The sequence below is a fragment of the Rhinopithecus roxellana genome, chromosome 16, assembly GCF_007565055.1.
Source record: "Rhinopithecus roxellana isolate Shanxi Qingling chromosome 16, ASM756505v1, whole genome shotgun sequence".
Taxonomy (NCBI): domain Eukaryota; kingdom Metazoa; phylum Chordata; class Mammalia; order Primates; family Cercopithecidae; genus Rhinopithecus; species Rhinopithecus roxellana.
Genome location: NC_044564.1, coordinates 11,657,534 through 11,936,202, shown reverse-complemented (window position 1 = coordinate 11,936,202; position 278,669 = coordinate 11,657,534). Strand labels below are relative to the sequence as shown.

General features: G+C 58.1%; 2 protein-coding genes and 1 pseudogene across 7 annotated transcripts; all 3 read left to right on the top strand.

Annotated features, from left to right (window-relative positions):
* Positions 1–97,709: 97,709 nt before the first annotated feature.
* Positions 97,710–215,658, top strand: RXRA (retinoid X receptor alpha). Of its 5 annotated transcripts, none has more exons than XM_030919165.1 (10): positions 97,710–98,018; positions 176,303–176,553; positions 182,783–182,933; positions 183,570–183,749; positions 191,656–191,825; positions 196,175–196,304; positions 204,234–204,366; positions 206,715–206,806; positions 208,860–208,965; positions 211,536–215,656. In XM_030919165.1, the coding sequence occupies exons 1-10, from the start codon at positions 97,991–97,993 to the stop codon at positions 211,681–211,683; spliced, it is 1,389 nt and encodes a 462-aa protein (XP_030775025.1). In that variant the 5' UTR covers positions 97,710–97,990; the 3' UTR covers positions 211,684–215,656. The 5 variants fall into 5 exon arrangements, with proteins under 5 accessions (XP_030775025.1, XP_030775026.1, XP_010371073.1 ...); XM_030919166.1 differs by lacking the exon at positions 97,710–98,018 and adding an exon at positions 144,215–144,326 and having other exon boundaries at positions 211,536–215,658; XM_010372771.2 differs by lacking the exon at positions 97,710–98,018 and adding an exon at positions 151,985–152,853 and having other exon boundaries at positions 211,536–215,658.
* On the top strand, positions 212,353–215,656 carry LOC104669708 (annotated as a pseudogene). Its single transcript, XR_004053905.1, has one exon. The product of XR_004053905.1 is annotated as an uncharacterized LOC104669708 (transcript).
* LOC104669709 lies at positions 214,313–215,658 on the top strand. The gene is made up of 2 exons (XM_030920130.1): positions 214,313–214,393; positions 214,483–215,658. Exons 1-2 carry the CDS (start codon positions 214,313–214,315, stop codon positions 214,990–214,992), a joined length of 591 nt encoding a protein of 196 aa, XP_030775990.1. The 3' UTR covers positions 214,993–215,658.
* Positions 215,659–278,669: the final 63,011 nt, after the last annotated feature.

The following is a 278,669-nucleotide window of genomic DNA, read 5'->3' as shown; positions in this document are numbered from 1 at the left end:
GGTCCCTGAAGTCACAGAGCCTGGCTGTGGCGAGCCCCTGTGTGTGTGAGCTGATTCACAGTGGTCACTGTGCTCTGGCCCTCCAGGGGTTATTCAAGGACCTCTGAACCTCTCTGTGAGATGAGAGCCGGGAAGGCAGTTGGCAGACTAGCTTCGGGCCCCGCCTGGCCACCTGACCACCACGAGGCCTTGGGTGGGTTCCACCCCTTCTGGGCTCCTGGATCTCTCACCCCTGACCCACACTGTGAAATAGTAAGGGCAACCCATACCGACTCTGGCCCTGCTCCCTGCCAGTTTGTGCCCAGGAAGCAGGGCACTGCCTGCCCTCGTGGCTTCCTGCCCCTGCCCCTGCCCACGGCCACGCCGCCTCTCACGTCCTGGCACTCCGCCTCGGGCTGGAGGCAGACTTCGCTTTTCCAGAGTTGCTTAAGTAGAAAGTAACTGGCCCGGGTGTTGGCAGCTTGTTAACCTGCTTCGGCCCAGGCTGTGATACTGGGAGACACGGGGCCCAGACGCCAGAATGGGCAGAGAACCAGTTCTTGGAAGCAGGCAGAGCCCCAGGCCCACCGTTCTCACCCCCACAGGGTGCTGCCAGAAGCCCGCCCTGGCAACTGCCCTGCCTCCCCACCCGCCTCTGCGGCCCCCCACTCTGGTGTGGCCCATTCCTCAGCAGGACGAGCTCGCTGTGTCTCTGGGGCCTCCAGACCCTCCTCTGAGGCAGAGGTGTGTGACTCCGCCCTTTCTCCTGGCACTTCCAGCCTTAATGGTTTCGAAAGATCCCATTTCTCCTGCCCGCCACCATCCATCAGGAGCCTTTCCTATCGCCACCTCCTGTGCGTTTTCTCTTCTAGAAACCCCTGTGGACAACCTGTGGCTGCCGTGACCCAGGCAGATGAGGGTGGCTCCAGAACACCCCAAGTCCCTCTCTTTGCCCCCAGATATGAACCAGGGTCTGGACTGGGCCAAGCTTCCAGTTCTCCAGCTGCAGTCAGGCTGGCCTGACCTGTTTCCCCGTAAGGCCTCTGGGACCTCCACTGTGCCCAGGAATTGGGTCTGACCTGTCTGTTCATAACCAGCCACCCACACACAGGCCTCAGCCCTCCTGCCTCCTCCTGGAGAGTGTGGCCAAGCTCCTGACCGACCCGAGAGCAGGTGCTGCCCTACCCGCCTCCAGGGCCCAATTGTATGGACCTCAGAGTTGATGCTTCAGGCAGAACACCCGCAGGGGGCCAAGGGCAGAGTCTGTTGGGAACAGAGCCTTTGGTGGGCGCACAGGCCGGGGTTCCTTTCCCCGGGCTGCAGCCTCCTAGGGTGGGTGGCCGTGGGATGCAGTACGGCTCGACACGGCTGAGCCCACAGCTTTGAGTCAGTGCCTGGGCAGGCCTGGACAGGTGACGCCTGGGCTTCCCCACTGGAAACGGAACGGAGGTCTACCCAGTGGTTTGCAGGTGACTGTCAGACGCTGGCAGGAGGCCTTGGATGGGAGGCTGAGGTCCGGAGCAAGCACATCGATTCCTTTGGGCTCTGGAGCAAATCCGAAAAGCAGGAGCCCTCAGCCCCGCCACACACTTCTCAAGGAGTGGTGTGGGAGCCCTTCCAGAGCCAGGGCTACTGCGGGCTACTGGAGAGGGGCTTGGTCTGTCCGCTCTGGCCCAGCTGGGGAAGATGCATTAGGAGAAAGTGCTGACTTCCTCAGGCCTGGAGTCACCTCCCTGTCCTCCTCGGCTCTCCCTGGATGACAGGTCAACTCCTGGCACCCTCTCACCTCCGGCTTCCTCTCCTCCTGCCCTTTCCTACATGAATCTGATCATGCCTCTTAGGACGGCGTAGCCTCCCATGCCTCTGCATGACCCCACGTCGTCCCTCTTCCTGCTGTACCCTTGGTCCCGCCGCCCGCCCCTCTGCAGTTTGGCATACGCACCCCTGTCTGCTGGTGCCCCTCCTCCCCTTCCTGCCCAGCACGCCTGCCTTCTCCAAGTGCAACTCTGATGTCACCTCCCTCTGGAAGCCTCCTGGGGTCCCTCCCTGACTCAGGGGCAGGCCCTCCCCCTGCCAGTAGCGGCTGTGGAGTCCCAGAGGTGCTGCGGGACTGTGCTTTGACTCCCCTCCCCGTGAACTGAGAGGCCCCGGAGACCCAAGCCTTAGCCCAAGGTGTCCTGGGCCAGGCCCTCGGTGCCAGTCTCTTGTGGCTGGCACTGCCATGGCCAGGGCGGGCGCCCACCTTCCCAGTGTCTGGGGTCATGCATGGCCCATCTCAGAGGACTTCACTCCCCCCCGCCGCCCCCTGCGAATGTCTATTTATTTCGGTTTCCATGGCAGTGCCCTGGGATCCAGGGCTCCCGCTCCTGGGCTGTAATTTTCCTCTTTGTTGCCTCTCCTCCCGGTTCCCTGCTGCCCTCCACTATGCCCAGGCCTGGGCTGGGGGTCCGGGACTGCCCATGAGCCCCAAAGGATGGGGCGCTGTGGATAATCCACCCATTCGTGCCTGGGGCTTCCCTGCCTCCCTTCTCCTGGCTACACAACACCCTGGAACTGTAGCTCTGTTCTTCCCGCAACCCCCACCCAGTGAAGCGTCACCCCTCCCCGCCGGCCCCTCCTCTATCCTGATCCTGCCTGGTGCTCTAGACTCCCCACCGCCCCAGCCGAGTCTGCGCCTGGCCCTGGACCAGTGGGCCTGGCTTGAAAGCAACGTGGCCGTCTGGGCCTGGGCCGGGGAGCGATGTGATTTCCAGCCGGCCTTGGCGCTGCCCGGCGGGTGCAGGAGGAGGTGTGAGGGTGGGGTGTCCAGAGGGGGTGAGGGGCAGCGCTCTGTGCAGCGCCAACAGAGGCACTTTCACACTTATTTGGTTTCCAAGTCACGGAGTCACTGAGGTGGAGGAAAGCAGTTTGTGGTGAGCTGACAGGAGTCAGAAGCTATTAGGATGGACCTGCTGGGGGGCAGACACGCCTGTCTCAGCAAGGTGGTTGTGCCCACTGGACAGGCAGATCAAGTGAGGCCAAGAAGGGCTGGCAGGGGAAGCTCACAGGAGAGGGGTCCCAGCTGCAGTCCCCCGATTTCGGCTCCAGGCTATGGGCTGCTGGGATGCCTCTAGAATGATTCATGCAGTGGAGGAGCTCGGGTCAAAGGTGCCTGGGTCAACTCAGCTGCCCACTCCCTGCAGGCTCTGCCCAGGAGCTGTGGCATCCCCCGAACATGCTGGGGGCCTGGGGAGCTCTGTGGGGGAGCTAGAAACACACTTACCCAGTAGAGACTGCCGGGGTGTGTCCTCACTCGTTTCTGATTTGTTCGCACGGAACTCCTTCTTCTGCGTGGGTTCTGCTCAGTCCTGATGGGTCTCCCAGGCCTTTTATATGAGAAACAGGAAGCTGTGAATTTTGCTGGAAGAAAACTAAGTGACCAGCCTTCAGCCATCTGCCCTGAACCTCTGGGTTCAAGTGCCTCCGGATTGGATGCAAGGCCTCTCTGTACCCCAGTGGAGGGCAGGTCGGGGTGGGGACTAGGAGCCCAGGCTCTGTGCTGCCACTCTGGGGCCTCAGCTGTAGGAGGGGGTCATTGAATGCACCTGGCGGTGCCTGCTGAATGGCCTCCTTTGACCCCTCCTTGGCCCAAACCCAGACCACCCCCCGGGAGACTTTGGTGCCTGCCGTGCATCTGTCTTCGCTGGCCTGGGCCTGGGTCTCCTGTCCACCTCTCTGGCCGGGTGGCCCAGGCTGTGCCCGGTGAGGGTGGGACCCTGTGGGCCTCCACAGAGAGTGGAGTAGGGAAGGGAAAACAAATTCATCTGCATGTCACAGATGGGGAAACCGAGGCACAGTGACTCAGACAGGGAAACCGAGGCACAGTGACTCACGTACAGGCACAGGGATTGGCTCCACCACAAATACACTCCTGTTTCTGAAGAGTTCTGTTCAGGAAAAGGAGTGGGAGTGCTCCTGGAGGGAGGGAGCTGGGACCACCCTGTGTGTGGAGCTGGAGGGCGTCACCACGGTGGGAGGGAGGCTGTTTCCTCTGTAAGTGCCCTGGAAGGGTTTCTAGGGAGGAGGAGCTGGGACCAGGTCCCTCTTGCCTCCCCAACCCTGCAGGGCAAGGGCAGAGCGCCAGGCACCAGGGGCTGCTCTGCAGGGGGCAGTGGGCATCGTCAAGACCCCCATGCCCCAGAGGCCCAGAGGCCTCCGCCCGCAGCATCAGAGCTAGCGAGTGGCAGGGGCAGTGTCCATTCTGCCATGGGCCTCGAGGGCCGGCGTCCACACAGCAGCTGCCCAGCGCTGGCACTCTGGCCTCTGATGCTGTAAAATAATTGGGTAGCAGCCGAGCCATGCGTGTGTCTGTGTGTTGGGTAATCTTTCAGAGAGCTGGGGTCCCCCGAGTGGGGCTCACAGGGAGAAGACCCCCATTGATTGGACTGGCTGCTGCCTCCCTCCTGAGAGGGTTAAGGGGCCTGTCCAGGGTCCCCTGCTGCCGTGGTGGGGTGGGCGTGGCCTCCATGAGTGGCTGTCTTGGGCCCTTCCTGGTTTGGACCCCTCTGACCCCATCCAGTCCAGGTTCCCCGACTGACAGCAGCCATTGGAACCCTGTCTGGAATTTAGTGGCCCCAGGAGGGGGAAAGGGACTGGAGTGTGACTCGGACCCTGGAGGAATAGCTCTGCTCCATGGTGGGGGTGGCGAGGGCTGACGGTGTGGTCTGATGGGACCACCGCTGCTGAAAGAGCCCCACCCAATCAGGTTGGGCACCCGCCTTCTCCCTGACATCTGCCCCTCTCTGCCATTCTGTCCCAGAGGGCCCCTGTCCTAAACAACTCGGCCACTCCTGGGGTGGGCACGTGGGGGCTGCTCGTCAGGCTCCCCTTGGGCAAGGCTTGTGCTACTGACCACCCTCAGGTCAAACCCAGAGCCCCAGAGACCACGTGTGAAATCAGCTCAAGGACAGGGAGGTCTGCAGTTCTAGACATTCCTGGGGGTGCCTGTCCCTGGCCCCTGGTCCCTCCTGCATCCCAAAGGGACCATTTCCTCACCCCAGTGGTCGCTACGAGCCTGGCACTGAGCCAGACAAACCCGGACAACCAACTAGTGGGGGTCACCTCCCAGCCTCAGTTTCCCCTGTGGGGTAATACTTCGAGCTGCACCCTGGGGCTGAGGTGGGGACCAAGTGAGATGGGGTTTGGAAGGAGATGGAGCACTTCTTCTTAGCCACAATGGTGAGTGTGCCTGATGGGCCTATTTCTCAGGCTGGGACGCAGAGGCCAAGGGGAGGACTCCACTTCCTGGCTCCTGATTCTTGTCTTTTAGCCCAGCACAGGGCAGGTCCAGTTAAATGAAGTCACCATTTAGTAAGTGCCCACTGGAGCCAGCCTTGAGCCAGGGAACGGTGAAACAGACAGGAACAAGCCACAGTCAGTGTTCTGGAGGGAGTTAATTTTCAAAAAGATTGCAGTAGGCATCGTCATCAAAGTGGTAGGGAGTTTGGGGTGACCCAGGCAGGAATCAGGACTGCCCGACCTCCCAGGCCCACGCTGGCAGAAGGCAGTGGGGAGATGGGGACAGGGCAAGAGGAATGGGACAGCTGGCGAGTCCTGGGCCACATCGAAGAATCTGGTCTCTCTCTTTTTTTTTTTTTTTTTGAGATGGAGTGTAGCTCTGTCACACAGGCTGGAGTACAATGGCATGATCTTGGCTCACTGCAACCTCCACCTCCTGGGTTCAAGCGATTCTCCTGCCTCAGCCTCTGGAGTAGCTGGGACCACAGACACGTGCTACCATGCCCTGATAATTTTTGCGTTTTTAGTAGAGATGGGGTTTCACCATGCTGGCCAGGCTGGTCTTGAACTCCTGACCTCATGTGATCCACCCGCCTTGGCCTCCCATAGTGCTGGGATTACAGGCATGAACCACCATGCCCGGCTAAGAATCTGGTCTTTTGGCTGGGTGAGGGAGGATTACTTGAGCCCAGGAATTCCAGACCAACCTGGGCAATACAGTCAGACCCCCATCTCTATAAGAAATAAAAAAAATTAGCTGGTCACAGTGGCTCACACCTGTAATCCCAATGCTTTGGGAGGCCAAGGCAGGAGAATCGCTTGAGCCCAGGAGTTTGAGGCTGCAGTGAGCTGTGATTGTGCCACTACATTCCGGCCTGGGTGATGAAGCGAGATCCTGCTAAAAGAAAAAGAAAAAAAAGAAAAGAAAAAGAATCTAGACTCTCTCCCAGGGTGAAGGGGAGCCTCGGGAGAGTAGCACAGGAGTAGCATTGCTGGGGTATTTGTGGGGACCACCTGCTGTCCCCTCCTGCTGACTGGGCCCCCCCTTTGCCCCTGCCCTGCCTCTTCTTGCCACTCCTGGGTGAGGCTGGCTGCTGCCCTGCAAACAAATGTCCCCTGTGGCCTCAAAGAGCCCCTGGGGCTTGTGAAATAAGAGTAGAGTTTAGGAAGGCCCCCCCCAACACCCTGCCCCCAGCGGGAGCCCTTCCTGGCCTGGAAGAGCAGGGGTGCGGTGGCACTAGAGGGGAGAGCCTGAGCCGGAGCCTCACCTCCTCCCTGCCGGCCTTGCAACTGGGCATGTCCGGCCCCTGCTTCCTCGGACCTGCCCCAGGATCCCAGGGAGGGGGCGTGTTCGGTTCTCCATACTGACCCTGTTCCCGCTGCTGCTCCGTCCCCTGAGGAGCATGTGCTTTGGGTGAGGTCTCCACTCTTCCCAGCTGGCCTGAGCCAGGCCCTGTCCCATCTCAGAGTGCCCGAGGCTCCTCTGTAGAGCAAGTTTGGTGCGATTGGCTGCAGCTCGAGGCTCCAGGTGGGCTTGTCCCTCCAGCAAAGGCTCACACTCCATGCCCAGGTAGGGAAACCAAAGTCCCCGGGGGCCTTCCTGCTTCCGAGGCAGCCGGAGGCAGAGCCGTGGGAAGGGCTCCAGGGTGCCAGGCCTCTAGAGTGGGCAGTCCACTCACCCCTTCCTGGCCGTACAGCCTGGGGAAGTGTCCTCACTCCCTCGCCTCCATTTCTTCCCCGTGAAACGGAGAGAAATCCTCTCTGTGGGGTGACAGGGAGCCAGTGTGTGGAGGTCAGGGCCCTGCCTGGGGCAGGCTGTGACTCCTCCTGGGGCAGCCATGGTTCCCCTGCCTTCCCACCCGGGAGAGACCTCCTCACCCTCAGCATTGATTTCCCTGTCTCCCCCTCGAGACTGGTGGCCCAGACCTTGCCCCCTGCACCCATGGCCTTCCTCCTGGGCCTCCAGGTGTACCAGGCTCAAGCAACTCCCTTCCGGAGTCTGAGGAGCACAGGGGTCCATCCATGCTCCTGAAGGGCTCAGAGCCTTGGGGAAACGTCTCCTAGAAATGCCCAGGGGAGGAGGCGGGGAGAGCTGGCCCCTCTGCTCATCTGTTTGTGGACTTGTCTGTGCTGTGTGCTTTGGATGCTTATGTGGTGGTTAGAAAGGGCGCTGGTAGGGGAGCCAGATGCCTTTCTGGCTGGGAGCCCTTGCGGGGGCCTCAGCTCCCCGGCATGCTCCTTCTGGGTGGGCAGAAGCTGGAGCCAGCAGGGCCTGGTGGGAACCCCTCAAGTCGGGAGTGAGCTGTGCAAATGAGCCCAGGCCCGAGGGAGCAGAAGAGCTTAATTAGACCACAAGCCAAGAGGGAGTTGAGTGGAGGGAAAACTTCCTTCCTAATGAGGCCACAGCTGTGGGTTGATTTCCCACGCTCCGTTCGGTTCAGGGAGGGTTGATGAGGCACCTACTGTGTGCTAGGCTGGAACTGGCTCAGCATTTCCCAGGTGCACTGGCTCAGAAGGGGCTCTGCAACACGGGGTCCAGGCTTCCCGAGGAGACTGGGTGGGAAGGAGGAAGTGGCTTGACCGTGGAGAGACCTGAAGGGCGCACCTCAGCCCTTCAGTCAAGGCCGGCACCAACCGCGGCGTGCCCCACTGATGGCGTGTCCCTGATGTTTGTGGGGAGAGGCTCTGTCACCCCCATGCTCTTCCTCCCAAACCCACCACCCGTCGCGCAGCCTAACCGCGAGGCACGCAGCAGACGGATCTGGCCCGGAGATGCCCGGCAGACACCTGAGCAGCGCTGCTCAAAACTGCCCAGCATCAAAGACAAGGAGATCGGGAGACCAAGGCGATCACCTGAGGTCAGGAGTTCGAGACCAGCTTGGCCAACACAGTGATACTTCATCTCTCCTAAAAATACAAAAGAAAAAAAAAATCACCTGGGCGTGGTGGCATGCGCCTGTAGTCCCAGATATTTAGGGGGTTGAGGCATGAGAGTTGCTTGAACGCAGGAGGCGGAGGTTGCAGTGAGCTGAGATCAGGCTGCTTCACTCCGGCCTGGGCGACAGAGCAAGACTTCGTCTCAGACAAAAAAATAAATAAATAAAAAGAGGCTGGGCGCGGTGGCTCACACCTGTGATCCCAGCACTTTGGGAGGCTGAGGTGGGTGGATGGTGAGGTCGGGAGATTGAGACCATCCTGGCCAACACAATGAAACCCCGTCTCTACCAAAAATTCAAAAAATTAGCTGGGTGTGGTGGCGGGCGCCTGCAGTCCCAGCTACTCGGGAGGCTGAGGCAGGAGAATGGCGTGAACCTGGGAGGAGGAGCTTGCAGTGAGCCGAGTTCACACCACTGCACTCCAGCCTGGGCGACAGAGTGCAGAGTGAGATTCAATCTCAAAAAAAAAAAAAAAAAAAAAAAAAAAAAAAAACCAAAAACCAAAAAACAAAAAACAAAAAAACCCAACAACAACCGAGACAAGGAGAGGCTGGGAAACTGTCACAGCCAGGAAGAGCCCTAAGGAGAGAAGACATCATGTGGTGTCCGGTATGGGGTTCTAGAGAGAAAGGGACAGTAGGTAGTGAAGGAAATCTGGCTAAAGTGGATTTAGGTTCATGATGATGTCCCCACGCGGGTGGATGGCTGTGACTGGCCCCACGCCAATGCGGATGAGGATAAGGGGTGGCAGGTCGAGGGGATGTGAGCGCTTTCTGGGCTGTCTTCTCTGTTTTGCTGAAAATCTCAAACCATTCTGAAAATGTACAGTTTGTCAACCAAAAAGGGGTTCCAGGGCAAGCACGGGGGGAACGCTGCCCTGCCGTGGAGTCACTGGGCAACCCTGAGTGGGAATATTGGTGTTCAAGGCACTTTAGCAATCACCTGGTTATCAGCCAGGGCTCAGGCTCCAGAGCCCACGTCAGGTGGCTTCATTGGGAGCTTAATACGCAGCGGGTCCAAAGAGAGGTGTGTGGCAGGGTGAGATTCGCACGCCTTGGGGGCCCTGTGGAAGAAGGAGCCACCTGCAGGAAGTGATGCGCAGAGGCCGCCCCTGCCAGAGGTGCTACCTGAAGCAGAGATGCGGGCAGACACCTGGGCCTCTTCCTCCCTCGCACCCTCCCAGCCCCGGCCAGAGCTTCTCAGGGACAGAACACAACCAGAACCTGGAAATGAACTTAGCTGGACCAGTGCCCCACGCTACTGAGCAGAGCAGGGAAAGTGCAGAGGGATCTGGGGTTCAGCAGACAGAGCCCCGGCATCCCCAGCCATCAAGGTCATTGCAGAAAAGAGGCAGAATCAAGGCTCAGAGAGAGAAAGGACAAGTCGAGCTCACACAGCCAGGGAGAGGCAGAACCGGGGTTGGAATCTGGGGCTCCCGCCTCCTCTAGCCTAAAGATGCTGCTACTTTCTTGGTCACCGACCACGGTGGGGATATGATGCAAACCACAGGCCCTCTTCCCAGAAAAATACGTGCAGGTAAATCCTTAGTGCACAATCTCAAGAGATTCAAAGACTCCCTGCAGCCCGGTCTAGGACCCCAAGCAAGGGTCTCTTCAGTGGCCCTTGAGTCAGCTCTGCCCAGAGATCAGAGCAATATCAGGAGCCAGGGTCAGGTGAGATTAGAGAACTGGGGTCCTGTGGGCCCCGCCTGCATCCCTTTGGAGGAAGGCAGCCAGGCCAAAGCAATCGGGTTCCTAGTGGGGGCCTGAGGAGGACCTGGCTCTATGCTTTCACACGTCGAGCGCTGACGGCACACGCCAGTCTGATCACGACAGGTCCAGACTGCAGCATCTCAGTGGCTCAGGGCTCCGTGCTGCACCTTCTGCGGCTTCCTCGCCGTGGTGGCTGCCGGCTTCCTTATGTTTCACGCTGCCCATCATGAAAATAAACAGCATGGGAGAAATCTTCCTGCAGGGAGCCAGGAGGACACAGAGGCTCAGGGATTCAGGCATGTCAGGGCTCAAATCTCGAGTGTCACTTCCCAACGGGGCCTCCTAGACTCTCCTCCTGGACTTGCTGTGAGCGGGAGAGGAGAGCCATGCAGTGCCCAGCAGGTGCTGGCCGATGTGTGCACCATGGCGACCATTGCTGCTATTTTTGTTATAATCACAGATATAGGCTGGGCATGGTGGCTCATGCCTATAATCCTAGCACTTTAGGAGGCTGAGGTGGGCGGATCACTTGAGGCCAGGAGTTTGAGACCAACCTGGCCAACATGGTGAAACCCCATCTCTACTAAAAATACAAAAAATTAGTCAGGCATGGTGGCAGCATGTGCCTGTTATCCCAGCTACTCAGGAGGCTGAGGCAGGAGAACCACTGGCACTCGCGAGGTGGAGGTTGCAGTGAGCCAAGATCTCGCCATTGCACTCCAGCCTGGGTGACAGAGCAAGACTCTGTCTCAAAAAAAAAAAAAAAAAAAAAAAAGAAAAAAAGAAAGAGAGAGAAATACAGAAGTTGGATAAGCGTCACCTCCGCACTCCCATCTTGCATGTTGACATCTTACCTTTGGGATGCCTTTACAAATAAAATAATTGGGTAAAAGTGTCTTGTATTTCGACTCTGTAGGGCTGAATATAGTGTACGTGTGTATATATATGCATAGATATGTGTGTGTATATACATATGTATGTGTGTATATATATATGATATGAATATAGTTAATTAAAATACCAATTAATGACTATTTCTTCTGGCTGTTATGGAGTAGCCGGCATAGATCAGTACATAGACAAGCTGGATAAAACACGAATGCTCTCTTTGAAGACACTGGTGAGCAGCTGAGCCAATCAGGACTCAAAGGGCTGAGATCTCAGCAAAAGGGGAACTGCGGAGACAGGAGCCAATGCTGTTGCTCGCTCTTCATTCAGGGAATTTCCCAACTCCTGCTGCAAGACAGGAGGCTGTAAATGCCCGTGAAGAGGCAGGAAAGCCAGCGGAGTTTCCCAGGGCTGACACTGGAGTTTGGATCTGTCAAGGTAGCCAAAAATTGAGTGGCGATCTGAAGATCCTGGGGAGAAAGGAGATGAAAGTAAGTGAGTTTGATACTCAGAGGTTTCCCTTCTAGCCGTTTGGTGGATGAAGGTGTGCGGAGCAAGAAGCTAAGAAGCCCAGAAGAAAGCGACTGAGGTGTCAGAAGTTCTAGAGTACCAGGGAGCCCAGAATTAGAGCTTAGGACTTGCCAAGGAGGAGAAGCTCTAGAAGACACTCCAGGCTCTCAGCCGGGATGCCTGGAAGCTGAATCACTATGAAAGGGAACCAGAGGTATAGCCAAGCCTTCACAAATGTCAAGGAATACCAAGAAACAGGACCCAGAGGAAAAAAATAAGGACAGCAACAGCCCCGCAGACTGTTCAGCTAGTGGTAGCATCACAGGTGGGCTTTCCAATTATTATTCGAGCAAATGGATGATAAAACAGAGAATTTTGCTAGACAACTGGAATCTGTTACAAAATGGAAGTTCTCGAAAAATGCAATGATTAAAATCAAAAACTTAATAGACAGGCTTAGCAGTAGGCTGGGAAATAGAGTTTTAATAAAGTGAAATGATAAGTGAGGAAAAAGCTAGGATGGAACAGAGTGAGCAGAAAAGGATGAGAAACAGACAGAGCACGCCATACACATAGGGTCTGGGGAGCAGCTGCCTCATGCAGGTAACTGGAATTATAGGAGGGAGAGAGAGAGAGCGAGAATAGGGAAAAAGCAATGTCTGAAGATAGAATGGCTGAGGATTTGATCATCATCGATTTGATGAAAGAAAACAAACCCCAGATAGAAGCTCTCCACACGCCAAGCAGGCTAGGTCCAGGGAGAACCCATCTAGGCATATTATGGTAAAACTGCTGTAAACCAAAGACAGAAATCTTAAAAGTAGTTAGAGATAAAGACAAATGGACAAATTACCTTCAAGGGGACAATAAGATTATTTCTCAGCAGAAATAACGGGATCCAGAAGACAAGGGAGCAACGTGTTTACGGTGCTGGAAGAAAAGAGCTGTCAGTCCAGAGTTCTAGACCTGGAGAAGAAGGACATCCTTCAGATACAAAGGGGACTCATCTCAGATCAGAGTTTTGGATGTGTCCGTCTCCACCATGAGCTGGGGAAATCGAGGCAATGGAAACACAACTTGTGCCCCTCCATGCCCCTGGCACATGGCAGGTGCATGCACACAGTGGATGGAGACAGGAAGAGCGAGACTGGGGGTGTCCACCTGGCAGGCTGGCGAGACAAAGCTGAGTGTGGGGCATGGCGCCTGAACTGCCAGCTTCGAATCCCAGCTCTGCCGCTTAGTAACTGTGAGTGATGATTAATCTTATGTGTCAACCTGGCCTGGCGCGGTGGCTCATGCCTGTAATCCTGGCACTTTGGGAAGCTGAGGCGGGCAGATCACCTGAGGTCGGGAGTTCGAGACCAGCCTGACCAATATGGTGAAACCCCATCTCTAATAAAGATACAAAAATTAGCCGGGCGCGGTGGCGCATGCCTGTAGTCCCAGCTACTTGGGAGGCTGAGGCAGGAGAATCGCTTGAACCCGGGAGGCAGAGGTTGCAGTGAGCCAAGATTGTGCTACTGCACTCTGGCCTGGGCAACAGGGTGAGACTCCATATCAAAAAAAAAATAAAAATAAAAATAAAAATAAAAACCAACAATTTATGTGTCAACCTGAATGGGTTACGGGGTGCCCAGCCATTTGGTCGAACGTCATTCTAGATGAGATTAATGTTTGATTGGTGGGCTGCGTGAAGCCGATTTTCCTCCCAGTGTGAGTGGCCCTCGTCCAATTCTGAGTGGGAAAGCGTGGCCCTGCCTGACTGTGGAGCTGGGACGTCGGGTCTTCTCCTGCCCTTGAACTGACCCTGACACCATTGGTGCTCCTGGGTCTCCACTTTGCCTGCTGCAGACGTTGGGACTTGTCAGCCTCCACGGTCACGTGCGCAATTCCTTGTTTTATAGATAGGTAGGAATATACACAGGCAGCGAGGTGAACATATATCTCCTATCTGCCCTGTGTCTGCGGAGAATACTCACAAATACACTGTGTGACCCTGGGCAAATTACTGAACCGTGCTGAGCCTCCAATTCCACATGGACAGATGGGGACAGGAGTAGCGCCCATCTCATCTGTCTCATAGGAGGTAATAAACAATAACACGTAAAGTTTTTAGTTGCTCGATAAATACTAGCGATTGGCCACGTTAAGACCTTTATCCCTAGACGATCACCAAAGCAAAAATGAAAGCAAAATAAACACTTTTCCAGAAAAATAGAAACCAAGACAATCCATTCCCAACGGACGTAAACTGCAAGAGATACTAAAGGGGTTCTCCAGGGAGAAGAGAAGTCATCCCAGATAGAAACGTGGGTACGCAGGAAATGGTGAAGAGCCACGGAACGGGTGAGGATCCAGGTCAAGGTAAATAAGTACCGACTTTTCAAATAAGAATGATTTCTTGGCCAGGAGCAGTGGCTCACACCTGTCATCCCAACGCTTTGAAAGGCAAGGGCAGGTGGGTTGCTTGAGCCCAGGAGTAAAAGACCAGCCTGGGCAACATAGGGAGACCCCGTGTCTACAAAAAATTTTAACATTAGGCCGGGTGCGGTGGCTCATGCCTGTCATCCCAGCACTTTGGGAGGCCGAGGCAGGTGGATCACCTGAGCTCAAGAAGCTCAAGAGATTGAGACCATCCTGGTCAACATGGTGAAAATCCATCTTTACTAAAACTACAAAAATTAGGCCGGGTACGGTGGCTCACACCTGTAATTCCAGCATTTTGGGAGGCCGAGGCAGGTGGATCACCTGAGGTCAAGAGATTGACACCATCCTGGCCAACATTGTGAAAACCCATCTCTATTAAAACTACAAAAATTAGCCAGGCGTGGTGTCATGTGCCTGTAGTCCCAGCTACTTGGGAGGCTGAGGCAGAAGAATCACTTAAACTCAGGAGGTGGAGGTTGCAGTGAGCCGAGATCGCACCACTGCACTCTAGCCTGGGTGACAGAGCGAGACTCTGTCTCAAAAAAAAAAAAAAAAAAAAAAAAAAAAATTAGCCAGGTATGGTGCACACCTGTGGTCTCAGCTACTCAGGAGGCTGACGTGGGAGCATCACTTGAGCCTGGAAGGTCGAGACTGCAGTGAACTGTGATCACACCACTGCACTCCAGCTTGGGCCACACAGTGACAGCCTGTCTCAAAAAACAAAAGATTTCCTGAGGGCACATCTAGAACATAGGTAGAATTAAGATTCATGAGAACAATGCTACAAAGGCAGAAAGTAATAGACATAGATAAAATGTTCTAAGTTTTTAGCATTGTCTGGGAAGTGGTGACAGTGTTATACTAATGTAACCTCTATTAGAAGGTATTAAGTCCGGCATACATGTTATAATCTCTAGGGTAACCACTAAGAGAATGTTGAACTAACCAGCTAATAATGGGGAAAAAAAGGGTAAAAAATACTTGACAAATCCTAAAATGTGCATAGAAGTAGAGAAAGCATTACATGAACAGGTGGAATGATTGGAGAACAACTGTAAATGGCAGATATAAACCCAAAGGTATTAGCGAAGGCAGATGAGTGAAGTATTTCAATTACAAGCCAACACTGTCAGGATGGATTTTAAAGTAAACAATAATATTCTGCGTGCAAGAGACACATCTTAAATATATCAGGTCACAGAAAGGTTGAAAGTAGGCCAGGTGAGGTGGCTTACTCCTGCAATCCCAGCACTTTGGGAGGCTGAGGAGGGTGGATCACCTGAGGTCAGGAGTTCGAGACCAGCCTGGCCAACATGGCCAACATCGTGAAACCCTTTGGTCTACTAAAAATACAAAATTAGCCAAATGTGGTGGTGGCAGTGGCAGGTGCCTGTAATCCCAGCTACTTGGGAGGAGAAGGCAGGAGAATCTCTTGAATCCGGAAGGCGGAGGTTGCAGTGAGCTGAGATTGCGCCATTGCACTCCAGCCTGGGTGATGAGAGAGACTCTGTCTCAAAAACAAAACAAAAAGAAAGTTTGAAATAGAAAGAGTAAAAAGATACAAAGATGCTTTATGAAAACACTGACCAAAATAAAGATGTCTCTATAACACCGGCTAGTATAAACTTGGAGGCAAAAAGTATTACAAAAAATAAAGATAAACTTTTTTTTTTTTTTTAAACAGAATCTTGCTCTGTTGCCCAGGCTGGAGTGCAGTGGCACGATCGTGGTTCACTGCAACCTCCGCCTCCAGGGTTGGAGTGATTCTCCTGCCTCAGCCTCCTGAGTAACTGGGACTACAGGCACGCACCACCACGTCTGGCTAATTTTTGTATTTTTAGTAGAGACAGGGTTTCACCATGTTGGCCAGGCTGGTCTTGAACTCCTGGTGATCTCAAGTGATCCGCCCACCTCAGCCTCCCAAAGTGCTGGGATTACAGGCGTGAGCCACCATGCCCGGCTAAGATGGACATTTCATAATAAAAGAATTACACCACCAGCAAAATGTAACAAACTTTTATGTGCCTATTTATAAAGCTTCAAAATACGTAAAGAAAAATTTGGCTAAAAGGAAAAAAATGGACAAATCCATAATCACGCTTTTTCTTATAACCAATAGATCAAGCAGACCAAAAATCACCAGAAATAGGCCGGGCGCAGTGGCTCAAGCCTGTAATCCCAGCACTTTGGGAGGCCGAGACGGGCGGATCACGAGGTCAGGAGATCGAGACCATCCTGGCTAACACGGTGAAACCCCGTCTCTACTAAAAATACAAAAAAAAAACTAGCCGGGCGAGGTGGCGGGCGCCTGTAGTCCCAGCTACTCAGGAGGCTGAGGCAGGAGAATGGTGTGAACCCGGGAGGCGGAGCTTGCAGTGAGCTGAGATCTGGCCACTGCACTCTAGTCCGGGCCACAGAGCGAGACTCTGCCTCAAAAAAAAAAAAAAAAAAAAAAAAAAAAAAAAAATCACCAGAAATAAAGGAGATCCAAATATGAGGAACAAACTTGAACTAAATTACAAATATAGAACACAGTGTCCAACAACAGAATAGACGTTATTTTCAAGTGCATATGAAACATCAAGCAACACTAACCAAAACCTGGCCCAAAAAAACTAAAATAAGTTTTACATGATTGAAATCATTCAGAATAGGTTTTCTTACTATAAGATATTTAAGCCAAAAACTCATAACCATCACAACAAAAAGAAAACTAGAACATATCCAGAGGTTTGGAAATCAAGTAATAACATTTCAAATGGGTCAAAGAAGAAATGACAATTAAGTTAGAAAATATTGTGAACTATATGATAATTTTAAAAATGCTATATTAAAACTGTTGGGATGTGGCTAAAGCTATGCTCACAGGCAAATTTATAGCCTTAAAATAGCTCTATAAGAAAAAAGGCAGAAAATCAATCATGTAAGGCATTGTAGTGGATGCTATGATGTCCTGCCCAATGTCCACTCTAAGACTGAACTGCCCATGTTCCCAGGTGCTGGCCACGTTGCCAAGCTGAGTACTTCTCCAGGAATTGCCTCTGCTGAAGAGGCTGCCTCCCCCAGGTTTAAGTCGGCTTCCTATAACTGGATGATACAGGAGCACAGAGTTCCTTGCTTTAACTGGAGACTCCAGAATCTAGAATGGGTCTGGCCTTGGGACCAACCACAACGGCGGGTCCCTCAAAGACAAATGAGAAAGTGAACAATCACGTCTGGCAGGTATCTGCGCTCAGTCCCGTGGAGAATATACCTACTTCAGGACATGAAAAGGCATGCCACGGAGGCAGAGAATGCCGTTACCATCTAGACATCTGACAAAACACACATCTAGATGTGTAAAGATCTGCGGACCTGGCCGGGCGCGGTGGCTCAAGTCCCAGCACTTTGGGAGGCCGAGATGGGCGGATCACGAGGTCAGGAGATCGAGACCATCCTGGCTAACACGGTGAAACCCCGTCTCTACTAAAAATACAAAAAAAAAAACTAGCCGGGCGAGGTGGCGGCGCCTGTAGTCCCAGCTATGCGAGAGGCTGAGGCAGGAGGCTTGCTTGAGCCCGGGAGGCGGAGGTTGCCGTGAGCTGAGATTGTGCTATTGTACTCCAGCCTGGGCAACAAGAGCGAAACTCTGTCTCAAAATAATAATAATAATAATAATAAAATAAAAAAGAATTGGATTTCTGAGTGGCCATTAAGCATATGAAAATTTGCTCAACCCCACTAGGTATGAGGGAAATGTAAGTAAAAGCCCTGTGGTACTGCTAGAACAAGTCAAACTGAAAACACGGACACACCCAGCGCTGGTGCAGGTGCCCCCGGAGCAGCTGGATCTCACACCGCTGACGGGTGAGTGGGGCCGCTTCAGTCCCCCGCTGGAAAACTGGTGTTATTTTTAAAGCTGGACAGGCTTAGACCCCAGGGCCCAGCAATCCCACCACCCAGAAGCAGGCGGACACCATTGGAACTAGACACAAAAACAGGAACTACGCACGTGTCCGTTATCAGTAGAACTGATATGTTCATTGTGTGTATTCACCGCTGTATACACAGCTCTGAGGGTCGACTCTGTAGCTACTCGCAGTGACACCGATGACATGATGACATGCGGAGAGGAAGGAGCTCGGAAAGGATATCAGAGAGGATTCCACGTGCACGGATTTTGAAACCAGCAAGTCTAACTATGGCTTTGGAAATCAGGACAGTGGTTTTGTGGGGGCAGCTGATGGCTGGAGGATGGCTTCCGGTTCTGGTCGCGGCGTATTGATCAGCATTTTGTGAAAACTCGTCAGGTTGCCCGGTTTGGGGGTGTGGTGTTCTGCATAGTAGGTGCAGGTTAGCAGTTACCTGTTAGTGGCTGGTGATCTGGGCACTTGGGCACTCTGCCACCCAGCTCCCTCAGGCCCCTGACTGTCCACTGGCCTGCAACTGGTCCCCACCTTTCCTGTCTATGCAGCTGTGGACCTGGCTAGTTTGGGCCCAGTGTGTTTCTGGTTTCTGGCATGGGGTTTCGTGGCCTCGGTGTCTTGGGCCGAATGACCATGATAGTCATAGCTTCTACTACCTGTTCTGGTGACAGCGTCTTCCCCACTGTTATGGACTGAACTGTGTCCCTCCAGATTCATATGTTGAAACCCTAACACTCACGGTGAGTATATGTGGAGATGGGACTTTTAGAGAGTTATAGTTGAGGTTAGATGATGTCATAAGGGTTGGGGGCCCTAATCCAATAGGGCTGGTGTCTTTTAAAGAAGAGGGGCTGGGCACGGTGGCTCATACCTGTGATCCCAGCACTTTGGAGGACAAGGCGGGTGGATCACTTGAGGTCAGGAGTTCGAGACCAGCCTGGCCAACGTGGTGAAACCAAGTCTCTACTAAAAATACAAAAATGAGCCTAGCATGGTGGTGGATGCCTGTAGTCCCAGGTACCTGGGAGGCTGAGGCAAGAGAATTGCTTGAACCTGGGAGGTGGAGGTTGCAGTGAGCCGAGATCACACCACTGCACTCCAGCCTCTCTGTTTCAAAAAAAAATAAAATAAATAAATAAATAAAAGAAGAGGAAGAGACACCAGAGACCCCTCTCTCCACGCACGCACAGCAGAAAGGGTCTGTGGGGACACAGAGAGAGGGCAGCCATCAAGAGGAGCCCCCACCAGAAACCAACCAGGTCGGCAACGTGATCTTGGACTCAGCCTCCAGGACTGCGGGAAATGAGTCTCTGTCGTTGAAGTCACCCGGTCGACAGTGTTTTCTTATGGCAGCCTGAGCAGACTAAGACCCCAGACCTAAGGGCGGCACTGGGGGAGCTGTTTCCTGACCCAGGAAGGCAGGGCCCGCCCCCTCTGCTCCCACTTCGCCCCAGGTGGGCACCACTCCTCGCTGTGGGCACCAACTTGGGTCTCAGAGTCCAGAGGTTCTTGAATCTCAGCTCCTCCACTTTCTGGTCTGACTCCTTGGCCTCCCTGGGCCTCAATGTTCCTGGCTGTCAGAGGGGCCAATAGCACCTACGGCACCTTCTGTTGAGGATCTGGGCAGATGAATTGCCCCAGGGGAGCGCTCAATGAATGGGGAGCCCTTGCTAAGTGGCAGCAGGCTGTGTCTGCCTGATGACCTGAAGGCTATGCCCCAGGTCCAAGCCCTTCCCTGAAGGGCTATGAGTAGGGGCAGGCACTGGAGTCTGGAAGATTGTCCCTTACCACACCCTTACTGTTCAATAACCCTTACTGTTATTGACTTCCATGTGGAGATGAGAGAAGGGTGGTCATGGAGCCCATCCTCAGGGACAGAGCAAAACTGTCCCTAGGCTGGGCGTGGTGGCTCAAACCTATAATCCCAGCACTTTGGGAGGCTGAGGCGGGCAGATCACCTGAGGTCAGGAGTTCGAGACCAGCCTGGCCAACACGGTGAAACCCCATCTCTACTAAAAATACAAAAATTAGCCTGGCGTGGTGGCACATGCCTGTAATCCCAGCTACTCAGGAAGCTGAGGCAGGAGAATCGCTTGAACCCAGGAGGCAGATGTTGCAGTGAGCCGAGATGGTGCCATTGCACTCCAGCCTGGGCGACAGTGAGACTCTGTCTCAGAAACAAAAACAAAAACTGTCCCTAGGCAAGGCACAGGGCAGACCCATCCTCCCTCTCCAAGTTTTTAAAGGAGGCTATTTATGGCATTGTCACTTTTTAATTAGGCTTAGCAATTAAAGAACCAGGAAGGTTCCGTGGGTGGGGGCGGGGGTACAAGAACGAGTACTCCGTCCTGGCAGGGTGTTCGGTCTCCCGACTCCACTGGGCACTGTCTCCAGGCCTTCCCACACCAAGTCCTGCCCGCCCCGGGGCCTCCTGTGAGTCCCCATTGCTGGCGCCTGGCTGCAGGGCTTCTGCTTCTCCTCTGCTCAGGTCCTGACTCCAGGAGCCACCTGAGTGCCCAGCCCCTGGCTCCCGGCCCTGGCGCCCCTGGAGGTTCACTGTGCTTCTCTTCCGTGCAGGCTGCTGGGTAGGTTCTGGATTTTTAGCTTTGATAACCACAAAGCTGCGCACGATGAGACTGCGGCATTTGGAGTTCTTCCCGTGTCTGCAACCCAGGCACGGATAGACAGCGATGACTTTGGGCTGGGTGTCTTCCAACAGCAAATACATAGACTGACGAGAGTCACAGCTCTCGGGAGGTTGGTGCAGATTATATTTGTTCACTGGGTGGAAGAGATTCCTCTAAGTTTAATTATAATTTAAGTGTAAAATATGTGGCTTCTGCCAGAATCTCCCGCCTTGTGCATAATTACCACACTGCTCTCTCCCGGCCACAGTTACGACGCCTCGGTGTGCAGTGAGCGATTAATTTATAGGCTGGTAATAGGCTAAAATAATATTTAAAGTCACTTTACCCAATGTAGCTTTTAAGGAGGGGTTGAGATAATTGCTTTAAGACCCACTTTGATCCCTTGGCGTGGTTTCTGAGCTACTTCAGCCCTGCCCTTCCCACCCCGGACCCGTGCACCTGCTGTCAGCTGCGCAGGGCTCCTAGCAGCCCTCATTTGGCAGTGACGACGCACAGCCCAGTCAAAGTGGGCACCCAAGAGATGGAGGACCAGGGGGTGCTGGCCCCTCATTAACCAGTAAGAGCAGAACTTATCGGCCGCTTGGGAGGCTGTGGACTCCGAGGCTGGTGTGGCAGGAGAAGACATTGTGCCGCCCCCCTGAGTCTTGGGTAAGGGACAGGTGCATTGTGGGTGGGCATGGAGGGTGAGTCCACCTGTCCCAGGAGATGTTTTGTGGCTCAGTTGTGGCCAGAGACAGCAGTGACCAGAAGAGAAATGCACGCACACTTGCACGAAACCCCGGGCAGCCTGGCAACGCTCACAGGCTTCATCTTCCCTTCCAGAGGGTGTGACCCTGAAGCACAGGCAGAGGTCAAGGAATGGGCTTGGGAACCAGGACAAGTGGGCAGGTCGGGGGTGGCCCTGGCAGGAGGAGGTGTCACAGGGACGCCGCTGGGAGGAGGAAAGCAGGGCCTCAGTGACAGCGGCTTCCGGAGAGTCCCATGACTGCTGGGTTGGATCCGGGGAACATCCCTCCAATGCCCAGGCCTGGGGACTGCCCAGGAGAGGTGGCCCACAGCCACAGCTGGCCCCCCTCAGGAAGGATGTGAGCTTTGGGGCCCTGCAGAGTCAAGACTGGATGCCAGCTTTGCTTTTTACTGTCAGGGTGACCTTGGAAACCTCAGGCACCCTGTGCACCGTGCTGGGGGCGACAACGGTGTGGCTCTAACGTGCTGCCCAGGAACCCTGAAGGGCCTTGTGGCAGCAGAGCCCTTGAACGCCTGCATCCCTGCTACCGCATGGGCTCCGGAGGGCGCTTCATGGTTTGCTCCCTGACAAAGGATGTCAGGGCATCCTCTTGCGCCGAGAGGCCGGGTTGGAGTAGGCTGGGGAGTCTGGCTGCTCCCAGGCAGTTAACTGAGGGTGGGGTTGTGTGGGGCCCACCCTAAAGGGGTTCCTGGAATCTGAACCTGCAGTGTGGACGTGTGTTCCTCGGTGGCAGCAACTACAGGGGTCACAGAGTCCAGAGTGACATCTTCTGGAGCATAAGGGCTCCCTGCCCTGCTGGCTACTTCTTGAGGGCTGCGTTTTTATTCTTCGAAAGTCATTATAGGCCGGACATGGTGGCTCACGCCTGTAATCCCAGCACTTTGGGAGGCCGAGGCGGGCGGATCACCTGAGGTCAGGAGTTTGAGACCAGCCTGGCCAACATGGTGAAACCTTGTCTCTACTAAAAATACAAAAATTAGCCAGGCGTGGTGGCGGGCACCTGTAATCCCAGCTACTTGAGAGACTGAAGCACAAAAATGGGCTGAACCTTGGAGGTGGAGGCTGCGGTGAGCCGCGGTTTCACCACTGTACTCCAGCCTGCATGACGGAGTGAGATCCTGTCTCAAAAAAAAAAAAAAAAAAAGTCATTATAAAACGCTTTGCTTCCTGTATTCTTTTGGCCTTTGGTATTCCTAGTGTCTCTGCTTGGTGAATGTTTCAAAGAGTACATGAATGGTTAAAGGGATGAATTAATAAATCCTGGCATTGCCTCATTGGCAAGAAATTCTTGTTGGGGATAAGCCGGAAGCTGAGTGTTTGGCCTCCCTTGACCGTGTCCATGACTCAGTCTCATGGCTGCTACAGCAATGGATGCTGGAGAGAGAGAGAGAGAAAGACAGAGAGGGGGGTAGAGAGAGAAAGAAAGAGAGAAAGAGAGAGAAGAGAGAAAGAGAGGAAGAAAGAGAGAGAGAGAAAGAAAGAGAGAGGGAGACAGGAGAGAGAGAAACAGAAAGACAGAAAGAGAGAGAGAAAGAAAGAGAAAGACAGAGAGAGACACACAGAGAGAAAGAGAGAGAAAGAGAGAAAGAGAACAAGAGAAAGAGAGAGAAAAAGAGAGAGAAAGAGAAACAGAGCAAGAGAGAAAGACAGAGAGAAAGAGAGAGAGGCAAAGAGAGAGAGAGACAAAACAGAAAGACAGAGAGAAAGACAGAGAAAGACATAGAAAAAGAAAGACAGAGAGAGAGAGAGAGAGAAAGAGAAAGAGAGAGAGAAGGAAAGAGAAAGAGAGAGAGAAAGAAAGAAAGAGAAAGACAGAGAAAGAGAGACAGAGAAAGAGAGAGAAAGAAAGAGAAAGAGACAAAAGAGAAAGAGAACAAGAGAAAGAGAGAGAACAAGAGAGAGAAAGAGAGAGACAAACAGAGAGAAAGACAAAGGAAGAGACAAAGAGAGAGAAAGACAGAGAAAGAAAGAGATAGAGAGAGGGAAAGATAGAGAAAAAAAAAAAGAGAAAGATAGAGATAAGAAGGAAATAGAGATACAGTAAGAGATAGATATGAGAATAAGAGAGAGAAGATAAAGAAGGAGAATAAAGCGAGAGTAGAAGAGAAAAGGATTAGAGCAAAGAGAAGAGGATGATTATGAAGGTGAGGGGGATTAGAATTCTTTTTTTTTAGAAAGGGTTATTGGTTTATTGTAGTTGATGAAATGAGTGTTAAGAAAGGTGGCGGAGAAGGAGATTAGGCAGATGGGAAGGGAGGGAGTGGGGAAAGGAGGGAGGGAGGGAGGAGGAGGAGGAGGAGGAAAGGAAGGTGAGGGAAGAATGCCATCTTCCTCCCGCAGGACGCCAGCCTGGTGGAAGAGTGGGTGCTGTGGGCCAGAGGGCAAAGCTTTTGCCTGGAGGTGAGAAGATTCTGTGTGAAGACCAGGGCACTGTCCCCTTCCTCCCCTGCCCTTGGCAGGACATGTGGTCCACCTTTGGGAAAGTCACTTTCTTTCCTGAGCCTCAGTCTCCCCTTCTGTTCAGTGGGGTGGTGAGATCATGTCTCACTTGTCTCTGAATTGTCTGGGTTGCTAAGAGCCCATTGACCACGAACACGTAGTATGTATACACCATGGAATCCTACTCAGCCATACAGAGGAATGAAATGATGTCTTTTGCAGCAGCTTGGATGGAGCTGGAGGCTGTTATTCTCAGTGAAGCAACTCAGGAATGGAAAACCAAACAGCGAATGTTCTCATTTGTAAGTGGGAGAGAAGCTTTGCGGATGCAAAGGCATATGAGTGATACAATAGGGTTTGGGGACTCGGAGGAGGGTTGGAGCCGGGTGAGGGATAAAGGCTACACGTTGGGTACAGTGTCCACTGCTCAGGTGATGGGTGCACCAAAATCTCAGGAATCACCACTGAAGAACTTATTCCTGTAACCAAAACCCACCTGTACCCTGAAAACTATTGAAATAAAAATAAATTTAAAAAGAAAAGAAAAGCAATGACAAGGGGCTTTTAAAGGTATTGCATTTCCACGTGGGTTCTCGTATGCTGAGTTGTAGGCGCCAGACAGCAGTGGTTATGTTCCCACCACCATGCTTGTGAAGGTGAATCTCAGCCGGGGGAAACTCAGAGTGATGAAAATTTAGACTTAGAGAGAAAAAAAGAAAATATCTGGTACCTTCTGCTATATACCTTGCTAAGGGCCAGGAAATGCGTTAAGCATTTTATTTTATTTTTGCTCGACATGGAGTTTTGCTCTTGTGCCCCAGGCTGGAGTGCAGTGGCACGATCTCGGCTCACTGCAACCTCTGCCTCCCAGGTTTGAGCGATGCTCCTGCCTCAGCCTCCCAAGTAGCTGGGGTTACAGGTGCCATGCCCGGCTAATTTTGTATTTTTAGTAGAGATGGGGTTTCACCACGTTGGCCAGGCTGGTCTCGAACTCCTGACCTCAGGTGATTTACCTGCCTTGGCCTCCCAAAGTGCTGGGATTACAGGCATGAACCACCGCACCTGGCCAGCATTTTAGATAGGTTATATCATTTCTTTTCTTGAACATCCTTGCGAGGATGGCACCGTCATCTCACCTCGGAGGACACGGCAGCTCCTGAAGGCACAGGAGTTGCCTGTGACCACAGGTTAATAAGTGAGGGCAGCAGGCTGTCCTTTGCCAGTCTTCCTACATGAACACACCCACTGACTCTCTGAAAAAAAATCTGCGTTATCTGTCTTGGTTGCCCCCTGACACTCTAGGGTCCTGTGGACGGGCACGCAGTAAGGGATCAGAAATGCTGGCAGTCCCTGTTCTTTCAACAAGGCTGTGCAGGCCCAAGTCAGGCTCAGAGCTGGTCCCTGCAGGCAAGGAGCATGAGGCCCAAGCTTTGACATCCTCCCCTGCCAGCCCCCAGTGTGTGGCTGAGGCTGGTTTGTGGCGGAAGCCCAGAGTGGAGCCTTGGAGCCCAGGGGATTACAGAGGGAAGGGGGCCCGGTGCTGGTGGTGGTAGGGGGTGAGGGTTGCTGGTTGTGGGAGGGGAAAACTCAGCAGGGGGTCTATCTGGAGAGGCCTGTCTGGCAGGGTCTTGCAGGACCTCATCAAATGCACCTGATCCTGCAGCGGGGCGTCGGGGAGGCGGAGAAAGAGCAGTGGGGACTTTTAAGGAAAGCATGGCCCAAGTGAACGCCGGTTGGCCCGGGTCTTGAAGTTAGTCCTTTGCTGAGGACAGACAGAGAGATTAGTTCACCTGTCTGCACCCCCAGGGTTCATCCACCCAAGACTCTTACTCCTCTTTGGGGTGAGTTTTGCAGGCCCGGCCTGGTTGAGGGGACCAGCTTCAAGGGGAGGCGTGTGGCATCCATGCATCTTTGGCAAAGAGCCTCATAAAAGGGGCCTGGACTGAAAATCGATTCTCTAAAGCTGAAATCAATAACAATAACTAATATTAATACTGATGGTCCTCTCCCTACTGCACTCTGCAGCAGGGGGATGAATTGTTTTCAAGGATTAGCAAAGGCGCCTCTGCAGTGCGGCTGGGACAGGATCAGTCGGGAGCCTGGTGCTGGGCAGGAAGGTGCACCCAGGGGACCTGTGTAGCCTGATACTTCCTCTGCCTTCAGTTCAACTTTTCCAAGAGCTGGCTTCCTCGTCATTGTCCTCAAATGAGTGGGCTCACCAGCTGCACGGCTTTTTGAGCCCTGTGGGATGAGGGGAGCCCATGACCTCAGGGGCTTGGGATCGGGGTGCGGTGAAGGGGGAGAGGGGTTTGGGGCATTTCTCTGGGGCCTGTGAGCTTCTAGCCTTGGCTTCTGCCTATGAGGCGATGTGAATGATGATGTAGGGAGTCCTGAGGCTGGAGTGGGCAGAGAGGGACGGCAGCACTGCCTGGAAGTGGTCACACGGGTCCTGCCTGGCACCCTGGCTCCCACCTGCTCTTTCTGGGGCTCTCTGCTGGGCGTATCCCGGATTGTGGGGGTCTCTTTGCTGAGAGTGTCTGCGACTTTTGTCAGAGTCTACAGAGAGGGGAGCCCAAGGTGAAAAGGGGGTGCCCAGATTTCAGGCCTTGAGGCCTCCGCTCTCCCCACTGAGAGGAACAATCACTAACTCCCGTTTTCCAGGTGCACAACAGGGAGCTGGGTGGGCCTCCCCAGGACCAGGTGTTTATGGGGCAGAGGAGGATTGAGAGCCGCAGGCCTGTGTGCCCCGATGCCCCCAGCACTGTGCACCGGGGGATGCAGCATTGTTGAAAATGGTGTTGGAGCTTGGGGGATCTGTGAGAATAACGAGTGAATATTCACGAGGCAGGTAGGGACGGTGTTATTTTTCAGGGAAGACTGAAGACTGTGTGTGCGTGTGTGTGTGTCCATGTGCGAGCCCACACACGGGGGCATTTTGAGGACACAATTGGAAATTTTTCCTAGACAATGTTAGGTGGCCGAGTAGCCACTTTCTGTGTATAAGTTAGAAATCTGGAAAACAATATATACTGAAGCATAGAACTGAAACATGAAAACTGAAGAGAAAGTTCAGGAATAGTCTAGTGGGAAGAGGAAAGAGAGTTACCTCAGGAGCCAAAGAGGAGCTACTGCTGTTATTGGTCACTTAATGTGAGTCTGAGCTTCCTGGTGGCCACAGCAAGAAAGGAAAGCACAATGGGTTTTGCAGTTTTTGCCAATCAGAAGATACATTCAAGATCTCCTAGAGGAGGAATTTTCCTGGTGTGGAAGTCCAGAATTGATGATCAGATGTATCCTCATGAAAGAGAAAAATAGTCCATGCCTCAGGGGCTTTTTTCTGAGTCCTCCTTAGAGGCAGGGCCAGGTTTAATAAAGTTCCCTCGAGGTGTGGGGGTAGCTGAGCGGACACTGTGGCTTCCTGGCAATGGGGTCCTATGTGGACTTAGAGCGGAGGGAGCTGCAGCGCACAGGGCGCAGCCCACCTCACTCCTTACTAGGTCCTTGGACCAGCTCGGTGGCCACGAGTACCAGGTGCTGGTTTAACCATTGTCCCTCCTCCCCCAGAACAATGAATGAACGAGGGTCGTCCCTTGGAGGGAGGAGGAATCATGGGGTGAGAGAATGAGGCAGAGCCCACTGGGGTGCTGCTGGGGTGGGGACTAGGAGAGACATGAGAACTGGGTCGAGGGTTCCAGGTAGGCCTGAGGCTGCCCGGGCTCCTGTTGGACAGGTACGTGTGTTGGTGCTTGGTGGCCACACCCAGACCGAGCTGCACGGTGCCCAGACCTGGGCTGCATGTGTCGGGGGCTGCGAGCTCTGATTCCTTCTGGAAATACGGCTCAGGGGCGGCGGGCTGCACTCTGGCCATTTTGTTGGCCAAGCGTCCTTCCCGCTGCCCTGTTGCTGGGGCTCACAATGCCTGTTCCACAGCCATCTGGGCAGATGGCAGCACAGGATGGGCCATGGTCAGCTGCTCCTGGCATGGCCGGGCCGAGGGGAGGCAAGCCCTCCAGGGCACTTCATTGGTCCTTCTACCATAAACCACATCTGTTTCCCTCAGTGAGAACCATTAGTGAGTCTCTGAGCCCCCAGCCCCCTGACTCCATGGTGGCCAGAGGGACTGGCTGAGGTCTTGGTTTTCTCAGAAGTTTCTGGAAGGCCAGTGCCTGGCAGGGAAAAAGTTCAAAGCAAAAACACTAAAGAGTTGAACCAGGTCTCTCCCCGAAGTTGTTTGGATGACAGCCTAGGTTGGGAGCTCTGGGTGAGATGGGGCTGGGGGTGCAGCAGAGAACAGGGCACCCCACCTCCCCTGGCCCCCCGATCCCCAGCCCCCAGCCCCCATGCCTTGGGGCTCCCCGTCCATGTACTAGAGGACCGAGCAGGCAGGAAGCTGGTGTGCAGCCCCGTCCCTGCTTCTCATGGGTGCCCATGTGGCGCCAGCCCTTGTCTCTGGGCCCTGGTGTTACTGCTGTGGGATGGGGGATGGAGGCCATGGTTCCTGGGCACGGGGCAGCCCTGGGGAGGGCCTCTCCTTCAAGACGTGGTGCCCACTCTGGCCCTGGCTACATCTGGCTCAGTGCTCGCCACAGGCCCAGGCCCCTGGCCCTCGTCCCCCACCCCCATCCCTGGCTTCTCCCAGTGGGGGCCGCCCCTTGCCCCTTGCCCCGCTAGCCCTCTGGGCTGTGTTTACCCACTGTCCATCTGCCCTGATGTGGGCAAACAGACTGAGGCCAGGCCCGAGACGGGGGAGATAAGGCCTGGCTGATGGGACCAAAGGTGAAGGGGTCACCTCGCTCCCCTCCTGTCAGTTTATTTACTGTCCTCAAACTGTCACCTGCCCTCCTGGGAACACAATGGCCAAAACCACGAGGGTGTTTCCAAGGGCCCCGAGTCTCGGCTCCAGGAACCCTGTGGGCTGCTGAGCTGCTGAGGAGATGCACAAGGAAAACAGAAGGAGGGAAGGGTTTCCCATTCACTTTGACCTGCGCACTCACGCCAGGCATGGCCCCGGGCACACTGCTTACCTCCCACCGAGGTGGGTTTCAGGACAAATTAGAATCGTCAGGGTCTCCATTTTTCAGATGAAAAAACTGAGACGCAGAAAGGCTGAGCCGCCCGTCCTGGGGCACAGGTGCAGTAAAGTATTAGGGTCAGGATTTTAATTCCCGTCATTCTGATTCTGGAGTTCAAGCTCCTCAGGACAGCACTGTTCTGCCTCCACGTCTAGAAAGGACAGAGTAAGGACAGCAGCCAGCAGGCATGGATGAGGCAGGGCAGCCCTCAGGACCCGTCTTACAGTGGCAGGCCCAGGCAGCGGGCAGCAGCTCTGCCAGGCCCAGCAAAGACCCCACTGTGCACCGTGCCCGTCACACAGACACAGACCAGGGCAGAGCTTCCATTAAACACAGGAAATACAGCTTGAACACCCCCAAGAGCAAAGGCCATCACTTCCTGGCCTTCTGGGTTCGTTCTGGGCTTTGGGACTGAGCCTTGGTTTATCCTCTTCCTGGTATTTTCCATACTTTCTGCTTCACCCTCTTCCCAGGGTCCCAGGTGACAGAGGCAGAAATTGCTGAAACTGCTGTGCCCGGGGTCTGCCCATCTGGGCCCTGGGGTGGCCGCAGAGACAGAGATGATTAACTGCCAGCAGTGGGGACAGACCCGGGTCATGGGGCCCTTCCTTTGAGTGACGCTGATCAGCCACGGTTGATAGGAAAGCCACACCTGGAAGAAGCTTCTGGAGCACAGGGAGGATAAGCAGGGGTCTGTCCTGTGACCCCCAGCGATACCTTGAGGTTAAGAATCCCCAGCCTCGGCTGGGTATGGTGGCTCACGCCTGTAATCCCAGCACTTTGCGAGGGCGAGATGGACGGATCACCTGATGCCCGAAGTTCGAGTCCAGCCTGACCAACAGGGTGAAACCCTGTCTCAACTAAAAATACAAAAAAATTAGCCGGGCGTGCTGGCGGGCACCTGTAATCTCAGCTACTTGGGAGGCTGAGAATTGCTTGAACCCGAGAGGTGGAGGTTGCAGTGAGCTGAGACTGTGCCACTGCACTCCAGCCTGGGAGACAAGAACGAAACTCCGTCTCAAACAAAACAAAACAAAACGAAAAAGGAGGCCCTGGTCTCTGCCATCCGTGCTGGCGAGGGCACCGGGGGCCATTCCCATCACACACAGTCCGACCCCCCTCCCACTCCCTGCTTGCTGGGAGCCCAGAACCAGCCCCTGCTAGGGACAGACCCTGCCTGCCCCAGCACTGCTCATGCTTCATGGTACAACCCCCTGCTCTGGGAGCCTCGATGGAGCTCAGGCCTGGACCCCCTCATCACACTCCACAGAGACACTGCCCTCGACTCTGCCACCATAGAGGAGCCACCGCCAGTGGTCTGCAAGACCAGCGAGTGCCCGGCGCCGCCCCATCCAGGTCCTGCTCAGGGTGTCCCGAGGTCAGGCATCCACCTGCCTGCTCCTGCTGCCTGTTGCTGCCTGACCTTTTTGGGAAGGAGGCAGTCGCCCGACAAGTGACTGTCTGTATATGACCACAGACGAGGCCTGAGCAGGGGTGGGGGCATTTCAGAGATGTGGCAGAGGTTCAGCCAGGCCTGAGCAGGGCTGTGCTTTCACAGTGATCCTGCTTGCCCAGTGGGCTGAGGGTGGCCAAGCAGGGCTTGCTTCTCCAGAACTGAGTCCAGCACAGATCTGAAATAACTCCTGCCTCCTTTCACCTGAATCCAGGTCCCCGTTCTTGGAAAGGGGCTCTGACTCCCCTGCCTGGGGCTGCAAACCCCAGTGAGAGATGAGGGTAGGGGCCACATGAAGTAGAGCTCCTTCCTGCCACTGAGACACGGACCGCTTCTTCCCATCCCTGGCAAAATGCTGCCCAGATTCTGCTCAGTTACCTTCCGTGATGGGAACTTACCACCAGCAAAGGAAGAAAGCATCCCTTAGGGCCAGCAAAGAGCTGCCTCTTGGAGGCTCCTGTCCCTTGGCCATTCCTTTGTGGTTTCGTCCACCGTTTAGAGGGCCCACAGCTAGATGCAGGGAGGGAAGTGAGCAGGCTGAGGCCTTGGGGGTAGAGGTAGTGCAGGGAGCTAGAGGGACATGCAATGGGGCCCCCTTTTCTGGGACATGACCAGGAAGCCTCTCCAGAAGAAGTGACAGATGAGTTGACACCTGAAAGGTGAGGCCGGGTTGGGCATAAGAGTTTCCAGCTTAGGGAAGGCAGGATGTGTGGCAGGGTCATGAGACAGCTGGGTGCATTTGGGCGGCGAGAACAATTCAGTGGGTCTGGATCCCGAGACAAACGGGCTGGAGGATGCAGAGGCTGTGCCCCCCAGGCTTTGAGGGTCCAGGCAGGGCTGATGTCTCCCTGAGTTGGGAAATGGCAGGGTCAGGCGGTGGAGAGGAGGTGGATGCCCCGACAGGGCACGAGGCACCCCAAGGCCCTGGCCTACCCCCACCCTCCTCTCCAGACTCTCCCCAGGCACCCCACCCGCCACGTGTCCCACCCCCACGCTGCGGCCACTGCTTCTAGCATGGCCTGAGCCTATCGGCTCCTGTCTTCCTCGGCCAGGACATGCTGTGCCCCTGCCTGAAGCACTGCTCTTCTGGCTAAAGTTGGTCCTGGGATTTGCATTGCCTCCTCCAGGCAGTCCCCCCAGTCTCTCAGGTCATTTAGGTGTCTTTTCTGTGCGTCTCACCAGCGCCTGGATTGCTTACTCTTCTGACACCCCCCAACATGCGTGCGCGCACACACACACACACACACACACACACACATGCCCCGGGCATTGTCTGCTATGACATGGGCATGGCATGCAATTCTATGGGGCAGTGGTGGAGCTGCCAGGCTGGGGAGGGTGTCTTGGGGTGCTTGGCCCCGTCGAGGGCACACAGCTACCTCTGTGTGGACAGTGGCCCTCCTCTGTCCATTTTAACCGAGCAGAGTCTGGAAGATAATGCAGAGGCCCATGGTGGCACCAGCCCCAGGGGGTGCTCAGGGCGCCATTCCCACACAGGGTCGGAAGGTGAATCTCAGAGACCCTCGTTGGAATTGGGGGTGGGGGTCTGTGTCTGTGTCGGCCCCTCTCCCAGTCCACGAGGGGATGCAGAGCAGTGTGTGGTATCTTTTTCTCTGAGAGTCCCCCTCTGGTCCAGCTGACACCAAAAGAGCTCAGTTGAGTTCTGTGGGCTGCAGTCAAGTTCTCGCACGAGCCGCACCCACCTGCACCCCTGTACCACCCCAGCTGGCCTCCCACCCCCTGGCTCACAGCTCTGAATGAAAGGCCAGCTCCACCCACGGCACCTTCCACAGCCTCTCCTCTCAGCTGCTGGCCGACCTATTCCCAGGGACTTTCAGAAGCTCAGGACCAGGCCACCTGGAGGGGCTGGGAGACGGGAAGATGGGACCCTGGGCCTAGACTGTGAGCTGGGAGGGAAGGAAAGGGCTTATTTTCACTCTTGGCACATTTGAGCCCCTCCCCTACCCCGAGCCACTCAGCAAAGGGGTGAACAAGATCCGCTCTGGGGAGCACTTTCTTTCCAGGGTTGTATCGGGGCCAAGTCAGGAAACCTGATGCGGGCGGGGAGGGCAAGAGAGCAGGAAGAGAGAAGGAGGAGGTCTGTGGTCTGCAAGTGAGGTTCAGGGCTCATGATTTTGCTGTCAATTATTTGGAGTGTTTCTTTCACCTAATCAGCTGCAGTGTTTCCATGAGGAAAGTACTACAGTTTCTTCTTGAAGAAGATGCTGCGGAGACCCTGGTCAGCCTGGCCAGGGCCCAGGAACAACTGAGGGACCAGGTCTTTGCTAGAGTGTTCTCTGAGTTTCACTGGCCGTGATTGCATTCAGCGGCCCCTCTCCCTCCACTTCTGGATGAAAAGAGGGAGGGTTTCTGTGTCAGCTGGGGCCGGCGGCCCTGGGGCTCCCTGCTCCCATCCTGCCCTCCTGTCCTCCATGGTGGCCTCCTTGGACTCAGGAGAAGGGCAGCCTCTGCAGGTCTCTCCCTGCCCTTGAGCTCAGAGTCCTGCAGACGCAGCTGGTAGCTGGAGACTCAGGGAGACGGCCCAAAAGTTCAAAGCCCACTCCCAGCTCCACCACCACCTGGTGAGGCCACACAGCCAGGCTGGGCCTCAGTCTCCTCATCTCTGAAATGGGGATGGTGGAGTGTTCCTGGCAGTTTTCCGAGTGAGCAGAGCTAACCCAGGAGCTGAAGGCAGTGGCAGCAAAGGCTCACCCGCACAGCCCCTGGCTCGTGGGATCTGCAGAATGGCGGCGGGGGTCACAGTGCCCCCTCTTGGCTTTTTGCATTTCTCTGGCCACAGGAGGGGTCAGCTAGAGGTGCTGGAAGTTGATGCCCCTGAATAGCCCTCCAACCAGGGAGATAATGGGCAGGCGTCCCTCCTGGGGATAATTCCACCGTGTGCTCTGCAGTCTCACAGAGGCCTGGGGTATGGAGCCCCCTTGCCTGCAGCAGATACCCACCCCATGAAGGCCCATTCTTGTCTCTGTCCCTCCCCAGCTGCTCCTCACGGTGCTTCTGGGGGTCTCCACCTATACCTGCATCCTTGTCCCGGGGTCTGCTTTCAGGGGAAGCCTGGCTAGGAAAGGTGGTTGCTGGTTCATCACCCTGTGACCCGCAGAGAGTGGAGGAGACAGGACAGTGGTCAGGGCCCAGCCCCGAGAGTGCTGACTCCGGTGGGTGCAGGCAGAGTGGAGTGTCAGCGCTGTGGGCAGACTTCTTAGTGGAGGTACCTTTTGAGAAACTGGGAATGGTGGGTGGAGGAGGGAGTTAGGTGAGGCTCTGAGCTCCCGTGGCCCCCACTGCATTCCCAACCCGAGAAAGCTGGGGAACCAGGATGGTTTTTGACCCCCGTCCCCGGACTGGGCAAGCCGAGACCCCTGTGGCCAGAGGGACCGTGACGGCTTGGCTGACACCTCACAGATTCCAGGTCGGCTTCTGTGAATGGTCTTGTTTGTGCAAGTTAATGTCGTGTCATTAGCAGTTGGAAGCCTCACAGGAGATTAAACATTAAATGGTGTGCGCTTGGAAATGTGGTCTCGTGCCCAGGGCCAAGGGTCAAGGTTGTGGCCCTCGGTCTTCATTTAGAGGTTCTCTAACAGACAGATTTTCTAAGTGGCCATTACTGAAAAGTGATGAACCAGGAGCTCTACCTCCCAGGGTGCCCCCCCAGAGATGAGCCAGTCCCTTGAAGAAACTCCCAAATGTCCCCACTGGGCTGAGAATCCCTGGGGTGAGGGCCGGTTGTGTAGGGCAGGGCCAGGGGCTTTCCAAAGACTTGTCAGTTTCCTAGGGCTGAGTCTGGCAAGTCTCCTTCCCAGGAAGGTGTAGGTCAGTCCCCATCCAGATGCGGGGATCCTGTGGCCTGGGACTGGGGACAGCAGGAGGGGACCTTCCCCATGGGCTAGGAGTCATCCTCAAAGAAGGTGCCAGGTGTCACATGTGGGTCCACAGAAGAGAGGGAAGGCAGTTCACCAGGCCAGAAGGACAGACGGCCAGGGCCCAGAACCCCTGGTGGGTGGGTCACAAAAGGGAGCTCTGACCATTCCTCCTCCTTCCCTCCCTCCCTTCATTTCTTCCTTCTGCAAACACTTCTCAAAAGCATCGGCTCTTGCATTGGGTCTGTGTGGGGATGGCTGATGTGAACAGGACGGGACAGGCCCCTGCCCTTCCAGGGAGCCCCCAGTCTCGAGGAAACAGACAAAGAAGGCTGTTGAGGTGCAGCGTGTTCAGTGCTTCTCAGGGACACACAGGAAGCATTAGCTTCAGGCTGCAGCTTGAGGACAGGTGGGATTTGGATATTTAGACTGGAGGGAAGGATGTTACTTCAGAACATGCAAAAGTAAGGGGATAGGAAGCAGCAGGGAAGGCTGGCAAGGGGCTCAGCAGGAAGCCCCTCATGAGATGGTGCAGGGACAGTGCACTGCACAACCTCGGCACATGGTCCTGTTGGCTAAGTTCCATCCACGAAGGATGCCTGTACCCTATGTTTCACAAGCATCTGTTTATGTGTCTGTGTCTGTCTTAAGGGCAGACACCAGATTGGTGCATCGGGACCCTCTAGGACTAAACAGTAAGACACATGATAGGTGCTGAGTGAATTCTGAATAGGCAAATGGATGAATAGATAGATGGATAGATGAATGGAAGGGTAGATAAATGGATACCTGGGTGGGTGGGTGTTAGGATATTTGGATGGATGGATAGATGGATGAATGGAAGGGTAGATAAATGGATACCCGGGTGGGTGGGTGTTAGGATGGTTGGATGGATGGATGGATAGATAGATGGAAAGGATGAACATGTAGATGGAAGGATGGGTGAGTTGATGAATTAATGGTAGGTAGATATATAAATGGGTGGGTGATAGGATGGATGGATGATGGATAGAAAAGTAGATGGATAGATGGATGGGTAGGTATTTAGATGGGTGGGTTGATGGATGAATGGTAGGGTAGATGGGTGGATAGATGGGTGGATGGATGGTTGGTAGGGTAGGTGTATAAATGGGTGGATGGATGGTAGGGTAGATACATAAATGGATGGATGGATGGATGGATGGATGGATGGATGGATGGATCCCTTTCATCCACCATTTCTGTCTAGATCAGAAGTTGCAGGTTTCCACAGAGAGCTGTAAAAACCTACTGCTTGAGCCACCTCTGTGGGGTGGAAATGGACTGCTTGGTTTTTTAGCTAAAGTTCTCTCAACCCTTAAACGCAGCCCCACTGAGGCCAGGTCTCCAGCTACTGAGGAGGGTGACACTTGTGGGTCCCCCTGGTCCCCTTCATGGTGGAAGTAGAGCCCTCTCCTTGGGGTGCAGTTGCTGAAATCAGGTGGAGGTGGGCTCTCGGGGGTGAGGGTTCTCCTCCCCAGAGTAGTTCAGCAGAAGTGCACTCCTCAGACACACTCCCCACCCACTATAGTCCGACCAGAGGCTTGGTGAATGGGTTTGTAATCCCCAAGCCTTTGGGACCTGGGGGTTCCTTGAGTACCTGCCCATCAGTACTTAGAGAAGCATCCATGCTCTTGTCAGTGGAACCTTCTAGAGAGTCAGGACAGGGCAGCCTTCAGGAAGTGGAGAGCCCATCCCTGAGCTTCCCTCCCAGAAGGAGAAGAGCTTGCAGCCAGAAGGAGGAGCCAGCAGGTGCGTGGACCAGCGTAGCTGGAGGGGCGCAGGACTCTGTCTTCACAGAAGAATCCCTGTCTGGCCCCGGGGGGTTGCACCTCCTCACCGGTTGCCTTCAGAACCCCTGGTTCTGCACTCTCATACATGTGCCAGGCTGTGGACAAACTCGGGCTCACGTCCACATCTGTTGGCTGGACATGGTGTCAGCAGGCGAGGCCTGGGGTCACTGAGGGGGCTGCCAAGTGGCCAGGAAGGTGAGATTTGGGTGCTTTGGAAGAACAGGATGGTGTTCTTGTGATTGTGGCCCCAGCTGTCTTCCTAGGTGTCATAGAACTGACCATGACCTGAAATGGGAGCAGTTTCTGGAATGGGCGGGGAGGTGGTCGGAAGGGCAGGGAGCAAAGGCTCCCGCTGCTCAGGGTCTAAATCCTGTGCTTGTTGCTGTCCAGCTGGCGAGGCCTCCCACCCCCAAGGACTAGGGTCAGGATGGAGGGTGCAGGGCCGGAGCTGCAGCCAGCAGCACGCTGCAGGCATGGTACTTCACCAGGTGAGGGCTAAGGTCGCCCGCTTACCCTGACCTTGGCAACTGATTGTCATGCATGTCTGCATCATGGGACTGCTGCTCTCCAAGCATCACTCTTATCAGGAGCCAGCGCTGGAGCACGTGAGGAGGGGCCTGTCATTGTGAAAGGTACCAGCGTCCCCGCTAAGCAGATCCCGGTGGCTCCCTGCCCCTGCCATGGCCCAGCTCTGAGTCTTGGGCTGGATCATGATTCTGCTTCCTCGCCTGGACACTGGGACAGTGGAGCTTCCTTCTGCAGGTCATGGAAGGATCCAGGAGAGAGTGCTGTGGGCGCCTGTGAATGAGAAGGACCCAGGAGACGGAGGCGGCCCTAAGACTGTTCGTAAATAAATGGAAACCCGATCTCCAAAGCCAACCTCGCTTCTTACAGTGTCTAAACCTCACACACGTCCTGCTGTTTGAGTCTGCAATGAGCTGCTAACACCAAGCCCCTGGTGTTGCTCATCACAAGTGAACCTGAGCAGCTGGTCTCAGGAGCTCAGCTGCAGCCTGAGGGCCCGGGGTCACCTGCATCCTCCTGGTTTGCATTGGTCTGAGAGCTGGCGGGGCAGGAGGGGAAAGCCCAGGGGGATGGGGAAGTGGCTGCAGCCCTCTACCCCTCCTCCGAATCGTGTCTCAGCGCAATCAGACCTGGGCCTGGGAACTCAACTCCAACACGATTTACAATTCAATTGTGAAATGGGATAAAAAATTACACATCCCCCTTCGGGCATCTCCATTTCCTTTGTTAAAACTGGTTCTTCCTAGTAAATTTATCTATCTCTAGATGAGCTTTTATGTTGTGTTGACAGGCAAGGGGCCGGGTTGTGGGAGGGTGGTTTGCTGACTGCTTTCCTTCTTCACTCTGGGAGCGGCTGCAGTGAGGACCCAGGGCTATAGCAGTCACGTTCAATCGCCACGTGGGCTGTGACCTGAATGGTGGAGCTGAACGGCAAGGAGGCGGTGCTGGTGGGAATCCCAGCTTCCCCGTTCACAAGCCGTGTGACCCTAGGTGGGTTACCAACATTTCTCCTTCTGTGTGAATTGGGAATTTATAATGCAGGTACCAGGCCGGGGGCCAGGGGACAGTGCCTGGGACAGACCCTGAGAGCAGGATTCAAGACTGTGTGTGTAAATATGTAGGTCACCACTGTGGGCTACCAGAGCTCTATGCCACCTGGGACCATGTGAACCAGTGCAGAATTGGCATCACTGCGTTACCCAATGAGGGGTGAGAGCTGGGGTGAGTGTCCACCCTTGCCCCGTGAGTGGCAGGCAACCCCTACAGTTCTGGCCTGTCCTGTGCAGGCAGTACTGGCTCATGTCCAGCAAGTGTCCTCAGGCAGGGCCCTGGGGCCTGGTGGTTAGGCCAGCCACAAGGCAATGGTGGGTGGAAAGAGTGTGGGTGGCTTATTGGGCTGCCATCACTGCAAAACAAATTCCCACCAACTTAGGGCTTCCAGCACCTCATGGCTGAGCACGGCCCTGTGGGTCGCAGTCTGGCACATTTTGTCTGGATACTCTGCATAGGGTCTCGCAGGCTGAAATAAAGGTGTGTGCTGGGCTGTGTTCTCACCTGCAGCCTGGACTGGGGAAGAGCTGCATTCAGGCTGCCCCATGGGGCTGGCAGAGTTGTTTCCTTGCATCTGCCTGCCTGAGGTCTATTTGTTTGCTGGCTGTCCGCTGAGGATGCTCCCAGCAACTGCAGCACCCCCAGCTCCTTGTCTACGGTCCACTCCAAAACAGGACATTTTGCTCGCTTAGGCCAGCAGGAGAGGTCTGCCATTGCCTAACACACTCTGACATCCTTTGCCTCTGACCTCCAGATCCAGATTTAAAGGGCTCATCTCCCCTTTGATGATATCAAAATTCTAATTAGAAGCCTAATTGCATCTGCAAAGTCCCTCAAGTGTGGGAGGAACAAGTGAGTGTGATGGGAAGCACCCTTCATGGAGTGTCTTCACGGAGTGCCTTCACCCTTCACCATTCACCCTTCACAGAGTATCTTCACCCTTCACCCTTCACCTTTCATGGAATGCCTTCATTCTTCACCCTTCATGGGGTGCCTTCACCCTTCATCCTTCACCCTTCACAGAGTGCCTTCACCCTTTACCTTTCACCCTTCATGAAGTGTCTTCACCCTTCATGGAGTGTCTTCACCCTTCACTCTTCACAGAGTGTCTTCACCCTTCACCCTTCACAGAGTGTCCTCACCCTTCACCCTTCACGGAGTGTCTTCACCCTTCACCCTTCACGAGTGTCTTCACCCTTCACCCTTCACGAGTGTCTTCACCCTTCACCCTTCACAGAGTGTCTTCACCCTTCATGGAGTGTCTTCACCCTTCACCCTTCACTCTTCACAGAGTGTCTTCACCCTTCACCCTTCACAGAGTGTCCTCACCCTTCACCCTTCACGGAGTGTCTTCACCCTTCACCCTTCACAGAGTGTCTTCACCCTTCACCCTTCACGGAGTGTCTTCACCCTTCACCCTTCACGGAGTGTCTTCACCCTTCACCCTTCACGGAGTGTCTTCACCCTTCACCCTTCACAGAGTGTCTTCACCCTTCACCCTTCACGGAGTGTCTTCACCCTTCACCCTTCACGGAGTGTCTTCACCCTTTACCTTTCACCCTTCATGAAGTGTCTTCACCCTTCACGGAGTGTCTTCACCCTTTACCTTTCACCCTTCATGAAGTGTCTTCACCCTTCATGGAGTGTCTTCACCCTTCACCCTTCACGGAGTGTCTTCACCCTTCACCCTTCACAGAGTGTCTTCACCCTTCACCCTTCACGGAGTGTCTTCACCCTTCACCCTTCACGGAGTGTCTTCACCCTTTACCTTTCACCCTTCATGAAGTGTCTTCACCCTTCACGGAGTGTCTTCACCCTTTACCTTTCACCCTTCATGAAGTGTCTTCACCCTTCATGGAGTGTCTTCACCCTTCACCCTTCACTCTTCACAGAGTGTCTTCACCCTTCACCCTTCACAGAGTGTCCTCACCCTTCACCCTTCACGGAGTGTCTTCACCCTTCACCCTTCACAGAGTGTCCTCACCCTTCACCCTTCACGGAGTGTCTTCACCCTTCACCCTTCACGGAGTGTCTTCACCCTTCACCCTTCACAGAGTGTCCTCACCCTTCACCCTTCACGGAGTGTCTTCACCCTTCACGCTTCACAGAGTGTCTTCACCCTTCACCCTTCACGGAGTGTCTTCACCCTTCACCCTTCACAGAGTGTCCTCACCCTTCACCCTTCACGGAGTGTCTTCACCCTTCACCCTTCACAGAGTGTCTTCACCCTTCACCCTTCACAGAGTGTCCTCACCCTTCACCCTTCACGGAGTGTCTTCACCCTTCACCCTTCACAGAGTGTCTTCACCCTTCACCCTTCACAGAGTGTCCTCACCCTTCACCCTTCACGGAGTGTCTTCACCCTTCACCCTTCACGAGTGTCTTCACCCTTCACCCTTCACGGAGTGTCTTCACCCTTCACCCTTCACGAGTGTCTTCACCCTTCACCCTTCACGAGTGTCTTCACCCTTCACCCTTCACAGAGTGTCTTCACCCTTCACCCTTCACAGAGTGTCTTCACCCTTCACCCTTCACAGAGTGTCTTCACCCTTCACCCTTCACGGAGTGTCTTCACCCTTCACCCTTCACAGAGTGTCCTCACCCTTCACCCTTCACGGAGTGTCTTCACCCTTCACCCTTCACGAGTGTCTTCACCCTTCACCCTTCACAGAGTGTCTTCACCCTTCACCCTTCACAGAGTGTCTTCACCCTTCACCCTTCACGGAGTGTCTTCACCCTTCACCCTTCACAGAGTGTCCTCACCCTTCACCCTTCACGGAGTGTCTTCACCCTTCACCCTTCACGAGTGTCTTCACCCTTCACCCTTCACGGAGTGTCTTCACCCTTCACCCTTCACGAGTGTCTTCACCCTTCACCCTTCACGAGTGTCTTCACCCTTCACCCTTCACAGAGTGTCCTCACCCTTCACCCTTCACGGAGTGTCTTCACCCTTCACCCTTCACGAGTGTCTTCACCCTTCACCCTTCACAGAGTGTCCTCACCCTTCACCCTTCACGGAGTGTCTTCACCCTTCACCCTTCACGGAGTGTCTTCACCCTTCACCCTTCAGGGAGTGTCTTCACCCTTCACCCTTCACGCAGTGTCTTCACCCTTCACGCTTCACGGAGTGTCTTCACCCTTCACCCTTCACAGAGTGCCTTCACCCTTTACCTTTCACCCTTCATGAAGTGTCTTCACCCTTCATGGAGTGTCTTCACCCTTCACCCTTCACTCTTCACAGAGTGTCTTCACCCTTCACCCTTCACAGCGTGTCTTCACCCTTCACCCTTCAGGGAGTGTCTTCACCCTTCACCCTTCACGCAGTGTCTTCACCCTTCACGCTTCACGGAGTGTCTTCACCCTTCACCCTTCACAGAGTGCCTTCACCCTTTACCTTTCACCCTTCATGAAGTGTCTTCACCCTTCATGGAGTGTCTTCACCCTTCACCCTTCACTCTTCACAGAGTGTCTTCACCCTTCACCCTTCACAGCGTGTCTTCACCCTTCACCCTTCATGGAGTGTCTTCACCCTTCACCCTTCTCCCTTCACGGAGTGTCTTCACCCTTCACCCTTCACAGCGTGTCTTCACCCTTCACCCTTCACGGAGTGTCTTCACCCTTCACCCTTCACAGAGTGTCTTCATCCTTCACGCTTCATGGAGTGTCTTCACCCTTCACCCTTCTCCCTTCACGGAGTGTCTTCACCCTTCACCCTTCACAGCGTGTCTTCACCCTTCACCCTTCATGGAGTGTCTTCACCCTTCACCCTTCATGGAGTGTCTTCACCCTTCACCCTTCATGGAATGTCTTCACGGAGTCCTTCCTGTCACACTCACTTGTTCCTCCCACACTTGAGGGAGTCCTACAGGCATCTAGAATCCTGCCCACCACAGTGGGCACCAACCTTGTTTGTTCACATGGTGACCAAACAGCAAAGTCCTGGTCACCAAGATCTCACTGCCCAGTTGTAGAGACAAACAGAAGGTATGCACAAAATGAGATTCTAAGAGGCCTAAGCCTAAGTGGCTGTGAAGGTGAAGAGCAGAGGTCCTGAAAGAGGATGATGCGGCGTGGTCAGGGTCAGCAACTCTGGGAGAGTACCTTTTTTTTTTTTTTTTTGAGATGGAGTCTCTCTCTGTTCCCCAGGCTGGAGTGCAGTGGTGCGATCTCTGCTCACTGCAACCTCTACCTCCAAAGTTCAAGCGATTCTCCTGCCTCAGCCTCCCGAGTAGCTGGAGTTACAGGCACACACCACCATGCCCAGCTAATTTTTGTATTTTTAAGTAGAGATGGGGTTTCACCATGTTGGCCAGGCTGGTCTCCAACTCCTCACCTCAAGTGATCCGCTTTGGCCTCCCAAGGTGCTGGGATTACAGGTGTGAGCCACTGCGCCCAGCCAAGAGTCACATTGAAACTGAGTCCTGGAGGATGGGAAGGTGCTGGAGTAGGGGTGAGGGAAGGGAGCATTCCAAATGGTGAGAGCACCGAACAGCCCGTGCAAAGGCCCCAAAGCAGGGAGAGCCGTGTGCATCTGAGTAACAGAGGGAAAGCCAGTGTGACTGAAAGGGGTGAGCTGGGGGCAGGGGAGGGGATGGGAGCCTCCAGGGAGTGGCAGAAGCAGCCATGCAGTACCCTCAGGGCCAACAGTGATGGGGGGAGGGGATACCCACCAGTTTTATCTTGAAAGAACTGAATTAAGGGCCAGCCACGGTGACTCACGCCTATAATCTCAGCACTTTGGGAGGGCAAGACAGGCAGACCGCTTGAGCCCAGGAGTCCGAGACCAGCCTGGGCAACATGGTGAGACCCTGTCTTTACAAAAAATAATTTAAAAAATCAGCCAGGCTTGGTGGAGCACCCCTGTAGTCCCAGCTACTCAAGAGTGAGAGAAACACCTGAGCCAGGGAAGTTGAGGCTGCTGTGAGCCATGATCGCACCACTGTACTCCAGCCTGGGCAACATGGCAAGACTCAGTCTCAAAAATAAATGGAATGAAATTCTATAAGCACATCAGGTGCCAGCACACAGCCTGGCACTCCATAGGTGCTTGACAAGGACAAAATTCTGAAGTGACCCCCATCCTCTGTGACCCTCTCCCCTAGGTGTGGGTGAACCCTGTAACTTGCTTCCAGCTAGTAGAAAATGGCAGAGGTGAAGGGATTGTACAGATAAATCCCTTACTCTGAAGGATTTAAGTTAATCAGAAGGGAGATGATGCTGGGTGGGCCTGGCCTAATCAGGGGAGCACCTTAGAAGCAAGACCAGAGGCAGAGGTTTGCAGGAGCAGATTCCCTCCCTGATCTCCCTGCTGCTTTGAAGATGGAAGCATCTGCGAATTCTACAGCCCCAGGGAAACGTGAGCCGGGCACCTGGCTCAGCCTTGCTTGGACTCCCAACCCACAGCAATGGTGAGGTCAGAAAAGTGTATTCCAAGCTGCTGAGTGCGTGGCAGAACAGCAACAGAAAACAGATACGAAGTGTAAGCATGCTTGCTCTTCTGACCACTGCCTCTCTGGGGAGTGCACACTGCACCCAAACAGAAGGAGGCGGTTCCTGCTGCTGCCTGGGGTCGCCTCACCCCTGTCATCTATGCATTAATTATTGCAATTAAGTTACGCATGCCGGCAACCCGCTGTTTGTGTTCAAACCCCTGCCTGTGGGCTGGAGATGTATGCTCTGCTGTGTCCACTCCACACTCCCACCGTGGCCGTGTCTCTCAGCGGTGCCGCCTGCAGAGCCAGAGCATACTTCAGCGTCCTCCTCAACACCAGGCTCTGGGCAGCGGCACCTGCTCTTCAGAGCAGCTGGAAGATGGCCCTGGTCTGTACCCCAACCAAGACCAAGCAAAGCACTGCATCTGGCACTGTGAAGCGGCCAGAAATGAGGGGACAAGGTCCTGGGGCCAGCAGGTGACCCCAGGAAGGGCAGGTGCGGTGCTCTGGCCCTACAGGAGGGATGGGGGTCTTGAGAAGTGCAGAACATAAGGGGGGAAGGGGACTTCCAGGAGGGGAACACCTGCACCCGAAGCAAAGGGGCGGAGCTACAAAAAGGGCCCTTCCCAGGTGGGCTGTGAGGTGAGTGGCAGGCACGTTCTCATTTGCTCCTGGTCCTCACAGGTGCAGAATCCTGATGTGGTTTACAAACAGAGCTGAACCCAGCCTGTCTCAGTGATTCGCTCAAGGCCACTCAGCTGCTCAGTTGTAAATTTGGGGTCAAATCTAAGTCCATCTGACCCTTCAATTTGTGCAGAGAACCGGGATACCCCAGCCTCCCAGGGCCCTCCCCCAGGCTGGTACAGATCCTGTGATCAAGCCCAGCTGCTCCTTTCCCGCCGCAGGGCCCAGGTCAGCGCAGTCCCTGCCAGGTGCTCGAAGTCCTCTGTAGGTCCCTGTGTCAAACACTCCCCAGCCCTGGCCACTGCGGCTGTCTCCTGCCTGCCACCGCCCAGACCTTGATTGCCCAGAGCCTAACTGCCTGCTGTCCTGACTGCCAAGACCTCCTCTGGGAATTCTTTGCCTCCCCTCTCCAGCTCTGGCAGGGAGGCTGGCCCTGGGGGGTCCTGTCCAACGAGGGGCCCCTGTGTGCAGGCGTCTGTAGAGTGGCATTCACTCCCACTCTGCATAGGAGGGCTGGAGGGATGCCCTGAGCCTGCTCAGCCCTGAGCCTGCTCAGCCCCGGGCCCTGCCCAAAATGGGTGATGGAACAAAGGTGTCCGGGAGGCTGGGTCATCTCCTGAGCTCCTGGACAGAGCCAGACATGCCTGCGCCACTGCCTGCCAGGGGCCTCCAGCCAGAAAGAAGCAGCGATGGCCCCGCATTCTTCTTGCAGCCCCCACACAGCACCTGGGCGCAGCCCTGGAAACCCTGCCTGGCCTGCAGGTCCCCAGGAAGCCTGAGCTTTGTCTCACTGGGTCCCTGGTCCCCGTCACAGATGGCATGAGCTTGGGGGACACCGCTGGTGTCCATTCTGAAGGCCAGGCTACCTGCACCTATGGGGTCCAGATAGCACTTTGGGGACAGAGGTGGGGGCATTCCCCCAGGACAGGTGTCCCTCAAGGTTCTCACCAGGGACCTCCTGACACGTGTCCCAGGGAGGGCTGTGGAGATTGGCCCCGGGACTGGAGTCTGAAAGGCTCCAGCTCACTGTGTGGACTTGGTCAAGTCCCTGTAGGGCCTTGGTCTCTCCATCTGTGAAATGAGGGCTCCCTAAGCTTTCTCGACTTCCTTGGAGGAAGGTTGTCCTGTGTGAGCCACAAATCCAGACTCAGGACCCAGGTGGACCTGGGTTCAAATCCTACCTCGGCTTTATTCTTGCTGTGTGACTCTGGGCAGGTGGCTGAGCCTCTCTGTGCCTGTTAATTTCTGACTGCGCCTGAGGGGAGGAGGAGTGGTGGGTGTATGGGCCTGGGCGAAGGTGGTTTCCAGGTCAGAGAGCAGCTGTGCTTGTTTCTGACTGCTGCAGCTTCTCATGACAACAGCCTGAGACTCCTTGAAGGAGGGAGAGGGATTCCGGAAGTTGAGGAAGACCAGGCCCCTCTGCAGGGGGCATGGCAGACTGGCTTCTCCATTCCTCAGGGGCTGCCTTGGCACCCTCATTCTAGACATCACTGGCTTCTTTTTGCAGGGTCCTGGGTTGAATGGGGTGGCTGGGGTCTGGACCTGGCTCTGTGCTAGTGAGGAGCAAACTCACTCATCACGAAGGTAAGCCAAGCCTACTCCATGCCAGCACCGAGCAGAAGACGCAGGGAAGGTGGCCTGGTGGCCTCTGAGGAGACACAGCAGTTTGCTGTTTGCATGTTTGGGACTGAACTATGGAGAGCTCCGGGCGCCCAGTGCAGCAATGCACAGAGGAATTAGAGGAGGTCCCAGGAAATGAGGATGGCCAGCGTTCTCCTGCATTTCCACACTGGATCGTCACAGTAACCCCCATTTTATGGAGGGGTCTTCTGAGGAAGAAAGAGGGTACGCAGGGTTTGAGGGGAGGAGAGAACTCCTACCCTGCTCAGCGTCTGCCTTCAGGGAGCTCCCCGTCTGGCAGGGGGAAAACGGCAAGAATACTAGCTCATCAGTGACCTAATGAACCGTGAGGCGAGTCCCATCCCTCCCTCCAGGCAGGGGAGGAGCCCGGGCTTCGAAGTGTGGCCCCACTTCCAGCTTGTGGGACAAGTCGGGGAGGTTCCCTGAAGAGGGCGCCATGCAGTGTCCCCCTCTGTAGAATGGGGACAGCATAGAGTCCCCCACCCCCCGACCACAGGTTACTGCAAGGAGTCAGTGAGGTCAGGCCTGAAAAGCAGGACCCACGGCCGGGCACCCAGGAGGCGTCTAACTATGGCTCAGCTCTCACTCCTGAGGCCGGATGGGGACAGACAGAAGCGGACACCTGAGGCCCTCCCTTCTGGCCCTGCCCTGACCCCAAACCCTGCAGGGCAGCCCCGGTCCACTGCCCAGCATGGTAGGCAAAACTTCAGGGTTTGAATCCCGGCACTGCAGCTTCAGGCTCTCTAGCTCCTCCCTGTGAGGTGGAGGCAGAAAAGATAGGGAGGGGAGGGGCTGCCTCATCAGTGCAGTGACCAGCAGACAGGACTGAGAGAGGGAGGTGCCTTGGGGGTGGAGGGAGAGGAGAAGACCCCCGCGTCCCCAGGGCTAAAGAGAACCCTGCTTGGAGTGAGGGAGCCAGACTGGGGGCGGCGGGGGAACCTCAGGGCATTCCCAGCCTCCCCACATCTCAGGACAGCTTTCCTTATGTCCCTTCATATCTAAGAATAGGCACATCCGCGATGAAATAAATAGTGCAGGGCGAGGTCCTCCCCTCCCCACCCACTCTGCTGCTGAGGGTCCCTGCTCCATCCATCCCCCGGGGGGCCAGGCTTCCAGGGCTCACAATGCCCACTCCCAGTCTCACTGAGGATGGCGCTGGGACCCCGCCGGTATTTTAGAAGGCAGAACGGGTATCTGAAGCGTTTTCCTTCAGAAGAGTCACCCCAGGAGGTGCCCACTGGCTGTGGGAGGAAGTGAGCCTCCCGCCGCTAGTGGTAACCAAGCAGAGGTTAGAGAGGCATCTCTCAGAGGTCTCAGGTCAGATTCAAGGCCACAAGATAACCTTGGAACCCGCGGCCTCGGCGTTGACCTCACGGTCCGAAGGCCCCACTGCCCAGTGCATGCCCGAGGAGGCCCTCCCTCGCCGTCCACCCCTGCTGGCCCCAGACTCAGGCCTCGTCCCCTCCCACCCCCTCTTGGGAAACCTGACCCTCGGGCTACTTGAAAGAAGAGAGGAACTTGGGTTTGATGTTTTGAAGAAGTGGCTTTTTATCAGAAAGCCCTCTGGGAGTCTGGGGCCCACAACCAGTGACATTATCGCTGCTATTTCAAGGCGGGAAGAAAACTTAGGCTGATGGCCATTGAGATTTATGGCTTCCCCTGAGTCTAATTGCCTTGAATCTTTTTAACAGTTGGGCTAAGTGGTGCTAAGAAGGACAACAATGGCTTGGTGGCCGCAAGTACTCCCTCTGTCCCTCCCTCCCTCACCTTTCTCTCTCTTCTCTGTCCCTCCCTCCCTTCCCTCCTTCCCCTTTCTCTCTCTCCTCTTTCCCTTCCTCCCCTTCCCTTTCTCTCTCTCTGAGTCTCTCTCTGCTGGGGCTGAGGAGGCGCAGGCAGCTACTGGCGTCCAGACCTCTGAATGCCTTGGGCTCGGGGTGCTGTGGCTGGGGGCCTGTAGGAGACGGGGTGAGAGGGCGGTGGCAATCCTGGCCAGAACAGGGCAGGGCTCTGACTTCCCAGTGGGCTGCTCTGCAGTGTCTGTGCTCCTTGAGGCTCCCAGGCCCAGGGAATGGTGCCTATGCTGTTAGGCTGCATTCAGCTGGTGCTCAACACATGCACACTCTGGTTGTGCCTTGGCTGACTGAAGATCTGCCCTGTGGGAGCAGAAGTGGGACTTTGGGGCACTGCTCAGGTCAAATAAGGAAGAGCTTTCTAACTGCTGCCTCAGTGGAAGTGAGACACCCATCTCCGGAGGCATGTAAGCAAAGCCAAACGACCTCTGGCATGGAGGCAAGAGGCAGGGCTTCTGCATCAGGGTGAGATGGAGCCAGACTTACTGGGGTTTGTAAGCCTCTGCTGGGCTCTCCTACACAGTTGCCATGCCCCTGTCTGCTCTTCTTGTTCATTCATCAGACAATTCAATGCCAATCACTCTGGTGCTTCCCACCCTTCCCTTGCCCTAGAGGCTTCCTGGGCTGTCTCCCCAGCCCAGCCTCCAACGTGGACAACGTGGATACCTGGTGGCCAGGTCTGGAGCACTTGGGGCTCACTCGTGAGGGAGGTTGCTGGGCAGACCCCAGGGTGGAGTCAGGGGCAGCCTCGTCCCTGGGGCAAGCTGTGTTCAATGCCAGGCCCCTGGAGCCAGAGGCAACTGCGTGCCTGGATGGGGCAGGTGGCACTAGGGGGCCACATGGACTCAAGATGGTGCCAACCTGGTTTCCTTGGTGTTGAGTGGCCAGTGGGTGCAGAGGCAGGCTGAGTACAGGGTCTCCTCCAGGCATGGTGGAGTCTCAGAGGCTCCTGCACAAAGGTCCAGCGGGGGCAGGTGGCGGGGGATCCCCAGAGGACATCCTGACCCCTTGCAGCTCCCAAGGCTCTTAGGAGAGCAGGCTTGGTCCTTCGCTGTGGCAGGGCAGGGCAGGGGACTTGGTTTGCTCCTTTACTGAGCAGTGACGTCTCATGTGTCCTGAGCACAGCTTCACTCACTGCTCCCCAGTGCCTCATGATGAAGGCAGGGCCTTGGGTACGGTGCCCAGGTCCTCCCTGCATCCCACTGTGGGTGAGGAACTTCCCCGCCCAGCCGTGTTGGGCCTGGGTTTGGGCCTAGCCTGGGTTCAGGGATAGCCAGTCAGGTGAGTGGTGAGGCCGACCGGTGCATGCTTCTGCAGCATCTCACTCTTCTATGTCCTGCTGAGCTGTCCCAGCTGAGCATGTTCCACGGAGCCACTGGTCCAGGGAGAATGAGGAAATACAGGGAGCAGACCTAAACCCAACCTGCGGCCTGGGGTGAGTCCAACCGAGCACAGCTGAGCCTGCCAGGGCCACCGCCCACCCACAGGCCTACAAGCAAGGAAACCACCATTTGCTGTCGTAAGCCACTTAGTTTTGGGGTGGTTTTGTTATGCAGCAAAAACTGACTAATACACGTGGGTACTATTATCATCATCCAATGCCACCAATGAAGAAACAGGCTCAGAGAGACCAAGTCACTCCGCCAAGGTCACCCAGTTCTCAAATGGCGGACTGAGAGTCAAGCTCAGGCAGTCCCGCCCCTCAGCTGTCACTCAACCTGCAATTCCCCCTTCCAGGTAGAAGCCTGCCGAGCTCACCAGGCCTTTGGACAAACCTTCAAAATCAGTCTCTGGATTTGAAGGTTTCTGGGCAGACACCAAGACCAGATACATGTATTTGCCAAATGCCTCTCCTATTGCCCCGACCAGGATGGCTTCACTTTGTCCTTCAACACCGTGGTGGCCCCCAGCTGGTGGCCCCCAGCTGGACTGTGGCCTGCCTCCAGTCCAGCCTCCACCAGCACCTAGGGACCTGCTGACAGTGTCAATCTCACCCTACCACACTCTGTGGCTCCCTAGCAATGCAGGATCCAGTCCTGGCACCTGGTATCTTACTGTGGTCCACAAGGCTCTGCGACCTGCAACTTGCACATCAGACCTTGCTCACACACTCTCACACACGTGCCTATACAGCCACACACTCGCACATGCTCATTCACACGCTGCCACATCCTCACCCACTCACATCACACACACACACTCACACACATGCTCATTCACACGCTCCCACCTCCTCACCCCCTACACAGATTCACACGCAGGCCCATTCACACACTCCCTCACCCAGTCTCACACACTCAGATCCACACACTCACACACACTGATGCACACATTCACACTCCTCATATTCCCCCTACACCCTCACACACTCAACTCAGCTCCAGCCAGGCTGAGCTCTTGGCTCCTGGAGCTCCCGGGCTCCCCCCACCTCCTAGCCTTTGTGACCACTCTTCCTCTGCCAGGCGTCCTCCCTGGCCCTGCTCCTTCACCTGAGCTTGGCTGGTCACCTCCTCCTGGAAGCCTTCCCTGGCAGCAGGCCCCACACCCTGCACATCCGTCTTGCGTCTCAGCAGACACCCATGCCTTCCCTTCATGGTGACAGGAGCCCATGCCCAGGACATAGCAGGAGTCCCTCAATATGGGTGAATCACTGGTCACCACAGAGCATTGCTGAGAGGACAGCTTGGGCCCCAGCAGCTCCCAGGAGTGGGGAGTGGTCTCCTTTGGAAGGAATCTGCCAGACCCCGGTGTTCTGGGGCTCATGCAGGCCCAGGGGGCTGCTCCTGTGTGTTTATCCTCAGGGTCTCTGCTCCCCGCCAGCTCCCTGTGCCCCCAACCCATGCATCTGAGCCCTCCTTTCTCCCAAGGTACAGACAACCTAGAAGATTCGTCCCCACTAAGATCCAGACACAAGTGACAAATAAATGGAATCAGAATGTCTTTAGGCCAAGCTGCACTTTGCCACCATCAGCGGTCACAGGGGCAGCCATGGCCCAAGGGTTCCATGACTGGGGGTGGGTTGCAGAAGGACAGTCGCGTGACCCACGTCCTGGGGGACCTCTGGTCGTACGGTGGCCTCAGGACAGTGGACTCTCTGGGGCCCTGCAGGCCCCTCTCCTCCCCACAGAGGCCCCTGGCCCTCCACCTACATCAAGGTACCTGGCCCTGGCAAGGGTAGGGCTGGCAGGATCTTTGGGCAGCAGGAGCGAGGGAGGGGCACGGAGGGTCTGAGGTGTCCCTCCACCGTGGGCCAGGCATGTGGCCACCTACACACAGCATGGGGCCTCACACAGAGCTGGGTGAAGGAAGCCAGACACCAAATAAGAAATTAGCTTGTTTGTTTAAAGCTGGACATAGGCAAAGGCAACCTCAGATATTGGGAGTCAGGAGAAGGGTGTGCGGGTGTGACTGGGATGGGCCCGGGGCGTTTCGGGCCTTGCAGGGGACGGGAGTGCCTGCCCCTTTCCTGGGTGGTGCTTACACAGACCATGGCTTTGTGACAATGTAGTTATTCTCTGTACACTTTCCTGTGTGTTTTCCGCATCTTGATGAAAAAAATAAAAGGTTATACTTCAAAAAGAGGGTGGTGCCCTAGGCAAGCCCTTGGTGACCTGCAAGTCCCAGCTGCCTCCCCGGTGTTTGGGCTCCAAGCTGGAGCCATCCTCTCCACCCTAAGACAGGGGTCCGGGTCTGGCCAGGTCTGTCAAGGCTACCTGCCTCCCCCATCTCCAGGCTGGGTTCAGAAACCTCTGTGGGGGCAGACGTGAGGACGGAGATGGGGACACAGAAGAGACAACGCCCTGTGAGAGTGGCCGGCCAGAGAAGAGACCCCTGGAATGGCGGGACAGGGCCTCCACCGGACGCTCCTGAGACAGTGTCCTGGCAGCTGCAGGAGAAAAGAACTCCCTGAGTCTATCAGTGCCCTGATTACCATGGCTGACATCGGAACAGTCCTGGTGCTGGGCACGAAAGCACACTCAGGTGAGACTGAGTGTCTCCGCCGGGCTCATGTGTGTGGACACGCACAGGCATGCACATTTGTGCTTATGGATGCACATACGCAGTCATGCGTGTGTGTGTGTGTGCACGTGTCTGCTCGTGTGTGCACGTGTCCACGTGTGTGTGTGCCGTGTCCCTGCCCAGTTTACACAATGCACACAATTGCCTCCAAAGAAATGGGATGTTCTTTAGAAAGAGGATGCTTTTTTGCATTTCAATTGACCGCCTCAACAATGTCCGTTTAATTAGTGTGTTTTGAAGGGGAAATGAAGGAAAATTATAACTCATCCGAGAAAATGGCTTGTACGTGCTCAGCTCTTCTTGCGGGTTCCGGTGGAGCCGCCCCCCAGGTCCTGCAGAGCCTGGGCCCAGTGCCGTCCACCCAGAGGAGGAAGGGAAGAGCTGGCATGGCATGGTTCCCAGGGGTGGGGGACAAGGGCAGGTGGACGCTGCGATCTATCTGGTGGCCGAGCAGTGAATGGGCTCAGACACAGAAGCCGCAGGTACCACCCCATCCCTTGTGAGGCCATGGGGCAGAGGCAGTGCGGTCCAGCAGAAAGAGGACAAGGGCTCACTCAAGACCTGAGTTCGAATACCGCTTCTGCCACTGTCATCTGCGAGAACCTGCCAAGATTTGGTTTTCTTGTCTGTAAAAACATTTGTAAAATGGTGCTGATGGCTGTGAACTCCATAAAGGGATGACCAAGAAAGGGCTTTTCTAAGTTGTTGGTCTCAGAAGGATGTGGTAAGAGGCATCTCAAAGGATCCAAGGAAAGTCCCACATTGGAGCTGCGGCTTGGCTGAGGCGGCTCCGTGGCCTGGGCTCCCTGTGTACTCCTGAGTGCCTCCCGATTGCTCAAGACCGCCCTGAGCCAGCAGGTTCTGCCCTCACCCTGCCTAGGGCTCCTGCCTTCAGGCTGCCTCCAGCAGGGTCCTAAGTGCAGGAATCGGAGCGATCCACAAGCACAGTTCCCGGCCCCGGCCCTGGTCACACCCACACTGAGGGCTCCAGTCTCTTCTCCAAACCCCAGGCTCTGGGCTCTCCCCACTGGCCGCGTCGCCACCACCTGAGCTCTGGCCTGGGCTGGGGTGGGGAGACTTACTCTCCTCCCTACACCTGCCCATCCCCTCTGCTCCTCTGAGCTCCCCTCTGCAGAAGCCAGAGGTCTGTGGGCAGCTGTTGCATGACAGGCTCTGGAGATCAGGTCACGTCGAGGGGCGGCTCAATGTGAGGGTAGGGACAGTACGGGGGCTCCAATTCTGGAACAGCTGGAGGTGGGAGGCAGTCTGCATTCCCAGGGTCCCCAGAACCCCTCCACTGACAACCCCACTGTCCAGTGAGGAAGGTTGCCCCTGTCCCAGCCTAATGGACCCCTGTTCTCTGCCTAATAGAACTATGCCTTCCCCATTTGAAGGTGGGGAAACTGAGGCCCAGCAACGTGGAACCACTGGCTGGCAATGGCACCCTTGGTAATGACAGGTCTGGGTTCAGGCCTCAACTGTCTGACTCCAAAGCCCCTTTGCTGTGTCATCAGGTGGACAGCAAGATGTGGGGGCTCCCCGCAGAGCTGGGAACTAGGACACAGACTACCCCAAGCCACTGTTCCCATGTATGCCCTCCCCTCCCGCCTTGCCCTCTGGCCCACTAAGCGTGAGCGGCTGTGTTGCTGTGGCTGACGTGCCCGTGCTGCCATCCTGCCCCTCCCCGCCTCTGCTGCCAACCCTCCCAGCGCCGTGTGCCGACCGGGCCCGTACAGCTGCCTTCCCGGCCGCTGGCTTTCCCGAGCCCCATTGTTGGGCACCTGGGAGGTTTCCAGTTCTTTTCTGTATGAATAGTGTTGTTTTAACCATCTTGGCACAAATGCTTCTTTCCCCTCCCGCTCACGTTCTTTCCCTCTTGCAAGGGTTTGGGCACTTTCCCTGACACGTTCATTCTCTTACGCAGCCAGGAGCTGGCGGGACGCCTCCCAGGAGAAGTTGGCGGCCGACCAGGAGGCCTCGGTCTCCGCCTCTTGCTGTGGGTAAGCCTGTCCTGGGAGTGTGGGGCTCCTGCCTCCTTGGCGAGTGAGTGTGCCCAGCTCTGCGCCCATTGCTTTACATGCACATTGGTTCAGTGAGGCAAGAGCCAGTGTCCCCATTTCACACACGAGGACACTGAGGTTCTGAGAGGTTCAGCCATGACACAGAGGATGTAGGAGCAGCCAGACTTGACCCAGGCCAGTCTAATCAGAGGCCAGGCTCAGTGCCGAGACCTTGTCCTTGGGAGCCCCGTCTATACCCACCTGTCCTGTGTCCACTGCTCTGGGTTCACCTCAGTCTCCTTGCTTCCCTGTCCCAGGAGGCAGGTCCCCCAGGAAACACAGGGGTCCTCCATGCCAGCCTGCACCTCTCCCTACTCCCATCCTAAACTCCTTCCTAGGGCTGGCAATGAGTCCCCTGACTGGGTCATCTGGAGGTGCCTCCTGTGAGCCACCCATCATGCCTGCTCCAGGGCGGTCTGTGTGGATGGGGACCTGAGCTCCGTGGTGGGCTACAGGGCAGCACTGTGAGGAGCCATGTTGGGAAGCCCACGGCTCCCACTCCAGTGCCTCTGCCTCCCACCACCCCCAGCCTTGGCAAGAGCTACTCGGATGGGCAGACAGGTGGATGGGTGGACAGACGGACGGGTGGACCAACGGATGGGTAGTGAGAGGATAGGCTGAGAGGCGGTAGGATGTGCCATAGAAGCCTTGGAAAGTGCCACAGGTGCCCTGAGAGGCTGCGTCTGCCAGGAGGGGAGCGCCCACCTGGACCCCATGCTCTTGGTAGGTTGGAGGCCTTCTTGGTGATGGAATCTCAGCCCTCCACTGGACGTGGCAAGCCCAGGTCTCCCTACTTGCAGCCCAGCCCCTCCTGTACTGTGGCAGACATGACCAATCCCCCAGGGCTCGCCCTCCCACTGAGCCTGGCTCCCGGCCCTTCCTGGCACGCCGAGTCCCTCGGAGTTCCTCATGTGTTCTGGGATGGCAGGAGATGCCAGGGTGAGTTTCGGACATGTGAGACCAGAGGAAGCAGCTCCAGTGCAGCTCTGGACCCAGGCGGCAGAGGCTGAGCTCTGCCACCCCAGATCCGAGTTTCTGCTGAAAACCCAGGGACTGAAACGCAAGCGTGCCGGGTGCCACCAGCCTGGAGAGCACACAAGAGGCCCTGGAGGGGTGGGGCCCAAATTCATTCTCTGGTTGCCCCCCCCACCCTCCCTGTCTCCTTCACTTCACTTTCCACAAACACTGGGAGTCAGTGTTCACCCTAAAAGGTCCAGGGCCACAGGGAGAGGCCCAGCTATGAGAGAGCATTGTTGGGGGGCTCTGGGCACTGCCCAGCCACACGAGGGCATTGTGGGGGGTTCTGGACATCAGCGGGAGTGCTTGGTCCCCATGTGTTTGTGCCGGTGCATCTGGGGTGGGGCCTGGAAACCTGCATTTTTCACAAGCAGGCGCAGGGGCTCTGGGGACCACCCCTACAAAAGCACAGCCCTGGGTGGTCGGCTCCCTGGGGCCCCAGGATAAGGTGCTGCTCTCCCACCATGGAAGGTGCCAACTCCTGGAGGAGCGAGCTGGCCATGGACATGTCCCCTGGAAAGCTCCCCTCGCCTCTGCGTGTCCCCAGGACGCTCCAGCCTGGGGTGGGTGTGTCCCACTACAGAGTCATAGCTTGAACTTCACGGACCTCAGAGTCCTGCAAAGACCCCCCACCAAGTGCTTCTCAAGGTGTGTTCCTGGGGAGGGAACCCGCGCTGCTGCTGGGCCTGGGCTTTATCCATTCCTCCGGGTGAGCCGCACCTTCCCGACACTCTGCCCGCTGTGGGCTCTGTGAGCCTCCCTGGACCTGTGTCTGTGTGTGTCTGTGTGTGTGTCTGTGTGTGTGTTTGTGGTGTGTGTGTGTGTCTGTGTGTGTGTTTGTGGTGTGTGTGTCTGTGTGTGTGTCTGTGTGTGTCTGTGTGTGTCTGTGTATGTCTGTGTGTGTGTGTGTGTGTCTGTGTGTGTCTGTGTGTGTGTTTGTGGTGTGTGTGTCTGTGTGTGTCTGTGTGTGTGTTTGTGGTGTGTGTGTCTGTGTGTGTCTGTGTGTGTGTTTGTGGTGTGTGTCTGTGTGTGTGTCTGTGTGTGTCTGTGTGTGTGTCTGTGTGTGTGTTTGTGGTGTGTGTGTCTGTGTGTGTGTCTGTGTGTGTGTGTGTCTGTTTATGTCTGTGTATGTGTCTGTGTGTGTGTCTGTGTGTGTGTCTGTGTGTGTCTGTGTATGTGTCTGTGTGTGTATCTGTGTGTGTGTCTGTGGTGTGTGTGTCTGTGTGTGTGTCTGTGGTGTGTGTGTATCTGTGTGTGTGTCTGTGTGTGTGTCTGTGTATGTGTCTGTGTGTGTCTGTGTGTGTCTGTGTGTGTGTTTGTGGTGTGTGTGTGTGTGTCTGTGGTGTGTGTGTATCTGTGTGTGTGTCTGTGTGTGTGTCTGTGTATGTGTCTGTGTGTGTCTGTGTGTGTCTGTGTGTGTGTCTGTGGTGTGTGTGTATCTGTGTGTGTGTCTGTGTGTGTGTCTGTGTATGTGTCTGTGTGTGTCTGTGTGTGTCTGTGTGTGTGTCTGTGTGTGTGTTTGTGGTGTGTGTGTGTGTGTCTGTGGTGTGTGTGTATCTGTGTGTGTCTGTGTGCGTGTTTGTGGTGTGTGTGTCTGTGTGTGTGTCTGCGTGTATGGTGAGTGTGTGGAGTGTGTCTGTGTGTGTTTGTGGTGTGTGTGTCTGTGTGGGTGTCTGCATGTATGGTGAGTGTGTGGAGTGTGTCTGTGTGTGTGTCTGTGTGTGTGGTGTGTGCCTGTGTATATGGTGTGTGTGTGGTGTGTCTGTGTGTATGGTATGTATGGTGTGTATGTGTCTGTGTATGTGGTATGCCTGTGTGGTGTGTGTGTCTGTGTGTGTTGCGCGTATTGTGTGTGTGTGGCATATGTGCGTGTGTGTGTGTGAAGTGTCGTGACCCATCTCAGAACCCTCATAAGGTAGAACCCAGGTATGCATATTTTAAAATTCTGAAGTCAGCTGGGCACAGTGGCTCATGCCTGTAATCTCTGCACTTTGAGAGGCTAAGGCGGGCAGATAACCTGAGGTCAGGAGTTCAATATCAACCTGGCCAACATGATGAAACCCCGTCTCTACTACAAGTACAAAAAATTAGCCAGGCGTGGTCGCAGGCGCCTGTAATCCTGGCTACTCCCAAGGCCTGAGGCAGGAGTATCCCTTGAACCCGGGAGGCGGAGCTTGTAGTGAGCTGAGATCATGCCACTGCATTCCAGCCTGGGCAACAAGAGTGAAACTCTGCCTCAGAAAAAAAAATAATAATAATGAAAAAAAAATTCCGAAGTCTACCCCAACTACGAACCACTGACAATTCAGCCTCCTCATTGTTTTCGTTTTATGTTTTTTATTTATTTATTTTTAATTTTTCTTTAGAGACAGGGTCTAGCTCTGTCGCCCAGGCTGGAGTGCGGTGGTACGATCATAGCTCACTGTAGCCTCGACCTCCTGGGCTCAAGCTATCCTCCTGCCTCGCCTGCTGAGTAGCTGAGACTACAGGCACACAGCATCATGTGTGACTAATTCTTTTTTTTTTTTTTGGAGGTGGGGCAGGAGAGGTCTTACTGTGTTGTCCAGACTGGTCTTGAACTCCTGGCCTCAACAGATCCTCCTACCTTGGCCCCCCAAAACACTGCGATATACCTTCTGTTTATTGTTTTAAGAATGTCATACTGCTAAAGAGAAGTCATGAAAAAATCATGTGTAATCCAACATCCTGAACACGCAGGTCTTTTCATTGTTTGCTCCTCAGCATCACTTGGCCCCTGCACCCATCCCCCAACCCCAAACAGTGCCGTCAGTGAAGCTTGCACTTGGGGCTTTGCCTGGCAGAACAACCACCCCCCAGGCTGCCTGCAGCCCCAGGGAAATGAGGCATTCTGTCCTGGGAGCCGCCTCCCAGGTGGGGGCCGCTGTGCTGTCCGCTGTGGCTGCCCGCAGGCCGCCTCTGCCTGCCAAGCCGGCCACACACAGCCCTTGGCTCCCCCTGAAAGTCAACAGACCCGTTTTAGCAAACGTGGAAGCCACAGAAAAGCAGAAAGATGTCAACAAACTGCCCATTCCCCGCTCCGCCCCAGCTCTGCCACCCTCTGGACTGTCCTTTTCCACGTTCGCTTTTACACAGTCCTAATAAAAGCACCCAGCCCGTCCTCCGAACCAGGGCCATGCCCCAGGCCTCTATTCTCAGGACAAGTATGAACTGGGTCTTAATGATGATGCTCATTTCACAGATGAGGAAACTGAAGCCCCAGGACAATTTCACAGTGGCCCCGGGGCGGGGGACAGGGAACAGCTAGGGAGATGTGGCTGTGTGTGAGCCCTGGTACCCTGAGCCCAGCTACCTGTGGGGCGTGTAGCCACAGTGGGAGGAAACACCTGGGAGGGAAGATGAGCGAGAGGAGAGCGCAGGAGACATCTGGGTCTCCTGAGAAGTTGCCGGGGCCCCAGGACCAGGCTGTGGCTCGGGCTGGAGTGTTTCAGAGTTCCTCGTGTATCCTGGGATGGCAGGAGATGCCAGGGTGAGTTTCGGATACGTGAGACCACAGGGAGCAGCTCAGTGTCACTTGTGCCTCAGTTTCCACATTAGTAAGGTGGGGCCAGTTGTCAGACCTACCTGGCAGGACCCTCAGGAGGACCCTATGAGTTCTGCTGAAAAGTGCCCAGAGCTGTGCCCAGGTCGGGCGAGGGCACGCCGTGGCTCCTGCTGGAACTGAAATCGTGTCTTCTGCGGCCTCGCTGGAGCTCGCCACTGCCGCCCCCTCCGCCCCCACTCCGGCGTCCCTACTCACTGAGGCCAGGTCCCCAGGTTTTCTCGCTCCTGCTGCAATGGCAGTCGGTTGCTGCATCCGACTGGGGTAGAGGCAGGGCCTCGACTCCGAGGAGCTCCCATATAAATCACCCCCACGTGGCAGCAGCTCAGAGCACCAGGCCTTCAGGGCCCGCAGCACTTCACCCCCACCTTCCCGCCCCGCCCTCCTTCCCCCCCGCGGCCCCACCCTCCACTTCTCCCCTGGGTCTGCCTTTGCGGCCTGATCAGCAGGCCGGCGGACATGGCTGTCTTCCAGGTGAACATTCCTTAGAAAAATGACTTCATTATCACCTTCAGTGGCCTAGTGTTGGGGGAGGGATGCGTGTGGCCGAGAGGGGCAGGTTGGGTGGACGTCCCCTCCCACCACTCCTCCTGCAGCTGGGCCCAGGATGGCAGGAAGGCCTGAAGCCCAGGCAGGCAGGGACCCCCAACCAGGCAGGCTGACGGAGACAGAGCTGTGGGATTAAGAGGCTGGAGGGAAATATTACATTATGATAGCAAATCACTCGGCTGATTGGAATTTAATTACGTCTCTTTTATCTTGGTGACAGTCACACACCTGGGCTCGAGGCCCTGGCTGTCGGAGCTGGGGCCAGGCTGCTGCCGGGAGGGAGACCTTGGCCCCAGGGGATTAATGAAGCCGAATCCTCCCCTGCCCCTGCCCCTGCCCCAGAGGAAGCTGCGAGCTAACCCTCCCCTTCTGCTGGGGCGGGGAAGCCACTAAGGGGGCTGTTCCTGCAGGAGGATTGGGGTCACAGGGTCTTGGTGGGGGTAGGATAGCCCAGGGGGTGTGGCCAGTCCTGCCCAAATAAATCCAGGCAGGGCAAGCAGGCCTGGGCCAGACTCCAGGAGAGAGGCCACCACGGGCGATCCGGTCATCAGCATGTATCTATTGGCTATCTTGGATGGATGGTGTGATGTTCCAGGTCCAGGATGGGGACTTGCATGACTCTGTGGCACCCCAGAATGGGGCAGGACAGGAAAGGGGCTAAGCTGGCTCTGGAAAGATTAGAGATGGCCAGCTGGGCCTTCTGGAAGCCCCAACCATGACCCTGCCCTGTTCAGAAAGCAAAATCCTGCTAATAGCCACTTCTTTTTGAGGACAGATGTATCTATGGATTTTTGGGAAATGGCTTTGATTTTAAACATTTTGACCGCAGACCCAGTGAAATTCAATATTCTGGAGTTCCCGTGGCACTCCCAGGGCCACTTTGTCCAGCAGAGGAGAATTCGCCTCCTGGAATGTAAGTTCACCAGAGATCTTTGCAGGGCACCCTGTCTGGGTCCTTCATGAGTGGTGAGGCCCTGGCGGGGGGCCCTCCTGGGTCTTGGTCTCCTCATCTGGAGAATGGGGCAAAGATCCCAACCCTCCAGGTCTGGCTAGAGGCTACATGAGATGCGTTTTCAGTTCTACGGTGAGCCACGGAGCGCCCTCATCCAAGCTGGGCACAGGTCTGGGCGATTTACAAAATTAACTTGCTGAGCCCTTGTGAGGGCCCTGCCAGGTCAGTCTGACATCTGGGCCCACTTTACTAAGGTGGAAACTGAGGCACAGGCTGGTGGTGTCACCTCCCCAAGGCCACACAGCAGTTAAGAGGCAGAGCCAGGATTCGGGCCCAGGGCGTCAAGCCCAGATGTCTGCTCTTGGGGGCAGCCGTCTTGCCTTCTGTATCTAGCTAAAAGCAAGTGTCCCCAGTGCAGACATTATTAGAATTGTCATTTATACAATGATGGTTCATTTATCAAACTATAGATACCTTTGCTGTACTAGGCAGCAAAGGGGTTCTGTGTGGAAAGGGGTGCATCTTGGGGAGGGAGAACAGGGTTCTCATGCAGGACCCAGGGTATGGATTGAAGACGCCAGGGTGCCCATGGCCCTGGGGACTCCCCTGACCCTCTGAGGGCCCCCCTCTTGTGGTGGGGGTGCTCTGGGACTCTTTTGCCCCCCCATTAGATAATGTAGGGCTCAGGAGTTCATCACAGGGGGTGCTGTCCAGGCACTCTCCCTCCCAGCTCTTGGCTGTGGGGTCTGGTTTGGGTGTCCCCCTACTCTGTCCTCCCAAGGGTCGGGAGGCGGGCCATGTGGGTCTGTCTTCTGGACGCGGGGCAGCCTGGCAGTGTGCACACTGTTTCACAGACTGGTGGATGGCTGCGCGTCGTCCGAAAGGTGATCCAACAGCCCAGCTGCTAATGGCAGGGAGGAGAATGATGTTACTGCTTTGGGGACAGGGAGGTGGCAGGGTGGACCTCCGTCTCCCACCCAGTTCCCAGTAAGGGGTGGACAGTCTCTGGAAGAGAGTGGGGTGGGGATGGGATGAAGCATGATTTGTGTGAGCATGTGTGGGGTACGTGTGTGTTTCTGGGTGCACACGAGTCTGCACATGTGAGTGAGTATGGGGGTGTACACAGCCCGTGGGGTGCACTTTGAGTCCTAGACACCGGTGTGTTACGTGCCCTGGTGCGTCTGGGGCCAGCCACAGGCCTGTGCAAATGTGTGGCCAGAAACATACTTAACACGTGTGCTCAAGGATTTGCACAACGGCCGTGGACTTGAGGGAGTTTGGGGTACAACTGAGCTGGACAGGGAACCCTAGGTCTGTCACACACAGCCTCTCACCTGAAGACAGTGGACACAGCAGAGCTACTGTCACTGTTGCCTTTGCCTTCTGTGAGGACCAGTGCAGAGTCCAGCCCAGTGTGTAGGCTCACAGGCACTGTTGTCAGTGCATGGAGCCGATGTGATCCTCCTTCAACTTTGTCCACCGCAGCTTTGCTTAGGAGCGTGTGTTGAGGTGGCACATTACTCAGGGCTCTTTGGAGAAACAAAGCAATAGGACGTGAAAAGGCTTATTATAAGGAATCCGCTCACACAATGATGGAGGCTGAGAAGGCCCCACTCTGCAGTCTGCACGCTGGAGACCCAGGAAGACTGCTGGTGGCATTCGATCAGATCCTGATGGCCCAAGATCCAGGAGCACTAGTGGTGTAAGTCTAAGTCCCTGGGCAGGAGATGACCCATGTCCCAGCTCAAGTAGGCAGGACAAGAAAGCCTATTCTCCTCTCCTCGGCCTCTGCATATTCAGGTCTTTGGCAAATCGGGTGAGCCCGCCCACACTGGGAGACACCTGCTTTCCTCGGTCCAGCATTCAAATACTCATCTCCAGAAACACTGGCATGGACATACCCAGAAATCACTTCAACCAAACATCTGGGCACCCCGTGGCCCAGTCAAGTTGATACATAAAATTAACCACCCCAGGTGGGTTGGTGCGCAAACAAGTGACCACTTGTCCCTGCTTGTGTGGGTTTGGGTGTGGGTGTACAAGTGTGTGCGAGCCCCTCAAGTTTCCTGGAGATGGATGCACATCCTACTATGTGCAGCTCTACACACGTGTGCATACCTGTCTGCGTTGCAGTGTGTGCTCATGAGTACTGTCCCGGGTGGTGTGTTTGCACACTTCCGTGCTTGTACACCACACCTGTGCATGCAGGGGTGTGTGCACGCAGGCATGTTCGTGAGGGCCTGGTACAGCATCTCTAGGGACCACCGGCCATTGGTGCGGGTCCTTCTCTCTCAGCCCCAGACGGCTCACCAGCGGCCCAGACTTCTCTGTGCAGAAGATGCTGTGTGGACATGGAAGCTGAGCTCAGCGGTCCTGGCCTTCACTGGGGTCCTGCTGGGCCTCAAGGTGCCACTGGGGATGGGGATCTCAGCCTCAGACAGGAAGGCTCGGCTGGGGTAAGGGGTGTGATGAACTTTGGGATGGCCAAGGGACTACGAGGGAAGTTCCCTCTCTGCCTGAGACCTCATCACAGAGTACAGACATGAACAGAATCGGGGTGTCCTGGGGCCTTGGAGCCCTACCCCTAGCCCTCAAGGAAGGGCTGGTAGCCCACGGTGGCCTCCTCCCCCCACCGCTGCCCTTCATGGAGGAGTCAATAAAAGCCCTGCCGGGATGGCACCAATGTGTTTACCTCCCGCCCATGGTGCTAAATTTGTCCCTGGTGTACAAGGACGCTCAGTCTCGTCGAAGGCTGACAGCCTGCACCTGGAGCTCCTCCCAGCCAGTGCCACAGCCACGGGGTGGGGCTGGCACCCAAGCCTCTCCTCCCCCACGGAGAGACCAGAGACAGCCATCAGCCCACTGGGCCAAGGCCTGCACAGGCTGTTCCGGTTCTTTTCTGAGGGACGGCAGAGGCAGCAGCAGCCTTTTGGAGCCTCCAGCATCAGACAGGGCTGTGCTGAAATCCAGGAAGGGAGCTTTGGGCAACTTGCTTCACCTCTTGGTGCCTCAGTTTCCCCACCCCTGCCTTGGAGGCCTGAGGACAGGCATCTGTGTCCACGGTGTGGCGGACCTTGGCCATGGTGTGTGCTCTGTATGAGTGGCCCAGGCTGAGGCTGCTGGGGCTTGGGTGCCTCCAAGTTGCTCCTGGAGGAGGGGCAGGAGGGCCACCTGGGAGTTCCTTCCACTCTGGGCCTGGGGTTCCTCCGCCTGGGCTGGGGAGGGGTCAGCGAGATGGCGCGGCCGCCAGACAAATGTGTAGTGGATAACTGCACGTTGTGTGAATGCGTGAACTCAGGCTCACCGGGCACCTGTGGCAGCCTGGCTGCTGTCGCCCTCGGGACCCGGGCTCCACGTCTCCGTCTGTAGGCTGCCTCGTTCTGGTCACTGTGAACTGTTCCTGAAATGCAACATTGCCCAGGACACATGTGCAGGTGGAGTATGGCCAAACCCCCAGGCTTGTCCTTGCCTTCCGGGTGTGGACCAGTCAGTGTGGACCACCTGGATTCCTTCGGTCAAGACGGCATCCGATGGGGCACCTGCCTTCCTTCCTGCAATGCTGAGTTCCAAGCTCACGCTATGGATGGAGTTTTGGTGGACACCCCATCCCCAGGGGCTTTGGACAGCTTGTCACTTCTTGGCACCTTGGTTCCCCCACCCCTGCCTTCGAGGCCTGGAAGAGATGTCTGTGGCCACGGGGTGGCGAAGCTTGGCCTTGGTGTGTGCTCCGTACCCAACCCTCCCCTGCAGGACCCAGGGCCGTCCTGGTGGGACCCGGGGATGCCCAGAGGGTTGAGGGGCCTGGCTCCAGTTGCCTAAGCCTGAGGCCAGTGTCTGGGACTGGGCCTTTCTGACAGTACAGGCTCCGCCCCTCAGCACCCCCGCCCTCCCTAGTCCCTGCCGCCCCTTTCCATTTCAGCCCTTGTGCTTGTCACCATCTGGATCCCTCTCTCTTGCCTACTCTATGTAGGTTACAAGGGCAGGGATCCCATCTGTGTGGTTCACTGCAGGTCCCCAGCCACTGTAGGTGTCTGTGGAAAACTGGCTGAATGAATGAATGAAGGAAGGATTAATGAGTATGTCTGAGTCTGGAGCTTGGCTCTCCTGTGCTGCCTGTCAGTTCGCCCTGGAGCCTGACCTTCACCTTCAGCAGAGCAGCAGTTCCTGGTCTCCATGTGGTCACCACTCACCCCTGAGGCTCAGGCCTGGCCACCTCCGGGAAGCACGCCCTCCCCACCCGGCAGCCCTGGGGCCCGCTGGTCTCTGCTGCAGGTCGTTCCTCCGCCTTGTCCTCACAGTGAAGGCAGGGGCTCCTGGAGAGGGAACTATCCTTGTGGTTACCTTTGTCTTCATCTCCACTCCCCCCACAAAGCACCTGTGTGAGCCAGGCCTGGGAGGCAGCACGCGGGGAGAAGGGCAGGGCGCGAGGCGGCCTGACGCTGCTGGACTCTGAAGTCTGTGCTTGCCCCAAACACATGGCCAGGTCCGCAGCAAACCCTGAGGCACCCAAGGCAGAACAAAGACTGGCAGGGCGGCTTCTGGGGGGGGGTGAAGCCAGCTGGAGCTGGCCCTGGAAGGATAAGGGCATTCCTAGGGACACAGATAAAGGGGTTGGGGGAACCTGGGTGCAAACACAGGGAGACGGAGGGCTCAGTGAGAGCCAGGACCCAGGGGGTTGCTGGAGCAGGCGCTGGCAGCCTCCAAAGCCTTGGGAAGGAGCAGAGGTCCCTGGGACCCCCTCACCTGATGCAGCCCTAAGGGGCTGGTGGAGAGGAACCCTGGTCTCAGCCCCACCCGCGGGGGCTGCTTCCGCCCACGCCCTGCCCCCTCCACAGGCTTCTGTCTCTGCTTCCGTAGACTCTGTCGGCTCAGACTGCAGCCCTCGCCCTGCACCAACCCCCCCAACCCAAAGTGGAAACAGATGTGTCTGTTCACGCACACGGAAACGCACACACGAGCCGCCTTCACATCCAAATCCCCATTTCTGGGGAGAAAAATACAAGTGACAATAAGTATAAAGAGAGGAAAAAATTTCCATTTCAAACAAGCGAAAGCAGTTTGCACTCCAGTGCGCCCGGGAGGAAGCAAGCAGCTGGCGGGGGAACAGCACAGCGCCAGCTTCCCAGCGAGCCTCCGCGGGGCCTGGTCCTGGCTGGCGCGCGGGTGTGGCCAGGGGGGTTGGTCCGGGGCTGCCTCTTGCTCCGTCTGGGCATCACTTTGATTTCCAAGTCAGTTTGCTCCATCCAGTGAGCTGGCTCAGGGGGCTCCTGCCCAGTGGGTGGACCCCTTTCCCAGGACGCCTGTGAGGAATGTGAGTTGGAGGTCGGGTGTGCTGAGGCAGTTACGTGCCCTGGGATCCACACAGATGCCACCAGGCAGCTCGGGCCTCACCTGGGTGGCTCCTCGGCCTTCCCTGGCCTGTGCACTGCAGCCTCGTCCACCCAGCACCAGAGAAGGCTCCAGGGGGCGGGGCTGGGGCTGCGGTTTGCATCCGGAACAGACACGCTGCCTGCCTGTGGCCACCTCTCCTTCCCAGCCTGGCCGCAGCTGCGATGAACGCCTGGTGAACGTGGAGGACTTCACAGGACTGGCTCCCCTGGAAGCTCTGAAGACACTCCTTTGCTTGTGGCACCTCTAGGAGGTCAGGGTGTGTGTTGGGCTCCACCTGTGCCCTCAGCTTGTTTTCCCAGCCTGAGCTGATCGGACCACATTGAAAACGAGCTGAGGGAAAACTGACCAGGAGGTCAGTGAAAACACCCTGACCTCCTGGAGGTGCCGTGAGGAGCGGAGTGTATTTGATAGGTCGTGTGCATAACACGCTCAGGGCGACCTCTGGAACCCTAACCCTGGCTGGAAATGAAGCTTCCGGATGACTCTCGGGATTGTTTTCACAGACACCTGATCCCTGAGGACCTGAACCCTCGAGGTGGAGGCGGGCACCCTGGATGGAGAGGGCCAACTTCCATCGTTAGGAGGGGGTGGTCACTCGGCGTGAGACGGGCTCGCTTCCTGGCCTTGGTGTGCCCAGAGGTAACCGAGACCACTCTCCAAGTCAGTGGTTCCAAGCGGAGAGGGGATTCCCCCAGGGACTCTTTCAGGCAGCCCCAAACATGGAGCACAGGGATGAGGCTCCCCTGCAGGTGGGGTTGAGGGGGGCGGGCAGGGCTTTGCCCCAGGTCCACGCCGGTGGTCCACATTAGGGAAGGCAATCTGCTTTACTCTGCCGACTGAAATGTCAGTCTCTTCCAAAAACACCTTGAAGAAACCACCGGGGTAATATCTGACCCGGTATCTGTGCACCGTGGGGCCTGGACAGGCTGGTTGATGCCTGAAGTGAAGCAATGCACTTAGCATTGCGATTGGATGACACAAACCCTCTCCCCGCCCAAGGCCCTTACCAATGCTGACGCCGCCCCACATCCCATCCCGTACCATCAGACAAGTGATTTTCTGAGGCGGGCCATGGTGAAGACTTTGGGGGCCTTTACCTGCCTCTCGTGGCCACTTTTGTGACACCTCATAGTCCCTAGCCCCTGAAGACGTGAACTCACGCACAGCCTAGGTGACTGGCTGAGAGTGTGTGAGGCAGAAATCCTCAATTCCCCGAGGTGCCAGCCAGGAATGCGCCTGCCCCCATGGGTCGAGAGAGGAGGGAGGTTCCTCAGGAGGGCAGCGTCTTCTGGGGAACAGGTCTGGTGGGCACAGTCAGGTGTCCTCTCGGCTCTGCTCCGCTTCTCACCATTCTTCCCTGCTGCCCAGTCCCAGTGCTCATACCCAGGACTCCACCGGCCTCCAGGTCCCCTCTATCTCTACCAGCCTCCAAGGCTTCTTCACACCCGACCATGGCCAGCTTCCCAGCCCTTCCATGGCTCCGCAGTGCCCTAGTCAAAACCCAGACTCAATGTGACTGATCAGACCCTGTGGGACCCGACTGTGCCCCTCCTGCACCCACCCCATCTCTGCCCACCAGCCAGACAAAGCCACCTGCTGCTTAGGGTGGGCAGCGACGGGCAGCATCCTCTCCGGCCTTTGCACCAGCCATTCCCTCTACCTGGGATACCCTCCCTGCTCTCCTGACCCCAGTCATCCTTTAGGCTGTTACCGCTTCTGACCTCCCAGGCCTGGTAGATGCCTTGCTCGGAACTCCTGTTGTCCCTGACACATCACGTCCACTTATAAGGACACAGGTCATATCAAATTAGGGTCCCCCCCAACCCCAGCATGACCTTATTTTAATGAATCACACCTGCCATGACCCTATTCCCAATAAGAGCACTGTCTGGCATACTGAGGGTAGGGGCTGCAACGTATCTTTTCCGGGGAGCAAAGCCACCCCATAACAGATGGTGTTGAGGGTTAAAGTGAAAATATTCACAAAAGCATTGCCCTGACCAGGCTCTAGACCTGGGAGGGGAGCTGGGGGTGTCACTGTGTGGTTCAGCTTCTTGATGGGCCAAGTGGCTTTGTCTCCTGGGGGTGGCACTGGGAGACTCCTGGGGAGCACCCGCCTTGAGGCAGCTCTGCCCTTTCCCCAGCACCAGGACGCAGACCCTGGCTGCCCACGCGCCACTCCCGACTGGCTACTGGGGCCCATCTCCAAAGCTCCATCTTTGCCAAATCAGCAGGACGGTGCCTTGCACCCCTCCCCCGAGGTGTAGCCAGAGCCTGCAGCCCTGCCCTGGGTCTGCAGCCCACCTGACTTGGCGCTGGACACCGCCTCTGTAGGGAGCTGGGAGGCAGGCACTCCTCTGGTGCTGAGGCTGCTGTGTTATTTGAGGGTGCAAAGGCCGGTGGCGGCAGGGGCAGGCCTGGGGGAGATGCAGCGTCCACGGGTACATCGTCTTCCCACAGTCCCCCGCGCTGAGCTCCGCCTTCCCTGGCCCAGGAGCCGTAGCCCCCAGGTCCCTTTCATCTTTCCTGTTCCAGGGCTCGGGAAGAAAGGACAAACAAAGGTGTCAGCGGCATCATTTTTCTCCCCGTTCACCCTCTGGTCCACCCTTTTCTTCCTTTTATAATGTATTTTAATAGGGTCGACCAAGATGGATGGCCCTGCACTGGGATGGGCGGTGCCTGTTCCCTCCCGTCCCTGGCTCCTGAGCCTGGCACTGTGCGCCTGGAGCCAGGACGGACAAAGCCAGCAGGAGGAGGGGTGCGTGGGGGCTGGAGGCAGGGCGTCTGCTCCCTGCCCTGGGGTCTCCTTAAGAACCTGGTCTGTGGCCTCCTGGGATGCTGGACCCTAATTCCAAACTGCCCCCTGCTCCTGCCTGCCCCAGTAGGGCCCCCCAGCAGTCAAGAAGGCCATATATGGGGCTGGAGGTCCGGCCCCGTGCCCAGCCTTGGTGTGGGAGCTGCAGAGGGGACCCCCAAGCCTACTCCTTTCCCTGGCTGAGAGGTGGACTGATGCACAGCACACCCACAGGAGTCTTTGATCTTTTTAGGATGCATGGGATCCCTTATTTAAACTGTAACGGGCTCCTCGTCCACTCCTAGTGTTCCTTCCCCATCGACTCAATTATTCACGTCTATGTTAATGATACAGATGTCAATATTCCCATTTTACAGATAAAGAAACTGAGGAGCGGGGATTGAGCAGCCAGTGAAAGACCAAAGCAGCATCCCAGCCCCCAGCCCCCGAGGCGGGCAGCAAGGAGGATTCACCGGACTCTCGAAGTCCAGGGCCTTCAGGCTCCCAGGCTCGAGGGCCTCTGCTGTGCAGTGCTAGGGGCAGGTGGGTCTCCCTGACCCTCGGCTTCTTGGAGTCTATGGCAGTGTCATGTAACCCCACCCCTCATGGGGAGGCTGAGGCTGGGAAGGACCAGGAACCCTACCACCACACCTTTGAGTATCAGGAAAACGGGGCTTGAAATGGCAGCTCAAGTTTCTGGGCCGACCCTGCCTCTTGCTCCAGGAAAGAAACTACTTTTGAAAAAATCCAAAGGGCCGACTGCAAAGGGGTCAATTCACACATGAAGCCAAATCCAAATGGAAACACACGAATTGATGTTTCCCTTAACAAGACAGTTGTTCCTCGGCGTCTGCAGGCAGTTTTCCCTCCCTGGCGTTGTGGGGGTAGCTCTGCTCACAGGAGCTAAAAGACAGGAGCAGCCCTAATGTCCACCACCGATGAACGCACCAAGGATGCGTGGCAAGTGGAATATTACTCAGCTGTGAAAAGCTATCACATGGATGGATTCTGTAAACTGTGCTCCATGAGGAAAGCCAGACACAACAGCCAGCATACTATATGACCCTGTTAATATGAAGTGTCCAGAACAGGTAAATCTATGAAGACAGAAAGGAGATGAATGGATGCCAGGGACTAGAGGCGGGCGAGAAGGCTAAGGGCTTGGAATTTCTTTTTCTTTTTCTTTCTTTTTTTTTTTTTTTGAGACAGAGTCTCGCTCTGTCACCCAGGCTGGAATGCAAGCTCCGCCTCCTGGGTTCACACCATTCTCCTGCCTCAGCCTCCCGAGTAGCTGGGACTGCAGGTGCCACCACCACGCCCGGCTAATGTTTTGTATTTTTAGTAGACACGGGGTTTCACCGTGTTAGCCAGGATGGTCTGGATCTCCTGACCTCGTGATCTGCTTGCCTCGGCTCCCAAAGTGCTGGGATTATAAGCGTGAGTCACTGTGCCTGGCCTTTTTTTTTTTTTTTTGAGACAAAGTCTCGCTCTTGTCCACTAGGCTGGAGTGCGGTGGCGTGATCTTGGCTCACTGCAACCTCCACCTCCTGGGTTCAAGCAATTCTCCTGCCTCAGCCTCCCAAGTAGCTGGGGCTACAGGTGCCTGTCACCAGGTGCGGCTAATTGTTGTATTTTTAGTAGAGACGGGGTTTCACCATGTTGACCAGGCTGGTCTCGAACTCCTGACCTCAGGTGATCTGCCTGCCTCAGCCTCCCAAAGTGCTAGGATTATAGGCATGAGCCACCATGCCCGGCCAGTGCCATGGAATTTCTTTTGGGGATGGATGATGAAAACTTTCTGGAGTTTGATAGTGGTGGCGGCTGCACAACTCTCTGACTACACGCTAAAAGCCACCTGCTTGGTTACTTTAAAATGATGGATTTTATGGTATGAAATTATATCTCAATGTTTTTAGAAAGCCCTAAGGGGGATGTGATGGTTAATTTTATGCCAACTCAATGAGGCTAAGAGATGCCCAGCTGGCAAAATATTATTTCTGGGCGTGTCTGTGAGGGTGCTTCTGGAAGAGATTAGTGTTTGAATCAGTAAACAGGGAAAGGAAATCCACCCTCACCCGTGTGGCATCGGTCAATCCACTGAGGATCTGAATAGAACCGGAGGACGGAGGATAGGTGGGTTCTTTTTCTCTGGTCTCGAGCTGGGACATCCATCTCCTCCCACCCTGGGACATCAGATCTCCTGGTTCTTGGGCCTTTGGACTCAGACTGGGTCCTACACCATTGGCGTTCCTGGTTCTCTGAAATTTGGGCTGAGACTGGGACTACGCCAGCAGCTCCTGGGACCTCCGCCTTACATATGGCTGACCACGCGACTTCTCAGCTTCTGTAATCGTGTGAGTTGAGTCCCATCATAAACTTCTTTCTACATCTCTATACATCTACCCTGCTCATTTTTTCTCTCTGGAGAACCCTGACTAATACAGGGGAGCTGTGGTCAGCCAGGGCAACATTCTGTTCTCTGGTGCTTTCGAAAGTGGTGTGCAGGTGCAGCCCTGGCGCAGCCCTCGGAAGGGAGCTCGTGTCAGGAGTAGGGCAGGACTCTTGGATGATGGCCTTGGAATCTCAGAAGCTCACAGCTAGAACAGGTCTTCTAAGCTCAACTCCTTAATTTGACAGACGGAAGACTGAGGCCCAGAAAGGGACGGCAACTCCATGCAGAGTTTGGAATTCCCACCCCTCAGTCCTGAGCTCTTTCCCCAAAGATTGTGGTGGAAGCTGTGTTGATGGGTGTTCTAACAGGTTCATCTGAATACCTAGAACGTGGATTCCAATCCTTCATTTCAAATGTACCGTAGGTTTGCATTCGAGTATATACAACTTATCTACTGACAAATAAGAAGCTATCCCTCAACACGTAGTAGCTATAATAAAACCAACACTAACCATTCATTATCTTCCACAGTTTCTATAGCTCAGGAATTTGGGAGCAGCTTAGCTGGGCAGGTCTAGCTTGGAGTTTCTTGAGAGGCTGCAGTCAACGTGTTGGCTGGGCTAACAGGACTTGATGGAACTGGAAGATCCAGTTCCAAGGGGCTCACCCGCATCTCTGGCAGACTGGTGCTGGCTGTTGGCAGGAGTCACCAGTTCCTTCCCATGTGGACCTCTCCACAGAGCTGCTTGAGTGTCCTTACAACATGGCGGCCAGCTTCCCCCAGATCACACGACCTGAGAGAGGGCAAGGCAGAAGCCATGAGGTCTTTTATGACCTAGCTTCAGAAGACACACACGGCATTTCCACAACGTGCTATTGGTTACACAAGTTGCGGGGTCATTCAAGGGCATGAACACCAGGAGGTGAGGGTCACTGGGGGCCATCTTGGCGTCTGCCTAGTACAAGTATATTAAGTTTACATTTAAAGCCAAACTCTTTCTGGAGTTGGTGAGTGCAACCTCTCAAGCCTTTCCTGTTGCTCTTTTTAGTCCTTCCAAATAAATTGATGATAATTCCCTGTGATTGCCCACACTGTACCAAATCTTGTGTGCATCTATCTGCCCAAGGCGGTATTTTAAAAGCTGCCTAACACTGTCTCTTTAGCAGGCGGGGAAGCTGACAAACCTGGGGACTGAAGGCAAAAATGTCCCCACGCACATCCTGTCCCGCCCCCAACGGCTCACACAGGACAATAAAGATGGAAGCAGATTGTGGCACTGGTGCTCGCAGGATGGTCAATGCCATGATAATCAACAGTGCTCATCAATCAGTAAGAAAGGCCAGGTGCAGTGGCTCACAGCTAGAATCCCAGCGCTTTGGGAGGCTGAAGCGGGAGAATATAGCTTGAGGTCAGGAGTTCAAGACCAGCATGGATAACAACATGAGACCCTGTCTCTACAAAAAATTAGCCAGACGTGGTAGTGTGTACCTGTAGTTTCAGCTACTTGGGAGGCTGATGCTGGAGGATCCCCTGAGCCCAGGAGGTCCAAGTTGGAGTGAACTATGATTGCATCGCTGCACTCCAACCTCGGCAACAGAGTGAGACCAAAATAAAGAAAGGAAGACAGGAAGAAAAGAAAAGAAAAGATAAGAAAAAAAAAAAGAAAAAAATAAATAAAGAAAGAAAAAAGAGGCCGGGTGCGGTGGCTTAAGCCTGTAATCCCAGCACTTTGGGAGGCCGAGACGGGCGGATCACGAGGTCAGGAGATCGAGACCATCCTGGCTAATACGGTGAAACCCCGTCTCTACTAAAAAAATACAAAAAACTAGCCGGGCGCGGTGACGGGCGCCTGTAGTCCCAGCTACTTGGGAGGCTGAGGCAGGAGAATGGCGGGAACCCGGGAGGCGGAGCTTGCAGTGAGCTGAGATCTGGCCACTGCACTCCAGCCTGGGCGACAGAGCGAGACTCTGTCCCAAAAAAAAAAAAAAAAAAAAAAAAAAAAAAAAAAAAAAAAGAAAGAAAGAAAAAAGAAAGGAAGAAGGAAGGAAGGAAGAAGGGAGGGAGGGAGAAAGGGAGGAGAGGGAAGGGAGGGAAGGGGAAGGGAGGGGGGAAGGAAGGAGAGAGAAAGAGAAAAGGAAGGAAGGTAGGAAGAAAGGAGGGAGAAAGGGAGGAGAGGGGAGGGGAAGGGAGAGGAGAAAGGAAGGAAGGAGAAAGAAAGAAAAGGAAGGAAGGAAAGAAAGAGAAAGAAAGAGGGAGGGAAGGAGGAAGGAAGAAAGAAAGGAGGGAGGGAGAAAGGGAGGGGAGGGGAAGGGAGGGGAAGGGAGGGGAGAAATGAAGGAAGGAGAGAGAAAAAGAGGAAAGGAAGGAAAGAAAGAGAAAGAAAGAAAGAGAATGAAATTAAAAAGAAAGAAAGAGAAGCTGACTGAGCCACAGGTCATCCTTGGCCTCTTGGAAGCCTCCTCCCTAACCTCCATGTGGCTCTGTGGCCTTGGAGGCTGACCCTTAGGGACTGAACGAACAACTCAGCCCTCCAGCCTCAGAGAGGCGTGTCAGGTATGGTCAGGGTATTGATTTCTCCAGCTCCCTCCCTGAGAGGTCACCTTGGGTGAGCTGCATCATACCCCCTGCCAGTGTCCCCTCCCCGCCCTGTGTCTCTGGGCTCAGGTCACTGCCTCCTCCCCTTCCGCTGGCAAGCCTGCGGGGGAACAGTCCCTCTTTTCTATCATAGCCTTGAGCAGGGCCCAGGCCTTGCAGTTTACTCGTACCCGTCACCAACGCTCCCTTCACCAGCACCCCTCCAGTTCCTCTCTGTGAGGGTGCTGGAGGTTGGGGACCCCAACCGATACACATCTCAGGGGGAAAATGGGCACGGGGCAGTTGACAAATGGACCCTGCTCAGATAACTTCTGTCTCTCTGCAGGGGGATGCCCAGTTCTGATCAGTTTTGTGGATGGTGAGAATGTGAAAAAAAGGTTCACATGCCTGAGTCATAAAAGAACTGAAAACCAATCCTCAGTAAAACACCAACAAACAGCTCTCAAGAATACTGTAAAGGTGGCAGCCGGGTCCTTCCTGAGCTCACCAAGCTGCAGGGATGCAGTGAACACACCTCCGGCCTACAGTTCCCTGGCCAGGGAGTCATGCTAAGAAAACAGCGCAGGACCCACAGAGACATATGGACAAGGGTATTTATCAGAGGAGTTATCTTAGAGAAGAGCCGGGTTAATTGCTATAAATCTGTCTGCCAGACCCCGTTGCAACCATTACCAGTGAGATCTTACGGGTATTTAATGAGACAATAAAATGTGTCTAATTGAAAAGTAATTGAAAAATACTAAGTTAATAATTTGGTGGAAAATATATGTTTGTAATTAATAATTAAATAATCAAATTAAATTAATAATTGAAAAACAGGGTAGAACGTGGTAAATATAGTATGATCTGAATGATGTAAAAAAAGTATGAATTTATTTACGATAAAAAAGGCTAACAGGAAATGGAACAAAGCACAAATAATGGTTATTTCTTCAGGGTGAGACTTTTTTTGTTTTTGTTTTTGTCTCTTATTGTTTATTTATTTTTTGTGTGTGTGTGTTTCTTATCCTTTATTTTTAAAAAAGTTCTAAGTGTTCTCAAATGAATTTCTTTTTTCATTTAAAGAGGAAAGGACTTTAAAATTCATGCCTCCTGGGACAACAGACATAGAAAGGCCCACTTCAGACAGAGGACCTAACATGATGGAGATAATACCTCTTGCACCTGTGCCCTACAGTTTACCAATGCCTTGTCCTGCAGAGTCCCACGGAAAGACTCTGACGGAGGCTTCAGAGAGGTGGTGACAGGTGACCAAGAGCTGAATCAAAACTAAGAAAGCAGGGCTGGACCGTGAGGGATGGATGGGGTAGCCTGAGGTTAGCTCCGGGCAGATAAAACCCTATAAGCATGGTCAAGAGGGTGACCGCATGGACCATAAACAAAGAATGGCTTTAGGGGAGATGGCGGGAAATGAAGGTGTATGGATGGATGGGGGTTTGCTGCGAAGGTGGCAAAGCTGGAACTTCTGCACCCTCACTTGTCGCAGGACCTTTCTGCAAGGCCGTAGACCTAATTTTAGATTCCTAACTTAGTATGCTTTTTCTTTGAGACGGAGTCTTGCTATCTGTAGCCCAGGTTGGAGTGCCGTGGTGCGATCTCAGCTCACTGCAATCTCTGCCTCCTGGGTTCACGCCATTCTCCTGCCTCAGCCTCCCGAGTAGCTGGGACTACAGGCATCTGCCACCATGCCTGGCTAATATTTTTGTATTTTTAGTAGAGACTGGGTTTCACCGTGTTAGCCAGGATGGTCTCGATCTCCTGACCTTGTGATCTGCCTGCCTCGGCCTCCCAAAGCGCTGGGATTACCGTGCCTGGCCTTTTTTTTTTTTTTTTTTTTTTTTTGGAGATGGAGCTTCACTCTTATTTCCCAGACTAGAGCCCAATAGCAAGATCTCAGCTCACTGCAACCTCCACCTCTGGATTCAAGTCATTCTGTCGCCTCAGCCTCCTGAGTAGTTGGGATTACTGGCGTCTGCCACCACACCTGGCTAATTTTTGTATTTTTAGGAGAGACGAGATTTCGCCATGTTAGCCAGGCTGGTCTTGAACTCCTGACCTCAGGCAATCCGCTTGCCTCGGCCTCCCAAAGCGTTGGGATTACAGGCGTGAGCCACCGCGTCCAGGCAGTGTTCATTTGCTTAAAGAGGCCTGCAGATTGAACGTGCTTTCTTCCTCTCCCAAATCTAGACCTGCCCTGACATAAACACATCCAAGCTCCTGGTGCAGAATCCCTGGCTTAGGTGAGGCAGGTCCTGGGCATTGTCCCTGCCAGCACCCCCGCCCCCACTCACCTCCATCCTCGGCCCCCCTCCCCATGGCAGGACCTGCTAGAGCCTGGTCCATCCCTCTCCCCTTCTGGATCTGGGCGTTCAACCGTGTGGCTCCTTCAGCTGGAAATGTGCTTCCCTTCTTTTTGCTTGGCTGCTCTGAGACTTATGCCAAGCCGCTTCTTTAGAAGGCCTCCTCCCTTCCCAGCCTGAATTAGGCATCGGCTCTGCCATCAAAGCCTCTTCCCCCAGCCTAATGTTCACCACCTATCCCTGTAATTGTAAAACCGTCAGCCCCAGGGCAGGGGCAGTCGCTGCCTCAGTCACTATTGTGTCCTCCGCGTCTGGCACTACCCCGGCACATGAGGGATGCTCAACATTTTTCCTAAATAGACAGCAGGGCAAAGGAATGGATAAAACCAGACCCTTCCCAATCCACGTGGCCCAAACAAGTGCCTTGTGCAGGTCTCCTAAGCCCGCAGGATCCCTGGAAGGCTGTGTGCCTCTTGCTACGGATGCCCCGTCTCTGATCCACCCAGCCCCGCTCTGCCTGCACTTTGTACCCCGAGCAGGGTGTGGGCTCTTCAAGAAGCCCATGTCTGATTTCTTCTTCCTGTTCCCCTGCTCCCAGCCGGACTCCTGTCTGCCCACTTGGGGTCACTGAGCTGGGATTCATTCAGGCCGCTGGCCACCCCGGGCTTGGCAGAAGGGGCGTCTGTTGTCCTCAGCATGTGCCCTCTCCTCACCGTCCGCTACTGTCCCTGGCCCCCGACCCCTGCGATCATGCTCCCCATTGCAGCTGAGCCCCATGGTCAGGCGGGCCCTGCTGCTTCACTTCTGACTCCTCATTGTCGATAATACCCTATTAAAACTTGAAAATACATTTTCCTTCTGCCGATCTCTTTCCTTTTCATTTAGCAAACATTGATTTTTTTCCCCTCCTGCAGATGGAATAGAAATGAAATCACACACGTCTCTTTGGGGTGATTTAGTTGTCAGAGCCGGAGGCAGTGGGCAGATGCGGGCTGCTCTTGTCACCTCATCCACGGGTCGCTTCGTGACCTCCGATGGTCGTCTGGCCTCTCTCTTCTGCTGTGTCTCCCCACCCCCAGCTAGAAAAGGAGACCCTGGTGCCCCTGGCTGGGCGAGCAGGAGGCCCTGTTCACCAGCCAGAGGAGCCTGCTGGAGAGGTTTGGATAAAAGCCTCTGTTAGAAAGCCCAGCTCAAGGTTGTGTCAACACCAAACACCGTGAAGGGGCAATTATCCAATTAGCTTGATCAGTGTAGACAGCACTGCCAGCTGCTGCTCTGCACAGCCCATCTTGTCCGTCTCCTGAGCTCAGACAGCTGTGCAGGACCTGAATACTGGACGCAAGAGGCTGGGCCTCCAGGCACACCCGGGCTGGCCCTCTCTGGGCCCTGATTTCTCCACTTCTCGTTTGGGGATAATAAAGACTTCCTCATAGTCTGTGGTGAGGATTTATGGGCTGGCCTCAGCGCGGCCTCTGGGAGACAAGAGGAGCAAGTGCTTTGATGGTGACCACTTGGCCAGTGGTGTGGTATAGGCCAATTTATACTCAGGGTCCAATGCTTCTCTCAGGGTCATTGTGGGCAAGCCACATTGTGACCCGGTTTCTTCATTGGTTCCAGAGGGATTCTGACAGCACTGGCCTCAGAGATGCATAGGCACAGGGTTGGTGCCCCACAGTGAGGGTGATTGCCATGAGGGTGATCATGATGGTGATGATGACCATGGTGGCGATGATGGTGGTGATGATGGTGCTGGTAAGGGAGATGGTGGTTATGATGTTGATCGTGGTGGTGATGATGATGATGGTGGTAATGATGACGATGGTGGTGGTGATGGTGATGATGGTGGTGGTGATGATAATGGTGGTAATGTTTTGATGGTAGTGATGATGGTGGTGATGGTAATGATGTTGATGGTGCTGATGATGATGGTGATAGTGGTGGTAATGATGTTGATGGTAGTGATGATGGTGGTGATGGTAATGATGTTGACGGTAGTGGTGATGATGGTGGTAATGATGATGCTAGTGCTGATGGTGGTGATGGTGGTAATGATGTTGATGGTGGTGATGATGATGGTGATGATGGTGGTAATGATGTTGATGGTAGTGGTGATGATGGTGATGATGGTAATGATGTTGATGGTGGTGATGGTGATGATGGTGGTAATGACGTTGATGGTGGTGATGATGGTGTAACGATGTTGATGGTGGCGGTGATGGTGATGATGGTGGTAATGATGTTGATGGTGGCGGTGATGGTGATGATGGTGGTAATGATGTTGATGGTGGCGGTGACGGTGATGATGGTGGTAATAATGTTGATGGTGGTGGTGATGGTGATGATGGTGGTAATGATGTTGATGGTGGCAATGATGGTGATTGTTGGCAACGATAATGATGGTAAAGAAGCTGATGGTGGTGGTGATGATGTTAATGGTGGTGATGATGATGTTGATAGCGATGATGTTAATGGTGGTGATGATGATGTTGATGGTGATGATGTTAATGGTGGTGACGATGATGATGTTGATGGTGAAGATGATGGCAGTAAGGATGTTGATGGTGATGATGATGATAATGTTTATGGTGATGATAAAACCCCTTTCTCATGGGTTCACTGTACAGCCAGCCAAGGAAACAGACTTGTCAGAGAGCCCTTCCAGAGCAATCCCTCTCCTATTGAGAGGTGAGATCTAATTCCTCTCCCTGTGAATCTGGGTTGGCTCTGCAGCCTGCTTAACCAACAGGATACAGTGGAAATGATATCACATGATTTTTAAGCCTGGCCAGAAGAAGCCTTGCAGCTCCCCTTCTGAGCCTCTGGGACTTTCTGGGAGCCCTGAACTGTGACATAGAAGGCTGACTACTCTGAGAACACCATGCTGGATAGGCCATGTGGAGGAATTCTGGGTGACAGTCCCAGCTGAGCCCAGCCTTCTGGTCACGCTGCCTAGGAGCCAGACTTGTGCAGACAGCCCTGTTAGAGCCTCCAGACCAGCTGGCTGCCAGCAAACACCACCCAGTGAGCCTCGTTTACACCCCATGGAGCAGAAGCAGCTGGGTGGACCCCATGGGATTCCTGACCTATGCAATTGTGAAATGTAATGAAATGGCTGCCAGGAGCTACTAAATTTGGGGGTAATGTGTTCTATGACAATTGGCACCAGAACAGTGGGTCTGATGGTTCTGGCCTCAGCCACCTCTTAGACAAGTGCCGTGGCTCCCTGGCTGAGCATTACAGGCTTGAGCCCTGACCTGGGCCTTGTCTTGCTGTGGGGTCCACAGTTTCCAAACTGTGGTTGTTTCTTTAGACAAAGAGCCATCCAGACCTCTGACTTCTCAACATGGGGGAGGCAGGCGTGTTGTGAGGCTGGCACTTGCAGAGCTGTACCAAGCCATAGAAGAAAGGCCATGAAGGCCGTGTGTGGCCCCAGCACAAAGTGAGCCAAGAGCTGCCCCGGGGCCCTGGTGGAGCATGGTCACTCCAGAGCAGGGCAGCCCCGGAAGATGAGGCAGGCTGGAGGGTGCCACCCAGAAACCCCAGGGGTCCCCATGCTACGCACAGCTGGGGACTTTCTCCTGCCAGGCCTGCCAATAGGGAGTCACCACAGGGTCCTGGCTGCTGGGGGCTTCCCTGAGAGGAAAAGGGGCATGGGCAGTGGAGAGGGATCAGAGTGGGAACAGAGCAGCCTGCCTGCCCCAGAACCTGCCTGGGGGAGGAGGACTTCCTCTCCCACCCATTTCATTTACAGATGAGAATTTGGGGGTTTGGACTTTGGGGATTGGACTGAAGTCACGCTCCTGGGGCCGGAACTTGAACCTAGGTCTGCCTGATCCACAAGCCCGTGACCCCTGCTTCTTCCCAGGATCACCCCATAAGAAATTGAGGGGTTTATGGTTACAAGGTAGGGTGCTTTCTGAAGCTCTTTTCCTCCTCAGAGGGCTCAGTGTGGTTATGGCATGGAGCACAGCCCATTGATCTTGGAGCTAACTGAATCCTGCCCCTTTCAGTGATTAACTCCCCCCACCCACATCGGGAGAAGTTCAAAGTCTTCTCTGATCAGACACACCCAGTACAAATAGCTAATTGTATTTTAGGTGTTGGGGTGGGGCGGGGAGCGGCCAAATGTCGGAAGGCTTAGATGCAAGGCCAGGGAGCCCCGTACAGCCCACTGCTTGCTGTTTCCTGGGGGACAGGAACATTTTTTAAAGACTCACAGGAGCTGCTTGTGGCCCAGATACAGAGCCAGACCTCGAGCAGGTGAGGACAGTGGAGAGCACGTCGACGCTGGGACCTGGGATCCCAGTGATTTTGATTTTTGACTGCCCTCAGGCCCTCAACTCACATACTTCTGGTATGGGTGCTCTTGCCTCTCACTCCAGCTGTACCTAGCACTGACAGCTCTAGCTTCTATCAGAATTCCCTCCAGGGTTCTGGTTCTGAGCCCTGGACCACACAGCCAGTCCCTCCCGGACCACAGACTCCCTTCTTAGGCACCCCAAAGCTGTCCAAGTCTGTATGGTTGCCCTGCTCCTTTGCTCTGCTTATGCACTCTCTTCCTGCCTTCACCCGGCACCTGCACCACAGGCACCTGCACCACAGACACCTGCACCACAGCACCTGCACCACGGCAACTGCACCACAGGGACACATACCACAGGAGCAGACACCATGGGAGCACACACCACGGGAGCCCACATTATGGAAGCAGACACCACAGGAACGCACACCACAGGAGCAGACACCATGGGAGCAGACACCACAGGAGCCCACACCACGGGAGCCCACACCACGGGAGCACACACCACAGGAGCCCACACCATGGGGGCAGACACCACGGGAGCCCATACCACGGGGGCAGACACCACGGGAGCCCACAGTACGGGAGCCCACATCATGGGAGCCCACACCATGGGAGCAGACACCACGGGAGCCCACACCATGGGGACACCACAGGAGCCCATACCACAGGAGCAGACACCATAGGAACCCACACCATGGGAGCAGACACCACAGGAGCAGATACCACAGGAGCCTACACCACGGGAGCCCACACCACAGGAGCAGACACAATGGGAGCAGACCCCATGAGCGCCCACATCAGTGGTGTCCAATGTGGCTCCCCACTCCCAATCTTGGGCGCTGATGCTCACTGAGCCACTGATCTCTCTCTATGATACATCAGAGTAGACCAGACGGGCTCTTATATCCTCCCTATTTTACAGCCAAGGAAGTGAAGCATTGGAGAGGGGAAGACACACAGCTAACAAGTAGCAAAACCAAAGCTGGAATCTCCAGGGCCCACAGAACCTTCTGTCTTGCTTCCTTTGGTGACATGTTGCAGGAGTAGGGGAGGAAAGCTCCACTCTGAGGGCACCTGCTGTGAACACTCACATGCAAGTCTTTCTGAGAACACGTGTCCTAGCGGTGGATGGTTGGGTCATATAGGAGATGGATATTTAACTTTTAAAAAATTACCATTTTTTCCCCAGAGTGATGATACCATTGTCTAGTCTTGTGACCAGTGTAGAAGAGTTTCAGTTGCTCTCTATCCTCCCCACCACGTGGAATAGTCAGCCTTTGATTTTAGCCATTTCAGTGGGTGGGTGGTGATATTTCATGGTGGTTTTAATTTGCATTTCCATAGTGAGTAATAATGTTGAGTGTTTTCTGTGTGCTTATCGGCTGTTCATATATTTTCTTCTGTGAAATGTATGTTCAAATCTCTTGACTGTTTAAAACTTGGTTGGTCTTCCTACAATTGTGCTTTAAAAGTCCTTTATATATTCTAGATAAAAGTCCTTGTATGGGGCCGGATGCAGTGGCTCATGCCTGTACTGTCAGCACTTTGGAAGGCCGAGGCAGGCGGATCACTTGAGGTCAGGAGTTCGAGACAGGACCTGGCCAACATGGTGAAACCCTGTCTCTACTAAAAATACAGAAATTAGCTGGGTGTGGTGGCAGGCGCCTGTAATTCCAGCTACTTGGGAGGCTGAGGCACGAGAATTGCTGGAACCCAGGAGGTGGAGGTTGCAGTGAGCTGAGATCGTGCCACTTCACTCCAGCCTGGGTGACAGAGTAAGACTGTCTCAAGAAAACAAACAAACAAACAAACAAACAAAAAAACAGAAACCCAAACTCCTCAGTGTGATATATGTCTGGCAAACATTTTCTTTCAATATGTGCCTTGTGCTTTTATTTTTACTGGTATATTTTGTAGAAAAAAAGTTTTTAATATTGATGAAGTATAACTTACCTTTTAAAAAGTGTCATGATTTTTGTACTCTAGCTTACAGTCCTTTACTAGAGATTGCAAAGCTCTCTTTCTATATTTTCCTCTAGAGATTTTATAATTTTAGGTATACATTTAGTTCTATGGTCCACTGCAAGTTAATTTCTGTGTTTCATGAAGGGTGGATATTTAATTTTTATGTGGATATTTAGTTGACACTACACCATTTGTTGAAAGCTTTCCTTTCAACCAATTTTCTATCAAATTGCCTTGGCACCTGTGTGAACAATTGATTGTATATATGTGGGTCTGTTTTTAGGTTCTAATATATTCTATTCCTAGTCTATATATTCTATACCTACATATGTATATGTGTGTATGTATACATATGTGTGTGTGTGTATATATAGCCAATAGCAAACTGTCTTGATTAATGTGATTTTATAGAAAGTCTTAAAATCAGGCAGGATAAATCCTCCAACTTTGTTCTCTTAAAAATTTGCTTAGACCATTCTAGATTATTTTCATTTTCGTATACATTTTTGAATTAGACTGTCAATTTCTATGAAAAATCATGTTGGGGTTTTGATTGGAATTGTATTGAATCAAATTGGGGAAATTGTCATCTTATCTGCTATTTAGCCCTTTACTCCATGAACATGGTATGTCTATATTTACTTGTGCTTCTTGACTCTTTTCTCAGTACTATCTTGCTCTTTTCAGTACAGCATTCCTGGACAAACTTTGTTAGATTTGCACCTAAGCATTTTACTTTTTTTGTGCTATTTACGTGGAATTTTTAAGATTTTATTTTCCAATTATTTATTCCTGACAGATAGAAATAAAATAGATTTTAAAAATATTAACCTTGTGTCTTGTGACCTTGCTAAATTCATTTACTAGTTTTGATTGTTGTTTTGTGCATTCCCTGGGATGTTCTACATAAATACTAGTTATATCATCTGCAAATAGAGACAGTTATACTTCTCTTCTGGGCTCTACGTATTTTATTTCATTTTCTTGGCTTATAGCAATGTCTAGGATCCCTGGTACAATGTTGAATAGGAATGGCAAGAGAACATCCTTGCTTGTTCCCAATCTCAGGGGAAAACAAGTAAGTTTTTTACTGTTAAATATGATGTTTGCTGTAAGGTTGTTCTGTTTTTATTTTATATATTCTTTTTGTCTGTTTGAGGAAGTTTCCTACTATGCTTAGTTTTCTAAATGTGTTTAGTACAAATGGATACGGAATTTTGTGCATGGCTTTTCTGAATCTTTTAAAATAATCATATTTTCATATACTTTTTCTCCTTTCATCTGTCAATATGGTGAAATCTATTGACTGTCTTTCGAATGTTAAATCAACATTGCATCCCATTGGTCATGAGGTATCACCTTCTTAATTTAATGTTGGATTTCATTTGTCAGTATTTTGATAAAGGTCTTATTACATTTTTAAAATATGTTTTTCTTAAATATTTAATAAAAGACTTGAATGATTGATAGAATTCACCAGTGAAACGATCTGGGCCTGGAGTTTTCTTTTGGGAAGGGAAGGTTTCTGACAACAAATTCAATTTCTTTAATTGCTGTAGGGTTGATCATATCTTCTGTCCCTTTTTGTGTCGATTTTGGTAAGTTGTCTTTTCCAAGAAATAATAGAATTTCCTCTACATTGTCATGTTTTGGGCACAAAGTTGTTTTTAGTATTCCCACATATCTTATTAATGTTTATAGGGTCTGTGATGACAATCACTTTTTCATTCCTGAAAATGACGATTTTTGTACTCTTTCTTTTTTCCTTGACCATTCTAACTAAGGGTTAATCAATTTTGTTATTTTCAAAGAACCAGTTTTTGCCTTTGTCAACTTTCTCAATGGTCTGTTTGTATTTTATTGATTTTTTTTTCTCTTATCTTTATGATTTCCTTCCTTCTACTCACTTCTGACTTAGTTTACTACTTTTTTGTTTGTTTGTTTGTTTGTTGTTTTTTGAGACAGGGCTTCACTCTGTCGCCCAGGCTAGAGTGCAGTGGCATGATGATAGCTCATTGCAACCTTTAATTCTGGAGCTCAAATGATCCTCCCACCTCAGCCTCCCAAGTAGCTGGGAGTTCAGGTGCATAGCACCACGCCTGGCTAATTTTTAAAAAGTTTCTTAGAGACAGGGTCTCACTATGTTACCCAGGCTGGTTTCAAAATCCTGGGCTCAGGTGATTTTCCCTCCTCTGCCTTCCAAAGCGTTGGGATTATAGGAATGAGCCAGTTTACCCAGTCTCTCTCTCTCTCTCTCTCTCTTTTTTTTTAAGTCATCTTAAGGTGAAACCTTAGGTCGTTGCTTTTAGATCTTTCTTCTTTTCTAATACAAGCATTTAACGCTATAAAGTTCCCTCTAAACACCGCTTTAGCTGCATCCCACACATGCTGACATGCAGGGTCATTTTTCAATTGCAATTGTATTCCCTAGTTTTGGAGAGGGCAGGCTAGATCCAGATGCCACGTATGTGGTATCATTTCCAGTCACTAGGGCAGAAATAGGCCCATGATTGGGTGAATTCTTGCAGTGCTGGCCTGCTGTGGGAGCGCTGGGTAATATCACGGATTCCTGTACAAACCCCATTTCCCTTGGGCTCCCTCCACCCCAACATCTCAGACCTCACCAGCCTCCTCTCAGCAGCCCTTCCCAGCCTCAGAAGTTTCCAACAACTCCTGACTCCTCTTTGGAGCAGGGATTAGTGCCTGTGGGTGATCTACACTGCCTGCCCCAAGCCTGCCTGCAGCCTGACCCTCTCTGTCCATTCATTCTCTGCTGCTGTGGCATGACCAGCTAGCCCTGTCTTGTCACACCCATTGTGCCATTGCTCCAGGCCGCTGGTCCAACCCACGTGGTGCCAGAGTCCATTCCTCTCTCTGGACCTCTGTTTCTTCCTGCATGAACTAGCAGTCTTGGTCCTCATGGCTGGCATGAGTCCTGTCCTTCTCCTCACTTGGGAATGTTTTTCTCCTCCTCCTCTAGGCTGGCACTTGGTAATCACGGTGGTAGCACAACCCACAGTGCTTTGGTCTCCTCCTCACCCTGGTCCTTGCAGAGACTTTATTGCCCCGTTATACAGATGAGGAAAGGGGGTTTGGAGGTGCTGAGAGTCTTGCCCAGGCTCATGGGCACATGACTCATCTACAGAAGCGTGGGAAGTGCAGGACAAAGCATCTAGAAAGTTGGCTTGAGGCTAACAAGGAAGTGGTGCTGGTGTCTGCTTGTTCTCGCTAGAGCTGCTGGCTGGGCCCAGGACTGGGCTTCTGCTGTCAGAAGGAGTGCCTTCTCCTAAAGAGGCCCTGGCACAGGCACAGGCCGGGGAGGCTGGCTCAGAGGTCCGGGACACATGGCTTGAAGGAGAAGAGTCGGCCTCCTTCCCTGGCCACACAGATGAAACCTGGGGCGTGTCTGGGAGTTCTCTTCCCCTCTTCCCACAGTCAAATTCTAATTTTATTAAAGCAAAAGTACACGATTTGCCGTAGATGTGCACGGTGCCCTGTTTTTTGGCCCTACAACTCCCCAGGGGGTGCCACTACTGGTGCCCATTTTACAGGTGAGGAAGCTGAGGCTCAGGGCCGAGACTTGTCCCAGGACACAGCCAGAAGGTGGTGGAGCCCAGATCTGCCCACTCCCATGGGCCAAACCACAATTCCCTTATCACATGGGGCTCCAACCCATCTTGGCATACCCTGGAGAGTGCTGGTAACTGAGGCATGGCGGCCTTGCCCTCTGAGTTCCATTTCAGAAGGGAGAAGCCAAAAGTTACCTGAGGCCAGTGAGGACCAGTCTCAGTCCCCTTGGAGGTAGCCACAGCATGGATCTCTTCCCAGGACACACTGGCAGCCCCGGACAAAGGCCTGAGAACACGCTAGGGGGCAGTCCCAGCGCTGTGGGCACCACCTGCCAGGACCCAGCAGACCCAGCACACCGATGAGAGGGTCCACCTGAAAGGCATAACAGACTTGTTCCAAGTCAGCAGCATCCTCTGAGGGCTTCATTCACCCAACATAGCAAGGACATTCGGCAGGTACACAGGACATCTGACCTGCCTCCTGATGCCGACAGCAGCCTTCACAGAAGGCCCTGCCACCGAATCTGGAAGGAAGGAGGGTGCCACCACGGCGCTCATTTTGGGCCTCCTGGACGCGGATTTAACCTGAAGTGCTTAGCAGACCCCACTGGTTCTGCACCATAGCACGGCCCCCAGCAGTGTGGGGAGGGCCATCTGGCTGGGCCGTCTGTCCAGCACCTTCGCCTGCTGGACTGAAATCTAGCTTAGCTAGGAGCAAGGCTGACTGTAAAAGGAGAAACCATTCAGAGCAGCTCAGGCTGGTGGTCCGGGCCCAGGGAGGGGACTCGTGCTAATTCCTCTTCAGACGCCGAAGGGGGTAATCACAGGCGTGGCAAGGCCGAGAAATCCTGTTAGTCCTTTGCTCCCCAGGGCTCCTGCCGAGTGGCTCCCTGACAAAGCAGCTCCAGGGCTTCCTGAGGACAGCAGGCTTGAGGCAGGCGGTGTGGACCCCCCACAGGCACTAATCCCTGCTCCAAAGCAGAGTTAAGGGCTGGGCAGCAGCCTCCCTGGGCTCCAGGGACTGCTGGAAGCTTCTGAAGCTTGGAAAGGCTGCGAGGTCCTGCACACGGGGTGGCATGGGCAAGCCCCTCCCTTCTTCTGGAGCCTCAGAGTTCCCATGTGCAAAACTCGGGGGAGGGGCGGGGTCAGAGGAAGAGAAGACCTCCAAGGCGGTTAGGGTGGTCTTGGGCATCCGAGTCTTGCCCAGAGCAAGGGCTCTGCATTGCTCTCGAGTCCTCTGGAATGGGTGAGGCCCCTGGCTCTTCTCGGAGTGCAGGGCACCGTGGCCCCAGCAGCTGAACTAGCCTGGAGGCTGTTGGGGTGGGTGTGCATGGCAGCTCCCCAGCTCCTCCCCTGAGGAGGTCAGGGTAGCTTTGCCCTCTTGGAGCCAGCCCTAGCTGCTTCCCAGGCCCCAGTAGCACAGCAGCGGGAAGCGTAAGCCCCCTCTCAGCAAAAAAGAGCCAATAATTGCACCATCTCTGCTAGAGAATGAAGCACCTCAGGTGGTCACACAGGGACACGCCACCCAAGTGCAGGTCCCTCTGGGCTCAGAATCCCCTTTCAGCAGCCCCTCAGCCTGGGGATCAAGGCCCTTCCAAACCTGGGCCACCCCAACCTCCGAGAGGCTCCCCGCCGAGCACCCAAAGCACCTGTGATCCCACACCCTGCCAGTGCCCTTCCGCCGCCCACCTGGCCCCATGCCCGCCCTTCTCCCCATGGACCTGCCGCCTCGACACCTGGACAGAAGGCGGCTCTGGTCCCTCATCTCCTTCTCTCCTTGGTCTTGTGCTTCAGGCCCTTGTTGCTCTGTGAGTGTCTGGTCACTGTGGCAGCTATAGGTTGGCACCCAGAATCTGTGTTGGAAACCGGTGCTTCACCTGGTGCTTCCCAGTGTTCCCCTCCTCTGCCCTGTTCCCCTCCTTTGGCCTGTGTTTCCCTCCTCTTCCCTTCCGTCTCCCACAGGAGGTGCTGCAAAGCCTGCATGGCGTTGGCGGGGTGCTGGGGTCCGGAGGAGCCCAGCCAGTCGGCTGTGTTGGAAAGAGACGGCCCTGAACAAGAGCCAGGCGGTTTCTGCATCAGCTTTTAAAACCACTGAAATGAGCTCACTTGTCATGCTGGGGTCCAAATATTTTGGCCATTTAGGTGCAACCTTCTGTGCTTCTGAAATGAGGTGTATTATTAATCTCATCCACCCAGTGACAGGACAGGGTGGGCAGATCAGACAAGGATCCTTGCAGCGGGATGGGGAAGGGTGAGCATGTTCTTATCGGTGCAAAGTTGATACAGGGTGTTTCCAGAATGACAGTGATGGCGTGCAGCCTGCCTGGGGGAGGGGTGGCTGGGAACCCCCTGTGATGAGGAGGGCATGGGCACAGGGGTTGCTTAGGGAGGAGAAGAGAGGCTGCTAGATACACGGTTGCTGGCTTCCAGGATGTCACATGGGGTGACATGGCAGGGGGTTTCTGCAGATGAGCTTCTGAGATAGGGCGATAGGGCCAGCTGGGGTTGGCTGCAGGTTCCAGGAGTTAGGTTCCAGACGGACTTCAGACGGGACTTTCTTGCTAACCCTACTTTTTTTCTGATTATAAAAGTAATAAAGACTACTTGTAGAGAAAGAGGCAAAGGCCGGGTGCGGTGGCTCAAGCCTGTAATCCCAGCACTTTGGGAGGCCGAGACGGGCAGATCACGAGGTCAGGAGATCGAGACCATCCTGGCTAACACGGTGAAACCCCCTCTCTACTAAAAAAAAATACAAAAAAACTAGCCGGGCGAGGTGGCGGGTGCCTGTAGTCCCAGCTACTCGGGAGGCTGAGGCAGGAGAAGGGCATAAACCTGGGAGGCGGAGCTTGCAGTGAGCTGAGATCCGGCCACTGCACTCCAGCCTGGGCGACAGAGCGAGACTCCGTCTCAAAAAAAAAAAAAAAAAAAAAAAAAAGAGAAAGAGGCAAAATACAAAGGAGAGTGTGAAGCCCCCATCGCTCCATTGATGTTCACCAGTGGGAGGGTGGGAGGTGTTTTCCTTCCAGATTTCTGTGTATACATTTATAACTGGCATCCTTTTGTGTGCAACGTTAACTGCCTTTTGTTTTCACTAAGCAACGTATTATTTTGAGCACCCATTTTGGGGGAGTAGACAGCCTACACCGTGGTCAGCCCGCAGACAGGCTGCACGGATCCAGGCACCTGGCGGGCTCCGAAGCCCAGGAAGTGACCCCGCCCACGATGTCAGAGTAAGAGTGTGCCTGCTTGGCTAATGTTTCTCTGAACCTGGAGAGCGGAGAGGACCCGTGGCTGGACTGCTGTGCGTTGGGGGCTCTTGAGGCCAGCCTGGTGGCCGACTCCTTGGCACTGCCAGTTGCAGGGGCTAACCACCTTGTGAGGGACAGCCCGCTTCCCCAGGATCTCTTGGCTCTTCCTCTCTGCTGAGTTGTGACGAGGTGTGGGCTTGGTGAGGCGAGAGCTCTCCTCTCTTCCAGTGTCCATGTGGTCACTCTGACAGCAGGAATCCATACTGCCCTCAGCCAGCTCACAGCAGGAGTCCATACCCCCCCAAGCACCCTCACAGCAGGAATCCATACCCCCCCAGCCCGCTCACAGCAGGAATCCATACCCCTCCAGCTCTCTCACAGCAGGAATCCATACCCCCCAGCCCCCTCACAGCAGGAATCCATACCCCCCCAGCCAGCTCACAGCAGGAATCCATACCCACCCCCAGCCCCCTCACAGCAGGAATCCATACCCCCCAGCCCCCTCACAGCAGGAATCCATACCCCCCCAGCCAGCTCACAGCAGGAATCCATACCCACCCCCAGCCCCCTCACAGCAGGAATCCATACCCCCCCAGCCAGCTCACAGCAGGAATCCATATCCACCCCCAGCCGCCTCACAGCAGGAATCCATACCCCCCAGCCGCCTCACAGTAGGAATCCATACCCCCCAGCCAGCTCACAGCAGGAATCCATACCCACCCCCAGCCCCCTCACAGCAGGAGTCCATACCCCCCCAGCCCGCTCACAGCAGGAATCCATATCCCTCCAGCCCCCTCACAGCAGGAATCCATACCCCCCCAGCCCCCTCACAGCAGGAATCCATACCCCCCCAGCCCCCTCACAGCAGGAATCCATACCCCCCCAGGCAGCTCACAGCAGGAATCCATACCCCCCCAGCCCCCTCACAGCAGGAATCCATACCCCCCCAAGCCAGCTCACAGTAGGAATCCATACCCCCCCAGCCCTCTCACAGCAGGAATCCATACCCCCCCAGCCAGCTCACAGCAGGAATCCATACCCCCCCAGCCAGCTCACAGTAGGAATCCATACCCCCCCAGCCAGCTCACAGCAGGAATCCATACCCCCCCAGCCCCCTCACAGCAGGAATCCATACCCCCCCAGCCAGCTCACAGCAGGAATCCATACCCCCCCAGTCCTCTCACAGCAGGAATCCATACCCCCCCAGCCACCTCACAGCAAGAGTCCATACCCCCCCAGCCAGCTCACAGTAGGAATCCATACCCACCCAGCCCCCTCACAGTAGGAATCCATACCCCCCAGCCAGCTCATAGCAGGAATCCATATCCCCCCAGCCAGCTCACAGCAGGAATCCATACCGCCCCAGCCAGCTCACAGCAGGAATCCATACCCCCCCAGCCAGCTCACAGCAGGAATCCATATCCACCCCCAGCCGCCTCACAGCAGGAATCCATACCCCCCAGCCGCCTCACAGTAGGAATCCATACCCCCTAGCCAGCTCACAGCAGGAATCCATACCCACCCCCAGCCCCCTCACAGCAGGAGTCCATACCCCCCCAGCCCGCTCACAGCAGGAATCCATACCCCCCCAGCCCTCTCACAGCAGGAATCCATATCCCTCCAGCCCCCTCACAGCAGGAATCCATACCCCCCCAGCCCCCTCACAGCAGGAATCCATACCCCCCCAGCCAGCTCACAGTAGGAATCCATACCCCCCCAGCCAGCTCACAGCAGGAGTCCATACACCCCCAGCCAGCTCAGAATGGCCCTGGGGCCCTGCTGGGAGGCACTTCTGTTCCCCTCCTGCCTTTCTGAGTGTAGAACTTCTTAAGAGCTGAGATCCAGGGTCCAACCCAGCCAGGTGCAGCTCATGGGGAAGAATCCTTCAGGCAGCTCCGTGCCCATGGGCTCAGGGTAGCGACCCGTCATCCCATCCGTGGATGGACTTGGCTAAAATGGCCCTGGACCCACGCAGAAGATCAGGGACAAGTCTATCAATGCCAGGCCAATGTGGAAGTTTTTGGCCATGCTTAAATCAGTTAAGGCTGGGGCCTGGCCACGGGCAAGCTTGCCTTTCGCACAACTGCTGGACTCCCTGCTGAGCATGACCACGGGCCACGGGGCTGAGATGTTCCCTGATGGACCATGCCGTGGAGAGCCTCACCCTGGCCGGTCTGATGATTCCATTCACTAGGATGTTTACTGAGTGCCCATGCAGGGCTGGCCGGGGCTGGTGACTGTACAGACATCTCATTCAAGTCACACGAGGGTGCTGCAGGGTCAGCCCTTTCAGAGGGAGAAACTGAGACTTGGGGTCTCGCCCGTTGGCCCAGGGGGAACTCGGGATCAGATAGCTCCGGCCCCTGGGCCCCTCAAAGTCCAAGATGCCCTCTCCCACCACCCAGCAGGGTCTACCATGGATACACAGGTGCGATTAACCTGGAAAACACCACATTTTTTTTCTCAAACACTAAATATCCCCAATCACAACAGCAGAACTTCAAACAGCAACCGTGCCACAAAAGCAAAATGAAGTCAGCTGACCCCTGGGGTGCAGAAATCAGACGGAGTCCAGTCCCTCCCTTGGCTGCTGGCAGGGCAGGGGGAACCTGGGGGATGCTGGCTTCCTTTCCTGGGCGTGTAGAGCCCTCAGCTGTGCCTACAGCCCTGAGCTTCAGCATTGCAGGGCAAAGACATGGGGCTGGGGCCCTGTGGTTACTTCCAGGGTTGGGTGGTCTGCAACTCTGTAGAATCTAGTGCGTGCCTCAGGGCAGGGGCCTAGTGGGCAGGCTCTGGGGCCCCCAAGTGGCTTCAAGCAGGGCATGGCACCCCCATCTAATATCCCCTTTCCATGTTCAGGGGATTCTGGGAAAGGGCCTGGTAATTAAACCCTTTTAAAGCCCACTGGCCCTGGGCAGTTGTCCAGGGCATGGGACCCAAGGCCTCCTGGTCCTATCTCCCTTTGCCTTTTCTTTTCTTTCTTTCTTTCTTTTTTTTTTTTTTTTGAGACGGAGTCTCGCTCTGTCACCCAGGCTGGAGTGCAGTGGCCAGATCTCAGCTCACTGCAAGCTCCGCCTCCCGGGTTCACGCCATTCTCCTGCCTCAGCCTCCTGAGTAGCTGGGACTACAGGCGCCGCCACCTCGCCCGGCTAGTTTTTTGTATTTTTAGTAGAGACGGGGTTTCACCGTGTTAGCCAGGATGGTCTCGATCTCCTGACCTCGTGATCCGCCCGTCTCGGCCTCCCAACCCTTTGCCTTTTCTAGGTCTCTGTCACCCCTGGGCAGGAGGGGACAGTGATGATGGGAAGGAGGTGAGGACAGGGTGACGTCAGCCAGCCCACTCTGAGAGCGCCTACTGCATGCAGGGGTCCAGCAGGCTCTGCGGGGGAAGCAGGGGAGCCTGAGACCCAGGGATCTGCTGCCCAAGGGAGGCCCCAGCAGGAGGACAGCAAGTCCCTGGAGTCTTGGGTGGGAGGCGGAGGGCCTGGTGAGAGCCCCACACATAGATGCTCCAGTGTCCAGCCCTGCAAATGAAGCAGGAGGCTGGGAACATGGCGGGCAGGGGCCCGGGAAGATGGGGCCGCGCCTACAGCTTAGAAAGCAGGTATGGATGCCTCTTTTGGCTCCTCAGAGATGCTCTTTCAGTCCAGGCAACGACCTGCCTACGACGGTTGTGCCTCCACCCCGAGGAGTGGCACTGGGGCCAGGCTGCAGCCCCCTGGCGCTGGAGGGCTGCAGGCGGCTGGCCTTACTCCTCCTGGGTGATCTCATTTCCAGGGCAGCCCCTCCCCTCCCTGCATCACAGCTCAAGCGGCTCCTTCCTTGGGGACCCTCCTTAGTGGGAGAAACAAAGGCCAGTTGTCACCAGGAGCTGGCGATTCATCAGCCTCTGGCCTGGACTGCCCTGCCCCTCAGGGAGCGTGGTGGCTATCTGCTGGGGGCTCAGAGCTGGGGGCTGGCAGGGCAGGAGCTGGTGGGGCAGTGATATGGGTGGGGTGAAAAGTGTGCCCCCCATTCTAAACTTCGGGGGCAAGAAAAAATATTTTAAAAGTGCTGCCCACCCGCTCCGTCCAGAAGATATTTTTCTCAGTGTTGCCTTTGGTGCTTCCTACAGCAAAGCCTACCAGGCTCCCTCGTGGGTAAATGCCCCTAAGCCTTCAAGGGGCCTTCATCCCTGGGGCCGCAGATTCATTTACTGATAGGTAAACCGAGGCCCTGGTAGGGAAGATAATTTTTTTCTAAGTACAGAAGAACTGAGATGTCAACAGGTATCCTGGTGGCCCACTAGGACTTGGAGAGAAGCCACTGACCTGGTGGCCGAGCTGGGCCCCTTGAAAACAGTGTCTGGGAGCATTCTGATCCCACAGCTGTGCCTAGTGGGGAAGGCGGAGACTGGAACTCCCAGTTCCTGCCCTCAGCAAGCTCTGACCCTGGGAAGACGCGACCAACCGAGGGCTAGAGGCACATGCAGGTTGCTGTGGGGTGCAGAGAAGCCAGCCCAGGGAGTGAGTGCGTGCGTGCGTGCGTGCGTGCGTGCGTGTGTGTGTGTGTGTGTGTTGGGGGCTGGGGGTGGAGATGGGCAAACTGCTCAGGGCCACATTGGAGCTTAGGCAGCAAGGAATGCAGAGTGGCCAGGTGTGGACGGCCTGCAACTGCAGTCTCTCCTGTGCTAGCCTGGGGGGCTCTTGTGGGAAGAGCTCAGTGCGGGTGGGAGGGAGATGACGAAGGGAAGGGAGGGAGGGAGGGCCTGGTGAGTTTTGCTCAGGAGTTTGGACTTTATCCCAAGGGCAGTGGGAAGCATGAAAGAGTTTTTAAGCTGGGAGTGTCAGGGTTGGGGGCAGGGGGTGCTGCCTGCTTAGGCCTGGAGAGATTGGGAGCAGGCTGGCAGAGACGGAGAGGGGGCGGGGGCCCAGGCCTTCAGGGACCTAGCCACACGTGGCTGTCCTGAGGCCTCCTCGGGGAGGATGGCAGCCTCATCGGACCCTGAGCTGCAGCCTGGAGCCACGCCAGGCCCTCCACAAGCCAATGAGTGGAACAACATGTGCCAGGCTGCGTCTGCCCCTCCAACTTGCTGGCAGTGTGGGGGTGGAGGGAGCCGCATTTTAAAGTACAGTTTCTTTTGATGCAAGCACCAAGGGGCGTTAGGAAAACTCCTGGACTCGGTTCCTCATCCTTCAATGCAAAACGACTCTTCTTTACGGCCCCGTCAATAACCGCTGCCATCTCCCCGCCGCCGCAGAGGCCACATAGATCATATTTAAACCACATTGGTGGATGACAGAGACGTACGGATATTTTTAATCCCAACAGACTATTACGGTTCATATCATGTCTGTCAAATAAATATTATGAATCATTTCCCGTTATCTTTATGGGGGCCGCTTGACTACATCGGGGGACCGGGCTCGGGGCCTTCCCGCACATCCATCCGCCTTGTATGTACACACATGTGCAGGGGGAGATGTATGGAGAAAGTGTCGATAATAAATGCCCCCGATAAAATACATCATCTCCTCGCCTGATGGGCGTCTGGGGGTGCACGGTGGAGAGGCGTCAGGGAGGGGCATGCCACCTTCAGAGCCAGGGAGGCTGGGCTTGGCCCCAGGCTGGAAGCATTGGCCTCAGTGTGTCTCCTTAGCCCCTGTGAGACAGGCTGTCATTCTATTTCCCTGTAGTCTTATTCTTATTTCTGTGCTTAGCTGGTTCTTTTCTCTATTTTGTAGAAGAAGAGACTGATGTCTTGAGAGTACCCTTGTCCGAGGGCCATGTAAGAGTTGGTGGCAGAGCCAGGCTATGGCCTTCTCCTCCCGGTACCTTCCCCAGCACCCTGTTTTCCAAGTCTGTTACCTGTGTTCCTTCCCCCGGACTTTGGTCTCACCCGGCACCGGCTGCTCAGGCCAGCCGACCTGCACCATGAGAAGCGGGGAGGTGGTGTGGCTCATTGGAGGCTGGGGGCGGAGGTCAGTGGTTGTCTGGGGGCTTTCCTGGGGGTTCTGACCACTGACCTCAGCCCTGCGTCTGGAGACTGCGGTGCCGGAGTCACCGCGTGGTCTGGAGTCAGTCACTGCTGCTCTCGGCCTCAGTGTTTCCATCTGGGAAATGGGGAAACTGGAGTCTTGGTCAGCCGGGGTGGGGTTAGAGGGGATGGTGCCTGGCAGTGTGCAGCAGACTGGCACCTCGGAGGCAGCTCGGAAACCTCAGGTTCCGCCTCTCCGGACTCTCAGAACTGCTCCTGCCCTTCTTTGAGCATCTGCGACTCCTCACAGCCAGTGCTGGGATTTGGTAGGGGCTCTATGGTGGCTCCTGGAGGGAACCCACTGTCTCTTCTGTGGAGCTGCCCTGAAATCCTGGTTCTTCTTCACAAACCAGCTCCTGTCCCCTTAAGCCTCACTCACCTGAACTCTTTGGCTCAAGCCCCCATTCAGCTCTCCAGAGTTCTGGAAGCAAGACCCCAGCTGATGACGGAGGCGGCAGTTGGCCTTCGGAGGACCTCACCTTTCTCTTCCCCTGTGCTGATTTGGGTTTGGGGTGTGCAGGGCCAGCCAGCTGACTGCTACCAGGGCAGATGCTGTCAATGGCGACTGCCCTGCAGGCCTGCAAACATTTTACCAGAGGCCCAGACCCAGGAGCAGAGGTGTCCTCTTCTCTTCCTCTCTCTCCCCTTCTGTCCTCTCCTCTCCCCTCCCTCCTACCCTTTCTCTTTCTCTCCACTCAGCAGAACAGGCTGGAGCCCAGGTGTGGACAAGTAGCTTGTGTGCTTCCCTCTAGACTGATGGAGAGATGAGCTATGGCTGAGAAAGGGGGTTGGGCCTGGGACCCCCCCCCAGTTCCATGTGGCCCTGCCGGGTGGCCCCCTGCCTCTCTGAGCTTTCGCCTCTACTTCCCAGCTCGAGTCATCATCAGTCACCACAGACAAAAGGTGTTGGTCCCCAGAGGAGCCACAGCGGAGGTGAGAGTCCCCTTAGGCTGAGGTGCTTGGGGACAGATTGGGCCACCTTGCCCAGGAGTGCCCAAGCCCTTGGCCTGCCTCGTTGGAGGTCAAGCTCCCCAAACCCCTATGAGGTCCTGCTAGTGACCAGCTCAGGACCACATAGAGCCTCTGGAAGCAGCTTAGCACCCCGTTGGTGTCCTGGGAACTTCTGGGAGCAGTCCACCCAGACGCCAGCTTCCTCATGCTCAGCCAGCACAGACACCGGCCTTTAAAAATATTATTCAACAAGCAATTCCCGGGACTGTTTACAAGACTGAGCCGAGACAGGCATACGAAATAGGCCAAAGTACCTTAAAAAGCATCCTTCAGGGGGAAAAAAAAAAAGACCCAAACAAAAAAACAGAAAACAAAACCTTCTTAGATCACAGGTTGTGAATAAATGGATATTACTATAAAAATAGTTTTGGCTGTAGCAGCGCATGGTGGGAAGGCTGGGGTGTTTTTTTCCATGGCTGGCTCAGACCTGGCCATTTCATATGGGGCAGCCACTATCCAGGGAGGTTTCGTGTAGAATCATTTGCACCAAAAAGTTCCAAACTGAGGGGGAGGATAAAAAATAGTGGCCGCAGAAATAACAAGCGGCATCGTCATTTTCCATCAAGGACCTGGTGTGTTTTCGGCGGCCGAGCACCCAGGTCCCTCTGCCCCATGGAAGAGAAAGGCAGGGCTGAGAGCCATTCACCGTCTGTGGGCACAGAGGCTGGATGGGAGCCCAGATCTGCAGGACTCCGGACTCCGTGCGCTCTCCACATGGTCTCTAGAGCAGGGGATGACGCCTTCTGGTGTTTCTTAGGAACAGAGGGCCCTTCTGGAACCTTCAGCCTTCCCAGGAGGAACCCACGTGGAAATCTGTCTGCCTGTGCCTCCCCAACTCCAAGCACCAACAGCTCCTGAGTCTTGAGTTTTCGTGGACAAGGAGTGAGATGGGGGTGGGGTGGGGAGTACAGCGTGCCACGCAGCCCACTGTTGGGAGGTGACCTCAGACTCTTCAGCCCAGCCTTCCCACCATTGCCTGGCGTGTCTTGACTTGCCGGCTGCGGCCTGCTGTTCCTTCCCTCCGCAGGCTGCTGCTCGGCCGGCCCTGCTGCCTGGGCGGCCACTGCCTGACGGAACCTCCCTCCTCCAAAACCTGACTCAAGAACCAGTGATTCCAGAAGCTGCCCGAGTCCTTCGGCTGGATAAGACCTTGCTCTCCCAGCACTGAGCATATTCGAAGGGCCTGCCTAACTCAGCGTCATTTCATCATCATCATCATCATCATCATCATCATCATCATCATCATCATCACAGTAACCTCACACCGAGCTCCTCCTCCTGAGGGCCGACTCTCCATATTATCTCATTTAGTCATCTCAGTGACTAAATGAAGGAGTGGTTGTTTCCACTTTACAGATGAGGAAACTGAGATACAAGGAGGGAAGTGACCCAGCCAGGCCACACGGTTGATAGGAGGTGGACCTGCAATCTGGCCCAGGCCTTGTCCATCCTCCACCTGAGTACAGTCAGAACGGGGCCAAAGCAATGACAGAGACAGGCCTGGAACCGGCCGGGCAGGAGAAACTGTTCTAGAAGGGCAGTGGGTTGGGCTGGCATGCCATGTGCAGTGGGGAAGTGGGTTTGTTGTGGCTGTGACCACAGTGGGTGAGGACCAGGTGTCAACAGTGGCCCTCATCCCGGAGGGAGGGGGGCAGGCTGTCTGTTGTACAGGTTGTGTAAGGGGGACAGGGTGGCCTTTGGTAGGGGCCCAGGCATCAGTGAAGAGGGGGAGGAGGAGAGGGCTACCTTGGCCTCTGGCTGTGCTGGGGGCAGGCTGCCCAACCAGGGCACTCCTGTCCCAAGTGGAACCAAAACCTCCCACCGGGACAGGCCACCAGAACCCTTGTGGAATCCAGCTCCAGGTGGCCCGACTTGAGGGGCACCCAGGTAGCAGGACACCTCTCTGGTCTTGGGCTGTTATCTCTGGGCGGTGTCATGCCTGTCCACACGCGGTCATCACCTCCTCATCTCCCTTCCCATTAGCGTTCCCTGACCCGGGCCACCACGTGTACCCTGCATGACTGGTCAGCCCCTGTGCCTCGCAGCCCGGGCCCTTAGGTCTAAGCGGGCAGCAAGCTCGCGGTGGGGGCGCCGAGCGTGGGCGCGGCCGGGCGCCTCGGCGCCTGCTCAGGAAGGCTGGGCTTGGCGGCGCGCAGGTACCTCACACCCAAACCCGAATTCCAGCCGCCTGAGACCGCGGGCAGCGCGCGGCGCGGAGGAGGCCCCAGCTGTCCCGGGGCAGGAGTGCTTCCTTTCGTTTTCAAACAAATCTGGAATTTAAAAGTCAGGCAGAGAACTACCCGGGGTTTAAAAATAGCCACCGGCCACAAAGTCTATGTCCAACTCTGGGCAGCGCCTGCCCAGCCTGGTGCCTTTGAAGAGGGGTCCAGGAGTGCGGGTTGATGAGGAGGCAAAGCGCGCGCCCCTCCTCGTTCCCGGTGGGCTCATGGGTCTCTCCGTGGGGGTAGGGCGCGAAAGTGGGGGGTGGACCGGGAGGAGCGTCCGGAAGACGAAACCTTCCCCAGATGAGGAGCTCGTCCTCTGGCATTGGGGCTCAGCGCCACTCCCGGGCCTCAGTTTCCCCACGTGTCCGCAGCGGCGGGGTGCGAGGTATGGGTGCCGCGGCCGTCCCGCCCCACTCTGCGCCTGCCGGGCCCGGGCCGGGGTCCCCGCGCGGCCACCGCCCGGCCGCTTTGTGTGGCCGCGCAGACAATGGCCCGGCCGCTGGGCTCCCGGCCCGGCTCTCCGCCTCCTCCGGGCCCTGTGCGTGCGAGTGTGTGTGTGTGTGCGCGAGTGTGTGGCGGGCTCGGGGAGGGAGTTCAGCTCCCGCCCCCGCCCCGCTCCTTTCGCGCCCCGCCCCCTCCCACGCCGCCGCCTCGCGGCTCCCGGGAACCCCTGGCGGAGGCGAACTCGCAAGTTTGCAGGGCGCTCGCAACTCGGCGGCCGGGCGGGCGGCGATCGCGGGGCGGCGGCGGCGGCGGCGGCGGAGGGGGCGCGCTCCGGGCGGGGCCGGGCGGGCGGGGCGCGGGCCGAGCGGTGGCGGCGGCGCTGCGCCGAGTCCGCGCCCGTCGCGGGCCCCCCGCCACCCCCCCGGCCGGCGCCGCAGCGCCGCGGTCGGAGCGGGGCGCGGGCGCGCGGCGGCGGGGGCGCGGGCCGGGCGCGCGCGGCGGCGGCGCGCAGACACAAGTAGTTTACATTGTTGGGCGACTTTTGCAACAACTCGCCGCGCCGCGGCCTCCGCGCGCCGCCGCAGCCAACGCCGCCGCCGGCTCCCCGCCGCCCGGGCCCGGGCCGGCCGCGCCGGGGGCCGCCGCGCCCGCCGCCCGCTGCCTGCGCCGCCGGCCGGGCATGAGTTAGTCGCAGACATGGACACCAAACATTTCCTGCCGCTCGGTGAGTGCTCGCCGGGCTGGGCGGGGACGGGGCCAGGGGCCGGCGGGCGGGGGCCGGGGGCGCGTTGGCGGCGCGCGCGGGGGTCGCCGGCCCGGGCCCCGCTTGGACCCCTCGCCAACCTTCGCGAGAGTTCGGGCGCCAGGCCTGGAGGGGGTCGACCCGGGGCAACTTTTCGCGGGGCCCGGGCGGGGCTGGGCGGCCGGCGGGCGGCGGGGCTGGGGGGGCGGGTGGCAGGTTCGCCCGGGACGAGGAGGGGTCTCCCGGTCACCGGCGGCCGCCTGCGCCCTGGCGCCCAGCTGCAGCCGGGCGGCGCAGGAACCCGGCCGGAGCGGGAGGAGCAACTTCTGCGCTCCGCGGCTCCGGCCTCCCTGGCCTGGGGACCGGGACGGCGCGCTGGGCCCCGAGCGGCCTCTGCCCGTCGGGCTGCGGCTTCCAGCAGGCCGCTGGCCCTTGGGTGTGTGCCCGCCCAGGAAACAGACTGGGACCCTGTTATCCCCAAAGCAGCCCACGCCCGGGTGGGCAGGGTCCCCCGGGAGCTGTGAGAACAGAACGTCAGACCTAGGAAGACCCCGTCCCAGAAATGCGGCCCCTCGCTCTGGCACTCCCGGGTGTTCTCCCCGGTTGGCTCTCCATTTGTGAGCAGGACAGCGCAGAGGCGCAGAGGGTCAGTTTCCCTCCTCCTCCTGCCATCCCGCCCGGTGGCTTCCTATCCCAGACTGCCCGCCAACTCCAGGCCCAGACCTACCGAGGAGGAGGAGAGGGCACGACTGGGGCTCCCACCCATTGCCCTCCCAAGGGTTTGGAAGCTAGTGAGAAGGGGGAGACTTTATAAATGAGCTCCGGGAAGGATATTAATTTGGTGGTGGGACGGCAGCCAGGCTGTCAGGCCGGGTGAAGGATTTGTGCTGAATGGAAATTGAAACAGCTGATTATGAATGAAACCCCGCCATCCTTAGCCCCTGCTGCCCACCCTCCCTACAGCCTGGGGTGTAGCTTAGCCACCCCAGGAGGTGCTCAGAAGCCAGTGTAGCTGCAGGGATGTTTAGTGAGATGGGACATCAAGGGGAGCCAGCATGGACCCAGTGCCTCCTGGATATGAAGGTGAGAGTCTGAGTACCCCTACTACTCACAGGCAGGTGTGCTGCTCCTTGACCGGGGCGGGGGGGGGGGGGGGGGGGGGGGGGGGGGGTGGGTCAGGTTTGTCAGACCTGACACTTACTCCCTGACTCTATCATGATGGAGTGATGGGCTCGAGGCCTTGAATGAGCTCCAGGGCTCAGTCTCCAGGGGTGGGCGCTCATGCCCATTTTGCAGATGAGAAAACTGGCTGGGAGAGGCTGAGCCCCCAGGATACAAAGTGGTGGATTTGGGATTATCACCCGCAGCTGGTGTTACTGCTGAGTGTGAGGCAGGAGGGAACGCTGCGCTGTCTGTGACTGAGTGCACTGTGGGGTGGGCTGGAGCTGCCTTTCCCCATTAAAGCTTTGCACTCACACATCTGCACACACGCATCCACACATATAGAGCTAGGCTTTCCCAGACGATTCCTCTGGAACAAGAATGCTCAGCTCAGTGTCTGGCCCCTGGACATGGCAGGGGCCTGGCTGGTTGCACTTCAGCTGAGTACTGAGAACCGAAGAGGTCCCTGTTTTTAATGCCCTGGGTGGGACAGGGATAGTCCACGGAGTTGGTGTATGTAGGGTGAGGGAGCAAGGGTGCCCAGTCCCCAGTCCCCATGGTGACTTGCTGGAGTCCCTGTGAAGAGGAGAGGTCGTGCCTCTGAGCCACTGCCCCAGAGATCTCCCTGGGCACTCCCCTGCCACAAGGAAGCTGGGAGTCTTCTGTTCTCGAGCTCTCCCGACCAGCCCATGGCCTCCCAGGCAGCCCACGCCCCAGGGCTGAGCAGAGAGTCCTGGGCTCTGATTACATTTTATTTTTTTCTAAGCTTGTGACCAGCTCTGAAGTCCAGAGCAGTCGAAGGTCCATTTAAGCGGCTACTTGTCTAAGCCCTTTTGTCAACACAGCCTAATCCCTCCTGGGGGTGAGTGACGGAGGGCCTGGCTTGTCTTGGCCCGGCTGGCCGACCAGTCAGACCTGGAGCTGCTGGGGAGACTCGGCCACCCCTTACAGCTGCCCAGCCACTTTTGGGGTGTGGGGTAGAGAGGGCTTCCTCCTCCCCGCATTCACTGCCGCTGGGCTTGGTGGGCTGGGGGAGGATCCCGGTCAGTGCCCACCGAGCCACTCAATGAGGGCAGGGATGAGTCCAGCATCGAGATCTGGAAGGAAAGCAAGGCCAAGGGACTCGCCAGAGGCAGCCCCAGCCTCCTGGTCCTGCTGCCCAGGGCTGGCTGTGCTCGCACGCCTGCCGGGGAGAAGGCCCCGGCTGGCCTTATCCTGAATGGTGGGACTCAGGCGGAGTCCACGGAGTCCAAAGGTCTCAGACCACACCAGACCCGCTGGCAAAGCTGTAGGCCCACTGACCACTCTTGGAGTCGGGGCACTCAGGGACCTGGGTGAGCTTGCAGCCTGGGTGAGGGGCTTCTGGTGACATCAGAGCCCTTGGGACCCAAAATAGAGCACATTCCGGGGCCTCCCGAAATAACAGGGTCATGTGACTCTCAGGAGGCTGGACTTGGAGTCCCGCTCCGGCCTGACGAGGGCGTCTTTTAGCGTGGGCACTGCCCGATGGCGGGGTGTTTGTTTTGGTAAACTCTGGAGGGGCCCTGTTTGTTGACTGGGGAGGTGTCAGGGTGAGAAAAATGGCCCAGTCCCATGGTGGCCCTGGCCTTGCTAGCCTGCATCCTTGCCTAGGGCTCACTGCTGGGCCTGGACCCGAGCACGCAGCTGTGACCCTCTGCCCAGATGTGGGTGGGATGAGCTGGGCCCTTAGGAAGGGCTGGTGGGGGGGCGGGTGCTCTGAGTTCCTTGGGGTGTGGGGTGCAGGTTGAGCCGGCAGCCCTGGTCACACGGGCAGCTGCTGTGACTGGCTCCCAGCTCTGCCAGCACCTGGTGGTTCTTCCAGCTGTGCCTGTCCTTCAGGGCCTGTGGGGGGCTCGCCTCCACCAGGAGGCCCCTCTGACTACCCTCTCTTGGCCCCTGCCCCATCTTCCCCGTAGCTGTGCGGGAGGTCTCTGTCCGTGAGGTTTGTTTTCTCCCCTGAGAAAGGGTGCCTGGAGGATTTGCTGTGGAATTACTGTGGGAACAGGGGGTACTCAGGGGTGTGCCCCTCTGCCCCTGGAGGCTGGTCATGCATGTGGGGAGGCTCTGGCATCAGGAGAGGGTGGGACAGACCTCAGCTGCATGGAAGATGGTGTGGGGGTGGGGTGAAAGCCTTAAATGTCCGCCCAGTGCCAGTGGAGGCTGCCTGGGGAGTTTCATTTCTTGGGTGACGTTTGGTTTTGCCATGGGTCAAATGTTTCAGGGCTGGGACCTCGAGTGGTGAGCAGTGCCTGTCCTCTGGAGAAGAGGACACAGCTGTCCCAGCAGACACAGGACAGAGGCCCTCCCCAGCCCCCAGCTGGCTCAGGGCTGGGGCACTGTCACTGGGACCCGGGCTTTGCAAGCCAAGACCTGCCCCTCCTTCTCTTCTCTGCCGGGCTTGAGTTTGTATTTTTTAGCTGACTTTGGTGGCCGGGTCCTTGGGGTGGCCCGTTAACTGGTGTGTTTTCATGGGAATTAGCCATTTGCTGGGCTAGGGATGAGACTGGGGTCTGGGGCTACAAGGGTCTGGGGGGATGGCCTGTGGCTGTTGAGGGCTGGTGTCCATTTGGGGGTCACCTTCCAGACCTTTGTCCTGAGATTCTTAAGCTGATCAGTTTCAGGGTGCTATGGTGTGGGTAGAGGGGTCACTCTCCTCCCCCTGCACCTTACCCACCTGCCTGTGTGTTTCCATTTTATAGGGTGCAGCTCCGTCTTTCATCCTTCCTTCCTCTCCTCTGCCCCCTCCGATTCAGGGCCCTTGTCACCTGCAGGATGGAGGTAATGGTGATTTTGCAGGGATCCCAGGATCAGCACCTTCCCCGAAAGAGGTTCCGACAGGCGGTGTCCCATTGCTAGGCGGGTGGTCAGGCCACCTGGGATTGAGCCTTCTGTCCTCGCTGCCTGCCTGGTTTGCTCTTTGGCCTCGTGGGGCCTTGGCTGTCCATCTAGAAAATGGACACACTCGTTGGCTCTTCCAGATGCTGGAGAAGGCAGCCTCGTGTGTCGTAGGCTGGCTGGGCGTTCGGGGAGTCCGTTTGTGGGTTGTTTCTGTTAGCCTGTGGCTAGGTCTTCTCTGTGCCTCCTGCTTGGGTTAGGGTGGGGCCAGGTTTCCAGCACTGGACCAGAGCAGGCCACGATGGTTGCTGGGACTGTCAGGTGTGGAGGAACAGACTCAGGAATAGAGGACGTTGGGGACACTGAGGTAGCCCTTTCTGTGGGTATAGGCCTGCCACAGGAGAGCTCTCACTGCTGCTGGGTCCCTGGGACCAGCCCCTATGCCGCTGCAGGGACCCTCCTCAGAGGCCCAAGGAGGCAGGTGGAGCGGGGGACCACGGTTTGCACACTCACCCGAGCCTGGTGCGAGATGTTCTGAGCAGTTGTGCCCCTGCGCCTCACAGACAGGGAAATTGCGCCCTAGAGTTACAAAGCAATTGTCTGGCTCAGCAGCTGAATGAGCGTGAAATGGAGCAGAAAGCAGCTAAGGAAAATTGGCCCGGCCACCGTGGGGAGAGCGGGTGCGAACCGCATGCAGGGCCTGGGTGTGTTCACGCTCACCGTCGCACACACGCGGAGTCACAGGCTCTCACCTGGCGCTGCTGGCCACTGGCCCATGTCCTGGCGTGCCCACGAGTGAGCCAGGCCTCATGGGGTCCCACAAGGAGCACGGTGGTCCCTGCAGGATTTGTTCGCCTCCTTTTTTTCTAAATCTCGCCAGCTTGTCCAGTACTCACCCTGCCTCCATGAAGGTGCCAATGGCTGCAGCGGGCGCCTGCTGCCTGCCAGGGACTTTATTTTTGGGACCTTGTGGAGGTGTCACAGAGACAAGCCCACTTAGCGGATGGGGACACTGAACCCTGGGTGAGGTCTGTGGGTCAGCTTTTGTGTCCCGCTATGGGGCCTGCTTTTTCTCAGGCACTTGACTAGCGGGGGCCACCTTGAGCTCCAGCTGGGAGGACCTGTCCCCAGAGTGGGGGCTGTGCTGCCCCAGGTCCTCCTGCCCCTCAGCATCCTCAGAGGCTGCTCACCGACCAGGCTGGGTCTGTGCCCCATGCTGGTTCCCGGGAGCCCCATTGCTGGTCTTGGCCTTTCTGTTCTGTGGGGACCCTGGTGGAGGGCTGAGGTCTCACCTTGCCCGCTCTGTGCCCTGGGACTGGGCATCTCGACCCGTTGTGCTGGTTGAAGGCCCTCTCAGGAGTGGCGATCCCTTGATCCTCTCTCCAGGATTGTCCTTGGCTTGGGGTGGTGGCTGGGAGAAGTCCCCACTCCCAGCTGGAAAGCTGTCGTTGGGTGAGCAGCAGAGGCCCAGCCTGGAAGCTGTGGCTTGCCCACCTTCTCACGCCACCAGGGCAGCGCTGTCTGCAGCAAATTCCTAAGGGACCTGGGGGAGTGGATGGGGTGAGATTGGACCCCCAGGTCCCAGGGCGGGGCAGGGGTGAGGTTCTTTCTGAGGTCCTAACCCAGCACACGTGGCCCACCCCATGCATGCAGGCGTCGGCCCCAGCCTTCCCAGGGTGACCTGGCAGAGCCTTGACAGCCCTGGCTGGGGAAGCCGGGACTGCTGGTGGGCTTTTCCACACGTGGCTTAGGGAGTGCCCCCTGGGTGCTGGCCTGGTCCTGCTGCCTGTGGAGGAGGGGTGGGAGAGGGGTGCCCAGCAGTAGGGACAGCAAGGTCTGGCCTGGAGTGGGTGAAGGGGGTGAGGACGCAAGGGTGGGGTTGCAGGGCTGGAGCCAGGAGGGGGTTCACGTTGGAGGTGAGGCTGGGTAGGGCCTGTATGCCGGGCGCAGGTGCATTGGCGCCTGGAGACCAGGGGATCCCAGCATGGTGCTCCTGGCTGGAATGAGGCCTCCAGCGTTGTGCAGAGGGTGGCTTGGCGACAGCCAGGCGAGACCTGGAAGGCGGAGGTGACTCTCCAGGTGGCTCACTGGTTTCAGGTGGGCCTTGGGGCCCCTATGAATGGCCGTGCACCCTTGCCCTGGCTGGGCTCCTTAGCGTGGCAGCCTGGGAGGGGGTTGGAGGATTTCTAGCGTCTTCCTAGGGGCGTAGGCCAGGTCCCTGGGCTGGCCTGGGGATTGTCTTTCCTGGGCATGGGTATGGGTGAGGCACCTTTGCCCTGGCCCGGGCTCCGCCTCCCCTCCCCAGGCACTGGATGAAGTGTGGGGCAGGCTGTCCAGGGGAAGCAGAGCAGCCAGGCCTCTTGTGGCCGGGTCAGGGATGCTGAGACTGTGGAGGGGACCAGACTTTGGGGCTGGGGAGTGAGACATTGAGGGGTCCTTGAGGGGATCAGGGTCTCTGTGTGAGGAGTTGCCACGGGGTCTGCCCTGCACAGCCCACATCTGTCTTTGATGATTGGCTTCAGCTCCGTCGCCTCTTCCAGGCGCTGCCTGCTGGGGCAAGGGACCCCGGGAAGCCCTTGGTCACAGACCTACCTCTGGGGTGACCCAGAGGCCGTGCCCGGCTTCCCTGCACCTCTATTGGCCGTCTAAGCCATAGTAGTGTCCAGCTGGGCCTCGGTTTCCCCAGCTGTACCTGGGGCCAGGGCTGGGGGTTATGGGTGTCGGCCCAGGCTGCTGCCACGCGTGCGGGGTCTGGAGCCTCCGGCGCTGAGGGGAGGGGAGAGTGAGTTGGGCCCGGGCCAGGCGGTGTGTAAATCCTCCAGCCGCCATGGATAAACCCTCGGAGTTCAAAGACAACCCCGGGTGCGGCCGCTGGCTGTAATGAGGTTACTGATTCAACAGGCTTCCTGGTGCTGCAGCCCAGAGTGCAGTGAGGCTGGGAAGCCCTGGGGAGGGATCTAAGTATCCTGTAATTGACCAATTTAGCTTAAGTGTCCACACTGGCCCTGGGCAGAGGTCAGGCAGTGACAGCACAGGTGGCTGGAGTCGCTGGGGTGGGCTCCCAACAGCTGCTGTGTTCCAGCCCCTCTGAATCGGGCGCCCTTGGGCCTGGGCCGCCCTGTGCCTCTGCCGGGACTCCCTCTGCCTGCTCTGCCCTCTCCACCTGTGCAGGCTCAGCCTGCCTCCGCAGCCAGAGCCCACCTGCCGTCCTTGGTACTCCGCAGTCCCCTTAGTGTGCACGGTATAGGGCTTGGAGTGGGGCTGCAGCTTTGAACTTGTTGCCCAGAGCCTGCATTCAGCTCCCGCTGGCAAGCCTGCTGGGTCTGTGCCTGACTATTGCCCAGTTTTCTCCCACCCGAGGGCCGTGGGGTGATCCCACGCCTGTGTTTGGCGTTGAGGCCGCTGCTGGTGCAGGTGCCTGGCGGGTGGGAGCTCTCCACGTGCCAGCCACCCATCCAACCTCCTCTTTTTTCCCAGGCTTCCTGAGGGCAGGGCCCTTCTGAGGTGTGGGCACCCCTGCAGCACCCAGTACAGGTGTGCCGGAAGGGCTCGCTTGACTTAGAGAGTGGAATCAAAAGCACCTCTCCTGCCTGTCAGCAGTGGCTTCAGCACCTGTGCTTGGGGAGGATGTGCCTGGTGCCTTGGAGAGAGGCTGGCTGGCCACATCCAGCTCCTGGTTTCCCGTCAACCCAGGCGTGGTGTCCAGAGGACCACCTTGGTGACCGTTTGCTCCTCAGAAATAGGACTGGGCATTGGGCAGCAGTGTCAGTGACTGCCGCAGTGATAGGACGGGCTGTGGTGGTGGTGGTGTGTGCCCAGCCGTCCCTCAGACAGCCAGAGGTAGGCTGCCCCATGCGATGAGTGAGCGCCCCTCTGAGTCACAGGCTGTATGGCCCTAGGCTAGCAAATTCACCTCACTGGGCCTCAGTTGTCTCACCCGTAAACTGCCTGGGGGAGGTCAGGGAGGCTTCACAGAGGAGGTGATGTAGTTGGGCTTTGAGGGATGAGTAGGAGTTTGTTGGGTGGGAGTGGGGAAGGAATCAAGGCAGAGAGAGTGGGTGGACTCTCTCCAGGGGCATCTGGTTCCAGCCAAGGGTACGGGGAAGGGATGCCTGTGCGGGCATGAGTGGGGGGCTTCCCTGGAGGGTTTCTGAAGGAGCTGACTGTGTGACCAGGCTCCTCTGGCCTGCCCCTTGCTGGCTGGCTTCCAGCTCTGTGCTGGTGCGGACCCCTGTGAGCACGGGGCTATGGTCAGCTGGCCTGGGACTAATTAACCTTGTGAGCAGCTCAGGCTGGGGGTGGGCCTCACTGCGGCCTGGCCGCCCCCAGCTGGCTTGATGGCCCCTCTCCTTCCTGCCCAGGTCTGGAGTGTGACTCCCACTGGTGCCCTTGTGTGGTACCCCAACTGCGGGCTCCGGTTCCTGGGGTGTGTCTGCTGCTGGGAGGAGCGGCCGGGGCTCTTCCCCACCACCTATTCCTGTACCCCTTGGTCTGTCCCTGTAGTGTCCTGTGGTCCTGCCTCGGTCCCTGCCTCTCCCTGTGGGCAGCTTAGGCACCATTTGCCTGCAGCCCCCTGTGTGAGTGCCAGGCTGTTGGATGGCTTCTCGCCCTCTCCCCACCCAGAGGAAAGAGAAAAGCTCTGACCGTGAGCAGAGTCCACGGGAGGTGGTGAAGCTGTCCCTTTCCCACCCCTTCGTGGACTTTCTGCCCAGGATCAAGGTTGAGGTTTAGGGCAGGGAGGCGGGGACTTCGTCAGCAGGTCACTCTGGGTACAGACAGTGGTGAGGCGGGCCTGGCGGGCAGCACCGCCCGCACCGTCCCGGGCCGGTGGAGGGGTGAGGACTGGAAGGGCAGCGGGGCCTTCCTCTTCCCTCCCCTCAGTCTCCTGGGCACAAGGTCAGAGCCACCCGCCCTTGTATCCTGTGTGACCCAGCTTCTCCCGAGGCTGGGATCACAGGGGGCGCCACCCCTTAGCGGCAGCGGAAGAGCTGGTCTCCAGGCCCCTGCAGACAGCGGACCTGGGCATTCTCACAGCCTGCGTCTTCTCTGCCACATGGACTTTGTGGACTTTGTGACTTGGAACACATTCCTTCCTCCCTCTTGGTGTTGATTTCCTCATTTGGAAAATGGAAGGAAGGGTGCCAGGCAGAGTCCACGGTGGGAAGTGTGCCTTTGTACCCTGTGGCCGGCCGGAGCCTCGGTGGACGTCACCGAATGGGCGCTGCTTCTCTTCCCGTGGGGCCCTCAGACCTCAGAGTCTTTTTTAACACAGGGCTGGCTCCAGGCACCCCCTCTCATGGCTTGGAGCTGGCTCTAGGTCTCCGTGGCTGCTGAGCCCACGCACGGTGCCAGGTGCCGTGTAAGCCTTGTGAAGTTTGTGGCACGAATCCATGCGGTCAGCCGACTGATCCCCTCCACCCTCAGGTTCAGAAATGTGATGGGGGAGCCTGTTCCTTGCAAAGTTGCTTTCTCAAATCATGATTTGAATTCCCCTCCTTCTGGAGGCCGGTCCAGTTTCCAGGGAAGGGAAGTCCTGCTGTGTGTCTGGCTCAGTGTTGGTTTCTGGGGGTGGGAGTAGATGGGAGGGTCTGGGACTGTCCTTGAGGACTCCTTGGGCCAGCTGGAATCCCTGGGGGCCCTGGGTGGAAGCTGAGGCTGAGGCTCAGGGCTGGTGGGGGGGGCCCTGCCTGTGGCGAGGCCCCATCATCGCTCAGTGTGTTTGAGATGTGGCTGCCGCCGGCTGCTGAACAGAGCCTGAGAGTCCTTGAACTCAGATTCCTACATTGAGAGAGGGAGGGGTGCTCAGCCCCAAATGCCTGGCCTTGTTGGGGACCTGGCTCCTTCCTCCGCTGGTACATCTTGTTGACACTTGTAGTAGTGTGGGGGTCAAGGCCAGCCATGAGGGAAGAAGTAGCATCCCTCCCACCTGCCTGCTGTCTGTCCGTCCGTTCATCTGTCTGTCCGTCCGTCCACCCACATCCATCAGGCTCCTGCTGGCCACCAGCAAGGCTCATTAGAGCCAGGCTTAGCCCTGAAGTGGGTGGTAGTGGTCCCTGGGGTCAGGTGGCCTGGGATGGACCCCAGTGCTGCCACTTGATGGTGTATGGCCTTGGACCAGATGTTTTAAGTCTCTTTGGGCCTCAGTTGTCTTACCTGTAAAGTATCCCTGACCCTAGTCTGGGGTGGAGATAGTGTGAGCATGGTGGTGGGAGGAGGTACTGGAGGCAGAAGGGACATGGAGGAGGCATTAGTGGCTCACCCTGGCATGCAGAGAGTTGGGGCTTTGGAACCGGGTCATGAAGGATGCGTAGGAGTTGGCCTGGGAGAAGCCAGTGTCTCATCCTCAACACCTGTGTCTTCGCTTTGCGTCATCAAAGGCTTCTAGGGCAGAGCTCGCTGACTCTGCCTTCCCTTGCATCGGACAGCAGTGCACCTCCCCTCAGGGGGTCGCCCAGAGACTCTTGGGTGTCCTTGGAGCAGACGTAGAATGCAAAACTTGAATCTCTCCAAAAAGAAACGAGACAGACGGGTTTCGTTCGGTTCAGGTGGCCGCGTGCCAGCCCTGAGCGGTGGCAGGGGAGAGATGGGTCACTGTGTCACCAGTGCTCACGGAGGGCCCCTCTGTCCAGAGCCGCTCTGAGGATGTGACAGGCAGGTCCTTGCCCTCATGGGCTGCCAGGCCAGCGGGGGAGATAGGTGGTCAGCGGCAGCCACGGACGACGTAGGGCTCAGGAAGGGCATGGAGGGAAATGCTGGGCAGTGACTACAGGGAGGGACGGAGGTGTCAGGAGTCCTGACAGAAGATAGGTACGTGGTTATGCTGCGCTGTCCCAGGGCCTCCCTGGGCCTCCCTCCAGCTGGCAGAATGGGCAGGTGTGTGGGGGCACAGCCATCGCCAGGCGTTCTCCCCTGATGGCTCATTCCTGGCTCCCTGTGGCTGCTGTTGGACGTGGTTTCTGAAGAACAAATGCCAGCCGTGGTGCTGGAAGGGCCTCCTCATGTCAGGGGCCCCCTGGCTGCAGGACACAAGCCACTTCTGCTCCCAGATTGACGGGCCTCCAGCCCAAGTGGCGTCTGGGTCCCTCTGACCTGGGCTGGCATCCCCCAGGCCATGGGGTCACAGGAGGGGTCACTGCCACTCTTGCTGGCTGGGAGAGGCGTGTACCCGTGTGCGTCTGGCCGCAGTCAGTGGCCAGGACCTGCCTGCCTGTGGACAGTTAGGCCTCCTGCCTAGGAAGCAGTGATGCTTGCCGGCTGCTGGTGGGGGTAAGGGAGGGGCTGGCTGCCGGAGCCCACGCAGCCTGAATGTGGCTGATAAGCTGCGAACTCATTATCGGAGGGGGCAGCTGGTGCCCCTCACCCCGCAGCCAGCACCCCAGCCTGGCCCTGGGGCCAGACCCCTGCATTCTGCCCAGCCCTGTGGGTGAGGCTGGGGGAGCGAGCAGGTCTCTGTTGCTACTTGGAAGTCTCCAGGGTTCACCAGAGCCCAGAGATCCTCCCTCCAGGACTCTGGAGACGGCCCCCGTGCTGCCCTCTCTGCTGACCCCTCTGCCCTCCCTCAGGTCTGCCTGGCCGCCTTTCTGAGAACAAGAAGCCACTGCTGTCTGCCTTCTGCTGTGGACGCCTTGCTTGGCACTGGTGGTGCCCACACCAGCAGGGACCTGGGGACTCGAGCCGGACCTGGGTCGCCGCCTGTGTGCCTGGTGTCGGGGCAGGGCTGGTTTGGTGGTCACCTGCCTGGGGTTGGCCCCAGGGCTCAGGGCCCTGCCTGCCTGTGCTCTGTCCGTGGGGACCCTCTCATGCCCTTTGGCCAGCTCAGAGGCTCCGCAGCCTGGAGGGCTCTTGGCAGAAAGGCCAGGACTGAGGTGGCTGGCATGGCACCCTCTGCGCTGTTCTTTCCTCCCTGCCTGGCCTTCAGGGGCGTGTCGCCCTCCCCAGACCCTCCTCTGGGCACCTGGAGCCAGAACAGCATGGAGTGAAGGGACAGACAGGCTTACGTGTGTGGCTGGGGTTCCAACCAGGGTTTGTGCCCACGAGCCCCTGTCTGCGTGTGAGCCTGTGAGCCTGTCTGTGAGAGTGTGTGAGTGCCATGCCTGTGTGTGTGTGTGCACCTGTGTGTGAGCCTGTGTGGGTGCCATGCCTCTGTGAGTGTATGTGTGCGTATGTGTGAGCCTGTGTGTGGGTGTGCATGTCCCTGCCCTTCTGTGAGCCTGTGTGTGTGTAAGTCTGTGTGTGTGAGCCCGTGTGTGTCTCTGCACATCCATGGCCTTTTGTGAGTCTGTGTGTGAGCCTGTGTGTGTGTGTGTCTGTGTGTGTGTGTGTCTGTGTGTGTGTGCCTGTGTGTGTGTGAGCCTGTGTGTGTGCATCTATGTGTGTGAGCCTGTGTGTGTGTGTCTGTGTGTGTGTGCCTGTGTGTGTGTGAGCCTGTGTGTGTGCATCTATGTGTGTGAGCCTGTGTGTGTGTGTCTGTGTGTGTGTGCCTGTGTGTGTGTGAGCCTGTGTGTGTGCATCTATGTGTGTGAGCCTGTGTGTGCTTGTGTGTGTGAGTCTGTGTGTAAGCCCATGTGTGTGTATGTCTGTGAACACCCATGCCCTTGTGTGAGCCTGTGTCTGTGTGAACCTGTGTGTCTATGTGAGTGTGCACGCCTATGCCCTTGTGTGAGCCTGTCTGTGTGCACCCGTTCGTGTGTGTTCCTCTGTGCATATCTGTGTCCATGTCTGAGCCTGTGTCTGTGTGCACCCATGTCTGTGTCCGTCTGTCACCTGTCCCTGTGTGAGTGTGTGTCCGTGTGCACCTGCGTCCTCATGTGTCTCCCTGTGCCCGTGCTGTGTTGGCGTGTGTGTCTGTGTGTGCTTCTGTGTGTCTTGTGCCCCACACTTTCTGATGGCCCGCGCCTGCGAGTCCAGGTTTGAGATTGGCCGCTGCCCATGTCTGGCTCCCTCCTTAGCTAAGAGTCCTGAGGGCTGGGGGTCCAGGACAGGAGAATGGGGAGCTGTAGGGGGCTGTGGAGGGCTGCAGGCAGATATATGTTCTAGAAAGACTTTGGCCATTGTGGGGATGGTGGTTTGGGGCAGACCAGTGATGTCACCCCCTGACCTTTCAGCCAGTTCCCAGGAAGTGGCACAGGGGTGATAATTATCAAGCCAGGAGCGAGGGCCGAGGGGCTTTAGGAAGTGCCAGGGAGCACTCTGAAGCAGTATGTTTTGGTTCAATGGGGCTCACGTGGCACCGGCTCACTGCCTGCCCTCTGGCTGCAGCGTGGCAGGTATCATCGACCACCCGAAGCACTCAGATCCCTTTCTGCAGGCACCTAAGCAGATGGTCTCGGTGCATGAGCCTTGACCCACATCTTGTCCTGCAGCTGCCTGACTGAGCGATGCCGCAGTGCAGAAGCCGCACGCCGTCCAGGCTGGGCAGGTGGATTGGATGTTTGAGCTGTGGCCCAAGCAGTCCTCCCTGGGCCTCTAGCTGCGGTGTCTCAGCTCCAAGAGCAAGGAGCCTGTCTTCTGAGGAATTCTGTGCCCTGGGAGAATGAGCTGAGTCGATCCTGAAGCCAGGGTCAGTCACGCATACTTTAGTGCGAATGAGCCTCATGTGAACCCTGGAAAGGCCTCGCAGGAAAGGAGAGGAAGGAAGGCTTCCTCTGATTGTGTGGATGAGGAAATTGAGGTCTGAGAGCGGCACGGCTGGCAAGCGGGGCCAGCTGACAGCCAGGCTGTCTCCTGACCTTGGCCTCGTGCCCTCACCTCCTGACGGCACACCTTGGGGCGGAGTGAGGGCGCAGATGGGAGGACCCTGGTGGGGACAGGGAGAGGTGGGTGGCCGGAGCTGTGACCACAGGCCCCGCTGTGGGCGGTGGTACCTGGAGCGTGTGCTCAGCACAGCGCGGCACGCTCCCTCCTTCCCTGCACCACAGCGCTGATGAGGAGGCCGAGCCACCGAGAGGGGCTCAGCTCCTTGCCTGATACCATGTGGCCAGTTAACGGCAGAGTCGGGATTCGAATCCAGATTCTTGGGACTCTTCTTTGAGCCACTTCCAGCGTGGGGTTCTGGCACGTGGTTGGAGTCCTGGGGGCTGCTAGGGTCAGGGGACATTCCTCCTCTGGGAGGGACCTGGAGCCCAGCCCTCCCTGCTGGCTGGGGAGGGGCCTTGCTTCCTACACAAACAACCAGGCCTGGCTGGAGCCATTTTATTTTTATTTCCTATTTTTACTTCCCCGTTGGCTCTTTTTAGCAACTCTGGGTGAGATAGGCCCCCGCCCTCCAGTCTCCACCCGGCTTCCTGGCCCAGGCCAGGACCTTGGAGGAGGCGTGGGCGTGGGTGGCCCAGGGTTGGACCGGCTTGCAGCTAGGCCAGCACACACCTGGTGGCAGAGCTCCTCTCTTTCTGGGAGCTCTTCAGGGCACTGACCTCTTCCCGCCTTCGGGGAGCACTGTGGGGTGTACGTGGTGGCAGGGGAATGTCTTGGTGTGTGACTGTTTGTTGCCACCCCTCCTCTGGGTCTTGGCTGGAGGTTGGAGTTTGGGAGGTAGAGGCGCTGGGCAGTGTGGCCTGGGAGCTGGGTGCGTGACTGGCAGCGTCACTGCCTGGGGCCTGGCTGGGCAGGGCTGGGCTTGGGTTTGTTGAGGCTCTGCCCACTGCTGGCCCGGCCCAACCTGCTGAGGGTCTGCTGTGCTCCAGGGTCTGTGAATCCCAACCCGGGGGTTAGGGGTGGTCAGAGTATCCGGTCAGCTGGAGCCTACCTGTGGTGGGTGTTGCTGGCTGGGGGACGTGAGGACCCCGAATGGGGAGGTGTCTCCCTGAAGGCTCTCTGCTGGGCCTGGGGTGGGGGCCCTCGTGCTGGCATTTGGTGGGTAGTGGGTTCTGAACTGTGAGATCAGACTGGAGAAAGCCCCGGGCCCACTGTGGATCCCAGGCCAGAGTGAGGGCAGGGGCGGGGGTCCGGGCCAAGGACTAGCAAGCCACAGTGCACCAGGTGCCCTGGTGCCAGCTTGTGCCAAGCCCATTGTCCTCCCAGAACCCTGGGGGAGGGAGTTGCCCCCATTTACAGAGGAGGCCTGGGCTCAGGGAGGCTGAACTGATTTCTTCAAGGCCACACAGCTTTTGGGCATGGAGGGGCCGATCCTTGCCCTTTCCCTGCCAGGAAACTGAGGCATAGAGAGCAGGGGTCCCCCAGGTGGTCAGGCCCCAGAGGCCTGCACTTGGGACAGCGTGCTGTGTGGCCTCTTCCTGCCGTCAGCGGGGGACAGTGGGGTGGTGCAGGCAGAGTGATAATAGCAGGGTGAGGGCAAGGGACTGCTTGGGAGCTGCTGTGAGCCCAGGCAGGTGGTGGGGCTGCGGGGCTGCGGGAGGAGGCCCTTGTGGTTCCTGCAGGGCCATGTGTGGTCTCCAGGGCTGAGATGGCTGATGTGGGCTGCCCTGACCTGGTGGGTTTGGGGGAACCTGGCCCCACAGGAGAGTGGACAGCGCTGTGGATGAGGCTGTCTACCTGCCTTCCTGGCCCTTCCTGCTCTGGCTGGCTCAGCGGGTGGAGTGCAGGTGGTGGCTGTGGCCCTGCCACCGCTGCAGTGACCTTCCCTTTGGATGTGAGTGATGTGGGTGGCATGGCTGTGGATGCAGACACGTGTGGGTGCCGGGGATTGTCCGGTAATCCTTTGATTAGAGGCCAGGAAACCCAGTCCCACGGCCCAGGTGGTGGGGGGGACCTCCTTCTAGAGAGGCCCCAGCAGATTATGGGGTTTCCACTTGCCCTGCCCTAGGTGGCCTCTCGGGCCGAGAGCATTTGGCCTTGGGAGGTCTGGAGGGGTTTCCTGCCCTGGAGCCCGGAAAGCTGTCTGCGGCCCACCGTTCAGGGCCCCACGCAGCCTTTTTAACATGCCATGTGACCTGGGGCAGCGAGTCTGTCTCTGAGTCTCGACTTTCTCATCTGTGAAGTGGGGTGAGGGTACTTGCTGCCCAGGTGGTTGTGAGGGTACTTGCTGCCCGGGTGGTTGTGAGGGTTCACTGAGGTGAAGCCTGTCCTTCAGTTCTTGCCTGGCAGCAGGGAAGGGTGCTGGCTGGGGTCCCCTCTGAACCTCTGTGTCTTTGTCTGAGGGCTGGGAAGAGGAGTTTCTTCTTCCGGGTTCTGGGGGTCATGCAGGATTGCCCATCAGCATCCTGCAGCCCCTGGAATAGGGGGCGCTGAGTGTGGGGCGAAGGAATGTGAGGAGGGCATGAGTGTTCTGTCTCACGGGAAGAAGCATTTTCTTGGGAGGAGTGGTTGCAGGGGCAGCTAGTTCTGGAACCATCCTAGGACCTAGAAATTGCTCAGGGCTAGTAAGTGAGACCAGTTACTGGGTGCAGCCTTGACTTGGGCTTGAGGGCTCATGTCCCCTGTCCTATCCCCATCTTTCTCAGTGACCAGAGGAGAGATGCGTGTGCACTTGGTGGACTGTCACGGGCCTGCGGGCCTTGGGACCAGCCCTCCATCTGCCTGTCCCCAGCTGGGCGTGGCACTGAGCTGAGGGAGCCTGCGTTCTTCCTTCAAGCAAAGAGGATCTTCTGCAACTGTGGGAAAGAGTATTTCCTCCTGGAAGGCGGGGCCGGCTGGCTGGGTCACCAGATGGGTTCCTCTGGCGCCTTCTCACCTTCTGGCCGGTTGTTGGCCCTCGTGACCCTACCACAGTGGGGTGGGCATATCCCCATAGACCCTCCCCACAGGACACAGCCCTTCCTCATGGGGCCTGGTCCTGCTGAGGTCCCCGGAGGCCATGCCCCATGTGGCCCCACCTCTGTGCCGCCTTTTACACCGTTCCCTCTGCCTGGCGTGCGTGCCTGCTCTGCCCTTCTTTTTCCATCCTTGTAGGCCTGAGTCCAGCGTCCCCTGCCCTTTGAAGCTGGCCCCAGGGACCCCGTAGGCTGGGGCCCATGCAGTCCAAATGTGGACAGGTCTGCCCCCACCCTGCCCTGGGCCTCCCTTTTTCCCAGCCCTCTCTGGCACCGACATGTACGGAGGCTGTGGTGTGTCTCTTCCCTGGGTGGAGGAGTGGGGAGGGGCTGGTTCTGCAGCTTGGGGTCTATCTAGCCTGGTATCTGGAGACACTTGTGGGGTGCAGCTTCCTGCCCTCGCCGCTGGAAGGGGCTGAGATTGGGGTCCCGCCCCTTTGCTCCTGACTCAGCAACTGCAGAGTGGGGGAAACTGGAGATTTCTTGGCAAAACCCCCAACCCTGGGCACTCGCCCAAGGCTTAGATTCCTCTTAACGAAGGTGGAAGCAGAGTCCTTGGTTCCTTTCTCTGGGGGCTCCCAACAGGAGGTTGGGACGGGGCCGGATCCCAGGCCCTGGGCCCTGGAGCCCTCTCCTCCCCACCTCCCGGGCCTCTGAGGACTGTGCTTCTCTGCTGCGTTGCACCCTCTGTGGCTCCCCAGGGTGGAGTTCTCGCTGCTGCCTGGCCACAGACGCCCCTCCATCCTCAGGAGCCAGGCAGGCCCCACCATTGTACCCGTTAGCAACCAGCTTCCCACTCTGACCCGTGGCTGCCTGGGTGCTGCCTTCTGCAGCAGACTTTCTGGGCTTAGGTCTCCTCAACGCTCTATGGGCACTGGGCTTCCTGTCACAACACACTGGTGGTAGTGATGGGACACCGCCTCCGTGTGGACCCCGTGCCTGGTGTGGACCCAGCAGAGTTGGGCAGCGGATGTGGAGTTGGGGAAGAGGGGAGCAGTGACAGCCATTCAGAGTGGGCTTTGCCTCCTGCACCCCTGGGCCGTGTGCCTGGGGACAGTTGGCCAGAATCATGAGGCCCAGTGCTGGAGCTGCAGTGTGGACGGGTGAGTTCCCTACCTTAGGCTCCAGCTCTGTCCAGCTCAGCGAGCGTGGCAGCCCCCATGCTGCTGGGACCACTGCCAGTGGCCGAGAAAATGAAAGTGGACGTGCCCTGGAGGTTATGGGTTCCGGTGTCCCCACCGGGTGAGTGAGGAAACTGTCACCCTCTAGCTGCTCTGTGGAGGGCCAGTTGTCAGGTACTAATTACGTGTAGCTGCTGGGAAGGAGGTGGAACGTTTGGACCAAAGCCCTGTTGGGTTTTTGTGTGCCCTTGGGTGGTCAGCAGTGGGGGTACCTGGTTCGTTCACTGCACTTCAGGCCCCACCCTGGGACTGGCATGGATCCTCGTAGAGGGATCTGGAGTTTGGGGTTGGAGAAGCCCCAGCCTTGGCCTTGGTGGCCTCCATCAAGCAGAGACGAAGGCCACAGGCAGGACGGGGGGTCTGGCGGGACCTGTGTCACTGTGGCATCACATGGCTGGCCTGGCTGCACCCACCAGGTGTTCATCCAGGAGCTGCTGGCAGCTGCCCTGTCCCACCAGCTGCCTGCCTCCGTCCTCCATGGGGACTCGTGAAACCTGGAACCGAAAAAGAGCCAAGGCAGGAGAGAGCAATCGAAATTAACTGTTGCTACATCTCCCCAGCCCTAGTCCTGACACTGTCAGTGCAAAATGCGTGACAGGGAAGGTGAAAATAATCAGAGTCTTGACTCTCTGGCCTGGTTCATTCGTGACTGACTATGTGTCAGTTCCCGGCACAGATGAATGTGGAACGGGTGCCCCCAAGTGGGACTGTGGCTGCTGCTGTGTTCAGATGTCCCCTCCTCTAGGGAGCCATCCTTGATTTCCCCATTCAGGAGGTCCTCTTCTCTACCTGTGTTTCCTGATAAATGTGCATCTTACAGTGTCCATGTAGAGACAGTTGAGAGTCAGGGCAGCAGCCTAGGCCACTTCTGGGGGGTGGGTTCCAGGCAGGGTGTGGCTGACAGCCCAGGGTGGTGATGTGCTGGGGGCCACGCAGGGTCCCTTGGCTCTACCAGTGCTTGCCCATTCTAAGCACTGGATCAGGACCATACCGCCCTCCTCTTTAGTTCCTCCCGTTCCGCTGTGGTCCTAGGGGTGGAGTCCCGGCCCTGGCCCTGGCGTGCATCCTTGCCCTGCCCTCCCTGCCCTCCCTGCCCTCCTGCGGCTTGCCGGGGACTAGCTGTGCTGACTGATGTGATGTCTTCAACCGTCACAGCTTCGCACTTGCCGTCCCCTCCCCCAAATGCCCTTCTGCCGTTGCCCCTTCAGGTCTCCCTTGGCTGTTGGTTCATCGAGGGGCCTCCCCGGACCCCTGGCTCCCGTGGCCTCACCCCAACTGGTCCCTGTGGCCGGTTCTGCTTGTTCCTTCTAGCCCTCCTGCCAGTGGCTGGCCATTCCCAGGCATGTTGGGGGCTCGTTAATCTTCCTGACTAGGACCTGGGCTCTGGGGACTAGGGGTGCCCAGGGACTGCAGGACCTGCCCTGTGTCCTGGCACTGCCCAGCTTCACATTAGCAGGGGAAAGAAGCCTGTGTCTGGGTGCCGTGGGTGGATGCCCCCAAGGGTGGAGCCCCCATTTTGGGGGTGTGCTGAGCCTTCACCCCACTATCTACTCGCACTCTTGAGCTGCTGGAGTCTGAAGCCCAGGGTGGGACAAGGAACTGCCTTTGAGAGAGGGTCCTCCTGGAGGCCCCAGGGGTTTGGGGAGCCCGAGTCGGGACTGTGGGTTGGAAGAGTCACAGGTGGGACTGGCTGGGACCCCACCAGTGCGTCACTGCTCCCAGCTTGTGGAGAGGAAAGGCGAGGCTGGTTGGGGGCTGCTTGAGAGGCTTTGCCTCTGGGCAGCACATCCTGGGCCTGGCCCTTGCGGGGAGGGCCCAGCTGTCTCTGTGGAGGTGGCAGGCAGGTGGGAATGGGGTGGTGGCCTGTTGGTCACTGTGGTGGTGACAGGTGGGCGGGAGTGGGGTAGTGGCCTCTGTGTCGCTGTGGAGGTGACGGGAGGGGGTGGGATGGAGGCCTTGCCATCACTCTGGGGGTGGCAGGCAGGCGGGGGTGGGGACCTCACAGTCATCTGTGGGCAGGATGGGGCAGCCGTAAGGAGAGCAGGTAGAGAAAAGGGTTAAAGGACTGAGGGAAGTAATAATGTTTCTAATTTTCCTGTGTAATTTAATAAAAATGTAAATTGCTGGGCGGATGACGCGCCCTGCCACAGTGTTGACCGAGATTAATTGCGGGCGCTCATGGTCAGCCTGCCTTTGTCTCTGCGCCCCGAGCGCAGCCCGGCTCCTCCGTCTGCCTGGGAGGCAGACACCGTGCCGTCCACCCTGATGGGGACTGCAGTGTCTGGGCTTCTGCTGAGCAGGAGCGAGGCCTGGTCAGTCAGAGTCAGCCTCTGCTGTGACCCCACACCCCTCTCCGGAGGAGCACGGGTCTGGGGGAGGACATTCAGGGGCCTGTGCTGACGGGCAGGTTCCAGGTATGCAGAGGGTCCCTGGCCAGCATGGTTAGGGAAGGCCCTCCGGGGGGATGCTGTAGGTGGACTTGTGCATGGGAAGGAGCAGCCGGTGGGGAGGTGGAGGAGGACCTGTCAGGCCAGGGGAACAGTGTGGTCAAAGGCCCCAGGGTGGGGCTCACTGGCAGGGGGTGGGGCGGTCAGTTAAGAGCTGGACGTTGAGGTCTGGCAGCCAGGAGGGGGCTGGTAGGTGACAGAGCCAGGCAGGGCATGGCCAGTGGTGCTGGGCGTGTCCTGGTAGTGGTGACCATCCTTCAGAGGCTGCGAGTGCTGAGTGAGGGTTGTGGTGGCCGGTGAGGACGGACCCCAGGGGCAGGAGGGGAATCCGTGTCCACTCGGAAATGGAAGCAGAGGCAGCCATGGCCATGACTGGGGGGGATGGAGGAGCCGGTTAGAGCCGTGGCCGACAGGCCTGGAGCAGGGGCTTGGGGTGACCCTGTGGTTTGGGCCCTCACAGTGGTGCCATTTCTAGGGACATGAGGCATCGAGGGAAGTCGGGGGTGCCAGGTGTGGAGGCAGTTGCGGTTGAGGTCGTGCAGGACCCCTCGCCGGTTACAAGAGCAGTGTGCATTGAATGCCAGAGCTCTGGGGTAGACCTGGAAGCCTCCCAGGAGGCGAAACCCTGGGGTCTGTGGTTGGCGCTTGGAACATTTTAGTGGCAGGGCCAGGGTTTTGAGAGGGAGGACAGAGCAGCATTTGCTGGCGCAGTGGGCATCGTGGTGCGATGGTTTTCAGGATGCAGGGCAGTGAGAGCCAGGTGCAGCTCCTCTGAGCTCAGGCTGGCTGGGAGGGTCCCCGCAGCCCAGTTTTGTCCCAAGGTCCCCCAGGGCCCATGTGGCCGCTTGTCCCCTGCTGCAGATGGAGGCCAGTCACGGACAGAATGTTGATCTGGTCCCGGGGGACGCAGGTGGCCAACACGTGGGTTGAGTCTTGGCTGAGTTTAGCCAGGCTCGAACAGCCATGCTGCTGTGGGACTGTGATGGAGGGCTGGCTCCTGCTCAGTGCTTCCCGGCCTACGTACGCCCTGTCCTCGGGGTCCTAGGCTGCATGGCACCTGCCCATCCATCCGCTGTCAAAGGCATCACGTGTCCGCTGTGTGCTGCCTCAGGCCCAATGCAGGGTTCGGTGGTCAGAAGACGTCACGTGCCTCCCTCGGACGCTGGATGTTGAGGTGGGTGAAACTGGGCCTGGGGTTGCCGTCTCTGAGGGAGAGCTGAATGTGTGTGCGTGGCTTTAAAACACCCAGAACCCCCAGACCTTGGCAGGACCTTACTTTGGACACCAGGTCTGTACCGCCTGAGTGCCAACCGTGGCATTGCGCCAGCAGGGCCTTGAGACTCGGGAGGGGCTGGCATATCCGAGACCCAGTTCTGTCACTTGCAGTGAAGGGCTGGTTCCCGCTGAGAAGGCTGGTGATGCATGGTGGGTACGCAGCTTCCCGGGAGGGGACCTGTGCTGTCCCTGAATTCACCGAGGGCCAGGAGGAGTCCCAAACACTGACCCGCCTCATGAGGGCCTGCACAGAGGCTCTTGCAGGAGAGGAGTCTGGCTGGGCCTGCAGACCCCAACTCCCTGCCCCAGCCTGGCCCCAAGCTCCCGCTTCCTCATGCTGGGTACCCGGGGAGCCCTGCTGACCCCTGCTCTGCACCTGGACAGCTGGGTGTCGGTGGTGGGCCTGCTGAGGGTAGCTCTGGACAGGAGTGCCTCCACCTGGTGGAGGGCTTGGCCGAACTTGGTGGCAGGGAGGGAAGGCCTCTCCACAGGGAGCAAGAGGGAGGATAGGGACGGCTGGTTGGTGGGGGAAGAAAAGAGGCTGGCTTAAGTGGGCTGGGTCTTTGGCTGCCACACCTGGCAGTGGTACTGCAGGGGTGGCTTGGCCCTGAAGCTCGTGGCGGGTAGAGTATGCATGGACAGGGACCCAGCAACTTGGCGAGCATGGGCCAGATGGGCAGGGTTCTCAGGTGGCCCCATGCGTGGGTGACGTCAGGAGACCCCGCATCGGGCGAGGTTACCTGTGTGCCTGCTGACTCGTCTCATGAGGTTTGGGGACTTTAGTTCCACCTGAATGCCTGTCTCCCTGGAGGCACAGGCGCTGTGCACAGGGTTCCCCAGGGCTGGGCCTGCCGGGCGGTGTCCACCCGGGAAAGCTGCTTGGAGGAGGGGCAGAGCTGGGCTGGCTCAGGTGGGCGGACGGGTGCTGCAGGCTCTTCTGTGGTGGGAGTGGGGTGGACAGTGTGCACGATCTCGCCCTGCCTGTGACACCTTCCTCTCCCCCTAGTTGGGTCAGCTTCTGGCTGCGGCTGGTGTCTGGAGGTCCCCAGGCACTGCTGGAACCCCTGCCCCAAGCCCAGGACCCCTGGTTCGTGCCTCTTTCCAGAGCACTTGCCGGCCTGTGGTCGGGAAGAGCAGACCCGCCAGATGGCTGTGTGTGTGTTGGGGGGGTGGAGGATGGGGGTGCAGCTGCCCAGAGATACCAGGAGATGTCATGCTGATCGCACGCTTTGATTAAACAGCCTGTCTGGGGCCAAGTGGGCAGCTGGTCAGTGTCAGGCTCCCAGGGCAGGATGTATGGAAACCACCGGGGGAGGGAGGAACTGGCCCCAGAGAGCTGGTGGGGCTGGAGCTGTGGAGTGGCCTGAACACAGCGCTGGTGCATCACTCCCTGGCCCCCGCCTCGCCAGCTGCAGCCTTGGAAGGCCCTTTGCCCCTCCAAGCCTCAGTTTCCTTTTCTGTAAGGGGGGATGGCTGTCCTCACCCCCTGGGTGGTGGCTCAGAGCTGGACATGCTGTGTAGTAGTGACATGGGTGGCATACTGGTGGCTGGGGTCCCCAGGGGCTGCCCGTGGGTGGTTAGCTCCATTTGGAGGCCTGTGGTTTCTGGCTAGTGTCTTCCACTGGGCGCAGCAAGCCCCAGACGATGCTACATGAGGACTGTGGGGCCCCTGTGCTGTGCCTGGGCTATGCTCACCCACATGGGGAGCCTGAGGCACTGCCCACTGGGGCCTCCCTGGCCCAGCTCCACTCTGCCCTTCCCCACGAAGAACCAGCCTCCCCCTGGGAGCAGCTCCATCTGGGGCATTTTCATGCCTTCTGCGGAGGTGGGTGGGGGTGGGGATTGGGCCAGTGGCTCCACTTTCCTCGCCCGCCTGTCCCCAGTGCATGAGGAGACGCATTCAAGGGCCTGAGAGGCTGAGCCCGGGGCCCGGCCTGGCTTGGGTGGTGTCTCCCCTGCCACCTTGTCCTCATCTGTACCGAGGGTCGGCATCAGCACCTCGGCTGTAGGATGGTGCGGAGGCCACCTGTCCTGCACCCACAGGAGGCCCTGTGCCTCAGCAAGTGGGGGCCCGAGCTTCCCCCACCTGCCTAAGTGTCCCTTCCTATAACGTGGAGCACCAGCCTCAGACTTCATGGGAAGAGCGTGTGGCCTCGAGGTACAAACACCCTATTGTGAGGAAACGCTGGCCGCAGCGGGCTGAGCCCTCTGAATGCTTTGCCTAGGAAATCAGAACGTTGGGGCCCCTTCTCCTGCACAGGCCAGGCTTGGGGCCGGCAGAGTCTGAAGAGGTGGCAGGTCTGGGGCTAGGAGGCCCGGCAGGAAATCATGGGAGGCCTTGGGGCAGTGCCTGGCTCTCTGGGCCGCAGCGTCCTCCTCAGAGAAGGGACAGTTGGGAAGGTCACTCGCGAGGGGCCCTATGCCAGCAGCAGGCAGAGGGGAGGGCAAAGTGGTGGTTCTGGGCCCGGCAGGCTGGTTATGAGGCAGGCTGGTCTCCAGTCCCCACCTGCATGGCTCTGTTCCTCCAGACCGCCCCGACCCCAGCACCCCAAACTCTGTCTTCCCAGGTGGGGAGCCCCGACAGGGCAGGGATCCTTCATCTCAGGAAACGCAATCCCTTCCCTGGCCTGTGAATATTTCATCAGCAGATTAAAAATTGAAGCTGAACCATCCCTGCTCCTCCGGGAGGGTGGAGGAGGGGGGCCGGCTCCCTTTCAGGCTGGTTTGAGTATTTTTCTTGATAATGGAGCCGCGTCAATTAGAAAATGACATTGCTGGTTAAAATGCCGTTCTCCGGCCCTCTTTAATTAAGGCCGAGATGTAATAACCAATCCGCTGCCGCGAACGCATTTTTAACCATCAGAACGCGAGGTGAATGACATGGAGTTGGGTTGATCAGAGGGGGCGTGTGGGGCCTGGGAGAGATTTATGGAGGCCGCACAGCAGCTGCGGCTCTGGCAGGGCATGGGGTGTGCCAGTGTGTGTTGGGTCAGGTGGGTGCTCTTTTCTGTGTGCACGTGTGCGTGCATGTGGCATGTGTGGGTTGGGACCAGAAGTGCCTGGGGGCTGAGGTTGAGAGTCCTACTGAGTTTCCCTGCATGGGCCGTGGTGCTGGAGCCAGAGGGCCCTCTGGGCAGCCCGAGGAGGGAGCGAGGCTGCACAGGCTGCGGGAGTCAGAGGCTGTGGAAGGCAGAGTCAGGCTGGGGTGCAGCAAGAGGAGGGTTCTGGGCATGAGATGAGGACAACAGCGTGGCCCAGGAGCCGCTGTGGGTTTGATGGTGCCTGGTGAGATGAGGAAAGGGGCAGGCTGACTCTGTGCCTCTCGGGGTGCCTGGAAAACCCTGGGGAGGTCCGTGGGGGGTGAGGGGAGGGGAGCAGGGAGGTGGTGTCCCGCCAGCCCCTCAGGTGTCTGAAGGATGAGCACGGGAAACAGCTGCCTTGGGGACCCTGGATGAGTCCGGGGCATGAGGAAGTCTGAGGAGTCGCAGTCCTTCCCTGCTGCTGAGCGGGGGCGCTGCTCTAGGCCCCAGGTGGGCAGCACAGGGCCTGGTGGGGCTGTCCTGCCCTCCCTGCCTCGCCCCTGCCCAGCAGTGGGCAGCAGTGGCTGCCCAGCAGTGTGCAGACTGTGTGGGGAACTGGCGTCTGTCAGGACCACCTGGCCTCTCGCTGGCCCCGCTTTCCGTTGGTGGGGCTGAAGGTGCACCCTGGCTGAGCCCTGCAGCTCCCGGGCTGCTGGCTTGACACAGGGGACCAGCTGCCCCAGGGAAACAAGGTGAGGGCTTGCCTGGGACTGTCTGGGACGGGCAATGTGGGGGCCAGCATGGGGCGGGCTCCACAGCCGACAGCTCACATGCCTGTCTGGGCCGTGTCGAGTCTCGCTTGAGGTTGGAGCAGTCTCCCTTTGGGGACGTCCAGGGCTCTTGGGCCTGTCTCTGGCAGGGAGTCAGGAGCCCTGGAGACATGGGAGTTCTCTCCTGTTTCCTTGGTGTGAGGAAGTACGTCCTCAGCCTGCTCTTCTCTTTAGGGACACTTGGCCCTGCCTTCTGGTGCCCATGTGGAAAGCCAGCTGGGGGCTGTGAAGTTTGTTGACACCCTCCCACCACCTGTGCTGACTGGGCTGGCCTCTGGGGGTGCAGGCTAGGGGGATGAGCAGCCCCAGGTATGGGGTCCCCTTCTGGAACGGGGAGGAGGGGATGGGACTGGCTGCTGGTGTGGCTGGTAGGGGTAGGCCCATAACTAGGAGGTTCTGGGACTCGAGGAAGAATCCCAACTTTTACTTTTGAAACAAGAGCAAACAGCAAACTGAGCTCTCCCAGCTGTGGAGGAGGTGGGTTTGTTTTCTTCAGTAGATTTGCTGGAGTCCTTCTCAGGGGTATCCCTGGCACCCCAGAGGTGGGATCTCTGATGGCCCATGGTTGTAGGAGGCCTCGGGCCAGCATGCTGAAGAGTGAAAATGCAGCTGGCCTGGGCCGTGAGTGCACATGTGTGCATGTGTGTGCACAGCCCCATGCATTACAGCGCATGTGTGTGCACATTAAGCCAGTGTCCCTTCCTGGGGCCCGGCCACAGGCGCCCTTTGCTGTGAGCAAACTGTCGCTTACGTTCAAAGGTGGGCACTTGGGTCCGTGCCTGGGAAACCCTAGAGGTGCGTTCCAGCCTGTGTGCCTTCCTCTTCTGACGGGTCGGATGGAGTGCCTGGGACCCAGCAGGGAAGGTGGGTTGGTGGATTGGTGATGTCTACAAGGAGGGCTGTGGGCACTCCTGCGTGCCAAATGCTCCCATCCTGGCCCTGCGGTCTCTGCACTAATCTAATGTCACCCTTCTACCGAGAGCTTAGTACCACAGCTGTGTGTTTTCCCTGTGACTTCTGCAGAATTTTCTGCCCATACTGCCGGCTCTTCTGGGTCCCCCTCCTTGGACAGTGTTGGTGTGAGGAGGTGGTCGGTGCGTGTGTGGTGGTGGTCGGTGCATGTGTGGTGGTGGTGCGTGTGTGGTGGTGGTGCGTGTGTGGTGGTGGTGCGTGTGTGGTGGTGGTCGGTGCGTGTGTGGAGGTGGTCGGTGTGTGTGTGGTGGTGGTGGTGCGTGTGTGGAGGTGGTCGGTGCGTGTGTGGTGGTGGTGCGTGTGGTGGTGGTGCGTGTGTGGTGGTGGTCGGTGCGTGTGTGGTGGTGGTCGGTGCGTGTGTGGAGGTGGTCGGTGCGTGTGTGGAGGTGGTCGGTGCGTGTGTGGAGGTGGTCGGTGCGTGTGTGGTGGTCGGTGCGTGTGTGGAGGTGGTCGGTGCGTGTGTGGTGGTGCGTGTGTGGTGGTGGTGCGTGTGTGGTGGTGGTCGGTGTGTGTGTGGAGGTGGTCGGTGCGTGTGTGGTGGTGGTCGGTGCGTGTGGAGGTGGTCGGTGCGTGTGTGGTGGTGGTGCGTGTGTGGTGGTGGTCGGTGCGTGTGTGGTGGTGGTGCGTGTGGTGGTGGTGCGTGTGTGGTGGTGGTCGGTGCGTGTGTGGTGGTGGTCGGTGCGTGTGTGGAGGTGGTCGGTGCGTGTGTGGAGGTGGTCGGTGCGTGTGTGGTGGTGGTGCGTGTGTGGTGGTGGTGCGTGTGTGGAGGTGGTCAGTGCGTGTGTGGTGGTGGTCGGTGCGTGTGTGGTGGTGGTGCGTGTGTGGTGGTGGTCGGTGCCTGTGTGGAGGTGGTCGGTGCCTGTGTGGTGGTGGTGCGTGTGTGGTGGTGGTGGTGCGTGTGTGGTGGTGGTGGTGCGTGTGTGGTGGTGGTCGGTGCGTGTGTGGAGGTGGTCGGTGCGTGTGTGGAGGTGGTCGGTGCGTGTGTGGTGGTCGGTGCGTGTGTGGAGGTGGTCGGTGCATGTGTGGTGGTGCGTGTGTGGTGGTGGTGCGTGTGTGGTGGTGGTCGGTGCGTGTGTGGAGGTGGTCGGTGCGTGTGTGGTGGTGGTCGGTGCGTGTGTGGAGGTGGTCGGTGCGTGTGTGGTGGTGGTGCGTGTGTGGTGGTGGTCGGTGCGTGTGTGGTGGTGGTCGGTGCGTGTGTGGAGGTGGTCGGTGCGTGTGTGGTGGTGGTCGGTGCGTGTGTGGAGGTGGTCGGTGCGTGTGTGGTGGTGGTCGGTGCGTGTGTGGAGGTGGAATGAATGAACTCACCTGGGTTGGAGCCAGCCTCACACTGCCGGGGCTCAGTGGGTCTTACCTGGGCTGCCCATCGGGAACATTTGAAGATGAGGAACTTTTAAAATTCCTGGTGCCCCGGCCACACCCCAGACCAATCAGACCGGCAGCCATGGGGGTGGTGCCTGGGCAGCAAGGCTCCCTGGTGATTCTGTTGTGCCCCAGGGTGAGCCCACTGGTAGAGATGGCCTGGGCCAGGCATTCCTGGGGTTCCTCCTGCAGCTCTGCTGGCATCTTTTGTGCACTGGCCTTTGCCATAAGACTGAAATCTTCAGAGGCCCTGTTGTTGCTTGAAGTCTCAGATCTGGGCCTGCCTCCGCTGTCTTGGGCCCTCCAGGCTCCCCAGGCTGCAGTTGTCCTCGTCCTGGATTCGCCTCTTCCCTTCCCATAGGCCTATGTACTCCCAGTCCCCTAAGAGCGAGTGGAGCTGGCTTAGGGATGGAGGGGCTGAGAGGCCAGTGGGAAGCTATGGTTGGGAGTCAGGGAGCCAGTCCTGGAGTTCTGGGTGTCGGGAGCAGAGGGGCTCCGGGAGACTGCATGAGCAGAGCCTCTCATTTAGAAGCGGTCAGGACCGTGATCCCGGGAGACGTGTACATCCCATCTCCTGCAGGGATGGGGTGGCTCAGCTCCACCTCTGCCCACGTTGGCCTTTGGGGTTCAAGGCGGGGCTGGGGCTGGGCCACCCCATCTCTGCAGGCAGGAACCTGGCATCCCTGAGCCCTTTCCTGTGTCCAAGCTCCTTTCTGCCTCACCCCTTGTGGGCACCACCCCTGTGCATGCTGGGGGAGGACCTTGGCTGTGAGTGCTTGCATCTCTGTGTCCCTCTCTTTCCCCTGACCTCTGTCCTCACCTGCGGGAAATGCAGGCCCAGTTGTCCAGGAGCTGTGCTGTGGGTCCCAGGTGTATGAGCAGTGCCTAGTGTGCCTGGGCCTGGCATGGGTATCTCTGCATCTCTGAGCTCCCCAGCTGGACCGGGCACTGTTACCTGAATAGCAAACAGTAAAACTTATCTTCGGTCAGGGAGGTAGTGGACAGAGTCCCCGATTCCTTCCCAGCCTCAGTTTCCTGATCTACCGGTCTCCAAAGAGCTGGGAGGGTGAACAGAGATGAAGCCAACAGAGCTCACCTGCAGCTCAGCCAGGGCCAGGAACTGCTAGTTGTTATTTTTGGTTAAATTTTCCTTGCCTGGGCTTCACTTCTCAGGGTGGGTTGGGAGCGAGAGGCACCGGCCCAGAGTTACAGTGGAGGGGTGGGGCAGTAGAGTCCGGCTGGGAGGCACAGCGCTGTCCACAGACAGGTTTTCAAAGCTGTACTCTGTAGCCAGGCTGAGGACCCAGAGGCCAGGGAGCTGTGTGCACCCCCGCTGGGTGGGGGAGGTCCTGAGCCTGCCCCTCTGGAGTGTTCAGCTTGGAACGCAGCCTTGCCACATGTTGGAGGCAGGTAGGGACCTGGCCCGTTGTGCAACCTGCAGCTGTGCAGGAGAATTCCTCCCAGGGCCCTGGGCTCACCCTGCCCTGGAGTCTGCATTTTTCAGAAAGCTCCGCGGGTACCCTCTCAGTGGGTCAGAGGCTTTGAGGAGGCCAGGGTCTGCGCCCAGGTGTCAGACAAGCCCTGGGGGAGGGCAGCGGAGGGGGTGGGGGGCAGCTCCCTGCCCGCAGGATGGCCGCTGGGCCCAGACTGCCACATAGTAGTGGCAGGGAGGTGCTTCCACGGCACCCTCATTATGGGATCTGGCTCGGGCCTGTCCCAGGCCAGGCCTCCTTTCCCTGGTGACCTGGAAAAGCATGGACCCTGCTGGCATGTCCTTCTCTCCTGCCCCTGCCAGGTGGAGCAGGGTGGGGCCTTTTGGGGAAGCTGTTCCACCCTCACCTGGCTTCCTTGCCCCAGCCCTGCAAGGGAGGGGAACTGTGTCAGGCTCTTGTAGGTGACTCTCCCTGGGGGCCTCGGGCAGGTCACTTCACCAACCGCAGCCTTGCTCTCCTCATCGGTAAAAAGCGGGGAAGAGTTTCTACCTTGGATTTTGGTAAGGGGGAGCCATTGTTTAGCTCCCGCTGGAACACACCTGGGATGGCCTTGGGCTGGGGATTGCACGCTGGCTGGGCTGAGGAGTCAGGAATTGCTGCTTGTGCTTCTGCAATGCCCACCAGGGCTTCCGGGGTATATAGGGCAGCATGGTCTGCAGGATGGAGGCCCTTCCTGCTGACACAGGAGGCCGGGGAAGGTCTGTGGCTGGAGAAGGTCCGTGCCTTGCCCAAAAGTGTGTCTTACCACCCCTACCTCGAGAGGTGCCTCGGTACACTGAGCACCTACTGTATCCTAGCGCTGTGGTGGCCATCCTGCTCAGTGGCTCTTGGATTAGCCATCCTTGGCCGCCTGCAGGGGAGGATGAGTGTTCTCACCATTGTCCTGCTGTGGAGGGGAAGGTGACAAGCTTGTCTGGTGGCACCTGTGCCCTCAGAGTGTTGGGAAAGGGCGGTTTTCCCAGGTGGGGCCCCTGCCCCGCCCCAGCCTCATGCTGCCTGAGGCCCTGCTCAGCCACCACCCTCGATGGCCCTGATAGAAAGTGTCTCCCGACACCTCCGCACCCTGCCTTTCTCCCAGCCTCAGCAGCCCTGGAGGTGGCCTGAGGCCCGTGCCCATGACCCGTGCTGGGCACCCCCAGGAAGCTCAGAGGCCCCCGGGCAGAGCTGGGGAGGCGCGAAGGCATAGCCAGGGCGGAAGCAAAACAAAAGAAAAAAATCCACCCCTAAACCCACCCAACCCACACCCTGAATCTCCTTATCTGTGTCTCCGCAGCCTGTTGCAATTGCCTGCTGTGAGTGGGTTGAGAAATTCGATGGAGCAGATAGTTGCCCAGGCACTGAGGCGTCTAGGGCGGTTGGACAGGTTTGGTTCCTGCCCCGGTGGAAGGCCCTTCTCCAGAACCCGGAGCAGAAACCTGGCCAGAGTTCGCTGCTGAGCAGGCTGCAGCCTCCCGCATCCTCACCTGGGCTCCCTGCAGGTTCCTGGGAAAAGGGGACTTTCAGGGCCAGGGACAGGGGATTGCACGGAGCTGATTCACGCCTCGGCCCCTCTGCTGTAGCCGCGTGAAGTCAGGCGCTTCCTGGGCCTCAGATTTCTCATCTGTGCTGGGGATTGGGGGACATGGAGTTGGTGACATCTGTATGTTCACGAGGACTGTCCACACCACGAGCATAGTGGGAGAATCATGGGTAGAGGGTGGGAGACCCCCAGGCCTGAGTCAGCCCTTCAGAGAGCTGTAGCCCTGGGTTTGAGGCCAAGGGTTCGGCTGTGGTTTGTGCAGTCCCAAGCAGAAAGTTCAGGTCTTTGCTAGGGAATGCCCTGCTTAACCAGTCAGATATGTTACCCAGAACCTTCCAGAACACAAACATGCACCAGAGGTAAGCAGAATTGGCCACCCTCGGGGCAGAGCACCCGGGAAATTACGTGTTCTTAGAAAATTGTGTGTAAATCACAGTTTCTTCATAAGTTTGTTTATTGATTTTTCCCTGGCAATCTTCACACTGTCTGATCCTAGGGTGAGACCATGGGGGTAGTTTACAGCGGACCCCATGGGCAGGGGGAGGAGCCACAGCAGAGGAGGAGGAGGAGGAGAAAGAGGAGGGGGGCAGCATCCCACCTGGGGCCTGGGATGCCCCCACAGAACACAGGAGCACGGGGCAGGGATGGGATGAGAGGCATACACAGTGTGCTCCCCGACACCCCAGCTGCTCGCTGGCCCGAGGGCTGCCTCCTGCAGCACCATCTCCACAGAAGGCTGTGGGCCACTTCCAAGAGGGCTGCTGCGAGGTGTGCTGCCCAGGCCCCGGCCACCTGCCGAGGACAGAGCCAGGCCTGAGTCTGTGCGGAACAGAGCTGAAATGCCGAGTTCTGCCTGCGCAGTCCCTGGGCCCTCGCTGGAGGACTGTGGCTCACCAGCTGGAAGATGGACACCAGGCCTCTTGGGCCACGACCAGCCACTTTCCTCCAGCAGCAGGCAGGCAGGCGGGAGCCACAGTGCAGGGCCAACAGGTCTCCCTCAGCCTGGTTGCGGTGGAGATGGAGGGAGGACTTCCTGGGGAAGGTGACAGGGAACATATGGGGAACAGCATATGCAAAGGCCCAAAACTGGGAGAGTTCCGGGGCCTGTACGGGGAGGTCAGGAGCTGAGCCTGTGCAGTCCTCGGAGGCCTTGTGCAGGGTCTGGACTTGGCCCTGTGGGTACCACCCAGAAACTGACAAGGTCTTGTTCCAGAGACTTCCCCAGAGGTCTGGGACTTGCTTTCCAGCTCCTGTTTGAATGCCATTCCAGCACAGCAGCACTGCCCTAGGCCCTGCCCTCCCCTCCTTGCCCCTCCCTGCTGGTTTGCAGGACTGGGCAGAGCCCCTGGACCCTGCCTGAGAAAGCAGTTTCCAGGGCAGGCCTGGGCCCCGGCTGGGGTCTCTATGGGGTGTGCTGGCTTTGGGAATGTCGGCAGGTCTGAGCCTGGCCTGTGTGTGTGCTGCTTGCTCACGTGGGTGGTGGGGCTGCGGGCAGAAGGCCAGGAGCCCCCCGGGGCCTGCTGCTAGGCTCAGGGGAAGGGCAGGTGGAGCCCTGGGTCTAACAGCCCCACATGGCAGGGGATTTTCATTAAGCCCTGTGCCCCGCTCCTACCCCATGCCTAGTTCTGGGAGGCTCAACAGGGTCCAGGGAGCATTCATGGAACAGCTGCTGGGGGCTGCCGTGTGGGAGAGGTCAAGAGGAGGGCCAGGCTGTAGCCAGGGATGGAGGAAGCTTCCAGACCCGCTGTCTGTGAAATTGAGGAAGGCAGAGGTGTTCTTCCTGTTTCTGGGGTCCCCTGCTCACATCTGAGGGCACGGAGGGTGAGATGTAAAGAACACGCATGCCACTGAATAGCTGGGGAAACTGAGGCAGAGCCAGGGCCACCTGCCTTTGAGGTCCTCAGGCGTTGGCTGTGAGATGGGTGTGCTGCTGCTGCCGGCGGCTCTGAAGTGGGCTTCGAAAGCTTTGGAGGCCCCAGAGATAATTATCTGGCAATAACAAGCTAATTAATGGCTGCAGGTGTGCCCCAGCCCACCTCCCCTCCCTTCTCAGGCTCCCTTCTGCCTCATGCCTCCCACCCTTCCTCATCCCCTCCACCGGGCGCACCCTCATCTCGGCGTGAACATCAGTTCCATAAGTCATCGCATGATTCCCGGGGCACTGTGGCTTTGCCTGCTTGGAAGGTGAGGGTGCCCGTCTGGGGAGGCCTGGGGGGGCTACCCTGACCTCTGGGGAGGGGTGTGACCCACCCCCTGCAGATCAGCCACCTGCATTGTTTTCCCTCCCTCCTCCCTCTGCTGGATAAATAGCACACACTGGCTGAAGGCAAGAGAAGCGTGGCCCTGGAGTCTGGATGAGCCCTGTGTGGCCCCGGTGGGGTGGGGAGGTGACACCCAGCCCTGCCCCTCCCAGCAAGGATGTGGCCTCTCTGTCCTGGAAGGTCCTGGGTAGGCTCTAGGCCCTGGTCGCAGCCTGTTTCCCCAGGGGCTTTGCTCCCGAGATTGTCCTGCCATGCTGGTCAGCCTGGTGGCTCTGGGTGGGCCTGGCCTGTGAGGGAATGGGAACAGGGGAAGCTTCTGGAGCCGCGGGGGTTCCCGGGCTAGGGTTGTGTGGGACTAGGAGGGGAATGGAGCAGTAACCGGAGGGTGGAGGTGTGGTGCACCCAGTGGACCCGCCCGGCACAGATGCCACCATGCTTTTGAGGCCGCCGAGGGGCTCCAGGGCTTTATCTATGGCCCCCGTGATTGCTCTGTCCTGCCTGGGGTGGGCCAGGATCCCTGGGCAGGGCCTGGAAGCTGCCAGCTGTCCTCGGTAGTCTTGGTGGAGGGCACTGGGCTGGGTGTCTGCCTTCCCTGGAGACTGCACTGTCTGAGCTGGTGACCGGCTGTGGACTGGCCTGTTGGGCGGCAGGTCAGAGCGAGCGGGAAGCGCTGGTTCCTTCTCCATTCCCACCCTGCTCGTCGCGGGAGCCTGGTGTGCCCAGGTCTGGGCTTGCCTGGCCCCACAGCCTTGCCAATGCTTGGAGTTCTGGGTTCAAGCTCTGTCTCCGTTGTGGCTGCAGGCAAGACCCATCCTTTCCTTGGTCCCGCCATCCACAGCCTCAGTTTCCCTTTCTGAAGGACTGGTATCAGGAGACAGTGTGGGCAGCCAGTGCCCGCGTGCCAGCGCCCCTTCCAGCGCACTTGTGTTCAGGTTGCTTGAGGTTACCCACCACTTTCTGGTCTGCAGGAGGCTCTTTTGAAAGTGGCGCACCTTGGCTGCTCAGCCTGGCATTGCATAGGGGACATGGTGGCCACCGGGCCTTTGTGTGTTGGGGGTAAATCCAGGACCTGGGACCATGGAGAGAGGGGTTTGGCTAGAATCTCTTGGAAGAAAGAGTCCCCTTCCAATTCCTGGGGCTCGTTGGATTGCGGGGCTGCCCCCAGGCAGGCTGAAGGTGGGGACCCTGAGGCCTGCCGGTGGGTAGTGGGGAAGCCCGCTGGGAGGAGGCTAGAGCCCTGGGCTCCCTGCAGGGACCCTGAGCCCGGTGCAGGGCGAGGGTTCCGGTGGCCCTCAGAGCTGTGGGTGACTCCTGTCTTTCCCCCTGGCCTGGGGTTCAGGAACCCAGGAGGCCTGGAGAGCTTTTGGTGTGCTGCCATCTCAGAGCCTGGATGTGGCGAGTGCTGCCTCACCCCGGCCCTGCCAGGGATCTTATCTGACGGGCAGGAGCTGGCCCTTCTCTGTCAGACTGGACTTGCCCACGTGCCCTGCCATCTGACTCATCCAGTTAATGCCGTGATCATTTTGCTAATTCCTTCAGCTGATTCTGGAACCTTTTCCGGTTGGGCACTGGGTCTTGGAGCTGGGAGGGAACCTGGAGATCCTTTTCAATGTTCTCATTTCACTGAGGGGTAAACTGAGGCCTCCTGGGAAGCACAATCTTGCCTGCCCTGCCTCCTTCCGGGACCTCCCCTGAGCCCCCAGACCCTCTGTACTGAGGGCCTGCAGTGTGCCCGGCTCCCTGGGCATCTCCTGTGGGGAGGCCCCTTCCAAGGGCCTGCCTTGCCTGCCTGGTGCCGACTCTGTCGTTTCTTTTTGTCTCCCGACTGGACGGCTGGGACAGGGATGGTGGTGGTGGGAAGGTGCGGGTGATAAATGAGGCCGTGAGCACTGAGGTGTTGCATCTCCTGAGACTAAATGCCTCCAACGTGCGCGATTCATCAGGGCCTTCCGCACCGTCAGTGGCCGTCGCCCGTCATTTGCTGGTAATGAGATTTTTCATACTATAATTTGTGTCTCCTAATTGCCGAACAAGCACCTAATGGCTCTGATTAACATCGGAGGGACTCTGAGCTTCCGTGTTTGGGAGCAGGCCTGTGGCTTCCAGGACCGCCTGCCACCTGCCCGTGTGACTGGGGGAGGCAGAATGTTCCGGAACAGTGGCTCAGGGCCTGAGCACCATGAGCCTCCTTCTGGTCTGACCCAGGCAGGGGTTTCAGCGCATGTCCTCAGGGTCTCCATCTGTAGAATGGGGACAGCAGTGCGTTCATGCCCTGGGGGGCCAGGGTATGCACATTGCTGCGGCTGTACTGGGTTTCTGATGCCGCCGGGCTCCGGTCCTCCCCTCCTGCTGGGCTTGGCAGGGCTGCCACTGGTGGGAGGAGCCCCAGTCTGACTGTCTCCCAGCCTGGAGCTGCCCCCTGGCTTGGCACTGCTCTCTGTGCCTCCGTGTTCTCCCTAGACTGCCTGCTGGCTCTGCCCGCCCTGGGCCTTCTGTGCGGGTTGGGAGGGGACGGGCTCAGAGGAGTGAGCAGCGCTTGTCCGGGGCCCAGTGCATGGCCGCTGCTCATGGCAGCCTTTGCCTAGAGCCCTCAGTGGCTCCCCTGTGCCCCTGGGGTAGCTCCCACGAAGCCTTGACCCTGGGCCCCCTCCCTGCCTGGCCGCCCCTCTTTTGAAGGCTGTTGCTCATCCTTCAAGTGCCATCTCTCCCTGGGGTGGCAGGGGCATCTCTTAGGCCTGCCTGGTTGGGCACCCCTGCAGACACTCTGCAGCCTGTGTTTCTCCGTTCATGCCACAAACTGTGTTTCCAGCGGCTTGTCCAAGGTCTGGCTTCCCCAGCCCCTGCCAGACCGTGAGCTTCAGGGGTGCAGGAGCTGGGTCTGCCTCATGGTCACAGCATGGTGCTGGCATGGCATAGGCCCTCATGGGTTTCATGGAGTGAATAAATGATGGTATTCCTGGGAGCAGAGCCTCCTGGGAGCTGGGCTTGGGCTGGGCACGGGGCTGACGGTTAAGTCGTAGATTCCTTCACACCTGCAGACACACGCTGCTTAGTTGGTGAGGCCCAGCAGGCCCCCGTGAGTGTGCCCAGCTCTGCCCTCCCCACTTTCTGTCAGCCCCTTGTATGGTCCTGGTCAGTTCCCGGCTGGGGTGAATACTTGACTGGTGGTGCTTAGAGGAGGGGACCCACTTGAACAGGGATCCTGCCTGTGTGTGCCCCCATGCCCGAGTCTGCACTGGCCTCACTCCCACAGCATTGTCCCCAGCCTGATGTGCCCGCTGTTAGCAGCCGTCTTGGCTCCAGTTGGAGACCTGAGCTCTGGTTCTGGGTAAATCCTCGCTGTTGTTAATTTGGGGAGGGTGTGGACGGTTGCAAAACAGGACCCCTTTCTCTTGCCACTTCTCCCAGATAGAAGCTAGGAAGTGAGCCTAGGGCACCAAGTTCAGTAAGTTCACCTTCCCCGATGGCTGTTGGGTGCCATGTTCTCCTTGTGCCGTGTGCCCTGTGCCTTGTGGGTGCCATGTTCTCCCCATGGGGACCTTTTGGGAGTTGTCGTTAGTGATGGAGGTAACCCAAGTCATGGCCATGGGCGAGGGGGTGGGTTCCTTGTTGCTCTGTCCCCTCCCAGTCTGGCATGTGGCAGGGCTGTCGGGCCTCAGAGGTGTCCCCTCACTCAGGGAGCCTGGTGGTGGGCCCTGTCCACCCACGCCATTTTCCTGAGCAGCGGGTGGTGGGAAGGCATCCGTTTAGGGAGTCAACTAATTTCATACTTCTCTGGTTTCTCATCTAAGGCCCAACCCTCACAGGCCTGGTGTGGCACCATGAGCCCAGGCTGCTGGGCACAGTGACCCTCCTCTGCAGGGCAGTGTGTCTGTGGGGCAATTTGCTTCTGTCCTGTTTCTGGGATGGGCCTATACTGCCCTCCAGGGAGGCCCCAAGGGGTGCAGGTGGGCAGGGTTGGCGATGGCAGCTTTGGGCAAGATGGGCACTGTGCCGTACCTGTGCTGCACTGGGTGTGGCTGGCACGGTTCGGCTGCTGTCTGCCTGAGCACCGCCTGTGCTGGCCAGCGTGTCTCCCAGTCCTGGGGACAGCCTTGTGGGAGGCCCGGGCCGTCCTGAGCATGGGGATCCCAGGGCTGGAGGTGTGACCTGACCATGGGGATCCCGGGGCCGGAGATGTGACCTGAGCATGGGGATCCCGGGGCCGGAGATGTGACCTGAGCATGGGGATCCCAGGGCCGGAGGTGTGACCTGGACCTCCTCATCCTGACCTCAGCTCCGGACATGTGTCACCGTTTCCCCTGGGTTTACCATTTTTTTGGGGAAAAGCCTCTCCTAAGAACTATACAGCCAGAAAAAAGAAGAGAAAGGGTTGTGCCAAGAGCCTCGTGGTGGGCATAGCGGGTCCATCGGGTTTCTCCTCTCCCAGCTGCCCCTCCTCCAGCCCATTTTTCCAGACTCCTCCACAACCGTGATGTTGCCCGTCTCTTTTTCCCCCAAATCTCCAGCCGAATGAAGACACTTCCCACTCAGTGGGGTGAGGTCCACAGCGTCACATGTAAGGTTCAGGCATCAGGGACGAAATGCGAAAGCCGCGAGGTGGGAGCCTGTGCCGGGGCGGGAGGGAGGTCCGGCAAACGCCCACTGTGTGGGCACCAGGGCACTGGTGGCTTCAGGGGGCTCCAAGCCCCGGCATATTAAATGGCCTCTGCCCCAGCATTGATGGGCAGCTGACCCTCAGACACTGACCCCAGGAAGGACCTGGGATCGGTGTCTTTGGGAACAATGTCAACAGCAGCCTCTGTGTGGGGGTCCGGCTGTAGTGGGCTCTGTGTTTGGATGCTCCCAGCAGCCACCAGAGGGCAGCTTGCATCTGTGGGAAACTGAGGCCCAGACAGGCCGGGGCACAGTTCTGGTGGGGCCTCACCTGCCCTCCTGGCCTTGGCCCCTGCAGACCCTGTGGGCCACTTCCTGCCAGGGGTGTGGATACGGCGGAGCAGACCTGGGTGCTCTGTGGCTCCCAGCTCCCCACACCCCCTAAGTTGGGCTCTTCCGGGCAGGGCTGGGACGGTAACCCTGGGGTGTTCTGGGAGATTGGAGACCCCCTGGGGGGCCATGCTTTGCCCAGCCTGCCACTGCTGACGTTAGGGCTGTCTGGGACCCAGCTGGGTCCCTAGTGTTGGTGGCTGGGGGAGAGGAGCCGGGAGCACGGACTCTGGCATCCCAGGCTGGGGCTGGCCTCCTGGCCCCTGGCTCATGGCCCTGGCTTTGAACGTTATATAGATGAGGCCTCACATGGGTCCCTCTCCTTCTGCGTACCGTCTTACGTATGAGGAAGGTGAGGCTGGAGAGAGGTGTGCCCCATCCAGGTCGCCAGCCGGTGGGCAGGGCAGGCCCACAGCTTCTGGGGAAAGCGTTTCCCAAGGTGGGGTCTGGTGTTGGCAGGAGGGGGCCGGGTGAGCCAGTGGCTCTGGGGCCGCCACAGAGGTGGCCGTTGCTGGAGGGCTGACGGCATGGCGGGCCCGGGAAAGCCCCTCGTGGGCCGTCTCACGGAGTTCTCTTGAGGGCCCCTGTCTTACAGGTGACACAGAGGTTGAGGGTCACAGCCCCAGCCTGCAGGTGCCCGAGCTGAGAGCCCTCGCCCTCATGGCGGGGCAGCGCGTCCCTGGGTGAGTGACCAGGCGGCCTTGGGTCTCGGGGGAGCTCGGGGAGTGGGGCTCACCTTGCCTGGCCCAGCTGGGAATTTTCAGGTAAGGCTTGCTCCTAAGAGAAGCCGCTTGTGGCGTGTCCTGGAGGGGAGACCTGGTGTTCTCAGCTGATGTGTGCGTTTGCTCGTGGGTGGACCCGGCCGCCGCCCCCGCCTCCGCTCGCTGGCTGTGGCCTTGGCTGTGTGGACCAGGCTGGGACTGCACTGGAACCTGGGTGGCAGGGGTCGGTCTGCCTGTCCAGTGGCTTCTGTGGCTTCTCTGGGGTCCTGGGCTGTCCCTCAGCAGGCCTGGGACTGGGCGGGGACAGTGGGGACCAGTTTCAGGTCTGTTCTTGGTGGCTGTTAACTCCGGGCTAGATGTAGCCCTGAGGGGCCTGGCAGTCTCCGTGGGGCTGGCAGTCGGTGGGTGAGGTGCCCCAGGGGAAGGGAGGGTCAGCCCAGGAGGACCCTCCCATGACCCTCTGGTGGCTTGTCCACCCCACCATTCCTGCTGCCTGGCTCAGGCCTGTCTTGGGGAAGGGTCCTGGGCTGGGATTGGCCGTGGGGGAGGTGCACACAGATGCTCAGCGCAGTTATGGCTGCATCTGGTCAGGGGTCTGGCTGAGCAACCTCTAGGAGCCGCCTGCCTTTGCAGGAGCCGTGGGGATCGTGGGACAACATTTGGTGGCTGCCTCCACCCCTCTTTTTGAGAGGTGGAACTTGGCATTTTCAGCCTCTCTCGTGCCTCAGTAACAACCTGGGAGAGGTGCTATCCCTGGGTACAGATGAGAAGCTGAGGCTCAGAGGCACCAGGGTCCCAGTGGGAGGCGGCAGAGCCTCTGGTGGCTCTGTGTGGCATGTTCTGGGCTGTGCGTAGGGCCAGGGAGGGTGTCTTCAGCACGGGTGCCTGCTGGGTGGTCTCCCATGTGTGCCCAGGAGGAGCGGCACGGCCTCTCCCTCTGCCCACCCCCCCCATGCTTGCCCCCCTACCAGGTCCAGCAGGCGTTGGCACAGGCTCCAGAATTGCACGTGATCTCAGACGGTTCCCAGCTTCCTCCGCAGGGCGGGGCTGCTCCGGTCTCTTACACCAGCGCATCTGCAACTCATTACACTGCAGTGTCAGTGGCAGAGTGGCCTGGCCACGGCGGGCTCCAGGCGGGAGTGGAAGGGTCCCTCTCCGCAGCAGCCACCCCTGCCAAGGGCCTCCAGGTCCCCGGGAGCAGGACTAGGCTGGCCTGGGGAAAGCACTATAGGGCCCAGCCAGGGCTGGGGAAGGGCCCTTCCACCAGTGGGTTTCGGCCTCCTCGTGAGGGGCTGGGTGGGGCCGGAGAAATCAGCTCCCGCCAGCCTGGTCTTCCTGCCTCAGAAGCTGAACCCGGGAAACAGTGTTGGTCAGAAAGACTCCACTGAAAAGGAAGTGTGGCACCCCCCCCCCATGCTCCACATAGGCCACCCTAAGGTCCACAGAGGGACAAGGGTTAGTGTGAGCAGAGACACAGGAGTTGGGGACACCTCCCAGTCAGAAAGTGGTGGAAGGGCGCCAGGCAGGCTGAGTCAGAGATGTCCCTCAGGCTCCTGCTGGGAGAAGGGGCTGGTGGTTCCTGGGCCTGCGTGTCTCCACCCCTGCCCTCCGTGCCACTCTCAGCCTTTGCACAGCAGCAGGCTTATTATCCAATTGGTTAATTGGTTGAGATACGGGTCACCTCCCATAACAGTCACCTTTTTAAGATGTGCAGTTCAGTGGATTTTCATCCACACACTCACACAGCTGCTACTACAGCCAGCTTTTGATTTTCGAAGCATTTCCACCGACGCCAGAAAGAAGCCCTGTGCTCGCTGGAGCCGCTGCAGTGCCCCGCCTGACCCCACCAGCCACTCCCCCGCCTGCCGCCTCTGTGGGTCTGCCTGGTCCCGCATTTGTGATTTCCCTCCATCTTCAGAGCAGTCTGGGTGCTGCGCTGGGCAGGGACTGAGTCTGCAGTGGTGGGAGGGCAGTGACCCTGTCCGGGGAGACCCAGCCTTGCTCCCCGGAGCCCACCCTTCCACTGTCTGTGGGGAGAGAAGGGCACTGAGCCTGCCTTGGGTTTCTCCTATGTCCCCACATGCAGGGATGATGTGCCAGGGGCCGCTGTGTGCCCTTACCATGGTGATCCCACTTTACAGATGGGAAACTGAGGTGCAGTGGTCGAGGAGCCAGCACCTGGAGCCAGGAGGTGAAACCCTCGGCTCGTGGTCCCTGGGCCAAGCGGTCTGTGCAGTTTGGTGACCCTGGCTGGCTGGGGAGGGTGGGGTGGGCTTCCCTTTGTGGGGGCCTCAACTTGCCTACCTGTGCAGGTGATGTGTGGGGCACCAGGGCCCCCAAGGGGCACAGAGCCTCCTTAGCATCTGCAGCTCTCCCTCGGCTGGGGGGTGCCGGGGTGTTTCGTGGCCCCTTCTGGATCCTCGGGGTTCCTCTCCCACACCTGAGGGGCCTGCCCAGCCTGTCTCTGGCAGCCGAAACTGGTTCCTGGGCCCCGGCTCAGCCAGCAGTTTTGTGCTGACCCTGCAGGAACTGCTAATTAAGCTAATAGTTCCCAGAGCTGCTTGACAGCAGCTGATGGTATCGGCCTTGCCGGAGATGCTCGGCCGATAAGCCGCTCCCTGCCTGCTCGGAGTAATTTGTTATTAAACACCACAGCTCGCGCATGCTCTCCGCTCTGGAGGTGCCAGCTTGCAGGGCCAGGAGCCTGTGGCAGCGGGCCTGGGGCTAGGGTCTCCTCAGCCCCCCTCGGGACTCTCTGCCGTGTACCTGTGTCCCTGGAGAATCCTCTGCAGGGGAGGGAGGCCAGGGCGCTCCCTGATGGATGGATGGTCAATGCCTGGCTCTGGCTCCCCCAGTGCCCCGTGTGCCCAGGGCTCCACTCATGGTCAGCTGACCTTGACAGGCACAGCCAGGGGCCTGCGAGGCACTGTTCTGTCCAGCGGGCTTGAGGCCCCCTTGGGAAGAAGGGCAGCTGCTCGCTCTGCCCTTGCCGCCCACTCCCGTGGGGCTGGATAGCCCCTGCCGTGGGGGCCACTGGGGCCTTCCCACACTGTGGTGTTCTGGAGATGAGCCCTGCAGGATGAGAGGCTCAGGCAGCAGAAGGCTCCGGAGAGCTGGCTGGCTTTGAGTAGAAAGTCAGGTGTGCTGTTCTGTTAGGGGGTGTGTGTCTGAATGTGTGTATAGGTATGTGTGACTGTGAGTGTGCATGCATGTGGATGTGTGTGACTGGTGTGTGTGAGGGGTGTGTGTGACTATGAGGATGTATGTGTGAGTATATGTGAATGTGTGTGGGTGTATGTCTTCATGCTATGTGTGGATGTGACTGGGTGAGTGTGGATATGTGTGTGACTGAATGTGTTTGGATGTGTGTGACTGTGCATGTGAGTAAACGTGTGGCTGTACTGTGCATATGTGTGACTGCGTGTGTGTGTGTGAGTGCAGGGGTTTTGTGTGTGTGTATGGGGGTTGTGTGTGAGTGGGGGTTGTGTGAGTGTGGGGGTTGTGTGTGTGTGGGTTATGTGTGAGTGAGGTTGTGTATGAGTGTGGGGGTTATGTGTTAGTACAGGGGTTGTGTGTGTGGATTGTGTATGAGTAGGGGAGTTATGTGTGTGTGGATTATGTGTGAGTGTGGAGGTTGTGTGTGTGGGTTGTGTGCGTATGGGGATTGTTTGTGTGTGGGGGGGTTATATGTGTGTGAGTGTGGGGTTTATGTGTGTGTGTGGGGGGTTGTGAGTGCGGCAGTTATGTGTGTGTGGGTTGTGTGTGTGAGTATGGGGGTTGCGTGTGTGAGTATGGGGGTTGCGTGTGTGTGTGGGTTATGTGTGTTGGAGATTGCAGCTGTTGTGCCTCCAGGGGCCTCTTGGATACTTGTCACCCGTTCCCTGTGAGCTCTCCACACTCCCATCTTTGTGTTCCCTCCAGCCCCACCCAGGGCCTCCTCCCTGTGGGCTTGGGAGTCATGGGCCTGGGTTCGAGGTCCGACCTGCTCGGTAGCCTTGGGCAGGCCCCGGCGTGTTGAGGCCTCTTGGGGAACCTGTCCCAGAGCTGCCTTGGTGCACCCTCCCACAGCCTCACATTCGGAGGCAGAGGTGTGGGAGGAGAGGCTGAGTCTGGAGGTCCCCTCCTCCTAGTTCAAGACTTTCTGTAACCTGAAACTTTACAGACTCCATTTACACAGTCCGGTGTGTGCGGGTGCGTGAGCCCGGCATGTGTACTGTGTACGCACACGTGGGAGCTCGCCGTGGACTCTGTCTCCCGCCCAGTGGGATGAGCAGGGTGTGCTCAGAGCCCGGTGCACGGAGGAAAGCACAGCCCGTTTCCCTTTGCTGGGTTGGATTCATAGTGGGGTGCTGGGGGCTCCCAGACAGGTGGGAACGGGGGCCCACTGCCTGACTCCCCAGGACCCAGCTGGGGTCTGGTCTTTGGTCTTCTGGTGTCCCAAGTTGGAAGGACAACGGTCTGTCCCACAGCTATGCCTTTGAGGAGCCCCAGAGGCCTTGTGGGGTGGTGTCCATCACATGGGCCGTGGGGGAGTACACACACTGAGTTTGAGCACTGGCTCCACCGCCGATTGGCAGTGTGACCTCGGGCAGTGCTGCACTGAGCTTGACAGGGCTCTCTGCCCTCGCCGTGCCCACTGCTGGGAGCTGCCCGGCTGACTCTAAGGCCTTTCTTCTCCCTGTGTCCAGACGGGGCCCCTCACCTCGGGACCCCAAATTACTTTCTTCTTTGTGCACTGGTTTACTTTGTCTCTCCCCGTGGGGCATCACCTCTACAGGACGAGGGCCAGGCCTTTGCCCGGCAGACGAAGGGCTCATGGTGACCCCCTCGTTTGGGATTCTCTAGCTCTGTTGGGGCAGCCTGGGCATGCCAGGGCCTTTCAGAGTTTCAGAGTGCTGCCTGCGATGTGACCTCCCTGGTCGTCCTTCCTCACCACCCGCAAGCTGTCCCCGTGTGCTGGCTGGGCCCTGGGCTGCAGGCTGGGGCCAGGGAGATCTGGACAGAAGCATCCACCCCTTGCAGCTCACGGTGTGGTGGGACCCAGTGGGCCTTGTGCACAGCTGAGCTCAGACCGCACAGGGTCTGGGGTTGGAGGTGGCAGGAACACGATGCGTGCCCTCACTCTAGGAGAGAATGCTGCCAGGAGAAGGGTGGCTGGCCGGTTGGTAGCTGCTGAGAGGCTGTCGCGGAAGGTGGGTGGTCAGCAGAGAGTACAGTCTCTCTTCTTCCACTGGGTCCTACCTGAGGGAGTGGCAGGAGCTGGAGGGCCTGGGGAAGAGGCCACATCAGCTTTACTTGAGGGCTGAGTGCCAAAGACAGTGTGGGGAGCCCTGGGGTGGCAGGTGGGTCACCCTCGCTCTGGGACACGCTCAGCGCCCTGGAGCAGGGTTTGCATCTGAAGCTGATCCCGCTTCCCCGTCACATTCCCACCCGGTTACAAAAGTCTTCCCTCCCACCGGCCTTGTGGGGGCTGCTGGGACTCGGGGCTGAGTGGGGTCCTTGCTGCCTGTCTCTTCTGACGTGTGGCTTTGGGAAAGTCCCTTGGTCCCCCAGGCCTCTGTGTCCTTTGCCATGAGGCCTCAGGGTACCAGTCATCTAGAGTCAGATGCCCCTGGGCAGCCGCCACTGTCTCTGGCTCCCCTGCTGTTTTTGCTTCACATTCAGGCAGGGCCTGTGCAGCCCTGGCTATGAGCCCAGTTTGGTGTGGGGCTTGGCGGGGCTGCTGTGTGCCTGGCGAGGGCCAGCTGGGCTGAACTTCTCCCCCAGTGCCGATGGGGACCAGACTTTTGGGGGCACGTTCTCTTTCCATAACATGATCTCCCCTAGGCCTCGCCCCTCACAAGCTGGCAGAGAACTCTCGCCCCATTTCATGGCTGTGGCACTGGTGGCTTGGGGCAGGGCCTGGTGGCCGGCTCTTGGGCTGGTGCCTCTGGTTCACTGGGCCTATGGCCTGGCCCTTGGGGTATGGAGAACAGGCCCGGGGGTGGCGTGCGCTCCCTTGAAGTGGTCCGTCCTTGTCTCTGCCTGTCCTGAGGATGAGGGTCATCACCTGAGTCGGGGCCGCAGGGCAGCCATGGGTGCATGAGTGCAGGGCCGGGCCTGTCTTCCCCGGGCGGCGTGGCAGGTGGCTGGGCCAAGATGGCTGTGGCCCCTTCCTGGGCGCTGCTGCGTGTTGAAACCCGTCTGTGACGTGGCCAGCAGTGTTGAAATAAGGGCCTGTGCATTTCCCAACATCCTGCCAGCCTGGTGGAGGACTGGGTGCCAGGCCCAGACTGGGCCTCCCTTGTGGGGTGCTCAGGCCCCACTTCCCTCCCTGGGGAGGGGAGGAGAGGCCACTTCGAGGGATTGACGTCAAGGCAGGGTGACATTAGTCTGGGCCCACGGGATCCTTGCTGCTTCCCCATTTTATGGAGGGGAAACTGAGGTGTGGGGAGGGGTGAGGATGAGGTTTGAAGCCAGGCCATCCAGTCTCAGTGCCGCTTGTAGACGCAGAAGGGTGTGGGGAGGGAGAGAGAGAGCCAGGTAGGCCAAGGGCGCCTGACAGTATGGCAGGATACACACGCCCACTGGGGAGGTGGGGGGCCGCGGCCAGGGCCCCAGCCGAGGTCCGCCTGGACGCTGGCTTTGCTGCTTGGGGCTGGAGCATGGACCCGTCCTGGGCTGAGTATGGGAGATGGGGTGGAGTGGGGGCCTCGGGTGAGTGTCCCTCTTCCTTTGGCTGGAGGAGGCCTGGCCCTGGGACTGTCCCGTGAGGGGAGACAGTGGTTGGCCCCGTTGGCGGAATTGATTTGTTATCACTGGATTCCAGGCACACGGCTTAGAGGGCATCACAGAGGCCTCTCTGTCACCTTAGAGGGCATCACGGACGCCTCTCTGTCACCTTGGAGGGCGTCACGGAGGCCTCCCCATCATCTTACGGGGTGGATGTTATTAGGCTTAGTTTAGAGGATGAGACAGGATCAGAGAGGCCCACTGACCCACCTGGGGGCCCCCAGCAGGCAGGGGAACTCTGTCCGGGTGCTGGACTGTGAGGCCCTGTTCTTCCCGGGACTCTACCACCTCAGAGGGTGGCAGCAGAGGGCCCAGCGGGGTGTGTGCTTCTGTGGGGCAGGCCAGTCCTGGCTCTGCCCTTGTAGGCTGTGTGACCCCAGGCGGTGGCTCAGGCTCTCTGATCTGGCCTGGACACGGAGCTGCTTGAGGTCTGGAATCTGGCTCTCTGGTGAAGGGGCAGCAGGAGAGGGGCTGAGACCGCCTTCTCGGTTGCAGAGCTGCCGTAGGCCAGACCCTCCTGCCTGCTGGGTGGGGCCTGGCATTCCAGGAACCTGTGGCCAAGCCTGGCCTGGGCTGTGGCGTCTGCCCCGGGTTCATCAGCAGGGGAGGGGCCCTGGAGACCAGTCCGTTATGGATGAGGAAGCAGGCACCCAGAGAGGGTGAGGAGCTGGGCTGGGCCACACAGCCAGGCCGCCACAGAGCCGGAGGCCATCAGGAGCCATGCTTTCTGGTAAGGTGGAAGTGTCTGGGGCCAGGGCAGGATGAAGGACTCCGGTCCCAGAGAGCAGCCTTTGGTGCTGTTCCTTGGGCTAGGAATGGCAGTGATAGGAAGGGCATGGCCACCGAGATGTGCTCAGTTATGGGCACCTGCTGCCTGCCAGGAACTGTGGTCCATGTCTGACTGTCTTTAGCAGCTGTGTGCCCGCTGTGTGCCGGGCCCTGCGCTCAGCCCTTCTTGTGTGTGGTCTCCAACCCTGCATGTTCCCAGGCCGTTGGCCCATTTTCCAGATGAGAATTCTGCAGTCCAGAGAAACAGCATTGTGTGCTGCAGTCCTTGGCTAGGAGGTGGTGGGGCTGTTTTGGACCCAGATCTTCCTGTCTTCTGGTGCCAGGGGTCCCCATCGTCTGTCTGTCACCCTCCCTGGGCCTACCTTTCTCATGGTAGACATGTGTGCAGGTCTGTCCCATCCCTCAGCTATCCACAGAAAGGCCAGGGGTTGGCATGGGAAGGTGTCGGAGCCTCCTGGGTTGTAGCTGGAGGGAGGTGAGTGGCACCTCCTACAGGAAGCCCTCCTTGATGTCTCCTCCCCCTTGCCGCATTACCAGCCGATAGCCATTGGGCTCCTGGAAAAGGCTGTCTTTCTGACTCTGGACTGGGTGCCCCTGGGCAGGACCCACCTTTGTTTTCTAATTTAATTTAATTAAAATTGTAAAAATTAGAGACAGGGTCTTGCTTTGTTGCCCAGGCTACACGTGAACTCCTGGGCTCAAGTGGTTCTCCTGCCCTGGTCTCTCGGGTAGTGGGGACTTCAGGAGTGCACCACCTCACCTGGCCTCCCAGCCTGGTTTTTCTCTGCCTGTTCCTAGCCCTGGATTTGATGGGGGAAGCAGTCGCCTGATGGGCAGGTACTCTCTGAGTAGTGCATGAAGGTGGCTGTCCAGGTGGCTATCTGTGGTGTCGGTTAATCCTCACGGCTTCCAGGAGTTAAAGGCAAGAGCGCCATTCCCTTTCTGAGGACAAGGACATTTAGACCCAGCGAGGCTGAGTCAGATGCCCAAGGCCCTGCCCAGCTGTGAGCGATGCAGCCAGGACTCAAACCCGGATCCTCAGGCAGCGGCCGCTGTGCCCCAGTGGAGCTTGAGCCTGGGCGGTGGTTGGCACTCACCACCTGTGGGATGGATGAGGGAAGGCCAGCCTGATGGTCACTGCCACTTCCCTAGTGTGGGCTGCACCCGGCCTGAGGGTGGCTCTGGTCCCTAGCTGTCCTGAGGGGTAAGGGGGTGAATTGCAGGCTACCCTCCTGGTGTGGGCTGCACTGGTCACTGGTCACAGGGATCCCGGCCCTCAGCCCATGCCCAGGGCCACTTTTTCCACAGGCTGTGGCTTGAGGGAGGCCCCCAGGGCACCTCCCCGCTCCAGTCTTCCTCCCAGACCAAACCCCCACAACCTCCACATGTTTAGCCCTGAGAAAGTGCCTTTCCCTCTGCCTCCCCAGAGAGCGACCAGGCCAGCGGCTGCCTGGGGAGGTGTAGCAAGTGGGTGGCAAAATTTAGACCTTTTGCCTCCCGGCGACTTCCTTCTTCAGTTTCATTTCTATGGAAGAGGAGATAGAGGCTCAGAGAGGTTGTCTAACCTGCTTGGGGAAGCACAGCGTGGCTAGTGCCTTGTGTTACTGCTTGGGTCTCCTTGAAACTTGGCACCTGCTTGGCTAGTTCTTAAGGACTGCGGAGACTCCTGCAGCCGGCGCCGACCTGGTCCTGCTATCCTGTAGGTCTGTACTTGGCACCTGCTATGTGCCAGGCACTGGCCAGGGCCCAGGCTTTCACAATGGAGTGGCCATGGCGCTATCCTCAGTAGCCCTCAGCCTTGGCACCCAGGGTGAGGGGCTGGCTGTGCCCTGCACTGTTCTTGAGTGGGTAGGTAGGAGATGAGACCCCTACCCCAACTGGGAGACTCTGGGAAGGCTTCCTGGAGGAGGTGTTATATAAAACGGAGCCATGCTGGAGTGAGCCAGGAAACAGGTGGAGGAGTTTCAGGCCCAGGGAACAGCATGTTCAAGGCTAGAGGCGAGAGAGCCTGACATGTTCCTGGAATGACCCAAGGCTGGGGGCGGAGAGCAGGCCAGGCCAGAGCATGGGTCACTGTGGGGAGGTGGGAGCTGCCTGCTGCCTTCCTGGCCTGGTGCCGATGGTTGTGGCTGGCTGGGCACCCCAGGAAACCTTCCTGCCTCCAGAATTGCAGTGGCTTCTGGGGTCTGAGAGAGGGGCGATCTTCATGGAGGGCGGCCAAGGGCTCCTGGGTGGGCTGTGGACACTGCGAACAGTTGCTCCAGGCAGTGGGCAGGGGATTCCAGGCAGGTCCTGGCCCAGAATAAACCCTGGTTCATCTGAGGGTCAGCCCAGAGACCATGTGTGGATGATTGGCCTGGCAGGAGATCTGGGAGTGACGCTGGGTCGGCCATCTAGTTTTACAGCCGGGGACACGGGCCAAGGCCAGCGGGCAGTCTGGGGTGGCCAGCAGGTGGGCCTGGGGCCGGCAGCTCTGGGCCCTGCGTGGGTTCTCAGGGCTCGAGGAGAAGCCTGAGGGCTGGGGCAGGGGCGCTTTGGAAGCAGCCACTCCCTGGTGCAGAGCAGGAGGCCTGGCTTCTGGCGGGAGAGCACTCTCGGTGTGAGTTTGTGTTAGTGGCTGGGGGGTTGCTGAGAGTCTATAAAATACTCCCCAAAACAAACACAAACACCTCGCGTCCTGCAACTCAATGGCAGAGGCCACTCAGAGAAAACAGGCTGCTGCCCATCCTCCCTCCCTCCCTCTGCTCCTCACCCTACCCCCCAACCCCCGCCAGGCTCATAGCCTGCTGGCCTCCCTTCTCCGCATGTGGGCAGATCATAGCAAGCCTTGCTAGTGATTAATTTTTTAAAAAGAAAAATGGAATTCAGATTTGTGTTTCCTATCAAAGTTGATATCTTCCGTAGGAAGGAAGGCACCCTCCCGCCGGCCCCACTGGTTGGGGCGGAAGAAGGCGGCCCCTCTGTGGGTGCAGCCAGGCCTTCTCGTGGAGGCCCAGAGGGGCGCCCTCAGCCACGGAGCCTGCCCGTGCCAGCCGTTGCACCTTGCAGTGCCCAGGGTTGTGGGAGTCTAGGAGCTTTGGTGCCTGGAGGGGTGCGTTTGTGTGCATGTGTGTGTGCGCCTCGTGCTCTGACCTGTGCGTGTGCCTGCGTGCCCCGTCCACACCATTCCCATCTATGCTGTCTCCCTCCCCCCAGGGGGCAGAGGTCCCTACAGTGCCCCAACCATAGCTCCCACTGCTGCCCTGTCCCACCCTCTGTTCTCTCTCCTCCCCCACCACCCCCCACACTCTGCTCAGGCAGCCTTGGGCTCATGATTGGACAGCCGGGCCAGCTGCGTGGCCTCGGCCAGGGCGACCTTTGTGTGTTGGAGCCTTGCCGTGTTCTCTGTCTATAGAAGGTGATGCTTAGGGAGCTTTCAGAGAACCAGTGAGACCCGTGCTGGCTGGCGCATCTCGGGTGCTCCGCACATGGGCAGCACCCTCCCTGGCTGTGTTCATGGGGGCAACTGGGCACTGGGCATGGAAATGAAAGCGTGGTAGGGAGGGACCTCCTGGCTCCTTGCAGCTGAGACCCGTCAGGGACGCAGCCCTAGGGATCTGGCTGGGCCTGTGGGCTGCAGGGGCTCAGGAGGGAGGGAAGGGGCATGGTGAGGGCACCTTGGGTGTCGAGTCTCAGAGGGAGTGCAGGAAGCATCTCCTTACTTGTGGCGGGCAGTGGGCGGGCTGACCTCTGGGCCATGTGTTCACCGGCGGAGTGTGCGTCTGTGTGCCCTGACTCCATGCCCGCCCCCATCACTGTCCCTGACCCGTCAGCCGGGTTTTCCTGGCAGCCCTGTGGCTGGTGGCCTAGGGGCCGTCCCTTGAGGGGCTGGCACTGGGAGTGGGGACCTGGCCAGTCTTGCTCAGCCTTTGGGGATGGAGCCCCAAGCTCGCTGCATCCATGCTGGGTACTGAGGTCACCCATTCTCACCCTCTCCGTGCTCTGCGTTCATTTCTGGGGGCCTCTGGCAGTGTTGGGGTTACTGGTCTCGGCCAGCCCCAGGGGTGTTGGATCCTTGATGGCGAGCTGGCTGCCCTCCCTGGGCCACGTGCTGTCCCACATGGTGTTGTCCCCATCACTGCCTGACCAAGGGCAGGTGGCCAGGAGCATGCGAGGCCCGGAGCATGGGAGGGGCCCCCCAGTGTCCAGCACAGTTGAGGGGCTGGGCCCTCCTTAGAACTCAACCCTGCGTGTGCTGGCATCATCGCTCGGGAAGGCACGCGTGTCCTTCCTGCGCAGTCTCCATGTGTGTGTGCCCTGCAACCGGCACTCCCACACCCCCGGCTCCCACAGCCCCTCGGAGGTGACCGCTGTCCCAGCTTCCCTCTCCGGGACCACTTCGGTCTCTTCTTGGCCTTTGTGAAAACAGAGGTCAGTTTGGATGTGGGGGTCAGGGAGGAGCACTCTGCTCTTGCAGAGATTTAACATTTTTATTCCAGCCTCCAGCTTTGGCCCGATTTTCACCTTCTGTGTGTGCATTTTGATCTGTCACATTCTCCTGTTCTGCACACCGGCTTCTGTCCCCAGGAAGCCATCTTGCCGCCCCCCTCCCCCGCAACCTCCATCAGAGCCAGTATGGGGGACATTGCGTGAGCTGATGGGGTACTGAGCGGGAACCCTCCTGCTCTGCCCCCCTTGGAGGGGCTGTGAGAGTCCAGGTGTGTGGCGGAAGGGCCCAGCTGGGGCAGGTGGTGTGCAACTCAGCGTCGGCCAACCTGAGAATCCAGGTGTGTGCAGAAGGGAGCTGGGGCAGGTGATGGGCAGCTCAGCATTGGCCAACCTGAGAATCCAGGTGTGTGTGGAAGGGAGCTGGGGCAGGTGATGGGCAGCTCAGCATTGGCCAACCTGAGAATCCAGGTGTGTGTGGAAGGGAGTTGGGGCAGGTGATGGGCAGCTCAGCATTGGCCAACCTGAGAATCCAGGTGTGTGGCGGAAGGGCCCAGCTGGGGCAGGTGGTGTGCAGCTCAGCGTCGGCCAACCTGAGAATCCAGGTGTGTGCAGAAGGGAGCTGGGGCAGGTGATGGGCAGCTCAGCATTGGCCAACCTGAGAATCCAGGTGTGTGCGGAAGGGAGCTGGGGCAGGTGATGGGCAGCTCAGCATTGGCCAACCTGAGAATCCAGGTGTGTGCGGAAGGGAGTTGGGGCAGGTGATGGGCAGCTCAGCATTGGCCAACCTGAGAATCCAGGTGTGTGGCGGAAGGGCCCAGCTGGGGCAGGTGGTGTGCAGCTCAGCGTCGGCCAACCTGAGAATCCAGGTGTGTGCAGAAGGGAGCTGGGGCAGGTGATGGGCAGCTCAGCATTGGCCAACCTGAGAATCCAGGTGTGTGTGGAAGGGAACTGGGGCAGGTGATGGGCAGCTCAGCATTGGCCGATCCCAGGCCTGTCCCTGAGAATCCAGGTGTGTGCGGAAGGGAGCTGGGGCAGGTGATGGGCAGCTCAGCATTGTCCAACCTGAGAATCCAGGTGTGTGCGGAAGGGAGCTGGGGCAGGTGATGGGCGGCTCAGCATTGACCAACCTGAGAATCCAGGTGTGTGCGGAAGGGAGCTGGGGCAGGTGATGGGCAGCTCAGCATTGTCCAACCTGAGAATCCAGGTGTGTGTGGAAGGGAGCTGGGGCAGGTGATGGGCGGCTCAGCATTGGCCAACCTGAGAATCCAGGTGTGTGCAGAAGGGAGCTGGGGCAGGTGATGGGCAGCTCAGCATTGGCCGATCCCAGGCCTGTCCCTGAGAATCCAGGTGTGTGCGGAAGGGAGCTGGGGCAGGTGATGGGCAGCTCAGCATTGACCAACCTGAGAATCCAGGTGTGTGCGGAAGGGAGCTGGGGCAGGTGATGGGCAGCTCAGCATTGTCCAACCTGAGAATCCAGGTGTGTGCGGAAGGGAGCTGGGGCAGGGGATGGGCAGCTCAGCATTGACCAACCTGAGAATCCAGGTGTGTGTGGAAGGGAGCTGGGGCAGGTGATGGTCAGCTCAGCATTGACCAACCTGGGAATCCAGGTGTGTGTGGAAGGGAGCTGGGGCAGGTGATGGGCAGCTCAGCATTGACCAACCTGAGAGTCCAGGTGTGTGTGGAAGGGAGCTGGGGCAGGTGATGGGCAGCTCAGCATTGACCAACCTGAGAATCCAGGTGTGTGTGGAAGGGAGCTGGGGCAGGTGATGGGCAGCTCAGCATTGTCCAACCTGAGAATCCAGGTGTGTGCGGAAGGGAGTTGGGGCAGGTGATGGGCAGCTCAGCATTGGCCAACCTGAGAATCCAGGTGTGTGTGGAAGGGAGCTGGGGCAGGCCTGGCCCTCGTTCTGTCCTCCTGGAGTAGTGGCCGTGGGGGTGGATGGTGGTGCCCTGGGCGGTGAGCAGGTTTCACGGTGACTGTGGCTGGGAACGAGGAGCCAGCTCGGCAGGAAGCTGGCAGCCACCCAGGGTTCTGGGCAGGGCTGGGGCAGAGGGTACAGGCAAGGCACAGAGCTCCGGGGGTGCCAGGCCACCCTGGCTGCTTCCTGGGAGATGAGTTCCTGGCTGGATGCTGTCATCCTAGACAGATAGGCGAGTTCTCCGTCGGTCAGGTCGGCGTTGGGGAGCCAGGCCAGTGCCAGTGTTGTTGCCGTCACCTGAAGGTGTGTGTACCGGCCAGCGCCTGTGCGTGGAGTCCTTACCACTGTGCGGTGTAACCCTTGCCACCCAAGAGGGCTGTGGCCATCTGCATTCAGAACACAGATGGTGAGCAGAGCCAGCCTGGTCCCAAAGGGTCCCGTGGCCTGGAGGCGAATGTGGATGCTTGTTGGTTTATTTGCTTAGAGGCAGGCTCCTGGGTGCTGAGGGAACAGGCTCTGGCCCCTGTCACCTGTCCCAAGGAGCAGTGCCTGGGGCACGTAACGAAGTGGTGGCCCTCCTTGCCCCTGCCAGCCTCAGGACTGTGGCCATTAGGCTGGGTCGGCCACTCAGAGTCACAGGAGGGGTGGGTAGGGAGCGCTGACCCCGGGCAGCGGGTGCCATGCGGTTGCTTCCAAAGGCAGCCTGGAGTTGGGGTTTGCCAAGGGAGCAGACCCCAGGCTGTGAAGCACCCCAGCCTTGCAGGGGTGCCTGCAGGAGTCCAGGCAGCCTCGGGAGCGGCCTCTGGAGCCTGGAGGGCAGGAGCCAGGCCATCCTTGCCTGTGACTTTGTTTTGTTTTCTCAAGTCAGATTGTCCTGCTTCATCCTGTGCCCGGAAGAGAGGTCCTGCCGCTGTCTGCAGGTGGGGACACACGTCTCTTGCCTTCCCTCCTTGTGGGTGGGGGTGGACCTCAGCCACACCCATTTGTCAGTCAGCAAAGGCAGCTCCTACTGGGTCACCTGCCTACCAGCTGAGCTTCTGGATGCAGCCCAGCCTGTGAGGCCCACCCGGCTCCTCCAGCCCTATAGCTCATCCCCACCACACCTCCTCTGCACAGCAGGACCCGGAATTATGCTGTTCTCGGTTGGACCTGCTTGTCCGTGCTTAGCTGGGCCTTTCCTGATCCCTGTGGGCTCCCCGAGGGTGGGGCTCGGGCCTGCCCTGTCAGCAACAGCTGTTGCCAAGGGCACAGATGCCCTGTGCGTGGGGTGGAGATAAAGGAGGGCCGGGAGTTCCGAGACAGACAGTGGGAGGGGAGGCTGTCTGTCCTGTGGTGAGCTGCTTCTGGGGCACCCTGAGACAGGGTCTCCCTTCACTTCCTGGCCATCCAAAGCATCTGTGTCTGTGTCCAGGAAGTCGAGGAGGGCCCCTAGGACTGAGTCGCTGCCCATCACTGACCGTCTGTGGCAGGCACTGCCAGTGGCTGTGGCCCAGGGTTTTGGTGGGTCTCCCTCATCAGGGCCTTGCTCCAGGCCTTAGACAATGCTCCTATGCTCCCTGACAGCCACAGGGTCTCACCCTCCTGCTCCAGACCCTCTCTGACACCCCACCCCCTGCGGTCCTGGGAGGTAGCAGGACAGCTGCAGCGTACGGATGAGAAGACCTTCGGCCCACCCTGGGCGGATGCGTGGGTCCAACTCAGCCCCTCTGTGCCTGTGGTCTGTAGGGACCTGGACCCAGCTGCCCCTAAGGATGGAGCTCAACCTTCCCCAGCTCCAACCCTGGGGCCTTGTGTGAGAGGGGCAGTGGCCCTGGGATCTGGCCTTGGTGGCTCCAGCCCCTTCTCCAGTACAGCAGAGCCTGGAGGCATGCTGGTCTCTCCGTTGGAGACTCAGGTCTTCCAGCCTGCTTCCCCTGGAGGGCGGGAAGGCCTTGGGGCTGTCAGAGCTTCAGGATTAGGGACTCCAGCACAGCAGGGGCTGCCTTTTCTGTGCTCCCTGCCTGAGCACAACCTTCCTGCCCTCTCCCCTGCAGCCCCTCTGTTGCTGTGGTCGGTCATGCCACCTGAGGGCCCAGTGTGGCCTTGGCACTACCACCGTCCACCAGTGGCAAGTCTGGGCAGGTGCGTGTGTTGGGGGTGGCCGTCCGCGGTGTAGGCCGGAGGTGGCGTGCCGGCCCTGTGAGTCACACCGATCCCAGGAGGGGAGCGGGGGTGGCCAGGGCACTGTGAGCTGGTGTGCTGAGGCTGGCCTGCCCATGGCTTGGCCTGGGGGCAGGGGTGGGGTGGGGTCCTGCCTGGGTTCTCCTGGAGAACCTGGGTCAGGAGCCAGGAGCCAGATCAGGGCTGGGGGCTTTGCGTGGGGTCGGATGGGGGCTGGGGAGGCTGTGAGAAGTGAGGAGCCTCCCATGAGCCAGTGGTTGCAAGGAGCAAATACCGCCTCGCAGGTGGGCGGCCCCCCGGGAGGAGGCTGCAGGCCGGGAGGTAGACAGGACGGGCCCCTCAGTGTGATGGTTGGGGTGTCTGGGGACGGTACCTGGGAAGGGTTGGTGAGCCAGTGCCGTGGGGTCCCTGCTGTCTGTGGCTGCCTTTGTGGCCAGGCCTCGGCCCTCCTGTTGCTGCCCCACGACACCTGGCTGTGGGTTGTCCCAGCTCCTAGGCCAGGTGGGGAGTGAAGCTGGCCACCGAGCCTCATGGAACACCTTTGCAGTTCCTTGGCGTCCAGGTCTGGCCCAGGTCTGAGGCCAGAGGAAAGGCCTCCTCCAGAATCCAGGGCTGCCTGTCCTGAGGTCAGGGGCTTTGAGCTGTCAGCACCTCCTACCCATGGCCGGATCCCCCACTGTCCGTCTGCAGTAGAGACAGCAGAGCCCCCGGGAACCCCTCCCAGCAGCTGAGGGTTCAGGGGGTGCCCCTCACTATACCGGGGAAATGTGGCCCCAGGGGGGCAGGAGGTGCAGGACCCGGTCAGACAGAGCCTGAGTCTGAACCCGGAGGGGCCTTGGGCCAGCTCCATGATCCAGACAAGGGGTTTTCCTTCTCTGAGCCGCCGCTGCTGCTGTCAGAGCCTGCAGTGGGCACTGATTTGAAGGACAGACATGGACTGGGAAGGTTGAGGGAGGCCCTGGAGAGGGGCACCCTGGGGAGGGAGATCTTGGAGCTGCAGAGGCTTTGAAGAGGCAGGGGTGTGGGAGTGCGCAGCCAAGGTGGCCAGTCTGGGCTGGGTCCTGGGTCCAGGAGTGTGGCTGGTCTCACCTGCTGGTAGAGCGCTGTCCGGAGGAGTTGAGCTCAGACCTTAGCACTGACAGCACTGGGGCAGAGTGCTGAGAGGGGCTCTCTCAGGGCTGTCTCTCAGGGCTGGGCCCTGTTGGATCTTCTAACTGTCTGAGCAGGAGAGGGAAGGCTTCCTGGAGGAGGTGTCCCTGGCAGGAAGATGCAGAGGGAATGACCGTGTGTGCTGTAAGGGCCAGGCCAGGGGCTGAGAGGGGCTGGTGGGAGACGGTGGGGGCTGGGTGGGGCAGGACACCATGGTCTATATGGTGCCCGCCCTTCTTCCTCCTCTGTGGCCACAGGCCCCTGTGGTAGAGAGGGTGGCGCTGGCCTTGAGGGATCTGGCCGGCAGGTAGGCAAGTGAATGACAGAGTTCCTCAGGTGGATTTGGGGGTGGGGCCTCCTGGCTCTGCCTGTTTTCTTCAGCGGCCCTGGTTAGGGCTTTGAAGGGCTTCACTGCAGATTAGCCCGACCTCCCCGGGGTGCTCAGCAGGGTGTGCCGCAAGGTGCTCCCTCGTAAAGTGGCCACAAGGTGCCTTCGGCGTGTGGGGCCCATAGGACGAGTTGGATGCAGCCTCCTGGTGGGGGCTGCTCAGATGAAAACCGTACCTGTGGGCAGGTGAAGCCACCGCCTCCTTGGTGTAGCAGTCAGCGGGGTCCTCCCCATGTCCCCTCCTCTCCCTCTGTCCCTGGACCCAGGAATTTGGGAGAGGCTAGTGGGCAAGCTGGGCACTTTGCTCTGTAATGACCCTCCACCCCCACCAAGATGCACACAAGCCCTGCCAGGATGTGGGGGGCAGGGAAGCGGGCTGAGCCAAGGTGTAGCTGCTGGGAGATAGTGTTCCCCGCCCCCTGGGCTGGCATCTACCTCCCGACCTGCTGCTGCCCCTGCCTGCACGCTCGCTGCTGGCTGCATGTGGGGAGGAAGGAAGAGGTTTGGGTGGTGTGTGTGTGTGTGTGTGTGCTTTTGACTGGGCTCGGAGGGCTCTGGCTGGAACCCAAGCTCTGGCCTCCAGCACCTTGGCTGGAAGGAGTGAGACCTGGAGAGACAGTGGGGGCTGCAGTGGGGCTCCCTGGGGGCCAGGAGCTGGGTGCTGAGGAGACCGGAGCTGGGGGCTGGGGCAGGGCCAGGGCATCTGGTGGGAAGCCCTGCCCTTGCAGCCTGTCCTGTGGAAAAGCCCCTGGCTGCTGTCTTGGCTTTGCTGGACTGGCAGAGTGGGCCAGAGGCTGGGGACTGGACACCATGGGCCCTTGTGCACTGATGGAACAGTAGGTGTGTGAGATTCACAGAGTGCTGGGGTGTGAATTCATGAGGGCGGGGCCTTTTGGGTTATGAGTCAACCCCCTCCAGTTATCCAGGGTAGGGTGCCGAGGCCTGGGTGGGCAGTGTGAGGGTGGACTGGTAACTGTGTAACCGCCGGCTCTCTGGGAGACCCTGGTCTGTAGCGTTGCCCTCTCTGAACTAGGAAGACATGTGTGTGAGAACTGGTCCCGGGTGGCCTCTGGTTCTGGCTGGGGAGGCCCTGCCCACCTGAGGGCAGCGTTCAGCGAATGTGGACTCTGTCCCAGTGCTGGGTGCAGAGTTCTGGACAGGCCGAATGCAGGCGTACCTTCGGGCTGTCTGGACAGGGCCTGGTTAGCGAGACCATGGCTGAAGGGCTCAGAAGGGGCTGCGGTGGGACTGGAACCACCTGGCTGTGCCCCAGGGGCAGGCCCTGGGCTGCTGGGATCTCATGCTGTGGGTGGCTGGGCAGATGTGGCTATGTGTGTGCACAGAGGTGGGGACAGACAGGGTGGACCCATCTAAGCCCATGTCCTGCCAGAGGCTTGCCTGGTGTCAGCGCACATGGGTGGGCTGTGAGGGGCTGGGAGCCCAGGCCGCTTCACCCCAGAAGGGCTTGCTGTGGGCGTCTTTCTCTCACTGGTGAGCCACGTCAGGGTGAGGCAGGATGGAGGTGAGGCTGTCTTGTGTGGCCTGAGCGGGTGTGGCGGGCTGGGAGCCTGTTGCAGGTCAGGATGTGTCCGGGGGCCAGCACCAGACCTGCTGAGGTGGGAGGTCAGTCTCTGCTGGCTCTGTGAGAGGCCCTGCAGTCTTGGACCTTGCCTGTCCCCTGTGGGGCTGAGGTCAACCCTGCGGCATGGGTGGGACGGGGACACGGACCCTCATTCCGAATCTCATGAGACCGCACCGCTTCGCTGTCAGTGAGGCTTGTTGGACATAAATGAAGCACATCGATGGGGTGAGGGCTGCAGGTTCCCATGGGGGCCTCGCACCCCCCACTCCCAGCCCCACTCTGGGAACCAGGCCCTCAGGCAGCTGGTGAGGATCTGGGGGTCACAGCTGAGGTGGCAGTTGGTGTGGTGGCACGCTGTGCCTCTTGGGAATAAAGCTTCGACCTGGGCTGCATGAGGACAGATAGGTGGGCTGTGACCCTCACTCCAGGCAGAACCGTCCCATCCCCTCTTCCGTCCGTCGGACGAGCTTGTCCAGGTTCCAGGCCCTGAACCAGATGAGCAGAGAGCTGGAAAGTTCAGAGGAGGGAGGAGGGATCCCGGCCAACACTCAGGAGGCTGAGGGACCATCTGGTCCGGGTCTTGATGAAACCAGGCCTTGGGGGTTGTTTGTGTTGTTATGAGACTAGCATGTGCCTGTGGTGCAGACACCAGCTCAACAAAAGCCTATCTTCTCCTCACTAGAGCTGGGAGTCCCGGACCCTCCACACTGTCACCCTGGTGGGGGGAGTCCTGGACCCTCCACACTGTCACCCTGTTGGGGGGAGTCCTGGACCCTCCACACTGTCACTCCGGCAGGGAGTCCTGGACCCTCCTCAGTGTCACCTCGGGGACCTCCCTCATCGCATTTGAACTCCAAACCAGGCAGACATTCATGGTTCCCTGCTGCACGTGGCTGGGCTGGCAGTGCAGAGGAAAGCGAACTGTGCTGGGGTCCCCAGTGACTGAGGTTGGAATCAGGGGATGTGGCAGCAGTGGAGACACCAGCAAGCTCGGGACAGCCCAAAGCTAGGGAGACTTGGGAGTTTAGTGGGTTCTGCAGAGCGTGGGCTTTTGTGGTGGGTGAGACCCAGGAGGGAAGGGACCTGCCCTGGGCCCCTCAGCTGGCGGAGCTGTGGGTGCAGGGAGAGCAGCTGTGTGGACCCATGCAGGGCGTGCTTTGGGGCAGGGGCCAGGGCTGGAGGAAGAGGCTGAGGTGGGGCTGTACTGGGCCGTCACCCGGTCAGCCTGGGGGCGAGGGTTCTCTGGCCCTTTTCTGTCTCCTAGGAGGAAAGGAGCCCTCTGTGTGCCACCTGCCGCCTTGACGCTGATGCCTTGGGGTTTTGGGGGCAGCGGGTTTCCTTGTGCTCAGGCGGGGCAGTGCTCTCCTGTGGTTCAGGGTCAGCCTGGCCTCCAGCCCTGAGCACCGCCTGCAGAAGGGTTTTCAGACGGGTGTGAGCGTGTGGGGGTGCCATCACGGGAGAATTCTGGTTCCCCTCCAGCCCTGCGTGACAACTTGGCGGCCTGTCCCCAGCACTGGTGGGTCAGGCAGGAAGCTCCTGGCCTGGGATGGGCACAGACGATGGGGTGTGGGCTGTGAGGCCCTGCGGCTCAGAGCTACCCCTGCACAGTCTTCCTTGAGGCCTGGTTCCCGGGCCATGGCCTCTGCAGCCTGGGCAGGGCAGCCTATTGTGGACAGAGCTGGTTGGGTCTCAGGCCTCCTGGGTGGGTGGGAACTGAGGACCCCCACTAGCATGCCAGGGGCTGGCAGGGCTGAAAGCTGCATGTCCACACCCCCACGCTCACTACCAGCGTTGGGCTTGGCCATTGGCTGATGGGCCACAAAAGGCATTCTGTGCCCTGGAAGAAAGCCCTCGTTGTGTGGCTGGAGGGAGGCTGGGAGCCATGAAGGCCCCCTTCCTGCCCCCGTGCTTCCATCCAGAGCTGCTTAGGCCCTGCCTCACCAGTATCCGAGGCTCTGCTCCATTCCGGCCCCTGCCCTGCCAGGTCTGACTCCTGGCCTGTTTCCTGGACTCAGGCCTCTGCGTCCCCCACGCCCCCCACAGGACATCCCCCAGGACCCGTGTGCTGGCCTCTCCAGGGCTCCCTGCTCAATGTAGCCCTTGCTGGGAGCAGGTGGGGATGTCATGGTGGGGACATGAGGGCCTGGGCGAGTGGTGGTGGCCCCCAAACATTGCCTGGGCTTCTTTCAGGCCACCACTCCAGGCCAGGACAAGTACAGGCACCCTGTGTCCGGTTATCCAGCACTCCTGCATGCCGGCTGGCACCGTGCACCCCAGCACGCAGATGGGGAATGGGCTCAGCCAAGTCACCTGATCTGCCTGCAGTGGGCAGCTGGCTTGGTGGAGCCGGATTTGAACTTGGGGCTGCCCAACGTCCGGGCCTTGCCCTTGTCCTGCCCCGGCCCCTGCTGGGTGGCAGACCATCTGCTGCACCAGCTGCGGGCGTGACGATCGTGTCTCGGATTGAGGAAATGAGGCCGGGGTCCTTGTCCTCTTCCAAGAAGCTCTTGGCTTTGGCCAATGGCAGCCGCCTGTGGTCACAGGTGTCTGGTTGAGGGTGGGGGACCAGGCAGCTCTGGGAAAGGGGAACTGGGCTGCCAGGCCAGCATGAGCACCACTTGCTCGCAACCAGCTCCAGGCTGCCTGGAAGAGACTCCAGCTCTGCTCAGCCGCCTCCCTCAGGCCCCTTCCTGCCCACCCAGCCGCCGCACTGCATCGCCCGAGGCTGTGGGACCCTGAGCCCCCCGGCCGGTGGCCGATGGGGCCGCCTCTGTGGTGGGACCTGTCACCTGCTCTCGCCATGAGGCTGCACCTTCTCGCCTCTCTCTCGGGCAGTGGCCTGGCCTGGCGGGCACGGGACCGCAGGTGGCTGGCAGGTGAGGGCCAGGTTTGGTGGCCACTCCATGTGGCCTGGGAGGGTGCCTATGTCTTGCCTTTGGAGTGTGGGACTCATGGCAGGTCTGCTGGGGCTGTTGGGGAGAGGATCTGGAGACCCCAGGTGGGGAGAGGCTGGAGAGGTGTGGGGGCCAGGTCTGGGACACCCCGCTCCATGGAGTATGCCTGTGGCCTGGTCACGGCTGCTCCGTATGTGGCCGTGCTGAGGGTGTCTTGGGAGTATTCTGATTCTCCCAGGCTGCCGCTGTCAGCAACAGATGAGCAAACTGAGGGTGGCCCTGTCCTGCAGCCCAAGGCCAGGACCACTGGGTTCTCTGGTCTCCCCTGGGTGTTTGGGCCTGAGGACTCCTTTCAGGCCACTTTGTTCCAGAGGAAAGACCCGGACTCTGGGCTCTGGACAAGGATGGGAGCGTGGGTGGTTCTCCTCCCTCTCCTTACTTTGAGGCTCTGTGGAGGACCCCTTGGGGTCTGCCCCACTCCCATTTTAAAGATGAGGAAACTGAGGCTGGGTGGTGGCAGGGACTTGTGTAGCCGGAGGGGTGCAGTGGACCTGACTCTGTTCTCCTGAGCCCAGCATTGGAACACTGTGCCAGAGAGCAGCAGGGAGGTTAAGCGACCAGACTGGGGGTAAACGGTCAGCCTCCGCCTGCCTTGGGCCGCTGCTGTGGCTGCGGTGTGGGGTGGCTGAGAGGGGAGAAGTAGGGGCAGCCCTTCTCTACAGGGAGTGAGGGGGCTGAGTCGTAGGGTCCCCACACCCATCCTGCTAATGGAGGCCAGAGCCGGCTCCCGGCTGCTCGGCCCTGCCCGGCCCTGGCTCACGTCCCGTTTCTTTTTCATGGCAAGGAGGTCTGTTAATTGGCATGCACAGAGTGCCAGGGCCCATGTGGAGTGCTCATGTGTCTTCACAGACGTCCCTAGAAGGATGCGCTCTCGGTGCCCACGGTACAGGAAGACAGGCTCAGTGCCGTGGAGGAACTTTCCCAAGACCACGGGGAGCCTCAGGGAGGGACTTAGACCGGATTGGTCTGGCCAGGGTGCAAGCCTGGACCATCTCGATTTTCCCAGGCCTTTTAAAAGTCCTTTCTCAATTTGTAAATATTTAGCCCAGCCTTCCTCAGCACTGCATGGGCATTGATGGATGCCAGGTGAGGCTGTGCCGGGCAGTCTCTAGGAGCCACTTGGTTTTGGAGCGGACATCTGAAATAGAACACAGTGTACCTGGGGACCCCGCAGTCCTTGACCAGGGCCACCTGCCTTACGGAGCCGTCCACAAGCGTTTCCTTCATTTTGTGCTGTCAGTAAGCAGCAGGTGTGCGGCCTGCCTGTCCCGCACATTCGTCCTGGCGCCAGCCCTGACTTACTGGTGACCATGAGCCTGTCCTGGGCTTCTCTGGGCTCAGTGTCTCCCCTTTTCCCCCAAGCACCTGCCTCGCTTGGGCCGTCTGGGGTGATGGTGAAGGCGCCTTCCCAGCCTGACTCTGTGAGCCCAAGGTTTTTTGAAAGCCCCAGCCTCTTGCAGCAAAGAACTCTGATTTGTGTTTTGGAGGTGACATTGGGGAGTCTGAATTCAGATCCCTTCGGCGACTCTTCCTGGAGGGCAGGAAGCGCTTATAGGACTCTTAGCTCTGCGCGCCGTGGGGACCACAGAGAGGTCTCTTCAGCTCTTGGCTTTGGTGTACTCATCTGTAAAGTGGGCACAGAAAGAATTTTCCAGGTCAGCTTTCTTGAAGTGATAGGAGGTTTGAATTTGTATTAAGTTACTTTTCTGCAGAAAACATCCTAGACTGTTAGACTGTGTGCACCTCAGTCAGGGGTCCCGGGCTGTTAGACTGTGTGCACCTCAGTCAGGGGTCCCGGGCTGTTAGACTGTGTGCACCTCAGTCAGGGGTCCCGGGCTGTTAGACTGTGTGCACCTCAGTCAGGGGTCCCGGGCTGTTAGACTGTGTGCACCTCAGTCGGGGTCCCGGGCTGTTAGACTGTGTGCACCTCAGTCGGGGTCCCGGGCTGTTAGACTGTGTGCACCTCAGTCAGGGGTCCCGGGCTGTTAGACTGTGTGCACCTCAGTCAGGGGTCCCGGGCTGTTAGACTGTGTGCACCTCAGTCAGGGGTCCCGGGCTGTTAGACTGTGTGCACCTCAGTCAGGGGTCCCGGGCTGTTAGACTGTGTGCACCTCAGTCAGGGGTCCCGGGCTGTTAGACTGTGTGCACCTCAGTCAGGGGTCCCGGGCTGTTAGACTGTGTGCACCTCAGTCAGGGGTCCCGGGCTGTTAGACTGTGTGCACCTCAGTCAGGGGTCCCGGGCTGTTAGACTGTGTGCACCTCAGTCAGGGGTCCCGGGCTGTTAGACTGTGTGCACCTCAGTCAGGGGTCCCCGGCTGTTAGACTGTGTGCACCTCAGTCAGGGGTCCCGGGCTGTTAGACTGTGTGCACCTCAGTCAGGGGTCCCGGGCTGTTAGACTGTGTGCACCTCAGTCAGGGGTCCCCGGCTGTTAGACTGTGTGCACCTCAGTCAGGGGTCCCGGGCTGTTAGACTGTGTGCACCTCAGTCAGGGGTCCCGGGCTGTTAGACTGTGTGCACCTCAGTCAGGGGTCCCCGGCTGTTAGACTGTGTGCACCTCAGTCAGGGGTCCCCGGCTGTTAGACTGTGTGCACCTCAGTCAGGGGTCCCGGGCTGTTAGACTGTGTGCACCTCAGTCAGGGGTCCCGGGCTGTTAGATTGTGTGCACCTCAGTCAGGGGTCCCGGGCTGTTAGACTGTGTGCACCTCAGTCAGGGGTCCCGGGCTGTTAGACTGTGTGCACCTCAGTCAGGGGTCCCGGGCTGTTAGACTGTGTGCACCTCACTCAGGGCTGAGGATGTCTTTGGTGTTCTCAGCTAGAAGCAGTGTGTGTGTGTGCACTTGCGTGCACAGGCACATGTGTTGGGGTCACTGCGGGCATCTGGTGGCTGGGCCAGGCACTCTCAGCATCTCCCGAAGCACACTTACTGTCCCTCCTGGGGATGACTTGGGATGTTGTTCCGGTCGTGTGCAGGAGTGGGACCCAGGGTCTGTTGTATTTTTGGCTGCTGGACTTTGATTCGTACGCCTTTCCCCATGGCCTCGTGGTGATGGTCCTTTCTCCCACCGTTACCTCTGTCTGACTGCTTATCGACTGCTTATCCTCTGGGGAGTCATCTAAAGCATCAGCTTAGTGTTGTGTGTGAAGCTGAGTGAAAGGCCCTGAGCAGGAGCCTCTCCTGTGAGTCAGGCGCGGGGAGGTTTTAGCTTCTGGAGTTGGTGGCCGCCATTCTGGGCTCATCGGGCTTTCCCGGCCCCTTTCCCAGCCCCTTTCCCTGGTCTTCCTGCACCTGGGTGAGGAGGGGAGTCATCCTTTGCTGTCCTTCCTCTGCCCCCTCCTCCTCATGAGCCAGGTGACAGCCGGGTGCCCTGGGGCAGATGCTGAGGGTCTCCAGGTGTCTGGAGGCTGTGCGTTCTCTGGAGGGATGGAGCCCCCTCCCTGCTTCACGGGGGCTGCTGCTGGATGGACTGTGTGGGGGTCAGAAGCCCTGGAAGGCACATTGCTGGCTCCCCTTCTTCCTGCTGGATGCCCCAGAGGGCTGAGACCCGGTGACCTGCTGAGGAGGCAGGGTGGCCTCAGGCCTGTGTCCTCTTTGCCCCATCCCCTAAGCTGGGTCTTCTCACCTCCCTTCCAAGCTCTGGTCCTCCAAGGAGGGATTTGGTCTCCTGGGTCCTCCTCGGAGAGTCATGTCTGCCACCTGGCCCGTCCTGTCATGGATGCCCCCAGCTCGCTCCCGTCCCCGGCCCCTCTGGATGGCACAGAGTGCACGTTGTTCCCATTGCACGGAACCCATTTTCCTGGATTTGTCAGGAGGGGAGAAGATGGTGGATATGCAGTTTTGTTGGGTTCCCCGCACACGTGGACGCTAGCTTTGGTCACCACCTGGGGGTTGCTCATGGGATTCAGAGAAGTGGAGGTTGGTGAGGCCAAGCAGGCTGCGAAGGGTGCTGGACAGGGACAGCAGAGGGCTGGCCCCAGGGGGTTAGGGGGCCAGGGCTTGGGTGCCTCTGTCCTGGGCCGGGGGCTTTGGACTTTGGGGATGTAATGGGGAGCCCTGGGACAGCAGAGGGCTAGCCCCAGAGGGCTAGGGGGGCCAGGGCTTGGGTGCCTCTGTCCTAGGCCTGGGGCTTTGGATTTTGCGGGTATAATAGGGAGCCCTGGGAAGTTCTGGTGGTGACAGAGTGGACATTCTGCCAAGTGACCAGTGGAGAAGACAGTGGTTGAGAGGGTGTGCTGAGCTGGCCTTAGCCTGGCCTGGGCTAGGTTTGGACTTGGCCATGTCTGACTCTGCCTGTACAGGGGGCTGGCGGACATTCCTGTGGGAGACACTCTGTGGATGGAGTCACCCGGAGTCTGGAGAGAGACTCCATAGCTGCCGCCAGCCTGTCCATCCCTCCCCTTCCTTCCGAGGCCCCTGGGGGCTGCTGGCTAGGCTCGGAGTTGCTGTGCACGCTGGCTGCAGCCCCGTCTCGGGTTCTTGGGGCTCGGCGCTGAGGAGCAGAGACGCTGCCTGCCACCTGTTCACCCTCACGTCTGCAGGCCAGTGGCTCGTCCCTTCCTGCTGCCACAGTACCCTGATAGGTGCCGATTGGTGTGACTGGGAGGGGATGCAGTGAGGCCTTGGGTCAGAGCCTTGGTGAGGATGGGGGTGGCCGTCCTGGGGGCAGTGGGCTGGGGCCTGCGCTTGCCTGGATTCCCCAGAAGGATTTCCTCTCAGCCTCCTGGGTTGGCATCTCCTTGGTGCAGGGTGGAGCCCACTCCCCTCTCCCTGGGCTTAAGGGAAGGGGAGGGGGAGTCTGGCAAACAGTGGGTAGGGGCCCGGGCCCCCCTAGAAGTGGCCAAGTTCAGACCTAGCCCAGGCCAGGCTAAAGCCAGCTCAGCATACCCTTCTCTCCATTGCTGTCCCCTCCACGGGTCACTTGGCAGGATGTCCACTCTGTCACTGCCAGAAGTTCCCAGGGCTCCTCATTACACTCTCAAAGTTCAAAGCCCCTAGCCTGGGACAGTGGGTGGGGGGCCAGGCCCTTCACAGCAGGCATGGCAGCCAGGAGGGAGGTTTCTGAGGCTCAACCTGTGGCATCCGTGGCCACGGGCTGGTTTGTCTCGCCCAGAGTGGTGACGAGCCTGACCCGGGCCCTCAGCAAGTTTCTGTGGGGCAGGAGGGATGCGCTGAGGCTGAGCTTGGAAGAGGCAAGTCTGGGTGCAGTTGAGCCTCTGGGCTGGTGCGGGTGAGCTCCGCCACAGCCCTGGTCCTGGGGGTGGCAGAGGCAGGGAGGGCGCCCGTGCCAGGGCTGTGATGGGGAAGTCCTGCTTAGTGGGCTGACGTCCTATTCTCGGTCTGTCTCATGGGTGAGGCCCTGTCCCCAGTCTGCAGATGCCCTGCCAGTTGGGCCCCTGCACATGACAGGCACCCAGCTAGGGTGTGTAGGTGGTGAGCCTCTTCTGTGGGGGGGATGCAGTGTGCTACGGTGGGCCTGGGCTTATGGCACGGGTGTGGAGGGGGTTCTTGGAAAGTTGGGACCAGCCGGAGAGGGCCCCCACTGCCAGCCTTGGATGCTGAGCAGGTGCTGTGTCCTTTGGGGACTCCCTGCCTGGACTCTGTCCACCGCGCGGCCCCAGCAGCTGTGCCCTGCCTGCTCTAACCACATCTGCAAGTGGTGCTGCTCCACTGGCCATGGGAGGACCGGGGACGTCCCCCAGAGAGGCCGGCCCCACGCCAGGCCCCAGGACCTGCCTGGGGGAGCGTCCTCTGCCCTGATCTTTCCAGAGTCCCCGACGGAACCATCGTGTCGGCCTCCTGCGTGGAGCTGGCCACGCTCCACCACGGGTGGGACCTGAGGGTCTGCAGGTGTGTTTCTGAGCCAAGTGGCCGTGCACATGAGGGTGGAGAGCCGCCCTGAGGGTGGAAAGCCCGGCCATTCCACGACAGAGCTGCTGGCGGCGGTGGTGGGGCCTCCGAGCCACCAAGAGCCACATGGCTCAAAATGAAACAAGAATCATTTATTTTCCTGTTGAAGGGAAACTACCCCCAGGAGCCCACAGGCTGGGGGCCCCCTCGCCGCACAGGCGGGCTGTGGGGCAGGCGGGGTTTCTCCAGGAATTCCCCTGCTTCCCACTCACCCTCCTCGAAGGTCTGGCCCTGTGGAGGTGCTAGAGACAGTTCAGGGGTACGGCCTGGAAGGGAGGCTGCGGTGCCCAGGAGCCCCTGCCTGGCCCTGGAGAGGTGAGCGTCCTGCCAAGTCCCCGGGCTGGTGCCTGTCCTCCAAGGTGGGCGTCATTGCTGGAACTCTCAGGGCTCATGGGCGTCTGCTGTGTCTGGCCACCCTGGTGGTCGAGGGGTGGCCAAGGGGTGGACTGAGGCTTCAGAAGGCCAGGGCTCCAGGCCTTGGCCTGGAAGCTCTTGTTCTGGGCTTGGAAGCATCTTGCCTCCTTGAGCCCCGGTTCCTCCCCTGCAGGACAGGCGCAGGAGGAGCTTCTCCCCATTGTCACACTTCTGTGAGCTGTGTAATGAAATGTCGCCTGGCGTGCACCTGCAGTAGGTGTTTGAGCTGTGGGAGCTGTGGCCTACAGCAGCTCCTCTATCACCTGAGGGAGTCTGTGTGTTTGCAGGGGGCCATGAGAGTCACCCAGCTTGGTGCAGTGGGCAGGGCAGGCCCCGGTGTCAGAGCCTCCATTTTGCGGTGGGGGAGGGTGGGGAAGACGTCACACACAGGCGATTGGGGCTACCAGCTTCCTGGTGGCCCCACGCCTTTGATCATGCCCTTTCCGTGACTCCGCTTCCTCCCATGGGGACTCTGCCAGGACTGGGGCTTGACTCCCACCCTCCTAGCATCTGCCCCAGGCAGCAGTTGGGTGGTCTGCTCACCATGCCTCATGGGGAATGGCCGTACAGGGGCACAGGTCAGCTTGCTGAGTGTCTCCAGCTTTGTGGCTGGAAAGCAGCTCTCAGGACTCTTCAGGGCCTCTTGGCATCTTTCTAGGTGGGTGGCCCTGAGCCTGCCTCCTCCCTGTACCCTCACAGCAGGAGCTCCTTTTTGGGAACCAGTGGAGTGAGAGTGGCTGGACAGGCCTGGCCCTGGAGCTGGGCGATTTCCATCACTGCACTCGTCTGGCTTCCTCTTTGGCGCTGGCTGGTCCAAGCGCTCCTGACTTCTGGGTCCCTGGGATGGGTGGGTGACCCCGTTAATGAGGCTACATGAATTCTCGCTTACCCCAGCCATCTTTAGGCTGGAGGGATGTGGGTGCTTCCAGGTAAAATCAGATGCCCTGTAGCTCTCCTAAAAGGGCCAGCCTCAGATTTGGGGTCCCTGGTCCTGGCCCCTGGGTTCAGGACTTCATTCTGGCCATGCGGGCTGCACCTTGGGGATGGGCGTCCCTTGAGGTTTGTGCCTGTTGGGTGGGTGCAGGAGTAGCAGCTGCGTTGAGAGCCCAGCCCTGGGCAGGCACTCTGGGATGGGGCTCTGAGTCCCACAGCTACTGGCCAGTCATTGCCAGCCTCTCAGCCCTCTGGGGACAGACCCTGCCTGCTTGTCCCTGTTAGGGGCCAGTTCTGCAGGTGATCACTTGGCTTCTCGTAAAAAAAAGAAAAAACCCGCCCTGCCCTGGGAAGCCCTGGAGTCATGGGGAAGTGGGAAGTGACAGTAGGTAATTGGCATTTCCTGAGCCAGCGTCGGGGGCAATTGCACCAAGTACAGGGTGAGCCGGGCAGGGAGGGGTGCAGCCAGCTCTGCTGTCAGCCTGAAGCCATGAGCGGCCTGGGCGCTCTTCTCCCTGTAGCACTGGGGCACACAGAGGGTGGTGAAGGGGGCATGACACAACCAGGAGGCTGGGTCACAGAGGACCAGGAGTCTGGCAAGGGTTTGGCCTGTACCTCCCAGCTGCCTGGCCCAGGTGTGCCCCCGTCATCCCCATCTGCCTCTAAGCTGTGAAGAATTTGGGAGGGGATACAGCTCTGGGGCTGTTTCCTCTTCTGAACCATGGTGTTTCAGGCAGCATGGCCCCAGATTAAGTGTGCCCCTTAGCGCCTGGGGCATCCCTGGACAGTGGCCACCATGGGCATCTGGCAGCCCCGCCAGCCTGGTGGGTGATCACAGCAACAGCTGCAAGACTTGGGAAAGGTGGCTCATGCATATTTGGTTGAATGTAGCTGGGCGTGGTGGGAGGCCTGTGGCCTCAGCTCCCATGGTGGGCTTCTTGGGGGAGTAGGCATGCAGGGTGGGGTTCCTGCAAAGACCTTGGCCCTCATGCTCCAGTTAGCAGGTGTCTTCATCTCTCAGCTCTGTCTCGAATGCTTCCTCAGTGCAGGCGCTGACTACTCATGGGGAGCCCCCTCCTGACCACCCTCTTCCTCCTGGGTATGCTTCCCACTTCCCTCACTGTGGCTGGGCTGCAGCTGTACCTGCCACCACCAGGTCTAACCTCAGCGCCCCTGGGCTGTATGAATGGGCTGTGCAAGGGTGGCCATCAGCCTGAGCACCACTTCCTGTTCTTCCTTCTGCCCCTGATCAGTCCTCAACTTGCTCACTATGGCCAAGAGGACCCAAAACACCATCCCCTTGCTACTTGTGACAAAACTTGTCAACATCTCTGGGCTTCAGCTTGCCATCTGCACAGTGGAGCAGGGCAAGGGTTTGCTTAGCTGATAGTGATGGTGATGATGGTGGTGATGATGATGATGTAATGATGGTGTTGATGTTGGTGATGGTGGTGGTGGTGATGGTGGTGGTGATGATGGTGATGATGGTGACGTTGATGGTAGTCATGGTGGTAATGGTGATGGTGGTGATGGTGATGTTAATGTTGATGGTCATCATGGTATGATGGTAGTGGTGATGGTGGCAATGATGGTGATGGTGATGTATATGGTGGTGGTAACGGTGGTGATATCAATGATGGTGATGGTGATGTTAGTATTGATGGTGGTGATGATGGTGATGTTAGTATTGATGGTGGTGATGATGGTGGTGATGTATATGGTGGTGGTGATAGTGGTGATATTAATGTTGGTGATGATGGTGATGTTAGTATTGATGGTGGTGATGGTGTTGTTGGTGGTGATTATGGTGACTGTAGTGATGATGATGGCGGTGATGGTGATGTTGGTGGCAATGATAGTGTTGATGTCGATGATGGTCATGGTAACTATAGTGATGGTGGTGGTGGTAATGGTGGTGATGATGACAGTGATGTTGGTGGTGATAATGGTGTTGATGTTGATGGTGTTGATGTTGATGCTGGTGATGATGGTGATGTTAATGTGTGTTGGTGATGGTAGTGATGGTGGTGATGATGGTGGTGATGATGGTGGTGATATTAATGTTGGTGATGGGGATGATGGTGATGTTAGTATTGATGGTGGTGATGATGGTGTTGATGTTGATGGTGGTGATTATGGTGACTGTAGTGATGATGATGGCGGTGATGGTGATGTTGGTGGCAATGATGGTGTTGATGTTGATGATGGTCGTGGTAACTATAGTGATGGTGGTGGTGGTAATGGTGGTGATGACGACAGTGATGTTGGTGATGATGATGGTGTTGATGTTGATGCTGGTGATGATGGGAATGTTAATGTGTGTTGGTGATGATGGTAGTGGTGATGGTAGTGATGGTGGTGATGATGGTGGTGATGTATATGGTGGTGGTGATGGTGGTGATATTAATGTTGGTGATGGTGGTGATGATGGTGATGTTAGCATTGATGGTGATGATCATGGTGTTGATGCTGGTGATGATGGTGATGTTAATGTTGGTGATGGCAGTGGTGATGGTGGTGATGACGGTGATGATGGTGATGGTGATCGTAGTGATGGTGGTGGTGATGATGACGGTGATGATGATGGTGATGGTGATCGTAGTGATCCCAACTCATGGCGATGATGACGGTGATGATGGTGGCAACGGTGATGTTGATGGCAGTGACAGTGCAGATGTGTCATTGCACACTTGCTGGATGCCTTCACAGGCATCGCCCTAAGCTGAGTCTTACAGTTTTATAGATTATAAAGACTATAGACTGTAAGTTTTATAATCAAGAGTGGTTTTCCTGCCGAGGCCCTTTGGGCCTTGATGGGGCTTGTCTCCATGAGGGGCCACTGCCAGTGCTCTGGGAGTTTGAGGTCAGTCAAGACTGAAGGGTGTTAGGTTGGTGTCTCCTGACTGAGGCTTGGGGAAGGTCAAGGTTTGTGGGTCACTACTCCTTGTTCTCATGCCCTGGCAGCTCGTGGAGGTCTCTGGGGAAGGGCCCTGGCAGGGTCTTGTAGGTCTGGGCTGCAGATCTGCCCCTGCCTTTGGATCTGTCTCCCCTGCGGACTGAGCTGCCTGGCTAGCTGCACTTGTATGCTACATGCCTCAGGGGCCAGAGGCCTCAGGCGGCACCTCTGGGCCCCTCATCTTGATGTCACACCCCTTCGCTACCCTGCGTCTCCCAGTCTCCCCTTGTGCCAGCCCCTGATCTTGCACTGGGGAAACTGGACAAGGTCCCTGCCATGGGGTCCTCTTGGGCTGGGAGGGCAGAGGGGTGGGAGGCAATGTCAGGGGGCCCCGTGGAGCTCAAGGAGGGAGAGGCCAGTGTTTGGCTCCTCCTGGGTGAGGGGATAGGGAGTCAAGATGCTGCTTTCTCCGCATTTGTGCAGGGGTGGGTGATCATAAAGGTGGGTTTGGTATTCAGAGTCCTTGAAGGTCTCTTGGTCACGTGGAACCTGGGAGACCAAACTCACAGAGGCAGAGGCCAGACAGGAATCCAGAGCCTGACCGACCTGGCCTGGCTGGGCTCGGTCCTGAGGCCGGGACACTGTGGGCTCTCAGGGAAGTGTCTGTCCCCTCTCAGTCCTGGCAGGAGCCTGTCCGTGCTGGCTCTGCAATCCTAGTCACTCCTAGCTCCCACATGTCCATGGGGCTGGCAGGACTGTGGCACTGTGTCTGGGGCAGACCCAGATCTCTGTCCCTCCCTTGGTGGAGTCCCGCTTGGCCTCACTGTGGCTTCCTGTGTCCACTGCAGCTTCCTTCTCCCCTCTTCCCTCCTGGCCCACTGGCCAGCCCTGGGGGACTGATCATGGACCCTTGGGGCATCCCTGTGTGTGTCACAAAAGGTTGGGTAGGGCAGGGCTAGGGAGCAGGCCGGCCAGGGGTCTGTGTGGGGCCTGCAGGGCACCCGGGAGCCGGCAGTCCTTAGGGCCACTTCCTGGGGGTCTTGTGAGCAGGTTCGGGCTACAGTGAGGGAGATGGACACATTGGTGTGTCAGGCCCCATCCTCCTCTCTCCTTCAGAGTCTGGGTGGTTCTGGGGCACCCCTGGCTCAGAGCAGGGGCCTGAGTGTCCAGGTTCCTGCAGGTGGATGACTTCATAGGCCTGGCCAAGGGAGGGGCTGGACCTCCCCATGGAGCCCCTTGACATTGCCTGCGGGGAGCTCCGCCATCAGATGCTCCTGTGGAGGCAGGCCTGGGTCTCTCCTGACTATTCAGGAGGGCCAATCTGGCCTGTCCTCAGATGGGGCTGAGATTTGGGGCCGGGGTGTTGGTTGAGGAAAGGGCAGGGTAACCTCAGAAGAGCTGAAATTCCAGCCTGGGCCACCTGAGCTGTAAGCTGACACCTGGCCTGGAGGCCGCGAGTGGGCCATGCTCCTGGGGCTGGAGGTGACAGGCCTGAGTCTTTGCCTGACTCTGCGGGGAGGCGGGAAACAGATGCACAGCAGGTGTGGAGAGCCCATCCTGCCAAGGGCCCATAGGGCCCATCTTCAACAGCCTCTGCTGTTGGCATGCCCATTTTACGGAAGAGGAAACTGAGGCTCATCTAGGTTAAGGGGTAGCCTAGGGTCTGTCCATCAGGGAGTAGTGGGTCCTGTGGGCCCAAGGGTAAGCAGAGACCCGTTCTCACCATGGCCGGCACCTCCTGTGTTGGGCACAGCTGCCCGCCCCACCCTGGTTCCTCAGGGCCCCTCACCCTCTGGGGCTTGCGGACACTTCCTTCCTCTTCCTCCTACACTAACCACCTTCAGCTTCCCCCAAACCTTGACGCGCCGTGGTCCCTGCCACGTCCTCATCCCAGTCCCCGCCAGCGCTGCCCTTCTCCCTCCCCTGGGCGGCCGGGGGAAGCAGTACTTCCGGAGGTGGGGGCTGGAGGAGGGCGATCCAGGAAGCTCTGAGGGCTCGCTAGCTGCTTGCCACGGGGTTTCAGTTCCGGGGGGGGTCCCCAGGCAGGTGGCACAGGGTTGCAGGGACGTTGCAGGGACCGGGAGCAGGCAGGCTGAGGACCAGCTCTCATCTGGGTGCTGGTTTTCCAAGTAGGCTTCCTCACTGCAGGCCGAGCTCCTCCCCCATCCTGGGCACCTTGCCCTCCCTCTGCACCGTCCTGGATGCCCCACCATGGAGCCCACAGGACCCCACCACACGCTCCCCCATCTGGAACACCGTCCTTCCCTCCGCTGGGCTTCCTGGGTCCCCGAATTGGATGGCCCGGGTGTCCTCTGTTGTTCATCTAAACAGGTGGCCTGATCCCTTGGTCCCAGCCTGTGGCCCGCTCAGACCCTGCCACGATTGGCCCTGCAGATTCCAAAGGGATATAGAGACTTGAGTTCCCCTCTCCAAGAGCCGGAGGTTCCCTGGCTGCCCAGGAGGGGGCTGGAGTCCTGAGGGCTCGCCCCCTCCCCAACCACAGTCGGGCTGGCATTTCCTGCCACCTCCTCTGCCTCCCCCGCCTTCCAGGCAGAGGCCGGAAGGGAGTTGGTGGGGGTTCCCCAGGCTTCCTGCTCTGGGGTCCAGGCAGCAGAAGCATCCTGGTGCTGGTGAGCGTTCTGGAGGGAACTGTGCAGCTTAGGAACTTTGGTCAACAGGGACGTCCCTTCCCACTTCCAGCAGACCCTCTGGGGTGTGAGTGTCCCTGGGGTCCTGAGTGGTGCCTGCATACACCCGTGGTGGGAATTCACCATCTCGGGGAGCAGCCTGTGCCATTACCAGGCAGCAGTCAAGACAAAGAACATTCCTTAGTTCAAGTTACTAAACCTGCCGCTTAGCCCCCGATACTCAGGATCTGCCATTTGAGGGCCCAGGGAGCTGCTCTGTGCCTGCCCTGGGTGCTGGGCATTCCAGGGCATTCATCTCTGGTACATGGCTTTTGTTCCCAGCCTCCAGGTATCTGCACTTTAGAGTCAGTTTTGTGCCGCGGGGGCGATCACTTCACCACGTCCTCTGTGCAGGATAAAAATCTAGTAGCTGTGTGAGGCGCCTTGGCCCATGTAGGGCTGCTGGACACTGCCCCTGCCGGGATCAGGACCTGCTTTCTTCTCTTCCATTTAGCCCTGGAGGTCCCTGGGGCTTCCTGAGTCCTCCTTGCTTGGAGTCCGGAGTCACATTGATTGCCTGTGGTCCCTAAGGGGGCACGGTGGGTGTAAGGGGTGTGAGGCTGTGCGATTGTGGGGCCCTGTGCGGCTCAGGTTCTGAGGTTCCCGGATCCCGCCATTCAGTTTTGCCACTCAGGCCCCTCTGCCACTCCCTTGAGCGGGGAGGGTTGTGTGTCTGCTGGCTCCCAGGTTGGGTCTGGGTGTCTGATGCTGTCCCTGTGGTGTGGGGGTGAACCTGGAGGGTCATGGAAGCCAGTGGAGACCAGCTGGTGACAAGCGCCCCTGCAAGTCCAAAGTAGGATTTTTTTTTTTTTTTGAGATGGAGTTTTGCTTTTGTTGCCCAGGCTGGAGTGTGATGGCGTGATCTTGGCTCACCGCAACCTCCGCCTCCCAGGTTCAAGCTGTTCTCCTGTCTCAGCCTTCCAAGTAGCTGGGATTACAAGCACGCGCCACCATGTCCGGCTAGTTTTTGTATTTTTAGTAGAGACGGGATTTTGCCATGTTGGCCAGGCTAGTCTCGGACACCTGAGCTCAGGTGATCCACCCGCCTCAGCCTCCCAAAGTGCTGGGATTACAGGTGTGAGCCACCGCGCCGGCCCCATAGTAGGATGTTTTAAGAATAACGCCTGTGGGAGCCACCACTTATCAGGGGTGGGGACGGATAGATGGCCTGGAAGAGACAGAGCCCGCATGTACATGCACAGGGCGCTTCACTGCGAGTAGAGGATGTCAAGGCATTTTTTGCCTCTTCTTTTTTAATATTCTCTTCCTGACCAAAAAGCATCTCTCTCCAGAGGATTCCAGAAAACACACCCAGCCTATTGTCACCCAGGCTCTGGGAAGGTGTCTGCTGTGGACAGAGTCTGTGTAAACAGGAAGGGCTGGGAACGGGGCCCAGGGGCAGCTGGCTTAAATAATTCAGCTCCTGAGGTGGCCTGGAAGGCTGTCTCAGAAACCCTCCAGTCCCCTCCTCCAATTCAGAGTCCCCCTGACTCCCCAGTCTTCCCAGATTACATCTGGAGCAGGGGGTGGGGTGGAGAAGCTGAAAGAATCCAGGAGTGACTTCTCCCATGGCCTTAAAATTCCCATCTTCTTCCCAGAGACCAGGAAGAAAGGTGGGTGGCCTCCCCAGGAGTGCCTGGGGCCTCAGGTCGGTCCACTCCAAGGCCCGGCTTCTGAATGCAGTGCTGAAGTTTGGGCTCCCTGCATGGCCTGGCCTCCTCCCAGGGTTCCCCGGTAGAGATGCCTGCAAAGCTGATTTGTGCACAGTCTTGCTTTCTTGTCCCCTTCTGCCTTGAAGTCAGCATAGTGCTTCCCTGGATTGACCTGGATAAGGAGGGCCCAGACTGGGTCCAGGCTCAGCCTGCGTGGACTTGGGGCCGAGCAGAACTCACTGCTGAGTAGGTGTGCCTGTCTGCATTTCACAGATGAGGAAACTGAGGCTTGGTAAAGGAAGAAGCTGACTCAAGTTTCCTCTGGCAGGGGTCAGCTGAAGGTGGGTGAGGCAGGGCTGTGATGAGGCAGCTGTGTGGCATTCCCAGGGTCCCCACAGTGCCCTGGTGGGCATGGTAGTGGTTGCCTGGCCTAGGGGCAGCTGCAGGTTTCTGGGAGTGTGCCTTTGGGGTAGTTCTCATCTCACACTTTCTCCATGCCTCAGTTTCCCTGTCTGTCACAGGCCGGTGATGGTAGCTTCTCTGAGAGTTGTGGGAATCAGTAACATCAGGTTATGCAGATATTTCATAGACTTATGTGAGCAACCTGATTTTGTGTTTGTCTGTCTTGGACACACTCTTTTGCCTGCCTTCTGTTGTCAGTCCCTAGCTGTTCTCTCTCTGGCCTTCTGAACCTGGGGATTCTGGATGTGGAGACTTCTGGGCTGCACATGTTTGACATCTACATGTGGGTCCTGCCTGTTCTCCTCCCAGGAGTTTAATGACTAATAGGGCTGGTTTGCAGTACCCGTCTTTGCCAGTAGGTGCCATCCATATCTGGGTCTGGAATGCCTTAAGTCTGCATTTTTACTTATTCCCAATATTGTGAATGATAAAGGTTTCCAGTGGGTCAGGCAAGGCTCATTTGCTGGTGGGGTCTGTCCCTGAGTGCAATGGGGCACTAGTGACAGCCAGGCCCATGCAGTGCTGGCTGAATCTGGGCAGTGCTGGCTGAATCTGGGCAGTGCTGGCTGAATCTGGGCAGTGCTGGCTGAATCTGGGCAGTGCTGGCTGAATCTGGCGTCCAGGCCTCCTTTTTGTACCTTGCTTCCTGGGAGGGAAGCAAGAGGAGGTGTGTGGGGCAGGCCTGAGGCTACTGGACAGGAATGGGCAAATGCTCCTGAGCAGGGGTGGGCACAGGGTGGCAGAGCCTCTGTGTTCCTGGTGCCTCTGAGCTGGCCTTAGACAGCTGCTGGGGGCAGCAGAGCTGTGTGCGATAGGAAGAGTGCCGGCTTTGGATAGGGTAAGGACTGACCCCAGTCCCGATGCTGCCGGGTGGTGGTGGCACCCTAAAACTCATGCCGTGTTCCCCCAAGACACAGGGTGCACAGGAGGCAGATGCCTGTGAGAGGCCTGGCTCAGGGCTTCCTCTCGCTCTAGCCTGGCACCCAGCGAGTGGGCCAGTGCCCTGGACACTGCTGCTCTGAGGCTCGGGGAGGTGAAGTCTTCCCGGGGCTGTGGAGGGGTGCAGCCAGGGGTGTCCCCTGACCTGCAGCATTTGGGCTCAGTCATAGCCACTCTGTGTGTTCATGGTCCTGTGCGACTCCTCAGAAGTGCCTGTGATTGCCACAGGTCAAGGCACGGAGGGCCCAAGAGGCCATTCTGCAGATGGGAAGGCTGAGGCCCAGAGAGGGAGAGTGGTTTGCCCCATGTGCCCAGCCCGTCCGAGGCAGGGTGGGGGCAGGCAGGCAGTGCCTCCAGCTCCCGGCACGTGCTGCTGTCTGTGCTGCCTTGGTTGGGCTCTGACATTTCCCAGTGGTCTGCTCAGGCCCATGGGCAGTGGATTCGCCACCTAGGAGCCTCCTTTCCGCTGTGCCAGCCTCCAGGGTGCGGGGTGGGGGGCACCTCCTGAAGCACGGTCGGGGCTTTGAAATCCGAGATGAAAGGCGGGAGTGTGGGAGGTCCCAGCCTCTCCTGTGGCCTTTGTGGGCTGCCCTCTTGCTCCTGGCACACACCCAGGCCTGGCGCAAAGCCACCCAGCAGGTCCAGCCCACCGCCCACACGGGAAGTGCCCCATTCCTCCCCTCTGGTCCCCTCAAGCAGACCTCAGAGCGTGGAGCCAGGGGCCTGAGCATCCGCTGCCCGGGCTAACACTGCTGTGGCACCTGAGCAGGCCCAGGCAGTGTGGCCTGCTGGTTAGGGCCACAGACATGGCAGTGGGTCAGTAGGCGCTGCCAGTCCTGGCTTGGCCACAGGCAGCTCTGAGTACTCGGGGCCTGGCTTCCCGCATCTGTAAAATGGGAGAATCACAGTGCTCACTGCGGACCTCCCAGATCCACGAATTCACCCACACTCGGCACTGACCAGGTCCTGCTACACGGCAGGTTCTCGGAGACACCAGCCTTTATGCCTTTCGTGATTATTCCCAGACCTTCACCTTGAGTCCCTGTGGAGATGGGCAGAGGGGCTGACTGACTGTGTTCTGTGTGTTCTAGTCCCGCCCACCAGCCCCTCCTCCCTCTGCTTTCCCAGGTGGAGGGGCCTGGAGTGCTGAGGGTTGGAGCGACCCAGGCAGGCATCCTGGGGCTCACTCACAGCGGGTTCTTCCTGCATCTGCCGCAGGCCCAGCCTAAAGCCAGGGTCAGGCGCAGAACAGTGCCTTGGAGGGGAGCTCTGGGCACGCCTGGCCCCTAGTAAGTGTGAGTTTGCGTCAGTGAGCTGTCGAGACCAACGGGGCCACCTGAGGGTGCTGGGGTCTTCCCGTGGGTGCGTCTGTAGCTGGGGAGGCAGGTACCTGGTGAGGCCCGGCATCACCTGCGCTGACCACTCTCCTGCGGCTTCTTGTCTTGCAGATTTCTCCACCCAGGTGAACTCCTCCCTCACCTCCCCGACGGGGCGAGGCTCCATGGCTGCGCCCTCGCTGCACCCGTCCCTGGGGCCTGGCATCGGCTCCCCAGGGCAGTTGCACTCTCCCATCAGCACCCTGAGCTCCCCCATCAATGGCATGGGCCCGCCCTTCTCGGTCATCAGCTCCCCCATGGGCCCCCACTCCATGTCGGTGCCCACCACGCCCACCCTGGGCTTCAGCACTGGCAGCCCCCAGGTGAGTGCGGGGCTGGGGCAAGGGGAGGGGTGGGCCTGGGGGTGGGGCTGTGGCTTCAACTGCAGGGCAGCCGCCTCATCTTGAGGCCTCTGGGAGGTAGGTGCTGTGATCTCCTGGCTTGACGCAGGGTATACAGAGCCTCGGGGAGCAGCGTGCCATGGGGGGTTTGAGTCCAGGTCGGGCTGACTGCTGAGCCTGGGCCTTTGGATCATCAGCCGAGGTGCATTGCAGCTGGTTCTCTGCCCAAGTGGCCCCCTCCCATGCTGGGGGACGCAGGACTCCTTGTTCCCATGACTGGGGGGCTCAGCAGAGAGAGGCTGTGGCCTCCCTCAAGCCTAAGCCTGCTTCCCCAGAAGCGTGTGGCCACACAGCCCAGGTCCTCCCCTGAAGTCTCCGCTCACACGCTGGCCAAAGGGCCCGCAGGGAAGGCGTGTTCGGGCTCAGGGCAGCTGCACCCCGCTCAGGGATGCTGGCCCTGGGACCTGCAGTGGCTGGGTGTGGCAGCGGTGCTCTGTGGTCTTGGCTCCCCCATGGCTTTGTGGGCGCCTGGCCCTCTGTGGGGTGTGGGGAGCTTTTCCACAGTTGAAGTTTGCTCAGTCGCTTCTCCAGCTCAGCCTGGCCCTTCGGGCTGTTTCTGAATCAGGAAGGGCTGGTTCCTGGCAGAGCCTGGCATAGCCCGGGTCTTGTCATGGGGAACTTGGAGACCTGGTCCGTGCTTCCCTTCTTCCTTCTTACCCCGAGTGTCTCTCGTGGAGTTGTGCCCAGCCCTGGGGTGTCCCATCTGTGAGGGTGGAGGGCGAGGCTGGGCCTCCTCCCCTGGCTCCCGGTGGTTGCTTGTGGATTTCCACCTGGCCGGCCGGAACCTCCCGGACTCCCACTCGGCCCTCCCTCTCCAGGGGCTCCCCAGATGAGCAGGGGTGCTCCTTCTGCTCTGAATTTCTGTGTTTGGGTTTCACCCTTTGTCCCTAGTAGCTGAAGGCTCCATGGCAGAGTTTTGGTGCCGTCTCAGGACAGCCCACCAGGGTGGGACTCGCCCTAGCAGCTCCTCTGCCCACATACAGCTGACAGTGCCACATGTGTCCTGTGGACTCCCAAGCCCCCTGCTGCCCTGCCTCAGTTTACCTAGGGCAGGCACTAGGCCCAAGGGATTGCACGTGAGGGGGCCAGGAGGCAGCAGATGGTCACCTAGCCCCAGGCCCCCATGCCACCTCCCAGGCAGCCCAGGACTGTTCCTGGCCTAGGACTGGGCTGTGGTTGGGGTCTGGAGCCGGCCTACCGCCCATCCACCCGGGCCTGTTTAGAGCCGGTCTTGACCTCCCGAGCTCCTTTTCCCTGGAGAATCTTGCTGGCTTTCTGGGCCAACCCCATCAAAGCCCCTCTGCTCTGGGGGATGTGTGCAGAAGACCTGGGGCCTCTGTCCGTGTCCCTCTCATATCACCTGGCCTTCCGAAAGCAGGCAGCAGGCCCAAGGTGCTGGCACGAGGGAGGCCTGGTCGTGTTATTTTTAGCACACCAGCCCTGCCCCTGCTCTTGCTGGCGGCACGGTGCCCTGTGGCGAGAGGGTGATGAAGACTTGGCTTCCGCCTGTCCCTTGGCTCACTGGCTAGCACCTGCTGGGTCCCAGGGACCCAGGATGCCCCTTGCTAGGTCCTCCCAGGTCTGCCGCCTGCCCTGGACCCCAAGGGGTCTGTTGCACAGTAGGTTACCCCCTGCGGGTAGCAGTGGTGCTCCCAGAATTCTCAGGGCTGCCTGGTGTCCTCGGCACTGTTGAGCCCTTCTCGGGGAGGGGATGGGCAGCACTAGGTGAGGAGGCTTTTCAGCGCTGCTTCTGGGCCGTTCTCTGTTGTTTCCTGTACAGCCAGCTCCTGGCACAAAGTAGAGGCTTGTCGAAGCCAAGTTGCTTGGGAGTGAGTGGTGCAGGTCCCCTTGACACTGGCGAGGGCCCCCGGGGTAGGTGTGGGTGAGGAGCAGACGCAGGTTGCCCCAGACGTTCCCTGCCCGGCCGCCGTTGGCGTCGGTCTGCCGTTGGGCTGTGGGTCTCACCCACAGTTAGTTTGCCGTGGTCTGAGGCCCATGCTTGACTTGGCCCTGGTTCCCCAGAACCCATAGCTCCTTTCCTGGGGGTTGAGTCCAGCTTCGAGGCTTCAGCAGTTTGTCTTGGAACCCTGGGGTTCCTCACATTCGTGGGAGTGTGAGTAGGGCTTCAGGAGGGATGTGCCCCCACTCCTAGCCCCAAAACCACAACCGCAAAGTCAGAGTCGCTGGAGTCAGAGAGATTCTCTGACTTCTGCTGCTGTTGGGGAGGGCCAGGCATTCTGCCAGGCACTGCCTTCTGCCTGCTCAAATCCATGGCAGGAAGGGCCTTCCACGTGGCCGCGTCCAGGCCACTTGACCCCTCCTGGCAGGGAAATAGGAGTCTGGGGGGGCTTGGGTAGAGCCAGGCCAGACCGCAGCTGCCTGGCCCCCGAGCTGTCCCAAGTCTCTTCCCTGGTCTGGAGGTTCTCACTGGGGGACATTCCCCACAGCGTCCCAGACCCTGCCTGGCTGCAGCCGGTGCACCTGGGCACGTCGCGGGTATTGGCGGAGTGAGTCAGCGCCAGCTTCCACACAGAGCACTTCTGAGTGCCCAGCCTGGAGCTGGACTTGGTGTCAAGGCCTCTGAGCTCCAGCAAAGCCTCCTGGCAGCAGCGCCTGCCGGGGGCCTGTGGGCCTGTGATGGTGCACAGGGAGGGTGGACGCTGAGCGGGCTTCATGGGGTCGGAAGCAGGGCAGCACCGGCGCCCACCCACCAGGGACTGAGGACAGAGGGGAGTGTGCGGAGGAGCTGGTTTGCTCCTGCCTTGTTGGACAGATGAGGCCCAGCACTGGGCCTGCTCCTGGCGCAGAGTGGGCCTTTCCCAAGTCAGGGCTGGTGGAGAGACCCTGCAGGGGCTCAGGAAGGAAGGGTGTGGTGGCTGTGAGGAGAGAGCCAAGAGACGGGCAGGAGACCTGGGTGGGGCATTGAGGCGGCGGGAACTGAAATAAGTGCCAAGGATCTGAAAGGGGAAATGGAATGGCCCCCACCCTGGCCATGCATGGAGTCCTGAGGCTCCAGCAAAGCAACAATGACGGCCTGGCTCTCTGGGGAGCTGGAGCAGAGAGTGTGGGAGGAGACCCTGGATAGCTGGGGGGGCTGTGGAGACCACTGGGGGAGGGACAGACCAAAGCAGACCCCGGCAGTGGCCCTGTGCTGCGCTCCAGGGGCTGTAAGCCAACCTGAGGCCCAGCAGCCTGGGGCTGGAAGGGTGGAAGAATGCGTGCCTGGCCTCCCCGTCCTGGCACAGCCTCGCTTCTGCAGCCTAGACCATCTTCTAGGTGAGCCCAGAGAGGCAAGGTGGGTGGCCTCAGGGCCTGCAGCCAGGATGGGCACCTCAGCCCGGGCTCCACTCTTCTCAGACATGCAGGGGCTCACCGGGCCCTGGGCTCATTGGGCTAGCCAGAGCCTCTGATCTCCCTGAGGTCTAGGGGAGCCAGGGATGCACCCTGAGTTCAGCACGGGACCTGGCTTGGCCGTGACACTGAGAGGGAGGGTGACCGTCTACCATTCTGTCCTGCCTGGAGTCCCTTTCCTGGCCAGGGCTGCTCTGGCGCTCCCTCAGTTTACCCAGGGCAGGTGCTAGGCCCGAGGGACTGCAGATGGGGGGCCGGGAGGCAGCAGGTGGATCCCTACCCACCCTAGGTGTTCTGGGGCAACCTAGAAGAGGAAGTGCGTGAGTTCCTTTGCTTTGTGCTTCCTAGCAACCTGGACCTGCAGAGTCATGGCCTGTGCTCCCTCAGCCTCTGGCCCAAGGATCCCCTGCTCACATGCCTCGGTGCCTCCCCAGTGCTAGGGCACACAGCGAGGGTGCCCAACACTTCCTGCTTATGGATGCCTTTGCTGCCCCTGCTCTGACCTAATCCCACCCTGACTCTACCTGCTTCTTTCTTTTTTGCAAACAAGCCCTTTGCTTCCCCACCTCTGAACACTGGCTTGGGGGCCCTCCTGCCTGGGACACCCCTTTCTTCCTCCCAGTCCCTGGCTCATCTCCTCCAGGAGGCTTGAGTCCCCACTGTAGCCGCCAGCCTTCCTGTAAGACAGCGAGTTGTCTGCCAGCTCTGCTCTGAGCCCTGCTGCAGGGAGCGACTCAGTTACCTTCACATCGGCTCTGAGAGGCACTGGCTGGGCGCGGTGGCTCACGCCTGTCATCCCAGCACTTCGAGAGGCTGAAGTGGGAGGATTGCTTGAGCCTAGGAGTTGGAGACAAGCCTGGGCAACATAGTTGAGACCCCACCGCTATAAAAAAAAAAAAATAGCTGAGTGCAGTGGCATGCACTTGTAATCCCAGCTACTCAGGAGGCTGAAGCAGGAGGATTGATTGGACCCAGCAATTTGAGGCTGCAGTGACTATGATTGTGCCACTGTACTCCAGCGTGGGCGACAGAGTGAGACCCTGTTTTGGAAAAAAAGAAAAAGAAAAGAAGTAGGCACTAATGTTGTTCCAGTTTTGCAGATGAGGAAACTCAGGCTCACGGTGATTAAATAATTTTCTCAGTGTCCCATGAGAACGGAGGAGGCAGGCAGAATCCGGAGCCAGGGATCCACCTCTGGGGCCTCCAGTGCCTCCAAGCGAGACAGCGACTAGATCAGTGAGCCCCGGAGGGCCGGGCAGGGCCTTGTCCCCTGGTGCCTCCCGGAGCCCAGCACGGGGCAGGGCCAGCTGGGCACTTAGTTTGGGCGAGCTCTGTCCCTCCAGGGGCTTCACTTTTCGCCTTCCGCAGAGTGGGGGGACCATGTGTGACCTTGGCCAGCCCCTGACATCCCTGAGCCACAGCCTCTGCATCTGGGGCCCCCAGGGTTTTCCATGCAGGGAGTGGCAAGTGTGGGTGCAAAGCCCAGTCACCGTGCCCCTCAGCAAACATCTGGGGCCTTCTCTTGCCCCTTCAGTTCCCTCCCTTCTCTGAGAAGCGCACCTGGTGCCTGTGGACGTGAACGCTGGGTATTTGGCGAGTCACACGGTGGCCACCCGGTTCTTCGGTGACTGGAGCCCCCACTCTGGCACCCCCACTGTGCTGAGTTGTCACAGGGGACCTCCTGGCCTCTTGCAGCCCACATGAGGCCTGCAGGGACCAAGCATCCTCGCAAAACCTCACAGCCCACCTGGGCAGACCGAGGAAGAACTTAGAAGCCAGAACAAACTGGGGCTGGAAGACTCATTCCAGGCACCGAGGCCCGTGTGAAAGGAGGCTTTGGGGTGGTTTTTGCTTTGCTTGCATTGAGCCTCAAACTCTTCCTGTCCCGTGAGAAGGGGGGATGGGATTTGGAGGCCTGAGGAAGGAAGGAGGGGAGCTTCCTGCGCACAAGCGGTGGCAGGGGTTTGCAGAAGTGGAGGCTGGGGGCTGCCTGGCCGAGCGCTCAGTGCTGTGCGCAGCCGGGCTGGCTGGCAGGATGCAGCGGGAAGCGCCTGTGGGTCCTCTGCACTGACTGCAGAGCTGGGTGGAGGCAGCGGAACCAAAACTGCTGTGTCACTGCACGCTGCAGCTGTTACCAGGGTGACCGGGTGAGTTTCCCACGCTTGCCCGGGCGGCAGCGTGCGGGCTGGCGGGTGGGGCGGAGGGGTGTGCGGAGAGGCCAGTGGTGTCGTGCCATCCGATGCCTGGGGGTGTCCACTCCCCTCTCCTGTGTCATGTGACCAGAACCCCTGCCCTGCGGTGTGGTGGGGTACATGTGTGGTTCTTGGAGGGTCCCCAGCCCTCCTCCGTCCTGGGGACTGGGCCTTGGCGTCCTCATCTGTGGGTTGGGACCCCCCAGAGTGCCTGCCTCATGGAGTGTCCGGGGGCACCCAGCAGGGCTGGGCACTGCCAGGGGCTCAGTAATGAGAGGCAGCTCTCATTTAGGTGGGTAGTGGACGGGGGGTGCAAGCAGGGACCGCCCATGTGTTGGGGGGTTGCCACGGGGTCCTTTTCCACAGAGGCCTGGGGTCTGCTGTGGGCGAGTCCTGAGGTTGCTGCAGCCTCTGCTGGCCTCGCTCAGCACGCACAGTGGCCCTCCTGCTCCGGAGCAGCGTGGCGGGTGGGGGGCACGACCCTTTCTAGCCTCGGTGTCTGTGTGTGAAGTCGGGGGTATGGCTGCGCCATCCTTGCTGCAGGGCTCTGGGGGACGTAGGGACGAACCTGGTGTGCACCCCACTGACCGCTGTGGTTGCCCCCCCAGCTCAGCTCACCCATGAACCCCGTCAGCAGTAGCGAGGACATCAAGCCCCCCCTGGGCCTCAATGGCGTCCTCAAGGTCCCCGCCCACCCCTCAGGAAACATGGCTTCCTTCACCAAGCACATCTGCGCCATCTGCGGGGACCGCTCCTCAGGTACTGCTGCTGTGGGGGCCAGTGGGACAGGGTTGTCAGGCCACTGCAGGGTCTGGAGGCCTCCCCAAGTCACCCTCCTGTGGGCTAAGCAGGACCCAAGGCCAGGGTGCAGGGAGGCAGGCCTGCGCCTGGGCCATGGCCCACTCCCAGGGCTCCACGAGGCCATTCCAGGGTTCTCACGTCTGTGGGACAGCGTGTGTTGGGTGGGGTGGGGCACAGGGCAGCCTGAGGCTTCCGGAGAGGAGGTGGCTGCTGATGGCAGGGTCAGTGTGGGGGCAGCCAGCGCTGTGCCTCCTCCCTTGGCTGGGTCTGGGCAAGGGGCCTGTGCTGTGCTACTGCCCCCCACAGCCTGAGAGGGAAGAATGGGCTGCATGGTGCAGACACAGAGCAGGTGACTTGCCAGGGGCTCTGGTGCCTGATGAGCTGGGATCTGTCCCTGCCCCACTCCCCAGTTGTCCTCGGAGGAGCAGAGAGGGCAAGGCCGGGGCCCAGTCTGAGCCCAGGCAGGGGTCTGGAGACCAGCAGGTCCCTTCCTGAGGCCTGGCCCGCCAGCTGGCAGTGGCGGCTTTGGATGCGGGGTGGGCTGCCTGCTGGCGCGGTGGCTGCTCCCCAGCCCTGCCCTGCCCTGTCCCGCAGGCAAGCACTACGGGGTGTACAGCTGCGAGGGGTGCAAGGGCTTCTTCAAGCGGACGGTGCGCAAGGACCTGACCTACACCTGCCGCGACAACAAGGACTGCCTGATTGACAAGCGGCAGCGGAACCGGTGCCAGTACTGCCGCTACCAGAAGTGCCTGGCCATGGGCATGAAGCGGGAAGGTAGGCCACGGCGTCGGGTGGGGGCGCGGGCGGGTGTTGGACAAGCAGTGGGGCCGGGGCCTGTGCATGGGCACCCAAGATGGACAGCAGGGAGTGAGTGGCCTGGACAGAAGCACGGCAAGGCCGAGGCAGGAGTGGCGGCGGGGCCCGAAGCGTGGGTGCACATGGGCCCCGGTCGGCATTTTCTGGCTGGCGTTGGCTGTCTGGTGAGGGGATGGTCAAGGAGACCTTCAGGTGGTGCTGCTTAGGTTGGAGAGGTGGAGCGGGGGCGTCTTCTGAGCTGTTGGATGCCAGGGCTGGTTCCAGGCCGGCTTCCTCCCGAGGCCAACTCTGCTGCACCCCTGCAGGGCCGCCGGATGGCCCCCAGGCTCTTGGAGCAGTTCCTCCTTTCCTTGCATTTTTGTGCTGGTCCTATTAACAGATCTGTGTTGGGGGCGGTTTGCAGGGGAGGTCCCTCCCCCGATGTCACCGCAATTGTCAAGTCAGACCTGGGTCGGAGTCCTGGGCCCCACAGGCGCTGTGACTTCCCAGCCCTGGCTGGCTGTGGACCTCAGTGTCTCCATCTGGCACATCCCCTTTCCTTCTCAGGTTTGGCGATTCCTGGCCTCCGAGTGGGTCCCTGGTTTTCTCATGTGTTTGTGGGTGTGCCTCGATTCTTCCCATCGGGTCCTGTACCCTGGGCTTTGTGGGGGTGGGAGGTGCTGTCTGGGGTGAAGATGCTGGTCCCCGTCCCCCCAGCTCTGCAGGACACCCTTCCTCTGTCCTCTGCCGTGCTGCTCCCGAGACCTCATACCTGTGTGTCTGGTGTCTGTCTGCCTCCCCGCCAGCCCGTGGTGGGGTCCCCAAGCAGGATCCAAGCCACTGTCTCACCATCAGGGATGTCTTGAGTGGCCGCCCTCGTGCTGCAGTTTCATTTCATCATCTCTCTCGTGTGTGCCGTCTCAGCCTTCATGGTCCTGTTGAGAAATCAGCGCCTCTGCTGGGCCCCGCACTCCCACAGGGTATCCTCCTCGGGCCGCAAGGCTGAGTGTGGCATACGGGCTGGCATGGGGTCCTTGTGCCCACATACCAGAGCTGCCTTCCAGGGCTGGCGTGGCCGTGCCCAGTGTTGCCAGTCAGGCCTTTCTGATGGGGATGCATGTTTCACAGAGTGCTGGCGTGTGCTCAGGCCCACCCTTTGCTGTGCAGGCTGGGAAACCTAGGTCAGAGGGTTCAAGCCTTGCTCAGGGTCACATGCTGGGCTCTGGCTCCCATCCATACCTTGTTGCTTTCACCAGAGGGCAGAGGAGCGTGTGCCCAGCCTGGAGAGGTGTGTGCCCAGCCTGGAGAGGTGTGTGCCCAGCCTGGAGAGGTGTGGGCCCAGTCGGGTTCTTCTGGGTGCCTGGTGTGGGCAGGAAGGCTTGCTGTGGTGGCAGGTGCAGCTTTGTCCCTGGAAGATGGAAACTGGGACAGGGGCAGGCATGGGTAGGGTAGGCAGTGGCCAGGGCCTCTGTGCACAGGCGTGGAGACTGGCCTGTTCTGGGGTGGAGACCCAAGGCATGGCCGGAGCCAGGTGGGGAAGGCCTTGTGTGCAGCCTGAGCCTGGCGGTTTCCACGAGGATGCCATAGCACAGAGAGCTTGGTTTAGCCGAGACCACTCTCAGATGCTGGGGTCTTCAGGAATACCCCTGCGAGCTTGGTGGCGGATGAGAGCACTGTGCATGGCTGGTGCCGGGACTGGGCGTACAGCAGTGAGCTCGCTGTCCTTTGAAAGTGATCACCAGATAACCAAGGGGACCCCAGGGTGCAGCCGGTGCAGACTTAGGGGAAGCTCAGTCACTGTGGGAGCCCAGAGGAGGCACCTGACCCTGCCTCAGGCACCCGGTGATATGCAGGCAGGCAGGAGGGCTGTTGACGCCTGAGGAATGAAAACGTGTGGGCACAACAGGCCTGATGCAGGAAGCACTGTCCATGAAGTCTGAGGCTGCCATCACACCTGGCCCTCAGAAGTCAGGGCTGGCCTTTCTGAGCCCTGTCCCGGGCCCTCCAGGCTGCACTGACTCCTTCCTGAGGCCCTGCAGCCCGGTCATCCATGTGCCTGGGATCATCAGAGTCCAGCTGCCTGGGCCCCCCAAAGCCTGGGGATGACACCCCATCCCATCTCAGTGGAACCATGCAGTGTTGGGGCTAGGGGGACCTGGAGTCACCTGGTCAGACCCCTCCCCTGGTGCCCATTGGTGACTGGGTCCTGTTAGGAGCCCCTCCATCTGGGGGACCACCCTGGACACCCCCTTCCTGATCCCCACGCATGGTCTCACTCACCTCTTACCTGCGAGACAGAGAAATGGGGTACAGAGAGGTGAGCCATGGGGAGGTCTAAGGGCCAGCACCAGGCGTGGCCCCCGTTTCTTGCCGGTCCTTCCTGCTCTCTGTCCTTCCTCTTGGCAGTGCACAGCCCTGGAGACCGGACTTAGGGCTGTGAGAGAAAATGCTGCTGTTAGTGGACCTCCTCCCCTTTGCCTCCAACAGGATTCTGAGGCAGGAACTTGCTGCCGAGCGCTCTTGCCCCAAACACAGCTGCAGAACTCAGCCTCAGCGTGGAGGGCGCCTCTGCGTGGGCGGCAAGGAGGCGGTGAGGCCCCCATGCCAAACGTGCCCTGCTGCCAGTGCCTCTCCTCGTGCACAGGGGGAGTCTCTTGCCTCCCCTACCCTGGCTGTGTGGGCTGCACAGCCAGACCTGTGGAGCACCTTACTCTTGGGCAGGGATGGGGCCCCAGGTGCAGCCTCGGCCCTCGCCCTGCAGGGACCCCACACAGGACCAGTGGCTGGGAGGACTTGGGAGGCACCCTCCTGCCCCGCCTGCATCTGGCTCCAGGTGGGTCCTGAAATGGGGACCCTCCCTCTCTCCTCCTGGGGTAAACCCCTGCAAGGAGGGCTCCCTGGCAGCGGAGGGCAGGGCTGTTGTCTGCATGGGTGGGGCATTGCAGCAGCCCTGGAGAAAGCTATGGGACCAAGTTGGCCAATGCTAGGTGCCTGTGGCCCAGAGCGTGCAGGATGGGAGCTGTCGGCTCTGGGGGCTGAGCCCTTCTGAGTGTCAGGCCCCTGGCAGGCAGCTACGCTCACTGGCCTTGATGCCACATGGTCCCCTAGCCTGGTTTGTGGTCAGACTCCCAGAAACTGAGGCTGGAGCTGAGGCGTCGCATCCCAGTGCAGTGCTGCGAGGACATCGCCTCGGGTTGGTCCCAGGGCTGGCTGAAGGCAGGTTGGCCCAGGTGCCCCCATGCGGTGACTCTGCCCCTGGCAAGGGCCCATTCTGGCTCTGGGGCAGATGGGTTCCCACCCCTATGCTGTAGGATGCCACAGGCTGATAGCATCTCCTGTTGGGCAATAGGGCCTGCACGCGCAGGCAGCCGCCAGGAGGGACTCGTTCTGCAGCATTCCCAGGACCAGGGGTGGGCAGAGGTGGGGGGACATGCGTGGTGGGTGTTGTCCCTCTGCCAAGCTGAGCCTGGGCCTGTTTGCTGAGGCCGGGGGTGGCAGGGCTTGGGGGGCCTGGAGGCACACGTGCTGTGATGGGGAAGACAGGCCTCACGCTTGGGGGTTTCCAGTCCGATGGAAGAGACCTAGCTTCCACCCGGGGTGGTGGGGGGAGACACTGGCCTAGAGGGGGCAATGCCTGCCCCCCATTCTGCTTCCTCCTTCTTCCCCAGGAAGGCTGCTCCCCATTTCCTCCCTGCCTGCCTTTGCTTCCTGTGCCCACCCTCCGGCTCTGAAGGACTGGGTGTGGAAACAGCAGGGTCTGGCCTGTGTGCATGTGTGTGTGCACATGTGTGCGTGTGTGCAGGGATGTGACTGGCCCCACAGGTCTCTGCTGTGGGAAGGGAGCCCCGGCTGGGCTCAGGTGTGGCCCTCTTGCCTTCTGGCCTATGACACTGGGCAAGTGACCTTGCCTTGCCCAGTCCTCAGGTTCCTCATCTGTGGTGGGCTGGAGGCATCAGGAAGACCCCTGAGAGCTTGTGATGAGAGTGCTGTGCGTGGCTGGTGGCAGCGTTGGAGAACAGTAGTCATGTGTGGGTATGGGTGTGGTGTAGCTATGTGGTATATGGGTGTGGCTGTGGTGTGCATGTGTTTGTGGTGTGTGTGGTGTGGTATGTCTGTGTGTGTGTGTGTGTCTGTGTCTACATGGTTTGTGTGCACGTGTGTGTGCACGGTTCTCATGTTCTGATGCCTCGCTCTAGGTTGAAGCCCTGGAGGGAAGGTAAGCCATTCCCTCTAGAGACTCTAGCTTGCGGCATATGGCCTCTGGCACTGCTCTCTGGGTCTCTGTCACCTCACCCTTAGGAGGCTAGAATGGTTTGGTGGACTTCAGTCCTGCCTGTCTTGGGCCCAGCCGTGGGCTGCACAAGGGACAGAGGAAGGACTCAGCCATTGCCGATACCCAAGGCAGAGGAGCCAGTGGGGCTGGGGATGCCCTTGGGCCCCGACATGCCTGTCTCGGAGCTGTCTGCCCTTCCCCAGACCCCCTCCCTCCTGCTCGACCCTGGGGGGCTGTGGCAGGTCAGAGATGGCCCTTGCTTCTGAGGGGCTGCTGCACCCCAAGTCCTAGGCCAGCTTGTCTCCAGAAGCCTGGGACCCCACGGATGCTGGGGAGGGGCCGCCTGGGCGGGAGTCTCAGGTCTTCCTGGGAGGACTGGGTTGCAGTGTGTGAGCCTCCTCTGCCTCGGAACAGCCTCCTCCGTGCCTCCACTCTGCCTCCTCCAGTTGCTGCGCTTGGGGCTGGAGGGTAAAGAGGCTCTGTGTTTACAGACGCCTCCCGCCCGGCCTCCGGCGCCAGCGGAACATGAGTCAAGCATGACTTCGTCTAGAAGGTGATTGTGCTGGCAAAGCATAAATCCCGGCCCCTCCTGCCCCCCAGCCTATAAATAAAGCGATCATATTTATAATGATGCTGGGCAGAGCTGCCGGGCCCTTCACAGCTTCAAAGTGCTTCACAAAACACTTGCTAATTAATTCTCGGCTGCCCTGGCGGAGGAGGCAGGTGCCAAGGAACCCAGCCCCAGGCGCCTGGGGAGGAACTGGCAGCGAGGCCCCTCGCTCAGGGCCACCCTTGTCTGGAGCTCCCCATGCCCTGGAGCTACCTCTGAGCAGGAGAAAATCCCTGGCACTGGGCCGGGCTGGCGCGTGGGGTGGGAGGCTGCGGTGACAGCTCTGAGCACCCCCGTGTGCTGGCGCTTCCTCTTGGAGCCATCCTGGGGATGAGCGTTGTCATTCTCGTCTTGCGGATGAGGGAGCCAAGGCACAGAGAGGTCAGGGGACTTGGCCGGGGCCACACGGCTGCTTGGGCTGTGGCAGGCTAGCAGGCTGTGTGGGGCTGGGGTTGTCGGATCCCAGGGCCTGCGGCTTTAGGCTGCTCACTGTCTTGAGCACTCAGCCCTGCTCCTTTGGCTCTCAGAGCCTCAGCTTTCCCTCTGGGAAGACAGCAGTGCCATCTATGTCTTGGCACTGAGACTTTAGAATTCTGCCCTTGCTGCCCATCCTTAGGGTCTCAGGGACCTGGGCCAGTGGAGGTTCCAGTCCCCCGCAGCTCAGATGGTGGCTGAGATCTGCGTGTGCGGGTGCTTCCTGCCCCGGGGGCTGCTCAGCGTGGGTGGGGCCGGCTCTATAGGCTCAGGACCCTGTACAGAGGGTTGTGTCAGTAGTGACCCTGCCCCAGGTGAGCACTGCCCTCTGGAGGGCTCATGGAAGTCCCATGTGGGGGCTGACTGGTGCCTTCTGCAGCCCCTGCCGGGCCGTTTGCCCACCAGCCCTGCTCGCCATCCTGCCCCCACCCGCCATCAGGTTTCCAGTAGGGCCAGGCCTGTGCATGCCGACTGCAGGGTCCCTGGCTGGCCCCTCGGACTGGTTGGTGCAACCTGAAGCCGGGGATGGGCCTCCTGGCCGGAGTCTCCCTGTGTGGGCGGAAGTCCCTCGCTCAAGCCAGTGGGCCATGCGGGAAACTGTTGGCACAGGGTGGCGCTGAGAGGCATCCACGTGTGGCTGTTGCAGAGCTGTGGCTGGCGTGAAGGAAACCAGGCAGGGCTGGGGACCCTGGGCCCGGGGGTGTGAAGGGAGGGGCTTGCAGAGCCCCGAGACGGCTGCTCAGTGGAAACTGTGGCTTTGGGAGAAAGTGGCAGCTGACACTATGGCAGATGGGGCAGGGAGGGCGCCAGAGGCACAGGTACATTCTCCCACTGTTTTCCAAACACATCTGGAAGCCAGAAGGTAGGAGGGTGGGACGAGACATGGTCAGTCCATGGGTGACTGGTGCCTGCGAGGACCCCAGGCTTCCAGGTTTGTGTTCTGTCCTGGAGGGACTGGGATGAGCCCCACCACAGGCCCGGAGAGGTGGCAGCTCCAGGAACCCCTCCACCAGGCCATACCTTTGGGCCCTTAGGAGGGCACCATCCTAGGCCTCAGACCAGGAGGAGAAGGGGCCTGGGTCAGGGACTACCCAGCCCAGCCCACTGGCAGGAGGACACAGGGAGGGAGGAATTGGCCCCAGGTCCGTGTCTGAGCTCGGAGGAGATACAGTGGGAGAGGCATTTCCAGGGTGAGAGTGGAGAGGCCTGGAATAGGGGCGTGGAACTGTGCTGGACAGAGGTGGCTGTAGGACCCGACGGTCCCTGTTGCTTTTCTGGCTCTGCTGTTTACTCACTGAGACAGTCATTTTCTCTGTCTCAGCCATAGTTTTCTCATCGGTACGATGGGGTAATGTGAGTGCCCGCCCCGTGGGGCTGTTGGGTAGTGGATGGAACAGAAGGAGGAGGTGGTGGGGTTGGTGACCAGAGCCCCAGCGCAGGACTTTCAGGGAAGGGGACGTGTCTCGGGGGAATGGCCCATAAGCCAAGTGGATGCTTCTGTCCAATTTCCATCTGGGTCCCAGTCTGCCTCCCAGCATTTCTGGTGAGGGGTCCCCAGATAGGCTGACAGAGGGGCTGAGGTGGCTCCCTCAGTGTTCAAAGAGGACAGTCGAGGAAGGCAAATCCAGGTGGAGGGAAGCTGGGGGCGGGAGAAGCTGCATGCACCTGGGCAGCCAGGGCTCATGCCTCCGGCCCCTTCGCTGAGCGCCCACCCCCAGGGCTGATTAGAGTCAGCTGACTGGAGCACGTGCCTGATGCAGCTCCTGCTGCCTGCAAGCATCGCTCTATTTTACCTTAATGCTCGGCCTCTGGTTCCACTGGAGTGGCTGCTTCCTGGAGCGGATTAAAAGGCATCCTGGTGCCCTGCTTGGGGCATGGTCGGTGGAGCTGGGTGGGCCGCCTCTGTGTGGCCAGGGTGGGGCTGGGTGCCTGCCCTCCATTTCTGGCAGGGCCTAGTGTCATTGGGAGGGGCATGGGGTCTGCAGGTGCACGATTTCCTGCTTGCCCAGGTGTCTCTGAGCCTGTCACCTCCTGGATATTCCCCTTGTCCAGGCCCTCAGCCAGCATGGGTGCCCCCGTGCTGCCTCATGTGTGTGCTCTGCTCTGCTTCTGGGCCTTTGCAGGGACCGTGTCTCCAGCCTGAGCCATGATTCCTCTGCAGCCTCCTCCTCCAGTCACATCAACACCTTTTCCAGGAAGGCTTCCTGGTTCTCCCTGAGTCCATAGACCATTTGGGCCTTTCTCGCCCCATGTTGGGGTCCCTGCTGCACTGTCTCCTGCCAGGCCCCAGGCAGGCTCCTGGTGTGAACATTAATTGGAATTAATGAGAGTTGGCCTCTGCTCTCAGAGCACACAGCCACACGGCCAGGCATGGGGCAGAGATGGGGTCTCCATCACCCAGCGCTGGTGGGGATGCCAGTGTTGTTGGTGCGTTGGCTGGGAGCTGGCACCGCCCGGCCAGGACAGCCTTCCCTGGGAGCCACTGGCCCGGCTGAGTGTGGGGCTGACCTGCACCTCCCGGGTTGTAGCTGTGCAGGAGGAGCGGCAGCGTGGCAAGGACCGGAACGAGAATGAGGTGGAGTCGACCAGCAGCGCCAACGAGGACATGCCGGTGGAGAGGATCCTGGAGGCTGAGCTGGCCGTGGAGCCCAAGACTGAGACCTACGTGGAGGCGAACATGGGGCTGAACCCTAGCTCGGTGAGTCACCGCCTTTGCGGGGGTGGGTAGTCCCACCTGCCTCAGTTTCCCTCACTCACTCACCCTCCCGCCTGTGCAGCTGATGAGCCAGAGAGGTCCTGGGGGCTGTCCTGGGCCCTGTGGCCACCTCAGCTCAGCCTCTTACCCGAGGTGGCCCTGTAGGCCCCTCGCCCCAGCTGGGCAGCACTCTCCTCTCCTGGCCCATGCACGGGTGGCCCTCGGGGCAGGGGCCGGGGGCCAGGGGCCCTGCAGCCACATCCTCCTTCTCAGCCATCTCTGCTGGGGCCTCAGCCGCTGTGTCCCCTTGGAGTTTGGCCTCTCTGGGTGCAGAGGCTGTCCCTGCTCCCTGGTGCCCCTTGGAAAAGGTGTGGGAGGAGGCCAAGCCCTGGCAAGAGGCTCTGCAGGTTGGCTCCAGGGCTGGCTCTGCCCGCAGCCGTGTGGCCCTGGGCAGGTGCCCAGCAGTCTCGGTGGCTGCAGTTGATGCAGGAAGCAGCTCTGCAGCATCCCAGCTGGTCACCCCATGCTGACCCTCCTGCCTCCTCCCACCCCGACAGCCTCAAGGGGAGGAGAACTGGGTGGGCCACAGCCCTGCTCCCAGGCTCTTCTCCTGGGCTGGTTCCAGCTGGCCCTGGAGGTGTTGGATTCAAGACCCCCTGGCCTTGTCCTCCCCTCCTTGGACCCTCCCTGTTACTGGCTCCCTCCCTGTGGCATCTTTGCTTCTGGCTGTGGCCTTGCCAGGGAGGGTGGCACAGGTGCGTTCTGAGCCCCTCCTACCCTAAGGCCCAGGAACCTGCACTGCTCGGGACCCGTTGCTCCCTGGTGAGCTTGTCTGGCTGGGAGACCTCCCCCTTGTCCCAGGCCCCACTGAGGGGGCAGCTCCAGCTGTGCCGGGGGTTGGGCAGGTGAGCTCCTGGCCGCCCGAGTGAAGGTTCAGAACTGTGCGCTAAGCTTCCTGCTGCCGGGGACCTGGGTCCAGCTGGCCTGCAGGGCCCCTGCGTCTTCGCCACGGTCACCGTGGTGTCCAGTCTTCACCCGTGTCTCCGTGTGGGTTTGGGGCTGGGACCAGAGCCCCGTGGCCACCGAAGACCTTGTACAGGCCAACCATGAGGTCGCCTCGACCTTTGTCCCTCTGTGGGTCCGGGCACACCAGCCTGCCCTCCATTCTGGGTGTGCCCTGCAGGTCACTGTCCCCCTGCCCACCACCCCCCTGCCCCTTCATGCTTGCAGCTCCCGTGGCCTGGAGCTGGGCCCTCTGGCTCTTCCTCAGGCTTTGGTCTCAGCTGAGGTACCTCTGGCCTTCATCTGTGCCCCCGCCAGGATGGGGACTGCCCCTGTGATGTGGGCTGAGAGCACCTGCTCTTTTCTCTGTGGCCCCTGGCACTGGCCATCACAGAGTGAGGTGTGATCACAGGGTAAGGTGTGTGGTGGGTTAATTTCTGCCCCCACGAGGCTGCTGGTGACGGCTCTGCTGTTCCTCACCACCAGCTTTGGTAAGGACAGTGACCCCACCCTGCTCCTTGGCACTCACACAGGGCCTGCAGCCCCACTGCCTCTGTCTGTCTGAGGGTGGGGGTCTGCTCTTGTCTGAGGTCCCGTGGCTGGGTCAGGACCACCCTGCTTCCCTGCCCTTTCTGGGTAGGACAACCCGTTGCCCTCACGTCCCTGGCTCTGTTCAGACCTCTACTCTGGCCGGGGACTGGGGCTGCCCGGCTGGGGAGAAGGTGCATGGGACCCCGACAACAGGCACCTTCTTTCCGGAGGAACCATCCCCGTGAGTGACAGGCGCAGACCCACCCCCAGCCCTGGCTGATCTGCACACCTGCCCTGCCCTGCGCCCGCCTCACCAGCCCTGCGGAGGGCAGGAGAGGGAGGGTGGCTGTGAGGGTTTCATGATCCAGCAGAAAATCCAAAAACAAGTTTGGCAGATGCACAAAGGGCTGCCAAGTTTTTATTTTGCGAAGGACACTATTTTGGGGGGGGGGAAATCTGCCATCTGCTCTCTCCCTCACTGCATCAAAGTTGAGGGAGTTTAGAACCACAAAGGCAGGCAGGACTTGCTGGGGATGAAGAATACATCTTCCATGGGGATGGGGTCTTTCTGTGCCCGCTCACTCCCTGCTGTGCCTGAGCTCACACTGAACGCTGCTCTGTGGCCTGGCCGGGGTCCAACTTCCAGAACCGCTCACTGGGCCCCTTCCCTCAGATGGGCAAACTGAGGTCCAGAGAGGGGGCAGCCTGCCTGGTGTCACGGTCCTGGTGCCTGGTTTCTCCCCAGTGCAGGGCAGGGCCTGGGCAGGTCCTGTGGACACTTCTAGGCAGGAGTAGAGCCCATCCATCACACGCCTTCTGTTATAAGAGGCACGTTGGATCTCCAGGCGAGAATGGGAGGCTCACAGAGGTTAATCCTTTGCTGAGGCCACACAGGGAGGTGGAGCCGGGTTCCTGCACTGTTCCTCCCTACCGAGGGGAACCCCTCCAGGCCTAGCCCTGCTGGTACTGGAGCCAGAGCCTCACACCTGCCGGGAGTGTGCCCCCTTCTCTGCTCCAGCCTCCTGGCTCTGCAGCCTGCCACATTCTGCTCCCTGTCCCGGCTGTGCCCACTGCAGGCGTATGACAGATGATGACCCCTGTGCCCACTCCTGCAGAGGTCCAAGCCAGCCCAGGAGGGCTTGAGGCTCTCCTTCCTTACCCATGGCACCAGCCTGTCACCTGGGCCTGCTCTGGGCCCTGTGTTGGCTTCTGAGAGTGGCCGGCCAGTGGCTGGAAGCCCTGGGTACAAGGATCCCAAGCAGACCCACCTGCTGCAGACACACTGCTTGGGGCTGGTTTTCCCCACATCCCCCCGCCCCTGCCAGGCCTGCTCGATCCTTTCTCAGGGATGCCCTGAGGCCGATGGGCAGGCAAGAAGGACGGGCCCCTTTCAGCCCCCAGTGTGACAGAAGGAGAGGCTGAGGCTGAGAAGCTGGCCTGACTGTGGCAGGCCTGGGGGGCGCTGAGCACAGAGCCAGGAGCCGTGTGAGTGCTGGGGGCTGTGGATGCTGCTCATGGAAGGTTTGCAGAGGAATGAGTGAGTCACAGACCTGTGGTCAACCCCTCTCAGCTGAGGGATCCCACCCCTCTGTGCACCCCTTCTGGCTCGGGCCCCCAAGGGCTGCCCTGGCCTCTCCTGAGGGTCCCGGTGAGTCTCTGTGCCATTCCTCGGGGGCCTTCTCACTCCACCGTCAGAGGCCTTTCCCGCCGGGCGCTGCGTTTAGGCTGCACGTCTCTGACGAGCAGGTGAATTCTGTTTGTGGAAGCTCTTCAAAGGGAGGCATTTTTCTCCTTGGCGGACGCCCTGGAGTGAGGGATCTCCGAATCCTGTTGACAGTCGTTACTCCTGCAGCGGCACCACGGAGGGGGCCGTCGTCTGAGTTCCCCTTACTCAGAATACAGAAGGTCCATGACCCAAGCCCTACCTGCCAGGAGCTGGGGAGGGCCCTCCCCGCCTGCCCTGCTTCAAGGCCACCTGGGTCCCCTCATCTGTGAGACTGAGTGGCCCTCTTCCGACTAGGACTTTCCAGAGGAGCCGTGAGTGCTGCCCTCTCTCTGTGCCTGGGGCCTGGTGTCTCAGCCGAGGCGACTGCCCTTCCGAGCTCCCACATCCATGCCTGCTGGAACGTGAGAGGCCAGCCCTGTCCCCAGGGTGGGCCACCGTGACCATCAGAGATGAAGGCGGTTGGTCCCACCCAGCTCTGGCACTGTCCCGTATCCAATTTCCCCAGCTCCCCGCGCCTGCCTCCCAGAGCTGTGGGAGAGACTCGTGTCCTGCCGTAACCTAGTGGCTGGAAACAACACACATTTTATTATCTGACTGTTCTGTGGCCAGAGAGCCAAAATCAGTCTTGGTGGGCTGACGTCAAGGTGCCTGCTGGCTGGCTCCTGCAGGCTCTGCTGGGGAGTCTGCCCCTGCCTCTGCTTCTGGGGCTGCCACATTCCTTGGCTCATGGCCTCTTCCTCCACCTTCAAAGCCAGCAGCCTCTCTCTCCCCTTGGGCCCCAGTGTCTGTGATCGCATCTCTTCCTCTGACCCTCCTGCACCCTCTCACAGGCCCCGTGCAATGACCCTGGGTCCCCCCGGTGGTGCAGGCCCACCTCCCAATTTCAGACCACACCTAATCACCTCTGCCAAGCCCCACGTGCCATGCAAGGTTGCATAGTCCCAGGTTCTGGGGATTGGGAACTGGGCATCTTTGGGGGCCGTATTCAGCACCCTGCATGGGCCCAGTGTGTGGGGCGGGGCCTGGTCTGGCTGTGTTCTGTCAGTACACTGCTTCTGGGACTGAATGTCCTGCTCTTATTCCTCCACTGTAGCCGAATGACCCCGTCACCAACATTTGCCAAGCAGCCGACAAGCAGCTCTTCACGCTGGTGGAGTGGGCCAAGCGGATCCCACACTTCTCAGAGCTGCCCCTGGACGACCAGGTCATCCTGCTGCGGGCAGGTGAGTGGTGGGGCCTGGGCGGGGATGGGGACGCCATGCAGATGGGACACTTATCGGGACACTCCTCGCTCCCGGGACACTCCCCCATCCCGGGATACTCCCCCCCTCCCGGGACACACTCCCCCCTTCCGGGACACTCTCCCCGCTCCCGGGACACACTCCTGCCTCCTGGGACACTGCCCCCTGCTGGGACACTCTCCACTCACAGTATACTTTCCCACCTCTCAGGACACTCCTCCCTCCTGGGACACTCCCCCATCCCGGGACACTCTCCCCTCCTAGGACACACTCCTACCTCCCAGGACACTCCCCCTTCCCGGGACACGCTCCTGCCTCCCGGGACATGCTCCCGCCTCCTGGGACACTCCTACCTCCCGGGACACGCCCTCCTCCTGGGACACTCCCCCCTCTTAGGACACACTCCTACCTCCCGGGACATTCCTCCCTCCCGGGACACACTCCCACCTCCCAGGACACACTCCTCCCTCCCGGGACACTCCCCCCTCCCAGGACACACTCCTCCCTCCCGGGACAGCCCCCTCCCAGGACACACTCACCCCTCCCGGGACACTCCTCCCTCCCGGGACACACTCCCCCCTCCCAGGACACACTCCTCCCTCCCGGGACACACTCCCCCCTCCCGGGACACACTCCCCCCTCCCGGGACACGCTCCCCCCTCCCGGGACACGCTCCCCCCTCCCAGGACACACTCACCCCTCCTGGGACACTCCTCCTTCCCGGGACACACTCCCCCCTCCCGGGACATACTCCCCCCTCCCGGGACACTCCTCCTTCCTGGGACACACTCCTACCTCCCGGGACACTCCCCGCTCCCGGGACACACTCCCCCCTCCCGGGACACTCCCCCTTCCCGGGACACTCCCCCTTCCCGGGACACACTCCTCCCTCCCAAGACACACTCCCCCCTCCCGGGACACTCCTCCCTCCTGGGATACACTCCCCTCTCCCGGGACACTCCCCCCTCCCAGGACACACTCCTATCTCCCAGGACACTTCCCCATCCTGGGACACTCCCCCCTCCCAGGACATACTCCCCGCTCCCGGGACACTCCTCCTTCCTGGGACACACTCCTACCTCCCGGGACACTCCCCCCTCCCGGGACACACTCCCCCCTCCCGGGACACTCCCCCTTCCCGGGACACACTCCTCCCTCCCAAGACACACTCCCCCCTCCCGGGACACTCCTCCCTCCCAGGACACACTCCCCACTCCCGGGACACTCCCCGCTCCCAGGACACACTCCTACCTCCCGGGACACTTCCCCATCCTGGGACACTCCCCCCTCCCAGGACACACTCCCCCCTCCCGGGACACTCCTCCCTCCCGGGACACACTCCCCACTCCCGGGACACTCCCTGCTCCCAGGACACACTCCTACCTCCCAGGACACTTCCCCATCCTGGGACACTCCCACCTCCCAGGACCCACTCCCCCCTCCCGGGACACTCCCCCATCCCGGGACACATTCCTACCTCCCAGGACACTCCCTCGTCCTGGGACACTCCCCACTCCCGGGACCTCTTATGGATTATATATATGGGACTGTTGGGGGAAGGGCCTGGGGCCTCAGTTTCCCTCTATCCCTCATAAGGAGGTGTGCCATGTGGGGTTTCTCTCAGTGGCCTTCAGAGAGGTAATGGGCTGTTGGTGGAGGTTGGGGGGCTCTGGAGAGGGAGGCTGGGTGTGTTCAAGGGGCTGCCCAGGAGGGCCACGTGCTCTCTGCCTTTCTCCTCCCACTCCAAGGCCGCAGCCCTGTTTCCATGCGGAAATGGTGATGCACGGAGCCATTGCACAGAAATGCGTACTCCATGCGCAGCACACTCCCCGTGATGTCATGCGGCGGTCAGGACGGTGGCTGGGAGCTCAGCTTTGGGGTTTTGGGATCAGGTTGGCAGTGGAAGCCTGGACGGGGCAGGCGCCCCCCAAGCTGGTCCCCCACCTGGGAAGGGGGTGTGAGGGACGTGCTGATTGAGGCTGGTTCTTGCTGAGTCACCTGGGGTAGCTGTGAGGCCAGGCTGTTAGTGGAGTCTCCTGCTGGTGAAGTAACACGTTGGGTGCCCAGGTCTGCCCTCACTGCCCGGCGATGGTGCTGGTCACTGTCCCATGTCCCCCTGGGCCCAAGAAGCCAAGCTGCCTTAGGGCCAGGGTCCCAGCTGCCTGGAGGCTGCTGCACTGTGGGCTCCGCTGCCTCAGCCTGACTGGGGAGCCTCGGCCCATACAAAGCGGCTCCTAAGCGAGAAATGGAGAAGGCACAGCCAAACAGAGACAGGCTCCCTGTGAAGCAGGGAATGTTCTGGAAGCTGCTTGGGTCAGGGCTGCGACCACACAGGCTGTGTAGAGGGCCTGGTGCCGCCGACTCCCTCTCAGAAGGACTCTTGTGGCCATGGGCCCTGCCGGATGAGCCAGGATAATCTCCCATCTCAAAGTCCTTGACTTAATCCCGTTGGCCTCGTGTCTGGTGGGTCCTTGTCCCTCTGGGCCTGAGGCACGTGGCCGTCTGCTGTTGTGGGCTCAGACTTCTTTCAGGGTGTATTCCGCCTACCAAGGGAGCCCTGCTCTTGTTTGCAGGGGCTTCCCCAAGAGCCCTCGGTTCAGAATCCCTGGCTTTGCCAGCTACAGGCCTGCCTGACCCCAGTGGTTTTTGGAGAGATACCCAAGGGTTTTGCTGAGAAAGGATGGTACCCCCACCCTGCCCCAACCCAACAGGCCTATCCAGAGAACAGTCAGCCGGATGCAGCTCTTTTACTGGGAGATCTCTAGATGGTTGTGCGCTAGGGGCCAGGTGGAGGTCTGAGTCAGATTGGATGGCTGTGTTCGTCGCCATATCTGTGTGGTGCCTGGCCCTGCAGTCCCATGTTCTGACAGCTTCTGGCTCCAGCATCAGCCTGTGTCGGGGGAGCGTGGTGGAGTGTGGTGCTGAGGGCCTATGTAGGGGGAGCGTGGCAGAGCGCGGTGCTGAGGGCCTGTGTGGGGGGAGTGTGGCGGAGTGCGGTGCTGAGGGCCTGCGAGGCGTGAGCGTGGTAGTGTGTGGTGCTGAGGGCCTGTGTGGGGTGGTTGTGGCAGAGTGCGGTGCTGAGGGCCTGCGTGGCGGAGTGCGGTGCTGAGGGCCTGCGTGGGGGGATCGTGGCGGGATGCGGTGCTGAGGGCCTGTGTGGCGGAGTGCGGTGCTGAGGGCCTGCGAGGGGTGAGCATGGTGGAGCGCAGTGCTGAGGGCCTGCGAGGGGTGAACGTGGCGGAGCGCGGTGCTGAGGGCCTGCGTGGGGTGGTTGTGGCGGAGTGCGGTGTTGGGTCTCCACTGAGGTCCTTGCTGACCTGTGTCCAGCGGGCCCTGCTCATGCTTGCTGCCAGCTTTGAGGGCCACATGGTGAGGTCTGGAGCTGCACTTCCAGCATGAGTCCCAGCCCCACTGCCCACCAGCGGCTGACCTTGGCTGAGTCACTTACTCTTGGTGCCGCATTGTCCTTGCGTGTTCTGTCTGCCGGGGCCGGCAGCTCACCCATCAGGTGGTCTCCCCAAGCCCCTGTAAGGTCCACTGAGGCACATGTCCAGCTCAGATGTGGAGCAATGGAGTTGGAAGCCTGCACTGGCCAGGTGGCTGGAGAGGACCTGGGTTGACCCCAAGGATACACTCTACCTGGCTGGTATTGGCTGAAGGGCTGTGTCCTCCTCCAGGGGGCTTGGGGCTGGGGCTGTGGCTGTAGCCTCTAGCTGGTGTTGGCTGGAGGACTCTGTCCCCCTCCAGGGGGCTCAGGTCAGGGTCTGTGGCTGTAGCCTGATTGGGGACGGGGGTGCGGTCCTGCTGGGTTTTCTTCTGGCAGGAGGCAGTGGTGGAAGTGAGGCCCCGCCCAGCCCTGGCAGGTGCAGGGGGGCACTGAGTGCTCCCCCATTATGTCCCTGTGCTGGGCCCTTCCACTGTGTTCCCAGCGCTGGTGGGGGAGGTCACTTCCACTGGGCGGCAGCAGCGATGGGAATGGGTGCCCAGACCTGGGATTCCCACCATTGTGAGAGCCATTGGCCATGCGGGTTCGAGGCCCAGGGTCTCTGCTCACTCCGGGCAGTGTCCACCTGTGGCTCTCAGTGACACTGAGCTAGGGTGCAGTGGCCACAGCCCTGCAGGGGCCCAGAAACTGGTGGAGGATTCCAGCCGGGCTGTGGGAGGCTAACGTCACGCGTGTCTGCTCCTGCTGGGTAGGTCCGCTTCCTTGGGGTGGGCTCCTGCTCCACCTGTCTAGGAGACCTTCAGAAATAAAGCATTAAAATGAATAGTTTTGGCTTGTTCCATGGAAGCTCCGAGTCACACCCTGACGCTTGTGTTTCTCAGATGAGTAAACTGAGACAGGGCCGGGTTGCTCACAGCTTTCAAGTTCCTCCATCCAACCTCCTTCCCACCTGCCCCCTCATCCCAGGCTGTTGGGTTCTGAGTCCGCGTTAGCTGCTCCAGTGGGGTCTTCCGAGGGCTTGAGCTGCACAGGCACCTCCTGCCATGGAGGCGGGGGGTTGGGGGGAAGGGGCAGGCCTTGCTGGGCCGTGAGGAGAGAGGAGCCAGGCTTATGTAGCAGGCCCGAGGTCCCCCTGTGGGGACAGCACACCACTTGACGTCCCTGGTCTTGTTAATCCTGGCCACATCTCCGGCCCCAGGACACAGGGGAAGCCAGGCTGGGCTCTTCACTACCGCCCTGGCACGGGATCCCCATCACAAGCCCCATGGGGACAGCAGCAGTGACTCTGGGGGGCCCTGCCCTGCCTCCTGGGTGTGGACTCATTTGACTCTCCAGACCACCAGGAGTAGCTGTTCTCACTGTCCCCTGTGCTGAGGAAGTGGCAGCTCAGAGGGGAGACAGGAATGCAGCTGAGCTGGGTTGGAGCCTGAGGCCCTGGCTTCCCCACGTGACCCTTGACTCCATGCTGTTCTTTCCAGAAGTGCTGTCCAGGGATCCTGCAACCCCAGCAGAGGCCCTGGGCATTTGGGCAGGGCCACAAGGGATCTGCAGGAGTAAGTTCCTTGGACAGGGCCAGCCTCTTGAGTTGGAGGATGTAGTGACCAAGGGGGCAGCTCCAGGCAAGACTCTTTGTCCTGCGCTTGGAGCCTGGAGTAAGACCTGGTATCCCCTGCATCAGTGAGGTTCTCCTTCTGAAAGGCCAGTGCACCCTGAGCTGTTAAAAGCTGTGGCCGTGCCGGGCCCCCACATCGCAGGGCCAGGAACTCTCCGTGCAGCAATGGAGCACTTAGGAAGGTGAAGACGCGCCCCAAAGGTTACTGTAAAATGGGTTCCTCTTCTGTTTTCTCTTACGTCTGAGAAGGAGGAGGGCAGCTTACAAAGGTGTGCGGGGCAGGAGAGGAGAAATAACCAAGTGAGGACATTGGGGTGGAGGGACAGGGGACAAAGGAGCTGAGATGCAGCCGGCGTGCCAGAGGGTGCAGAGAGAGACTCCGTGATGTTCTGTCCGTGTGTCTGGGGTCCTGACCTGTACCCTGTGCTGAGGGCCGCATCTCGGCTCAGCAGCGTGCACCCAGCCGTGCACCAGGCCCCTCTGCTGGGCACACCAGAGTTTCAGAGGCAAGTCCACTCTGGTGCCTGCTGGGTGGCCCCAGGGGCTCTCAGGGCAGTGGGAGGGGAGGGGGCCACCGCTCCGGTAAACCGCCAGGCCTGGAGGATGCAAGGGAGAGAGGCGGGCCCCCGAGGCCGGGGCTGGTGGGTTTGGAGCCAGCTGTGCCCCAGCCCAGCTCTTGTCCTCAGGCCCCTGGGTCCCTGCCCCTGTCCACAGGAAGTTTGTCCACACCGGGCCGGGTGTGGGAAGGGAGGGAGAGGCCTTTCCTGGGAGAGCATTTACTCTCACTGGATGTCAGACCCAGTACCTCCCAGCCTGGGAAAACCTGACAGGCTGGACTGTAGGAGGGGGAGGAGTGGGAGCGGGCCCAGGGCTTCTGTCCGAGTCTCTGTGTGATTTGGGGCAAACCCTTCCCCTCCCCGGGCCACAGATTACCCACGTGTCAGATTGAGGGGTCATCTAGATCAGAGTTCTCCTAAATGTGATGCTACAGATGTTTTCATGGGCAAAAAAAAAAAAAGATTCTGTGGTCAAAGAAAATCTGGCTGGGCAGTGTGGAAGCTGTTTTCGTGGCTGACTCGGCTGAGCCCTGGGACGCCACTGCACACTGCAGCCTTGGTGCAAAGGGTGGGTGTGTTTCTTAAACCGCCGCCCCAGGGAACCCCACTGTTCTGACTCTCCATTGCAATGGGCTGCCTGCTGCCACCTGGCAGGGAGAGGGGATGCGTGACAGGTGGGAGGTGCCTGTCCCGCGTCTGTGACAGTATTTCCAGCCCTGGCTTTTCTATCAGACTGCCCGTGGTGCCATCTGCAGGCTCCCACGGTGGTGGGGCACAGACCCCACCGTTCCTCCCTCATTTTGGTTGCACAGCCTGGGGCGAGTCGGGTGCCATCCCTGCCTGGTCTGTCAGCACACCTGGGCGGGGTGGCCTCGGGCGTGGGACTTCGTTCCTGGGGCCCTGGGATTACTCAGTTGTGAAACAGGGAGAATGGGGGTGGTGACACCTGCCCCAGGGTCCCCATAACGGGGTGGGTGTGTGCTGGGAGGGTGTGGTGGGCCGAGCCGGAGCTGGCACGGTGGTCCCCACCAACTTCTTGCTGATCACTGACCGCCTCATGCCTCAGTTTTCCCCTCTGTAAAATAAGGTTAATGCCAGTTTTCCAGGATTACAGTTGGGATTAAGTGGGAAATTCATGACAGTGTCGGGGTAGAGGCTGGAGCCTCTGGAGCGCTCGGGGAGTGCAGAAGGTGCTGAAGGTGACTGTGTGCCTGCAGGTGATTCCGTGTCACCCTGTAAACGGGAGCAGTTAAATCAGTAATGCGTGTGCACGCGAGGGTCCCTGACTGTGTGACTGCAGGTGATTCCATGTCACCCAGTCTCCAGGAGCCACGAAAACAGTAATGCGTGTGCACGCGAGGGTCCCTGTTTGAGGCTTTCTTCCTCACCGATGCCTGCTCTGCCTTGTCTACACTGGAACCTCATGTTGAGGGACTGCTGTTACCTAACTGCCTGCCCCCCAGGGAACCCCCGATTTTGAGGAGCTGCTGTTAACTGCCACCCCCCAGGGAACCCCCGATTTTGAGGAGCTGCTGTTACCTAACTGCCACCCCCCAGGGAACCCCCGATTTTGAGGAGCTGCTGTTACCTAACTGTCTGCCCCCCAGGGAACCCCCGATTTTGAGGAGCTACTGTTACCTAACTGCCTGCCCCCCAGGGAACCCCCGATTTTGAGGAGCTACTATTACCTAACTGCCTGCCCCCCAGGGAACCCCCGATGTTGAGGGGCTGCTGTTACCTAACTACCCCCCCGCAGGGAACCCCCCGATGTTGAGGTGCTGCTGTTTTCTAACCTTCCGCCCTCCGGGGAAACCTCCCAAAAGACGCTGCGGCTCTCATGCACCTGCCTTCAGTTGGATAACCTGCTGTTCGGTGGCATTCCATGAAGTGCACACGGATCCCCGAGAGTTTGCTCCTGGGACCCTGCTGGCAGCAGTGGTTCTGGGGCCACCCTGGGAACATCCCTGGGTGTTCTCCCGCGTGCTCCATGGCAGGAGTGTCCTGCACACACAGGAGGAAGCTTCCGTGGGCATATGAGTTTGTGAGCTCCTGGGTTCCACAAAGCTCAAGGGACTTTGTGCGGGACTTCTCAGGGTCTGTCGTGTGCCGGTGTGTACTGTAGAAGAGGCATTCTCAGGAACCTCTTTTCTGTGGAGCACTTCGTGGGATTGGGGTTCCAGAGCCTGTCAGGATGGGTCTGTGACATGCTGCCTCTGCGGGCTCCCACCAGGGGCTGGGGAAGGGGCAAGCCCCGTGGGGCCGGGAGACAGCCGAGTGACCATGTGCCTCCTCCCCAGGCTGGAATGAACTGCTCATCGCCTCCTTCTCCCACCGCTCCATCGCTGTGAAGGACGGGATCCTCCTGGCCACCGGGCTGCACGTCCACCGGAACAGCGCCCACAGTGCAGGGGTGGGCGCCATCTTTGACAGGTCGGGGGGGGTCCCAGGAGGGGCGAGGGCGCTTTGCTCACCTCCACCGCCAGGCCAGCTGAGTTCGGTCGCCTCGGCCCCTGTGCACGTCCTGCCTAGTATTATTTCAGTGCATGAAGGGTGCGCACGTGGAAAACAGAGAAAAGCACAAGGAGGAGGCTCAGAGCCCCGTGCCAGCCCTGCCTCGGGGGCATCTGTAACCACAGGGAGCACTTGACCTGTCTCCCTCCAGCTCTTTTTTCACGATCCCATGTATCTATCCGTGGGAAGGAAAGCGTCATTTCTTTTTAAAGTGATGACACCGTAGATGCAGTTTTGTAAAAGTGTCAATTCGAGTTGGCACATCGCAGGCTGTGTGAGGCTGGCACGGGAATGCCGTGGCAGCCCGGGGCGTGGTGCGGCCTAACGCCTGTCCCCGTGCAGGCAGGGGTGTCGGACCACAGTGCTTCCCGCCTCCCAGCGGAGCGTGGGCTGCACCTCAGCCACTTCTCAGGGGACACACTGCAGGAGCAGCACTGGCTGCAGAGCCCGCCCTCGTCCGGGCCTGGGTGGTCCGTGTCTGTTCACGTTGCCCTCCCAGAGCACCGGCCAGCTCGGCTCTGCCAGGCAAGGCGGACGGTAGCTTCCTTGTCACTATCGCTGCAGTCTTTCTCCACGAGTCCAGAGAGCCCACCGGGCCTTCTGGGGACCAGATGTCAGCTTCAGCCGGAGCAGGAAGGCTGGGGAGGGGCGCTGCAGGGTCCTTGGTCAGGGGTCTGCAGCACAAGGAGCCATGGGTGGGAGGAGCAGGCCACCTGGAGAAGGTGGCCCCTGAACATGAGAGCCCTCACGTTAGAGGTGAGTAGAGGTCATGCACTGGCACTTACAGGGGGACGGATGCCCCGGCAGCAATGCCCCAGGGGGTGGTTCAGGTCCCCGAGTCCTGAGGGTGGTCCTGGAACTTGATCTCCATGGGATGTGCCAAGTGCAAAAGGGTTTGTGGCCGCAGATGGTGGGCAAACGCTAGTTTAAACGGTGTCCTCGAGGGTCTTTGCTGCAGGACTTGTCAGGGCCTTTAGGAAGTTAGTGTACAGGAGGGTCCCCACGGGGGCTGCAGGGTGCGGTGTTTATTGCCCACAGCAGCGTCTTTAGAGGGGTACTGGGGATACGGCTTTGGGAAGCGAAGCCCCAGCCACTGGCCCAGCTGACAGTTCCTTTGGCTGGCTGGTAGAGAGATGGCAATGACAGAGGTGGACGGTAGCTTCCTTGTCGCTATCTCTGGGGTTACATTCTCTGGGGTCCCAGAGCAGTGACTACAGAGGCCCAGCATTTCCTCGCCTTTTGTGCAAGTGGAATGCAAAGTCTTTGCCCTTAGTGGCCCAGGCCGTTTCCATGCCTGCTGCCCTGCCCCTCTGCAGCTGTGTGCCCCTGCCTCAGAGCAGACATCGGAGGTCCCTTCCAGCTCCTGTTCTGTCCCACCCTGTCCTCCGGGCTCCTACAGATCTCCCAGGAATCAGCCAGGGCACTCCCCATTCTGCAGACCTTCAGGGCCCACCTTGGCCCACAGGGGAGAGCCCAGGCTCCTTAGGCAACCATCCAGGCCCCACCCGGTCACCTCCCTTTCCCCTGCTCTGGCCCACCCTCAGTTCCTGGACACAGCAGTCAAGCTTTGGGGTTGGTGGGCAGGCTGCTGAGGCTAGGGGGCCCAGGACACTGCAGAGGCCGATGGGATTCAGAATCCAGCTGCAGGAGTGGGGCGGCTGAGTCTGAATCTGAGAACGCCCCCAGCGTCTCCATGGAGGGTACTGGCAGGTTTTCCCTGTGTTGAGGCTGGTGTTTTTTTTTTTTTTTCTGGTGATAAGAAGTGGACATGCCTCCCTTTGGCAGGCCCCACCCAGGGAGATCAGGTCCTGGAGAAAGGTCTCTTCCTGGACTGAAGGGAGCAGCTGGGGCTGTGGCACGGGCATGGGCTTTGCCTCAGGTGGTGTTAGGTCCACAGCTGAGGAGGGACAGTGGTGGGTCTTGCTGGGCTCAGGGGGCGTGGACTCTGTACCCCATGTGCAGCTCCAGCTCACCTCAGCTTAGCTGTCACGTGGTGCCTCTTTAGCCTCTAGGTTCCCAGAATAAAGCCCCACAGGCAGACCCTAGAGGGAGAGGAGAGGAGCCCACCCTCCAGGCAGGGGTGGCACCTGGGCCCAGGTTCCAGCCCACTCCCTCTCAGGCTGTCTGGCGGTCCTTGCCTTGGCTTGGCCCATCTCAGCCGCCCTCCAGCCACGCCGGGCTTCCCAGAGACGTTGGGTATCTGGGGTATGGCCTGGGTGAGGACCTCGGCCTAACTGGGATGGGGTGTCTGCCCTCCTCCTCTGCAGGGTGCTGACGGAGCTCGTGTCCAAGATGCGGGACATGCAGATGGACAAGACGGAGCTGGGCTGCCTGCGCGCCATCGTCCTCTTCAACCCCGGTATGGCCTTCCTGCCTTGAGGCTCCTGGCCCCGTTCTCTGGTGGGGCAGAGGCACCTGGGCCTCCTCCCGGCTGCACCTCTTGGCTGTGGCTGCACATGAGGCCAACTCCCGCTCTCCTTGAGCTCAGCGTGCTCCCCTCCCAGTGGAAGTGTGGCCATGCTGCCTTCTGCTCACCTTGAGGGCCCACCAAGGGAGCGTGGCCCCTGGGCACAGGGGGACCCAGCAAGGCACCTGTCATGAGGGGCTTGGTGGTGCTGTCTGGGCTCCCCGGTTCGCAGCGTTCGCCATTGTGCATCGGAATCCAGACTCCGGAAGTGGCCGGCTGTGGTTGTGAACTTCCAGTGCTGAAGTTTGGGAGCCCCGAGCCCTGCAGGCTGGGGATGGGGTGGGGATGGGTCAGGCCTGCCAGGTGTTCAGAGACGACCAACCTCATCCCTGAGCCTTGGGTCCAGGGTGTTTCTGGGGCTGGGCCCCTGTGGTTGAGGAGAGCAGGGCTTGGGGCTGTGGGGCCGGAGCTGGGCACAAGCCTCTGGCCGACAGTGCAGCTCTTCTCCAGCCTCTGGGTTCTCGGCTTGAAAAGCCTCCCAGGTGCTACTCCTTTGCCCAAATGCTGACACGTGCCTGTTTGCCCGGCACCCTGCCGGGCATGGCCGGGCTCTTCACGCTGCTGGGTAGGGCTTGCCTGCCCAGAGCTTGGGATTTAGAGGGTCACATCCACCAGCAGGTGTCCCCGGCACATGAGGACAGGAGCACGGTGGGTCGAGGGTGTGGGTCACTTCCTCTGGGAGCTGAAAGTTAGGGGCCAGGGGAATAGGAGGCACAGAGGTGGGGTGGACTGGTGGGGGCAGCCCAGGCAGGGTCTTGAAAGTCTTGCTAAGTCTGGGTTTTCTCTTGGGGCCACAGGCAGCCAAGTCCCGAGGGGTTCCAGCTGGGAGGGAGCTATGGGTTTCTGTGTTTGGAAACTCAGCTCATTGCGATAGGGGCGGGCGGCTGGGGTGTGGAGGGAGAGGTCTGGGGCTGCCGTGGGGAGCTCACCTGGGCTGTGGTGGAGGGAATGGAGCCCTCTTGGCTCCTGGCCCTGACCTTGCCCTTTGTCAGACCTGGCTCTGAGGGACCGGGCCGGGATGGAGGTGGGCATCTTCTTGTGGGGAGAGCTTGTTTCCAGGGACATTTGATCACCCAGGCTGTGCATCCGGGCCATAATCCTGCCAACTCAGCGGCTGAGTCACGCCATGGCTCGGCCCGGCCCAAGGAATCCCCATTCAGGTCCTGTGTGGTCTGGTTGCTAGAGCTGGGGCACCAGCGGGACCGGGGCATGGGCTTGCAAGGAGGGTGAGATTGGCACAAGCAGGGTCTAGGCACAGGCTTGCAGGGATGGCGAGGAGACCAAGGCACAGGCTGGCAGGGAGGGTGAGGAGACCGGCTGGAGCTGAGGCAGCTCAGGGAGCCAGACACATTGCCAGGGAGCCCCAGGACACGGGCCAAGGTGGCATTCACATGGGGTCCCTTGGCCTTGGAGGTGTTGGTGGCTGCAGTCTCAGCCTCTGTTCACTCTGGGCTCTCGAGTCTGGGTCGAGCTCAGCACTCCGCGAGCGTGCCGAGGATGGGTTTCCTTAGGGTCTGGGTGCTCCTGGGGGCAGCAGTGACAGCTCCCATCCGTGTCATGGGGCTGGGACCCAAGGGTAGCAGAGGCCTCCATTGCCTCTCCCAGTTCCCATGGCGGCTGGAAGGCAGCAGTTTCCTGACACTTTATCGATGGGGAAACCGAGTCTCTGGAGGTCAAATAATTGACCCAAGGTCACATGGCTGGCAAGTGGCAGAGCCGAGCTTGGACCCAGAGCAGCCTGGCCTGGCCATGGATTCCACAGTCATCCCCCTGCCACCAGACTCTGGGAGAGCGGGCGGGGGCGTGTCCAGCAGCGTCCCTCACACCACCTGCTCTGCCCATGGTGGGGCAGCTTGGGAGACCCCACACAAGCCTGGGTCCTGGGGGCGGGTGTCTGCAACACACTGAGGTGAGGGTTCTGACCTGTGGCCTCTTCTCCTTTCAGACTCCAAGGGGCTCTCGAACCCGGCCGAGGTGGAGGCACTGAGGGAGAAGGTCTACGCGTCCCTGGAGGCCTACTGCAAGCACAAGTACCCAGAGCAGCCAGGAAGGTGGGTCCCGCCCTGTCCCACACACACCCCAGACCTGGGCTCTTGTCTCCAGAGCCCCCACCTTGCTGCAAGGCTGTTTTGTGTGAATGAGAAGGTGGCACCCTCCCCAGGCCCAGCCCGTGCCAGCAGGTCCTGAGCAGGCAGCGGGAGGTCCTCCAGGCCAGTGGGCTGTGGCAGGCACACCCCACAGGCTCACGCTATATCCCCACTGGAAGGATTACCTCACACCTGGCGCATAGTGGGTGCTTGTCTTTGTCAAGTAGGTAGGTGAAGCCTGTGCTTCACCCCCCACTACGCTCCCCTGCCAAGCAGAACCACCAGAGGTCCGGCGACACCAGCACATAGTAGGTACTTCACAAGCATGTGTAGAGTGGATGGCCAGATGCCCACACATACTAAACACTCTCTACAAGTGTGTACAGAATAGGCAGCCATGGCCCACGCGCAGAGCTCATCTTTCTCCCCTGCACGGCTGTGGGCCCTAGAAGAGCTGGGGTTCTCTCATTTCTGAGTCCACAGTGCTGGGTGCACAGTAGGTGTCCAGGAAGAGAAACATTTGTGGATTCCTCGGTTTCAAAGTCAGCTCTCCAGATTCTGCCTCTTCTCTCTCAAGGGGCATCTCCTGGCCTCTTGATCCTCAGCCTGTGGGTGGGGGGTTGGGGGAGGTGGGGCCCAGCAGACCTCATAGGACACCCAGGCCCTCCTGCCACCAGCACATACACAGTTAACCGTGTCCCCGCTGCCTGCTCAGCCCTCATCTGGCTTGGTTTAAAGTGAAACTTCCCGGAGGACGAGGACAGGAGGGGGTGGCAGGCGGCTTGTTTTTCCTGGCTTTCTGCCCTGGCCCATCTCGCCAGCTCAGCAGAAAACAGCTTGTTCTCTGGCCTGACTCCAGCCTCTGCGCTGTTTTTGCCTTTAAAACAAGGACTGTGAGGCAGCCAACCACAGAGCTTTTCCCTCAAAGAGAGACTTCGTTAATAATTAATGAGGTTGTGCAGGCCCTGGAGGGGCCGTGTGGAGAGACTTAGGCCGTGCACAGGGGCCTTGGGGCAGACACGGCCAGCCAGAAGGGACACCTGGTCCCGTCCCCATAGCACCGTGTCCTCAGCGGCAGCTGCTGCCCTCATGCCTGGCCCTGCCATCCCTCTTCCCAGAGCCCCAGACATCCCCCTCTCCCTCTCTGCCAGCCCACTGGTCCCTGCCCCAGGAAACTCCCCAGGGGTGGGCCAGGCCCTGAGGAACAACCCATGCTCGCTCCCTCCCCCGCCAGCCTTCTCTGACCAGGCTGTGCCCAACGCCAGCAGAGCTATTTCTGGGGAAGGGGTGGCCCTGGTCTGAGGCCCACAGCCCTGCACGAGGTGCTGTGGGAGGCACTCACGGGGTGCTGACGCTGTATGGAAAGGGGCTTGCCCCAGTACACAGCTCCCAAGTCAGGCCCGGCTCCACCTGCAGTGGGAGTGCAGCTGACTCCCCCTCCCCCGCCTGATGCCCTTTGACTTCCTGGTTACCCACCATGTGCCCTGCCTGTTCCCTGCGACTCACCAATGTGCTCAGCAGCCCTGTCCCTGACAGGCCCCGCAGTCTCTTGCTGCGATGGCTGCTGCAGCCAGATGCATTGCTGACCTCACACCCGCTCCTGGCTGTCATGGCCCACATTTTTCCTTTTCTTTTTTTTTTTTTGCTGAGACGGAGTCTCGCTCTGTCGTCCAGGCTGGAGTGCAGTGGCAGGATCTCAGCTCACTGCAAGCTCCGTCTCCCGGGTTTACATCATTCTCCTGCCTCAGCCTCCCAAGTAGCTGGGACTACAGGCGCCCACCACCATGCCCGGCTAGTTTTTTTGTATTTTTTTTAGTAGAGACGGGGTTTCACCGTGTTAGCCAGGATGGTCTCCATCTCCTGACCTCGTGATCCACCCGTCTCGGCCTCCCAAAGTGCTGGGATTACAGGCTTGAGCCACCGCGCCCGGCCCATTTTTCCATTTTTTAAGAGACAGCATCTCGCTGTGTCACCGAGGCTGGAGTGCAGTGGTGCGATCGTAGCTCACTGCAGCCTCAGCCTGGGCTCGAGTGGTCCTCCGTACAGGCATTATGCACCACCACGCCTGGCTACTGTTTTTCTCTTGTTCTTTTGTAGAGACAGGGTCTCACTGCGTTGCCCAGGCTGGTCTCGAACTCCTGGCCTCCAGCCATCCTCCCACCTCGGCCTCTCAAAGTGCTGAGATTACAAGTGTGAGCCATCATGCCCAGCTGCCCACAATTTTTCACTTCTTTACAAAGAGCTATTCAGCCTGCCCTAGCCAGCCGCTCTCTGGCCCCTGGCCCTTCATCTCCATCCTCAGCCCCAGGGATCCCCCTTCACTCTCTCCTGGCTCTGGGATGCCACTGCCCCTGTTTCCTTCTAGCCTCCCCTCCTTCCTTCTGGAGGCTTGGCACAGGCAGATCTGGGGCTACAGACCAGCCTCGGATGGGTTGGGTTCTCACACACAGCCCCAACCCCAGGGAGGCCTCCAGGTGCCAGGACAGAACTGCCCCTGCCCCTTGCCTGGCCCTCACCAGACCCGTTCCCTGCAGGTTCGCCAAGCTGTTGCTCCGCCTGCCGGCTCTGCGCTCCATCGGGCTCAAGTGCCTGGAACATCTCTTCTTCTTCAAGCTCATTGGGGACACGCCCATTGACACCTTCCTCATGGAGATGCTGGAGGCGCCGCACCAAATGACTTAGGCCTGCGGGCCCATCCTTTGCGCCCACCCGGTCTGGCCACCCTGCCTGGACGCCAGCTGCTCTTCTCAGCCTGAGCCCTGTCCCTGCCCTTCTCTGCCTGGCCTGTTTGGACTTTGGGGCACAGCCTGTCACTGCTCTGCCTAAGAGATGTGTTGTCACCCTCCTTATTTCTGTTACTACTTGTCTGTGGCCCAGGGCAGTGGCTTTCCTGAGGCAGCAGCCTGCGTGGCAAGAACTAGCGTGGTGAGCCCAGCCAGGCGCTTCCCCACTGGGCTCTCCGGACGCCCTGCCACACCCCACAGGGCTTGGGCGACTCACAGGGTCTTCGGGCCCCAGCCCTGGAGCTGCAGGAGTTGGGAATGGGGCTTTTGTTTCCGTTGCTGTTTATCGATGCTGGTTTTCAGAATTTCCGTGTGGCCCTCCTGTCTGGAGTGACATCTTCACCTGCTCTGAATACTGGTGCCTGGCCAGCTTGTGGCAGGTTCCGCCTCATCAGGAGGAGGGGACAGCTGGGGGCGCAGGCTGGTGTGTCGTCAGCAAAGACCTCAGCCGCCTCGGGGATGAGAGGGGACTCGTGGGGCCAGCAGGCTGCCCTGTGCTCTGAGTGAGGGGGAAGTAGCCCCTTTTTCCAAAGATAACTCACGGTTTTGCCCTTGAGCCAATGAGAACATGAGCCACCCTCTGTGCAGGGTTTTGGGGCCACCTCCAGGCTGCAGGGACAGGGGTCACTCACCACCCCTCAGTTTTCTCTCTGCTTTGGTGTCCTGGTTTCAGACTGCCTGCTCCCTGTTCAGACCGGAGTGCCCTGGCCCCTCCCCAGTCTGAGTCTTCTTGCTCTGAGGGCTGGGCCGAGGCTTGTCCTTGGTTCCTGCAGGGCTGGCCCCGGCTCAGGCGAGTAGGGTGTCACCACCTCACTGGCCTTGCTGGAGGCACAGGGCTCTGCTGACCTGCATCCATCCATGAGGCCCGCGGGGATGGGAGGGGAGGAGGGTGGCCTGTCGTTTCCCTCAGAGGGGGCAGGTGGCCTGGAGACAGAGGGGCTCAGGACCTGGGAGCCTCGTGGGTGGGGCAAATGCTCCGCGGCCTGGAGTGGCTCTGCGGGGGCATCGGTGGGAACCCTGCTCAGGCTTTCTCTCTGGCTGCCAGTTGTGTCTGAAAGACTCTTGGAATCTGAGAACCCTGAGTTGCAGCGCCCTCGGGCCTGGGCCACACGCAGGCCCTGGTGGGACCACCCAGCCTGGTGGTGTCCCCGGATAGCGTTGTTCACCCAGAGCCTTACTTGGGAGCCTCACTGAATGTCTGCTCTGGTTGAAGGTGGTGGGGGCTCAGCCCCGTGCGGCCCGGCGCTCCTCCCACAGGCTCTGCCCCCGGGCTCTGGTGGTGTGGGGACCCTCTCAGGTTGAACTCGCCTCTTTTGCACTGGAAGGCCCTCCCTTTGGCCTGAGTACTTTTCCTGTTCATGCCTCAGTCCCGTGGACCCAGCCTTTGTCAGTCGCAGGTGCCTGAACAGGGGATGGATGGGGGGATACAGGAGGGGGGTCTTGTCTTCCCGGGAGCAGTCTAGGAGTGATGCGGGGGAGTGGGTGCCTTCTCCGAAGTCTTACCCCGCCTGGAGCAGGGGCTTCCTCACTGGGGAAGGGAGCTGCCTAGGAGGTTGGACTGGGAGGCAGTGGCTCAGAGAGGCAGTTTTCCAGTCTCGGTGGGGAAGAAAGTGTCCATTCTTTTCCTTCCTGGATCTCCCAGCCAGAGCTGAGCTGAGGCACCTGGGTGGAGCCTGCAGCTGAGTCTGTGCCCGAGACAGAGGCTGTCAGAGATCCCACAAGCCTCTCCTTCCTGTCCCCCTCCACCCCTGCCTCCTTCCTGCCCCCCTCCACCCCTGCCTTTCAGCGTCGTGGATCCCCAGAGGTGGCCCCCTGCCCAATCCACCATCCCGAGGCAGAGTGTTGAGCCTCACACCTGTACCGGGTCCCTGGCCAGCTGGGCCCCTCCCAGGCACTGCCAGGAAGCCACAGCCGCCCCTGGGGGGTGTGGTGGAAACGGCAGGAGGGTGCAGGCACTCTCGGGGCCCCAGTGGTGGGAGCGTGAAAGACCCAACGCCAACACCTGGTGCCTTCTGCAGCCAGCGCCCACCCATCTGTGCCCGGACCCTTGGGAATGCCCACGGCTCCAGAGGAAGAAGCCCAGGGACGGGCCTCCATGATAGGGGGTCGGCTTCTTCTTGGGAACTTGGTCGTTTCCGGCACTGGCTAGCTGGCTGGATGTAAAGCACTGAAGCCCCCCCCGCCGGGCTGCCAACCCCTGAAAGCAGAACCCGGCCTCCCTGGCCCCAGCAGCCTTACCCACCGCTCCACGTGTCCTGGGCTCTTCCTGCCCCTTTCTCATCGGCCTTGTGGGTGTGCAGACAGTGCTGTTGGTTTGAAAAGGTGATGCGTGGGGAGTGTGGCTCATCACTGAGTAGAGGTAGAGTTTCTATTTAACCAGACCTGTATAGTACTATTACCAATCCGGTTCAATTAAGGTGATTTTTTGGTAATTATTATTTTTGGTGGGACAATCTTTAATTTTCTAAAGATAGCACTAACATCAGCTCATTAGCCACCTGTGCCTGTCCCCGCCTTGGCCCGGCTGGATGAAGCAGCTTCCCAGCAGGGCCCCCCCTTCCCAGCGGCTGCTTCCTGGGCCCCCGGGGCACTCCGGCACCTTCAGGCAGGCGCCTCAGCTGGTCACCTTCTGGCTTTGCCGTTCAGATGGCGCTCCTAGGCTGAGGAGTGAAGATGCCACAGAGCTGGGCTCCCCTAGGCTGCGTCGGGCACGCTTGGAAGCTGGCCTGCCGGGACCTTCCACCCTGGGGCCTGTGTCAACCACTGGCCCTCCACATCCCGGAAGCATACGACCTCTGGGAAAGACAGCCCTGACCTTCAGTTTTCCAAGCACGGTGTTCCCCAAGAATTCTGGGCTGGTGGCCTGGTGGCAGTGCTGGAGGTGGCCCCCAGCCCCTCCCCATGGGGCACCCAGGAGGGTCCTGCCAGAATGTGCAGCCTGTGGGTAGTCGGCTGGTGTGTCTGTCGTGGAGTTGGGGTGCGTGACCTGGTGCCCGTGCACGCGGGTGTGTGGTGTAAACATGTATGTGCTGTACAGAGAGATGCGTGTGGAGAGAGCCGCACGCGAGTGCCACGCAGGAGAGGCGGAGCGGTTACCAGTGTTTTGTGTTTATTTTTAATCAAGACATTTCCCCTGTTTTCCTATAAATTTGCTTCGTGTAAGCAAGTACATAAGGACCCTCCTGTGGTGAAATCCGGGTTCGAATGAATATCTCAAGGCAGGAGATGCATCTATTTTAAGATGCTTTGGAGCAGACACCTTTAGCTGTTCCCAATCCTTAGCAATGCCTTAGCTGGGACGCATAGCTAATACTTTAGAGAGGATGACAGATCCATAAAGAGAGTAAAGAGAAGAGAAAATGTCTAAAGCATCTGGAAAGGTAAAAAAAAAAAAAAAATCTATTTTTGTACAAATGTAATTTTATCCCTCATGTATACTTGGATATGGCGGGGGGAGGGCTGGGACTGTTTTGTTTCTGCTTCTAGAGATTGAGGTGAAAGCTTCGTGTGAGAAACGCCAGGACGGACGATGGCAGAGGAGAGGGCTCCTGTGACGACGGCGAGGCTTGGGAGGAAACTGCCGCAATAGGGGTGTCTTCCTTGGGGGCAGGAGGGTGGGCCTGAGGCTTTCAAGGGTTTTCTTCCCCTTTCGAGTAATTTTTAAAGCCTCACTCTGTTGCGTCCTGTTGCCGGCCTTCCTGTGACTGTGACTGAAACGCTTCCCCGTACGATTGTCTCTGAAACATCGCGGCCGCAGGTGCCAGGGTTTGATGGACAGTGACATTAGAATTGTCGAAAAGAAACACGCAAAGGAAGAAACGTGAGAGGAGAAACAAAATATGAGCGTTTAAAATACATCGCCATTCAGTTCGTTTGTTGTGTGTGGGGATGTTTTTTGTCTGGGGCGGGAGGGTCCGCAATCAGTCCCCACCAGCCCGTCCTCCCTTCCACCCCACCCGCTGGTCCTGTGCGGCAAGGCCGGCGTCCTCTGTGGCCCACACTCCGGGAGTTCTCTCCCTGTCCACTGGGCTCTGCTGCTCCTCCAAGGGGCAGGGGGCTGGGGCCTCCACGAGGGTGTCTGTCAGCAGCCACGGGCACTGGGCCTGTGGGTACCTGCAGAGCGCGAGTGTTCCCACTTGTCCCTCACCGGGCTGCCTAAGCATCCACACTTCTGCAGCCATGCTGGCCCGGTGGGCAGGAGGTGAATCCAGAGGGCCAGGGAACACAAGATGTCACCCAACTGCCCCCATAATAACAAATTAATGATACCCCATCTGCACTGTCTCCTGTGATAAATGCCCTCTGTCTCCATGCTGTCTGGGGCTGGGCTGCTCCTGGCCTGAGGTTTAGTGGTGGTGCCCGGAGCCCTCTCATGCACCTATGTCCAGCCAGGCACCCTCCACGAGAGGCACCACACTGAAGGTGGGGAGTGGGGCTCTGAGGGTCCAGGTCCTGCCCTGTGGTGGTGGGCAGAGGGCCGTGTGGCCTGTGCCCAAAGCAAGGGTGGCTCCCGGGTGAGAATTAAAATGGAAGGGCCTGCCACCTGAAGGGCAGGGGCTTCCTGATGGCACTCCCCTCGTGAGCACACACACACACTTGCATGCTCAAACACCCGCACAGACACGCTCACATGCACCCTTGCACCCATTCATATGCATGCACACATCACATGCTCGCACACATGCTTTGGCATGCACACCCATGCACAACTGCTCCCATGTGCACACACATGCGTGCCCGTGCAACCACCCATACACACTTTCATATGCACGCACCCACACTCCCATGCATCCACACTCACAAGCACATCCATACACTCCCGTGCACACTCCCATGCACACACACCCACACTCCCGCGCACACACCTACACTCCCATACACATTGCCATACACTCCCATGCACACACCCGTACACCCCACACACACCCATATGCACTCCCATGCACACACCCATATTCCCATGCACACACATGTACACACCCATGCACGCTGCCGTGCACACGTACATGCTTTCATATGTACACCAATAATCCCATGCACACACACCCATACCCGCTCATGCCCACACCCATACACACCCCCATGCACACACACCCATACCCGCTCATGCACACACCCATACACGCTCCTGTGCACACACATGTACACACCCATGCACGCTCCCGTGCACACATACATGCTTTCATATGTACACCAGTAATCCCATGCACACACCCATACATGCTTGACACTCATGAACATACACACTTGCACTCAGCCCTGAAAGGATCGACTGAGCAGTGGGGGTCGTGGGGGCGGGGCTGAGCCAGCCTCCCTTGGTGGAGTCAGGACCTCACACCAACATTCTCCCTCTTCCTGGGAGTGGCGGCTGTGCCCTGAAACTCTGGGCCACTCCCTGGCCCTCAACTGTGGCTGAATGGTGGGTGCCACAGGAGTCTGGACTCATGTTGCCATCTTAGGAGCTGCTCTGGGTCCCAGCTGCAGATCCAGAGGAGGCTCCCCGGGCTGCACACCCTCCTCTGCCAGGGCCTTGGCTCTGCCCACCAAGACCAGCCTGGGCTTCTCCAGAGGGGCCCAAGTGTGAATGGACCCTGAGGGAGGGCAGAGTCCTCGAAGTGCCCACCTGCTTCCTCTTCATTGGCACAGCCCTCTGCCGACCTGGCCTCCTGGGTCTGGCCCACCCATGTTCTCTGCATATAATCTTACACGCATGAAGCATGTGGGCCTCTTTCATGGTCTGGAAAAGGGGTCGACCCTGGGACCTCTGGAGCTGGGTTGTGGCCTCCCTGTTGAGGGGCCTCCCGTCCTGCTGCACATGTGCGCACATGGCTGAGTGTTGCTGTGTGAGACACCAGCGGTTGGAACCTGGCTCTGTGCCCTGGTGGTCCCCTGGACTCTGGGCACAGCCTCCACGGACACCCGTCCTTGGGGTGAGTGAGCCCTCGGAGTTCTCAGGCCAGGGCGCAGGGACAAAAAGGGAAAGCTCAGGTATGTGGGTGCAGGACACAGAACCCTCGGGGCTCTGGGAGAACCCCAGGAAGGGGAAGTTCCCCACGGGTTCCCAGGGCCTTGGTGCTGGTTTTAATAATGGGGCAGGGCGTTGTTACTACGGGACTTCCTGGGGTGAGCGTGGGGGGAGTTTGGTGCCCCTCCAGGGACGTGAACACCTCCTCGTGCTCCCACCAGCCAGGCAGAAACTCCAGGCTGCCGGCTGGCATGGCATCGCAGGACAACCCAGCTTTGGGCCTCCCTGTGGCATCTGGTTGCCACGGCGACTCTTGCCCAGGGCTGTCCCTCTGGACCAGAGATGCTGGGCTTGATAAGTTCCTCACCGGCACGCTCAGGCAGCGACAGTGAGCCAGCGTGGGCTGGAGGTTTGTGAACTGAGAGGTGAGGGAGGGGCAGGGGCTCAGGCACCTGCGGTGGGGGCAGGGACACATGGCTCCTGGATGGGCGCTGCTGAGCTCCCTGTGCTTCTGTCTCTGCCATCAGCCAGCAGACAGCGTAATGGGAGGAAGGGCAGGCGTGGGGAATGGGGTGCATCCTGAGAGCACATCCTGAGAGAACGGGGCAGCCCCTGCACTGTGTGCAGGCAGTGCACACTCAGGGCGGAGGAGGGTCATCGCTGTGCCCGAAGACAGCTGCACCCGGGTGAGCAGAGGAGGTCAGGGGAGTCTCAGGGGCCTCAGGAGGAAGGGGCTGGGGCGTGGAGACGTCGGGAAGGGCCACATAGAGCCTGCAGCCCAGTCCCCCGGATTCTCAGATGGGCACAGCTGCCCCCCCTGGCAGGGACTCAGACAGCATCGGGGCGGGCAGACCATTAAGTCTGGCATTTTCTACCTGCCTTTCCGCAGCGAGCCCCCTCTGCAAAGATGCCCCGAGAGAACCCGCAGCCCCTGTGGGGCTGTGTCCCCGCAGCTCACAGAGGCCCTGAGAGGAAGGAGTTTGCCCAAAGGGAGGCCGAGGCAGGACCAGGCCCCATCCCACCCTCTCGGTTATGAAGGAGCTGATTAGATACCCAAGGGCCCTCAAGGACAGATGCCCCGGCGCCCGCTGCGGTGCCCACGGCGTGAGGCAGCCCTGCCCCCTGCTGGCGACGCTGGGACAGCGCAGGTCCTCCAGTCCCTTCCTGCTCCTCCAGGCCCGTGGGGGCCACAGTGGCTTCCGGCAGTGGGGTTAATTACTGGGAGTTAGAATCAGCTGGGCACTCCGCCACCCAGCCATACCCCTGCTCACTGCAGCAGGCGGTCCAGTCAGGAGCCAGCTTCATCCCAGTTTCACCAAGATGCCTCGGTGGTCAGCTGTTCGGGAAGCTGGGCTCACAGCCATACTGGGTGCCAGGTAGGCTTGGCCTGCAGCAGGTGCAGGGAGGGAGGGAGGCGGGTCCTGCCCTCTCTGAGCCTCAGTTTCCCCATCTCCCCACCTCCAAAGTGAGGACAAACTCCCCATTTTCCAGGGCTGTTGTGACCAGGGCCTTGGTCACCCAGAAAATGCTTGAGGAGGAAGCAGCCACGTCCTCCTTTCTTTTGGTGTGAAGAGGCTGTAGCACAGGGTATCGGTGGAGGAGGCCAGGCGGCTTTGTTCCCTGAGCAAAGCGTGGAGAACAGGAACCCTTGGAGATTTGACCCAGGGCCCACCTCGAGAAACACAGGACGGTGGGCCCAGGTTCCAGGGCCTGGAATCCATGACGTGGCTTTTCCCATTATGGGGGATGGGGAAGGTCAGGTATCATGGTGCCCTCCAAGGTGAGGAATGGAGCCCTTGAGGTCCAAGGGCAGGGCAGAGACCCCTGTGTGGGTCAGTGGGGGCATTTGGGAAGCACAGAGAGGAGACTCAGTGGTCTTCCTTCGTTCTCACTCCTTCCCCCCCTCCCTCCTTCCTTCCCCCTTCTCCCTTCTTTTTTCCTCCCTCCCTCCTTCCCCACTTCCTTCTTCCTTCCCCCGTCTCCTTCCTTCTTTCCTCCCTCCTTCCTTCCTTCCCTCCTCCCCTACCTCCTTGCTCCTTTCTTCCCCCTCCCTCCTTCCTTCCCCCGTCTCCTTCCTTCTTTCCTCCCTCCTTCCTTCCTTCCCTCCTCCCCTACCTCCTTGCTCCTTTCTTCCCCCTCCCTCCTTCCTTCCCCCTTCTCCTTCCTTCTTTCCTACCTCCTCCTCCCTCCTTCCTTCCCCTTCCCTCTTCCCCCCTCCCTCCCTCCTTCCCCTTCCCTCCCTCCTTCTCGCTTCCTTCTTTCCCCTTCCTCCCTCCTTCCTCCCTCCATCCTCCCCCCATCCCTCCTTCCATCCTTCCCCCATCCCTCCCTCCTTCCTCCCTCTTTCATCCTTCCTCCCTCCTTCCCCCCTCCTTCCCTTCTTTCTCCTTCCATCCCCCTCCCTCCTTCCCCCTTCACCCCTCCCTCCTTCCTTCCCCCTTCTACCTCCTTCTTTCCCCCCTCCCTCCTTTCCCCTCCCTCCTTCCTTCCCCCTTCTCCCTCTTTCTTTTCTCCCTCCCTCCTTCCTCTCCCCTCCCTACCTCCTTACCCTTTCCCTCCTTCCTTCCCCCTTCTCCTACCTTCTTTCCTACCTCTATCCTTCCTTCCTCCTTCCTTCCCCACTCCCATCCTCCTTCTTTCCCCCTCCCTCCTTCCTTCCTCCTCTCTTCTTTCCCCCTCCCTCCCTTCTCCTTTCCTCTTCTCTTTCCATCCTTCTTCCCCCTCCCTCCTTCCTTCCCCCACCCTTCTTCCCACCTTCCTTCTTCCTTACCCTTCCCTCCTTCCTTTTTCCTTCCCCTCCCTCCTTCTTTCCTCCCTCCCTCTTTCCTTCCTTCTGCCATCCTCCCTCCTTACCACCTTCCTTCTTCCTTCTCTCTCCCTCCCCTCTTCCCTTCCTCTTCCTTCCTTCCCCTTCCCTCCCTCCTTCCTCCCTCCTTCCTTCCCCCTCCCTCCTTCTTCCCTCCTTTCTCCTTCCTACATCCCTCTTTCCCCCTCCCTTACTTCCCTTTCCCTCCCTCCTTACCCCTCCCTCCTTTCCCCTCCCTCCTTCTTCCCTCCTCTTCCTCCCTCCCTCTTTTCTCCTTCCCACCTCCCTTCCTTTCCCCTCCCTTCTTCCTTCCCCCATCCCTCCTTCCACCTCCCTCCCTTCTTCCTTCTCCCTCCCTCCCCCCTCCGTTCTCCCTCCTTCCTTCCTCCCTCCCTTCTTTCTTCCCCCCTCTCCTCCCTCCTTCTCCCTTCCTCTGTCCCTCCTTCCCACCTCCCTTCCTTCCCCCTCCCTCCCTCCCTCCTTCTTTCCCCCTCCTTCCTTCCCCTCCTCCTTCCCCCTCGCTCCTTCCCCCTTCTCCCTCCCTCCCTCCTTCCTCCCCGCTTCCCCTCCACTTCCCTCCCTCCTTCCCTCCTTCCTTCTTCCTTCCCCTTCCATCCCTCCCTCTTTCCTTCCCCCTCCCTCCCTCCCCTCTTCCTTCCACCTTCCTCCCTCCTTCCCTCTGTACTTCTTCCTTCCCCCTCCCTCCCTCCTTCCCCCTCCGTCCTTCCTTCCTCCTTTCCCCACCCTGCCTCCTTCCCTCCTTCCTTCTTCCTTCCCCCTCCCTCCTTCCTTCCTCCCTTTCTCCTCCCTTCCTCCCTCCTTCCCTCCTCGCTACCTCCTTGCCCCTCTCCCTCTGGCCCAGGCCCTGTCCTGAGGGACTCTTACCTACTACACCAGAGCAGGAAGGCCCTGAAAGACTGGGCCCCTGGAGCTGAATCCCCAAGGATTCAGACACCTCCCCACTGCCCCCAGGGGTGACACTGATGCAGTGGAACCCGCTTCGGTGACAGAGAGGTCCCAGGGCCCATGAAGAAGAGGGAGCTCCATCCTCAGGGGCAAGAGGCTGGACAGGGCCTTCATCCTCCCCTATCCTTGCGCCAGTAGCTTCCAATGCCTGGCCCAGCCCATCTGGGGAGCAGTGGAACCCCACCTACCCCAGTGTGAAAGTTAGAAAACCAGGCCTGAGGTCCATGCCCAGTTGGAGGACCATGGGCAAAAGCACTTCTCTCCCCAGCCTCAGTCTCCCTCGTGGCCTGGGTGAGAGTCACAGTGAGCTTTGTGTTGTGAAACTCAGGAAGGTCACACCAGGGTTGAGCTCTTACTAAACAGTGGAGAGAGCAATGATCCACCAGGGGAGATAAGCCATTGCTCAGGTAAGGAATGTGGCTGGAGCAGGTGGCATTCAGGGACAAGAGCTGCCTGCAGTGCCTGCTTTGGAGGACCCCTACAGACAGATGTGTGTCTGTACACAGGTTAGGATGTACACGTGACTTTCTTGCTGTGTCTGCTGAGAGAGACATGAAGGAACGAAGACCTCCCAGTAACAATGGACACCCTAGAGCCCAGATCTTGGTTTCTAACACCCTTCTCCAATAAAAGGACTGGGCTCCTTGGAGAAATGCTGATTCTAGGACAGAAGCATCTTGCAGAACCAGAAAGTAAAAGTAAAGAAGTGCTGAAAAAAATAATAAAAACAAAACCAAACAATGAGAGTGTGTCAGAGGGACATGGGAGCCAACCAGAAGAGTTGGCCAAAGCAGGAACGTGTAAGCTGGAGCAAAAACAAATCATGCAGTATTGGATTAGAACTCAAAGTGTAGAGTAAATATCCACTCATGCAAATAAATGACTGAATCAATAAACACGTGGAGGAAAGGGACACACTCCCAGTGCAGAATGCTAAATAATTTCTGCAGATGCTCACCCCTTAAGGAGCGGGGCATAGCTATCACTCCCTGAATGTAGGCTGAACATAAAGATTTCTTTATAAAGACTACGGCACAAAAGGGAGAGCAAGGAGTCTCTTTCCAGTCCCTTTTCTGACAAGCACTGCACCTGCCTGGTGACCCACGTCAGTATCATCAGCAGGGTCCCATGGAGAACAAGCCCTGGTAAGAAGCGACCCTTGCCTCTGCAGCCTTCCTCCCAAAATTCTAGCCCCCTCTAACCATGGGAAACACATCTGACAGGTCGTAAATATGATACTTTGGATTTGGACTTTTGAGTTAATGCTGGAATGAGTTACGACTTTTGGACTGTTGAGAAGGCAGGATTGTGTTTTGAAGTGTGAGAAGGGGCTGGGCACAGTGACTCACTCCCAGCACTTTGGGAGGCTGAGGTGGGTGAATCACTTGAGGTCAGGAGTTCGAGACCAGCCCGGCCAACATGATGAAACCCCTTCTTTACTAAAAATACAAAAATTAGCTGGGCGTTGTGGCAGGTGCCTGTAATTCCAGCTACTCTGGAGGCTGAGGCATGAGAATTGCTTGAGGTCAGGAGTTCGAGACCAGCCTGGTCAGCATGGTGAAACCCCTTCTCTACTAAAAATACAAAAATTAACCAGGTGTGGTGGCAGACGCCTGTAACTCCAGCTATTCAGGAGGCTGAGGCATGAGAATCTCTTGAACCTGGGAAGCAGAGGTTGCAGTGAGCCAAGATCTCACCACTGCACTCTAGCCTGGGCGACAGAGTGAGACTCCATCTCAAAGAAACAAAAACTACAAAAACAAAAACCACAAACAAACAAAAATGTGAGAAGGACATGAGATTTAGGAGGGGTCAGGAGCGGAATGGTATGGTTTGGCTCTGTGTTCCCACGCAAATCTCATGTGGAATTACGATCTTTGGTGTTGGCAGAGGGGCCTGGTGGGAAGGGACTGGATCATGGGAGTGACTTGCCCCTTGCTGTTCTCATGATAGTGAAGGAGTTCTCACAAGATCTGGCTGTTCACTGTCTCTCTCTCCTGCTGCCATGTAGGACCTGCCTGCTTTCCCTTCGTCTTCCACCATGATTCTAAGTTTCCTGAGGCCTCCCCAGCCATGCTCCCTGGACAGCCTGCAGAACAGTGAGCCAGTTAAACCTCTTTTGTTTATCAATTACCCAGTCTCAGGTTGTTCTTTATAGCAGAGTGAGGATGGACTGAAACAGCAACTGATCAGCACTCCTCAGGACAGTCAAGGTCATCAAAGACAAGGAAAGTTTGAGAAACTGTGACAGCCAAGAGGAGCCTCCAGAGACACGATGACTGAATGTCCTGTAGGGACATAGATAACGGTGTATCAGTGCTGGCTCATGATTGCAACAAAGGTGCTAGACTAACTTGAGATGTTAGTGTGAGCGGAGTTTGGTGTGGGGCACATGGGAACTGTAGTATGTTTGCAACTCTTTGGTACATCTAAAAACTATTCTAAAATTTAAAAAGCTTATTTGGTGCCTGTAATCCCTGCACTTTGAGAAGCCAAGGTGGGCAGATTGCTTGAGCCCAGGAGTTTGAGATCAGCCTGGGCAATGTGGAGAAACCCTGTCTCCACACACACACACACACAAAAACCCCACAAAAATTAGTTGGGCACAGTGGTACATGCCTGTAGTTCCAGCTACCTGAGGCTGAGACAGGAGGATCACTTGAGCCTGGGAGGTCAAGGAAGCAGTGAGCCATAGTCGCACTGATGCACTCCAGCCTGGGCAACAGAGCAAGACATGGTCTCAAAAATAAAAAAGTCACAGACTATTGCCTAAGTCCTTATGGAAATCAACCTGCTTACTGAAGACCTATCATGAGATATTCCAGCAGTTGGAAATAAGGACCTAGCTTTTCCAGAGCGATTCCATGCCTTTGCTTATCTCCACAGTCAGATGTGCAGTAGAGGAGACACAGTTTGAGGGAACGGGGTTGGTGATGGGAGGAGGCCAATGGGGTGACTTTTTTTTTTTTTTTTTTTAAACAGTTTTGCTCTGTCATCCAGGCTGGAGTGCAGTGGCATGATCTTGGCTTACTGTAACCTCCACTTCCAGGGTTCAAGTGATTCTCCTCCCTCAGTCTCCTGAGTAGCTGGGATTACAGGCGCATGCCACCATGCCCGGCTATTTTTTTTTCTTTTTTCTATTTTTAATACAGACAGGATTTCACCATGTTTGTTAGGCTGGTCTTGAACTACTGACCTCAAATGATCTGCCAGCCTTCGCCTCTCAAAGTGCTGAGATTACAGGCGTGAGCCACCATTCACGGCCCAATGAAGTGACTTTTGAGGCTGGCTGTCCCCCAACTCCTTCCCCCTCGCCCCCTCCCTCCCTCCCACACTTCTAAGGCTGGGGTGTGAGTGACTTGAGGATCCTTGCCCATGTGTGGACGGGGATGCTGCTTCCCACAGTGCTGGCTCACAACAGGTAACTGTGGAAGAACTGTAGCCCAGGTGGGAGGGGGCCGGGGCTGAGGGGCTGGGGGATTCCACCTGAGCAGACCCAAAACCCACCCACCCAGCAGCATCTTCTGTGCACCACTGCATGGCTGCTGAACGTCGTCCTCATGCCCTTCTCACATCTGCCTGGCCCTTACTGGCGTAGCAACGTCCATCATCTCCAGGGGCTTCATGTTATCCTCCCAGCACCTCCATGAGGGAGGAGGGGCAAGGTTGACAAGCCCAGGTTCACAAAGGAAACTGAGGGCTGGAGAGGGACGGGTCTCACAACCCACACAACAGTGTCAGGACTCTCAGGAAGATTGTCTTTGCAGGTCAACAGAGGCCTCGTTCCCACAGAGTGATCAGAGAGGGGCTTTCCTTAAGGGCTGCAAAGGGAAGCCAGGTGGGCCTGCAACCCTTCCCTTCTCTCCCGCTGCCCGTTCTGGAAGGAGGGAGGCACTTCTGGGAAGCTTCTCACTGGCTCCTCTCACCTGGCACTCGCTGGGGTGCAGCTGTCAGAAGCAGCCTGTCCACCCTTCAGCACAGATGGCACCTTTGCCACCGCAGGCCTTTTCCCTGATAGCTGTCACAGCTGGGGAAGCTGAGGCTAGTGCATGACCAGCAGTGGTCAGGAGTGCTGCCCTCACATGAGAGCAGCAGGAACACGTAGAATCTGGAGCAGCACCCTGAGGGAGTCAGGTGCGGAGACTCAGTGCCCTATCACCCAGAGGGAGGAGGATGTGGAAGGTGGGGCATCAGGGTGCTTGGGCCCAGCTGTGGGGCTTCCTCCAGGCTGACGGGGGTGGCGGTGGGCAGGGGTTTCTCTGGGGTCCTGGCCCTGGTCCTGCTGAGCTGGTGATCACTGTTGCACGTGCCTGCGACTCAGTTTCCTGTTTGGTGTGACCACTGTCTGTGGGATGGGCATGAGACCATCACAGGGCTGCTTGTGGCAAGTCTGCCTCCACGGTTCAGCTCTTGCATTTCAGTCTGAAGGGTCCCCCAGGCTCAGCCTGTTCGGGAGCAGCCTGTGTGCATTGGAGTAGGGGAAGCAGAAGTGGGATCCCAGCTCCCAGACACTGCCCACCTGGAGGAGCCATGGCCTGGCTTCCAGGCCCGGTGCCAGTGAACATGCCAGGAGTTGTGGGTGGACCGGGGCCTCAGCTTGACACCTGGGGAGTATCTCACCCCTCTCTGGTTAGACTCTTGCTTTTTCATCAAAATCCCCCAAGTTCGTGGTCAGTAAGACCTGGGTTAGTGGCCCCAGGGCCAGGGGACTGAAGTGGGGAGCTTTCTTAACAGACAGGCAGGGTTTGGGGAAGATTTTTCATTTGTTGGGGGTTGGATAGGTGGGGGAGGGAAGCAGGAGGACATGGGCTCTGCAGACCCTCTGTAGCTCAGGGAGTGGCCAGGAGCCAAGGGCCCTGTTGGTGGTGCAAGCCTGGAACCCAGTTTTCAATCTCTTCTGCTCTGCCCCTGGGAGATACGAATATGGGCTCTGGAGTCACACATGTCAGCTCCCTGCTTGCTCACCCAGAGGCTCAGTTTCTGCCCCTGTGGAATGGGGCTAATACTAGCACCTTGCCTGTGGTCCTGCCTGAGCCAAGACCTGCAGTGGCTCCCGTCTGGCATCACTCCAACACTCAGTGAGGGGCAGCTGTGCTAGACTGAGAGCGAAAGACCTTCCAGGTGCCAGGCTTTGCAGCCTCATTGGGCTTTTCTACTAAGGTCCTTTCTCTGGGTACCCAGGGAGGTGGGTGGTTTGCACAGAAGCCATGACAAGCGCGTTGGTCAACTGAGGACCCAGCTGCTGTGAAGGGCCTGGGAGAACCAGAGGTGCATGTGCTCAGGGAGTCTAACCTGGCTCTGGGGCAGAATGTCACAGGGCTGGTAGTGGGAGTGGAAGGTGGGGTCACCTGGACTGCAGGGGCCTGGGGTCAGCAAACTGCAGACTGTCCAGGGCATAGAGGGCCAAGGTGTCACTGGAGGACATGAGGTGGCAGTGAGCCCTGGGTGGGGACAAGTCAAAAGGGCAGGACCCAGGAATTTTCCAGTAAGTACAAACCTAGTGAACTTTGGGTGCAACAAACAAGCTACTTTAGTTACGAACAATATACTTTAGATAAAAGCGAACAATTTGCCAAAAAACCCCAAGGGAACTAGGAGTAAATGGAACATGGATTGAGGGGGCCATACAGCCATTTGACCATTCTAGTTGGTAGCAGGGGCTGCCCACAGCACTGTAATGAGAAGGACTCTGAGGCTTTGTCTGGGTGCAGCAGACACAGGTTTGATGGGACTGTCGCTGTGCAGTTGCGTGCTTCATTGGGTCAGTTGGAAAGTGAGGGTGTGGGAAGGCAGACAGCTTAAAGGTCCAAGGTCAGCAGACTTTGTTCCACTGTCCTCCTGAACTTGGAATTTGGTGGTTTATTTCTGTTGGTCATGTCAACCCCTCTTGGGGCTCTAGAAACTCCACCAGTCCCTGAACACCCTCCCTGCCCCACCCTACACCCCACACATAGTCAGAGACCTTGGTTTTGTTTGGAGAGTTACAACAGCTTATAAAGCTGGGTTGCAATTTTCTGAGTCTCCACTGGGTGGCACCCTCTAATGAGTCCAAGTTTTAGGATTTCAAAAACCAAAATACCTTATTGAAGAAATTCAGTAAAGCCTATCTTTGCCACTGAATTCTGTGGATGACAGCATTGAATTTAGTCATGTTCAAGGAAGGAGGCGTCTCACGGACCCTTTGTCTTCCCTGCAAGGGCCTCTGTTTCCTTGGCATGCAGGGCAACACTTGATGGGAATATTGCAAAAGCAACTTCCCCAGAGATCAGGATGCTTGTGAAACCTCATCACAACGGAAGATCCTCAGCTTGCTCCCCCAGAGAGGCCATGGGAGCTGTGTGCAGGGTCAGCCCTACCCGGGTATCTTTACTATACGCAGAGCGAAGGGAAAACATCCTAATGTGCCTCCATTGGCTCAGGACATAGCGATCCCTGGTGCCGTGGCTGTCAGCATCCCCATCCACCACCTGAGGGCAGCGTCACCCCGCAGAGGGCACCCAGCAACCAAACTGGTGGCCCTTGCTGATTGGCTAAGCTCTGACGTTTCCCTGGCAACCACCCCCCAGCTCCTCCCTCTCCCATTTGCCCAGCCGTAGAACATGCTGCTTATTTTTATTTGCAGAAGCTGCCTTTTTGCTCTCTGTCCCCATGCTTAGGGGCCAAGATGCTGCCCCAGAATGGACCATGGCGGACTGTGGAAGCAGGGACAGACCCACGTATGAACATCCCTGATTTCATCTTAGCTGAAGGGTCCTCCTTTTCCTCCAGTGCTTGTGTTTCCCGCATCCTGCTCTGGAAATGAAGAGCAAAATACAGTGAAGGGGCTTTCAGAGCCAGGAGTGAAGGCAGAGAACTCTGTGATGCTTCTGCGATTCCCCAGGCAGAGCCCCTGCACCCCTCCCTGCCTGCTGCCCATCTCATGGACTGGGGAGAGTGTCTTGCCCCTGCCTGCTGCTGAGGGGAGGGAGGAGATGCAGAACACTGGGGTTCAGGAGCGTGGAAGTGTGGTGCCTGGGGCATCTGCCCTGATTAGTCACAGGGGAGATTTGTGGTAGTCCTTCTGGAGCAGACCTTGTCAACTACAAAGTGACTATGAATTCTAATGACTTGAACCCCAGTGGGACACAACTAAGTTGTCCCCAGGGCCTGCAGAAAGACTCAGGAAGGTGCCTTCTGAGGTCAAAGGAAGACAGAGAGGAGAAAGCAGCATGCCTGGAGCCTGCTCTTGGTGCCTGGCCTTGAGGCTGGTGGATGCCTGCATCTGGGGCTGGAGCCCTTGGTCCCAGATAAGCATGTGAGGAATCAAGGCATGGGGCAGGCAGTGGGTGTGGGAGGTAGTGGTGGGGGTGCCAATTTCGACAGCATGGCAACTGGGGCCTCCATGGGAAGCTGACCCGTCCTAGTCCACTTGGGCTGGGCAGCTCACGGACAACAGCTTATTGCTCATGGTCCTGGAGGCTGGAAGTCCAAGATCAAGGCACCTGCAGATTTAGTATCTGGCAAGGGCCCATTGCTAGTGTAGAGATGGCTGCTTCTCTCTGCGTCCTCACATGGCAAAAGTGGGCAAGGCAGTTCTCAGAGACCTCTTTTATAAGGGTGCTCATCCCACTCATGAGGGCAGAGCCTCCCAGAGGTCTCACCTCCCAACACCATCAACTTGGAGGTTAAGATTTCAATGCATGACTTTTGTTGAGACACAGATGTTCAGTCTATAGCACAACTACACAACAGTACAGGGAAAGGCATCCCAGGCTGGGGGAACAGCATATACAATGGCTCAGAGGCAGGAGACAACTGAGGTATGCAAAGAACAACACAGAGACACATGAGGAGAGAGGCTGGTGATGAGGTGGGACCATCGGGGCTGAGGGTTCTCCATGTTGCCCAGGCAGACATGTGCCGGAATTGCTGGATGTATCGCCCAGACATCCAGCAATTCCAGTGCTTCTTCTCAACCCCCCTTCAAATGCCTCTTTCACCTTTCACGAACGTTCCCTCCTGCTCAGGAGGGTCAGCTTGCTTGGCCTGTGTCTCTGCCCCCTCCTTCCCTTCCCTCTCTCCCTCCATCCCTTCATCTGCCTTACGGACTCCTCCCTGAGAAGAAGGCCAGTCTTCCCTTCCCTCAGGCCCAATCCAGCCTGAGCACAGTCTGGATTGAGTCTTTAGGCTTGGTCAAGAGTGTGTTTGCAATCCTCTTCACTCCTTGCTGGCTAGGGCTTCCCATCTTCTTGACCAGGTCCCCTGAGACCCCAAGGCAGGCATCTGCTGGGGCTAATCACATGAATGGGTATAGTTCCAAGAGGTGGGAACTGTGGTTTTGTAAATTTCACAGGTTGTCTGCATTTCACAAGTGCACAGGTGTACCATGGTGAATCAGAGGCTCCAAGGCAAGGATTATGGTGTTTAGCCCTGAGCATACACCCACCCATCTACCTACCCATCTATTCACCCATCCACCCATCCATCCACCTACCCATCCACCTACACATCCACCAATCCATTCATCCATCCATCCATCCATCTACCCACCTATTCACCCATCTACCTATCCATTCACCCACCCATCCACCTACCCACCCACCAATCCATCCATCCATCCATCCATCCATCCATCCACTTACCAATCCATCCATCCATCCACCCATCGATCCATCCATCCACCTATCCATCCACTCATCCATCCATCCACTCATCTATCCACCCACCCATCTACCTACCCACCCACAAATCCAATCCATCCATCCATCCACCCACCCATCCATCCACCCATCCACCCATTCACTCACCCAGTCATCCATCCATCCATCCATCCATCCACCCACCCAGTCACCTATCCATCTACTTATTCATCCACCCAGTCACCTATCTATCCACCCAGCCAACCCACCCATCTATTCATCCATCCATCCACCCACCCATCCATCCACTGATCCACCCACCCACCCATAATTCATCCATCCACTTATTCATTCAGCAAATACAGAATGGAAATTGCAGGGATTAGGTCACATACTTGGCTCCAGGAAAAAGCAGAGTTTGTAGAGTCTGTTCAGTAGAAATCCAATGTGAGCCATATATGTAATTAATTTAAAATTTCCTAGTAGCCACACTAAAACCAGGTGAAATAAATGTAATATTTTATTTAACCCGATATATAAACAATATTATAATTTCCACATGCAATCAATATAACAATTATAGAGGTATTTTACATTCATATTTTGGTGGCAAGTTTTTGAGATTTGGTGTTTATCTTAGCCTTATAGCACATCTCAGTTTGTACAGGTCACATTTCAGGCTCTTGAAACCACATGTGGCAAGTGGCTTGTGCATTGGACAGTCCTGGTCTAGAATATTCACATGGTGTTGCATGTGGGCAGCAAATGTGGGCTGATCTGAGCCATGAGGAGGTCACAATCAAGGTACTATGGGAATATGGAGGAGGAGCAGCCATGGGTGGAAGAGGCTGAATGGCTTCCCAGAGAAGGCAGCACTGGAGTGGGGCACTGAAGGATGAACAGGAGTTCTTCAGGTAAAAAACAGGGAAAAGAAAATCTCCCAATTCCCTGGTGCCCCAAGTAGGGCTCATGAAGGTCCAGGTCAGCCTGAAGAAACCAAGAGCCTTTAATGACCTCCCCACCAGGTGCTCCTTATGGACCCATGGTTCACATCATCTTATTCCTGCCCCCCGGGCCACTGTTGATGCTCCGCATCTTATAGTAACAAACACTAGGGCCTGGAGGTCCAGCTACTTACAGCCACAGTTTTCAGAGCATCTGCCATGAGCTAGAGCTCCAACCCAGGTGGTGGGGTTAGAAGTACAAGGAGAGGAAAACGTGTGGAATAAAGCTCCTTGCTCTGAGCCCGTAAGCCTCCTCTGGGTGTGGGCTCCGTGGGTTGGTGCTGGGAGACTCACTGTCCCGCTGCCCTGCCTTCTCCCATAGATGGTGGCCCTTGAGACCACATGGAATCAATTTCCCAATTAAGCTAATTAGAAGAATCTGGTTACCGACCTGGGAGGGCAGACTGGTGCCTGCCTGCCAAAGAGTCCATAAACGTTGAGCTATGCTGGTCAGACCACTGGATGGTATCACCTGGTCCAACCTGTTTTTAAGGACTTCCTGAGATCACTCAGGCTACTGTGCGTGTGCCTGTGAACTTTCAGGTCCTGTACCTGCATGTTATAGGAGGAAGTGCTGGGGGGGCGGTGTGGAGGGGCTCCTGAAACTTGTCTATAACAAGCCATGGCCATCTAACTCTCACTTGGGTGGTCTTTCTTGGGTCTAACTGCAATCTCTCTTGCTGCTGACTCAACATGCCCCCTTCCCCTCCCCAGTGGTTGGGGCCGCAGGTGAGCACTGCCCGGCAGGGCTGCTCACGATTGCTATCCGAGACCAACCTGGAAAGTTGCCATTTTTGTTAAAACCCTTAGACACAAAACTTCCAAAACGTTTCTATGAAGAACCCAAAGGAACCCACGTCAGGGACATCCTTAGCTGGATGAGCAGCCTGGGAGCGGCCGGCCTGGGACAAGCTCCGTGTGACCACAGGCTCATCTTTTCTTCTCAGTCGAGGCCTCAGCTTTCCCTTCTGTGGAAGGAGGGAGTTGTTCTGGAATCCACATCTGATGGTCCGTGTGATTTGGTGGGGGCAGGAAGGAGGCCTCCCCCTCCTCTAACGCTGCCTCCCTGCTGCCCAGGATCGCAGCAGCGGGGCTCTCTCCTGAGGGTTAAGCACTGCCCTCCCTGGGGCTCCATCCTGAGGGTTAGGAACTGCCCTCCCCTTTCTCAGAAGCTTGCTGCACATTTCAGGGTGGCAAGGGCCCGACCTCATTCTTTCTGGGAGTCTGCAGAGGTGTGAGCAGGGCCCAGCACATGGCCACGCAAAGAGTGCTTGCTCTCAAAACCAAAGCTCCACTTTAGGTTCAAGACAGATGCCAATACTTCCCAAGAGGCAGCCACCACCAGGCCCCCAGTTCTCGCCCCCCCCACCTCAAGTTGTGGGCCAGGCCCCATCTGGCTCCTCCACTGCTGAAGAGGTGGAGCCAGGGGTGACAGGAGCAAGCTGCATGAGGTCAGGGTTGGGTTTTGGCACCATCCCAGGCTGGCTCTGTGACCTGGACACGTCATAACCCCTCTTCCTGCCTCCATCCCATCATCTGTAAAGTGGAGGTGACGCCAGCTGCCCTGGCTCCCACTGGACTGTAATTTTGTCTGTGGTTTTTCTCCGCCTCCTCCCTTCTCCTGCCCCAGTCGGGACCCCTTGAAGCTGATCACCTAACAGTGGGGTGCTGGTGGGCTCTGGTCACTGTGCAGGAAAGGGTTAACTCAGCAGGCCTGAGTTGTCCACACCCTGCACATTCCAAAGAAAGGTCTGGCTCTGACCTAGTTCCTGGGAGGTGACCTCTGACCTCTACCCACTTGAAATACACTGTGTGATAAGTGTGTTTGCTTGGGGGTCTTGGGCCACCCTAGTGACCATGCTAATGATGTCATTTACAGTGGGACCTTGGGCTAGGCTGTATCAGCTCATCATCCTGGGGATGAGACCAAGGCCAAGCACACGGACATTCAGGCATATCTTTGCGATGGAACCCCAGTAGGAACCCTGGGCCCTAAGGCGTGGCTGGGTCCCCCTGGCTGGTGCACACCATTCTGGGAGAATTGAGCATTGTCTGTCCGACTCTACTGAGAGGGGACCCCTGGGTGCTGGAGTCTGGCTTTGCCTGAACTCTGCCCTCTGGAGATGCCTGGTTTGCTGGTTCAAGGCTGTGCCCTTTCACGGTGCTAAACCCTGACCTTGGGTATTGCTGCCTGGCTGAGTTCTGTGAGCCAGTCCAGCATGTCCCTGAGCCTGAGGGTGCTTTGGGGACCCTGAACTGCAGTGTCAGCATTTCTGTTGATGGGTTCTGAAGGCAGGTGACAAGGAGGTGTCAGTCTTGGTTGACTACAACCTTTCAAGTCCTATTTCTGAAACAGCCCATGGGAGGTTCAGGGGCCATTTTTCCCCCTTTAGACGTTTTGCTGAGCCTTCGCCTGGCCTTGACACCTGTCTCCACCTGTCCACATTCCCAGCTCTGCCCACCAGGGACTGTGCCTACACCCAGGGATGGCCTAGGTCAGAGAGGGACAGGCTGTGGACTGAGGTTGGATATGAGCCTGCCCTGCTTACCCCCTACAGTTGGGAATCCTCTGGGCGAGGGAGGCAGAGAGGACAGAGGGACATCGCAGGAGAAACCTATAGGTCCCCCCTTCCCCTGGAAATGCTGGACCTGCTTCTCCAGAGACCCTCATATGCGGCTCTCTCAGGAATGCCTTGGGCCGCCACAGCCTGTGTGCCCAGCCGCCAGGCCTCTGATGAAGCCGCTTCCCCACCTTGGCCCCCCTTCCCTGCCTGTGCCTCAGGAAACCCTGGGCCTCCTTCAAGGTCCTTCCCTTGTAAGCCCCTCCATGTCAGGCTCTGCTGTGTCTTCCGAGACCACACCTGTCCTAGGTGCCTGGGTCCAGGTGAGACACTCCCTGCTGCCAGCAGTGGATAGAGACTGGTTTTAATTAAAGCTCCCAGCAACCACCCCTATCACCGTGGAAACAGAGGTTCTGGTGGAGACGTGGCTCCCAGGCCACACGTGTAAGTAGCGCAGCTGGGAGTGGTGCCCAGAGCAGCCTGAACCCAAAGGCTGATCTTGACCGCAATGCCCTGCTTCTTCCCGGCCATGGTCTCCACTCGGCCCACAGCTGGGCCCGGGCCACAGCGGCCAGGGTGGGGCTGTCCCTCACGCACTGTGGCCCCACGGCCTTGTCTCTCAGCACCCAGACCCCAGGCACAAGGAGGCAGGGGACTGGGACCTGCCTGGAGCCTGCTGTTGCCCCAGCTGCTGACGTGGTCGCCCCCGCCCACCCTGCAGACGTGGCCGCCCCCACCCTGCCACGTCGCCACTTCCACCCTGCAGGCAGGAAGCTGCACGCTCTCGCTCTCTTTTTGTAACTTTTTGGAGGGTTGTAGTTGCAGGAAACATCTGGATGTGGTCCAAGGAACATAATAAAAAAAAAAAAGGGGAGAGCAGTGGGGAGAAGGCAGAGCTGGGGGAGGTTTGGAAAAGCCATCTGATTTCACTTTGCAAAGACAACTGCAATTATGCCTCTGAGGGTTCGCAGTCACTTCAGATTCAAGCCATGCGGTGACGTCAGTGGGAAACTATGAAGCTTGCGGACTGCGTGGTGACACACACCCCACGAAACACCGCTCGGGCCAGCGGCCGTTCATGCTCCAGCCCGACAGCCCACCAACAGGGGTCTCTCCCAGGAGGGAAGCTGAAGATGGGGCGAGGGGGTCCCTAACTGTGGACATGCTGGGTTGCCCCCTCTCTGAGCTCCAGCTGTGCCTTCCCCTGCTCAAGCTGCATCTACCCCATCTGACCCCACAGGCTCCTGGACAGAAATGGCCAGGCCTTGCCTAGAGCTCAGCTTCCACTCCAAGACAGAGCTATGGGGGTCCGGGCTGGCAGGGGGACCATGGCCAGGCCCTCAGGGGTCCCTGCTTTCCAATTGCCCCAGGAGCAGCGGTTTCCACAGTGTCCTGTAGCATGCAGCTGGGTGTCACCATCGTCCCAGCATCCTGTGGGGTGGGCCCAGGGTCTGTGTCCCTCTGTGTCCTGTGCGGGGGGGCCCGGGGTCTGTGTCCCTCTGTGTCCTGTGGGGTGGGGCTGGGTTCTGTATCCCTCTGTGTCCTGTGGGGTAGGGCCGGGGTCTGAGTCCCCCTGTGTCCTGTAGGGTAGGGCCGGGGTCTGAGACCCTCTGTATTCTCTCGGGTAGGGCTAGGGTCTGTGTCTCTCACAGTGTTCCCAGCTTCTGGTCACCATCTCTGTCCCTCCTGCCCTGGGGTCGTCTTGAGCTGGGTCCTGCCTGCCCCTGAAATCTGAGGAGCTGGGGTGATTCTCTTTGCTGAGATGAGTTGGTTCTCTTTGCTGCTTCTCTGCCTGAGAGTCCAAGGGCTTCCCAGGGACAGTGCCGCACCTTGATGGAGCCCCGGCCTCTGGGAGAAGGAACACAGAATCTCCCGGACCTGCCCCAGACCCCTGAGGCTTTTTAGAGTCAAGGTACCCCCAGGGCAGGAAGGGTTTGCCTGCCACGTGGCAAGTACTTCTGCCTTGAGGCCGTCACAGACAGGGTCTCTGGACTGTGGTGTAGTGTCCTGTCACCTCCAGGTGTAGTCTCAGAAACACTTTGAAATGAAACCCGAAGGAGAAGCCCAGTTCCATGGTGTGGATGAGTGTGTCTGCTGGACGCCTCGGAGTCGCACCCACCAGTGTTTATTGACAGTTGACTGGGGCTGTGCCCTGACACCCAGGCCCTGCCCTCTGGCACTCAGTCTACCAGGGGCCAAGGACTGCAGCCCTCCCTCTGGGCTCGCCTCGGCCAAGCCTCTGGTGGACTTTTAAGGCCCATGGGGAGCCACCCCACAGACCCCCTTCCCACTCTGCAGATGGGCAGCTGAGGAACCCTGCAGACGGGCCCGAGCAGCAGGGCCTGTGCTCGTCGAGGTCTAATAGCTCCCATCATGGCCAGGGTGAGATGCAGAGAGCCTCGGAGCCTGCAGTGGGGCCCTGGGGTTTGATGTCGGGGCCCTGCCTGGAATGGGGCTTTGGCGTGATGGGAGCCGGGGGTGGGGTGGAGCCTGCCTGGGCCGAGGGGCTGTCTGGTCGGGAGCGATTCCTCAGCAGCAGAGCCTTGAGTCATGGCTGGGGCCTCCCGGCCTCTGGAGGGGCCTTAAGACATTTTTTCCATGGAAAGTAGCCGCTGGCTCTCTGCTTACTGGGGAGCTCTCTGTCCCCTCCCACCGCCTGCCGAGGGTTTGGTGGGGGCTGCGGCAGTTCTTTGCTGGACTTTCCACTGGCCTGGATGGGCTGAGAGCTCTAGGCAGGGACCGGACAGCCAGACTCTGGACCCAGTCCCAGCCTGCAAGTGCCTGTCCTCTGAGCCTGAGTGTTGCCTTCTGCCAGGGTGAGGGCTTTGGGCGAGGCTGGATGCTGAATGGCAAGGACTGGGCTGTGATGGGACGCTGGGCTCCAGGTCTCCGTTAACTCTTGAAGGGAAAGGTGGGGCAGGATATGGAGGGAGGGGTGTGCATCATCCTCCTGGAGCCTGCAGAAATTGAGGTGAAATTGGCAGATCTTTTGGGAGTTTGCAGTGCTGCTGAATTTAGGAGCAGCCACCCTGAAAAATTCCCCCAGGGGCCGCCATGGTCTCGACCCAACAGCTGGTGAGGAGGCACCCACCTGGCCTATGTGACCCCTGGCTGGTTCTTCGCTGGGAGACACTGGCCATAAACAGGTCGGTCAGAACCCCTCGAAGGCCTCATCCCTCCCCACGGGAGACCAGGATGGCAGCCGTGGAGCTCAAGGCCGTGCACTGGAAGTGGGCCTGGGCTGTGGGGCAGGATCTGCAGTGGTCAAATGTGGCTAAGTGTCAACTGGGAAAGCAGAAGTCTGCAGCCAAGCTGGGGACCTCCCTCCCCTCTTCTCCCCGTAGCATGGGCGGGGGCGGGGTGAGGGCAGGGAGAACGGCAGATAGGCCGACCTCAGGCTGCGAGTCTCCAGCCTGGAGCCTCCTGGCTAGGAATAGGTGCAGCCAGGAAGGACCCAAGGTGAATTTTCTCCAAGAGAGCTTTACGAAAGGGACCTGGGGACTCACAGGGGAGGCTTCGTGACCATCCGAACCTCAACCCCTCCTCCAGGAGCCCGTCTGAGCCAGCCCTGCCAGTCTGAGCTCCTACCTCTGTGGATCCTGCGTGTCGTCCACACCTGACTGCCATGTCCTCTAGGTTTTCAGGGAACACAAATCTTATCTCTTGGGCCTGTCGTGGCCGGGCCTCCCTCCTGCTGGCTCTGTGGCCCTCATCGCTGGAGGCCTCGCCCCTCGAGGCTCTGCCCTGTGTGCACCATGGGCCTAGTGGGGCTCTCACAGTACTTCACTGGCCCTGGTGGTCATTTGGAGTCAGCCCCTGCACACCTCTGCTGTTACCCATGGAGGACATTTCCCAGATGCTAGAGGATGTTGACCTCTAGGCCCCCTGTGACCCAAATCAAGCCTGAGTCTGAAGCTGTGGCCTCACTGTGGCCCTTGGGGATGGTGAGGCCCAATGCCACCTGCCTCTCTGCCCCTCCTGTGCGGCCTCCATGCAGCCGTGAGTTCCTTGGAAGGGACTCCACCACCCACTCCCTAGGATGGAGTGTGATGCTCGCTGAATCCCCTGAGGTCCCGTCTCCAAGAGACTTTATGGGTGACAGATGGGACACTGAGGCTCAGAAAAGGGAAGATGTCAGCTGCGGGTCACGCAGCGGGTTGGAACAGAGTCCAGACTCGAACCCGGCACCCTGACAGTCAGCCAGGATGAGCTCTGTTCTTGGTATCTGCACTGAGAAGTGTGAGCATGAGAAGGAAACTCCAGAGGGGGGCTTGATTAAAGTTGATGATGCCCTTGCTCAGCTGGCCTTTCTGCTGTTGGGGTTCATTCTTCCAGAATGTTCCAGTACCCACGCCTCCCACGACACATTCGGTTTCCGACACTCCAGCGTGTGCTTCTGCCAATGGCTCTCCTTCACGTGCAAGCGTCGGAGCCTCCTTCCTGGAGGCTGCTCGTGGAGCTTGTTCTTTCTAATGACGCTCCTGGGCCATTTTCCCTGTGGGGCTCTCACCAGTTGGTGCCGTCGTGAACACTCCTGTCCAGCATTCGGCAGGTGCTCTCCTGGATGGAGTTCAGAAGCGACATCGCTGGGTCCAAGGGGCCCCTTTTACATTCTAAAATTCGACAGGATCTCGGTGGGGCTTTGGTTCTCTGAAGAGGAAGTGTGAAGGGCACCCTGGGTCTGTTGGAAGCCTTCACCCAGCAGGAGTCACCTATGTGGGGAGCTGTGTTGGGGTCCCTGCCCCCTTCCAGAAGGTGTCAGGCACCGTTGCCAAACAAACAACTCTGCCTCAGGCCCTCCCTGGAGAAGCTGAGACAATAGGTGACCAGGGCATGACAGGTGGCCACAGGAGATGGGACCACAGGCTCTGGAGCTCTTCAGCTGAACAGAGTATCTCCCTGAGCTCAGAGAAACCCTGTCCTGCTCGTTAGAGGGCTGGTCAAGCTAGTCCTGGATGGGTGTGGCTGTCAGCAGGTAGGTGACCTTTATGAGAGTCTGCCCACACTTCATTGCCTATCCCTCTCCCTGTGTGGAGGTGGGGCGCTGCGGGCTGGGCAGGACGGTAAGGAAGGCCTGTGGCTCCACGGTTGGGGGCCTTCTCCCCCTCCCTCCGCTGGTGCTGTCTCCTGACCTGGCTGCTCTGAGCCTCTCTAGAGGGCTGTGGACCTGCCACTTCACCCTTTGTGTACATCATCCTGTCACAGGGTCCTGGGAGTTCATGAGAGGACAGCAAGACCCCACTCTTACTCCAAGAGCCCCACATTGGGAGAGAGCAACTGCCATGTGCCCATGGGGGGCTGAATGGGAAAAGACACATAAGTGAAAGGTGCCACACCTGCCCGAGGTTTGGGTCCTGGTGAAAATCTTCCACCTTCTTTCTTTAGGCCAAGAAGGGCTGTGCAGGGTCTGCCTCTCAGTTCTCTGTTACTATGTAACAAACCACCCCAAAACTTAGTGGTTTAAAACAGCAGTAATCATTCATCATCATTCACAGTTTCTGTGGGTCGGGACTTTGGAAACGGCTTAGTCAATGGGTGGTTCTGACTTGGGGTTTCCCATGATTCTGCAGCCAGATGTGGGCCAGAGCTGCATCATCTGAATGTTGACCAGGGCTAGAGGAGCCGCTTCCAAGGTGGCACACCACAAGACTGGTACGCTGCTTGCCTCCACAGTGCTGCTTGAGCATCCTCTCAACATGGTGGCTGGCTTCCCCCAGTGCAGGCGATCCAGCAGGCCAAAGCAGAAGCTGCTATGCCATTAAGGAGCCAGACTTGAGAGTCATGCATTGTTGTGTCCACAGTGTTCTGGTGGTCACCTGACCCCTCAGATTGCCAGCTCCAGCCCAGCCAGGTCCCACAGTGGCCCTTCTCCAAGATGGCTCTGCAGCACTGCCCTATGGCCCATTTTCTCACATGCCTGGCTCCTCTCAACGGGACCCCTGAGGCTGATTTGCAGGAGGAGTTTGGTCAGTGCTTGAGTTGAACTGAGCCCCCAGGCCTCCCAGCTTGCCTTCGACCCAGGGTTACGGAGCTCATTGAACTCTGAAGGGCCTGCATGGACCATTTTGTAGCTTGGGAGGGGGACATGTGTTCTAATTCCCGCTGTATGGCCTCGGGCTCATCACAATGCTGCCTGCCCTTGGTTTCCTCATCTGTAAAATGAGAATATCGATGGAACTTTCTCCTGGAGGTTGAAGCACAGCAGCTGGACGGGGTTGAAGCCGTGGCAATGGGGGCTGTCAAAACCACACCGACAGCCAGCTGTGTGGCCTGTCAGTACCCTGGCCTCCACCATGGGAGAGGTGTGCTGGCTGTGCTGGCTGTGGGAAGAGCTGCAGAGGACCGACGGGGAGGACAGAGGCAGGAGAGGGCACGCACCTCCCAACTGCAGGCTGGGGTCTGTGGCTGTGATAGGAAAATCTGGGAGGTGGGCCCCTTGTCATGAGGCTCAGGCCATACAATCCGCTTGGCTGTGGAGCAGAGCCAGTGCAGAGATGTGGGGGTGGGAGAGCATGGGATGACGTCACTCAGCTCAGAGGTAGGAGGGCAGGGCGAGGATTTCAGCCCCACCTGGGACTCTCGCCGGCACCTTGCGCCCCAGGCTTCATGGTTGGGGAACACACGGGAGTCCTTGTGGGCTGGCTGGTTTCCAAAGCGTTTTTTTGTCTCTTTGTCTGGGCCAAACCCTGCCTCCCCCTCTTATGGACATGTCAGTTACAGAGCCTCTTGGTGCCATTTTTCTGCCTGAAGACAGAGGACAGCTTGAAGAACAAAGGTGACAATCATGCTGGAAGAAGGGAGAACATAATCTTTTACAACTACTCAACAATAAAAACCCAAGCAGGCGGGAGGTTTGCATTGTGGGTGAAACAGGCTGCTGGTGTGGTGGGACATGGGGCCCCTGGTCAGCTGGGCCACCTGGCATAAGTCCGTGGGTGGGTTGCCAGGCCCTGCCCCACCTCTGGAAGATTCTGCATCTGCGTAGGCTGCAGTTCTAGAGTCTGTCCCCAACATCTCCACGGTAATGGTTTTCATTCCCTGTCACTCAAAGTTCCTTTTAAGTAGAAAAGAATAAAAAGTTTGAAAAGGAGGAAGGAAGACTCCCACTTTAGGTCCATTTGGTCCCTGACCTCGGCTTTAGAGGGCACTGGTGCTCAGAGATCTCTGCTGGCTATGAAGAAGTGGGGTCAGGGGGCTGCCTCTGCCTCCTGCCTGTTCCCCGGCCACCTTTCTATGAGGCCATCACTGCCCTGGAATCCTGCAGCTGCTGCAGTGTCCCTGGTCTGCCCACTTCTTCCCAGGCTCCCTCTGAGATCTGCCCTTCTCCCCACAGCGGGTTGCCAGTCTGACTCACTCACTCCTTGGCTGGAAATCCTCCAGGTGAAGCACAGAGCTGGGGCCTGAAGCCCGCCTTCCAGCCCTGGGCAAGCCGGGCCACTCTCCCGTCCCCGGACGCCCGCCTCAGCAGGGCCGCCTCCCCTTTGTGTGTTCTGTTTTCAGAGTTTGTAATTCAAACCTTTCCTAACTCCCTTCCACCTGGTCCTCTCTTCCTCATCCCTCAGAGCAGGGCTGAGACCTCAGAGACCCTGGCTGGGTTGCAGGCCCTTTTGCATGCCCCCTTGGAGCTGCAATGCGGGTGTCCACTTTCCTCGCTGGGCTGTGACCTCCCTGAGGGCCCCGGCCTCCCCTCCCTTTTCACAGGGCTTGGCCCAGTGTAGATGTCCAGTGGGCATCAGGATGGATGCCACGGCGACAGCTTAGGTGCATTTTTGGAGATTGTGATGGTGGTGTTGGGGCCAGGGAGGAGGAACCACCATGAACACACAAGCCGACAGACCCTTGGCCACAGGAAATACACAAGGCCCATTTCCTCAGTTGCGGCCCCAATTCCAGAGTCAACACCAACAGGTGGACTCCTTCCTGGGCCTTGGGGCAGCCAGCCAGTCTGGGACCTAGCTGGCTGGTTCATTCTGGGTTTGCAGCCTCGGCTCTGGAGACCCTGCTGTAGCAGAGCTTCTGTTCTGTGCTGGAAATTTGAGTCCTTTGTGGGGGAGACTGCCGGGGTGACGGAGGATAATTTATGATGCTCTGTGCCCCTCCTGGGCAGGGGGATGCCAGATGCCCCTCCTGGGCAGGGGGACACCGGGGCTGGTGAGAACATGGAGTAGGAGCTGAGGCATCGTGGGGGTCCCGGCCATGTCTCTCACTTGTGAGGACCTGACACCCACCAGGGCCGGCTCTTGTGGATGACATCAGTGTCATGAGCTCTGATGGGACATCTTGGGGCTTCCCGGATAGGAAGGGAAGCCCGCTGGTTCTCTTGAGGGTAGAGCTGGCAGCCTCTGCTTCTCTTGGAGGCCCCCATGTCATGCCTCTGCTCCTCCCCACACCTCTGCCCCGCTCACCCTGCCAGCCACTCCCCCCATTAGTACTCACTCTGCACCACACATGCCTCTGCCCCGCTCACCCGGCCGGCACTCCCATTAGTGCCCACTCTGCACCACATGCGCCACTGCCCATGTCCCTTGCTTCAGTTCCAATGGGCCTCCTGGCCTCGGCTCCCATGTCCCACTCCAGGCCTGCACTTGGGAGATGGGGTCACCTGGTGCTGGGCCCCTGAAGCGTGCCGATGACCTGGGCCCTACAGAAGTGCCCATCTCAGGGAGGCGGGAAGCAGAGCAGAGCTCCGAGGTGGACTTTGATTTTCTCCTCCCCCAGCCCCATTCTAGGGACCCCTCCACCCTGCTACACCCACCTGCATGCAGGGATATGAGCCAAGAGCCCAGAGGGGACCCATGAGAGGGCAGGGAGGAAAGTGGGAAGACTCTGGTACCAGCAGCCTGGAGTCATACTAGGAGAACCGGAGGCTCCAGGGTGCATCAGCAGAGGAGGACTCTGTCCCTGAGCAGCTCCCAGGCGGCTTGGCCATCCTGGAGGCCCCGGGGGTGCTGTCCTATCAGCACCAAGCAGCCATGCTCCCAAACTCTGGGGCCTGCAGCCTTGGGGCGAGGTGGCTCTGGGTGGCTGATGGTGCTCCCTCAGGGACGCTGAGCAGGTCTGAACCTTTCTGAGCCATTGTTTCTTTAGGTACAAAGTAGAGATGCTCACCTGCCAGATGGAAGGTCTAAGGGGAGGGGGAGGGACTTCAGAACACGCCGCTGGGGCATAAAATTATTTTGTGCAGAAGGTATTTGAGTTTCAGAAATCCCTTATCTGCCGAAAACCAGAGACTCCCAAAAGAACTCGAAAGAACTCAATTGTCATACATCCCTTCCTGGAGCAACCAGGGAAGACGTACTCTTTTTTTTTTTTTTTTTTTTTTTTGAGATGGAGTCTCGCTCTGTCACCCAGGCTGGAGTGCTGTGGCCGGATCTCAGCTCACTGCAAGCTCCGCCTCCCGGGTTCACGCCATTCTCTTGCCTCAGCCTCCCGGGTAGCTGGGACTACAGGCGCTGCCACCTCGCCCGGCTAGTTTTTTGTATTTTTTAGTAGAGACGGGGTTTCACCGTGTTAGCCAGGATGGTCTCGATCTCCTGACCTCGTGATCCGCCCGTCTCGGCCTCCCAAAGTGCTGGGATTACAGGCTTGAGCCACCGCACCCGGCCGGAAGATGGACTCTTATCACAATCAGTGATGAGAAACCTCCACAGCACACGGAGACGGGCGTGGTCCCATCTGTCCACCTCAGGGCCTATTTACCTGTCCAAAAAGCCATTCATTTTCCTGTGTGTGCCCTTCTCCTTCTCCCCGGAGTTTTGTGTACCCCTAAGAGGATATGTAAGCCCCAGATTCTAATCACTCCTCTGAATCCCATTTTCCTGTGGTCTCCCATGTACGTTTCCACATGAAAACATTTTTTCCTCTTCCTAATCTGCCTCTTGTTCGTTTACTTTGCAGGACACAATGCCATCATCGGAGATGGTAGAGCCCTTTATCCCTATGGGAACTGTCCTTGGAGCCCCTGGCCCCTTGAGGGGACCCGAGACTCGGGGAGGAGGGAGGTCTGCTTATGTCCGGGTGGGGCTGGGCTGAGGTCTCTCCACGAACACCTGGGTCCTCTCTCGGCCTGGCCAGCACGATCGACTCCTATTTCCACGTTCAAGTCCTTCGCAGGCACTATCTCCTTTCCAGAAGAGGCGGCTGGCTTTTGTTGCTGTTCCTGAATCAGGTCCTGGGCCAGGTAGTTTAGGAACGATGAGGTCCTTAATGTTTATGGCCCTGTGTCCTCCTTCACAGATTGGGGAGCTGAGGGTTTAGAGGGATGGCGTGATTTCCCCCAAGTGCCCCAGCAGGTTTGAGGCCAGGCTGCTACATCCACCCCAGGATCCTAGGGCCCTGCAGGTGGAGGCTGGGATCTCTGCACTCACCTCAAAGGCCTGTCCATTTGTAGAGTGGGACTGCCCACGAGGCGGGGTCTGACCCAGCTCCAGACATCAACCCCATGGAACCCCAGTTCCACCTGGGGCAGCCTGTGATGAGCATGTCACCTCACCTCTCCAAGTCTTAATTTTGTGTCTGCAAAGTAAAGACAATGCTATCCCTTGCTGTACAGGGTTGATGTGAAGGGGCAAGAAATGAGGTGGGGGAGACAGAGGCTGCCTGCGTTCCCCCCAACATGCATGTTCCCTCAGGAATTCGATGCCTGTGCGGCCTCCCCAGGCTAGCATGGGGACCTGCCTCTCAGAGGCAAGACTCAAAACCCACCCACAGTATGGCCATTTGATCTGGGACCCTGGCAACCTCCTCCCCTGTCTCTGGGCCTCAGTTTCTCCCCCTGCACCACGAGGGGCTACGCTAGCTGACTGGAGCTCCTTCTTGGCCCACAGAGTTTGTGCAGAGCATGAAACCAGTGACCCAGGTATCCCTCTGGCTTCCCAGACCGTGCGATGCTGCTGGTTAGCAACCGCAGAAACAAACTCATCAAGAGGCATTCCTTGGCTTTAAAAAGAGGCCGTTTGAAGAGGCAGGCCAGCCTCCCCCACCCGGTGTGCCCCGCATCTGGGAGGGGCAGGGCTGGGAAGGTGACCAGTACATGGCAGCCAGAGCTGGGCTGGCCGGAGGAGGCTGGCGGGCTGGGGCCCTGGCTCCGGTCAGGCTTGTTTTATGTCAGGGTGACTTGGGCCGCGGAGGAGCCACCGCCGTGCCAAAACAATGTTTAAAACATCTCGGAAAATGTGCAGCCACTTCTTTTCCATGGGATTCATGCCGAGTCTTCCTGACTTGTTGGGGAGGGTTGAGGACTGGCCAGGAGGCAGTGAAGAGGGCGGCCATATGAAAAAGAGTGAGAGACTTTAGACTGAGGCGGGAGCCTGTCCCTTCCCTGCCCTGCCTGCTCTCCCTGTATCCCGCCCCTCACCACCCACCCCAGGAAATCAAAGCTCTGTCGCTGTTTCTCTTGCCACCCCAGACCACCCTGGGAAGTGAGCACTAAACCCATTTCACAGATGGGCAGCCACAGTGCTGGGGTGGGAGATGAGGCTTCTGACCCACCCAGTGTGGGGGCTGGGAGCTGTCGACTACAGAATGTGTAGTGCCTCTGCAAAGAGAAAATAGAGGCCCCACATTCCAGATGGAAATGACTGCGAATTTTAAGAGGACAGCAACAAAGCATTAAACCAACTACAGGACCCTCCTGAGCCTGGGTCCTCCGGAGTTGGGGTCCTCCTGACCTGGGGTTCTCCTGAGCTGGGGTCCTCCTGAGCCTGGGTCCTCCTGAGTTGGGGTCCTCCTGAGCCTGGGATCTTCCTGAGCCTGGGTAGTCCTGAGCCTGGGGTTCTCCTGAGCCTGGGATCCTTCTGAGCCTGAGGCCTTCCTGAGTTGGAGTCCTCCTGAGCCTGGGTCCTCCTGAGCAAGGGTCCTCCTAAGCCTGGGTCCTCTTGAGCCTGGGAACTTCTGAGCCTGGGGTCTTTCTGAGTCGGGGTCTTCCTGATTCAGGGTCCTCCTGAGCCTGGGTCCTCCTAAGCCTGGGGCCTCCTGAGTCAGGGTCCTCCTGAACCTGGGTCCTCCTGAGCCTGGGATCCTCCTCAGCCTGCCTGCCAAGCAGCAGAAGAGACATCTGGCTGGTCCGGAGCCTGGAAAGGCTGGTCATATGGGTGAGGGACATGGGCCCCTCTCACTCAGGCCCGGAAGGGACTGTGGGCTCCCTGGGATCCTCCTGAGCCTGAGTAGTCCTGAGCCTGGGTCCTCCTAAGCCTGGGGTCCTCCTGAGCCTGGGTCCTACTGAGCCTGGGAACTTCTGAGCCTGGGGTCTTCCTGAATCAGGGTCCTACTGAGCCTGGATCTTCCTAAGCCTGGGGTCCTCCTGAGCCTGGGTCCTCCTAAGCCTGGAAACTTTTGAGCCTGGAGTCTTCTTGAATCAGCATCCTCCTGAGCCTGGGTCATCCTAAACCTCGGATCCTCCTGAGCCTGGGTCCTCCTGAGCCTGGGGCCCTCCTGAGTCGGGGTCCTCCTGAATCGGGGTCCTCCTGAGTCGGGGTCCTCCTGAACTGGGGTCCTTCTAAGCCTGGGTCCTCCTGAGTTGGGGTCCTCCTGAGCCTGGGATCTCCCTGAGCCTGGGACCCTCCTGAGCCTGGGTAGTCCTGAGCCTGGGGTTCTCCTGAGCCTGGAATCCTTCTGAGCCTGAGGTCTTCCTGAGTTGGGGGTCCTCCTGAGCCTGGGTCCTCCTGAACTGGGGTCCTTCTAAGCCTGGGTCCTCCTGAGTTGGGGTCCTCCTGAGCCTGGGATCTCCCTGAGCCTGGGACCCTCCTGAGCCTGGGTAGTCCTGAGCCTGGGGTTCTCCTGGGCCTGGAATCCTTCTGAGCCTGAGGTCTTCCTGAGTTGGGGGTCCTCCTGAGCCTGGGTCCTCCTGAGCATGGGTCCTCCTAAGCCTGGGGTACTCCTGAGCCTGGGAACTTCTGAGCCTGGGGTCTTCCTGAGTCAGGGTCCTCCTGAGCCTGGGACCCTCCTGAGTCAGGGTCCTCCTGAGCCTGGGTCCTTCTGAGCCTGGGTCTTCGTGAGCCTTGGTCCTCCTGAGCCTGGGTCCTTCCTGAGCCTGGGTTCTCCTGAAGTTGGGGTCCTCCTGAGACCGGGTCCTCTGGAACTCATTGTCCTGTGATTCAGGTCTCTTGAGCTTGGCCCCTCTTGAGTGTGGTCTCTTTGGGACAGTGGGGACACAGCCTGTTGGTCTATAGCTTTCCTCACCCCGATGACTGCTCAGACCCGCTGTTCATTAGTGGTGGGGCGGTGCAGAGGTCTTGGCTGTGTTTGGCCCTGAGGCTGGCTGCAGGGAGCTTTGGCAGAATCCTCTAGCCTCCTGCTTGGCTGTCCCTGAGGGGTGGGAGCCAGGCTGGGCATGAGCCCTGTGGGTGGCAGCCCCAGCCCTGGAATTACTGACAGTAGTGGGCAGGAGAGGCTTTCTGGGCAGGGACCTGGCCCCTGCAGCCCAGGAGCTTGGTCAGAGGCAGGAGGCTGGCTGGGGTACCACCTTCCTCAGTGGTATTGGAGGCCTTGGGCTCGGCGGAGCCGTCTGAGTCTCAACGCCTGCCTTGGTGGGGCAGGAGTGGCCTGGACCTGCCCCTTTGGAGCTACTCACCTGGGGCAGGTCACTCTGCGCCTCTGGGAGCCCCAGTTCCCTGCTGGAATTTGGGGAGCCATAGTACCTCCCCAGCGGGGTGTTTCCAAGAGGCCTTCCTTTAGCACCTGCCAAGCAGCAGAAGAGACATCTGGCTGGTCCGGAGCCTGGAAAGGCTGGTCATATGGGTGAGGGACATGGGCCCCTCTCACTCAGGCCCGGAAGGGACTGTGGGCTCCCTGGGTTCCTGCATCCCCAGCGTCCCCAGCTGGAATTGGAGCCCTGGGGGCCCTGGCCCACCCCACCCCCAGGGCCTTTCCACTGTCAGTTTTTCCCGAGGAAAGGCTGGGTGGTCTGAGGCCTGGGCTTCCCTCTTTGAGGGTCCGAACAGTACCTGATCATGGCCAGGGCTGGGCTCACTACAGGCGCCGCTTCCACGTCCCTTGAGTGCCTCCTGTGTTTGCATGGCCCTGGGCTCCTGGCTCCTTCTCCCTTGGGCTTGGAGGAGGTGGCAGGTCCACCCTCTCTCAGGCGAGGCCCCAGTGTTGAGTCTCACACCCCGGGTCATAGCACCGTGGAACTCTGGCTTGGACTCTCGACTTCACCTCCCTCTCCAGGGGGCTGGAGAGCGAATAAGTACACCCCTCCCCAGGCAGGAGGGACACAGAGCTAGGGCTCTGGCTTCCAACCAGAGGTTCAGAGGGGGCCCACGGAGGAAGCCACGGCCTGCCCCTCACAGCACCATAGCCCTGGCCAAGGTGCACAGAGTCCTGTCTTCCGTGTCCCCAGGGAGGCCCGGTCCCCCTCCTGGAAGATGCCCGACCCTGAGTTGCTGTCTTCTGATGCAAATGAACTTCTCTTGGCTCATACGGTCCCATCAGCTGCAGTGGATGTTTTGCATAATGACGATTTGGAACTCAACCTATTCTACTAGAATGTCCAATTTAATGCCAGTTAAGTCTGGAATTGAATGATGTTCTCTGGGAATCATGCAGAGATGAGCCTCAGTGGCACTGGCAGCAGAGACCGTACTCACTCACTTCGGCTTCTTGGAGCTGCCCTAGCACAGGGCTGTGGGCTCCCTCATCTGGCCTGGCCCTGGGGCTACCCCTGCCACTGCCCTGATGGGAGAAGCTGCTGGATGGGCAGCCTCACATGTGCTGGAAGAAGTTCCGTCCTGGAGGTTCGGAGGCGAGGCAGGCTGGGCGGTGCTCCTGCTGAGGTGGATGGCTCTGCCTCCCTTCCTTTCTCACTTCCACCTCCTCTTCCCAGCCCACAGGCCTGTCCCACACCTGCTCCAGGAAACCTGCCTGGACTGCCCTCCCTCTGAAGTCTCCGACATCTCCATGCCTGTTCTGGTGAGGCTGTTGCATGCTGGAACCTCGCTGGCTTTTGGGGAGAAGCTCTGAGGTCCTCTAGTTCTTGCTGACTTGCGTTCATCCCGAAAGCACTGGGCTCCGGGTGGCCCAGTCCGTGTGCCAGAGTGTGGTGTGGAGGTTGGAGGCTCGGCCTGCCGTCGGCTGACCTGGGCTGGTGTCTGTGGGGCCCCTGGAGCTGGTGACTTGAGAGGCTTGTAGGGGTGGCTATCTCCCCGCTTTGGGTTGATGTGAGTCGCACACACAGTGCACGGGTGTACGAGCCAGCCCCGGTCAATGCAGCTGTTAGGACTTTTGTATTTATTTTGGACGATCACCAGGGGGGCCAGTGTGCCTGCAGCAAAGTGGGCTGGGAGGGCAGGGAGCAGAAAGGGCCGGGTGAGGACTTGTCTCTTCCTGCAAGACAGTGTGTCCTGAGCGTGGCCACCAGGCCTCCCCCACTGTCCCTAGGGTGAAGTCCAGCTCCTCTGCTGACCCCTGTGGAGTCCCACGACTCCTCCAAAAGGCTCAATTCCCACAGCCTCCGCTGGCTGGAGCAGCCCAAACCGCACAGTCTTGCAGATCCCACGGGATGTGGGGGCTCTGGGAAATGCCCTGGAACCTTCTGAGAGCAGCCTCCTGGGTGCTCCATCATGGTGGGCTTCCGCAGAGAGTGCCTCCCGTTTGGCGGCGAGGAGGGCAGTTGCTGAAGGAAGGCCAAAACGGGGCAGAAAAACGCCCGTGCTGTGCAGAGCTGCCGTCTAAGGCCACGCTGGGCCATGAGCATCTCCCTGTGTCTTGACAGCAGAACATGGAGGCAGAGGGCTTGTCTGCCACTAGAAGGCTGACTCTGAGACTCTTCAAGAATGAGCTTGGTGACCCTGCAGGCCCTGGCCCTGCTGGATCCTCCCTGGAGGGGGCTGTTGGCTGATGCACTCGCCCCTGCTGAGACCTGGGCCTGCTGAAGATGAGCCCCCAGCCCCAGGGTGAGGCGCACAGCTGGGGTTCAGTGTGTGTTTGCTGAGTGGATGGCATGCCCGCTCTCCCTGCAGCAGTCAGATGTCCCTGAGGTGGACCCCTAGGAGCGTGTCTTGCTACCAATGGGAAAAGAGGAGGCCCCAAGCCAGCCCCTGCTCCATCCCTAGCCCCTGCTTCACTCCCTCCCACACCCCAGGAGTCCCTCTGTCCAGGTGCACCCGCCTGGGGCTTGTGGCACTTGGCTTTGCCCTTGCACCTGCCTCTGGCTGGGGCCTCCTCAGAGGGCACTAGGGGACGGTGCCCACCCACGGCTCTACACCGATCTGGCTCCTGCTCGTTGCATCCTCCCTCTGGGTGCTGGAGGACGTTGCAGAGACGTTATGTGTTTTGCTCTCAGCTGTTTCCCTGGGGCCTGGGCTCACTGAGCAAGTGGAGGAAGCTGACAAGATGTGGGTTTGGCTGCCGCCAGAAAGCCTTGCCCTGGGATCTGTTCCTTCCCTGGGCCTCGGGGAGCTGGGTGGGTTCCTGCTGCCTGGAGAGGCCTGGTGGGCATCCCCTGACTCTGATCGGCACCTCAGGAACCCGCTGCCCTGCTCTCTTGAGAGAATGAGGAGCAGATCCCTGGGGAGCAGGAGGGGCCCAGGGAAGGAACAGATCCCCGGGGAAGGAGGAGGGACCTGGACAAGGAGGGGCGCTGCGCTCCACACAGGATGCCTCTCTAACCTGAGCCTGCGGGAGGCCGGTGGCATCTGCAAGCCCTGCCACGTGGACAGGGCTGCACACTTCTTTCTCCAGGCGTGTTCAGGAAATGAGCTTTTCCTCCTCCTTTTCTGGGCCGTGTCCTGGGAGGCGGGGCCCTGGGCTGTAGGAGGGAAGGCAGCTCTGGCCAGGCAATCGTTCCTCGGTGAGCCCCCAGCCAGGGTGGGGCGGGGGCTGTGCTGGGGCCCTGGTGGGGTCCCCCTCCTGCTGGCCTCTCTGCTTGGCTCCAACTTCAGCCTGCACAAGCCGCTCCCCATTCTGCTCGTCCCAAAGCTCAGAGCCTGTGTGGGTTTGCAGAGAGCCTGGGTTTGGGGCTGCAGCCAGGACAGCCGCCATTCTAGCCCCAACACATTCCAAGGGGGTTCCCTGGAAATCCCTAGAGCCCCCAGAGCTTCTCGGGCACCGAGCACGAGTGCATTCTGCGCTCGGAGCTGGAGGCCCCGAACCCGCGACTGGTACTGGGATTTGCTCGTTGCATCCTCACTCTAGGCCTCAGTTCCTCACTCTAGGCCTCAGTCCCTCACTCTAGACCTCAGTCTGCCCATCTTCGTGAAGATGGCCCTGAGATGGGTCTCCACAAGCTGTATGGGTTACGATACAGGCTTTAGTGTTGGACAGCTGAGGATCTGGGTTCCAGTGTGGCCAAGTCTGCCTGAGCCTCAGTTTCCCTGCCTACCAGTAGGTGGATGAGAGGCCACATGGAGCCTGACACTGCTAGGAGGGGCTGCTGTAGCCACTTCGCCCACCCAGAGCTCCCGAGTTGCCTTCTCTGGGGTGTTCTAGAGACTGCTGGCCAGGGGACTTCATGGGGACTCCACTGGCCTTGGCCCCTCCACTGGAGCCTGGTGCTGGCACGAACCTATGAGCTCCTGCTCTGTGGGCTAGAGCCCCAAGCTCCTGAGAGGAGGACGGAAGGACAGGGATGTCTTCCAGCCACATCCTGATGCCTCCATCATGCCCTAGCTTCTCGGGTGTCAACCCGGAGACAGCCTGTGCTCTCCAGCCCTGCCATCAGCAGTCTAGGTTGAGCTGTGGCCTGGACGCCACCATTCGTCTCCACCACCAACTGACTCAACTCGTAGGGAGCCCAGGAGTTCAGGAGGGTGGGGCAGGCCAGGGCTGAGGTAATTTCCCCAGTCCAGGTCTGGAAGGACAGACGCGCCCCACTCCTGATGGAGCCCGGGCTGGAGCCAGGAACCTGGGGCAGGCAAAGCTTGTGGACTGGGATTAGAGTCGCGGGCTGTTCCTGCCTCCCAGAGTTCTCCATCTCCCTCCCTCCCTCCCTCTCCCCTCCACACTCTGGCACGGACCACGCGGGCCGCCCTTATAAATGTGCCCAGGCACACTTTGGAATGAGAAAACATTCTAGGCCTTTGGGAAGGTTTATTTCGGAAATACAGAAGCCAGGTGGACAAAATTAGCTTTTAGGTTTTGCCACAGTTGCAGCATGAATTAAAAAATGCTTTCGGATGCAGTTTTTTGATCCTCCTTTCAAAGGAAATGGAAATATATATATTCTGTGTGTGTTCAGTATTTGAGGAAAAGTCAGGGCAGGTTCCCAGGACGTGGCTCTCAGGGAGCTTTTTTTTTCTTACTAAAAGGAAGGAGCCATTTGAGGGGGTGAGATCAGCCTCCACAGGGGCTCCGGCTGTGGAGGGGATGGGAGGGTCTTGCCACTGTGGTCCAAGGCCTGCCTCGGTGAGGCTGCGGTGAGCCTGCTGTCCAGCTTCACCTGCACCCACAGACTGAGCCAACCCACTTGGCACCCAGCTCGGGTGTGGGACCTCCTGTATGGCCCAAGGAGGGAGCCGAGGGTGGGTGCTGTCCACCGTGGAGGGGGCCGGGGGCCGGGGGCCGGGCACCTGCAATTTGCTCGTGTCCTCTGGCCCTGCCCATGTGGCATCTGAGAAGGCTTGCTGCCTCTTAGAAAGGCTTGGTGCTGGCGATGCCTGAGCCTGTGACGGGGAGGTCTGGGGTCCCATAACCTGGCCTGCAGTCTTTGCCAGGCTGCTTCCCCGGAGGACTATACTCCTACCCTGAAGAGGGCCCTGGGACCTTGGGGGTCTCCACACTGTGTCTGTCCCACTGGTTCTTGTGTGTTTTCCTAGCCAGGGGACAAATTCTGCTTCTGGGTGACTGCGCCAGGTGGAACTGGTCCCCGTCTGATTTGATGAGCCGGTCCCTTGTTGCAGCACCTGGGAGCTGAATCCTACATGTGCCCCCGGCTGCTCCTGGTCTGTCTGTGACCTGGGTTCCCCACTGCTCTGAGGCGCAGTCACCTTTTCCCTGCTGAGGCTGAGTTGTGACTTAACCCTAGTTCTAGGCGGGGACTGCAGGGCATGTGTTCTTTGACCAGGAGAGGCCTCTGCAGTGGGACTGGGGGCCCTGGTGGTCTGCTTCTTACAGCGACGGGTGGCCACATCTACAGGCTCCACGGCCTCCCAGGGGACTGGAGAGCCAAGCTTTTCACATGTCTCCAGCCCATGTGTGGCTCCAGGGTTTCCTGACTGGACCCGTCTTGTGGGACATTTGACTGTCTTTGACGTCCAGCCACTGAGTCTTGGGCTTGGTCCTCGTGGGATCCCCCAGCTCTGCAGGCTCCCTGGCCCTCCAGCACCTGGGTCCCACCTCCTGCTCCAGCCCTTCCTGTGGTGCATGGATATGCTGCCCATTGTCCACCCGCTCCCTTACCCACCCAGACGTACCGTTGTCCCTCCTGGGGTACGAGCTCCAGTTCTTCCCCAGCCAAAGCTGTCACGGCTAGACCCCTAGCTTCCATGGGGGCTGTTTGTGCCCCACACCCCAGCAGTGAAGGGGCCGTGAGTGGCTCCCAAAGGCCAGGCAAACCTCCCGGGCCTCTTGGGCCCGCGGTCTCAGGCTCCAAGCTCTGGAAGCATTTGCTGAGGTGAGCTCAGGAAGCTGCGAATGTGTGAGGGATTCTCACGTCCACGTGGTGAAGGTGCTGGGGTCTGAATGTGTCCTCACCCAAATTCCTGTTGAAACCTCCCTGCCCCGCATTGTGGTGGCATTCAAAGGTGGGGCCTTTGGCGGAGTTATTGAGCCACGAGGTTGCCACACTCATGAACAATTCGGGCCTCACGAGAGGGCTGGAGGAAACTCGCCCCTGCGCCCCTCTTGCCCTCTGCCGGGTGGGAACGTGGTGCCACGGCACCATCCCAGAAGCAGAGCGCAGTCCTCACCAGGCACCAAGGGTATTCTAGAGACTGCTGGCCAGAGGACTTCGTGGCACCTTGAGCTCGGTCCTCTCAGCCTCTGGATAGTGATAAATAAATTTCTGTTCTTTATAAATTGCCCAGTCTGGGGGTAGTTTACTTTTATCTTGGCTCAAATGGACTAAGACAGAAGGGAAGGAAGAAGCCGGATTGGGTGGAAAAGGCGACTGCACAGTGGTGCGGGCCTCGTAAGGCCTGGTCCAGCCCTCCGGGAACCACCAGAAAAGTGTCCTGCGCCATGCTGTGTCCCACCTGTTGGTGTCCTGTGGCACACGGCCGTGACTCACCCACGGAGCGTGGGAAGGGGCATGACCTAGGGTGCGGAGGAGCTGCCAGCTGGAGGCTGTGTGCCAACCACTCCCCGCGGCCGGGCGGCAGGTCCCTCCTGAAGGAAAACCAGGGCAGTTGTTCCTGTGCCAACCACAGCAGGCCCTATGGAGAGGCCGGACTGATCACTCTCGGGAAGGCAGGCTCCACACTCCCATTTTACAGGTATTGAAACTGAGGTCAGAAGGTGTGAAAGGGCCTTTCCCAGGGACCGGCCAGCACCCACGCGGTGGAAGGAGATGGAACTTAGCGAGGCTGGAGCGCTGTTTTTGGTCTGTCCTCCCGTGGGCAGCTGCTCCATGCAGTAGGTTGCGATGTCTATTTTGTTTGCCACTGTATCCATGTCTGGGAATGGCTTAGCCGTTTCTATTTTGAGCACCAACTGTGTGCCAGACTGATGATTTTCCTAGAGGAGGGCTGGATGCGTGCACAGCCTGGTCATTCTCATCAAACTCCTGCCAGCTCTGCCACCAAGGAAACACCTGGCGCTTGCAGCCGCCACCTTCCACAGGCTCCTGCGCCCACAGGAACTCCAGCTGGGATTCTCTGAGCCCCCCAGGGGCCAGGGATTGCCAGACGACCTGCTGAGGGGCAGATGGATGAGCAGAGCCACCCCTCTGAGAGGTCCTGCTGTCCCTGGCAGGGTGAGGTGTGGTGGAAGGTCCTTCTTCGGGTGTGCCCACGTGCCGGGCTGCTCGGCGTGCTGAGACCCAGAGGGAGGCGGGCACAGCTGATGAGACCTTGGATGCCCTTTCAGACGTGTGAAGGAAGGAAGAGCTTCTTGTTTCAGTTTGCTCATGAGTTGGCAGGAGTAGTGACCTTTTAGTCATTGTATAAAGCAGTAATAAAATGTGATTTCGGGAGGAACCGCTGGGTGGGAGACACCCGCACCGACCTGCACGGGGCTCCCCTGGGGGGAATCTGTCTGCCAGGGTAGGTGGGCCTCCTCGCCAGGCTCTGACTCACCTTGGCGACAGCATGACTGAGCAGTGCAGTGGCTGGACTGAGAAGGACGAGCGGCCACGTGGTGTCTGGGCTGGAGGCACCGTCCTCACCCCGTCTGCCAATGAGGTCTGTCCTGGTTGAGTCTGGTGGCCTCTCTAGGACACGATGCTCATGTGGGCCATCCCTGGGGAGACCTGTCCTTCTTGCTTGGACCCAGTCACTCTGAACCTGTTTCCCGGTGGACTCCTTTGTTCTCAAATATCCGTTGCCCTTGTGTGTACGCTTGTGTGTGACGGAAAACGATTTTGGACAGTGTTTTGGCCACTCTGTCTATAGTTGAGGGAAATAAGAGAAAGCCCAGGACCCATATGCTTGTCCATGGCCGAGGGAGAGGCCTCTAACCTCCTCTGCAGATGGTCAGGGGGTCTGTTACAGGCTGAACTGTGTACTGCCCCTGCCTTCATGTTGAAGTCTCAGCTTCTGGCGTGACTGTGCTTGGAGATGAGGGCTTTCTGGAGGCGATTAAATGAAGGCATAAGGATGGGGCCCTGATCCCATAGGATTAGTGTCCTTATAGGAAGAGATGAGAGGGCTCCCTCTTCTTTCTCTCTGTCTCCACTGTGTGTGGACATGAGGCAGGGAGATGGCCGTCATCAGAAACCAACTGGCCAGCACCCTGATCTTGTACTTCCCAGGAGTAGATGTCTATTGCTTAAGCCGTTCAGTCTGTGATGTCTGTTATGGGCACCCGAGCAGAAGAAGACAGGTCCAAATACCTTAATGCTTCTCGAACTAGGTCTCCACCAAACGGTTTCAGAGAGCCAGGAGCGACGCTAAAGCTTCCTGATTCATGACTCTGGCTAAGCAAACGTAATGGCCCCATTGACTCCTAGCCATTGGAGAGCTGAGCTTAAGAATCTTTTGGTGGTCTGGAAACTTGGAAAAAGAAAGGGGTAACATATCCCACTTGAGCCAAGGCAGGTTCCCACATCACAAATGGCTCAGAAATCCAGGGCCTGAGTGTGTTTCGGGGTTTGGGCCCCTCTCTCTTGGTAATGGGTCTTGGGAGCCACAGTGCTCTCTCCAATATTTGAATAGTGTTTTGCACTTTCCAGTGCAGTCCTTTAAATTGCAGACATTATTTTATTTAAAACACTTCAGTATATAAATCATCTCTCCACTATTGCTACCAAGTGTGTGGCCTCCCTGCAGTGGGTCTAGTACCTAGTGCTGCATGACTGTGGCCCTGATGAGCAGCTGAGAGCAACACACAGTTATTACTCCACAGCTTCTGTGGGGCAGGAGCCTGCACATGACCTGACTGGGCCCTCTGCAAGGCTGCAGCCAAGGTGTTGGCCAGAGCTGGGGTCTCATCTGGAGGCTCAGCTGGGGAAGAGTCTGCTTTCAAGCTTCCGTGGCTGTCAAGAGGCCCCAGGTCCTTGAGGGTTGTCACCCCAAGGGCTCCAGTTTCTTGCTGGCTGGAGGCTGGAGGCTGCCTCCAGGCCTCTCTCAGCCATGTGGACCTCTCCTGCATGGCACTCTCTTCATCACAGCCCATGAGGGAGAGCGTCTCCTAGCAAGATGGGTGTTAGGAGATGGTGTGATGCAGTTTTGAAGGTGACATTCCACAACCTTTGCCATATCCAAAGGATTAGAAGTAAGTCTCAGGTCCAGCCCCCACTCAGGGGAGCAGAGTGCAAAGGGCATGGGATCCAGGAGGCCACTTTGTAATCTGCCCATCACAGTTGGCTCTCTGGCCCCATAATAAGTCATGTTCTTCCCACATGTGAAATACATTCGTCTCTTCTCAAGGTTCCCAAGAGTCTCATCCATGACTGCATTTGCTCATCATCTAATCAGGTCCAGGTATATGCAAGGTGCCTTGGGTGTGGTACCCCCCATCCATCAATCTATAAAACAGAGACAAGTGAATGATCACCTCCCTGACTCAACACACCATGGTGGGACAGGCCTAGGCCACAGCTGCAGATACTCCTGTTCAAAACAGAGAGCACTGCGGGGTACAAAGGAGTCGTGGGTCCACAGCAATTCTGAAATCCAGCTAGGAGAATGCTGGGACTTCTCTATGAGGTTGTGAGTCGTGGCAATGATTCTCCCTGGCTCTTGGCTTTGCCCCCAAGACTTACGGTTCTATCCACGGAGTCACCTTTCCTTTTTTAAACGTAGCTTTGCCACCAAGGAGCTTTGCCAGCCTGCTTCTGCTGGTAGAATTTTGGGGATCTGATGGCATCTTTGTGTTTTGTGTGCTCTAGGTTCCTTTTAGCTCACACTGGCAGTATTTTTGCTGAGACAATTTTTTCAGAAATTTTGTGGTCTCCTGTACATTTCCCTTGGATTCACTCCCTTAGAAAAGGCCACACACAAAGATCTTTTTAAAAGAAGCTCTTCTCTGCCTTGGGCGCTTGCTGAGATGGTCAAGGGGCCATGCGTTTAAGCTCCATAGAGGTTCTGTGGTTCCACTGAGAGCATCCATGAGGCCGGCCTTCATCTCCTTACAGGACTGTTTGTTTGTGTGGCCTGGTACTTCTAGTTTCTGGTTTCTCTGAATTTTAGCAGAAGTTTTTACAGTCACAATCTCAGCTTTTCCTCCAGGCCATACTTTCCTGGCTGCTCAGAAGGCATTTCTCTTTGTCTCCCCTGCTCTTCCCCACCTTGAATGTGGATGTCCTGGCTGGGAACCCAGCAGCCAACTTGTGAGTGTGGGTAACAAGCAGGGATAAAAGTAGTCATCCCATTACTGGGTATATACCCAAAGGATTACAAATTGTGCTGCTATAAAGACACATGCACACGTATGTTTATTGCAGCACTATTCACAATAGCAAAGAGTTGGAGTCAACCCAAATGTCCATCAGTGACAGACTGGATTAAGAAAATGTGGCACATATACACCATGGAATACTATGCAGCCATAAAAAAGGATAAGTTTGTGTCCTTTGTAGGGACATGGATGCAGCTGGAAACCATCATTCTCAGCAAACTATCACAAGAACAGAAAACCAAACACCGCATGTTCTCACTCATAGGTGGGAACTGAACAATGAGATCACTTGGACTCAGGAAGGGGAACATCACACACTGGGGCCCATTATGGGGAGGGGGAGGGGGGAGGGATTGCATTGGGAGTTATACCTGATGTAAATGAAGAATTGATAGGTGCTGACGAGTTGATGGGTGCAGCACACCAACATGGCACAAGTATACATATGTAACAAACCTGCGCGTTATGCACATGTACCCTAGAACTTAAAGTATAATAAAAAACAAAAAAAACAAAAAAAAAAAAGAAATCACAGTAAAGGAAAAACAAACAAACAAACAAAAAACAATGACTTGTACACTCTAAAATCGTTAAAATGGTAAATTTTGTTATGTGTATTTTACCACAATAAAAAAATAAACACACGTAAACAAAAAAAAAAGTAGTCACAGAGCCACAGACTCACAGAGATGCAGCTGTGGTGACACCTAGGTGAGAATCATTACCAGCAGCCACTTATCTCAGGACTGCTGGGTAAGAAAAATAAACTCCTAGTGATTGCGACCATGAGATTTCGTTTAGGTGTAAATTGCTACTTGAAGCTGACAGTATTAGATACCATGAATTTGAAGGTCATCCCTTGGTCATTAACATGTAAGGTCAGAAAAAAGTGTGGCCCGGAACAGCCTGGGGTGTGCCCCTGAGAAAACAGGAGAGGGGGAAGCCCAGGAGAGTGGGGGAGCCGCTGTGTACAGCTGCAGAACAAGGAGCACTGGCAGAAGGAGCCAGGAGCACAGCAGACTCCCTGTGGCCCCACCTGTGCTATGTTTCTTAAATTTAGCACCATTTACCATTGAGAGGGGCTGAGAATTTTCAAAATCATCAAGTCCTGTTTCTTTTCTTTCTTTTTCTCTCTCTCTCTTTTTTTTTTAACAGTTCTGTCCTCAATATATCTCTTTCCTCTTGCTCTGTACTGTAAGCAGCACAAAGAAACCAAACAGTACCTCCCAGACTTTGCCGGGAAGCCTCTTTAGCTCAGTAACCCAGCCAGCCTCGATCCATCCTCCTTGCCGCATTCCTGCAGGTGACGATTTTGCTGAACTTGCTGTTAGGACTTTGCAAGCATCTCCCTTCCTCCAGTTTTCAGTGACATTGCCCTTGCTTCCTTCCGAGTCCTCTCTGGCAGTGATCTTTTTAAAAATTATTATTATTATTATTTTTGAGATGAAGTCTCATTCTGTTGCCCCAGCTGGAGTGCAATGGCATGATCTCAGCTCACTGCAACTTCTGCCTCCCAGGTTCAAGTGATTCTTCTGCCTCAGCCTCCCCATTAGCTGGGATTACAGGTGTGCACCACCACGCCTAGCTAATTTTTGTATTTTTAGTAGGGGTTTCACCATGCTGGCCAGGCTAGTCTCGAACTCCTCACCTCAGGTGATTCGCCTGCCTTGGCCTCCCAGTATGCTGGGATTACAGCCGTAAGCCACTGCGCCCGGCCTCTGGCAGTCATCTGAAAGCTCAGATTTCCACCAACAGTTTGCTCAAGGCAAATTAGGCTTTCTCTACCACAAACTCCCAGATCACCCTCTGCCCTTGTCCAGTTCCAAAGCTGCCCCAATATTTCTACGTATTCCTTATGGCAGCCCCCACTTCCAGGTACCAAATCACCTGTTAGCTACTTAGTGCTGTGTGACAACATTACCGCAAAGTGATTGGCTTAAAACAACACGCGTTTATTATCTCAGTTTTCTGAGGTCAGGCACAGCTTTGCAGGGTCTTCATCTTCGGGATCTCAGAGGCAGCCATCGGGGTGTCGGCTGCATCTTCGGTCTCATCTGCAGACCTGGCTGGGCTGGGAGGGATCCCCTCCCCCGTGTTCGTGGTCATTGACAGAATCGGTTCCTGGTGTTTGTGGGACTGAGGGTCTCCATCTCTTGCAGGCTGCGTCAGCCTTTGCTGCCTTTGCTGAGACCTTCACTGAAGCCCCTTCACCGTACAGATGAGAAGGCGAGGCTAATGGGGGTAAAGCAGCATGCTCCAGGCTGTGAAGACAGGAAGAGGCAGAGTCGGCCTGTGTCTAGGCCCGGCCGCTCCTGGGCAGGGGTCCTCCTGCCCTCCTACCTCACTGGATTTCCCAAGCTCAGCCTGGCAGGGCCTGGCAGGGGTTATGAGGTGTGTCCAAGTCTCCTGGCAATGGGGATTGCACCCAGGCTGGCCCAGCACCTTTGCCCCGCAAGCCGGGGAGCGGTGCCATTGTTCCAGGAAGTCCCCCAGCCTGAGACTTTCCTAAACTCTACCCAGACCCAGTGCCCAGAGGCTGGTGAGTCCTAGGTGCCCCGGCCAGGCCTTCAGATGTGGGTTTTCCATGGAAGACAGAGCCGGGCTGGCACTGCGGACGTGCGCCTCACACCTACACCGCACTCGGTTCTGGAATTGGCTCCTCGACCTGTGATGCTGTGGGCTGGAGAGTTTATCCAGGGATAATAACCATGGGCTTATGAAATCACAGGATTCCTGGGGCTAGGTGGGACCACGGAGGGGGCTCTGCGGTCTCTCCTTGTTGGACAGAGCAGGAGAGTGGCCCAGGCAGGGAGGGGCGTGTCCACGCCTCGCAGCCGCTTGTGGTGGGACCCAGGGACCCAGGCCGGGACTTTTTCACACACACAAAATGGGCAGTGCCAGGTGGCCTTCTCCAGGGCATGGTGGGTGAGGGAGTCTCAGGCTGCCACGTGCCCGCGGGCTTGGGACAAGCTGGAGGGAGGTGCTTGCCGGCAAGTGTTTGTGGGGATGCTGGGAAGAACCGCGTGGTGGTTCTGTCCTACCTCGAAGGGGGTCTCTTCCTGTCCAGGACCAGGCTCTGCCCAGTGTGGGGGCCTTTTTTCTCCTGGTGTCTATGCCACACTGCCTCTGCCAACCTCACTGGAGATTCCTTCTGTGCCAGCCTCTCTGCCAACTCGTTACAAATAGTTTGTTTCTCTACAAAGAGCACCCGTGTTCATTGTGGACGATTCAAACATTTGAGCCAGGTTCACATGGGAGGGAAAATCTCCCCACACCCAATGATCACACAGAGACAGAGCTCCGCTGAAATGCCCCAGCCTGGAAATCCATGGCGAGCGAACTCTGCGTGGCCCACGCTCCTCACCGTCCGTGTGTCTGTCCATCAGTAGTTTCAATGGCCACCGCTGTCACGAGCATGTTGTTGCTCTTCAGGTGGAGGGACCTCAGCACCCTCCCAGCTGGGTCACTCACCCTCCCCTGCTCCATGCAGGCAGAGCTGTGAGCTGAGCCCACATCCCCACGGGTCCAGCCCTCTTGCTCCCCTTCTCCCCACCCTGCGCCCTAGAGCATGGTCATGCCTGAGTTTCTGCACCACCAGTTAGCTGGAGAGGGAGAACCTCCAGATCTGGGTTTGAGCCCAAATCGTAGGCCCCAGTCTGCTCTGCTGGAGTTCCCATCAGGCAGCATGGAACCACAGCCCCGATGGGAAGAAGCCGGGTACACTGACCGTTGGGGCTCATCTCTCCTGTGCGCACCCCTTCCTCAGTGAGCAGGGACGGTGGGCAGGGCTGAACTTGGCAGTCCCCCACATTCTAGGGCACCATATGGGTGCCCCACAGCCACGAGCACAGCAAACCCTCTTTCCTCCAGTCTGCTGGTGACGGACATTTAGGGGATACCCACTGATTTGTTAATACAGTAATGTTCCCTGAACCTTGTGAACTTGGCTTGTTCCTTCCGAGGCTGGCTTCGCAGGTCAGGACTACAGATTCTGAATGAATGCTTTTTCTTATATTTTGATGCCTACTGACAAATGACCTCTGCAAAAGCAACCCAGCCCCACCTCTACCAAGAGTAGGCAGGGACGTTCATTCCCACGTGCCCCCTGCGTGAGCGTCTGCTCTTGGAGAAGACTTCCTTTTTCCTTCCCTCCCTCCTTCCTTCTTCCTCCTTCTTTCCTTCTCCTTTCTATCCTTCTTCTCTCTAGCGGGCAGTGGGAGAAGAGGACTTCCTTCCTTCTTCCTCCTTCCTTCCGCCGTCCATCCGTCCTTTTCCTTCTCTTCTCTTCCGTTCTCTCGCTCTTTGCGGTCTTTCTCTCTCTCTCTCCTTCCTGCCTTCCTGCTTCCCCTTTCTTCCTTCCGTCCTTCCTTCCTTCCGTCCTCCTTCCTTCTTCCTTCCTTTTCTTCCTTTCTTCTCTCTCTCTTTCTTCCTTTCTCTCTCTCTCCTTCCTTCCTTCCTTCCTTAGCTTCCTTCCTTCCTTCCTTCCTCCCTTCCTCCCTTCCTCCCTTCCTTCTTTCCTTCCTTCCTTCACTCCCTCCCTCTCTTGCTTCTTTATTTCTTCTCTCTCTCTCTCTCTCTTTCACGGAGTCTTGCTCTGTTGCCTAGACTGGAGTCCAGTGGTCTGATCTCAACTCACGACAACCTCTGCTTCCCAGGTTCAAGCGATTCTCCTGCCTCAGCCTCCCGAGTAGCTGGGATTACAGGCACACACCACCACACCTGGCTAATTTTTGTATTTTTAGTAAAGATGGGGTTTCACCATGTTGGCCAGGCTGGTCTCAAACTCCTAACCTCAAGTGATCCACTCACCTCGGCCTCCCAAAGTGCTGGGATTATAGGCGTGTGCCTTATCTCCTCCAGGACGGAGGATGCCCCTTCATGCTGGATGCCTCATGCCTTCAGGTATGCAAATACGACTGCAGTGGGTGGTGGTCACCGGGTTCCCTGGCCTTGCACAGCGTGGCAGTGGCAGTGGACACAGAGGATGGAGCCTCACTCAGGCGGGGCCCGGTGCAGCTGCCCCTGCTCAGGCAATTCTCCTCTGAGCAGTTGTGTAAAAACCCAGCTCCCTTTGTCTGGTGGCTTCTCTGAGCCCTTTACGGAGAGTGCATGGAGACGTTGGTGTCTGCACGTACCCACCTCCACCTGGAAGTGCTTCCATCACTTCACGGCTTCCACCGCTGAGAACCGGTGCCTCGGTGCCACCCAGCGACGAGGGCGCTGGGAAATGTCCCTGCGGGCAGCTGCTTCCCACAGGGACTGTGCCTCAGAGGGAGTCAGGGCCTGATGGGCAGCCGGCCACCTCTGCTGAGCTCCGTCCTTGGGATCCTGCCTCGTTGCCCTTCCTGGGGGGATTTTAACCATCTGTGATCTCATCAGTTTTGTGTGGATTTCGTGGTCAAACGATCAGAGTCTGGGGACGTCTACTGTCTGCCTGCCGAAGCTCCACTGCATCTTTCACTCCAGTGTGATTTGAGGGGACGTGGAAAACTGCCAGTGCCAAGCCATGGTTTCCGTCAGCTCTGTGGGTGAGCAAGCTCCCTCGCTCCCCTACCAGCTGCTCCTCCTGCATTTCACCCAGTCCCCCGGGATCAGGGAAGCAGAAGGAGGGTGCTCGGACAGAAGCATCTTTCTGGTGGAAGCAGGAGGAAATACCCTTGGAGGGGCTGAATCTGAACATCCAGGTCACCCCCTGCCCACCGCCTGTACCGGGGCAGACGTTGCTAACTGGCCGCCGAGCCCAGGAGTCTCACATCTCTTCTTTACATAGTGCCCTTGGTGAAAATAAACGAAGACCACCCAAGCGAGAACAAGCAGAGGCTATTTATTCAGATCTGACTCTAGCACGGGAGTCGGCCGCTGTCACTTGTGTTTTAGCAGAGGCTCACAGGCAGGCAGAGAAGTAGAAAAACCTGATACCATAGAGGACAAAAGGGAAGACTTCAGGTGAGCCCTGGTTGGAGGCTGTTGGCGTCGGGAAGCTGGAGGTGGTTGACTAGAAGCAGTGTCCTCTGTGATGGGCTAGGGATATGGCTTGAGTTTTCTCTGGTTGGTCCTAAGTTGGAAGGAAGGAAAACATTAGGAAACGTATCAGTTATTCATTAAGTCCAGGCCGCTTTGGGCGGATTGTTACAGGGCTTACCGTTTGGCTTCCTGGACTGTTTGCAAGAGACAGTGGTCTGACTTTCTCTGCAAGGCTGACTTACGGGTGGCAGGTGACTTCCTGGGCTGCTTGCTGTGGGTAACGCATTGTGTCCTGGGTGGGTTGCTGCGAGTGGTTTCCTGGGCTGCTTGCTGTGGGTGACACACTGTGTCCTGGGTGGGTTGCTGTGAGTTGCTTCCTGGGCTGCTTGCTGTGGGTAATGCATTGTGTCCTGGGTGGGTTGCTGCAGGTGGCTTCCTGGGCTGCTTACTGTGGGTAATGTGTTGTGTCCTGGGTGGGTTGCTGCGGACTGTGGGTCAGAGTCGTTTTTATATGCGATCTGGCCGTTGCCAACTTGTGTACACAACCTCTCGCCTGGCTGGGAGGGGCACTACCCCTGAGTTGCAGGGAGCTTCCGAGATGAAGCCTATTCACCATTCCTCATAGAAGGAGCACATCTCCCTCCGTGCACGGGGCCACACTCACTCCGGGGTGATTCCAGGTCGTACTGGAACACCTGCTTCATTTCTCACCCTGAGGTGGATGCAGGAAGGAGAGAGAAAGACATTGGTACAGAGCCCTGCTTTGGATGGGCTGATCATGCCGGTGTAAAGAAAGGACCGAGATCCTGCTGCAAGGAGCCACCCTCCCCAGTGTGGCTGCCTCCAGAGGAAAGGGGCTGGGTCAGGAACATCCCCTGGGAGTACCACAAGGCCTTATGATGAGAAGAACCCAGCCTCTGGAGCCACCAACTTGGGTTCAAATCCAAATTCACCGCCCGGGGTCAGGTCCCCTCCAGGAGCCTGTGTACTTGTGAGTCAGGGTGGTTGGGGTGAGGTCACCATGTCACACAGTTTGGGAAGTTTGAAGAGGGTCAATGATGCAAAGCACCAGCATGTGGCAGACACTGGAGTCAGCCCCTTACTACTGGGGGCCATTTCTTCTAGGGGCTCCAGTGCCTTGTCTGTGACAGGGAGGAGAGGTCTGCATGGTGCAGATACGGACACCCAATGCCCCTGGGAGGAAGGGGCTCCTTCCCTCCGGGTCCCAGGGGGACAATGGAAGTTGCAGATGGCTTAGCCTGCACCATAGCAGGGATATCATGGGGCGGACACTCTGAAGTCAACTCCGACATGGTTACATCCCATCTTTAGAAGAGACAGGCAGTGGGGACCTGAGAATCAGCCTCCTGAGAACTGCAGAGGATTCTGGGCTCCACTTGTGTGTGTGGAGGACGAGCCTCTGTTCTGGCGCGGAGGCCTCTCTTCTGCATGAGTGTCCTGACGGACCTCAGGCCTGTGTCCACATCTTCACTGCTCTGTCTGGGACCCTGGGCACGTGATTGGCACTTCCGCGCCTTCCATGTGCACAATCCTGGTGATCAGGTTCTCTTGTTAGAAGGAGTCTGTTGACTCCAGCCTGTAAACCCAGCACTTTGGGAGGCCGAGACGTGCGGATCATGAGGTCAGGAGTTTGAGACCATCCTGGCTAACACGGTGAAACCCCGTCTCTACTAAAAAATACAAAAAAAAAAAAAAACTAGCCAGGCGAGGTGGCGGGCGCCTGTAGTCCCAGCTACTCGGGAGGCTGAGGTAGGAGAATGGCATAAACCCGGGAGGCGGAGCTTGCAGTGAGCGGAGATTTGTTCTGCTCTCCAGCCTGGGCGACAGAGCGAGACTCCGTCTCAAAAAAAAAAAAAAAAAAAAAAAAAAGAAGAAGGAGTCTGTGAGATACGGGGTGGAGAACATTTAGCCGGGGAGCTGGCCAGAGTAACTGCTCATTAAGGATACCCAGGAATTGGCTGGGTGTGGCGTCTCATGCCTGTAATCCCAGCGCTTTGGGAGGCCAAGGCAGGCGGATCACTTGAGGTCAGGAGTTCCATACCAGCCTGGGCAACTTGGGGAAACCCTGTCTTTACTAAAATCATAAAAATTAGCTGGGCATGGTGGCAGGTGCCTGTAATCCCAGTTACTCGAGAGGCAGAGGCATGAGAATCCCTTAAACCTGGGAGGCGGAGGTTACAGTGAGCCGAGGTGACACCACTACACTTCAGCCTGGGCAACAGAGGGACTCTGTGACCAAAAAAAAAAAAAAAAAAAAAGAAAAAGGGTATCCAAGAATAATGCAAAGAGAGACAGGGATGGAGTATTCTGTTATTGTATCTCCATGTGTGCCACGCCGTCCTGTCTTGTGCTGTGTGCCTCTGCGTGTTGGGGGCTCTGCCACTCCCTCTCACCTGAGAGCTCACTGGAACCTTCCAGCAGAGCACGTGAGCCACGTTGCTTCCTTTTATCCGAGGGAACTGCAGAAACAGCGACAGCCTCTTTGGCCTGTTCCTGGGGCGTGACCTGCTCTGTGAATTTGGTGCCTGACTCGCCCATCTTTCTTTTCTCGTCGGCATGCTTGCAATCCTGGGTCTAGGTTCTCTCTGTGGACCAAGAAGGGGCACCATCACAATCTGAGCTAGAAGCAGAATCTGTCTGTGGTCAGAAATCAGGCCCCTGGGACAGCCGGGGCTAGCGGCCACCATCAGGGCTGTCTTTTATTGAGCCCAGAGCCTTTTGGACGGGGTACATCACAAAGTCATTTCCACATATGGATGGCCTACTAGGTGCCGGGCGCAGCGCGTTTGCTGACTCTCTGAAAGGAGAATTTGTGTTTCCTATTGTATAGATGAGGGGACTGCGGAATCAGTGGTAAAATGATTTGCTGTGGTTTGAACCCACGCCTGACCCCAGGGCTACTGTAACCACTCCGGTACCCCAACCACTTCTTCCTGCCTCCGCCTGCCTCTCAGGCCCTCCAGCCATGGTGCAGGAGGTGCTGGGTAAGTATTTGTTGCCTGATCAAGTCAGAGGACAAGCGATGGCTAACTCCGCCCAAGTCCTGACGGGAAAATGGGCTATGGGCTCGGGATGTCGGGGAAGCTGCCGGAGAAGACAGGACTTGCATTTTCTTGGCGGCTGATGGAGGTGCCCCTTGCCTGGCCCTTCCCTGGGCTACCCCTGGAAGTCTTGACCAGTGAGGTTGAGAGGTCAGAGGAGGAATGGACCCTACCCCAAGCACCGTGCTGGATCAGAGAAGAATAGGCCTCCAGCTAAAGCCTGTGTGGCCAGCAAGCCCTGATCTGCCTCTGAAGAATTTTCAACATAAGCATTAAGAAATAGTCCATATGGTTCAGAAAAGTCTGCTCACGCCCTTCCCAGCATCTGCTGCTGATTAAGGACCAGTGAGTTCACCCCTGGGCCCTGAGCACTGATGGTTTGCGTGTTCTCTCCATGGACAGCTGGGATTAAAGCGAGCTCCAGGGTTTTGTGCAATCCTTTAAGACAAGGAGTCCAGTTCGGCTTTTGAGCAGATTGCTCTGTGCAGCTGAAGCAGTCCCAGGAGTCCGGAGTCAGAGCGGAGCCCACGCCTCCTGGGTGGGGAGCTTGCAGGGAACGCGGGGCCAGTGAGGACGGCATTCCATTCACTAGTCCATTCATTCCCTTAGCCTGGTTCTTGCTCTGGGCTGGGTGCCCTGCGCAGGGCTGAGGATACAGTGGGGAAAAAACCAAAACAGAACAAACCCAACCCAGTCTGCTCTGGCCCCAACAAGCGAACAGCCTGGAGGTGTTAGCCAAGTGACCTGAGAACCAAGAGTAACATGGGCAGTGTCGAGAGGGCAGGCACTCAGTTCTGTGGGGGCCAGAGTTGCCTTGGAAGTCAGAGAGGGCTTCCCGGAGGAAGCGGCATCTGAGTCAAGGCTTTGTGGGCTGAGTAGGAGTTAGTGAGGTGGAGAGCTGGGGTCGTAGCCTCCAAGACAGAGGAGACAGGCTCTGCTCTGTGGCAGGAGAGAGTGGGGGCAGCACCTGGGCTCTGCACAGGCCAGGGAGTTGGTGACCCAGGACAGCGGGGAGGAGGTGGGGCCAGGGGGCAGGGCCACATGGTGGAAGCACCGAGAAGATTTCCACAATGACCACCACCTCTCCCTTAGAAGGAGAACTGGGAGCCAGGCTGCGGTAATGTCCTGGAGCCATTTGTGGAGTTAACCCTTTAGTCCCATTGAGACACCGGTGTTTGGGGGATGGGAGTGGGGAAGTGACTGCGTACTCACCCCAACCTGTAAGGCAATATTTCAATATCTGAAACCCTGGTCCAGCGGTCCCGGCAGCCTAGCTGCATTGAAGCCCTAGGGAACAATGGCAGGATTCGAAGTGTGAGTAGAGAGTGTGGGGTGGGATGTGGGTGGGGCAGGGACGTCACCAGATGCCACCCGGTTAATCTCCCCTGACAGCAGGGTGAGGACAGAGCATGCACCACCAGGTCAGAGGCTTCCGCCATCCTGTGGATGAGAGAAGGTGCTGGGTGCTGGGATCAGGGTGATGGGGGGAAGACGGACCCAGGGAGTGGCGTCCTGGCAGTGCCCAGGGAGGGGCTGCCCCAGCCTTTGCCTGGTGAAGTCCCCTTTGAAGCCTCTTTCCAGGCACCCCGTTTGTTGAGCCTTGCCCTGGATTTTCACTTCTTAAGAAAGTCTAGTTAGTAGCTGCCTTCAGACAGGCTGGGCGGGGCTTAGCCGCTGCACCTGCAATGTCTGCCATGGTCTCATCTGTGGTTCATTCTGGAAAACCATCAGCTGGAGCCAACTGCACTTTCCTTCTCTTTTTCAGATGCGACTAACACTGCCCTTGTTAGGATAGCCTTTGTCAGGACAGCCTGCAGGGTCCTTAGTCTCAGGTGACTTCCCTGCAAAGCAGACCCTGAGACAAGGGTCTGGGCACAAGTGACTGTTCTGGAGGGGAGTCTAGGATTTGCTGCAAGGCACTGGGCGAAGCAGGATGGGAAGCAGGGGGCCCGCAAAGCAACTCAGCCCACTGGGGACCCTCTGAGAACAGAGGCCCATGATGTGCCGAGTGGTCCCGCTGGGGTGGTGGATGGCGTTGGGATGGTGAATGGCACTGGGGTGGTGGATATCGCTGGGGTGGTGGATGGCGCTGGGGTGGTGGATGGCGCTGGGATGGTGGATGGCTCTGTGGTGGCGGATGGCTCTGTGGTGGCGGATGGCGTTGGGATGGTGGTTGGCGCTGGGATGGCGGATGGCGCTGGGGTGGTGGATAGCACTGGGGTGGTGGATGGCGCTGGGGTGGCGGATGGCGCTGGGATGGCGGATGGCGCTGGGATGGCGGATGGCGCTGGGATGGGGGATGGCGCTGGGATGGCGGATGGCGCTGGGGTGGCGGATGGCACTGGGGTGGTGGATGGCGCTGGGGTGGCGGATGGTGCTGGGGTGGCAGATGGCGCTGGGGTGGTGGATGGTGGATGGTGTTGGGGTGGCGGATGGCGCTGGGGTGGTGGATGGTGGATGGTGCTGGGGTGGCGGATGGTGGATGGCGCTGGGGTGGCGGATGGCCCTGGGGTGGTGGATGGTGGATGGCGCTGGTGTGGTGGATGGCGCTGGGGTGGTGGATGGTGCTGGGGTGGCGGATGGTGGATGGTGCTGGGGTGGTGGATGGCGCTGTGGTGGTGGATGGCGCTGGGGTGGTGGATGGCGCTGGGGTGGTGGAGGGTGGATGGTGCTGGGGTGGTGGATGGCGCTGGGGTGGTGGATGGTGGATGGCGCTGGGGTGGTGGATGGCGATGGGGTGGTGGATGGCGCTGGGGTGGTGGATGGTGCTGGGGTGGCGGATGGTGGATGGTGCTGGGGTGGCGGATGGCGCTGTGGTGGTGGATGGCGCTGGGGTGGTGGATGGCGCTGGGGTGGTGGAGGGTGGATGGCGCTGGGGTGGTGGATGGCGATGGGGTGGTGGATGGCGCTGGGGTGGTGGATGGCGCTGGGGTGCTCAGCTACCGTTCCCATCCCCAACTGTTCTGGGGGTCCTTCAGGGGCTCTGGCGCTCCAGCATTTCAGTCCCCCTCATTCACGGACTCAGCAGCCCCCCATGGCCAGGGAAACCCTTCCAGGAAGGAAAAGGGAAGTGGGGATGCTATCCGGGGACTGCCTACAGGTGATCTCGGGGTGGATGGGAGGTGGGTGGGGGTTTGGGTCAGACACTGATGCTGGCTGCTGGAGTCCACCCTGGCTTCATCCAAATCCCCTGAAGCCCCTGCCAAGTCCATTCTGATTTGCCCTTGATTCTTCAGGGTGGTGGCTAATAGCATTCCTCCCCAAACTCTTCAATCAGGAGAGCTTGTGAATCCCGCTGCAACCCCTGCGGCCCTCAGGCTTCTAGCCTCGCAGCTGAGATCACCACCTTCCCCTCCATCCCGCACTGGTGCCTCTTCCTGGACCAGCACTTCCAGCCCGAGGTTGTTGCCCTGAAGTGATGAATACCTCTCCTTGAGGGCTGGCTTTGCCCTGGCCAGGCCCGGCTGCTGGGCTTGTCCATTACTGTTTCCCTGCAGGCACCAAGCAGGGCCTGGAATCCAGGTCCCCTGACGTAGCAGTGACCACAGCTCCTCCTGGTAGGCAAGGGAGGGTTTGCTTTCTTTGCTTCCTGTGTGGCCAGGCAGCAGTCACAGTGTTAGGTCGGCGGGGTCCTCACTATGGTCCCTGGAGGAGGTGCCGCGCACCGGGCACCAGGACCTCTCACCCTACAGAGAAGCATCCCTCCTGCCTCCATCCTTTGGTTCCTGGCCCATGTCTTCTGGTTACTGGGGACACAGCACAGTGTAATCCATGGGTTCAAACATACATCATATCCTGATGGGTGATGTTTTAAAATATATACATTTTACCTTTTTTCTTTTCTGTTTTATTTATTAATTTACTTTATTTACTTAAGGGTGATGTTTCAAAACATTTCCTTCCTTCCTGCCCGCCTTCTCTCTCTTTCTTTCTTTCTTTCTTTCTTTCTTTCTTTCTTTCTTTCTTTCTTTCTTTCTTTCTTTCTTTCTTTCTTTCTTTCTTTCTTTCTTTCTTTCTTCTTTCTTTCTTTCTTTCTTTCTTCTTCTTTCTTTCTTTCTTTCTTTCTTTCTTTCTTTCTTTTCCTTCCTTCCTTCCTTCCTTCCTTCCTTCCTTCCTTCCTTCCTTCCTTCCTTCCTTCCTTCCTTCCTTCCTTCCTTCTTTCCTTCCTTCGTCTCTCTCTCTCTCTTTCTCTCTCTCTCTTTCTTTCTTTCTTGACAGAGTCTCACTCTGTCACCCAGGCTGGAGTGGAATGGCGTGATCTCAGCACACAGCAACCTCTGCTTCCCGGATTCAAGTGATTCTTCTGCCTCAGCCTCCCTAGTAGCTGGGATTATAGCACCTGCCACCATACCTGGCTAATTTTTGTATTTTTTGTAGAGACAGGGTTTCATGTTGGCCAGGCTGGTCTCAAACTTCTGACCTCAAGTGATCTGCTCACCTCGGCCTCCCAAAGTGCTGGGATTATAGGTGTGAGGCTCTGTTTTATTTTTATTGAGGTGAAATACACATAACCTACACTCCCCCACTTTAAAGTGTGCAATCGGTATCTTTCACCAGGTGCAACCGCCACCTCTCTCTCATTTTAAAACTTTTATGCACTCCAAAGGAGCGTTCTTTACCCATTAAACAGTCCCTCCCCAGCCCCTGGCAACCACGAGTCTCCTTTCTGTCTGTATGATTTGCTTTTTCCTATTCTAGTTCATACAAATAGGATCCTACAAAATGAGTCTTTGGGATCTGACGTCTTCCTGAGCCCCATGTCCTTCAGGTCCCTGTTGCAGTGTGCCTCTGAGCTTTGCTCCTTCCTGTCGAATCACACCCCACTGTGTGGATGGGCCGGTTTTGTTTCTCCATCACCATTGCTGGATGTTTGGGTGGCTCCCACCCTTGGGCCACGGCATTCTGTATATTGGTGCAGAGGCCGTCCCCACCCGGAGCCTTTACTAAGGACTTTAAGGAGCCTTTCCCACTCTGTCAGGCTGGCAGGTTCTGAGTGCCATGGTGCTCCTGGGTCACGATCCTTGTGCCACCTCCCTCACAGTAGCAGGTCCCTTGTCAGAGGTAACCTCATGCAAGATGCCGTGTTGGCAAATGAGATGCTCTATGAATCCTTGGAAGGTGCAGGTGGCAAGGCCATGTGGAGAGGGCAGGTGAGCCATGCCTGGGATGTGGGTTCACCCAGCGAGGAAATGGCCTCCAAGTGGCAGGGTCAGCTGGGTTCTGACGTGTCACCAGAGAAGTAGCCTCCAGGGTGGCAGGGTCAGCTGGGTTCTGATGTGTCACCAAGGAAGTGGCCTCCAGGGCAGCAGGGCCAGGTGGATTCTGACAAGTCATCGGTCATGAAGGTGTTGGTTGGTCTCCTTGAGAACTGAAGCCTCCTCTGGACAGCTCGAGTGGCTCTCTGCTCTGCTGGTACGCGGCATTGGCAGACACGGGCAGCCTGGGTGAGAGGACCTCCCGGACGTGAGCCGTCCATGCTGCTGGGGCTGTGCGCTCACTGTTGCAGCTCTGGGGGGCAGAGAAGGCAGGCTGACTCGCTGCTGACTCACAGGCCCAGCATCTGTCCTCCCAGCTACACTCATACCCATGAACCAGGAGGTCCCAGACAAAGTTTCACACACTTCCCAGTCCACCTGCACACCTCTCCCCGAAGCCACCTTGTCTCCAGCTTTCCAGTCTTGCCCTTCCAGACCCCGACCATCCTTCCAGGCCACTGACCACTGCCCAGGACTCACAGCATATCCAGATCTCTGTCCATGTCTCCTTCCATGCAACGTGGATGTCAGGCGTCTTGCTGGCAGCTCCACCTTTCAGGGCCACTCCGAGAGAGGAGGGTTGAAGTTTGGTCGCTGCTATGGCCTGGCACGTGCACGAAATCACGGGTGGCCAGAGTGTGTGGGGGGCAGTGGAAATGCCATGTGAAGAAAACATGAAATGTGCGTGGAAAATAAAGGCAGAGGGCCTGCCTGAGTGTGAGCGTACAATCGCCTCAACTACCCTGTGGTTTTGTCATTTATTGAATAGTGTAAACCCACAGCTATTTTTTGACTGTTTGGTAATGCTTTTCAAATTTTGCAATAAATCCATTTAGCAGCAACAAGCAGAAAAAAAAAAGTCATGCTTAATAACATTAAATTTTTATTTCTCTTTCTTGAGGAAGTTGATGATGAACTGATATATAAACTTAGTGTTGGTATTAATCATCCAATATGGGGGCTGCAGTGACACACATGAGAACCGGGGGAGTGAGTTGGTCCTTCAAACTGTTGCTTTAAGAGGACTGGCTGAGGACGAGGTTGGCTGAGGGGCCCTAACACAGGACTCTGTGGAGCCTGCTGCCTTATTCAGATGAAATGTCTGCTCCTCTAAATGAATTTTGCTTGCCTTTTATTCCACATTTTCTTGTGCATGGATTCTCAGAACTTTACAAACCATTCATTGATGCCTGTTTAGCTTCGCTCATCAGATGTGTCAAGCAGGAAATCAATTAAATTAGGTCAATAATGCTTTGATTTTTTTTTTTTTTTCCTATTCAGCTGCAGGAATCTAGGTGAAGCATCTGGAAGTGTGTTTTATCACATGTGAAACCTCTGACATACAGTCAATACTGCCACAAATTCAGCAAGAAAATGTCAACATTGGCATTTTATTTGTTTTGATGATGGTGACAGGGAGATGAAATTTGGAGGACCACAGCAGCATGGTAACAATGCAGTGTTCTGACTCAATTAAGAAGCCCATTAAGGGGAACCGGTTGTGGTGTACGAAACTCCTCACTGAGTTTAAACAAGCTTGATATTCAACCAGTACAAATAGAGGGTGTAGTTCTCAAAGTGTGCATATATTTTTATATATAAACAGAGTAACTCAACTGTAGTTTGGTTTGTGTCAGAGTGATATGTGCAGGAAAAACCTTTCCACGTGGAGGCATGAACTTTTTGTTTGAGCCACTGAAGAATTACCTGGTAATTCAACATGACGGTCTTGAACATTTTTGAAAATGAGTCTCCAGGCCGGGCACAGTGGCTCACGCCTGTAATCCCAGCACGATGTGTGAAGAGGCCAAGATGGGAGGACTGCTTGAGGACAGGGGTTTGAGACCAGCCTGGCCAACATGGTGAAACCCTGTCTCTACTAAAAATACAAAAATTATCTGGGCATGGTGGCGTTGCAGTGACTCGAGGTCACACCACTGCACTCCAGCCTGGGTGACAAAGCGAGACTGTCTCAAAAAAAAAAAAAAAAAAAAAAGAAAAGAAAAGAAAAGAAAAAAAAAGAAAAGAAAAGAAAATGAGTCTCTAAATTTGGTTGCATTTTATTTAAAACCATGTGGAGGTTTTACGTTAAGCGATTTGACAGACAGTGTCAAAACACTTGAGCTTTTGCATCTTTTTCTGCAAAGGCGAGTTCAACACAGGCTTATCCCTATGAAAGCAAGGAGGAAGCAGAACAAATGTAACTGCAGGCCCAGGGGGTGTGCAATGTTCAGTTTCAAAATGGAATAACTGTGCTCTGGAAAATCTTTACTTGTAGGAAGAATGCTTTGTTGGTGCTTTTGTGTTAAGTGGATACATTTATATTCTGAAACTAAGCAGAACAAAATTGAAAAGGTCATTCAAAAGAATCCTATGCAGAGATGGCCTATTTGAATTTCGTTTCACAAATATATTTGTTGAAGAAGGGCACACTATATACAGCACCTGTGAGAATATTTGGGAGGAAATATTTACACATTTAAGCAAAATAAAATCAAAAAACAAACCAAAAACCCCTAAACAGACCAGCCTGGGGTCGCCAGTATTCCTGACTCAGCAGAAACGGTCATCAGGTTTGAGCTCAGCATCCGGTGAGAATGTATTTTTCTCAAATAAAAACGCTATTTTATCTCCAGAGAACTGGCTCTGGAGGGCATCAAAAAATTCAAATTAATGAACATAAATCGAATGATTTGTCAGGCATTTCATGAAAAAAGAAATAATGCCATATTGAAAACAAACACCAGCGACAAGTATTGGAGACCAGTGTCTGAGACACTGATGGGAATGCCTGGTTATATGCCAAAAATAATTAGTATAAAGATGTTACTTCATGTTGCTTTAGTATACACAGATATATTTTCATATTTGTAGAAAGCATTATTTATTTATTTATTTATTTATTTATTTATTTATTTATGAGATGGAGTTTCGCTCTTGTTTCCCAGGCTGGAGTGCAGTGGCATGATCTCGGCTCACGGCAAGCTCTGCCTCCCAGGTTCAAGTGATTCTCCTGCCTCAGCCTCCCGAGTAGCTGGGATTACAGGCGCCCACCACCATGCCTGGCTAATTTTTGTATTTTTAGTACAGACGGGGTTTCACCATGTTGGCCAGGCTGGTCTCAAACTCCTGACCTCAGGTGATCCGTCCACCTCAGCCTCCCAAAGTGCTGGGATTACAGGCGTGAGTCGCTGTGCCTGGCCACATTGTATTTTTGAAAGTAGTTTAGACCTACAGTTGACCCTTGAATAACACGGGTTTGAACCGCACGGGTCCATTTACACGTGGATTTTCTTCTGCCTCTGCCATTCCTGACACAGCAAGACCAACCCCACTTCCTCCTCCTAAGTCCACTCAACATGAAGGCGATGAGGATGAAGACCTTTATGAAGATCCACTTCCATGTAATGAATAGTAAATATATTTTCTCTTCCTTATGGGTTTTCTTTCTTTTTTTTTCTTTTATTGAGACGGAGTTTCACTCTTGTCTCCCAGGCTGGACTGCAATGGCGTGAACTCAGCTCAACGCAACTTCCGCCTCCCGGGTTCAAGTGATTCTCCTGGCTCAGCCTCCTGAGTAGCTGGGATTACAGGTGCACGCCATCACGCCCGGCTAATGTTTTGTATTTTTAGTAGAGACGGGGGTTTCTCCGTGTTGGTCAGGCTGGTTTCGAACTCCCGAACTCAGGTGATCTGCCTGCCTCGGCCTCCTAAAGTGTTGGGATTACAGGCCGGAGCCACCGTCCCCAGCCATGCTTTTCATAATCACATTCTTTTTTCTAGCTTACTTTATTGTAAGAATACAGTATAGATACATATAACATACAAAATATGTGTTAATTGCTATCAGTAAGACTCTGGTCAACAGTAGGTTATTAGCAGTTAAGGTTTTGGGAAATCCTGTCTCTAGTAAAAATACAAAAAATTATCTGGGCGTGGTGGCGGGCACCTGTAATCCCAGCTACTCAGGAGGCTGAGGCAGGAGAATCGCTTGAACCTGAGTGGTGGAGGTTGCAGTGAGCCGATGATTGCACCACTGCACTCCAGCCTGAGTGACAGAGCGAGACTCCGTCTAAAAAAAAAAAAATAAAACTTTCTATGGATTTTCACTTGCAACAGGGGTGGGTGCCCCGACCGCCTCATGGTTCAAGGGCCGGCTATCTTTTATGGAGCTACTATTTTCATACACCCAGCGAGTCACTAAAATATGCATTTCCAGCCTTTATGAATTTAATGATTGCTGGTGCCCTGCCAGGAGAAATCCTAGGCGTCCTGGCTTTGGGGATGAACCACGCGGTCACTCAGCTGGGGGTGAGGAGAGGGACTGCGCCTCCTCCCCTCTTATTTGTTTTTGGGTCCTTACCCCTCCCCTTGACCCTTTCCTCCTCTCTCCTCCTTCCCATCCTTAGATTGTCAACCCCATGGGAAGAGGCCCCGCAGCCAGGACCTGCCAGCTGAGAGTCCCGCTCACCGTGAGTGATTGAATCAATCAACACGTGCAGGGACAAACCTGTGCGCGCCAATACTCTGCCTCGGGAAACCTGTGCGCGCCAACGCTCAGCCTCGGGAAACCTGTGCGCGCCAATCCTCTGCCTCGGGAAACCTGTGCGCGCCGGCGCTCAGCCTCGGGAAACCTGTGCGCGCCAATCCCCTGCCTCGGGAAACCTGTGCGCGCCTGCGCTCTGCCTCGGGAAACCTGTGCGCGCCGGTGCTCAGCCTCGGGGCCCTGGCTGTACTCCTGGGACCTTCCTGCTCTTCTGGCTCCCCTGGTCTGCCCATCCTCCTCTGTCCTGACTCAGCTCAAACACACCTTCTGGGGATCCCCCTGGCCCACCCAGGCCAGGCGGCCAGGCAGGGCATGGGCTCCAGAACTCTTGGCGTGGTTTTCAATCACAGTCGTGCTAAGTATATCAGGGCTGCGTGCAGGGCTCGAAGCGGGTCGGGTGTGTCCCTAGCGAAGGGTTCTTCTCCCACCCGCCCCCTCACCCCTGCTGAGTCTCCCTCCCTACCCCTGTGGGGCAACTTGGGTGGGCCGGTGGGTCCTGGGGGCACTTCGGAGGTGTCAGGGCAGGCTCGTGGGGGGTATAAGGAGCCTAGTCCAATCTAAATCACAACTCCCCCTCCGCGGCTTCAGCCTTCAGCCCTCTTCTTCCTGCCAAGGTGAGGGGGCTGCTGGGAGGTTTTGGTCCTGCAGACTCCAGAGTGGCTGGGAGGAGGAGAGACTGCGTCTGCCCCAGGCCCCCGGCTCTGCTCCTGCACGCTGGCCTCCGGTTTCTCCGGGGGTAGGAGAGGAGGGCAGGTGAGAGGAAGGGTGGGGCTGGGGGCTTCTCTCCCACTGCTGGCAACCTCCTTAGGAGGACAGCTCTGTGCATGGGGTGGGGTGGGGGTGTCTGTGACTTCTTCCCCAACCTGCCCCCAGGACTGCCCCACCCTCCACCCTCGAGCTGGGGGTCCCGATACTCCCGTCACATCCGTTCCCGTCACACCCTCTCTCTAGCTTCTCTTTGCAGGGCTGCCCTTGTGAGTGGGGTCCTTGAAGACCCTGGGGGTGGGGGACAAGCCATGTGGCTGGGAACCGCCATGGGCTTCTGGGCGCAGAGCTCCTCCCTGTACGTACAGCTGGCACCCCCCCAACCCCAGCTTCTCCCTTTCTGCCTCCCCACTGCCTCAACGGCAGCTCTGCAGCCTCCTTCCTCCTGCCAGGAGCAGGCTTGGGCCTGCTCTCTGCACCCAGATGCCGTGGGGCTGACGGAGGGGTGAGCTTAGGTCGTGGGGGACAGGGGACCTGGTGGCTCCAACTGGCCATGTGGCCCACTCTGAGTCCTGTTCGCTCACTGGAGGATGAGGGTGGGTGACAACCAGGCCCAGCCCCTGGTGGAGTCTGAGTGCCAGCTATGGCCGACAGGGCTCGGTGAAGGGGCCTTGGGGTGAGAGGTGGGTACAGCGAGAGGCCACCAGGCCACGTCCTCGCCCTCCTGCCCTCCGCCTTTGTTCTCTCTCGTGGGGGTGTCCATGGACGGGCCCCCTTCCAGGACAGGCCAAGAGGACCGTGAGCAGTGAGGCCACGTGGCTGGGGAGCCAACTTGGTGCCTCCCTGTCCCTCAGGCCAGGAGCTCTCCCTGGCTCCTGCTGCTGCTGCCTGCAGTTGGGCCTGAGCCAGGGAGGCCATCCTGGGGCCTAGGGGCAGGCTTGAGGTGGGGACGTGGCATCCGCAGCCCTGGCCAGCCTTGTCTGTGGGAGGCCTGACTGGGGCTGACTCATTCGGAGCTGGGAGCTGAGTGGAGCAGGCCCAGCTGTCTGGAGAGTCCGGGCTTATCCCTGCGTTATGACGAAATCACAGCGTGGAAGCCCGGGAGGGGGCTGCACTCACAGCGGAAAAGGTGTCATGGGCCGCAGGCCGGGCGCGGAGGGGTGAGGCCCTGGCCGCCTCCATGTCTGACCCACGCTGCCTGCCTTAGGGTGGCCCACCACCCTCGCTTGCCCGGGACTCAAGCCTTTCAGCTCTGGCGGTGGTAGAGTTTTGAGCAAAACTGGACAGTTGTCACCCTAGTGGGGGCTGCATGGCTGGAGAACAGTCACCTTTCCTCTTGATACAATGGCCCGGCATGGGGAAACTGAGGCTCACAGAAATTAAGACATAGCCCCAGGGTCCTGAAGCTCCTGGGACCAGTGCCTGGAGTTTTCAGAGTGTGACCTGGCGCTGTTTCTGCTGAGAGACGAGGTGGCCTGGGGTGGCAATGGTGGCACAAGGCAATG

What these genes read in the sequence shown, in the direction of transcription:
- RXRA (XM_030919165.1), top strand. Translation starts at nt 97,991, where the DNA reads ATGGACACCAAACATTTCCTGCCGCTCG. An exon ending in CAAACATTTCCTGCCGCTCG is followed by an intron (nt 98,019 to 176,302) that starts GTGAGTGCTCGC and finishes CTTGTCTTGCAG; the next exon opens with ATTTCTCCACCCAGGTGAAC. An exon ending in GTGGGCGCCATCTTTGACAG is followed by an intron (nt 204,367 to 206,714) that starts GTCGGGGGGGGT and finishes CCTCCTCTGCAG; the next exon opens with GGTGCTGACGGAGCTCGTGT.
- LOC104669709 (XM_030920130.1), top strand. Translation starts at nt 214,313, where the DNA reads ATGAAGCAGCTTCCCAGCAGGGCCCCCCCTTCCCAGCGGCTGCTTCCT. An exon ending in ACTCCGGCACCTTCAGGCAG is followed by an intron (nt 214,394 to 214,482) that starts GCGCCTCAGCTG and finishes GGGCTCCCCTAG; the next exon opens with GCTGCGTCGGGCACGCTTGG.